This window comes from Camelus dromedarius, chromosome 11, assembly GCF_036321535.1.
Source record: "Camelus dromedarius isolate mCamDro1 chromosome 11, mCamDro1.pat, whole genome shotgun sequence".
Lineage (NCBI taxonomy): Eukaryota > Metazoa > Chordata > Mammalia > Artiodactyla > Camelidae > Camelus > Camelus dromedarius.
The window spans coordinates 63223906-63479154 of NC_087446.1; the positions used below are offsets into that span (position 1 = coordinate 63223906).

The 255249-nt window shown below is 46.1% G+C and overlaps 10 protein-coding genes across 17 annotated transcripts; 7 read left to right on the top strand and 3 right to left on the bottom strand.

The window, feature by feature from the left end:
- The first annotated feature begins 2133 nt into the window (after positions 1-2133).
- Positions 2134-15433, top strand: STAT6 (signal transducer and activator of transcription 6). 4 transcript variants are annotated; one of them, XM_031462240.2, is made up of 22 exons: positions 2134-2378; positions 4929-5065; positions 5475-5613; positions 5906-5989; positions 6426-6564; positions 6689-6741; positions 6915-7063; positions 7650-7781; positions 7902-8090; positions 8415-8505; positions 8628-8750; positions 9354-9446; positions 9778-9984; positions 11338-11432; positions 11529-11665; positions 11996-12142; positions 12360-12423; positions 12530-12640; positions 12832-12924; positions 13710-13775; positions 13859-13996; positions 14086-14865. In XM_031462240.2, exons 2-22 carry the CDS (start codon positions 4950-4952, stop codon positions 14270-14272), a joined length of 2553 nt encoding a protein of 850 aa, XP_031318100.1. In that variant the 5' UTR covers positions 2134-2378; positions 4929-4949; the 3' UTR covers positions 14273-14865. The 4 variants fall into 4 exon arrangements, with proteins under 4 accessions (XP_031318100.1, XP_010989283.2, XP_010989284.2 ...); XM_010990981.3 differs by having other exon boundaries at positions 2136-2378; positions 8418-8505; XM_010990982.3 differs by having other exon boundaries at positions 2137-2378; positions 13868-13996; positions 14086-15433.
- On the bottom strand, positions 15373-21532 carry NAB2 (NGFI-A binding protein 2). 2 transcript variants are annotated; one of them, XM_031462241.2, is made up of 7 exons: positions 21152-21531; positions 18794-19667; positions 18223-18356; positions 17850-17901; positions 17622-17754; positions 17225-17416; positions 15373-16240 (listed from the first exon to the last, which is right to left on the bottom strand). In XM_031462241.2, exons 1-7 carry the CDS (start codon positions 21232-21234, stop codon positions 16131-16133), a joined length of 1578 nt encoding a protein of 525 aa, XP_031318101.1. In that variant the 5' UTR covers positions 21235-21531; the 3' UTR covers positions 15373-16130. The 2 variants fall into 2 exon arrangements, with proteins under 2 accessions (XP_031318101.1, XP_031318102.1); XM_031462242.2 differs by lacking the exon at positions 17225-17416 and having other exon boundaries at positions 21152-21532.
- A 3999-nt stretch (positions 21533-25531) lies between these two features.
- NEMP1 (nuclear envelope integral membrane protein 1) lies at positions 25532-46984 on the top strand. Of its 2 annotated transcripts, none has more exons than XM_064491165.1 (9): positions 25532-25726; positions 35217-35341; positions 36519-36738; positions 38094-38166; positions 39230-39323; positions 39790-39904; positions 40593-40818; positions 41593-41766; positions 42495-46984. In XM_064491165.1, the coding sequence occupies exons 2-9, from the start codon at positions 35240-35242 to the stop codon at positions 42676-42678; spliced, it is 1188 nt and encodes a 395-aa protein (XP_064347235.1). In that variant the 5' UTR covers positions 25532-25726; positions 35217-35239; the 3' UTR covers positions 42679-46984. The 2 variants fall into 2 exon arrangements, with proteins under 2 accessions (XP_064347235.1, XP_010989282.3); XM_010990980.3 differs by lacking the exon at positions 25532-25726 and adding an exon at positions 28070-28588.
- A 5291-nt stretch (positions 46985-52275) lies between these two features.
- On the top strand, positions 52276-69447 carry MYO1A (myosin IA). Its single transcript, XM_010990979.3, has 27 exons — positions 52276-52426; positions 52534-52649; positions 52910-53004; positions 53177-53281; positions 53472-53518; positions 53647-53710; positions 53911-54009; positions 56006-56109; positions 56225-56372; positions 56842-56960; positions 57041-57127; positions 58471-58536; positions 58679-58783; positions 60052-60114; positions 60316-60516; positions 60683-60909; positions 61262-61462; positions 61726-61819; positions 62275-62424; positions 62535-62603; positions 63061-63135; positions 66828-66962; positions 67695-67801; positions 68159-68291; positions 68406-68558; positions 68706-68833; positions 69105-69447. Exons 1-27 carry the CDS (start codon positions 52307-52309, stop codon positions 69229-69231), a joined length of 3138 nt encoding a protein of 1045 aa, XP_010989281.2. The 5' UTR covers positions 52276-52306; the 3' UTR covers positions 69232-69447.
- Positions 69448-69689: 242 nt separating this feature from the next.
- On the top strand, positions 69690-81253 carry TAC3 (tachykinin precursor 3). Of its 3 annotated transcripts, none has more exons than XM_064491282.1 (8): positions 69690-69827; positions 74501-74595; positions 75173-75291; positions 77650-77758; positions 77891-77920; positions 78399-78452; positions 78840-78914; positions 81023-81253. In XM_064491282.1, exons 3-7 carry the CDS (start codon positions 75178-75180, stop codon positions 78911-78913), a joined length of 381 nt encoding a protein of 126 aa, XP_064347352.1. In that variant the 5' UTR covers positions 69690-69827; positions 74501-74595; positions 75173-75177; the 3' UTR covers position 78914; positions 81023-81253. The 3 variants fall into 3 exon arrangements, with proteins under 3 accessions (XP_064347352.1, XP_010989279.2, XP_064347351.1); XM_010990977.3 differs by having other exon boundaries at positions 74504-74595; XM_064491281.1 differs by lacking the exon at positions 69690-69827 and having other exon boundaries at positions 74089-74595.
- Positions 81254-86855: 5602 nt separating this feature from the next.
- Positions 86856-94563, top strand: ZBTB39 (zinc finger and BTB domain containing 39). The gene is made up of 2 exons (XM_031462231.2): positions 86856-86962; positions 88473-94563. Exon 2 carries the CDS (start codon positions 88517-88519, stop codon positions 90650-90652), a length of 2136 nt encoding a protein of 711 aa, XP_031318091.1. The 5' UTR covers positions 86856-86962; positions 88473-88516; the 3' UTR covers positions 90653-94563.
- A 2079-nt stretch (positions 94564-96642) lies between these two features.
- On the bottom strand, positions 96643-99018 carry GPR182 (G protein-coupled receptor 182). The gene is made up of 2 exons (XM_031462233.2): positions 98621-99018; positions 96643-98241 (listed from the first exon to the last, which is right to left on the bottom strand). Exon 2 carries the CDS (start codon positions 98114-98116, stop codon positions 96914-96916), a length of 1203 nt encoding a protein of 400 aa, XP_031318093.2. The 5' UTR covers positions 98117-98241; positions 98621-99018; the 3' UTR covers positions 96643-96913.
- Positions 99019-99721: 703 nt separating this feature from the next.
- On the top strand, positions 99722-116498 carry RDH16 (retinol dehydrogenase 16). Its single transcript, XM_010990974.3, has 5 exons — positions 99722-108746; positions 110719-111033; positions 112713-112971; positions 113717-113880; positions 114428-116498. Exons 2-5 carry the CDS (start codon positions 110721-110723, stop codon positions 114643-114645), a joined length of 954 nt encoding a protein of 317 aa, XP_010989276.3. The 5' UTR covers positions 99722-108746; positions 110719-110720; the 3' UTR covers positions 114646-116498.
- Positions 116499-121327: 4829 nt separating this feature from the next.
- Positions 121328-133528, top strand: SDR9C7 (short chain dehydrogenase/reductase family 9C member 7). Its single transcript, XM_010990975.3, has 4 exons — positions 121328-122107; positions 125800-126058; positions 126727-126890; positions 132598-133528. Exons 1-4 carry the CDS (start codon positions 121807-121809, stop codon positions 132813-132815), a joined length of 942 nt encoding a protein of 313 aa, XP_010989277.1. The 5' UTR covers positions 121328-121806; the 3' UTR covers positions 132816-133528.
- A 55259-nt stretch (positions 133529-188787) lies between these two features.
- LOC105098297 (17-beta-hydroxysteroid dehydrogenase type 6-like) lies at positions 188788-199250 on the bottom strand. Its single transcript, XM_064491283.1, is given in 2 exon segments — positions 188788-189067; positions 198928-199250. Coding segments are annotated over 2 exon segments (531 nt in total). The 5' UTR covers positions 199241-199250; the 3' UTR covers positions 188788-188849.
- Positions 199251-255249: the final 55999 nt, after the last annotated feature.

Genomic DNA, 255249 nt, shown 5'->3' on the forward strand with positions numbered 1-255249 from the left:
CTGCACGTGGGAGTGTCATTACCAGTAGTCTAGCCAACCTGCACAACCTGAAGATGAGGGCCTCTTTCCCTTCTGCACCCTTGACACCGCACCCTGGCCTAGGCTGTGTCAAGTGGGTATACCTGATGTCTCCATTTGAGGGGCTGACACGCAGTCGCAAAGCTCTTAAATGGAGTCAGACCCACGACAGCTTTGCCTCTAAATTCTTTCCATGACCTCATAGCATCCCCACTGGTGTAATCAGTTAGAGAAGATGATAATAAATATTATTTTCCAGCCAATATGTGCTTCTCACCTTCCTATTCCCCAAAAGGAGCCAAAGTTAGAGACTACATTCACTCCCCCACTCCTCATGCCAAAGTTCTGGGGGACTTGGCCCTCTACAGAACCTTAGATGGCAAAGCGTGTCTGTGGAGGACTGCAGGCAGGGTGGCCACCTGGGCATGTGTTGTGAGCACCTTTGTGTACACACTGCAATCCTAGCATTGCCTGCTGGCTCAACCCATGGACAGAGTCCCTGCCTGCCATCCCTACCCCTGCTCTCTCTCCTCTTCAACTGACTGCCTTCCAGACACAACAAATACATAAACACACACGCCTCCAATAGGTTCTGTCTTTGTGGCAGTATTGTTACCCTCAAATCTGGGGACCCCTATGTAGGATGGAGGCCCTTCTGCCCTCCTCATGCCTGGCTTATTCTGGGACATAAAACATAGCAGCTAATGTCCCCTATGTGCCAGGCATTGCTCTCAGCATTTCACTCTCACAACCCGGTAAGCTATTTGCTCCATTGTACAGATGACAAAACTGAAGCACAAAGAGTAAACTGCTCAGAGTTGCACAGTTAGCAGCATCGGCAGGATTTGAACCTATGCAGCCTGTTTCCAGAGGCCAAGTTCTTCACCGCTATTTTCTGCAGCTTGGCTGAGCCCGCCCCTCCACGTGCCCACTCCACACGTGCACTCCTGCACACACTTGCCTGTCCGCATAGATGGGAGGGGGAGGAGCTGGGCTCTGGGAATTAGTTCAGGCACCAGGGGGCAGCATAGGCCTGGCTTTGGCCCCCGTGCCCATCCCTCTATGGGGAGGATGGAGGGGAGTAGAAACCACCTCCCACTGCCCCCAGGAGGCCACCCTTTCCCCACACCCTCTCTCAGGTTTGGGGATCTAAGACCTCTCTGGGTCCCTCGGCCTCCTCCAGCTCCTTCTTCAGCAAAAGCAACGGAAACTATCCATTAGTTATGATGATGACTCAGAAGCTGAGCAAGCCTTGTGTATGTGAGTGTGTATCTCCTTGTGACTCTGTGTCCCTGAGTGCCCACACGTCTGTGAGCCTGCCTACACGTGTGTGTAAGCATGTGTTTGTGTGTGTGTGTGGGGGTCTTGTGGCTGGGGAAGTTGTGTATGTGTGTGTTTATTTCTGGGTGTGTCTCAGTGTTTACCCCAGAAACCGATAGGAACTTCGCCAAGGCTGCACAGCCGATTCCTACTCAAACTTGTCTCTTAGGAATCTACAGGCAGCAACTCTAGTTTGTGCTGGCTCCCACCTGGGTCTGAGGAGTAGTACCCTGTAAGGAGGAGCAGAGGTGATTTTCAGTCCAAGAGACCCCTGGAGTCTTCCGGAATTCTGAGCCTCTGGGTCCCCTCCCCCACTCCCTCCCCTCGGTGGTCACGGGACCTCTAAGGCGGTCCCCACCAAGAAGGGAGGAGGATCTAGGAGTTCCAGACGGCGTCGTGCTCCCTGGCTGCTTTCAGGGTCCTCCACTGGAGGGAGCGCAGAGCCCAGAGGGATTTCTTTTTCCAGAGATCTCGGGGGAGCTGAGTCCCTTGTGAACCCAAACACCCCCACCCCGCTCCCTGGGAAAGTTTGGGTATGGGAGAGGCAGTTTGGGGCAGCATATCTCTGCTTGATATTAGGTGACTTTCTGAAGACAAGTTGCTCGCTTTTGAGGGGGACAAAGTGGGGATCAGATTCCCCTCTAGCATGACCCAGGGCCCCCAAGCCCAGTCCTGGCTCCCCCCACTCCATACTCACGCACAGGAGGCACACACGCTCACCCCATTTTCTTCCTCTTCCTCCTCCAGCCCACTTTCTCTCCTCTGTGTCGTCAGAGCTCCAGGGAGGGACCTGGGTAGTCAGAGAAGCCGGAAACAGTAGACTGGGGCAGCCACTGCTTACACTGAAGAGGAAGGACGGGAGAGGATTGTGTGTGTGTGTGTGTGTGTGTTTGTATTTTTTTTTCTTTTTCTTTTTGGTGGTGGTGATGGAAGGGGGTTGCTAGCAGGGCCAGCCCTGAACCCGCTGGACAGAGCTACAGACCCATGGGGCCTGGCAGTGGCCGCTGAGAGAGGGAGAAGACAGCAGAGGGGTTGCCAAGGTGAGGGGATGCCTCGAAGGAGGGGAGGGTGGGGGGCCTCGACTATGAGTATGTGGCGGGGGTGGGCTGGGAGGAGTGCCTCTCAGGATCCTCCCTGGGCAGAGTGGATGGTCCCAAGGAATTGTTTCATCTGGGGTTGGTAGCTGGTGCTACTGGGTTTTGGCGCTTTCGAAATACCAAGAGGAATCTGGGGTGGGTACAGGCCCAGCACTTCCCCCCAACCCCACCCAACCCGCCATAGACATTTTTTCCACACCCCCGCCCCCGCCCCTACAGGGACATGTAAAGGCAGGGGAAGGAGGGCAAGAAGGTGCCCCTCTGCTCTCTGGGTTGGGGGGAAGTGGCTGCCCCTCCCAGAAGGTTGATGCCAGAGCACAGTGGGTCCTTGACAAACCCCTATTGGGGCCCCTGTGAAGGTTCCTGTTCAAGGGTGTGGCTAGGGAGTGAGCTAGCCCCAGCTGTAGACCTCATGGTGCCCCAAAGGAGGGGGAATTTCCCCCTCAAAACTGCTCCACGCTTGGCCCGGCCGAGTCACGAAGTTAACCCTCCTCATGCTGAACTGGCTCCACCTCCCCGCTCCCCTCCCCGCCCCCACCGCCACAAACACATATTAGGCAGCTCAGAGACGCTCTTTTGACTTTTGATCCTGTGGTCCCAAGGTCAGAGGGCTCAGGAATGTAGGGATTGAGGTGAGGTTTAGGCCACGAAGCGAAGCGAAGCGGGCTGATGAGGATCCTGGACGTCGGGTCTCCCTTCCCGATTGGGAGGGGAACACTGGCCCCGCCCCGTCGCGCCGTGGCTCCGCCCTCCCTGCCGGTCTACAGGGGACCCCTGTCCTGGCAGGCCAGGCTACCAGCCTCGTTACGGGGTCGGGGTAGGGGAAATTCTGGCCTCCTGATATCTGGGAGTGGAGTGAGGGAGGAGGTGTGAAGCCAGGGCCATGCCAGGGAGGCTGGTCACTCAACAATATAGAGGAATGGGGGTTACCTATGGTTTAGGGGTCACTTCAGTCCCCAACAGGGTAGAGGGAGAGGGTTAAAGGTCTGAGCACCATAAGAAACAGGAGACGAAGAGAGAAGAGAGGAATGGTGGCCTCCCTTGAATCTGAAACACAGACCAAAAGGTGCCCCAACCCCAAGGGGGCGTAGAGAAAGGTCTACTGGAGGACCCTGCGCAGGAAGGGGCAAGATTCTGCCTTTGGGAGAAAAGAGCTCAAGGGGACAGAGACGCGGATGGGTGGGGGGGAGGAGTCTCCAGAGAAGGGGACCCTCTGTTCTCCATTCTTTGGGGGTTCTGGGAGAGGAGAGAAGTTAAAGTGCAACAGGAGGACTTGGGGCTACCAGGTTGGGGGAGACTCAGGGAGTTTCCATCTTCATCCTTTCCATCGTCTCTGGGAAGAGGGATATTTTGAGAAGTATGAACTGAGAGACCCTGGGAAACTACTGGTTTACCCATCCCACCCTGCAGCCCACCCAGAAATGGGGATGCAACCCTCTCCCCATCTTCTCCCCTCTCCTTTCCTCTTGCCCTCTTTTCTTCTCTGCCCTTGGCCTTCTAGCTCTAGCATCCTCTCCCTTCTTCTAGGCTATTCACTCCAGGCGTATTAACCCCACTTTTTCTCCAATCTCTCTCACCTTCTTCCTGATTTCTCTCTACTTTTCCTTTTGCTAGATCTCCTTCAATTCTCTCCCATGCCCTGCTCCCTTAGGATTACAGGATTTGGATCTGGAAGAGACCCCAACAGCACAATGTGGTGGTTAATCCCCACTGAGTTCAGATCCTGATGTCTGAACTTGCTTGCTGAGTGGCCTTGGCAAGTTGGAGAAACTTCCTGAGATTCGGTTTTTCTACCTGTGAAAGGGGATAATTCTGTATTTAAAAAATTGTTGCAAGGTGCTCAGTGCAATGCCTCATACTTAGAAAGTGCTTAATAAATGGTAGCTATTAGTATTACCCTCTTCATCATCTAGCCAGTTTTCAAATTATCTCAGGGAGCCCCGGAAGTTTGAGGGGTTTCTCCAGGGACAACTTTGGGGACAGGAGGTGGTGAGAGGGAAGTAAGAAACAGTAGAATTCTGGGCCTACCACACTTGCTTTCAACAGAGAAACTCTAATTTTATATGATGGGGATTCCACAGATGAAGACTAAAATTGTCTATACTGCTTTAAAAAGTTTAGAAATTTCTACACTTATTTAAGGCTCGTATTTTATAGATGAGAAGATCAAGGTCCAAAGAGGGGAGGTTTCTTGCCCACAGAACCAGAACCAGGTCTAAAGCTACAATCCATATCCTCTGCCTTCTCTACTGCCCCATTTCCCCTGTCTCCCACCCCTCCAGCTGCAACTCAGCTCCTCCCACCCCATCACCCCTGGGTCTACCATTGAAGCCATTACCTCGTCTCAGGCACTGATCAGGGACAGTCTGAGGTGGTCTGGCTGTGAGGGATGGAGGGGATGGTCTACGGGAGGGCTCTAGCTGCCCCAGAACACAGGCCAACTTTCTTGGGCACCTCTCAGAGTGCTCAAGTGGCCTTGTTCCCTTCCTCTAGGCACCCTCCAAACCCCAGATCATGTCTCTGTGGGGTCTGGTCTCCAAAATGCCCCCAGAGAAACTGCAGCGGCTCTATGTCGACTTTCCCCAACACCTACGGCATCTCCTGTGTGACTGGCTGGAGAACCAGCCCTGGTGAGTCCTGGCTGCCCCATGTTTGTCCCCTAGGTCCTCCCACACCCACTTACTAGCTTATTAGATTTTTGTCATCCCATTTCAAGACTTGGGACTCATTATTCCATGTGTGGTGACCCAGATTTAGCGGGGAGTCTGTGCTGCATCAACCAGACTATGCATGTTGACACGTGGAGTCCCCCATCCCCTTAGGAGGCTGAGCCAAAGATGAGGGAGGTCAGAGCTGGGGCAAGGGCACTTCCCACAACAGCTGGAAAATTGGGGAACAAGGACATGGGTGAGGGCTGCAGATGGCTGGTATGGAGGATAGGAGGAGGAAGGAGCTGCTGAGCTGTTTGCTGTGGGGTAAAGGGTCAGTGGAGCTGAGGAAGCCCTGACCCGAAGCTGCCTTATCCTGATCTTCCCGCAGGGAGTTCCTTGTCGGCTCAGACACCTTCTGCTGTGACATGGCCAGCGCCCTACTTTCTGCCACTATCCAGCGCCTTCAGGCCTCAGCTGGAGAGCAGGGGGAGGGGAGCACCATCTTGCAACACATCAGCGCCCTGGAGGTGGGGGCAGGAGGGTAGGGGATAAGGCTGGGGTGGGGCCTGGAGTGGAGCTGGGGTGAATATGGGAGGCTGGAAGAAAATTGGGTAGACCCTGGAAACAAACCGATATTCCTGTGGTTAGCTGTTAGCCAGCAAGCAAATTAGATTTTAAAGCATTCAACTGCGTGAAAACTCCTGGAGTCTACATTTGTGCTGCCTTTCAGTGCATGTGTGAGCGGGCGGGGGGGTTGGAGGGGGAGAATAACATGGGAAGAGCCAGGCTAACCCTGTCTACCACCCTTCATTCCTATAGAGCATATATCAGAGGGATCCCCTGAAGCTAGTGGCCACTTTCAGACACATCCTTCAAGGGGAAAAAAAAGCCGTTATGGAACAGGTATTGTGATACCCCACTTCCCACCCCAACTCAACTCCCTGCGACCTTAGCCTGAGCCATGACAAGCTAAAAGGAATTTGAACTTCAGGAAAGATTCAGTGTTCTAAGCCCAAGATGACCAAAGGAGGTTCCTGGGGTCAGAGTGAGCCCCAAGCTAAGCTCAGAAAAGCTTCAAATGAGGGACTTGGGGTAGTCAGGCCTGGGGAGAAGAGAGCAGGTGGTAAGGAGCTGATTCTGCCAGGAGAGAAGTCTTATCTTCAGGAGATTCCAAAAGGTTCGGAGGAACTGTCAAAGGAGAGAGGGGAACCAGACAAGGGGTGTGGCCTGTCTCCCTCGCTGCAGAGCCTGGCTGTCGGCACCCCTTTAGGTAGTGGAGGCTGAGTGTAAAGGGGTGAGTCTCACTTCCTGCCCTCTGGCCCTCGTCCCTCCTGCGCAGTTCCACCACCTGCCAATGCCCTTCCACTGGAAGCAGGAGGAGCTCAAGTTTAACACGGTCCTGGGGAGGCTGCAGCACCGAGTCGGGGAAGCCCACCTTCTCCGAGAAGCCCTGCTGCCGGGGGCGGAGGCTGGCCAAGGTGGGAGCCAGGGCCTGGAGCCCTAGGAGGGCTCTGGGTTGTGTGGGAGTGCTCCCCTCTTGGACCTCAACCTTGACTGAACCTCAAATCTATCTGCACCCCTGATTTCTGCCCCTACCCTTAGTGTCTCTGCACAGCTTGATAGAAACTCCGACCAATGGGACTGGGCCAAGTGAGGTGAGTAATGGACTGAGATGTGGAGATGGAGCTCAAAATGCAGACTTTGAGAGGTCTCAAGTCTGTGGGGGGATGGAGGTGAGAGCTCAGAGAGGTGAGAAGGAGAGCCCTACCTTCGGGAGCTGAGTGAGGAGGAAGTGTGTGGCGCTGGCTCAGAGCCTCCTTGCCCGCAGGCCCTGGCCACGCTGCTGCAGGAGACGGTGGGGGAGCTGGAGGCTGCCCAGGCCCTGGTGCTGAAGAGGATCCAGATTTGGAAACGGCAGCAGCAGCTGGCAGGGAATGGCGCACCCTTTGAGGAGAGCCTGGCCCCACTACAGGAGAGGTTGGGACAGGGCTGGCAGGGAAGAGGGTGGGCTAAGGGTGGGCACCTGCTGTCCCCACTGGAGGATCCACAGGTGTGAGAGAGAAGAACCAGGCCAGGGGCCTTGGGGTGGGCCAAGGCTCAGAGTAGCAGTTCCAGCAGAGCCTCGCACACTGTTGTTCAGGTCACATCCTGCACATGTGTGCCCAGCTGAGGGGGCACAAGCAGGAGTTCATCCAAGCCACACTTTTCTCTTCAAGCCCTGTGCCCAGAAGAATGGGAAGCTTTTTTCTATTTGGTCTGTTGGGTGAGGCACCTTTCAATATGTGCAAAAGCATCATATATGCTGGCAGCTGACCTGGGTACCAGAGCCCAGGGAAGAGGCAGCGGGGTTTTCACAGGGCTTTCAGACACCAAGAAAGAACCTCCCCAGAGCCAAGGCAGGTGCCAGAACCCCTTCAGCCCAGGTGCCTTGCAATTACATCCACTGCCCATCCCACCCCTCCACACACACGGTCCTGCTTTCTTGCTGGGTTTAGGTGGAGGGGGTCTGGGCCGGGAGCAGGCAGCCTGAATCCTGTGCCCCCGACCACTGTCCTGGCCCCAGGTGTGAGAAGCTGGTGGAGATTTATTCCCAGCTGCAGCAGGAAGTGGGGGCGGCTGGTGGGGAGCTTGAACCCAAGACCCGGGCAGCACTGATTAGCCGGCTGGATGAAGTCCTGCGAACACTGGTCACCAGGTACAAGTCCCAGGCTGGCCTAGAGCAGACCCCGAGGAGGGAAGAGGGTCAGAGTGGTGGAGAGGGCACTAGGAGGGACCCAGACTCTAACTTCCCTTGTGTCCACCTCACTCCTCCCAGCTCTTTCCTGGTGGAAAAGCAGCCACCCCAGGTTCTGAAGACTCAGACCAAGTTCCAGGCCGGGGTGCGATTCCTGCTGGGCCTGCGGTTCCTGGGCACCCCAGCCAAGCCTCCGCTGGTCAGGGCCGACATGGTAACAGAGAAGCAGGCGAGGGAGCTCAGCATGCCCCAGGGGCCTGGGGCTGGAGCGTAAGCTGGGACTGGAGAGGGCCTGGGGGAGAGGGGTGGAGGCCACAGGAGCCTGGGGGACTGGCACTACGAGGAGGAGAATGATGGGGAGGGGGCACCATGGGTGGTGGGAACCAGGACTGATCAGGGCAGAGGAAGGGGAGGGACCTGTCAGTGCTGGAATGGGGGTGGGAGCATCACAATTTGGCTAAGATGGGGTGTCCCCTCCTAAAAAGTGGAGAGGCAGAGATCGGGGCTGGTAGTCCATGCTATCCACCCGGGGATGCAGGCTCCTGCCACCCCGGCCCAGCTGGGATAAGCCACTGTCTGTCCATCTTGCCCCAGCAGAGAGAGCACCGGGGAGATCATCAACAACACTGTGCCCCTGGAGAACAGCGTCCCGGGGAACTGCTGCTCTGCCCTGTTCAAGAACCTGGTGAGAGCTCCCGGGAGCGGTGGGCGGGGTTCTGGGCCCAGGGTCTCTCCTCAGAGAGGGTGTTGGGAGCCCAGGAGAAGCAGTCCCTGCCCTCACCCCCTTCTCCCTAACCCCACTGGCAGCTTCTAAAGAAAATCAAGCGGTGTGAGCGGAAGGGCACCGAGTCTGTCACCGAGGAGAAGTGTGCTGTGCTCTTCTCCACCAGCTTCGCGCTCGGCCCCAGCAAACTCCCCATCCAGCTCCAGGTGAACTGAGGCCCCAGCCCTGTGCAGGGTGGGATCCCGGGTGCCCCTCCTTGCCACACCCTGGGGCCCTGGATCCTCCCTCCTCACGACTGCCAGGCCCTGGGTGTCTGGGATTTGTGCGCACCGGGGCCCGGGTGAGTGGACTGGAGGGCACACGCCAGGGACTGATGGTGGAGGAGCAACTGGCACTTACCTACACATTCTTCATAGACCAGGCACTGTTTTAAGTCACACACACGCACATACACACACACACACACACACAGTTTCCACAATAACATTATGGGGTAGATATTTTTACTAGTCTCATTTTACAGATGAGGACATTGAGACACAGAGAAATTGAGTAATTTGCCCACGTCACACAGCTACTAAGTTGTTGGAACTGACATTTGAAATCTGGAGGTCTGGCTCCATAGCACTGACTTATAACCACTTCTCTACAGTAAGGCCCTAACTGAGCTTCAGAAAAGCATTCCATGATACCCCACGGGCTCTTATCTGTGTTGTGGGGGCCAATAGCTTCCCTGCACGCTCAGGGCCAGCTCTCTGCAGAAGCCTCTTGCCCCAGTAAGAAGAACCCCCTTTCCTCACTCCTTTTAGGCCCTGTCTCTGCCCCTGGTGGTCATCGTCCATGGCAACCAAGACAACAACGCCAAAGCCACCATCCTGTGGGACAATGCCTTCTCTGAGATGGTAAGGAAAGACCTGGAGTTGGGCGGAAGGGGCTCCAACATGGGGGGCGGGATGCAGGCTGGTCGGGTGGCATCCACGTTCAAATGAGAGTGAACTTAATTCCTTCTCATAGGCTTGCTTTAGTCCTTCTGACCTCTTTTCACACCAGTCCTGGCAACTATCATGCTGTAGCTCCCTAAACTGCTGCTGGAAAAGCACCACCTTCGTCAGCAAGCTCAGGGGGACAAGGCTGGGGAGGGGCAGCCTTGGGGAGGTGGGAAGGATGAAGGGGCTCCTGAGGGGGAACGGGGATGTCAGCCTGAGGTGCCCTTTCCTTCTCCCCTCCCCCCAGGACCGTGTGCCCTTTGTGGTGGCTGAGCGGGTGCCCTGGGAGAAGATGTGTGAAACTCTGAACCTCAAGTTCATGGCTGAAGTGGGGACCAACCGGGGGTTACTCCCAGAGCACTTCCTCTTCCTGGCCCAGAAGATCTTCAACGACAACAGCCTCAGCATGGAGGCCTTCCAGCACCGCTCTGTGTCCTGGTCACAGTTCAACAAGGTCATGCCCCTGCCCTTCGGACCTCCTACCCCCACGCCCTTCATCCCTGGGTACTCAGGACCTCGCCAACCCCTGCCCAGAGACCAACCGCTGGGATCTTCCCAATGTCCTACCCGCCCCGCAGGATGGTCTCTGTCACGCCCCAGGCAGGAAAACCCCTCAGCTCTCTGGCATCCGCCAGGTTGTGGTCTGGGGGCCTTCTGTCCTCTGTGTTTGGCAGTGATTTGCATGACTCACCCAGATTGTGTGCAAATGCAGCTCTGATTCAAAATGACTTTGACCAATTGGAAAAATAGTTCCTGTTGCAAAAACCGGGACGAAATCCCACAAGGACATATGCAGTGATACCAGCTACCATGTGTTGACAGCTTACTATATGCGAGGCACTGTGCTTTAGCGCTTCGCTCATGTTGTCTCATTTAATCCTCCCAACATCCCTTTGTGGTAGGTGCTATTAGGACCCCCATTTTACAGAGGAGGAACTTGATTCTCAGAGGGATTAAGTAGTTTGTGCAAGGCCTCCCAGCAAGTTAGTGGCAAGGCTAGAATGGAACCCTATATATTTGTTTCTCCTTCTTCTTCTTCTTCTTTTTTTTTTTCTGGTGGGGAGGCAGGTAATCAGGTATATTTATTTATTTAACAGATGTACTGGGGATTGAACCCAGGACCTCGTGCATGCTAAGCATGCACTCTACCTCTGAGCTACACCCTCCCCTCTTGGAACCCTGTATTTCTGACTCTTGCTCTTAGCTACTACATTTTACTGCCTCCAAAATAAGACGGGTCAGGACTAAGTCTGTTACAAAAGCAGGGGAAAGAGGAGGTCTGGTTGACAACCAGCTGGGTAAATGCAGTCATGTACTGATCTCTTAGAAAAAAAGGAAGAAAGAAAAACCCACATGACCAGAGGATGTGTTTAGCAAGGGGACCAGGACACTCACACCCCGCAAGCTGCCTTCTCTGGACGCCACTTCCGCCAGCCTCACTCAGGAGGGGTGGAGCACGGTGGTTGTGACTTCCTGGGCTAAATCCCATCTCTGCTTCTCACCAGCTGTGTGGATCTGGGCAAGTTATTCGGCCTTTCTAGGCGTCCATTTCTTCGTCTGTGAGATGGGATAGTCATAGGACTATTCCACAGGCTTGTAAAATTCAGGTACATTAATTTATGGAAAGGGCTTGGAACGGTGCCTGGCACATGGTAAGGTTGACCATTGTCATTGATGGGGTCTCGGCTCCAGGTGATTCCTCAGCCCTGTGACTCTGTCGGGTGGGCACTCACAGCCCGGAGCCTGCCCCAACCAGGCTCCCGCTCTGGCCCTCCCGTGCACACACCAGCTTCCCCTCCCCCCACAGGAGATCCTGTTGGGTCGTGGCTTCACCTTTTGGCAGTGGTTCGATGGTGTCCTGGACCTCACCAAACGCTGTCTCCGGAGCTACTGGTCAGATCGGTAAGTCCCTGCCCCAAGTGGCCTGAGCAGCTGTACCTCCAGCTCCCGTTTCATACCCTGTGCCCCTACCCACATCGTCTCTCTTATCCTGGCCAGGTTGATCATTGGCTTCATCAGCAAACAGTACGTCACTAGCCTTCTTCTCAACGAGCCTGACGGAACCTTTCTTCTTCGCTTCAGTGACTCAGAGATTGGAGGCATCACCATTGCCCATGTCATCCGGGGCCAGGATGGTGAGGTCACGCTAGCCGGTCCTCTGCTTCTGTGCCTGTGCCCTCTGGGGTTTCTCCCAGGAAGGAAACCTCCTGGTCTTCCTTGAAACCAACCCTGACCTTCAGGAAGTTCTTCCTTAGGTCCAGCGTCTTCTCTTCTTCCTCCTGTGGTCTAAATGTTTACCTTCCCACTGTGATCTCTGGGGGAGTGGAGACTGGTGGCTCTCTCTCCCTCAGGACTCCCACCCTAGCCCCTCTCCTAGATTGAGAATGAGTCCAGTGCTGGAGGGAGGGTGGGGAAGGGGAAGAAAGTCTGGACAGAGGGGACACAGGGTCTCATTCCCATTGTAGGCTCCCCACAGATAGAGAACATTCAGCCGTTCTCTGCCAAAGACCTGTCCATTCGCTCGCTGGGGGACCGGATCCGGGACCTTGCTCAGCTCAAGAACCTCTACCCCAAGAAACCCAAGGACGAGGCTTTCCGGAGCCACTACAAGCGTGAGCTGGAGCTGGCAGTTCTGACCCCTTCCTGTAGTCCATCTCCTTCCTGCTCCCAGCTGCCCCCTCTCTGCCCACTGTGTGTTATCCCTGACTTCTCTCTCCATTTTTGTCACCTGACTTCTTCTATCTACCTATCAGCCATGCCCACCTTTTCCACCATCCTTCTTGCCTAACCCTGAAGCATTCCATGGCTCTCCTTTCCTCCCCACAACAGCTGAGCAGATGGGTAAGGATGGCAGGGGTTATGTCCCAGCTACGATCAAGATGACTGTGGAAAGGTGAGTGGGCTGATGTGGATGGTGGGTGGGGCCTGGTACTTACTTGCAGGAAGAGGTGATGGCATCAACTTCTGGTCAGTCACAGGTGCCTTCTTCCCTCCTCCAGGGACCAGCCACTTCCCACCCCAGAGCCCCAAATGCCTACTATAGTCCCCAGTTACGATCTTGGAATGGCCCCTGACTCCTCCATGAACATGCAGCTCGGCCCAGACATGGTGTAAGAAGCCTGAGAGATGGGAATGGGAGTGGTCTGTGTAGACGGGCTTTAGCACGGGCAACTGGGAGAGCTGGCACTGGGGGCTGAAGCAGAGAACTTCCCTTTCCTTGAACGGGATTCACTATCTTGAGGCAGGGGGTGGGGGTGTCCAGGAGAAGGGCTGGCATCAGGGGTCTGCTTTCTTTCCCCAGGCCCCAGGTGTACCCACCACACTCTCACCCCATCCCCTCATATCCAGCCCTCTCCCGGGAAGAATCCGTCAGTGTGTTGCCAGCCTTCCCGGAGTAAGTGGGGCATCTCTGGGGGATGGGACGGGATACCCACCTGCAAGGGGAACAGGCACTTGGATTTGTCAGGAGAGGCTCTTCTGTGAGGAAAGGGAGGCAAAAAACCAACACCTTTGTCACTCTGTCCACTCCACTGGGGCATTAGTGACTAAGGTCAAGGTTCAAATTCCAGATTCACCACTTGCTGACTTTGGGCAAGTTACTTAACTCTGATGCCTCGTCTGTAAAATGGGGAATAACAATGATCATTCTAATACCTTCCTCCCAGGGTGACTGTGAAGGTTAACTGAGCTCATAATATGTGCAAAGTAAGCGTAGTACCTGGTTCACAGCAAGAGCTATGTAGTATTATTACCTCTCCTGCCCCTGAAATCTACTGTCATTTGTCTGCTGTCTTGATTTCATTTATTAATTGTTTTGGCCCTGAAGTGGCTTAGACAGTTTTGTTCCCTATGTAGCACTCAGGTGCTTATTAACTCTCGGTCAAGGTGCAACATCTCCCCTCCTAGGAATTGACATAGGGGTGGGGACTGGGGGACTTAGAACCACCAAATTTCAGAGTTCAAAAAAACATTGGAAATTAACTAATCTAGCCCTTCTCTGTCCACTACCCCCAGTCCCCAGTGCATACACATCATTACAGGTAGAAATGGCTCGCCCAAGGCTATGCAGTCAGGATGAGGAGCTGGAAATTCTGTTTCCTCACTCAGTGGTCTTGACTTTGTCACACGTTACCCTTGCCCAACCTTCCTTTCTCTGACTGCCCTCCTTTGTGCTTCCAGACCTCACCTGCAGATGCCCCCTAACCTGAGCCAGATGAGCCTGCCCTTTGACCAACCTCACCCACAGTGAGTGGCAACCCCCTGTCCTGATCCCATGCTCCCCATTCATTCCTAGCCTCCCCCCTCCTCCACCTTATTTACTTTTCTGGGCCTGGCAGGGGCCTGCTGCCGTGCCAGCCTCAGGAGCATCCCGTATCCAGCCCTGAGCCCCTGCTCTGCTCAGATGTGACCATGGCAGAAGAGAGCTGCCTGAGCCAGCCTGTGGGAGGGTTCCCCCAAAGCACCTGGTGAGTGGTGGCCTGAGGGTGAGGCTGGGTAGGGGCTGAGGAGTGGGTGCCTTGCCTATCCCAACTGCTTCCCCTCTTCCTCCCTGCAGGGTCAGTGAAGACATGTACCCACCTTTGCTGCCTCCCACTGAACAGGACCTCACTAAGCTCTTGCAGGGGCAAGGCGAGTCAGGGGGAGGGTCCTTGGGAGCCCAGCCCCTCCTGCAGCCCTCTCACTATGGGCAGTCTGGGATCTCAATGTCCCACATGGACCTAAGGGCTAACCCCAGTTGGTGATCCCAGCTGGAGGGGGAGCCCAGAGAGATAGCTCTTCTGCCCCCGTTGGACCTGCTCTGGACAACTGCCCATGCTCCTGCCAAGCAGCCAATGGGGAGGATGTCCTCCTATCCCCACCTACTCCCTGGTGAGGGGGAAAAGACTTTGCCAGGAGAATGTGCAGTGGGTGGAACGTATCTACTCTTTCCCTCCCACCACACACCCCTGCCCTCTCACTTCCAAATACTGGAAGGGAAATTCAGGTTCCAAGTGAGATACACCCCAACATGCCTGCACATGCAGGACATACACGTAGCTCTCCTTGGAAGGTGAGGCTGAGCAGGAAGGGGGCTGGGCAAGAGCACTGGTGAGGGCATAGAGGACTTCTCCACCCACCCGGAGCCAGGGCTCAGGATGCACATGTAGAAACACGCAGACACATGCACACTCTTGTACCAGAGACTGGGGATGACGGTATGGGCTTGAGTCCCAGCCCTGGGGGGATGGGAAAGCAGTTCAGGAGACCTAAACTCCTCCTGCGTAGGAGGCAGGTGGTCTATACATTTGGTTACTGATGTGGGTTTTGCTCAAATTAAAACACAAATCCCAAACAACTCCAAATTCTTGCCAGTCAAATAGAGGCTTCTGGTTATGTGTATGAGATTGTGCACAAGTACAAGGGCTGAATTTCTTTGTGTATAGCTGTGTGCAAGTGTGTGTACCTGAGACTTAATACATAATGTCACACACGGTAGTTGTATGGCCACATAGAAAATGTGCCTCTCTAATTTTGCCTGTATGACAAGTTTGGAAGTGTGAGACACTGCACAAAAGTCACCAGCAAGTATGCTGGTCTCTCTACATATGCTACCCCACAAGTACTCAGCTCTGAGTACATGCCCAGGTGGGTCTATGTGGCTGTGACATCTGCGTATGGCTGTAGCTTTGGTGGCTCAACACCACCAATCCTGCCCAGAGGCTGGGGCCCAGGCCCAGGTGTGTGGTCCTCTCTGGGCACTGGGGGCCCCACACACTGCTTCTTTTCTATTCCTCCATCCACTGCCAGCTTCCTTGCACTCCCCTGCCCCATGCCACCCTCTCTCCATCTTCGGGGTCATAGATCCTAAGCCATAAAATAAATTTTATTCCAAAATAACAAAATAAATAATCTACTGTACACGATCTGAAAAGAAAGACGCTCTAACTGCTCAGACAGGTGCTGCAGTCCAGCCCCCAGCTGAGGGAGACCCTGAGTCCACCCAGGCCTCCTGAGGAAGCCAGTGAGGGGGACCCCACCCCCCACCCCCCCAGAGAGGGCAGGAGGGAGAGAACTGCTGAGGACTTGGGGGAAAGAGGACTTGGATGGATGGGCAAACTGCAGCACTTGTTAAATTAAAGAAACAAACTAGAAGCACAAAAATGGGGGAGCAGAGGGGAGGAGCAGGTCCAGTGTTCCCAGGCCCCCAGTTTTAGGGGGAAACATTTCCATTTTTAGCTGCTGGACCCTCCCAGGGAAGTCCCCCTCTCCCCCATGTTCAAACCGAGTCCAACTGCTCACACCACTGGTTCAAACTAGAGAGGACAGGAGTATGTTGTGTAAGGGAAGGGAGAACCCCAAGTGTCCTGGAGGCAGAGTCCCTGCTGCGCTGTTCTCGGCAAGGGTGAGGGGGCACCATGCACCCTCCTTGTGTCCTCTCGCCAGGCCCCTGCTCGTTATTGCTTGAAGCCCCATAGTTCTACGCCCATGGAGCAGATAGGGAGGCAGGAGAAGGGCCGCAAAAGGATCCAGGGTTGTGACTCGATGCCAGGGACTCAGAGTGTAGGGGTCTGTGTGAGCCAGAAGCCCAGGGCCCTGGGTCTCAAGACACCAGTCTGCCCCTCACTGCCGGCTGGCCTCAGCCTCCACTTTGACGCTGCTCCTTCGACCTTCCACCAGAGCGGGATGGGGTCCTGGGGCAGGGCACCGGTCCAGCAGCCCTTCCTCGAACTCTGCAGGGAGAAGGCGCAGTTAGTAGGCTGTGGGGTGGACGCTGCAGAGGAAGGTGGTTGACAACAGTGGCGGGGGTAATAAGGCTGTGAAGATGAGCTTGATTTATTGAATTATTGCTTCCTGCCCACCTCGTGTACAGGGGGGGTTCCATCCGAAGTGTGTGCGCCCCCTCCCCTTTCTGGCTGTGTGTAGCTCTCTGTATGTGTCTCTCTTTCTCTGTCTCTCCCGCCTCCGTTCTGCTGGAATTTCTGGTTCAGTCAGGAGCTGTGGGGGCGGCTTGGCTCTGACCTCTCCCCCTCCCCCTTCGCAGGCTCTACCACCCCCACTCCTCCTTGGCCCCCTCCCAGGCCCCACCCACCCTACCATGCCCCCCAAGTTTCTTAGAAGCCAAGTCAGGGGGAACACAGGAAGCCAGCCTCCCAGCTCCTCCCTCAAGAAGAGCCCCCCTTTCAGTCCCCGCCCCCACTCCCCACCCACGCACAGTTTAAAAATACCAAGCCAGGGTTGGTGGCTTTGTCTGGTGCGTCACTCTCAGCCCAGCCGCTGCCCGGCCCTCTGCAGGCCGACTTGCCTACTCCCCCTTCCCCCATCCACACACAAAACATCCCCCTTTGGGCTCCTCCAATTCCAAGCTGGCAGCCCCACCTCAACTCCTAGCCTGCTCCACACTCCTGCTTTGCTGGAAGTTCTATTCAAGCTGTCCTTCGTGTTCCCCTTCGCCCTGCACCCTCTGTGCCCCTGCCCTGCTCCCCTCAGAGCCCCCTTTACAGATCTCCATTAGGGTCAGACCCTCCCCAGTGGGAACAGCCCTACAGGGTCCTCCTCTCCTCAACTCAAGGCCTGGTTGGCTGGAGCCCCACCATCCTACTGCCCTCTCTGGTGACCGCATCCCTCTTCCTCCCACCTGGCCCCAGGACACCAGGATTGCTGCATGGGGCCTGGGTGGCAGGGGTCCTTGGGGACAGCACTGCCGGCTGCCTCACCTGCGAGAGGCGGCTTCGCAGGCACACAGGGGCTGAGGCGGCCCACGCGGTCATGGGAGACGAGGCGGGCTAGCCGCAGCCCCTCATCCATCAGTGTCTGCTGCAGGATGTGGCGGCTCCACAGCCCATGGGCTGGCAATGCCAGAGGCAGGTCAGCAGGGGGCGGCGTCAGCCTTGGGCATGACCCCACCGCTGTGGGCATGGGCACGGGTCAGGTAAGGGACTACAGTCAATGGAACCCCCTCCCTCAACCGCACAGCCAGACCCAAAGGCCCATTCTCTTTTGCCCCCATCCAGCCAGGCCTCCCAACCCTATTCCAGGCAGGTGCCTCCTGGCTCCCTCCTCCCACACCTTCCACGCCCGCAATGAAAAGAGGAGTGTTCTGTGCACACTTACCCTGCAAGTGTCCATCCAGGCTCTCCCCAGACAGGCTGGCGTTGTCTTCCTCCAAGCTGGGGCGGTATGGGGGTGCATAGGACTCAGGGCCCGGGGGAGGCTGCTGGATTTCAGAGTGACTTTGTTCTCCGACCTGTGGATGCCCCAAATGGGGAAGTGAGGACCTGGCAAGGGAGGGGGTCGGGGAAGGCTGCCCTAACCCCGCCATATACACCCTGGAAAACCTACCTCCTGTTTCAGCTTCTTCAGTGGGGGCCCTCCCAATTCTTCAGGGTGGAGCCTGCAAAGATGGAGAGGAATAGGAGGATGAGGCTGGGGAGGGACACATGGTGGCCAAGACACAGAATCTGGCGGGGAACACGTATCATTTCAAGACTCTGGAAAGACACTGGCTAAGCAGGAGTCCCCAGCTTGGGCACTACTGTCGTGGGGGGCAGAGGAAACCTGAGATGGGCGGGAGGAGGGGCCAGGCCTCAGACAAAGGCAGGACATGCAGGCGGGTGGGAAGCTGGCCTAGTGGCACCTGAACTGGAGAGTAAGACGTGACCCAGCTCCTTGGCAGGATTCTGATCTAGAAAGGACCTGGAGAAGGAGGTCTCACCTGGAGCCCTTCAATGAGGACAGGTAGGTGCTCTCTCGGGCCACTTGGCGAGACAGGGAGAAGAGCTCCACCCTACGCAGCAGGAGCGTGTTGTCCCTCATGCAGAACTGGGCAGCAGCCTCGTTGATGGTCAGCTGCAGAGGGGGCCGCCAGAGCAGTGAGAACCCCACCTTGCCCACTGCCTCGCCCAGACCGCCGCACTCCCCTTCACCACCAGACAAATGAGGCCCGTCGTGAGATGCTTGCTTGGGTTTAGACACCACACAGGCACTTTTGAGGGGAGGAAGACAGAGGTCAGCGCCCACAGCTCCCTAGGAATGCCTGGGGCCTCCTCCACTCCTGGGGGGTCCTGAGCAGCATGGAGCTGGACAGCTGGGCTCTTGCCTGTGTCTCTGCTTCCCCCTCAGTCGGGGAGGGAAGCACTGCAGCAGCTGGGAGGTGTGGGAGGGGATCAGGGCCTGGGACCCTGGTCAAGGAGCAATGAAACAGACTTGGAGAGTGTGAGGATTCCCAGAGGTGAGTAGGTCAAGGCCTGGGAGTCAAGAACAATCCTGGGAGGCTGGATCCTCACCTCATGCAGGCTGAGCTGCTTGCCCTCCCGCCGCTTAGAGTCAAAGCGGCCATAGATGATGCTGTATTTGCGGATCTCCTCTTCCTTCTGGCTGTCATTATCGTCCATCTCAAAGATGTGCCCCACGCTCCGTGCCAGCTTCTTATTCAGCTTCAACAAGGATGTTACCTCCCCAGCATCCCCCCTTGGGAAGCTCCGGAAGATCCTCTCCACGCTCTCCACCACCATGCGTACCATCTCTGGCTCCAGTCGATCCGGACCACCCCCAGCCCCAGCTGCTGCCAGCCCCCCAGCCCCAGTCCCCTCAGGGACTCCTCCCCCTGCAGGTGGGGAGAACGGGGGCGAGCCAGCCTCCTCATCTCCTCCTGCCCCAACATCAGACTCTGGAGTGCTCCGGCCTGGCCAGATCCGTGGGTCCCCTGCCCCAGGTCCCCCAGGCAGTGGTGACAGCTTCTCTCCAAGTTCAAGGGGGCTCTTAGGGCTAAAGCTGCGGGCACTGCCCGCCTTTTCCCCCGGGCTGCCGTGCCCATTGCTCATGCTCCCTTTCCGGGTCCCTGCAGTCTCAGAGATCTTGAAGAGCGGAATGCTGGAGACGGGCACGGCAGGCACTGGCTGGCTGAAGAGCCCTGGATTGGTGGCCCACTCTCTTAGTGCCTTCTGTAGGCGTCGGACATGGAGGGGCTTGGTGGCCATGCCCACGAGCGCCATGATCTCCAGGAACTCCTCCTCACCCGCCTCACACAGTTGCTGCACGTCGTCCCCTCCCTGCTGGATGAAGGTCTCATAGTAGGACAGAAGATTGGCGCGCTGCAGGACCCGGTACAGTTGCAGCTCCCCCAGTGTCCGAGGCAGGGCCATGGCTCGGGCACTGGGCCTGAGAAGGAGGTGCACAGCAGAGAGAGGAGGGCAATCAGCATAAGTCCCCCTGCTGGGTACCTCCCCACACTCACAATTGTTTTCTTTCCTGCCTGCTTCTCTTCCCCTCTTTTGAATGCTCTCTGTGCCCAATGCCCAGGCCTGACCACAGACGATGAGAATCAGCACTGCTCAGAGGCACAGCTTTGCCAGTGCCATCCCAGACTTGCCAGAAGTACCAGAAGCCAGACCAGTCTTCGCAGAATTCAAAGGCTCTGAGCCTTGTCCTCAGATTTTACCTTTCAGGCCTGGGGCAAGGAGACCTTGAGTGGTGAGGCCGACCAGCACACCTCTGGGATGGCTGGACCATCCTCTCTTCCAGAACACAGTCCTAACCTTCCACCCCAAACACCCAGCCATCTCAACATTACACAAGTTAACTTCCTGCACTGAGGTGAATGTAAGACCCCCATTCTCCCTACAGTGGGCACTTGGGAACACTACTGGCCAGCAGCACTCCCCCAGGGCATCCTGCCCATGTGGCTGAGACGTGTGTGTGTATGGGGGGCCCTCTCCTGCCCTTTCTCACTCAGAGAACCAGGCAGACCCCTGCTCCACTCCCCCTTTTCCACTCCTGCTCAGCTTTTCCCACGGATTAGGCATTCTTAGGGCACTCTTGCTTTCTTCCCCCAGGACCTCCCACCGCTTCTCAATTGTCCAGTGCCCCCCAGTTGGCACCTCTCCCAGCAGTAGCCTTCCCCACCTGCTCTGTAGGTAGGCCCATCCCTTCAGCTCAGGCACAGGGGAGGGTAGGAGTGCCTCAATTGTTCTGCTCTGGGGCCCATTCCGCCCCCACACACTCCCACACTGGTAGCGTCTGTGGGCGAAAAACCGCCAGGGGCTCCCGCCTATCTTCTCCCTCATTTTCCACCCACATCTTCAAGTGGAGTGGGGGAGCGACACAAGGCCTCTTGAGGGAGGGGCTGCACACTGAAACTTCCCTCCCTATGCTGTAAATAAAGGTATAGAAACGGAAAGGGACGCCTAAGGCAAGCCCGACTTCTGCAAAGCTCCTTTGATGCTTTCTTGGTTCAAAGGCTCTGGCTTCTCCCGGACGCACGGGCTGTGCGCTCCATGCCTACGACAGACTGAGCCAGCTGAGCGGCCCTCCCCTGGCACTGCTGCCAGCTAGAGCTCCAGGGCTTCCCCTGGCTCTTGGGAGCCCCCACATTCTTTGCAGGGGGCTCACATGCCAGGTCATGCCCACAGAGTAAACGGGGAAAGGAGAATTAGGTACTATTCTTTCACATCCAGATTCATCAGATCTCTGCCTGCTCCTAGGGCCCCCTAATTCGAAGACGCACCCCCTTTCCATCAGTCTCCACCCCCCACCCCCGTTCCGCTTCCCCTCGTCCTCTCCTCGACCTCCGCCCTCCGGACCCCTTTCCCGAGTCCAGCTCCACCCATCTCCACTCCCTGCCGCTCTTCCCTTTGCCCACTAACTTGAGTCTGGGCTGCGGGGTCCGGCGGGCGCTGTCCCCTCCGCCCGGCGGCTGCTCGGCTGTAGGGGAGGGCGCTCTGTGCATGGACGGCTGGAGACCTCCGGGGATGCCCCTCTCGGTGCCCGGCGCTCGGCGCCTGCTGCGCGCTGCGCTCTTCCCGGCGCGCGAGGCCGTGTCCGCCGCTGTCCGGGCTCCGTCCCTCCCTCCACGTCTCCTCTCTCCGAGCCTCCGCGCCTCTGTCTGTGCCTCTGCCCCCCCCTCCCCGGCTGCGCTTGCCGCCTCTCCGCGCCTCCACCCCCGCAGGACGCACGGGGAGCGAGGCCCGGCGCAGTGCTGGCTGCGGGGCGGGAGGAGGGCGTGGGCCGAGCCGGGGGTGGAGGCCGGGGGCGGGGGGCGGGCGCCGGGCCGCCCGGCCCGCGGTGGAGACGCCGCGGCGGAGAGACGGAGCGAGGTGGAGACTAGGGGGAGGGGGTGTGGAGCAGGAGGCGGGGGTGGAGACTCGAAGCCAGGCTGCCGAGTTGGGGGACTGAGGTGACCGAGGCCAGGCTGTGGAAGGCGGGCTTAGGGACCCAGCGGGCGGGGCGAGGTCGCTCAGTGCCTCCCACGCCGGATGCACAGCCGGCCTTCTCCGCGCCCACGTACCCACGTGAGCGCCCAGCCGGCGACATTCTTACTCCTCCCCCCCACCTCTTTTCCCTCTGAGCGGAGAGCAGAGTTTCACGACCACGCACAGGTACACAAAGACACAGAGAAGCGCACGGATGGGCACATGAGCCTAAAAAACTACGGGACGCCTGCTTCCCACACTCGGGCCTCGCGGTGCTGTACGTGGAAATGTTATAAGTGACCAGGGAAAAGTTGTTGGAGACTCGGGATGCGCGGCTCCTTCATGCGTGCATCTGACTCCCATAGAGTGTAAACTTAAGTCTGTGAGTGTGGGGCTCTGCAGGGCCCCTTACGTATCCCCACGCTCTTATCCAGTCTCAAAAGGAGTAGTTTGAAGAGGCCGTCCTCGGAAACCCAGGCGTCCTGCATCCCTCCCTCGAGTCCACGTCGAAGTTTGGGGAACAGGAATGGGCGGGGTTTGCTAGAAGCTACCCTTAGATGCGCTGCGATTAGTCGCGTAGGGTTTTGTTAGCGCTTAGGTCAGACTGGGATGGGAGGGGTACCCCACCTTTCTCTACTAGTCGCACCCTATTTGCTGCGGACCGGGACCTGCTCCTGTGGCAACTCTGGGAGAGGGAGGATATCCTTTCTAAGAACTTATGTTAGGGCACTTAGCCCGGGAGAGTCTATAGAAGATGGGCAAGAGGCTGGGAGCGTCCGACGTGGCTCCCTACAGAGGAGTTGGAGGGAGGAGCTCCTTCAAGGATCCTAGCCCCTCTCCGCAACCACCACCCTTCCCCCCTTTGTTTCTCCTAGCCCCATCTGGTTCCCATTACACTCCCGCCCACGGCTGGGAGGGCGGACGGGCGGGAGCTCTAAGCGCCCGGCCCTGAGGAAATGAGGGGGGTGGGGGGTAGGGGGGTGGGGGGTGGCGGGAAGCGAGTGGATTAGCCAGAAGCAAGGTTCCCTCTAGTCCGAAACCTCAGCCCTACCCCGTCATTCCGCACTTCTGAGTGGCCCGGGCCGGGCAAAGAGTGGGTGGCGTGGGCCCGGGCTGATTCTACATTCCGGGCCGGCGAGGGGACCTTTCCGTCTCCGGTGGGGGCAGCGTGGGAGGGATGCATCACGTGGGGGGGGATTTCGGTAGCTAAAATTCTCTTCTCCATCCCATTAAGCCCCGAATACGGGGCAAGGAGGTGACTGGAACAAGCTGAGTCCTCCGTCCTGCAGTAGGAGGGTGCTGCTACCCCGGCTCCCTCCGGGGGCACTCCCCGACCCCTCTTAAGTGTGTGGGCGCCCCTCCCCCACTCCCCTCTCGGGTTTTAGCGCCTCGGCTGCCAGCGGCTGGCCCCGGGTTTCCACGTGCCTCCTCCCTCCCTCTGCCCACGCTCCCCGTGACGCACATCCTCCGCCCACGCAGCCTCTGCTCGAGGCGCCCCCCTCCCTCCCTCCCTCCCTCCCTCCCACCCCGGCCGCCTTGGGGCGGCGCTGAGCCCCGGGATGCGGAGGGAGAGGCTGGCCCGCCTGCGTAGGACGGCATAGGGCGTGAAGCAAGGGGGCGGTAACCCACTGGGCGCCGGGCGCTTGGGTCCCAGCTCAAGAAAGAGGACAAGGGAGGAGCCTGTTCTGGGGTCTCCGCTCCTTGGTCCTGGGATGGGTGCCAGGCCGGAGAGGGAAGAGGGGAGAAAAGTCCCGCCCACTGGGCCAGCCCGCTGCCCAAGAGGTCAGAAGGGGGCGGTCTGAATGCGAGCCCGCGTATGAGCGCGAAACTCCTGAGTGTTTGTATCTGTTTTCTCAGGGTTGTCGTGAGGGTCACTTTGAGAGGGCATATATGAAAACTCTATAAATTGTGAAATGCTAATAAGCAAATTTAAGACGATACTGCCAGTTTGTGCCTCTGTACCCTCAGATTATGTATTTTTGTTTCTTTACATCTATCTACTTGTGTGTCTGTCTGTCTCTCTCTAGGTTTGTGAGCCCCTCCGTGTGGATTTAAAAATATGTACGTTTTAAAAATCATTGACTTGTCAAGCCCCGCCAGAGGCCCAGACGCCCCCGCAGCCGGAGCTGCTGAGATGTCTGTTCTTCGCTTCCCTCCTACTCGTACCACCCTCAACTCCCCTCCTACTCCCTTCCGTTGAGAACAAGGAATTTCCAGCCTTTAGCAAATGGAGAGAGACAGAGACAAAGAGACCGAGACTGTAAGAAGCTACAGGAAAACAGTAAAGATAAGGGGGGGGGTGTTGACAAAAAGGGGGTGAGGCAAATTCAAAAATCTTAATTTCTCTTTTTCTCCCTTCTTCCCCTTCCCGTTTTCCCCAGCATGGCTCAAGCCTACTTCCCTACCTGATTCACTTGCTTCCCTCCCGCCTCCCTCCGCCTCGGTGTTCTCAGAGGCACATGGGCCTGAGCAAAGTATCCTGTTTAATTAAGGATTAGTTCATTGTCTACACTGGTCTCTTCCAGGAAGGGAAACAGTATCCTCAGTCCCAGGTTTCTAAGAACAGGGGAAAAGATTGTGAAGAAAGTGGGTGGAAGAGGAGTGAGGAAATTGCTAACCAGAAGGATTGCCGTTCCTAGGCACGAGTAGATTTTCATCCAGCAGATTGCACTGCTCACTCCCCTCCCCCAAGTTTTCACCAGGCCAAATCCAGCTCATACAGCAAGGTCTGGCGCAAATGTCACCTTCCTGGCCCCTCTCCTTCCTGCGCCTCCCCTAGGCAGAATTAATTCCTCCCATCCTTCAGTGACCTCATGGCTCTTTGTACACATTTCAATTATAGTTGCTTGTTTCACATTCAGCCCAGGACCTCTCCTGGTCTGGTACCTGGTGGATCCTCTGAAATGAGTGAGTTGATAATGCTATCTCCAGGCATGAGCAGCTTTGAAAGGGCAGTTAACACAGATATTACTCCAAAGGGGGCTTAACCTGGGTAACACCGTTTAAGTGGAGACGTTTGTTTTCCATGTCTGCTTCTTTCTTAAAGTTTCCAATGAGTCTCACAAGTCTGGCTCCTTGGCCTTCTAAAATGCCTATTCTCCTGGTAAATTAATTCATACCCAGGTGCCGAAGGTAGAAGTCTGAAATCCTTGCTGGTAACAAAAATATGAATACAAAGTAATGACCTTCCTTTTTAACTCTTTTATTAACACGTCAGAATTGTAGTCTAAGGAGCATTGTCCTTCAACTTAATCGTTTTACAAGAGATGCTTCACTTCTCAAAGACAAGTCACCCTACCTTCTGCTGTTGAGGAACCCACAGACTGGTAGGGGAGATAGACACATAAACAAATAATTACAGTGTAGTGCAATATGAGTACAAATAATGGCAAAAGTATAGGGGGAAAGTGATGTTTGCTGCCTGGGATTGTGAGGGACTGATTTAAGCAGGCATCCAAAGGAGGTGATGATGCAGCCTAGGATTTTGAAGTATGAGTAGATTTCCAGGAGGAAGGGACAGTCAAGTCAGAGAGAGCAGAATTTAAATTCACATGGAGGTATGAAAGAGAATAATATGTTTGAGAAACTATAAATTGTTAATCTTTGCTAGATGGGATGTGCTGGTGGTTAAAAAGTATCCCGGGGGGTGTATGAGGCCATTTCATCAAGGATATTATAGACCAGTGCTTCTCAAACTATCATCAAGGACCAATTTTTTTTTTTAAAGTTTCGAACCACTGTGGAGTCGACTTACTGTTAAATACGCTAAAAGTGAATTATTAGAAAAATGAAATAAAATCCCTCATTTTTATTAGATTAAATAAATTTAACATTTCTCAGTCAAATTGCTATGAAAGTTTCTAAATGCCTACAGTTAATTTCTAAAATTGTTTCACTGCAGATTGGTAACAAACTTTGAATAGGACTGTTGTAGTTAAAACTTTTTTCTTTACGTCTATGTTTTACGTCATACTAAGGACCATGGACTTCATCACAGGAGATACCAGAGAACCATAAAGACTTTGTAAGGTGGGAGTCATGTGGTCAGATCTGCATTTAGGAGTAGTGTGGAGGAAGGGTTTTGTGGCTGCATAAACAGCAGGGAGGCCAGCCTGAAGGAAACTAAAGTGGTCCAGGCAAGAGGTGGCAAGGTGCTAGACTAAATCACTGGCATGGGATGGAGAGGAAAGGATAGATGCAAAAGACAGTCAGCAGGTGGAATCAATAGGACTTGATGATTGGCTAAGGGGTTGGGGAGAGAGAAGACTTTAGGGTGACTCTCGGGCTTCTAGCTTGGGTGACTGAGTGGTTGGAATGGAGCATCTTCATTAAATAGTCACCATATATAGTCCTTTTCCTAAATTAAGAAAACTGTGAAAACCAAAAGTTTTTCATAACTGATTTGACAACAAACCTAGTCTGACCTGAACTTATTTTTGTGGCAGTCCTTCTAAACTTAAGTGAGGTTGTTTAGGATTTCATTTATCCCACTTTCATTTATTCCAGTGTGAATATTCCTATCTCTCATTACAGAAATATTAATTTGTTGGATTATAGGGTGCTGTCCTAGACCCCACTAGAGTGTTGCCTTACATATTGTAAATGCACCATATTACCTTTCTAAAATCCAAAAAAACTCTGAAACACATTTACTATCCAGATTTCCCACCCCATTTACTCATTCGTCTTGGCCTAAGTTCTTTTGGCTATTTGCATAAATCAGATCCACCTGCAGATAATGAATATTCATTGCAGTGTGTGCTGTAGATTCTGAAGATGACTCTCAAAGCATTTTGAGCAGTGTCCTCATTATTAAAACAAGGCTAAAATCTTCTTGAGTCACTACCTGGAAGTGACAGAACTCATTTGGATGTTAAGGTGTGATGTGTTTATGGACAATAAGTTTCATTACTGTCCACCTCGTTTATACATTTTAATAGTCAGTGGTCAGTGATCTTCTGGAATTAGTCCCCAACCCTGGAATTAGTTCCCCTATTCTCTGGCCTTTATTCAGAACCAAAGAGCAAGGTCTGAATGCTGAGAATTTTAGACCCGGTAGAAAATCGTGTGTGTGTGTGTGTGTCTTAACTATTTTCTAAGACAGTTTCAGACGTACAGAAAAATTGAGACGGTAATACAGAGAGTTCTCATGTGCCCCACATCCAGTTTCCACTAATATAACCTTCACTGGTATAGTGCACTTGCCACCATTACTGAACCAGTGTTGCTACATTATTATTAACTAAAAGTTGATAGTTTATTCAGATTTCCTTAATTTTTACCTTTTTTTTTTTCCTGTTCCAGGATCTCATGTATGATACCATATTACATCTGGTTTCCTCTTGGCTTTACAGTTTCCCAGTTTCTTTGTTTTTCATGACTTTGATAGTTTTGAGGATTACTGGTCAGGTATTTTGTAGATGCCTCTCTATTTGAATGTTTAAAATGTTTATCTCATGATTAGATTAGTTTCATGCGTTTACCATTTTCATCACACTATATCAAGGTTAAGTAGTATCATGGTAATTTATTACTGTTGATATTAACCTTCCTAGGTCAGGCAGGGGAGTGTGTGGTGTTTGTGTGTGAGAGACACAGGATGACCACTGTAGCAGGGCTGGCCTAGACTTTTCTGAGCATGAAATTTCTTCTCTTGCCCATAGCTCAACCCTGTTTTGACTTCATAAAAATCCCTTGTTGTGAAAGCTTGAACCTTCCCCAGCAGTTACCTCCTTTCCTAAATTTCCTTGCAACTCACTCAGCTCAATTATCTCTACTGTTCCTACCCACCACTATCAGATCTTCTAAAAAATAAGATGCTTCAGTTTCAACTAGTATTTACTGAGCATCTGTTATGTGCTAGGCACTCTGCTAGGCCCTTACTGTGTAAGTCATTTAATGGGAAGCACCTGATGCATAGAAAGAACTCAGGCTTTGGGGTAAGACTTGGGTTGGAACTACAAGCCAGTCCAAAGAACTGTGCAATCTTGGGCAGGTTCCTTTGCTTTGGCTTTTTCTTAAATATCTCACAGGATGTTGTGAGGAATAAAAAAGTTTCTCTTAATCTTCACATTCATTTCGCTTCCAAAAAAGAAAAAACCCTATGACTACATTTTAAAACTTAATGTTTATTCCTATAAAACACTGTCCACGCAGTTTTTTGTTGTGGCTTCCGTTTCAAATAATTTCATACTTTGGAAGACACAAGCAGCCAGAGAGGACCAGGAGCAGCCACACTGCCCCAGCTCCCCAACTGCGGGGCTCGGCACCAACTGCCGGCAAGACCGCCACTTTCATTCCTCCCTCCATGGTCGCGGGTCGGAAACTTGTCTTAAGTTTCCCATATCAAAAAGATCGTGGTAAAAAGGAAAGAAAGAAAACAGAAGGAACCTAAGGCAGTTTCGATGGAAATAGCGTTTGGTCAAGTAGGCCTCGCCCATCCTGATTTTCTATAGGCTACGCTTACCATCAATCGCCCGAGTTGTAAATAAACTGGAGACGGAAGCATGTTGTTAAGGGGTGGGATCTTCCTGTCGCCATTGCTGAGGCGAGAACCCGTTTTCTAATAGGCTGAAAGCTGCTTCTTCCCGCCCTCTCGCGTCAGTTGCTAAGAGGCGGGACTATAGGGTCCATAAAGGACTGAGTGCTCGAAGCTCCGCCCATCCGATTGGTTGGTAGGGGACGGGCCTTGTAGCGGATAGGTTGCTGGCCCTGCCTATTCCGAGTTAGTTGCCGTGGAGAAGCACGTGAGGGGGAGGTGGTATGAGGAGACCATGGCGGGAGGAATGAAAGTGGCGGTCTTGCCGGCAGTTGGTGCCGGGCCCCGGAGTTGGGGAGCTGGGGCGGTGTGGCTGCTCCTGGTCCTCTGTGGCTGCTTGGTCTGCGGCTCAGGTACCGCCCGGGCAGAAGTTGCAGAGGGGTTATATTTAGAAAAGTGGGGAGTGTCCCCAGGGCGCGGGCCGTTACTCTGCGGAGGGGCGCGGGCGTGGTGCAGAGGCAGAAGCTTCATCCTCCGCGATTGGGCGCCGGCATTGAGGGGCCGGGGCCCTGGGGCGGCCTACGGGAGCTACCCAGAGTGGGGAGGAGCCTGGCGTCTTTTGGCGGAGATGGGGAGGCCTGCACTGGGTGAGAAGCGGTTCTACGGGCTGCGTCGTGCTTCATGGGCCGCCTCCAGTTTTTTGGTTTAAAAGGAAGGAGACCCGAGGACCATTCTGGCAGGCAGAGCTGCCTTTGGAAAGAGAGTATCCCATTCATTGAGAAAATTAGCCAACACCTGAGCGTATGGTGGCAGGACTCAGGACATGGATGGCTGAACAGATAATTATAGTTAACTGAAATGCAATGATCTCTGTCAATATCTTCTGTCCTCTGTCCTTGTAAGATCTTGGCCCCTAGCGGCACCATAGAACCGACCTGGAGCTGTTAAATTCCCGTTTCCAAAAAAAGATACAAACGTTATTCAGCTTCGAGTAGGATTCTTTTGGAAGTTTATTCATTCCTCAGTCAAACTTACTTGATATCTACTACTGGATGATTGGCTTTGGACTGGGACGAAATTATTTTACTTTTTCGCTATAATCCGGAAAACCTAGAGCGTGTTTGTAAAGAACCTATTCTTGTCAAATACACAACAGAAAGATAAGTGAGGTTTCCAAGCTTCCACTGGAGAGAGTTGAGACTCACGGGGATAAGGATAATCCTATCTCATGAACACATATGCTCTCTCCCCTCCTGTCGTTTGCTGCCTATCTCTTGCTGTCACTTGTGTTATCCTTACCTGCAGCTTTAAGGTTGTCTCAGGATTCATAGAACTAGTTCAAAAGTGCAGCGTCTTTGCGAAACAGTTTTTTTTTTTTTTTTTTTTTGTTTTTTGTTTTTTGTTTTTTTAGGGAGAGTGGAGTGGGTATCGGGAAGGTACTTCTCCAGAAGCGGGCCCCAGAATAATATCTGAAGGGCTCCGTATGGTCTGAATGAACTTTGGCCTGATGGTTAACTTCTAAAATGGGATTGTGGATTGTGGGGATGAGAGAATATATATACCAGAATGCTCCTGCATAGTCAGCGCTCAATCAAAAGTTCCAAAGTTTCTTTGATGAGGAGAGGAACGGGGGACTTTTTGGCTTGGAGAAGGGTCAACTCGGGTTGTTTGTTCTTTGTGGCCTGGTAGATCATGTAGGAGGCAGCTACAAAGAGACAATCATGTAATAGGGTAGAACTTTAAAAGTGAGAGGTACCTGAAGAGAGAATGGAGTACTTCAAAAGACAGGGAGGGAGTTCTTTGTCACTGGAGGTTTTTGAAAAACTTCATTATAAAAATAATATGAATTTATTTAAGACTATTGGGCAAGTACAATTAAGTATAAATAACAAGTCATTTATTGTTATTTATACTTAGTTATTCCATTGTTTATTATTGTTTATCCCGTTCAGAGGCAGTCTGTTATTGCACACTTTCTTCTGGTCTGCTTCTACATGTTTTTAATTAAAAAATTTTTTTGAATTGATGATACATTCGTATGCCTGTCAGCAATCCAGTTCTCTTCCCTGTTACCAGAGATAGTTTTCTCATTTGACTCTGTAGCATAAACATTTACCTATGTCATTTAAAATTCTTCATAAATGTTATTTTTACTTGTATTCTGTTCTAGCCTATGGACAGACCATTTGGATTTTCATTTTTAAGGATAGATTCTCAGAAATGGATTTATTCAATCAAAGGCTAAAATACATTTAAGACACTTGAAACATTTTGCTGAAATAATTTCTGAAAATGTGTGCCAGTTTACACCACTATCAGCTATATTTGCTTGTGACCCATACCTTTGCCAGCATTGGATATTCTAGACTGTAACACTTCTGCTAATTTGATAGATCAAAAGTGGTATCTTAATTTATTTTGCATTTCTTGCATTACTTGTGAGGAAGCATCTTTCAACTGTTCATCAATTTAATTTTCTGTTTAGGCTTTTTTTTTTTTGGAGTATAAGTGTGTCCTTTGTTCTTGGCCTATTTTTTGTGGTTGCTGTTTATTGTGATTTTTGTATACTTAATCAACTTGTATGAACTTTTTTATGTATTAAAGATATATATTTTTACTAAATGTATTTATTTATTGCAGAACTTTAATTTGTTTGCTCCCTTTATCTTTTTAAATATTTATTTTTGTTTATACTTCTATGTGGTCACTTGAATTTATTCTTTAGATTTATTTTCACTTCTTTTATGCTTAAAGAGCTCTCCAAAATTGAATTGATTCATACATATATATGTATATATGTGTGTGTGTTAAGATTTAATTATTTTTCATTTTACTTTTTAATCAATAGTTAATGTCGTGTTTGGTGTGGGTATCTAGATAGATTTTATTTTCCTTATAACCAGTCGGTTGTTCCAGCATCTCATTGAATAATCCTTTGCTAAGCCCACTGATTTAAGGTGCTAGTCTTTAAGGAGGCTTTTAAGTATGAATGGGGTTGCCTTTTGACAGAAATGAATAGAGGCTATTTAAGAATTAGAAGAGGTTGTTTTTCATGACTTTTTAGGGTTTGTTCTGGTCCTCACATACTATGAATTATTTTCATTACCTTTTACTAGTAAATGTTAAATGATCAGTGTTGTTGATTGAAAAGTAGGTGAAAGTAAGTTCATAATGTTTATAAGTAAATATGAAGTTATAAATCTTTAAGTAGGTGCTTTATGGATAAATACAATAAGCTAGTTGTGATTTACTAAATTCGAAGAAGGCATTTTCCAAAAACTACTAGATTTTTGGGCTCAGAAGGCTTTTTTTTTTTTTTTTTAAATGTTTAATTCTTTCCTCTTTTACCACGTTGGCTAACTCACCTTGGGGAGGGGAAGAAAGGTGTTGTATGTCCTTTTGCTACAGAAAGCGCAAAGTTCTAACGTGAGCATTTTGACAACCTGTGTGTGTTTAAGGTAATTTGGTTTAGTTCTGTGTTTCTAACAACTTATGCGATAGCTGGAGTGGTGATTGTTTCCATAGATTATCCTCTTAGGCTGAATTGGTATATTTTCCCTCTCAGTGAATTGCCAAAGCTGTGGCTGGCCAAGGTGCTGATTTCCGTAGGAGGTTGCTATTAAATGAGATTGTTTGTGTGTTTATTTACAGCAATTTCCTTTGAATGGTGTGGAACTTGGGAAAAGGAAGAACTAGGTTTTTTTAAATGTTGCTTTTTGTAGAAGTTTTATTTCTTTACAAAAATGATACTGAAGAGTTTTAAAGTTAGTTTAAAAACGCAGATGCATTTTCTTGGCATTAAGTTCTTCAAATAGCCTGTGCTATTGACACCTTATTTGTATCTTAGTACTCTCGGAAATAATAATGGGCTTTAAAAAATGTTGTGTTCTATTACTTGGTGCTGTGGGAAGGAAGGGGTTAATAAGTGTGACTTTAAAAAAAATTTGTAAATTCAGTAGTTTTAAGCATCACATAATCTTACTCTCTTACAGTCTCCAGGAGAAGATAAACTCTTGATACATATTTGTAAGTGGGTGTTCTTTCAGTATATTTGTGGGTGTTCTAGTGAGACAAATGTCAATAGGATTTTGAAAAGTTCTCATTTTATGAAAGATAGGCTTGGAGGAAATCCGAATTACTACTGAATTAAACCCTAGTGAGAAACTGATAGATAGGGTTCAGGACACATTACCCCCAAATATGGCACCTAGGCATGTTAAATACTTCAAGCTGAGGGAGTTTGAGAAAATAGCAGAAGCAGGAAGGTCGCTCTTGCCTCCCCCACTTTGCCCTTCTTCCCTGAAACAGATCATAAAATCCTCACGCAAGAGGTGCCCTCCTTATACCGGGAGGAAAAGAGCATCCTTATCTTGGAAGACAAAGGGACACAAAGAAGAATCCTAGTCGACAGGCTTTGCTGTTTCCCACAGTTTACTACACTTACCTCATACTCGACCTACCGTATTCCTCCACAATTGTCCACTCTTCATCACACCCAGTGTAAAAGTATGTAGGTCTGACTGTTCCTTTGGGTCTTCATTTCCTTATGAAGGCTTTCATGTCATGGAAAACATTAAATAAATTTGTATACATTTCTCCTACATTTAATATGTCTTTGTCAGTTTAATTTCCAGACCTAGCCAGGGACCCTAAGAGGGTCAGGGAAAACTTTTTCTTCCTCTACAACACCAAAACTGAATTAAAAAATGGAGATGTTGCTGTACACCAGCAACTAACACAATATTGTAAATCAGCTCTACTTCAATAAAAACAAAATTGAGATATAATTCACATACCATAAAATCCATGCTTTCAGTGGTTTTTAGTATACAATTGACCCTCGAAGGACATGGATTTGAATTGCATGGGTCCACTTGTATGTGGATTTTTTCAATAAATACGTAGTACAGCCCTACATGTTCTGTGGTTGGGTGAGTCTGCAGGTGCAGAACTGGATCCAGAGGGCTGACTGAAGTTATGCGTAGAGTTGTGACTGTGTTGAGAGTCAGTGCCCCTAACCACGTGTTCAAGGGTCAGCTGGCAACCACTAATCTATTTTCTGTCTCTGGATTTGCTTATTCTGGACATTTATAAAAATGAAATCATTGAATATGTGGCCTTTTTTTTCCTTTTTTTGGACTGGCTTCTTTCAGCATCATGTTTTTAAGATTCATCCATGTTACAGTATGTATCAGTACTTTTTATGGCTGAATAATATTTCATTGTATGGATAATATTGCATTTTGTTTATCCATTGATTAGCTGGTGGACATTTGATTTGTTTCCACTTTTTGGTTATTATGGATATGCTGCACTGAACATTTATGTACAAGTTTTTGTATGAACATGTATTTCAATTCCTTTGGGTATATACACAGGCCTGGAATTGCTGGGTCATATAGTAACATAAAATAAGTGTTTAAGTTTTCCAGGAACTGCCAAACTTTTTGAGAGGCAGCACCATATTATATTTCCACCAGCAGTGTGTGAGGGTTGCAGTTTCTTCACATACTTGCCGGCATTTGGTTATTGTCCTCTTTTATTATAGCCACCCTAATGAGATTGAAGTAGTGTTTCATTGTGGTTTTGATTTGCATTTCTGTAACAGCCAATGATGTTGAGCTTCTTTTCATTGTGCTCGTTGGCCGTTTGTATATCTTCTTTGGAGAAATGTCTATTTAAGTCCTTCACCCATTCTAAAAATTGGGTTATTTCTCTTTTTGTTGAGTTGGAAAAGTTCTTTAAATATTCTGGATTCTGGATACTAGACTCTTATCAGATATATGACTTGCAAATATTTTCTCCCATTTTGTGGGTTGTCTTTTTACTTTCTTGATAGTGTTCTTTGAAACACCAAAGTTTTAAATTTTTATGAAGTTGGATTTATTTTTTTATGAAGTCCGATCATTTTTTTCTTGAGTTGCTTATGCTTTAGTGTCATATCTAAGAAATCATTGCCTAATCCAAGGTCAGAAAGATTTACATGTTTTCTTTTAGGAGTTTTATAGTTTTTGTTTTTACATTTAGGCTTAAGACCAAATTTAACTTCAGAATTAGTCTTAGCTTCACCTTCAACCGTTTCAGAATGATGGATGTCATTGCCCCTTTCTGTGTGTAACTTTGGCTTTCTAAGGTTTGGTTGAGGTGGTTGTGTTTTTTGTTTTATCAGTTTATTTAAATCTACCCACTTTTATACCAAGGATCAGAGAGATAACTAACCTTCCCCTTAGAGTAGCACTTAATGAATTGCTAAGTACAATGTAGAGCTTAAGGAAGAAATTATTGAAATGTTTCATGGTGAAGAAGGAAGTTTGTGCAAACTTGGGTGGGAAGATATAAGAGAGTGGTCACTTTTAAACCTTAAATTAGCCGAGATTGAATACGAAGTCCTGAGGGGAGTTCTGTTTTGGTAAAATCAAAGGGCTTGCATATGTTCATTGGCTGCTCTTGAAACTTGAAATGAAACAAACAGCTGGAACAAAAGCAATTTTGCAGTCTTTCTCGTTTAGTATCTGCTTAAAGTACTCCAGTACAAAAACGTTGCCAATTCTGTGCATCCTACTCAGGAAAGGGATAGAGAAAATCACCAGATGGGGTTACTTCAGCTATGCCTTTATAAGGGAAACGGGACCTGGTTGTGAAGCTCAGTTAAGCTGTTTACTAGCTGTGTGACTTTGGGCAAATTCCTTAATCTTTCCTAAACATCAGTTTGGGGATTATGAGAATGCCTACCTTACAACATTGCTGGGAGGGTTAAATGAGACAGACAGCATATTGTCTGGCTTAATAAACACTTAATAATGGCTTTTATTATTACTTATCCTGGGTTAGTGACTATTTAATATTTAAATAATTGTATTTGTCAGATATAAGACTGCCTTATTTCTTCTCTCATCTCAGTTTTCTTCTGTTTCTTAGTCACTGACACTTTAACCCTAGCTTTAAGAAAGTGGTCGGTTTAATTCTTTTTATGAAATGAATTATAGTTATTAGCTTATTTTGTTATTATACTTAATTCTTATTTCCTTTCTTTACATAAAGCCGGAATTGATTTAAAAGTGGTCATGCTTCAGGAATCCAAAGTTTATTATATGAATACCAGTCAACAATCCTGTTATAAAAATGTGCTTATCCCAAAGTGGCATGACATATGGACACGGATACAGGTAATAATTGGAGGCCCCTGGCAGGGGCAGTTTCTGTAAATATCTGTCTGTCTGTGATTAGTGAGTACTTGGACTTATTTCCCTTCTCACACACAATTTAGAAAATACGTATGTAAAATTAACAACCTTGCTAAGGTTGAGATTATCCTTGATCTAATCAGTGTTTTCATCAGTAAGCATTTATGCCTCCCTTGTGTTCCCCTCTCTCTGTTCCTTTAAATAGCCCGCAGTACTTGACCCTGAGGTAAGCTTCCTTCCTCCTTTTCTTTTCCCAAAGAAACTCCTTCTTTCTCTTCCCCTCTCTCCTTTCACACACACTCACTCACCCACTCACACACCTCTCTCCCTTTCTGAAGGCCTTGTGCCTTCTTGGGCTGGAAGCTTTGTGTGCCTGTTAGGGTGTAAACTCCTGCCTTGCTGCTCCTAACCTGTTTTGATTCTGCACAAGATGTTGCGTTAAACCCCCCCGAGCTGAAGTTTCCCCTCAGTAGAATGACTTTGGTCTCATTTATGTCATAACTCTGTTGAGCCACCTGGCAAGCAAGAGTGTCTGGCTATGCTGATTGAACAAATGAGTCCTTTGAAAATGTTTCTGCTCCTATAAGCATAGTTACTGATCAGGGCATTTCTTCACATCAAAAACATAAGGGTGGGCTTGTGGGTTTTTTTTTTTCCCCAGTTCTCTCTTTTCATTGTCTGATATAAAGATCGTATACCATCTGGGGCACATTATAACCAACATTTATCCATAATCAGTGATTTGTGACAAAGGGTTGAGCTTTTCAGCCTGTCATTATGGGAAATATTTTTGGAGCTGTTGTGCCTGGCAACTTTCTTAATATTTTAGATCCTTGCTTTGTATGATCTCATAAATAGATGCATTAGTAACTTTTTCAGCATGGAAGCTTTGTTTTCTTCCTTATGTTCTGGTCTAATAGTAGATTCAGATCATGCTCACAATAAGGCATTCTAACAGCTGCTTCTCTGTACCACGTGCAGTGTTATTTGCCCAATTATGCTTCAGCCGCTGCATCTATTTCTCATAAGCCTTGTGGAAAGCTGGTGCCATTATTGATTTAGCTGTTTACTCTAAAGTTTGTTTTTTTTCAAATTGTATTTGTGAAAATGTAAAATTCCTACTTCCACCTTTCTCATCCTGATTTTACTTGTGTTACAGATCCGGGTAAACAGTTCCAAACTGGTACGAGTCACCCAGGTGGAGAATGAGGAGAAACTGAAGGAGCTAGAGCAGTTTAGTATCTGGAACTTTTTTTCCTCCTTTTTAAAAGAGAAATTGAATGACACCTATGTTAATGTGGGTCTATACAGCACAAAAACCTGCCTCAAAGTTGAGATTTTAGAGGAAGACACCAAGTACAGTGTCATTGTGACCCGGAGTAAGTCTTACCTCTGTTTTTCTGATGGATTCTGTGGTGAGAAGGGACTGAGCTTTGGAGGGTATAATTAGTGAGACAGAGAAGTCAGCCCAAGACAGCTCCATTTGGATTCTGATTATAACCTGAATATACCACTGCTGCATACAGTTCAGAGACTCCACCCCTTGTAGACCCCTTTTGGCCTGGAATTGAGACTTCACCTTAAGTCATTCTGAGTGCCTTCTTGCCTAGAACTGTGAAGACTTGCATTCCTACCAGTCCAGCGGCCCTGAGCTGATAGGCCTAGTATTCTTCAGAGTAAGATAGATGTCCTCCTGCCCTCTGCGCGCTTATAGACACAGGTAGATGTCCTGAGATGTACAGGCCTGCATTTGAAGACATGAATGGTTAAACAACAGAACTGAAGAAAGGTACAGCTTAATACCTCACAAGCAAAAGAATATTTGTGGGACTGAATAGATGTGAAGGTTATTGCCGTTTAAGGCTTATTCCGTAAAAGTGGGAGAGGTTTTCCCTTCTCTAAATGTGTCTGAGAAGACCGCAGAGAGGAGGTGGATCATTACGCTGTTGAACTCTCTCTGACTTTTGGTCTCTTCTTGATAAGTACCCAGGAGAGTAGTAGAAACACTCCTGGTTTTTGGCTGTGCTGTGCCCTTCTATTTGTCCTGGGGTTCCACAGCTTTTTGGTGGAATCGGATCAGCCTGTTTTTTGGCGTTCCTTTTGTATTTGCTGATGCCTCTTGCTCCTGTTCTGTTTGCGGACCTCCCCTAGACTCAGAGCTCTTGAATGTGAAAGCTGTGGGAGTGTCTGACATGCCAGGAAGGGGCGTCGGCTTGGGCCCACTGGTCTTGGGTGAGATGTGTTTGAGTGTGGGTTTTTCCAACACAGTGCTTTGTAGTGAAGGGAAGTAGGTGGTGGTGGTGGTCAAGAAAAGCAGCCAGTTAGAGAACAGCAGAGGGCCCTGACCCAGAGTTCAAGGCAGATCTGCTGAATTCAAGCCTATGAGTGACTTAAGGCTTGAAAGCCAGAATGGTAGAGACCCCTTGTGGGCGACTGCATGAAGTGCTGGTGGCACTGTCTGGCTCCATCCAAAGCAAAGCTTAGTTTCTTTTAGGCTTAACGTGGTAGCCAAAATAAAAATAAACTGTTCAGGAAAGTACAGGTTAGACAGAGACCTAATTATACTTTCTCTTTGGAAGGGGCCCAGGCTTTGTGTGAAATTTAAAATGCTGTTTAGGTAGGCTGTTTGTGTTTATTTTATTTGCTGACCAATGATGCCAGTATTGCCTTTCATTCTAGAATGCCTTACATTGTTTGGTTCCCCTATTAAGCGGAAGTCTTTTATTTGTTTCAGGATTTGACGCCAAACTCTTCCTCATTTTCCTCTTTGGACTTATGCTATTTTTTTGTGGAGACTTGCTGAGCAGGTAGGTTCCAAGGCTAGAGGGCAGAATGGTGAGGCTCAGACCTACCCTGCTTGACTTTTATCATAAAGACCCGAAATGCTGCCATTTCTGGGACCTTTATGGATGGCTAGACCATTGCCTGCTTGGAAATTTTAAAAAATAGTTTAATATGTGTTATGATTATTATTTTTTCTTATATTAGTAAGATTGGCAATAATGAAATTCTTTCACTAGGTTACCCATCGTTCGATGGGATTTAGCCAGTACGTCACCACCCTTTCCACTGTTAGAAATAACATGTGAAGTAAGCCCTCCTTTTTACAGGGCTGTTTGCTGAGTTTCATGCTATTCAGAGGTAAAGAAGCACATCCACGCATTCATTTCCTGCCTTTAGGAACCTACTAGCTAAGCTAGGTGAAACAGACATGTACAAATACAAAGAAAACAGTTAACTAAACAAACATTGAACAAAAGCGGAATCAACATTAACCTTGTACACAAGGAGAATATTTGTGGAGTAGTGAATGAAAGGGGAAGTTCAGGTGAAGTTCAGCTGGCATGAGGTTCGCGGAGGTTGTCTCTATTTTGAGGATCCTGAGAGAAGCTCACGGTGAGGGAAAGAATATCTGGTAGAAGGAGCCTGGAATAGGAATGGGAGCTCTCTGTTCCGTGCCTTGTGTTCGGTTTGTCCTTCGGTAACCAGTTCAGTTCCAGTTTCCAGTCTCCGCTTGGGCAGTATCCTTGCCCCTTCCTTCTCCCCAGGGAAGCTGTGCAGTTCCTCAGAAGAAAGATTCTTATTACAGACTGGGCGGGGAGAGAGGCTGCGGGTGGGAGTGGAGGCTAAGCAGAGGTCAGTTATTGAGATCTGTTTGAAGGACCCTCCTTGACACTAATCCTCATAACCTGGCAGCAACTACATTGTACTGGTCTCTCCAGTTTTTTGACCTCTCTCAGGTTTGGAGCAAATACCTGATCTCGTCTTGTACCTTTTTTCTATCTTTTGGCTGGGATAGTTGTCCTGGTTTGAACAATGCCACTTACGAAGAATACACACGTAGTCATGAAACTAATTTTCTCTCTGCAGAAGTCAAATCTTCTACTATTCCACTGGAATGGGTGTGGGAATTGTGGCCTCCCTACTAATCATCATTTTCATTCTCTCCAAGTTTATGCCCAAGGTAAGCAGCAGAATTCGTAAATGCTGTTAGATGAGCTTGGATAGTTGAAGGACTGTTTTCTTAGATAATTTTACAGCGCTGAAAATTTGCACTGTTGGCTGGTAAGTCAGTGTCTTCCTCTTTCCCTGATTCAGAGAGGTGCTTGGATGAAGCGTGGAGGCTGATGACATACAAACTCCCTTTTTATTTGAAATCCTGTGTGCAGTGGGGAAATAAAGTCTGCTTCCTGTTTGCCAATTATGTAGATTGCATACCCAGGCATTTAAGTTACTTAGCGTTTCTTTTCCCCAGTGTTCTTTGCAAACCATACCATTTTAAATATAAAGGACATCTTTTTAAGAGATGTGTTTTGTGCATTTTTAGTGGGTTGATTTTTTAAAAAAATTATTACCGTAGTTCCATTTTGCTTCTTTTATGTATGGAAAGCCTGTTGTAACTTTTTGCTTTCACTTCTACTCTATCTTAGAAAAGTCCCATTTACATCATCCTGGTGGGAGGCTGGTCCTTTTCTCTGTACCTCATTCAACTAGTTTTTAAAAATTTACAAGAGATCTGGAGGTGTTACTGGCAGTATCTCTTAAGTAAGTGTTACCCGTTTTGCTTTCCTTTGTATATGTTTATAGGCTGTTTTAGTTAATTTGATCATGAAAAGATGTTGCCTGCTTGCAGGAGTTTAATAGCCTGTGCCATTTTATTAACTTGTAAGAATCATAGTTCTTTACTTATTTCTAACCCCTCTACAGTTGTCACCTTCTCTTAGATTAAAATGATGCTGCTAGGGAGAAGACTTTAATTTGTTGATGTTTATAAGTACACCTTCTCTTTACACAATAGGCATCTTTCTGAAAAACTGTAAATTTCATAAGTATAATCATATTTTTAAATATACTTGAGAACTTTAAGAAGTAAAGGGCTCTACAGTGAATCTTATCTATAAAGCAAGAATCCTTTGGTTATACAGATAGTAACCCTTAATCTGCCCTTTGAGAGGTGATTAATTTGGAGTTTCTTGTATAAAGGTTTTTTAGACTATTTTAAGAGTTGTTCAGCATGTAGCTCTACTCTTCCATTTGGTACAACAGAAAGGACAGAAACTTAAGGAGATAAATATATCTGATTAATGAAAAAAGTGTGAATACTTGAGTAAAGATCTTATCCATTTTCCGGGTTCAGTAGGTGCTATGTAGTGAATTTACTACTGTTCCCTACACAGATAATTTTTACCAGTTTTAGATGCAAAAGAATGTCTTCTGATAACTCTTCTCCTAGGCTACGTCCTCACAGTTGGATTCATGAGTTTTGCAGTCTGTTACAAGTATGGGCCCTTGGAGAACGAACGAAGTATCAACCTGCTAACCTGGACCTTGCAGCTGATGGGTCTGTGTTTCATGTATTCCGGCATCCAGATACCGCATATTGCCCTTGGCGTTGTCATCATTGCACTGTGTACTAAGAACCTGGAGTACCCTGTTCACTGGCTGTACATCACCTACAGGTGACTGCAAGGCAATGTAGCTCTGTACCGAAGTGTGTGATGTGGGGCGCAGTTGCAGCAGAAGGATACAGAGGTGTTGCCCTGGGAGCCTCTTTGTTAATGGTGTTATGCTTCACTTTAATTTCTTTCTTGTCTTTCTTTTTAGATTCTCTGTAGGCATTTTGTAGAACTTACAAATTCTAGTTATTTTACATGAAATGAAAGCATCTAGTGAAATGTCATGTGTCCCTGTTACCACTAGGTGGTGCCGAGTATATCACTTTTACCCTGCACGCCTCAGGTCACCTGGTTTCGGATTGTTTCACACTGGCTCTCAGATTGCTCTGGAAGTCCTGTCTTATTTTAAGATGTAATTCAAAGCATGTTATCATCTTGCATAGTGACTATGGAGTGGTCATAGGTTCTGAGGTTATCTATGGTTGACTATTACAGATAGTTAAAGTGATGTCTTCAGTTTGGGGGACTCAAGTTAATGAATCACAGTCTTATGCCATCATTTTCTTGTGATTTTTCGGTTTATTGGAAGATAAATATTTTGTCTATCATTTATTGGAAAATAAGTGAATTTATTCACATTAGTGAATAACACTGACTCCTCATTTGTCGCTCATAGTCTAATGTGTCGAGTGCATTATAACTAAAAGTGTCTATGGAAGAAAGGTGGGAGCAGTGACTCTTAATGTTCAGGCTCTCTGCTGTATGCTTGGCCCGCTGAAGGTAAGATGGATGTAGATTACTGATTAATCATTCATGGTGTTATTTTGGTGAGCACAGAAAGGTGTGTAAGGCAACAGAAAAGACTGTCCCCCCTCGTCTCCTGACAGAAGAAGAATATCGGATACAAGGAGAAGTGGAGACCCGAAAGGCTTTAGAGGAGCTTAGAGAATACTGCAACAGTCCGGACTGCTCAGCTTGGAAAACCATTTCTCGAATCCAGTCTCCAAAGAGGTACATAAACTCTTGGCCGAAAATGCCGCATGTCTGTCAGGGTGGCCATGCCCAGAGAGCCTATACTTCTGGGTGATCATTTTGTACCTACGGCTCTGTTTTCTTGTTCATTAGGAGTAGTCAAGAGAAAGGTGTGTATATCATCATATGTGAAGCCTTTTGGGGTTCCTCAAGGAGCTCTTTACTGTGGCTTTGACTGTAGCATTCAGATGAAAAGACTCCAGTACCGTATTAAATTTCCTCTCTGATTCATTGCTCTTTGAGTGGTTTTTAAAAAATTTTTGGAAGCAGGGGAATGGGGTCCTTTTTATTTGGAAGCAACCGTACCAATGAGTATGTGAAGCTTCAATTTGGAATCCTGATGCCATAAAGTTTATAGGGCCATAAACACAGATAAACACCCCTTAATCCTCTCTTGTCGGGATTACGATGTCTAAGGGAACTTTAGCACTTCCATAACTGAGAAGGGCAACTGCCACCCCGTGACTGGGCGTGCTTACTAAGCAGGATGGGGTTGCCGGGGACGTTGGCCTGTGACCCCAGCTTTCCTTTTCTTCTTATTTCTTGCTTTAGGTTACTTACCTGCCAGAGTAAGAACAAAGGTATTGGCTAGACTCAATATAATTTGAGCTGAGAGCGTATCAGGTGTTTCAATTTACTCTTATTTTGAAAGAAAACACAAAAGGCAGCAGGCAGGTTCCTAATGACTATTATCTTCTCTCTTGCAGATTTGCTGATTTTGTGGAAGGTTCTTTCCACCTCACACTGAATGAGGTCTCTGTCCACGAGCAGGAGTATGGCTTAGGGAGCATTATTGCCCAGGATGAACTCTATGAACAGACATCCTCTGAGGAGGAGGACGCGGATCCTCGGTACCCCATTGTCACACAACAGAACAACTTCTTGACCTAGGTGGCAGTCAGTTATTTTCACATGGATTGGCTTGTAGCTCGATGGTGCAGGTTGCATGTGTTGTGCAATTGCTTCTCAAATCTTTGAAATAGAGGGAGATAGTGCAGAAATTCTCTCACTGAAATTCGAGGCCTGGAAATGGTCTTGGTGGTCTCTGGGATCTCAAGGAAGGAGAGTGGATAAAGTAAGTGATTGCTTTATCACTTCATCCTTATTGCTTTATCCCATTGCTTCCCATTGGTTAAGCTCTCGGCCCACCTTTATGTTTCCAAAAAACCTGGATGGCCACATGGCATTCCAGCTCCTCTTTGAAAGTTGATCCAGTCGTGGCATTTCAAACTCAGAAGTGAGGACTGTCACATGTGAAGTAATGCTTTCAGACTATAGGCTGCATGTTTTAGAGACAAATCTGCAAATCTGAGTCTCTTCCACTTCTGCTTTTATTTCATTGACTTTAGCATAATCCTTGCTTTACCTGTTTTAAGAGGAAAATAATTATTTATCTGTCTTGCTTTTTAAATGAATACATTTTAAAAAATGTAACAAACTCATGTTGCAGAACTAGCAAGTGACAAGCCCCGTAGGCCCCTACCTGCTTATCTACGTGGATTATCCATTAAAGCTGCAGGAGCTGTCGTGTTGACCTTGGAGTTAGTTCTCACACCTATGACATTCTCAGTCCTGCTCGCTTTCAGGAACATGCCAGCAGGCCCGTCTGTAGGGGAGGTCTGTTGGCCTTTTTATTATATTTAACTTTCAGTTTCATCTTAAAAATACATTTGCGTGCTTCCCTTCTTGTTCCTCCTTGCCCCCTTTGCCCTTTCAGGAAAGGTCCAGCACCTCACCTCTGAGGTATGGGCAGCTCAGCGCGTTTCATTTCTTACCTCCTCTTCCCCTGGCTTACAGCAGGGCTTTGTCCTGCTAGTTGGGAGGGGTGGTCTTATTTAGGGAATTTAAATGCTTTTTATAGGTTCTCCATTTTTCCTGTCAGTGGGTCACGTATGTTTGAATTGTTGGGAAATCAAGAAACTGTCTCCTTTTCCTTTCCCTTCCTTTGTCTACCCATTCTGCCTGTTCTTTTCAGCCTTTCCTTACCACCTGGACCCCTCCCTGCCAGGAAGCCTGGCTAGTTTGCAAGCCCTGAAACGATCCGCGAAGGGTCTTGACACAGCATACAAGTTGTGGCCCTGCAGCTGCCTCAGTTTACGCTGCCAGGAGCTGGACCTCCGGATAGTCCTCGTGCCTCCCACGCTCATTCCGCCGTCAGGGTCAGATGCGTTTTTCCATGAACTTACTGGCAGTTCCATTTCTGACCAGAGATTCATGCTGCCTTTTATTACAGTGGCACTGGTTTCACATTCTCTTGGCGCTGGAAAGCACCCTTATAAACCAGCAGCGCCATTTATGAGGGAGCAAACTCCCAAGTCTCTGCCGCTTGCTCGGTTCTGCCTTTGTGATCTTCACCCTCATACGCTGGAGAAAGCTGTAGTTACTTTAGCCAGGAAGGTGGACACTGATGGCAGGGAGCATGGCATCGGACCGGCTGGCTCACTGTGATCACGGAGATGGCAGATGATTTTTAAAAAGCCGTAATGTCTCCTTCAGACCAGCCATTTAGCAGATAATTTTGAAAGGCCTTGGGCTCTGTTACTGACTTCCAAAATGTGAGCACTGAGACTCCCCTCCAGGTGGCCAGTTGATTTTTTTTTTCTGCCAGTGTTTTCCACAGCTTTAAGCTGTCCTAAACTGACAACTACCTCAATTGGCAGCAAATAGACATACAGCAGAAAGTGAAAAATAAGCAGTATTTGGGCAGATGCTATGGGTTAAAGTTGCTTTATATTGGGAAACCTTTATACCTTTTGAATTATGTTCATGGTAAAATGTTACCCCTCTACAAAGAAATGTTAAGGCCTCTGAAATTTATTATTTTTTGCCTCATTTATAGAAATGAAGACCTAGCCTCTTTGAGCATAATTTGATTTAAAAAAATAATTCGGCTGTACAAGTGGTCTCAGGATTTCCTGAAGACTTTGGTGCCTTTCCCCACATAGCTACTTAGGGTCATTGTCGCTTGCCTCCAGGGTGACTTCCTGACTCATGTCTTTCGTCTCTATATATATTCTTCTTCAAATTCTTTTTCATTATCCTGACTCGTATCTGTGCTTCAGTGAGAAAGCGTCGTGAAGTAGAGAGAGATTCTCCTCTCTTTCTCTTTAGTAAACTCTTTATGTGCTGCAGTTTCCATCTCAAGACTAGTTTTTTCACTGTGTTTGAATTTGGGGTGAGTAGAATCACACTCAGTTTATTACTCCCTGTCTGGTAGTTGGAGAACTGGGCTGTAGGCAGTGGCGACGACAACGGGTCCCTCACCATGAGAGCCGCTCTCAGGCAGTGAAGGACGGTGCCTCTGATGTGCTGTGTCCTTGCCCTGCCTGCCTGTGTGGCTCTGCCCCAGATGCTTCCTGGCCTCTGTGTGCCCGGAGATTGCTCGACTCCATAAACCTTGTTTGGGAGCTGCTCTTGTCTCCCTCTTGGCCACTTAGTCTGCTGGCTCAGTCACTACTTGAAGCCCCCATTTAATTTTCTCTGGCAGTTACAGCTCTTGCAATTTCAGCAGAGTCTCATCTCTCAGACCGATCTCATCAAGAAGGACTGAAGGGGTAACTGTGGAGTGAGCTGGACATTGGAGCCACGTCTGCTGCCACGTCAGCGTCTTTGCTCGGCAAATACCAAGCTGTAAATGGACGCTAGGGCTCAGGGTCTCATCAGCATTGGAAATCTATTGCCTCTAATCGGTCTGCCTGAGCTGTGTAGAGCATGACTCCCCTTAATGGGAGTACAAGAGCCAACCGGCCTAGAACATTTCCCCTTCACTTTCCCACTCACATTGCTTCCACAAGACCGATGGAACCAATGACTGAAAATAAGGAAAGTTTTGCAACTTTAATATCTTCTAATAAGAAATTCCTTTCAGCCACTTCATCCTACCAAAGCTAGTTTATTTCTCCCCCCAAATTTATGACTTTTAGGTCTGTTACAGGATTTTGCTGCAGACAGACTTGGAGTCCCAGTGTTCCATTTTGTGCTAATGTGTCCCCTCCTAGGGCCTAGCCCTCTCTTCAGTGCAGTCCCCACTCGGCATACACGGTAGAGATTTGATGACTGAAAGGACCCAGATAGGCCAGATAGCTCCCCCAGGCCCTGATAGCCATAAAAGGCTTGGGGATGGATTATGCAATTGCCCTCAATCTTTTTGTTGTTCCAGAAAAAAAGATGGGCTCAGATGGATGCCTGCGTAAAATGGTTCCTAGCTATGTACTCATAACTTCTCTCTGAATTGAGAGTGAAAGTTGAAGTAGGAGGAAAGGAAATTAAATGTCCTTCTAGTATTCCTTTAGACTCAGGCCTGACATATGAGATAATAACCTATATTGAAATGCCAAGAATTTTATCTGAACCAAGGAGAGGACAGTTGGACAGATTTATTATATCTTCATGTTACATAGGCACTGAAACCAAGTAATAAACATAAAATAGCCATTGCACAAGGCAAATGCACCTAAAACCTTTGGTTTATGTTTTGATGTAGCAGAAATTATTGTTTAGGGAAACCTATGCAATTGTGATCCAATGGTGTCTCTTGGTAACTTAGCTTACGGATTCAGTTGCTTTTGAGTTGGATTCCACATGGTTACTACCTTGAAAAGGGAGTTTGGTGCCTTATGTGATGGGAGCCAGAGCCTGCCGGGAATAAACAAAGCAGATTTATGCCGGTGTCAACGCACAGCTTTAGTGGGGATGGGAATGGCACAAAGCCTCCCAAATTTGGGGCTTTTGGCTCCTACACCGCCCACCCATGTGTGTCATCTTCCTTTTCACACTCATAACAATAACTTGAAAATGGTGAAATCACCTTCTCTGAAATTTTCTACAGCATGGGCAGCATTCTTATCTTGTTGACATAATAGCTCTTAATGTGAGTATCAGAACTGTTAGCCTGCGACTGCCTCAGTCTACCATGTTTCTAGAACTGAGGGTGAAGTAGCAGGGGTAAGGAATTACTGGGTCAGTTTTAGCCTGTGGGTAATGCCTTAGTGTTATTTTAAAAGATTTATCATTTATATTTAAAATAAGTGTCATGAATGTTTGAAAGGAACAAAATGATCAGGGATGACTTACCCATGGGTCTCATTTTCACTCTTTTCTGTAAGAAACAAATAAAAATGTCTTATTATATATATTTTTTCATTTTTATTGTACAAGTTTGTAAGTAACCCCAATTTTAATAAAGTTTTATAGACGATAGAGTGGTTTCTCTTAATGAACATACACTTTTCTTGTTTGGATCTCTTGTTTTCAGGAAATCAGCAATTAGCTCCTCTGTTTCATTTTTCTAGTGAGATGGTTTTGCATGCCATTTATTTTCCTTTTTCTTTTTTTTAACCACTTCTCCCCATCCTGGGTCTGTCTTGATCTCTTTCCATCCTTGGACTAGATGATTTTGCGGTAGCTTTGCAGAAGCAGTGGGCTGGACCGCTGTGCTGTCTCATAGAAAAGCAAGGTATAGTTTATTCCTGCTGTAGGGAGCTGCTCTGTACTTTAGTTCTTCTCTTTTCTTTTTTTTTTTAATGACATAAAGTATCTCTTTTGTTTCTCCATTGGGATGAGGGAAGACCTGTGATCCAGCTCTGAGATGCCTGCCAAGAGCTTTATGTAGGGTGAAAGGGAGCAGGGCTGTAGCCAGTGTTAGGGGCCATGGAATAAAAACTTCAGTTATGCCTGGGCCCAGCTTTTGCAGTAGGGAGTTTGGAACCTTTTTATGTTTTGGCTATTTTCTTTGCTCTGGGACTCTGACATAGCACTTGCATTAATTCTGTACCTGTCTCCTCGCTTCTCGGTTATTTAGACTACTTGGAAATCCATTGTCCATTTTTCAAAGACATTTGGTGAAATAGGAAGAAAACAGGATGTGGATCATATGTAAATTTATGTAGATTAACGCTCACTAATGACATCTTTCTTCTCTCCCTTCTATGACCAAGCTAGGTAAATAAGAGGCATTAGGTGATCATCCATGGTTGAATTAATAAAAACTTAAAGCACAATCGCCAGATTTGCAACATCATAGAGTTTTGGTGAGGATAAAAAAAGGTAAGGTGTGTAAAGCATTTCTTCTCAAACTTTAACAGGCAGGGCATCATCTGGGGTGCTTGTTAAAATGCAGATTTCTGATTTAGGAAGTCTGGGTTGGGGCCAAGTTCTGCATTTCTCATAAGCTCCCAGGTGAGTCAGATGCTGCTGGTCCATGGACTTCACTTTGAATAGTATTAAATTTGTTGCCTGGCACGTAATAAGTACAGCTGACTCATCAAACAATGCCGGGGTGGGGAGGGTTAGTGGTGCTGACCCTCCATGCAGTAGATCTGCCTCTAACTTTACAGTTGGAGCCCCCCTGTAGGTGCAGTTCTGCACCTGCAGATTCAGCCACCCCCAGGTCGTGTAGCAGCGGTATGTATTTTTTGAAACATCTGAATATAGATGGACCAGGGAGTTCAAACCCATGTTGTTCAAGGGTCAGCTGGGCTTGATCAGTGTTGCTACTGATTGACACCAGATAATTTGTGAGAGTCAGAAAGATCTACCACCAAATATCTTCTCCACTGTACCTGAAAACTTCCGAGTTTTTATTGTGAAACATCTTTTTAAAAGTGAATAGAAAGTCCTGGGAGGACTAATGAGTGTATTGGACCAATGAGTGCGAGGGCAGATTGCAGCCCTCCCAACTCGCAGAAATTAGCACTAAAAGGTTTAGAATTGCTGCTGCTGCTGCTGCTGCTTCGAGTTCTTCACCAGATTTATTGTAGTATAATTTTTAAATTATACAATACAGTAAAATTCACCAGTTTTAAATTTTGCTGAGTTTTGACAGAGACAGTTGTGAAATCACCACCACAGTCACAACACAGAACATTTCCATCACCCCCAAAGATTTCCCTCGTGCCCATTACACAGACTAGAAATCTTAATGGGAGAAGGAAGGGCCCTCAGGCTGGAGGGAGACCAGTGAGCTCCAGCTGCTTCTGTGTTGCCTGGGAAGCAGGAGATCACATCCCGCGTCCCCTGTGCCTCCCCCCAAGCCTGGGAACGCTCTTGACAGGTCTTGAAATCCCAGCTGAGCTGGATGTATATTTTATATCTTGTTAATTTAGAGTGTTCCGTTCATCCCAGTTTGCCCGGAACTTTCCTAGTTTCAGCACTCCAATTCCCACGTCCAGAGAACCCATCTCCAGTCTCAGACAAACCAGGACACTCGGCCCCCAGCTGTGATGTTCATGCCACTGTTCCTAAGCTTGAGGTCACCGTCCCATTTTAGAGTCACTTCTCTCATGTGAGCACACAGGAGGCACTCAGTAAATGAGAACGAGTGGACACAGATACAACCCCAGTTGTAGGCAGCTGCAGATTCCTGGCCTGGAAAACAGGAGACCTGGGTGCTGGTCCCAGCTCTGCCAGGTCTGCAGTGGTGTGATCCTGAGAAAGTGGTTTCTCACTCCGGGTCTGTTCCCTCCACTGCAAAGTAAGGGGTCTTCAGTCCTTTCTGCCTCTGCCGCTGTGGTGCTGCTCTTCCTGTACGTGGGATTGTATGCTGATGGCACTTCCACTCAGCTTCCCCCCACCTTTTCCTTGCCCTTCCGCCCTTCAAATACATATAGTAGATCAATAAATTATGTAAGGGCAGGTTGGTAATGGAACTGCTGATGGGCCAGGCTTATGCAGAGTGCTTCTGCGAGAGCAATAGAGTTTAGACCTTGAACCAAGCAGCCGTGGCTGGGAGTTGGACAATCAAGTCTGCCTTCAGCTAAGTGTTTGTAATGACCTGATTTGCTCTTTGTGCATACCTTGGAGGGAGGATGCTGGGAAGAGGGAGCCTGCTCTTTAGGAATTTCCCTGCGTGGTTGAGGGGGTCCCCTGGAAAACAGAATTTCATAAGCTTCTTATCTATCAGAGGCAACCATTTCTAGCTGGGCTAGTGCTCAGGAAACAGCAGCCTAGGGTCTTACTCAGTTTTCTAGCACAGAAGGATTAACCTGGGAGATACTAGGACGTGGGCTGGAACCTTGGGCTGACTTAGGAGCAGGGAGCTGCATTTTGTTTTTGGTTCTGTCACGTACTGTCTGTGGAACTATGGGCTCGTTGTGTCACCACTCTGAACCTCAGTGCTTGCTTCTAATTTTCCTTTTTAATGGAGTGATTCTGCACTGCCTACCTCACGGGGTGGTGTGATCCAGTGAGATGGTACAGGTGGGAGTTCTATGAAAATGAATGAAACAAATGTCAGGTGTTACCACTAACTTTAGTCTCGGGATCTGTATGATGGGGTCTGATTCATGGAGGGAGGGAAATGGAAATTTCAGGGTTTTGTCCACTTAGTTCTCCCAAGTAATGTCATTAACACCCTCTGAATCCCAAAAAGATAAGAAGGGTAGGTTTGAGGGAGGTACTATTTCTTTGCTTGAAAGACACCCCAGCCTACCTTCCTCCTTGGCAAAGTTCCTGACTTCTTGAAGAAGCTTTTCCTTGGCTATAAAGTCTGCTCCTTCTACTCTCATTTCCAAATTTTGGGGGCAATGGAGCAAGAGCTCTTCTTGAACCCCTTGGCCAAGTCCAGCCAGATGCACTTTCCTACCTAGAGGGAGCTTTCTCATGTAACTGAGCATCTCCCTTTTGGGGCTTCAGGCCTTTGAAGGGTTAAGTGAGCCACACCCTCAGCGGGAACAGCCTCGGACTTTGTGCTGAGCAGCCGTCTCTGGCCTCTCCTGGCTTGACTGGTACAGGGAGCCCTGGCTGGAGGAGGCAGCACAGAGGAAGGTCAGAAGCCTGGACACTGGCAAGAGGAGGGCAGTCTCTTCCCTCTCTTCCCCAACACCATGGACAGCTCCTGTTAACAAGGACACCTCTCACCCTTGGGGCCTGGGACTCCTTATGCTGCCTTCCTGTCAAATTTGGATTTCATCCACTGTTCTCCAAGGGACACTGAAGTTACACCCTAGTTCCAGTGTTGGGTGAGTCCTGCCTTGACCCGCCTCTGCTCCTCTTTTCACAGTTTTTGGTGCCCCAGGTGGGGGCTGTTTTTTCTCCCCTTCCCCACCTCCAGCCAATCCCATTCCCCTCAAGTCTAAATCCAAAGAAGATGCCTTCTCCAAGCCCCCTGCTTCTGCTTCTCACCCTTTCCTGTCAAATTATTTAAAAATAACTTTGTTTGTTTGTTTAAAATCTGGAAGATGTGGGATGATAATAGTACCTACTTCATGGGGATAGTGTGAGCGTGAAATTAACTAGTGCGTGTGAAGTGTTGAGAGCCTGCCTGCCCGCAGCAGCTACTCCTGTGGCTTCTGTGGTTTGCAGGAGACTGCTATTAGTGCTCTTACTGCTCCCTCAGCTGTGCGCTTACAGGAAGTGACGAGGGCTCTCGTCTCCTGGAGCTTGGAGAAGGCAGAGTGAAGGGAGAAGGAAGCCTGTGCGCCCTTGCTCCGCTTTCTCTTCTGCTTCCCTCCCTTCCCCCACTCAGGTTCTGCGCAGGAGAGGAGGATGTGGCTCTTCTATTCCTGCTAGGGAGTGGCACTGACCATTGTACTAACAGTTCTGTCCTACACCAGGTGACCCTGCCTGCTCAGTCCCACAGGGGAGCCGAGGAGGGCTGGGCTTCCTCCTCAGGGAGCACCTGTCACGTGCCTGCTGCGTGGGGGCTGAGCCCCGCAGTGTTCCCTGCCCCCCTAATTCTGCTCCTCCTCGCCCATTCCCACCAGCCACTGAAACGCTGGGTGTGTCCCCCTGGGGCAAAGTCCTTGCCAGAAGGTTATAGGCATGGGTGTAAAAGCTGAAATAGAGAAATAGGGACAGAAGTGTAGACACATCCAGAGGTCCTGACAGCTACTCGCTTGTTGGGGAAACAAACCTCATTTTCATTTTCTTTGGGGGTATTCCAACATTCTATGGAGGAACGCCCGCCTCTGTCCTCTAACTCATCACCTTGTCCAGTCCCTGTTCAAAAATGAATCTCACTGTAACAACGAGAAAGGAGGAAAGACTTTGGAAGAACTTTTGAAATGGGTATGCGGGATTAGGTGACTGAAACGGGCAGTGAGAGGTTGGGAGTTGAGAAGGAGAACTGGGGACAAGTAGTCAGGGAGTCTGGACCCCAGCCAGGCCTCAGTGCAGGAGGAGGGAGCTTTCGGTGCCTGGCTGTGGCATGAAGCTTACTTTCGCTCTCCTCCCCCAGCCCCCTCTCCTGCAAGCACAAGAATGCTCCCCAGTCACTGCCTGCTGGGTGCCTTCTCTACCCTGGTGGTCGGAAGCAGGCGGTCCTGTCCCACCCATGCTCCACCCCCACCAACCCTAATCAGGGAGCAGAGGACTCCCCCGCCTGCCCGCGGTGGAGTTTCTGCAGCCTCCCGCAGTTAGCCTGGGCTGGTCTGGAGGCCTCTCCCAGGCTGGAGGTTGTCTATAGGGCCCAGACTTGGGGGAGATAAAGGCTCTCTTAGATCCTTCTGCCTTCCTCCCTGCCAACAGTTACCCCTAAAGCTGAGCAGACATCAACAAACTAATTCCAGGATCAGTAGCTCCTATGGACATGGCTTTCCTGGAAAGTTCCATTGGGGTGGAGGACCTTGTACTCCTGGAACCCCTGGAGGAGGAGTCTCTGCTCAAGAACCTCCAACTGCGCTATGAAAACAAGGAGATTTACGTGAGTGCATAGGGGTGCCCCTGACTGTGGGTGTGTGGCCAGGGAGTTCACGTGCCTCACCCAGCCCCCACCCTTGCTCACTCCCTTGTCTCCTTCCCTGGCTCCAGACCTACATTGGGAACGTGTTGGTCTCAGTGAATCCCTACCAGGAGCTGTCCATCTATGGCCCGGAGTTCATTGCCAAGTACCAGGACTATACCTTCTACGAGCTGAAGCCCCATATGTGAGTTGCGGGACTAAGGGCAGGTGACAGGCCCCAGCTTGCTATGATGAGACACCCTAATTTCCTCTCTCTTTTCTCATGAAGAAGGTTCTCCAGCTCCCCTTTTTCCCTTGGTCCTCTGGAGGCCCCTTCCTAGGCCTGTCGCTTGCCTGGGTCTGGTCCAAGTGGGGAGGGTGAATGAATCTTGGGGCTCGGGGCCCGGTGAAAAGTGGTGTCCGGACTGGCCCCGCAGTAGCCATCACCCACTTCCTCCCCGAAAGCTATGCACTGGCAAACGTGGCGTACCAGTCACTGAGGGACCAGGACCGAGACCAGTGTATCCTCATCACGGGCGAAAGTGGAGCCGGGAAGACGGGTGAGGCGCCGCTGGCACTACCCCCTGGTCTCTTTCCAAGCCAGGCCCAGTCCTGCCCTCAGCCCACCTCCTGAAGTTCCTTCCCAGTTTTTCTGACTCCGAGTGGTGTGAGGTGCCGGAGTGAGGGCGGTTAAGGGCTTGGTGGGGATCCACGTGAGGGTTTCTCTTGCAGAGGCTAGTAAGCTAGTGATGTCTTATGTGGCGGCCGTCTGTGGGAAAGGGGAGCAGGTGAACTCCGTGAAGGAGCAACTGCTTCAGTCAAACCCAGTGCTGGAGGGTAAGAAGTCCAGGCTCTGCCCCCAACACCCCCACCCCACCCTACTGCCCGTGTTCCCCAAACCGCTGTTCTCGTTCAGCCTGAAAAATCTGAGATTGGCATGAGGACCGGAGGAACTTCCCCCTTCCCCTTGCCTGGAGTCCCTCTTCGCCCCTCAGCCACCTCACTTCCCCTCCCCTCGTCTCTGCAGCTTTTGGCAATGCCAAGACCATTCGCAACAACAACTCCTCTAGATTCGTGAGTGAACGTCTCCAGGCCTGGGAGGAGAGGGCGGGGGCGTGGGGGGGAGGAGTGTGGTACAGATCCCCCCTGAACAGGGTGATGAGGCGAGGAGGAAGCAAAGTCTCTCTCTCTGGTCTCTGAAGGGCAAATACATGGATATTGAGTTTGACTTCAAGGGATCCCCCCTCGGTGGTGACATCACAAACTGTACGTGCCTCCCCATCCCACTCACCTCCTCTCCCATCTGCCCCACGGCGCCCCTTTCTGCTCATCTGCTGCTGTAGGCGGGAGGAACGTGAGGCTGCCAGCCTTCCCAACCACTGCACACACCGGGGACGAGGCAGGATTAGGGGGAAGCTGCGCTGTCCCGCAGGTCCTCAGAACGTTATTTTTGAAATCTCTGCCAGATCTGCTGGAGAAATCCCGAGTGGTGAAGCAGCTTGAAGGAGAAAGGAACTTCCACATCTTCTATCAGCTCCTGGCTGGAGCGGATGCTCAGCTACTGAGTAGGTGCCTGCCCCCGACCCTGGCAGAGCATCTCAGCCTCCGTGAAACCCCCGGAACCCCGGGCCCCTCTGGATCCCTGCAGCCCTCTTCCCTCAGTCCTCACCCTGAACCTCATCCGCCCATTGTTAGCAACAGATCCCTTGACCTCTGTGTTCTCTTCCTTTTCTGAGGTTTTATTGCTAGGAATAAGCCTTCTTGCCTCTTCCTTGCTCTTATTCCTCTGTCCTGCCTGGGTTCTTTTCCCAAGCTGGCTTCAAAGATAGAACACTTATTTCCATCTTCCATCCTTCCCTATCTTCAATTCAAGGGACTTTATTGGATAGCTCAGCAGGAAATCAGGCAGGGTATTATGAGTTTTCAAGAAGTTTCAGTGAGCTCTAGTTGACGTTGTCCTGGGGCTATGTCTGCCTCACCCAGGACCTTGTCCCTGATTTGCTCTTAGACGGTTCTGTGGAGGTTCCACTTGCTCATTCATCAAACATCTCTTGAGCACCTACTGTGATTGAATGTTGTGCTAGCTTCTAAGGATACAGATATGACTAAGACATGGACTTTGTCCTTGAAGAATTTATAGTCTTCTGGGGATGGCAGATACGTGGACAGCAACATCACAACACGGTGTGATCAGTGCCAGTAGACCCGTGCAGTTGGCTATAGGAGCAGATGGCGTGGAGTGCCTTGCCTTGTCCTGGGGAAGACACCATCCCAGCCTGGAGGCTGGATGGGCCTGAGGTGGCTCTGTGTGGGCAATACTGCAAGATCTGATGGAACTTAAGGCCTTGCCAGAGTTTCCCCTTCCAACCCTGGCTCTAGCTGTGGGCATTGTGGGTGTCTGGACCCAAGAACCTGTGGTCCCTTTGGTTTCCGGTTATTTTTTGTTGGACTTTTGCCTATCTTCTTTCCCTCTTGGAGATCTCTAAGGTTCAAGAGTTCCCGCAGGTCTCATCCTCCCTCCTGGCTTGGTAATCTTGCTTGCATTCAATCTGTCTGAGTCATAAACACTAATGTCTTGCTCTGGCTGATTCTGTCACCCACTGGCTTATATTGAGTCTGGGTGGAGCCTCCCTGGTGTCATCATCCCAGGGCCTTTTGGAATCATTCTCCATCCAGAAACCCCTCTTTAGCAGGCTCTTGTTTCAAAATTTATGCCTCAGGGGAAGCTGCCATCAAACTGGAGTTTAAGGGACAGGCCCTGATTCTCAGGTCATTTGAATAACAGATAACTGACATCCCTCAAGCTCCATGATTAACCCACTCCTTCCCATCTCAGGGTAGCAGCTTTGACCATTCCCTCGATTCATTTCTTAAAAAGAAAAAAGTTCCTGCATGCCAGCCAGGCACACAGAATGCAAAGATGAGAAACACAAGTTGTTCATTTGTAGGAGGGACAGAAAAAAACAAAGGCTAGCCCGTGTGATGTGGTCTGGGGTAGAGATGCTCCATAGGAGAGCGTAAGAAAGCCACTGGGCTCAGCCCCACAGCGCCAGAGAAGACTTTCCAGAAGAGGGTCAGGGTTGGGGACTGTAGCACCTGCCACTGTGTCTGTTCTCTGTGGATGAGCAATGAATGCGCCACCCTGGGCCGAGGGTGAGGGGCTGAGGCTGGGGTGGGGGGGATGCGTGCTCACCTTCCTTCCTCACCTTCGTCCTTCCGGAGCCACGAGACCTGAGGAGGACAGAGGGCTCGCTTATTTGTTTTTATCGTTTAGAACCCTGAAGGTGGGGAGAAGAGTAGAATGAGGCTTTTCGTTCATAAAAGTTGAGGAAAATCTCAACCATTATGAGCACCCAAACCTTAAACACCACTTTAAGATGTGGTCTGTCATCCTAGGTATTAGAGGTCCCAAACAAAAGAGGCGGGGGCAGAACTTAAAACAAAAATGGCTCCTTTGAATAAATGAACGAGCCAACCTAGGGCAAGGGCTGTGAGGGTCTAGGTTGGAGGACTTGAGAGCATCTGTGTACTAACCCTCTTCCCTCACTCTGGCCCTCTCAGAGGCCTTGAAGCTTGAGCGGGACTCGAGTGGCTATACCTACCTGAACCGGGAAGCGCCCAGGGTAGATGGCATGGATGACGCCTCTAACTTCAAGGCCCTCCAGGTGGGTGCCCAGGCTGGGCCCTGAGGCCGTGCCCAGAGTCCAGGCTCTGGCTCTGAGAAGGAAGGCATTGGACTGGCACCACAGTTCAGCTTCGGACTTCTTTTCTCTCCCCAAGAGTGCGATGATCGTGATTGGGTTCTCCGAGGAGGAGTTCCGGCAGGTGCTAGAGGTGACGGCCATGGTGCTGAAGCTGGGGAACGTGGAACTGGCAGATGAGTTCCAGGCCAATGGGGTACCAGCAAGCGGCATCCGTGACGGCAGAGGTCTGCACCCAGCCAGCTCCCAGCCTGCTCCCCGAATCTCCTGCTACGATTTCTGTTCTTCCACCAGCTCCAGTGTAGTCGACTTCACTCTGATTCAGTCCCCCTCTGCTCGTTCATGAGTTCTTCCCCATTTGGAACTCCCTCTGAGGCATACTGAGATGAAGTTTTGACATTTGGTAGACCTAGATTCTAGGACCTTTCTGAGTCTTAGTGAATTCTTTGCAAAAATGGAAACAATTACCCCTATTTCAGGAGATTCTCATATTAAAGTTGATAATGCACGCCATAAGTCAAGAGCTCCCTTCTCTCCTCCTCCTCCCCAGATTTCTCCCGGGCCATGTCCTGAATTGGCTGCAAGGACTTCCCCAACAAGACCCAGGAACACTTATCAGCCCTCCCTCCCTCCCTCCGTCCTTCCCCTAGGAGAAAGCCCTCCCTTAGGCCGTGTTGTGTTTCCTCATCACTCCAGGTGTTCAGGAGATTGGGGAATTGGTGGGTTTGAATTCAGTAGAATTAGAGAGAGCTTTGTGCTCAAGGACCATGGAGACAGCCAAAGAAAAGGTGGTCACTGCACTGAGCGTCATCCAGGTAAGGGGCCCTGTGGGAGGGGGGTGATTTCTGAGCGTGCTCCGCGGCTGCCTCGCTAACCAGCCGCCTCTGCCCTGCAGGCCCAGTACGCTCGTGATGCTCTGGCTAAGAACATCTACAGCCGCCTTTTCAACTGGATAGTGACTCGGATCAACGAGAGTATCAAGGTGAGAGACTGCCCTCCTCCTTCATCCCTCCTGCCGGCCCCGCCTTTCTTGTCCTGGCCACCGGCCCCATACCTCGGATTCTGAGATGTGAACACAGTAAGGAGGATCTTGTGTTGTTTTTGGAAACATCTCTAGTTTTTTATTACAACTGTCTGGATCCCCTACTTACCGCTGTCTGGCCTTTCAGTTTCACAAAGATTCTGAGCCTCAGTTTCCCGATTTGAAAATTAGGCACTAATGCCTACCTGTTTCACATGGTTTAGTGAGGACCAGATAAAACTATGTACGAGGTTACCATATAACCCAACAGGTCCACTCCTGGGTATATAGCCAAGAGAATTAGAAAGAGATGCCCACATAAAAACCTGTGCACGAACGTTCTTAGAAGCATTATTCATAATAGCCAAAAAGTGGAAACAACCCAGATGTTCATCTGCTGATAAATGGATAAACAAAATGTCGTCTATCCATTCAACGGGAAATAATATGGCCACAGAAAGGAATGAAGTACTGATACGCGCGCAACATGGATGAACCTTGGAAACGTTGTATAAAAGAAGCCAGACACAAAAGGTCACATTTTGTAGGATTCCATTCGTATGAAATGTTCAGAACAGGCAAATCCATAGGCATGGGAAGCAGGTCAGTGGTTAGGAGAGGGGAATGGGGAGTGGCTGCTCATGGGGATAGGTACAAGATTTCATTTTGGGATGATGAAAATGCTCTGGAATTAAGTGGTGGTGATGGTTGTACACCTTTTGAATATACTAAAAAACCCACAATTGAATTGTATACCTTTAAAGGGTAAATTTTGTGGCATGTAAGTTAGATCAAAATGGAGCTATTTAAAAGAAATTATGTATCGGAAAATGCCATCAATTTAGAAGCTATTACTGGAAGACAGCAGGGCAAAACGGGATTTGAACCTAGATTTGGGTAAGTGTTTAGCCCTTTTGGAATCTGATTTTTTTTCATCTATAAAATGGGAATGATCATACCTTATAGGGCTATGATAAGGAGTAAAGCAATTAGAACACAATATTTTTTGTAAAACACTCTACAAATACAAGGAATGGTTATTTTCCTGAGAAGATCTTCTGTCTTTCTACTTTGTACCAAGGGAGCACAGTCCTGGGAACTATTTGCATCTTCCTTTTCGACCTTTCCTCCCTTTTCGTCCTTCAGCATATTTACAGAGGAGGAAGGAGAAAATCATGCCAACTCCTTGCCAGCCTGGTCACGCTCTCCTGAGTTCTGTCTGAAGCCACTCACATCCATCCCAGAAGGGCCTGGCCTGGCGTGCAGAGGGCTGGTCCTCAGATTTATCTTTTCCTCCTCTTTAGGTGGACACTGGGGAGAAGAAGAAGGTCATGGGGGTCCTAGATATCTACGGCTTTGAAATATTGGAGGTGAGAGAGCTTCAGCGGCCTTGGCACCCTGCGTCCCGAGGCTCAGGGGTGACAGGCTCAGAGAGGGGAGGCCGGGCTGAGGGCGAGGGAGGGTCTTGGGCTGAGCTGGCTTCTCGCTGACCTGTGTACCCTTTCCCCCCAGGATAACAGCTTTGAGCAGTTTGTGATCAACTACTGCAATGAGAAGCTTCAGCAGGTGTTCATAGAGCTGACGCTGAAAGAGGAGCAAGAGGAGTATAAGAGAGAGGTGAGCGGAGCCTCCCCTGCTTCCGTCTCTCAGATGGCTTCCAGGCGCGTGCCAGGTCTCTCTCCTGCATCACAGTTGCCTCTCAGTTGTCCCCAGGGGGGAACACCAAGAACAAAAAATTTCCTTTGCACAGCTGGACTTCACAGTATCGTCGAGAAGCCCTAATTTTCTGCTCTCCATCGCCAGGTCCCCATCCTCCCACTCCAGGCCAGGCGAGGAAGGGGGCAGATTGATGGAAGGGTGTCAGGGGCGGGTGCGGGTCTGGGAGAGTCCTGACAAGAGTGAAGTGACAGCTGTGCTTGGCCTAGGGCAGATTTAGCCAAATTTAGAAGGGACATTTCTCCTGGGCTTGGCACCCTACTGCAGCCCTTTCTGTGCCCTTCTCGGACATCTCCGAATCCTCTGTCTCCTCTGGGCCCAGGCTAATGCTGCCACCCCTCCTTGTAGCACCCAGAAGTGCCCCATGGCTCAGAATTTGCGCACTCCTTCCCCTGGTCAGCGAACACTCCTGTTTTCTCTGGCCAAGTGCTAGAAGAGCTCTCTGATTGAGCTGATTCCCTCCGAAGTGTGAATGGCTGAGGCTTTACTCATACAAAACCCTCCCAGGGACGTTCCCTGTGCACTCTCTGGAAATGACTGTGGCAGAATTTCAGGCAGTGTGATCACAATGTGTGGAAAAGTTTTTCCAGTTGTTTTGTATGTTTTTATTTTAAAAATTTAAATTATCAAATAGATAATACATTCCATGCTTCAAGATTCAAAAGGCTTAAAAAGGTGTATACAGAAAGGTCTCCGTCCCACCCCGCCCCAGCCTCCTAGTTCTCCTTCCCATCTGGAGGCAACTGAGGTCGGCCTCCTTCCAGAGGTCTTTTATGTGTAGTCAAGCCAATCTGTAAATATATTTTCCCACAAAATTTATTCCAGTAGCAGTGAACACACTCTGTCGTACAGCTTGCTTCCATCAGTTAACAAGAGACCTTTCTGTATCAGTCGTAAAGATGCCTTTCTTCAGCTACATGGGATTGTAAGGACATCGTCGTTCATTTAACCAGTTGGGGAAGTTATTTGGGGGATGAAGTGGGGGGGGCAATTTTACTTAATTCCATTTCGCATTCCCTACAGACCTGCGGGGGCGGAGGGAGAGAAAGGCTTGTGTTCCCCCACCACACCTGGGAATGGCCTGAGCCTGAGCGGTCTGGCCCTTCAGTTGGCAGGAGCTCTGCTGCCTGCAGGCCTGCTCCATGTAAGTTGTCGCGTCTCCCTCCCAGGGCATACCGTGGACGAAGGTGGACTACTTCGATAATGGCATTATCTGTGACCTCATTGAGCATGTGAGTTATCGCTCTCTTATCTCGGGGACCTCCCCTTCCAGACTGCCTGCACTTTCTTCACCTGTCTCCCTCCCTCCCACCCCACTTGATAACGATGGTAAAGAGGGCGAAGGATGCAGTGGGGGCAGAGGGGTGGCAGTGAGGATGTGGACGTCCTGGAGGACCAGGTCCAGGCTGGGCTCATCTTGTTCCCCTGGCCAGAATCAGCGAGGCATCCTGGCCATGCTGGACGAGGAGTGCCTGCGGCCTGGGGTGGTCAGTGACTCCACCTTCCTAGCGAAGCTGAACCAGCTCTTCTCCAAGCATGAGCACTATGAGAGCAAAGTCACCCAGAACGCCCAGCGCCAGTATGACCACAGCATGGGCCTCCGCTGCTTCCGCATCTGCCACTACGCCGGCAAGGTGATACGACAGGGCTGGAGGGTCAAGGCTAGGGCCCGGGCCCGGGCTGAAGACAAGGGGAGAGGAGCTGGGGGTAGATGAGAGCTGGAATACTTCACAGGGAGACTGGGAGGGTCAAATACTGGACAAGGTCGGGGCTCCCAGACCAAGTACTATTTCTCTACAGGTGACCTACAACGTGAACAGCTTCATCGACAAGAACAACGACCTGCTGTTCCGGGACTTGTCCCAGGCCATGTGGAAGGCCCGGCACCCCCTCCTTCGGTCCTTGTTTCCTGAGGGTGACCCCAAGCAGGCATCTCTCAAACGCCCTCCAACTGCTGGGGCCCAGTTCAAGAGTTCTGTGGCCATTCTAATGAAGAACCTGTACTCCAAGAACCCCAACTACATCAGGTGACACGCTGGGCCCACCGGGGAACGTGCTGTATAAGTGATGACATGTGCGGGGTCCATGCACTGTAGAACATGTCCACGTGGGGCGGTGTCTGGAATAAGGGTGCCAGAGGCCCTTGCCACATGGGAAACAGAGCCAGCTGAGGAGCTGAGAGTCCTATAGCAGGGAGAGCGTCATGGTCAGGTAGGGCCCATGCTGTACTGAGTGAAATTGGGAGGGCTGGTGTGTCCGCTTCTTCTGAAGATTTTCAGCTAAGGGGAATGTGTGCAGAACAGGGTGTCGAGACCAGGTTGGGCGACACAGGCAAGGGTGAAGCTCCTGCAGCCGGGACTTTGCCCCGCCTCCCGCCAGGTGTATAAAGCCCAACGAGCATCAGCGGCGAGCTCAGTTCTCCTCGGAGCTGGTGGCCGTCCAGGCTCGGTACCTAGGGCTGCTGGAGAATGTGCGAGTGCGACGGGCAGGCTACGCCTACCGCCAGGCCTACGGGGCCTTCCTGGAAAGGTACCGACTGCTGAGCCGGAGCACGTGGCCTCGCTGGAATGGTGGAGAGCGGTAAGATTCAGTGGGAGACTGGGGAGCAGAGCGGGGCAGTGCAGGGAGACTCTGTCGGGGAAGAGACCAGGCATTGCCTTGCACGTCACTGAAGCTCAGTGAATGGATGCTTGGGGAGGTGAATTGAATGGTTACTTTTCGGAGGCTCCCAAGTCTGTTTGAGCCCTGAACTCTCCTCCCAGGGTGAAAGGGGGTAGGGGAGAGGTGGAAGGGGACCCTCCCCTGGGATGCCCCTCGGCAGCTTTCCCCACCTGCTCCTGTAGGGAGGGGGTCGAGAAGGTCCTGGGGGACCTGAGCATGTCCTCAGAGGAGCGGGCCTTTGGGAAGACGAAGATCTTCATCAGAAGCCCCAAGGCTGTGAGTTGGAGAGTGCCCTTATGTTTGGTGGGACTGGAGGGTGGAAGAGTTGGAGAGCCCGCCTGAGTGAGAGGCGGCGGGGAGGGGAGCTTCTGTGACCTGGAGTGGCTAGTGGATGAGGAAGTCCTCTCTGCTGGGACTTTATCCCTGGGGACTGAGTCCTTGGGTTCCTAGCCTGCCCGGAGCCCTGAAGTTGGGTGTGCTTGCATTGCTCGTCTGTGTGCCTCTGCCTGAAGCAGGACTCCTTGAGGGTCAGGGTGTCTGAGTTTCCAAGTCATAGTACAGTTCCTGCTAAAAAGTTAGAGATTAGTAGATGCTTATTAGATAAATGAATGAATAAAGGAATAAAGTAAGAGGACAAAGGAATGATCAAATAAAACACTGGTTGGGAAGCTTTTGGTGCTGTAGGGTTCCCCCAGGCCAGCCTCTCCGTCCCTCCTTCCACCTCTCCACAGCTTTTCTACCTGGAAGAGCAGAGGCGCCTCCGACTCCAGCAGCTGGCCACGCTCATACAGAAGATGTACCGGGGCTGGCGCTGCCGCATCCACTACCAGCTGATGCGCAAGAGCCAGATCCTCATTTCCTCCTGGTTTCGGGGCAATATGGTACCAGTTGCCCCCAAAGTCCCACCTGCCTCACTCTAATAGGAGAGTGGGAAGTGGGAGAGGTGGTTCAGGAGCGGGAGGCTTTCTAACAGGCCCATTGTGTTCTGCAGCAAAGGAAGCGCTATGAAAAGATGAAGGCCTCAGCATTGTTGATCCAGGCTTTTGTGAGAGGGTGGAAGGTAATGGGGAAGGGGAGAGGGGCTTCCTCCCCACACGTGGGTCCTTCCCCCACATGGGTCCTCCTGATCCAGCTGCTGGGGGTTGGAGGGGACCGCAGCAGAGAGTGAGTCCTGCCCGCACCTAGGACACACCTCTGTGTGAAGGTTTGTCTGTGTCTGGGTGTGTTTCTGGGTCTGCTCCGTGCGTGTCTGGGAGTGGATGTATGTTGGAGAGATCTGAACATACACCTGGCCGTGTCTCTGCCTTGGCAGCAGAGCTCTGCCTTCTGCTTTAGCTGTCTTCCTCGTTGCCAGCTTGTCTGACTTTACCCGCTCCCTCCAGCTTTAACCTCAGCTCTTTATCTTAATCTATTCTTTGTGTGGTTGACAAATAGTAGAACTTCTTCTAGGTTTGTCTTCTAGCTTCCAGATAACTGTCTATCTTTACTTTGGCTCCTTTCTTGTATGTTCCTGCCAGGCCCGCAAGAATTACAGAAAATACTTCCGGTCAGGGGCTGCTCTCACCTTGGCAAATTTCATCTACAGGAGCATAGTAAGTGGTAGGGGTTGAGGGTGGGAGTGGGGCACTGAGGAGGGAGGGACAGGTTTGGAAGAGGAGGTATGTGGGGTTCAAGAAGAGGTGACTCGGAGCTTTTCCCCAAGAACCTCCTCTGTCTGCAGGTTCTTAAGTCCTAGGAGAAGAGGGGATGGGGCAGCAACCTGCAGGGAGCAGGATGCAGTACATCAGGACCCAGGGGCAGAATCAGAGCACGTTTTGTTTGGCATGAGTGGACCCTGCAGGCACCCTTGTGTCTGGAAAAGGTCCCAGCACACCCACCGACTAGCCCGTGGTGAATAGGGCAGTGGAGACACTGGTTCTGGGTGGTTAACTATAGTTGAAAAGGCTGAGCCTCATTGAAAAGCAGAGTGAGGACACACACAGGGTTAACTAACCCAACCTCCCAAGGTCCATTTTAGGGTTAGGGCCTGAAGCTGGAGGAATCGAATCTTCCTTCTAGCTCTTCTGAAACTATAGCAGCCAGGCTGCAATTGAATCTCAGGAAGGATCTTAATTCTGGAGAACTCAGGTCAGGGTGGGCAGGAAGAGGCCAGGACCAGGCCTGGACATTCAAACAATTACCAGTGAGAGGAAAACAGGGGCAGAGGGGGTGATTCCTAGAGACGTGTATCTGATAGCAGCGGCGCTTCTGGGGAGTGTCGCCGGGAACCCAGACAGTAGAGAGCAGCACTTCCGGTGAGGACCTGGGAAAGACCACAGAGAAGGAGGAAGGGTGGGAGAGCCTGGACAGAGGGCTGGGGTGAATTAGAACTGACCTGGACTGATCAGATTCCTAGCAGTTGTTTGGACTCTGACAAACTATGCTCATAAAGACACGAGACACATTTGCTGGAGCTCCTCTCTGCTGTCAGAGAGGCGAGTGGAGGAATGGGGGCTCTGGGCCTCTTCACTGCTTCCGTGAGCCTTCGCTGTGTCCTCCTCCCCCTCCCCAGGGAAGCTCCATCTTCCTTGACTTCTTCTGTTGCCTGAGCTCTCCTCAGGCAGGCTCCAGCGTTCTGCCTGCCTTCCCAGAGCGTGTGCTCTCTTGCTGCATACCTGAGACCCATAATCTGACTCCGCTCTTATCTCCTGAGTGACCTCTCTTCCACCTTTTCTTTCACCTGTATATTATCAGGCAATTGCTAAATGTCACCCTAGGAGCCATTGGGTTTATAAATCATATGCACTCTGGAAGTCTGCATGCAGGGGCCCACTGGGCATTAATTGCCCCAGGGTTCTGACTAGTCCCTAGTTTGCCATTGCCTTGCCTATAACAAATGCTAACACCTACTATTTTTGAACACTTGCTATGTGCTAAGCTCTTTACAAGCATTAACTCTAATGTTTTCAACAACCCTGTTGAGGTAGGCCCTTATTTTATTGGTAAAAACTAAGGCCCAGAGAGGCTGAATAACTTGTAGGTGTCCCACAGCCGATAAGTGGTAGAGCTGGGATACAAACGATTTGCCTTGAATTTTAACCACTGCCTATGAAACCCACCTCCACCCTGTCCCACCACCTACACACACTACAGAGGCCTGGGCAACAAAGGCATCCACGGCTCTGGGTAGCCCTAGGGGCAGGAGGGCTGCACAGAGAAAAGTAGAACTTTCTAGATCTAGAAAAAAAACAAACAAAAAAGAAAACCCTCAGAAGCTCCGCATCAGTTGGAACATGGGGGATTCTGGGAGATGTTTATTGAATTAAATCAAACCAGGCCAAGGACTAGGGACCCCAGGGGGACTAGACCACGCCCACTGGGCCTTTGTAGGGGAAGATGCAAAGAGCTCGGACAGTTCCTGGAGAGTCACCGCAGTGCGCTGTGTGCTCTGCCTTTTTCTAGTTTAGTTTTTTTAAACTAATGTCTCAGTAAAAAGTTGTCATAAAAATTCCCCAAATGTGGAAGTGTTCAAATCATTTTCTATACTTCCGATAATTCTGTCCCATAAATAAACAGGGTGCTAGGTGCTCCCCGGGTTATAAAGACTTAAAGAGTCCTTGTTCTAGACTGAGGGAGATGAAACAGAGGCCATGTGTGAAACGTGATTGGATCCAGGATCAGGAGAAATAAAAACAAAGCTAAAGAGGACTTTTAGAAGTTTATAAAGGACGTTAGCAGAGATTTGCCTATACACTGCTGTTGGATGAGTATATCTATTAATGCTAATTTTCTTGGGTGTGGTGATGGAATTGTGATTGTGTAGGAGAATGTCCTGGCTCTTGGGTAATACACACTTAAGTTTTAGGGGAAAATGTCATGATAACTGTAGCCTACTTCAGGATGACGTGGTGGCCAAGATTCGTACAAATGTATGTATAGTGTGTATTTATATATTTATATGCATTTGTATATGTGCGTGTGTGTTGAGAGAGAGCACAAAGGGCAAGATGTTAACATGATCGTTTGGTGTGTTTAGGTGAGAAGTATATGGTAGACAGATGTTCGTTGTAATGTTTTTTCAACTTTTACACAAATAACAAATATTCCAAAATAAGAAAGTAAATTGTACTAAATTTTAAAAATTAAAAATATTACAATTAAAAAATCACAAGTCACTTTATCTCACTCTTCCACTAAAACCCTCAAATGATGTTCCATTTCACTCCAAATAAAAGCCATACCAAATGTCCTTACCACAGCCTACAAGGCCCTTCATGATCTGTCCACCCAACTCTCTAATCTTATATCCTCTTGGACACTTTAGTCCAGTCACACTGGCTTGCTTTCTGTGTCTGAAATATGCTACCACTCGTTCCTGTCTCAGGCCTGCTCTTTTGCATCATAGCGTATATAATTATCTGAGATTACACTCTGTTTATTTCCTTGTGGGCGCTCTCATTCTTCACCCCTAGTAGAATGTAAACTAATGAAAATAAAGACTTTGTTTACTCTGTTCACCACTGTGTCTCTGTACCTGGGACAGTGCCAGGCACACTCAGGAACGTTGCTGAATGGTGAAAAAATTCAGGACCTGGGATCCTGACTCCCAAGGACTCACTGTTCAGAAGAGGGAGAAGATTTCCATGCAAATAACAGTAGCACAAAAACAGAAGTATAGACAACCTGCTGTGGGGCTTCTAAGAAAGGAGAGACACCCCTGGCACAGGGAATCTGGGAGGACTTTGAGCTGCATCTCAAAATAGGTGGAACCGGGGTTGGCAGGGTGGAGCCGAGAGCGCATGAGCTGAGGCACAGAGCGATGAGGCTGGGCGGGGGGCAGGGCAAGGCGCCGTCTGGTTGGTGTGCCAGGGTGACGCAGAGGGTGCCCTAAGCAGGGGACCTCGCATGCCAGGCTGAGGTGTTGGGCTTGACTGACCGCTCGCTAACACAGACAGTGGGGCTGCCATCTGCAGGCAATTCTGAGCTGAGGGGAAAGGAAGCTATAGGAGTGAAACATGGAAGCCAGTTTTCATCTTGGCCCCTCCCACCTCCCTACCCTGGTAGAAGGTATCTACCTGGAAGGAATCCTGTCTCTTCTGTCTCCCATTTCACACTCTTACTGCCCAGCCTCAAGCCTGCGTTCACACTGAAAGATCAGGAGGCGACCCCCTTCTGTCTCCTCAGCTCACCTTTTGCTTCTCCCTGTGGGAGGCCTTCCTCCTGGAAGTGGTGGGACCGGGAGCGAGCTTGCCTGACAGGAAGTCTTTCTTATCATCCCACTCCTGATCCCCTGCCCCCAATCCAGGCCCAGAAATTCCTACTGCGGCTGAAGGACAATTTGCCGTCTACCAGTATCTTGGACAAAACATGGCCAGCTGCCCCTTACAAGTACTTCAGCACGGCCAACCACGAGCTCCAGAAGCTCTTCTACCGATGGAAGGTGAGCGGGGCACGGGCAGCCTCTCCCGGCCCCCAGCCTCTTCCTTGCTCATTTGTCTTTTTTTTCCCTCCTCCCTCTGATTTTCCTCTTCTGCCTCCCTCTTCCACTTAAATTTTTTTTTAATTGTGGTAACATAAAATTTACCATTTTAACCACTTGTAAGTTTACAGTTCAGAGACATTAAGCACGCTCACACTGTTGTGCAACCATCACCACCATCCATCTCCATGCTTTTTTTCCATCACCCCAAACTGAAACTCTGTACACATCAAGCAATAACTCCCTGTTCCCCTGTCCCCAGAACCTATAATCTACTTTCTGTCTCTATGAATTTGACTATTCTAGGTACCTCATATAAGTGAAATCATATCACGTTTGTCCTTTTGTGTCTGGCTCATTTCACTTTGCATGGTGTTCTTTCTGTTTAGGAAATACTTTTGAGCACCTGTCTGGGGCTAGGCCTTGTGCTGTGTGCTGGGCACACAGCCCTCATGGGGCTTGTATTTGACTGTTTCCATCCCATCCGGCCCTCCAGCTTCCCTTAGTCCCCCTCCCCCTCCCCAGTGCCCCTCCAGTCCCTGCCCTCTCTGAAGTCTCATGTCCTTGTCTCTTTGTCTCTTTTCTTCTCTAGTTTCTGCCCCTCTCCTTCCACATGTTGGTGGTCTCCCCATCTCCTTCCCCAGCCCTGTCCTCTTCCTCCATGACCTTAGCTTCTTCCTCATCTCCTCACAGTGCAAGAAGTTCCGGGATCGGCTGTCCCCAAAGCAGGTAGAGACCCTGAGGGAGAAGCTCTGTGCCAGCGAGCTGTTCAAGGGCAAGAAGGCTTCATACCCCCAGAGGTGAGGGCCTCCCTGACCCTGTGCAGTTTCATCAGACCGAAGAGAGGCTTCCCTCAGTGGGTTAGAGCAGTGGCTCTTACATTTAGTGTGATCAGCATCACCTGGCCAGCTGGATAACAGCCAGATTGCTGCACACCCTCAGAGTTTCTGATTCAGCAGGTCTGGGGTGGGGCCTAAGAATTTTCCTTTCTAACAAGGTCTCAGGCGATGCTGGTGTTGGTCCTAGACCATGTTCTGAGAACCACTGAGACAGGATATGGTGGAGGGTGGGGGAAGGGCACAGGAGGCCTGAGATGGGGACTCAGAGAGGGAGGTGCAAGCCCTTGTCTCAACTGCTTACCTCCTGTGTGCCCTCAGTGTCCCTATTCCGTTCTACGGTGACTACATTGGGCTGCAAAGAAACCCTAAGCTACAGCAGCTGAAGGGTGGAGAGGAAGGGCCTGTTCTGGTGGCAGAGACTGTGATGAAGGTCAACCGTGGCAACGGCAAGGTGAAGGCCTGCATCCCATCTCCTCCCCGAGGCCTGATCCAGAGCCTCGGCCAGGTAGCTGGAAGGGTGGGGACTAACCCCCACCTTTCCTCCCCTTCCCTGTTCTGTCCCTAGACTTCCTCTCGAATTCTCCTCCTGACCAAGGGGCATGTGATTATCACAGACACCAAGAATTCCCAGCCCAAGACTGTCATTGCGCTGGATAGCGTGGCCAGGGTGTCCGTCACCAGCTTCAAGGATGGGCTTTTTAGCTTGCATCTGAGTGAGGTATCAGAGCTGGGTGGGGGCAGGGCCTCAGACTGGAGAAGGCGGCGGGCATGACGGGGCTGGGGCTGAGTGGAGACCAGACCTCTCCCTCTGGGCCTCTGATGGAGAGAAAATGAATCCACTCCTGCTATTTTTCCCCTCCCTAAGTTATCATCAGTGGGCTCCAAGGGGGACTTCCTGCTGGTCAGTGAGCATGTGGTTGAACTGCTTACCAAGATGTACCGGGCTGTGCTGGATGCCACACAGAGGCAGCTTCCAGTCACCGTGACTGAAGAGTAAGGCCACGAGCCGGGGGTGAGGGATGGCCTGGGGCAGAGGACCAAGCTGTTGGTCATTGTGACCGGGGAAATGTGGGCAGGCAGAAAGTGAAGTGAACAATGTCAGGGCAGGGCCACCCCAGTTCTCTGGGGCCTTGAGTCTTCTGACATAGGGGGCTGGTGGGGGAACGTACTTGCCTCAAGGAGGGGAGGGGAAGCCACCGTGAAACTACAGAAGGGGTGAGAGGAAGAGGGCACTAGCTTTGCCTTTCTGTCTGTCCCCCTCCAGGTTCTCAGTGAGGTTCAAGGAGAGCAGTGTGGCTGTCAAGGTCATCCAGGGCCCTGGGGGTGGTGGGAAACGTAAGCTGAGCTGCAAGAAGAAGGGGAGTCGTTGCCTGGAGGTGACTGTGCAGTGAGGAGGCGCAGCAGTTTCTTCCTGCTGGACAGGCACCCCCCCCACCTTTGTGGGAGGATCTCGTGTCAAACTCCTCTGATGGGGAAGGGGCTCACAGATTGAAGATCCCCTGAAGAGGACATTGCTTCTGCCAAACGTTTCCAAGTCCTTCCTCCAAACTTAGCTTCCTCCCACCCTCAGCCTGTTTGCCCACTAATAAAACAGGAGATTTGGCAAAGATTTGGTCAGTGTGGATGAGTTCCTGTTCCCCCATCTTTTCACTGGCTTGTACTTAGACCCTCTGCCTGCCTCCCTTTCCTCTCCTCAGGCTCCTTGGAGCCAGCTAATGGAGATAATAAGAATGAAAGAGAAGGGAAATTTTCTCCGGGCTCCTTGACCGGCTGAGCTCTGGCTGGGTGGGGGGGATGGTGTTGGAGAGACTGGGGTGGGGGCGGGGCATTCGGGGATGGGGCTCAGGTCGCAGGTGGCCAATGGGCTGATTCATTAAGTGTGTCCCTGGAGGGAAGAAGTGAGGATCCCGGTCTTGGCAGGAACTGGGATCCTTTGGAGATTTAGCCTGAAAAGATGCCTAAGGCTGGAGGGCTCCTGTGAGCTGAGGTGAGCTGGGGAATGCAGGGTCCCCTGCGCTGGGAGCTCCACAGCCCCCGCCACCCCCGCCTCAGCACTGGGCGTCATCACACCTGCCCCGTGGCACCCCTTCCTTTCTGTGCCCCAGAGATGCTAGGCTGCTGCCAACTGTTATCTTGCTAATCACAGCTGGGGCCTGCAGCTGGTGGCACTTGACGGTGGTGGCGGGGGTCCTCTACCCCGACTCCCCCATCCCTGTGACTGACCTCTTCCCTCTTGTCTTCATTTATTTTCCCTGTGTCATCATCATTGTTCCTTTCTTGGTTTCCAACTGTCTCACACCATCTCGTTCCCGTTTCTGTGTGCTCTGACTAATGTTAATATGTAATATTTTGTATAATGCTTTAAATATCCTCCCACTTCCTTCATATCTGTTACCTCATAGATTCTGTCTTGTCTCAGCCTCTCCTACTGTCTCTACCTTTAGGGAACAGGCAGCTCCTATGTTTGCAGTAAAATGTTGATCTGTGCTCTGAGAGAGCGGACAAATGGCTGCCTTTGTTTCTGTCTGGATGGCTCTGCCTCCTTCCACCATCTCTACCTTCCCTGCTTCTTCCCTGTCTCCACTGAGCTCATGTGCCTTTGAGGCTGGGGTCCTTCTATCCACCTTCTATCGGCTTCCATCGGCAGGCAGCTCACGCCCCAGGTAATCGTGCTGGCGGGAGACCTGATTAACTCCTCGTCTTGCCTGCAGATTAATGTTGCTCTCGGAGCACAAGCAGCCCCGTGTTCTGGCACACCCGGCTCTGAGCTGAGCTAGGACCCAGGGAGGCATCTCTTGCCAGCAGGCGAGGGGCTAGGGCTGTCTGTGTCCTGAGTTGGGGGTAGACAGGCTCCGGCCACCCTCCTCCCATCCCCAGCAGCTCCCCCCATCCTTGACTTCTCAGAATCAGGCCGAGAGGGGGGTGACCAGAGCCTGACCGCCCCCGCTCTCCGCCTCGTCTCCTGCTCCCAGGGCCCAAATTGTCGTCACTTTCCCAATGAAGTGTCTGGTCATTTTCAGAAGCAATTTCAGGAGAATATGCAGCTGCTGCTCCCTACCCTGCTTTTCCTTTTCCAGCAGGGCTGAAGGCACTGTCAGCTCTCTGGGCTGGGGGCTGAAGGGGCACAGGCTGGGGTCCCTGGTCTCCCTTCTGTCCTCCCCTCACAGTCATGTGGATGGATGCTAGGTTGGGGAAGGTTGGGGGGGGTCCTCTCTTCTTTAGGCTCCCATCTCTCCCTTCCTCCTCTGCTTTCCTGTCTCTTCTGGAACTTAGGAGTATGTGTTTTCATCCCCTGAAACCTACAGGGGCTCAGTTTCCCCACCTGTGTTACAGGGCTTGAGTTGACTCCATGACAGTGGGAGAAGCTGAGGTTCTGCTGCACTGTCCCCATCGCCCTGCCAGTCCAGCTCTCTCAAAGTCTAGATTGAGTCTCTGAGGGCCACAAGCCATCCTGCATTCCCTTAGACCCCCTGAGGGGCCATTATAGCATCTCTCAGCACAAACGAGCTCTAGCTCAACCCTCCTGGCTTGGCCCGTTTCTTCCACAGGCTCTGTTTCTCATGCTGTGGGTTGTCTCCAAGCTGTGTGCTGGCCGCGGGGCTCAGGAGGACCAGAAGCTGTCATCCTTCCATTCTTCACTGGTATCTTCCTCGAGTGTCACATGTGGCCCTGGCCGCTCCCTCAGCACCCCTCCAGGATGTTGAGAGGGTCCACATATTGCACTCAAGCTGTGCACATGGTGGACATATGCAGGCCATCTTGTGTTCACAAGCAAGTGCTGGGTCAGCCTGCATCTTGACCCCAGTGGCAGCTGACTAAATGGTCTCATCTCAGCAAGTCCTTTCCTGGCCTCACCTCCAACCTGCCCCAGCAAAAAAGAGGGGGAGCTCCAGAGGAAGGGTCTGCCAGGGACCCTGCTCCTCTAGGCTAGTGACAGTTAGGGCCTGAGATGTGGCCCAAATAAAGAGGAAGTGTTCAAAGGGAAAAACACCCAGGTTCTTTGCAGCTGCAACACCCCCTTTACATGCCATTTGCATATGATTTGTGGCAAGGTGAGGCCCAGGCTGCCCCAGCCCTCTGAAGCCTCCCTCCTTCATCGCCTTTCGGATTTAGCTTAGCATCAGCTCTTTCAAGTCTTTGCTAATCCCAAAGATCAAGGGGTGATCAATTCTCTCTGCCAATCCCTTGCTCCCCCCATCCTTGGCTCCTGCCATCCTCCGTGAGATGCCTCAACATCAAAGGACATTATTCATGGTGGACCTTTGCTGAAGCCTTGCTTCCCTGGTGCCAGGACTTGGGGGCAGGGGTGGATGGGTGGATGGGTTGGTGTGGGGAGGGAGGCTGACGCAGAGATGGGACCCGGGAGGCTTTAGTCCCTAGCCCTCAGTCTAACACGTTCCTCCTCCTGCACCCCCAACTCCAGCCTGCCCAGCTTGGACCTCCTTTTCCAGATTGTTAGGGGAGGCGGGGAGGTGGGAGATGGTTAGGCCCAATTAGGAACAGCACCTGAGCTTCTCAAAGGTGTGAGCCAGTTGTGCCATTTACATGTAAACAGCCTTCAGCTTCTACCCTTCATCCTCCCAAAGGCTCCCAATGCTGGGCCCTGGGCCATGGTCGCCCCACACATCCCTGCAATTAGCTGGGTAATGGGGCCCCATTAGCCCCTCACATAATAAAGTGGCCTTGAGACCTAGCTGCCGCCCTCTGGGGTGAACGTGGGGCCCTGTGCAGCCAGAGTGACTTGTCCCGGGGTGGGTGGGGTTGTGGGAGGGGGGAGACAAACATTTCAGGACCCTGGCACCGCCGGAGAGGATCTATGGAGGAGCCACACTGTGGGCTGGAATGCAGGAAGCTGCACTCAGGCTTCCCTTTTTGTTTTATGAATAAATTTTTACTGAGCATCTATTTTACGCCAAATACTATAGAGCTAGGAATCCAGTCACAGACGGATGAAAGTCCTTGCCCTTGTGATGCTGACATTCTGGAAGGGGTGGGGTAGACAGACTGTAAGTAAAACTTTGATGTGTTTGATGTAATAACTGCATGAAGAAAAGAAGCAGGAGAGGGTACGGAGGATGCAGTGGTAGTAATTTAAAATAGGGTGGCTGGGGAAGGCACCAGTGAGCAGGAGTCTTCATAGTAAATATGCAACAGAGCTTTGATTCTCTTCCCAACCCCAAGATGCAGAAGAGCACAAGGTCCCAAATCTCCAGGTCTGTTCAAGAGGTGGACCCCCACCCCTTCTGGGAGACTTAACTGTTCCCTTACTGGTCAAAGTTCAGACCAGTGCAGTAAAATGGAGGGGAGGTTTGGAGTGAGAAAATCCTGAATTTGAATTGGTTCTCCAGTAGCTGTATGTCCCGGAGCATGTGACTGTACTTTTTGAGCCTCAGTTCCCTCATCTGAAAATGGGAATATTTCCTACTCACACGGCGGTCGTGATGAAAATCAACTGCATAGCTCTCTGCTGACGCGCCCTGCAAATGTTCAAACCCCGCACCCATCATAGCGAGTGGCGACTGCTCTAAGGCAGGCTTTCACTCTGCCTCCCCCGGTCTCTTACAGCAGCGTTTTTTCTTTCTGGGTCTGCTCGGATCCCGATCCTGACTCTGACTCTGACTCTCCCCTGGGGCTCTGCGTTAGGTGTGAAGTGGGTAGAGTAAGCCCCCTGCACTGCGGGGCGTGAACCGGAGGCTTGCAAGTTCAGGGGAGAAGACGCCCGAGCTGCAGGGAGACAGATTAGAGCGGGAAGAATGTAACTATGAGGAGAGAAAGAAGCAATGAAGAGACCAGTGCTGGAGCGGGGGCGGCGAGGGTAGGGGGACAGCTCAGGGTTGTGTTCTGTTCCTCCTTGCAGAGCTGTCAGCAGGCAGGACAGAAGTTAGAACCCTGGAGGGAAGCAACTAAGTTAGGCTGAGTCAGAGGTCAAGAAGTGGCGTGGGAGGCCAAGGGGGAGGCATTAGCGCTAGGGTGACGGTGGAAGGAGGCAGACGCTGGAGGTTTCTGCATTCACTTGCGGGGAGAAGTGCTGACCCTCCACTGGTCTGAGGACCAATGGGGTGGGTCAGCTGCAGCTGGGAGGAGGGCAGAGGGAGAACTGAGCACTGGAGGGGATGCCAGCCTCTCCTCCCGATCCTCAGGGACCTGAGCTTGGTTGTCCTGCTGGTGGGAGGGCTAGAGAAACACCTGCCAGAAATTGTTTTGGCCTGGCAGTTGAGGTTGGAGGTTTAAAGCAAGGGGCTGGTGGGTGGACAAGGAGGAGAAAAACCCCAGGGAGTTAGCTCTGGCATGGCAATTTTGTGACAAACCATATGCAACATCACTGCTTAGCGTGCCCAGTTCAGGGGCTATTTGAAAGTGGGCTGCTGGATAGCCCCGGCTCAGTGCTGGCTGGGTTTGTGGGGGGTGTGTGTGTGTGTGTGTGTGTGTGTGTGTATGTGTTGTGCATGCATGTGTGTGTGTGTGTGTGTGTGTGTGGCTGCAGCCCATATCCCCATTCCCCCCACCAGCCTCCTCCTCCCTTCCAGCCACCCTGGGATTGGTGAGTCTCAGCCCCTCCCCCGGCTCCCCCAGACCCTCCCAGAGCCTTTATCAGGGAGCTGGGCCGGAGTGGCTGCCACATTTCCAGAGCCCCTCCACTCCCTGTTTCTCTCTTCACAGCAGCACCAGCAGCGTGTGCGGGGAGCGGGCAGTGCCCCGGGCCGGCTCCCCGATCCTGCTAGACCATCTGCCCTGGGCTCAGAGCTGCTCCACAGGTAGGCACGGGCGGGAGCATGCTGGATGGACTGGAGCTGGCACCAAAGGACAGGGGCAGAGTCAGGAGGGAATAAAGGAGGGAGGGATAAAGGTGGCAGCCTTTGATCGGGGAGCAAGGCACTGGGAAGGTGAGCAGAAAGAGTGGATAGGGGTTGGAGTAATGTTTGGAACCTGTGGGTACAGACCGATTCTTCCAATATTAGAAAGTTTTTGCCCAAGTCTTGGGGTTACCTAGGACTGGAAAACAGCATCAAGTCTCCCTCCTCAAGCCGACTAAGGAAACAGACCCATGCACGCCCTCTAAATCTATCGTCTTCCCTGGGAGCCGAGGGCTCCCGCACCACCGCACCATCGCTCATTGCCAGGTGCATGTCCTGGGGAAACACGTGATGGGGGGCAGGGGAACTGAGCCCCTCCTGCTCAGAGACTCTCCCAGACCACAGCTTGGATGGAAGAGCTGGGGGCTGGGGAAGCAGGGTCAAGCCAGGCTGCTGGTCGTGAATGTCCCCTGCGTTTGCCCCTGTGTTGTGTTCTTCTCTTCCCCGCCTTCCCTGTCCTGTCCCTCTGCCCTCCTAGGCACCATGCGGAGCACCCTGCTGTTTGCAGTCATCCTGGCCCTCAGCTTGGCTTGGAGTTTTGGGGCTGTCTGTGAGGAGTCCCAGGAGCAGGTGGTGCCCGGTGGGGGCCACAGCAAGGTAAGGCACCCCCTCCAGCTGTGCCCGCCCTGGCAGAGTACTGGGCACCACCGTGGGAGCCGCACTCTGCCTGTCCCACAGCTGTAGGGAGGAAGAGGGGGCGGGCCGACAGGAGTCACCTGTATTATCCATCGGAGGGTTGGATTACCCTGCCTCTCTGGTGGCCTCGTGTTCTCACTGTCTCCAGGTTTGTTTGTCAGTGTCTCTGTCCCTCTGTGTGTCTTTAACACCTTGTACGGGACCTACTAATAGGTCGTTTGGTCAATTGATTGTCTGGTGACTCGGTGACTGGATGGTACTGTGAGGGACAGGCTGGCGTGGTCTCAGGTTCTCTACGGTCCAGCCCAGGTTCTGTCCCTTTGCAGGGGGGACAGATCCTCCCCGCTCCCCGGATGGCATGAAACAGTCAGAATTTCTCTCCCAAATGGTCACTTGTGTGCTGTTTTACCTATCGGTTATGTATATTATTTTGTTTTTAAAATTAAAATAATTTCCTCATCCCCTGCTCATCCACCCCCAATAACCTCAGGTGCTCCCAAGATCCCAGCCCCTTCTTCTCTCCTCTCCCGTGTCCTCCTCTGGCCTCTGCTTAGTCAGGATAGGGAAAAAACACAAAACAGGCCCCAATTTCCAAAGTTCCTCTAAGAAAAAGAATAGGAGTTGTCAGGGTAGGGGTACCAGGGGAGAGCAGGGAGGAAGTCTTTTCAAGGTTTTGAAATGACAGCAATTACATCGCTACAAATGCTTTTAAGATGATTACAGGTGGAACTTATTACAAATTCAGTGTGTGAAGTCTGCCTCTCCAGCTCAAATCGTTCAGCATCTCATCACAGGAGGTGCACAGGCAGAGTACTTGAACAATTTGTGGGAGTGGCTGCGTGGGAAGCTGTGTGCTGGGCAAGGAGAGAGGTCACCAGCCTTTGTCCAGCTTGTGGGGTGTCCCAGGGCACGAGAGGCTGGCAGCGTTGCGGGTAGCAGCAGTTGCACCAGGTCCAAAAGACCAGGACCAGTTCAAAAACCACACAAAGTGTGCCAAGCGTGGGCTGGACACTGTGTTCAGAGCCCAAGGTTCCAGCTGGAGATAGTCGGAATATCTGGGTCTCTTCCTCTGAGACAAACTTGCCTCAAGACCTTGTTCCTCGTGGTCAGTTAAAAAGAGAGATTGCTGTCCTGCCCTTTCTTGCTGCAGGTCCGTGAGGATGAGGGCAGTTGGGATGAGACGAGGGTTGGATGTACGTACGAGGGCAGCCAGGTTGGCATGTGTTGGGGTGAGTCCTGTATAAATGTGCACCTGTGTGTGCTCAGCAGACCAAGGGCCCCAGGGCTCTGGAGAGAGAGGCACCGCTGAGATTCAAGGTGAAAACCTCCCAGCGTGATCACTGTCATTGTCTCTCTGCAGCCGCAAATAACTGGGTGTGTGGTCTGTGCCCACGTTGCTAAAAAAATCAAGATGATTAAGAGCCCCTGCTTGGCAGCAGGTCTAGAATGGGGTTCAGTTGTGGAGGAGAAGAAGTTTCATTCTGATGAGCATGCTGCCTCCCTGAAATTCTAAATCCAGGGGAGACAGGGGAGATGGAGAGAAAACCAGAGGCAGAAGCTGATGGAGACGAGCGAGCAAGAAGCGATGGGAAGTGCAGGGAGAGGAACAACCAGAGACACAGTGCAGAGTGGGGGATTTCAGGATTGCCGGTGTGCTTGCCCCCTACCTGTCCCCAGGTATGTGACTCAGTCGTGGAGCACAGACCGAAGGACACTTGCTCTGGCTAATGAGCCTTCATGTGAGTGGAGGAATTCATGGCTCACTTACTTAATGGGGCAACCACATCCTTGGTCAAACCACTTCCTGATGTACCAGGGAGAAAAGAACCAGGGGCCTTCTCACTGAGACGTGGCAGGAGCTGGGAGAGGGCCCCAAGGGACCCTCTGAGCTTGGGAGATAGCATGACCAGCACCCCGGTTTTCCCGGAGCCATCCCGGCTTGAGCACTGCAAGCTCCCCATACCTGGGCAAACTGGGACAATTGGGGCGCCCAATGTTCTCCCTTTTCCAGTGCTTCTCAAAACTTGCTACGCATATGGATCACCTGGGGGCCTGGTTAAGATGCAGATTTTGTCTCGGTGGGTCTGGGGGAGGACTGAGATCATGTATTTCTAACAAGCTCCCAGCGTGGATGCTGCTGGTCCATGGACCACACTTGAGAGCCCACTTCTCTTCTAGTGTAAACCCAAGGAAACACTGAAAGAAACAGGATGTCAGCTTTAGCTGTGGTGGGCTCAAGGAGAGGCTGCTTCTTGTGGGGAAAGAGTCAGTGGACTGGGTGTGAGCCTCCCCTCAGCCCTCTTGGCCTCTCTCCCCTAGAAGGACGCAAGCCTGCACCAGCTGCCCCCGTCCTTGCTCCGGAGACTCGCTGACAGCCGCTTAGTCTCCCTGAACGGATTGCTTGGAGTGCTGAGCCGGGCTGGCACGGGTAGGAAGCAGCCCCAGGGAGGGGGGCGTGTGGGGCAGGGTTCTGAAGATTAAATAGGATGGGGAGACCCTTTTGGGTGGGGAGGAGGCTGGAGATGGCTTAGGGAACAATTGCTTGTTCTTGCTTTCACAGGTCCTAAGGAATCACCACTTCCCCAGAAACGTGAGTAGCCTCTTCTCCCTCCCCGTCTCTGCTGACTGCTTGCCCAGAGCTCCTCAGGCAGGGCGCCCAGAGACTATTTCGGCTGGCCCACACAGCATGCTCGCTGCAGCTGCTCAGCCAGCCTTCCCTCACCGCAAGAGGCCACTGGGAGCTGGGAGGAAGCAGGTGTGAGGGGCGCGGTGGGGTCTCCCTCCGCTGGCAGGTTATCGGGAAGCAAGAGGACCTCTTGGTGGCTGTGATGATTCTAAGCCAGGCACCTGCTGGTTGAGAGAATTTTAGAGAATTCTTGAAATGTGGGTGAGGGAGAGATAGGTGAAGAGGCTGCGCTTAGGGGATAGCCTGCTAACTGTGGGGAGTGAAGCTGTGATGAGATAAAGAAACAGAGACCAGAATCCAATGCAGACGTCTTGACACATGCCTGGGGAAATGTATCGGCCCCGGAACATCGCTGTTGACAGTGCTGGCCCTATTTCTGCAGGTGACATGCACGACTTCTTTGTGGGACTGATGGGCAAGAGGAACGTCCAGCCAGGTAGGCGCGTGCGGCAGAGCAGGGGAAGGGTCAGGGCACTGGCAGAGATAAGGCAGCAGTCAGCTGCCTCATGTTTGTCACCAGAGGGAAAGACAGGATTTTTCTTAGCCACAGTGAAGGTTCCTTGGCCCCTTCTACCCAGTCAGCTCGGACCCACAGTCCAGCTCTTCCTGGGAGCAGAGTAGGGAGACCTTTATATGATGGTCCTGCTGCAGCTGGGAAGGGGCGGGGAGGCTCTGCTTCCTCTCCATCTCGAAACCAGAGCATTCCTCTTCTTCCCGACTCTGTCTTCCAAAGCCGTCCTGCATAGCAGCCCTTTGCTGTTGGGTCAGGGTGAAGGCCATATTCAGAAAAATCCCTCCTAACTACACCATTTACTTCACCCAGACACTCCCATTGATGTGAACCAAGAGAATGTCCCCAGCTTTGGCACCTTCAAGTATCCCCCCAGTGCGGAATGAGGTATGAACTGTTGGTCAGGGAGAAGATAGGGACGGTGTTGGGGGGGATGGTGGGGGGAGATTGCCAGAGGAGCATTTCCTCTGATGCTATAGGCATTAATGCTCGTAATTAATGCCCTAAATACACTACCAGTGCCCGACACTTAGAGGCGTGTGCTTGTCTGAGAGCGCGCACGCACGCACACACATCTCTTTCTCATCCCTCTCCCCTGTCTCATGGACTCCGGCTTCCTCTTGAGCAGAAGGAGGGAGTGCTGGGAAATGGGAAGGGAGGGGTTTCCCCTGGGCTTCTCTGCTGGGCACCTTTTGTTGTTTGAACTCCATACTCTTGTGATCCATGCAAAAGAGGGAGAGATCATCATCTGATAATTACAGATACCGTGTCTCATCCACAGGTGAAGCATTTTGCTTCCCAGTCAGGCTGAAAACATTCAGATCACTCAGAATCTCAGGTTACTGGGTCTAGTGTGTAGTTCTTTGCAAGGGTGATTTAGGAAGAAATGCAAGGAACTCTGAAATCTAAGGGGGCATAGCTGGAAACCATATCTTAATTGCTCTATGCAGCATAATGGGTGAGAGCATGGCCTCTGTTCAAATCCTGGATCTGCCACTCACCAGCTGAGTCCCCTTAGCCAGGTTACACAACCTTTCTGTGCCTCAATTTCCTTATCTGAAAAATGGGGGTGATATGATTATCTTGTGGGGTTGTGTTTTTGAGTGTAGGTAAAGTGTTCTGAATAGTGCCCAGCATGCAGCGCTGTGTGTTGGCCTTAATAGGATTGCTGCAGTCTGGGAGGTGTGGGGAACGGCCGGGGGCTGACCTTGGGGGCTCTGGTCTGTCTGCCTGGAGCTTCCTGGGCTGGACCCTGGGCCAGAATGGGCTGACAGCTCTCTTACTTGGTATGCCAATGTGAGAGTCCCCAGGGAAGTGTCTTGTCAAAACATGGAAATTTCCGCCTCGACACCATCTTCCCACACACAGCAATAGCAGTTCAACTGGTGGCTTTCTTTGCACCAGCTTCCAAAGAAAGAAGGTGTTGGGGGAGAAAAGGAGAGGGATCAGGGAGCCTCAGTCATCCCAGAGTCTCCTGCCCCCTCCCTGAGACCCTGTTACTCACACTCATTGGTCTCAAAGGAGACTCAAGGACCGGGAGCTGGCTCTCGATGAAACTGCCTGTGCCTGATCCGGGGGCCCAGAGACTAGGTCTGGCCCCCCATTCAGCGCTGGGTGAGAGGGCACAAAGAGCCATAATAACCGTAACTCGCTGATTACATGGTACTTTCTGTATCATTTTGCTCTCATCAGATTGTTATTTCAGTCCTGCCGATGGCCAGATAATTATATAGGCAGCCATATCTGGATGACATGCTCTCCCCAACGTTATGCATCAGCCATAAAGATAATTACAGTGCAATTTTGCCATAGTATTTTATACAAATGGCAGAAACAAGAGCATTGCGGAAATCTACTTTTAATGCTTTCCGGTGGATCTAGGCTCTTTCAGAGGGACCAGGCCCATAATTGCAGCCTTCATAATCTCACCACTAACAGAGCATTCTCAACCCATTTGGTGCCTGGAAGAATAGACACAAGGCCCCTGGGGCTGGCACTTAAATAAGATTAGATGAAATAGATCAACAAAGATCACTGTGCCATCTTATTTCATTCATGTGAAACTCCTGAAAAAGGAAGTGATCCCTGCCTGTCCTTCCTCTGGGAGGTTTCTGGAAAGAGGAAGAGGGACTAGGTGAGGCTGGGGGACCACTGACACCTGGGAGCATTGGAGGGGGTTGTGTGTATGCTTGGCTCACAGGGACGCCAGGAATATAGGAACTTTGCCACTGCAACTTGCTGCCTGGGCCCCACAGGGCATGCCCACGGTGTTTGTAAGTGTCATGATAAACACGGCAGCTGGGAAGGGGCAAGCACCTGTGGCGAGGAGAGTTCAGTCTTCTAGTCCAAAGGCTGCAGAGATAGCTGAGGGTTAAGACTTCCATTCTCTCTACTTCTCCTTCACAGATGCCCCTCCCTCTGTCCCTGCTTCCCCAGTGGGTGGTTGGTGGGAATTTTACAGGACAGAGACGTGATTTCATTTTCTGGGTCCTCAGCACTCCACTTCTGGACCCCTGGGCTGCATCGTGAAGACACCTGTCGCCCTGTCCTCATCCCCAGGCGCATGTGCTCCCTTCTCTTCCCCATCCTTGTAACACTCTAGTGCTTCGACTCCTTCCCCGTCCCCCTACCCCATCGGCTGTAGAAACTGTCTAGTGAGCATCCCCAGTTCCTGCAGGTGTTGGCTATAGATCCTCTGAAGTTTCTGTAGTGTCCTAAAAATATGACATCTCTCTCTACTCCTCAACAATAAAGGATTTTTATGTACTATGACCTAGAGTGACTATTTGGTTGGTGGGTGAGTTTTTCTCTTCCTTGACTCTTCCAGCTACATCACACACATGCATATATATGATACACACATGTATCATATATAAATGGAAGTATCTTTATTTTGTACACATACTGATTTTCCCAACAGTGCCTTACTCATTGCTTCATACAATTAATATCATAAGATTTATTCAGTGATTGAAAGAAGAAATGAATTTGGAAGATGTTCCTCAGAGGCTTTCACAAACCAGCTTCAGATATAGAAAAAAACCCAGATATTCTGAATGGCTTGTCTGTATTTCCAGCCTGGGAGACATCCATCCCTGAATCTAACTCTATTTAGAGACAGGAGGTGGCGATCAAGGCTGTGCGACGACCCAGCCTCAGAAGAGGATTCATCTAAAGCACTGAATCATTTTTCTGCCCCCAAGTGTTGAGCACGGGTCCTGCAGCAGGTTGTGGGGATGAGGCTGTGATCCATACACAGAGTTTACAGCCTAGCAGGGCTGTGGACAAGCAAACAACACTCGGTCCTGCTAGGATGGGGCATGGACAGGAAAGTTACTGCAGTGGCCAAGACAGAGGAGAGCAGATATCTTCAGTGTTAACTGGCCACCTTCGTTATTATAAAGGGGAAGCATTTATTTCCGACTCTTCCGTAGTGCAACTGTTGCCAGCCCCTGTAATGCTTGTCTAGTGTATGTACAGCAGTTAAATGAGTGTGTGGGGGTGTCTTTTATTAATCTGACGTGCCAACAGCCCACTGATCCCAAGGGGGTTTCTGTACCCTAATGGAACAGCCTGGGAAATCCTCAGGCTCCCAAGGCCATGCCCCTGAACCGCCCTGGTAACAAAGTTGACACAGCCTCCCAAGGCTGTGTAAAGACAGGGCTGTGGAGCCAGAGGCCACTTCCTGCAGGTCCTTCACCCCAGTGAAAGTTCTCTCTTTCCAGAACCTGACTGGGGCAACTTTGGACCCACAGCTGTAGGGTTGGGGAAGGGGAGGAGGAAGGGCTCACCTCAGATGCCTGGTGTCAGGTTTATTGCTAGAGGTCAAAGAATGCTCTCTCCCCAAATTCTCAAGCCTTTTTCCAGTGAGTCATCTTGTTGACTTTTCAAAATCATCTATCTAGAGGGCTGAAGATTGGGGTAAATTTGCAGAGTCTGGGGAATGTATTTGAGACATGAAGGCTTCATGCTGTGGTTCTGCTCAGACTTGGGAGTACACGTGCGCTGAGATGACACAAGTGCTGTGGCAAGTAGGAGCATTTATGCAGAAAGGTTGCTCTCTGGTGGGACTGATGAAAATTGCAGTACTGGGGATTCCAGGAAAAATGAAGACAAACTTAAAATCAGATTCCAACTTTTGTGCCTGGAGAATGAGTGAAGGAATCCCAGGCTTCCTCTTCCTGCTGTAAAGAGGCTGATGCCTAAGGGGACTTTCAAAAAGACCTTGGCTGGAGGGGAGGGTATAGCTCAGTGGTAGAGTGCATGCTTAGCATGCACGAGGTCCTGGGTTCAAACCCCAGTACCTCCATTAAAAAAGCAATTTAAAAAAAATCAATAAACCTAATTACCTTCCCCCAAAGAAATAAGTAGGGAAAAAACAGACCCTGGCTAAATTCCTGGCCCTCCTCCATTTAGCTTTGTGTCTGTGTGTCATTGTGATGGCGTGGTGATAGACTTTAAAGACTTCAGTATTAAAGATTCTAGACCCAATTCAGTATATGTGGAGGGGGAGGGTTTCCCACACCACCAAGCAATGCTCCAATATTATCTACCCAGAGATAGTATCAGATTTCACAGAGCTCAGTCCTACAAGACCCACTCCCAAACCCAACCCCTTCAGATGCCTATCTTAAGCCCAGGTTATTAACTGTTCTTCTGATCCACCAACTACAAATTGGAGGTTCCCAAAGCCCTATCCTTGAGTTCCATTAATCTGCTATTGTTGTTCATGGGACTCAGGAAACTCATTCACTCACTAGATCACCAGTTTATTACAATATAATATAACAGGAAGGCCAGATGGAAGAGATGCATGGGGAAACGGATGCGAGAGTCGCGGCGCGTCCATGCCCTCTCTGAGCACGCCACTCACCTCTCACTGAATCTCTATGGTTTCACCAATCTGCAAGCTCTCCAAACCCACTTCTTTTAGGTTTTTATGGAAGCTTCATTACATAGGTATGATTGATTAAATCATCAACCATTGGTAATTGATTCAACCTCTAGCCCCCTCTTCCCTCTCTGGAGGGCAGGGGTTTGAGACTGAATGTTTCAACCCTCTAATCAAAAGTCCTCCTAGCAGCCAGCCGCCCACCTTTAGGTGCGTCCGCAAGGCATTCATCAACATAACAACAGACGTCTCTATGGCTCTCATTACTTAGGAAATTCCAAAATTTTTAGGAGGTCTGTGCTAGAAACAGGGATAAAGACCAAATATATATTTCTTATTATAAATCGCAATATCACAAGTATCAACATTACACACTTTAATCTACACCTTTAGAGGGGTGTTAGCATGTGAAGTACATTTACCGGGATCAACATTCTAGAGACGGTTAAGGCAGTTGGTTAGAAAGATTCAACAGGCCCAAGACACCTGCAAGTCTTGCAGCCTGATGTCTCAGAGTCATGCCGGAGGTTTGGAGTCTATTGGCTGTGTTAAAAAAGAAATAGGCCCGTAATGGAGTCACTTGTGCTAAGCCCCATGTTAGCAACCAAGATTTAATGCCTGACCTAATGGCAGTTTCAGCCTCTCCTAGGAACGTGACCTTTAACCAGGCAATACGGAATTACCACAAGGAAGGTGATCTTGCCTGAAGTAATCCACTCTGTTAAAAAACAAAATTCAGCTGAGTAAATTTGAAGTTCTCATTGGCTTTATTCAATGACCCATGAATCAGGCAGCATTCCACCTAGCAAATAGAAAGGAGTTCCAAACAGCTGCAGAAAAGGAAAGGTTTTTTAAGAGCAGAAAGGGAGTGGGGCAAGGAAGTCATGGACAGGAGGACGGGTTATTTCCTTTGCGGGGAGGCAGCTGTCTATGAGGTGGCTAGGTAATTCCATATTGACTGGTTAAAAGTCACATTCTTCAGAGAGGCTGAAACTGCAATCAAGTCTTGGTTTGATGACATGGACCTTAGCATAAGTGACTCTATTTTGGGTCTGTTTCTTTTTTAACAACTCTTTGCTAGAAACTTCCTTTTCCTGCCCCCTTTTCCGTATAAAACACCTCTATTTTGTAGAGCTCTTCAGAGCTCCTTTCTACTTGCTAGATGGGACACTCCCATTACTGAATTGTTGAGTAAAGTCAATTAGATCTTCAAATTTACTCGGTTGGATTTTCTTTTTTTTAAAACAGAGTTGGCATCAGCAGTAGGACTGAAGGAGACTTCTGATGGCTTCAGGGACAGTGAGTAACATAGTTATGGTCCCTGCAAACCCTTTTGGGTTCTCTGTCTTTCTTGCTGTTTCTGAGGGCCATGAGTAAGTTCTCAGTTTATATATATATATGTGTGTGTATATTTTATTGAAATATGCTTGGTTTACAATGTGTTAGTTTCTGGTGCACAGCACAGTGATTCAGTTATATATATATACACACACACACACATATATATATCTACCTTTTCATATTCTTTTTCATTTTAGGCTATTACATCATCTCGGTTTTGAGCTCCACTCTCTTTATGTCATCTCCTGATCTAAGTGGCTTTCCAGTTTGGGGCAGTCAGCTTGAGCTAGCAGACGATTCCATCTAGAACCCAAGCCCCCAGCCCGTGGTCCAGACCATAATTCCCCCATTTGAGTAGAAAACCCCAGCACTCGGGTCTGTCCCCAGATTCCACACTGGGAACTGCTGGTGGCAGCTGCGTTTCTTCATTTTTTTTGGAACCAGTCCTCAGAAACCATTATTTTAGGTCTGTTGGTTCAGTCCTTTTTCCAGTCCCAAGTTCCACGGGAATTGTTGGTGGGACACACAGTGACTTTTCTTGGCCAAGCTGCAGTAATATATCTTGGTTACTGCTCGTGTGTTAAGCTGCACATGTTCGTTTGTCTCATTTAGTGCAGACAAAGGCTGCTATTGTTAATGGGAATCTTGGGAGCTAGAAAGTTGCAAAAATTGTTGGAGTTGTTGCCTGGCTGCCTTCTAACATCTGGCAATGGACAGGATGAGATAGGAGACACAGACACAGAAGGGTCCTAGAGCCTGAGATGTTCCTACGTGTTGGAGGAGAGAGAGCTGGGATGACAAGGACTTCATATGGACCAGAAATGTGTGGACTTCCAATGTCTTAGGTGGTGGTGGTGTGGCAGGCAGGGCAGGTGGTCTTGGTTTGATGACAATTCTTGGGCAGGAGCGTTTGGAAGATTTGGAGGGTAACTGGTGCACTAAAGGAGAAGGCCAGGTGGAAGCAGGGCAGTGGGGCTCTTGAAAGAGGGAAGCAGGGGAGGAAAAATAATTTTCCCTCTACCCTTCTAGGTTCTGGGCTGAATAAATAATAAAAGACAGATTGACAGGAAAAAAAGAAACGGAGGTTTAATCACATGTATACTTCCTGTCTACATGGGAGGTACCCAGGAAAACTAAGAGTTCCTAGACATTTAGTTATCTTTCAGGTACAGAGAGGGAGACACTTACAAATGGAGATTTCGCTTACAAATGTAAATATCTCTAACAAAAGGATAATTTCTCAGTTTTCGGAGCTTCTCTGCTGTCTGCTGCTTCTTGAAAAGAATCCTTATGTCAAAGAGGCACATTTGGGGATGTCAAGTTCTGCTCCCCTCCAAGAGGGGGGACCAGCTGCTGGGCAGGCCTGGGCCTGGGCAAGGTGCGGTGGCACACAGCGGGATAATGTGAATTCCTTCATTTGGCCACCTAGCTGGAAGGGGAGGCCACAGTGAACTTTCAGAGAGTGGTCCACCATGGTCCCAGCTCTCAAGTATTTATTCATTCAGTTGTTCATTCATTCAAACGGGCTTTATTAATTACCTGTCATATGGACCAGAAATGTGTGGTAAGTGCGGGGATGCAGTAATGTGCAGAACCACAGACCCCTGCCTTCAGGAAGCTCTCTGCCTAGTGGCGGAGCTATAAATTAGTCAATAATGTTACAACTTTTTGTAAAACTACAACAGCAGATGTTTTGAGAGTAAACTTCTGGGAATATGAGACGTAGAATAGAGGAGGAGATTTAAGCTTAGGGGATGGGGTTTTCACTTCTCCAGGTACCAGGGCGAGGAGGAAGTGGTCTCCGCCGGGTGGATCGCCGCTTCAGAAAAGCCAGGCCTGGGGGATGGGGTCGGAAACATTCCCGCAGCTGCTCCCGAGGGCCGGCCCGAGGGTTGGTGGCCTCTGCCCTCCGGCCTCGCGCCCGGTCCCGCAGTTGTTGGGGGGTGGGGTGGGGGGCGCTGCCTCCTCCCCGGCGGCTGGGGGCGCTGCGGCCGAGCGGCGGGGGGCGCTGCCTCCTCCGGGACGGCGGGGGGCGCTGCGGGCCGGGCGGCGGGAGCGGCCCGGGCCGGCGCGGCGAGCAGCGCGGCGGATGGAGAGTCTGGCCGCGGCCGGCGGCGCCGCCTCCTCGTCGGGCCGGGCACGGCGGGCCGGGGCCTTTGTGTGAGGCGGCGGCGGCGATGGTGCTCGGGCCCCGCGGAGCCGGGTAAGCGCGGCCGGGCCGAGGGCTGCCCTGGCCGAGGCCGGACCCCCGTCCCGGCCTTTCTCTCGCCCTCGCTGGGCTCCCCCCTGCCCGCTCCCCTCGCCCGGACCCGTCCTCTCCCGCCGCGCGCCGCCCCCGGCCGGCCCCGCCGCCGATCCCTTCGCCCCCTGTCCGACCCCGCGCCCCGCCGCGTCGCCCCCCACCCGCCGCCCGAGGTCGCCCCGCTGTTTGGGAGGCACCGAGGTACTTGGTGCTCCCCAGATGGAGTGCCCCAGCCCCACTGAACTCCCTTCCTCCCGGATTCGACCCTCCAGAGGGGAGACTGCGGCGCCACGGGGTTGTTGGGGTGCCTTCTCGGAAGTTCCGAATCCGTCCCCTACCGCTCCCCGCCCAGGCTTCCCGGCGCCCCGACCTGCTGACCGTTGATGTGTGACCACCAGGGCCCGGGAGATGCTTGGCTGGTACCCAACAATGCCCAGAAGCTTCCTGGGCCCCAGAGAAAGTTGGGAGTTAATCGAACGTGATGAGGTGCAGAAAGAGGCTGTGTTGCACAGGGCGAGTCGTGAGACTGAAGGAGAAGCCAGCTAGCTTGTCCCCCTTCGTCGTGCAGGACTCGAAAAGGGGGAAAAAGTGGAACTGAGCAAGCCTGTAGGAGTTACCTGTGTAATCAAGATCAAGTAAATCTCTTAGTTCTGGTCAAATAAGCATAATTCCTGAAAAGGGTGGGAAAAAGAATGGAAGCGTATTTGTCATATTAAATACCACAGTTGTGTTCTGCTTTGCTTTACTTCTTTGGGTTCTGAGTGTTTTTACTTCATTCACAGCACACAGAGAATGTGATAGAGCAGTCTCTAAATAGCTCTGGGCTATGGGGAGACAAGAGGGCAGGCAGGTAGCATGGGTAGAGAGAGATGGGGACTCAAGAATGAGCGAGAGACTTATTTAGGGACTGAAAGAACATAGCAATGGTAGGAAGCTAAAGGACAGAGCACCCTTTCCCTTTCCCCAGCAGCCAGTGGCGCTTTGATAATTGTGTTCTAGTGTGTGTGTGGCATTTGGCATCATAAGGGAAGAGAATATATGCAATGAGATAGGAAAGCGTGTATTCAGGAGGAAATTAGGAAATTACTGAGAAAAATTTGAGCCAGTTGCTCTGGTTAAGAAGTGTAAGATTTTGTCTGAGAGGATGCTTCTGGCTTGGCTTTAAGACACTAGCTTCTGTCTAACCAGGCCTACAGACTCTCTTACTAACTCTTAAAGACCAAGCTGACAGTTTTTTCCCAATACTTTTGGATTTTGTCGTGACTACTCTGGGAATGTGCAGGGAGCGAGGTCACTGTCCCGTTACTTTTGCTGTCCTTGCCCCCAGCAGAATGGAGCAGGTGTTTGTCCATTCACTGCTGCTCCCCACGCAGAGCTTGGAAACACGCAGACTGGTGGCATTTCCTCCTGTGGATCTCCTCACCTGCGGGGATGTGTTTGGCCATCCACCTTTTCCTTTTGCTGTCCACAGATTAACCGTGCTGATAAGGAGGCAACATCATAGGAGCTGCTAAGATGGGCATGAGGATCAAACTGCAAAGCACCAACCACCCCAACAACCTGCTGAAGGAACTCAACAAGTGCCGGCTCTCGGAGACCATGTGCGATGTCACCATCGTGGTGGGGAGCCGCTCCTTCCCGGCCCACAAAGCCGTGCTAGCCTGTGCGGCTGGCTACTTCCAGAACCTCTTCCTGAACACTGGGCTCGATGCTGCCAGGACCTATGTGGTGGACTTCATCACCCCCGCCAACTTTGAGAAGATTCTGAGCTTTGTTTACACGTCAGAGCTCTTCACGGACCTGATCAACGTTGGGGTCATCTACGAGGTCGCTGAGCGTCTGGGTATGGAGGATCTCCTCCGGGCCTGTCACTCCACTTTTCCTGACCTGGAGACCACTGCCGTGGCCAAGCCGCTGACCAGCACCACTGAGAGCCACTCTGGTACCCTGAGTTGTAGCTCAGCAGAACCCACCCATCCCCTTGGAGAACTCCGGGGTGGTGGGGAGCACTTTGTTCCTGATAGAAACTATGTGTTGCCTGGTGATGCTGGAGGAAGCTATAAAGAGGAAGAGAGAAACGTTACCAGTGACACTAACCATAGCCTGCCTCTGCCGCAGCAGCCACTGCCGCCAAAGACAGAAGACCACGATGCCCCTGCTCCTTTCACGTCTGTCCCCAGTATGGTGACCCAGCCAGTCCTGGGCACTGTCAGCATGGGCATCCAAACCAGCACAAGCTCCTGCCAGCCATACAAAGTCCAGAGCAATGGAGACTTCAGTAAAAACAGCTTCTTTACCCCTGACAATGCAATAGATATTACCACTGGGACCAACTCCTGTCTGAGCAATAGCGACCACTCCAAAGACCCCAGCTTTGGGCAGATGGAAGAGCTCCAGCTGGAGGACCTGGGGGACGACGACTTGCAGTTTGAAGACCCCACCGAGGAGATAGGCACAGCTGAGGAGGTGATTGAATTGAGTGACGACAGCGAGGACGAGCTGACTTTCGGAGAGAATGACAACCGAGAGAGTAAGGCCATGCCTTGCCAAGTGTGCAAGAAAATTCTAGAGCCCAACATTCAGCTCATCCGCCAGCATGCTCGGGACCACGTGGACCTGCTGACCGGCAACTGCAAGGTCTGCGAGACACACTTCCAGGACCGTAACTCCCGGGTGACCCATGTTCTGTCCCACATCGGTATTTTCCTCTTCTCCTGCGACATGTGTGAAACTAAGTTCTTTACCCAGTGGCAGCTGACCCTCCACCGACGGGATGGGATATTTGAGAACAACATCATCGTCCACCCCAGCGACCCTCTGCCTGGGAAGCTGGGTCTGTTTGCAGGAGCGGCCTCTGCAGAGTTGAAATGTGCTGCCTGTGGTAAGGCATTGGCCAGAGATTTCCACGTGGTCCGGGGCCACATCCTTGACCACCTGAACCTGAAGGGCCAGGCCTGCAGTGTCTGTGACCAGCGCCACCTCAACCTCTGCAGCCTCATGTGGCACACACTCTCCCATCTCGGCATCTCGGTCTTCTCCTGCTCCGTCTGTGCAAACAGCTTTGTGGACTGGCATCTCCTGGAGAAGCACATGGCTGTGCACCAAAGCCTGGAAGACGCCCTCTTCCGCTGCCACTTGTGCAGCCAGAGCTTCAAGTCGGAGGCTGCCTATCGCTACCACGTGAGCCAGCACAAATGCAACAGTGGCCTTGATGCACGGCCTGGTTTTGGGCTACAGCACCCAGCTCTCCAGAAGCGGAAGCTGCCAGCAGAAGAGTTCCTGAGTGAGGAGTTGGCACTGCAGGGCCAACCCGGGAATAGCAAGTATAGCTGCAAGGTGTGTGGCAAAAGATTTGCCCACACAAGTGAGTTCAACTACCACCGGCGGATCCACACGGGCGAGAAGCCGTACCAGTGTAAGGTGTGCCACAAGTTCTTCCGAGGCCGCTCGACCATCAAGTGCCACCTGAAGACGCACTCGGGGGCCCTCATGTATCGCTGCACGGTCTGTGGCCACTACAGCTCCACGCTTAACCTCATGAGCAAGCACGTCGGCGTGCACAAAGGCAGCCTCCCGCCTGACTTCACCATCGAGCAGACCTTCATGTACATTATCCATTCCAAAGAGGCCGAGAAGAACCCGGACAGCTGACTGGGTCCCCGCAGAGCCAGGGGGCGCTCCCAGGCAGCAGCCAGGACGTTAGTTTTCTGATGGCTGTTGGTCCTTCCCGAGCCGAAGTTACGGTTTTGCCTTGCTAGGAGTCCTGTTCTGTCCTGTGTTTAAAGGAGAAAAAAGAAGAAATAGCACATGAACACTGTTACTGTTTTTGAGAAGCAACGGCCCTATCATGTTTACCTCCTTACCTGTTCCTGCCCATGCAGGGCTGTGTTTTTGATTCTTTTGAGGCTGGTTTTGGGATCTCGTCAGGCAGTTGGTATCAAGTAGATCCCCTTCCCCAGCCTCCTAAGTTTTAGTTTACTGATAGGTTTTATGCTGCTAAGAATCCAACCAACAGCCTCACTGAATAGAAGAGGTGGAGAGAGGTCTTCACGGTGGGTGTTACTGCCAGACCTCCGACCGGGACAACCAGCTATGAGAGGGATTTTGGGAGTGTGGTCATTCAGGAAAGCCTAGTCAGCAGAGCAGCTCACCTCCGGCTCCAGTCGCAGCCCTCAGCAGGGAAAAGGTGTCAGGGATGGAGGGACCTGCTTGTTCCATGGCTCTGATCTGCTGATTGGATAGTGAGGTCTCTTGGCAGCTAGATCCCAACTGGGGGGACAAAGCTTTCCATTTAGGTCAGAAAGCTTTGGGATGAATCCTTGCCAGCCAGAAGAGGTGTCCTGCAGTGCTGCCGGAAGTGGCAGTCTGGATGGACAGGAAGGGAGGTTTCTCTTTTCTCCTCAATTCCAAAGAAACGTGATTTTATGGAGCGATGGCCCAGGACGTCAGGCCTTCCCTGTGGGGCAGAGAGGACAGGGAGCCACTTTGATGTAGTCATCTGTCATCCGGCCACCTCCATCAACCGTGAGTTTCCTGGGGGAGAGGTGGGGATGTCTGACAGCAGCAGCCTTGCCTTAATTTACATCCAGTCTCCCACCTCGAATTGTGTTTGGCCTATAGTGTAGATGAGAAGACCCTGTGAAGTGGTGGAGTGGTGGACTGTGAGCCCTTCAGGACTAAAGGGACCCGAGTAACTAGTGGTGTGTAGCAGGATGTGCGTTCTGTCTGCCCCAGTCGGGTAACCTGTTGTTTACTTTGTGCTAACTGGGCCAGAGCTTTGGCAGCTCACCTTTGTCCTGCTGGAATTTATCCTCATCTGTCATCGCATCGCCACCAGGGGGCACTAGTTGCTGACAGCTGCTTCAAGCCCTCCCTGGGTGGCTGGGCAACGGGTCTTGCCCAGTCCAGGGGTGCTGGTTGGGTCTATTCTTAGTTGCCTTTTGAGGGGGTCTTGCCCAAAGAAGGCTTGAGGGAGAGGGCCCTCGGATCTCGCATACTCACAAGGCAGCACCTCAGTAACCCATACTACCTCACCTGCTCAGGCGAGCTCTGGGAGTCCCTGGCCTCAGCCCTGACGCTGCCCAGGTGGGACTCAGCAGCACCCGGGCTGTTTCACAAGCAAGTGGTTTTAATTGACTCACAAAGCCTTTTTTGAACATAATATTTATTTATTTTTGGTTTTATATACATATTACCCAGCATCTCTTTTGGATAAGAGACTTCAGGAAAATGAGCTGCTCCCAGTAGGTAGCCCTATTCCAGGAGACAGTCCTGGTCAGAGATTTGGGAAACAGTGGCTAGAACTAGGGGAGAACAGGTCACACCTTTAAACAAGCAAATTCTTTTCTTTCTCTCCAGGCAGTCTTGCAGAATAAACCCAGGGAACCCTTTAGATAATGGCGTAAGGTCTAGAAAGTTGAGGTTTGTTAAATCCCTAAGCCTTTCATCCCCCTTCCGTCCTGTGATTGAGTAGATTGGGGATGGGTGAGGGGATCAAGCCACGTAAAGGACCTTTTTGCATATTTTCTCATCCTTCCTAAACTTAGGAGGCTGGCTGGGACAAACAGGCAAACCAAAGCTCTGTCCTTGTTGAACCTGCTGCCTCTCTCCCCAGCCCTCGATTGATAAAGCCTCTAGGTTGGAGTGCAGGCACTCTGGTGAGGTGACCCTTGCACGATGGGACTTGTGCAAGTGGCCACTTCCACTATCTGAAGCCAACCTGTTAAGTGTTCCCTTGGGACATTCTTGCTGGGAAAGCAGTGCTGAGACTTACCATCCCTGACTGCCTGCTTCCTTCTTCCCACACTGACCATTAGAAGTTTAAGAAAGAAAGTGTATAAAAGACTACAGGCAAGTATCTGCTAAGTGTTGGCAGCCAGAGCAGTTTCTCCCAGATTGTTGGTGAGGACCAAGTTTCGAATGGCAGGATTTGGGGCACTTACTGGAACCCAACCACGGAGCCGAGACTGGATCGGTGTGCTGGAGAAGCCCTTTTCCTTAACAGAGGGCGTCGTGGATGCTGGGTAGTCTGTGTACTTAACCTGAAACTGTGAAGTTTTCCCTTTTTGCCAGTAAACCAAAAAACAAATCCTTGAAGCTTTGCCCCTAAAACACTAAAAAACTGCACCCCCTGATCCTCCTGAGGCCCAGTGGTTGACCAGGGTGGCCCGGTTGGTTGCAGTCAGACATGTAGCAGGGTCAGTAGCTCATGAGGCTCATTGACCAAACCCCATTCCCCTGTGCGTCCCCTGTATTCACACCTCAACCCTCCTTTTGCAGTCGTGTTTGCTGCCTCTGCCTCCAGCTCACCCTTTTCTGCACTGCTTTATTTGAAACACTATATTATGGCTTATGGCAAAGGGCATTCAAGGATACCTGGTAGAAGGTATTCATATTTTGAGTTTTAAGTTTTTTCAGCCTTCTGCTCATTGGGTTTTGTTGCCCTCTCTGCCCTGGAGCCCAGGTTAGCGCTGTCTCCTGTGCTGTTCTGAGGTTCTGTCTGCCCTTTGAACGTCTTCTCTGCTCCTTCTCCTCCCCTCTTCTTGTTCTGTACTCAGGACCAGCTGCATGATTTGCAGAGCCCTTTGTTTAGAAATTACCTAGAGCATTAAAGCAAGCAAGCACGAGGCCATTCCCAACTTTTCCCTAAGGGAAGAGGGTGATACTTTAATGGCACACTAAATGACAGAGGCTGCTGTGCCCAGAGGAAGTGCCAGTGTCCTGGCACTCCTCTGACCCACTGATGGCTCACTGATGCCACAGTGCCCGCTGGCAAGCTCTGCTGTACCCTGGTATTTGTTCCTAAATTTTAAGACCCCGTGGAGTGTCTATAGTTCATGGCTAGTTGGGAAGAAAGGAGGTGGGGGTGGGGGCCAGGAAATGGGTAAAAATTCTTTTCGACTTTCCTCTGATCTGTCAGCACCCTTTTATCTCTCGGACAGCCTTTGTCTTTAATACCTTCTCCCCAGTCAGGTTTTGCTGCTGATGTTTTCTTCCTCTTCTGGCTGCCTGCTGTGCCCTCCTGTTCCCCAGACTACTCAACTTTGGAAGTGAATTTAAATTCCTTCGTAGATGGACACTGATTTTGTTGGCATGGAAGTGGGCCATGTGGAGAAATATGCCCCTCTGGGAGTCCCCACATATCCTTTTCCCGAAATCGTGCACTGGATGAATTAGGAAGCAGGGCACACAGCGTTCGTTTCAATGTGATCGCTCATCATAAACTTAACATCAGGACGAAAAGGAAACTTTTGATTTGGATGTTTCTTTTAACACCCTTCCCCCGTCCAGTCCACCCTCCCTGCCCGTCTACTAGCTCAAGTCTCTTAACGAATCCGAGAAGAGTTGTTGACGTCTAACTCCTTCCATTAAATTAATAAGTACTGACCTCCTAATATTTAAGTGTTTACTATCTATTGCTGTAAAGTTTTGTATATTTTGTAAACTTTTTTTCCCAAATAGTAGATGTCTAAAATCGTTGTACATCTGATTCTTTTATATTCCATTGTTCGGCACAAAGTGTGGTTTTTATTTAGAATAAAAAAAGGAAATTTGAAATGGGAGTGCTTTTCCTATTTACTGTGATCATGCTCATCCCTTCAGAGTTCAGAGTACCCGGGCCATCACCCTTTCAGTAGAGTGTTCTGCTCAGCAGTTGCCAGAATTCTTTCAGGTAGCACATTTTCCTTTCCTGTAGCTAGAATTCCCCGGCATTAATTTGTCCTGTTTTTAGTGGGACAGTGGGAAATTAATTCAATGACCCGACCTTTTCAGAGGGAACATCCCTGAGAGGAATCTTCTGTTGGCTCAGAGAGAGCAGTGGGGCTCTGCTGATGTCTGGTTGGACCAGAGATTTGGCCACAAATTTGTCTGGTTGGTGCCATCTGTTTCGCCGTGACATGGTGTATCAGAGTGGAGAGGGGGCGGAGGTCTGGCATGGTTTCATGAGGTTGATAACAACTGTCCCCCCACAGAAGGGAGACAGACCTCTAGAAGGTAGGGCGTGACGTGGTCCATTTGGTCTCAGAGCACATTGCCTGGGCCTGGCCCCCCATCAGTGCCCCGCAAACGCTGAGGGTGGCCTTGCTCAGCATGCTGGTTCTCTCAGCCCCGGGAAGTACCCATGCTGCCAGGGCACTGGTTGCCAGAGTGAAATCTGGGGGAAGAGAAGTTGTAGGGAAAATGGCCTCTGAGGTAACCTGGGGTGTGATATGTGCCGCTGGGTTTCCTTCAGGGAGCTTCTGGAGCCCAAGTCAGAGGAGGCAGTGATGTGGGCATTGACTTGCTTGGTTTTCATGTGGACACAAGGGAGGAAAGTCCAGTACATTTTCTGCATTGTTAGGTTAAGTTCTTGCTCTAGCCCCACATCACTGTCCTGATTGAAACAGCCTTCAGCTCTATACCACTGAGTAGCTGTTTGTAGCTTAAGACCCTTTCTCAGGTTTGGGCCCAGTGAGCAGTAGACATGGATTTTTTTCTCGGTGCTCCTGACAAACGGGCACATAGTGTTGGAGCACATGTTTAATGCATCTGGTGAACAGTTTCAGATTTCTGAGAGCAGAGGAGACCGCACACCAGGTCAGCGAGCAGCTAATCCAAGTTAAACATTCCAGACATACTGAGCACTTGAGCAGGACAGAGGGTCTCAGAGACCGTGTCCACCAGCCCTTCACTCTCCACAGGCAGGATGGAGAGACCGAGGACTCAGAACAGGTGGGCTGGGACCTACTCTCAGGCCTTACTGGAGTCAGAGCACTTCACAGACATGGTCCTAGTTCCCCAAACTGATAGATGAGCCTTTTGCAGAAGACCTGCGTGTTAGCAAGAGGACTTACTTTCCTGTCTGTAGGACAAGTGTTAATGGAAGTGAGTTGTTGGACAGGAAAATTATGAGACTTGTCCAGGAAGAAAGAAGTCTGTGGGTGAGAACTGACTTAGAAGAATGCCAGAACTCTGTCCTGTGACAGGATTAGAAGATGTCTCCTTCGCTACCCTGTGCACAGGACAAAGGCTGACAGATGGAGCACCGGCAGTGCCTGCTGCTGCCTGTCCCAAAGTCTGCTCCCAGAATGGATGTTCCTTGATGTTTTCCTCTGACCTGGAGAGACAGGGAGGGACGAGGGGTAGAGGTCTGGAAATGTCCTAGACTCAGAGCTGGGGGGAGGTGGGCTCTGAGGAGTGTGGACTCTGGGGCAGCTCCTCTGCTCTAGTGGGAGGGGGGTCGCGGAGAGCATCGGCAAGGAAATGGAGCCGCTTCCTGGATGGTGGTGGTGAGGGTGGAGAATCCTCGTGCTGACCCAGCTGCAGGGTGCCTGTCTCAGACACTGACCTCGGCTTTACCCACCTCTGCCGGCCCCGCCCCTCCATCTATCACCGCAGGGAGGATGCACTGCTAGGAAACGCCTCCTGAGGCCTCCTGGTTCCTTGGCCTCTGGCCTCTTGTCCCCACAGCCTGCATGGTGTGCCGGGAGGTCGACAAGCACGAACACGAAAGCAAAGCTGCCTGGGGTTCCTGCAGAGTGCACTCTTTCCGGCCAGGGTGATTTCTGAAATGAGTGCGTCTGCTTTCTGCTGAGCATCTCTTCAGCCTCAGCTCCCCTCCTAGTCCCAGCTGGCAGGGCAGGTTTTTTCAGAGACCCAGAGTCGTGGCTGTCTCTAATCTTTATTTCACCCTTTCCCCTGCGTGTCTCCCTTAGACACCAGGACCAGGTCAAATATCACAACACAAGGACCTGCTCCCTGTCCCTCCCTGTCCCCTCTCCCCATCCCCAACTCCCCACCTCCCCACCTCAGTATTTTAAGATATACCCAGAATTGGCCATGAGTGCTCTGACCCTCTCCCGTGCTCCCCCAAAGTCTCTCACCTCCTCTTCCAGCTTTCTGCTTCGCTGGTGGAGGAGACTGGAATCCTCCTCAGCTGGCTATGAGAGACTGAGGAGCGGAGGTGGGTGGGGTATTTGGTGCCTGGAAGTTCAGGCTCGGGTGGAGGTGAGGGCCCGCTGCAGGGGGATGGATGCCTTCCTTGGTGATGATGATGGAATGCTGGGTGGAGGAGGAGGAGGAGGAGGAGGAGGAGGCACGTCTGCCCTCCCTGGCCTGGGCCTTGGGAAGGTAATGGACCACAGCTTTCAGCAGCCGATCCTGGAAGCCCGGGCTGAGAAAGTTGTAAAGGATGGGGTTGACGACGCAGTGGAGCATGGAGAAGCAGTCGATGATGTCGTAGAAGAAGTAGAGCAGGTGGGCCAGGTAGCAGTGGAGGGAGATGTGGGTCCCGTGCAGTGTGATCAGCAGCAGGGTCACATGGTAGGGCAGCCAGCAGATGGCGAAGACGGCTATGTAGGCACACAACAGCAGGCAGTGGCGCCGGCCCTCGGGCCGCCCCGCCCGCCGCAGGCGGCAGGCCGTCAGCACGTTGAAGACGGCAATGAGAGGGAAGGGCAGCAGGAAGCCCAGGATGGTGGTGGACAGGGACACCACCAGCGCCCACGTGCTGTACGTTTCGAAAGGCGCCACGAAGAGGCACATGGGCTCAAAGCCGTCCACCAGCCGGATGTGGACCACCTCGGGCAGCGGGACGAGGGCCGAGAGGACCCAGACGGCCGCGCACACGGCCCGCCGCCCGCGGTGCTGGTGGCGCTGCCAGGAGGGCGAGGCGCCGGTGAGCGTGACGTAGCGGTCGACGCTGAGGCACACCAGGAAGAAGACGCTGCTGTACATGCTGACGAAGTAGCAGTAGTGGGCGAAGCGGCAGGAGAAGCTGCCCCAGAGCCAGGTGTAGTCCAGCGTGACCTCCAGCATCCACACGGGCAGGGACAGCACGGTGCCCAGGTCGGCGGCCGCCATGTTGAGGACGTAGAGGCGCAGCAGCCCCGCGCGGCCCGCGCGGCGCCAGTGCACGCAGATCACCAGCAGGTTCTCCACCAGCCCGACCACGAACACGGCCAGGTAGAGCACGAAGAGCGCCACCCGCTTGGTGTTCTCGCTGAGCTCCACGTGGCACTCGGGCAGCGTGTGGTTGAAGAAGTAGAGCAGCTCCGTCCAGTTGTGGATCTCTCCCGGCTCGCTGGCCGGCCCCGCCGGGGGCCCCTGGGAGGGGCCGGGCCCCGCGGCCGACATGCGGGCCGGCAGGCGCCTCGCGGGGCGGGGGAGGGCTGCGAGGGAAAAGAGACCTCGGCGGCAGCCCCGTGTGCCCGAGGTCGCGGGCCGCAGGGACCAGGAGACTCTGGGTGAAGATTCTGGGTCTGGGGAGGCAAGAAAGGAGAGTGCACAGCTGACCACAGGCTTTGACCCAAGAGCGCAAATATGTTGTTAAGAGGTCTTGGTGGCAGGAGAGACCAGAACTGTTTGTGCCCGACCGCTTTCTTCCCAGCCCCGGCCAGCCCCACCCTCCTCCAGTCCAGGTGGGCTCAGTCCCTGCTTCTCTCCCGGCACATCACCCCTTGGCCCTTTTACGTGGGTCTTCCTTAGGGCTCTCGCTCTGTCTTGCTATTTGGACCACGTATGGGGACACACATCCCCCCACCCTGGCTCCAGTTCCTCCCTGGGAACAACTGTGATCATACAAGGAAGCCAGTTTCTCCGAGCCCCACTCCCTTCTTCCTGAGAGGGGGCAACACTCACCTGAGTTTCCGTGTCGGGAGCACTTCAGTCCTACAGGCCGGCAGGTCTGGAGTGCTGGGGAGCTGTGAGGAGGCTGGAGGGCCGTGGCTGCGGGGCTGGCTTTGCTGCGGGCTCAGGGCTGTCCTTCTCATCCAGGAAGCAGTATCACTGGCTGAGGCTCTGTGAGAGAGGGTCAGGATTTTTCCTGCCTTCCCCCAATCCAGTTAGAGGGGAAGTCACAGCCAAAGTTCCAGTATGCCAGTGACAGGGAGGAGTCAGGCTGCAAGCATTAAAATCCAGAGTCCTCACTAGCTGTGTGAATTTACCTCTTTAAGCCTCAGTTCTCTCCTCTGCAAAATGGGATGACAGGCACATCTACTAAAACAGGTGTTGTGAGAATTAAATGAGCCAGCGAGGTGACGTGCTGAGCACAGGGCCGGCCCTGTGGTAAATGCATTACATATGTTTGTGGTCTCCCCTTGCTAAATCAGCCGGGAGTCCTGCTCTCCGCTGTCAGTCCTGATTCTTGCCAAAGCAGGACTGGATATGGGTGGGAGGGCTAAAGTAAATCTGAAAATGTGTCAGACTTGTAATCACTCTGGCCATTCCCCAGCATTAAGCTGTGATCTGAGGTGAGAATCTGGAGAGAGAGAGAAGGCTGGGTGTCGAGTGGGAAAGGGGCGTTGGGCTTCAGGGAGAAGCCTGGACACGGAGAGGGAGGAGGACAGCATTCTGTCCCCCGCTGCTCCGTGCTTCTCTGGCCAAGTGTGGCTGAGAGAGACAGACAGACAGACACCAGACTTCTGTCTCCCTCCAAGCCAAGAGGACGGCGTGAAGCCCCTGGATTTGTGTTGTTGGGGAACGTCTTGTGTCAGCAGAGCTTCCTGCTTCTCAGAGCACTTTCACCCCAGTTACTGATTTGATCCCTGAGGTAGCCCTGTGGGCAGGAAGGGGGAGCTTCCTTATCCTCCGTGAGGCCCAGTCACACAGGCCACACTGCGAAGAGACCAGAGCCACCTGGAGCTGGGCCTGTGTTTTGTAGGCTGTAGGATCGAGGGTGTGTTGTCTGGAGGGGGTTCGATATATATAAATTTAATCAAGGTGAAATTCCTATGGCAGTATTAACCATTTTAAAGTTTACAGTTCAGTGGCATTTAGTATATTCACATTGTTGTGCAAACATCGCCGCCAACCATCTCCATGGGAAGGGATGTTTTTAATTTTTCAGTTTTCTTTTTTTTTTTCTTAACATTTTTTATTGAGTTATACTCATTTTACAATGTTGTGTCAAATTCCAGTGTAGAGCACAATTTTTCAGTTATACGTGAACATACGTATATTCATTGTCACATTTTTTTCTCTGTGAGCTACCGTAAGATCTTGTGTATATTTTCCTGTGCTACACAGTGTAATCTTGTTTATCTATTCTACAATTTTGAAGTCCCATCTATCACTTCCCACCCTCCGCCCCCTTGGCAACCACAAGTTTGTATTTTTCAGTTTTCTTAAAGTCTCCCATAGAAAAACTGTTTCTCTGCTCACGACACTTCTGACACCAAATGTGTAGAGTTCCCCTCACCACTGCCATACCAACCAATTTTCCGACTCTCCAGACACCAGCTGGGTGTCCTATCATTTAATTCTGACACCAAGCACGTGGAGTTGGTGTCAGACTCCACAGGCTTAAGGGCTTAGATGTCAGTTGCAAGCAGTGGGTTCCCCTAGGTACACACACATCTATCCAACATGGCTACAAAGTTCGGGGTACCCACCCCCCCTCCAGTTTTAATAATTTGCTGGAATGGCTCATAAAACTCAGGGAAATACTTACTTACGTTTACTGTTTCATTATAAAGGATACAAATGAACAGCCAGATAAACAGGGACTATCTCTGTGGAGTTGGGGAGCACCACCCTCCTGGCACATGGATATGTTCACCAACCTGGGAGCTCTTGGAACCTCATAGTGTAGGTATTTTTATGGAAACTTTATCACGTAGACATGACCGATTATTGCTTTAATCTCTAGCCCCACCCTTCTCCCCAGAGGATGGGGTAGGGGGTGAGGCTGAAAGTTCCAAGCTTCTAATCAAGGCTTGGTCTTGCTGGTGAGCAGCCCCATCCCCAAGTCATCAGGAGCCCAAGAAGAGTCATCTCCCTGGAACAGAAGACATTCCTATCACCCAAGAGATTCCAAGGGGTTTGGGAGTTCTCTGTAAGATGCTCTTGTCACTGCGATTACTAGGAAATTACCAAGATTTTAGGAGCTCTGTGTAAGGAACCAGGGCAAAGACCAAATATATATCTTTTATTATATCACACCTCCACTTACACATCAGACCACTCCTAGATCAAGAAATCTGTCATGATGAACTATGATGACATCAAATGTGGTTCACTTTGATTTTTCAGGCAGTTCTGCTCTCTCTTTAGGGTCTCAGTTTCTATCAGTAGAGAGCCTTCTGAGAATTTTCACTTCCTTCCCCCTGCATTTGAGCCATGCTGATGGAGGCTCTACTGGACCAAGCGCCCTCCAAAAAGACCCAGGTCTGGCTTCTGTTCTCTCCACATGACCCACGGTCATTTCCGTTCCTCTCAAGACTGCATTTTAGTGGCTTAGTCTCCTGAGTCTGAATCTTCCACCCAGAACCTTTCCCCTCCCACACAGAGACATCACCCCCTGCAGCCTCACCTCCATCTGCTGCCCAGTCCCCTCACCCCCATCACCCAATGTGTATTTGCAGCAAGAGGAAGTGATGGCGGTTCCTTCTGGCAGAGGCACAGAGGGAAAGCTGCTCCCTCAGGAAGAAATAAGTGATAGCTCTGCAGTTTTCATGTGGTTGTTTTTCTTGGGAGGGAGGAGGTAGGCAGCTGGAAAGGGAGAGACTGGAACGAAAGGAAAGAGGGAGGGGGCAGGAGCCCAGGCTCCTTGCCAACCTGGATAGGAGGAGAGGGCAAATAATTAAAGCAACAGGACCAGCAGCAAAACAATTCCTGGAAATTTACTCTTTCTCCTTCCTCCCCCCCACCACTTCTTTTTTAAAAAATATAGACAAGACATTGTAGTCAACAATCAGAAAGGAAGGAAGGTACCAGGGAGGAGTTATTGGGAGGCACAGATAAAGGCAGGCAGCTTCCCAGGGTTGGGAGGGGGCCAAGGGCTTGCGCCTGGACCCTGGAGGAAGGGGTGGAGCAGATTGTCCCAGGAATTCCCCCACTCGCCTGGCCTTTGTGACCAAGGACCGTACTTTATGTGGTGAGGGCAGGTGGACTGTGGACAGGTCAAGGCTGAGGAGTTTGGCAGTGATAGCACGCCCTTCCCCAGCCTGAGCTTCCAGGAGGTCACTGAGTACAGAAGCCAAGTCCAACCGCAGAAGTTGCTCTGCCCTCCTGCCGTGGCTTTTCCAAGCCAGGAAGGTAGGCTTGTCTACCCAGAAGCACCAGAGCAAGGGCTCCCCAGGCTCCCCAAGACAGGATGTGGCCCAGCGGCCCCCGTCCTTGCTCTGCTTAGCTCTTCCCTGAGACAGTGGAGAGAACACTAGGTTGGGGACCAGACCTGGCTTTGACACCCTGTTCCACCACTTAGTAGCTTGGTAGCTTTGGGCAATCCACCTTACCTTTCTGAGTCTCACTTTCTTTATATGTAAAATGAGGATAACGGTGGCAAGGTTATAGTATGGGATGGATGACATCATATATGTAAAGCACTTGGCATAAACATGCCCCCTTTCCACTTCTTGTGGACGAGGAGAGAGAAATCCCTTCTGTGGAACTGACCTTGGTATCCTCTCCCTAGTCCTACCAACGCCAGCCATTTTTTCTCTGAACTGGATCAACACTCGCTTCTTTTATTTAGTCGTCTGATGTATGTGTTATGCAAAACGTCAAGAACCCCAGATGCCTCCATGTACCACCAGAGAGGAGCTGTAGTAATGGTGACAGCTAACAGCTGCTGAGCACGCACCATTTGCCAGGCATGACTGCAGTGTGCTTTCCAGGTATCATCTCATTTAATCCTCACAGCAACTTGAGGTGGGTTCTGTTGCAGACAGGGAAACTGAGGCACAATGAGGTCAAACAATTTGCCTGAGTCACACTGCCAGTAGTTCAGTAAACTCTTACTATTGGGATTCTTGACCTGGTGCCTGGCACCTAATGGCTTTAGGTGGTCTGTGAACTTACTGAAAACTAAATATAAAACCCTGTCTGTTGCGTTAAGTCGTTTTTATGGGGCTTCAAGCCTTCCTTGGCTGCTCGAAAGGATCCATGATGTCCGAATGGTTAAACATGACCACCCTAGAAGAGCTTCTCAGGGACATGGGGCAGGGTCTACACTTCTGTGGAGGGGACTCAGCCCCGAGAATTCTGGGAAATTTCTTGAGTGAGGGAGAAGTTGCCTTCATGGTGCTGAGAGAAGTGTGGGAGGATCTGGGGGAGGAGCTTGAGAAAGGGAAGGTGGGTTGCTTTTGCTTCCCAGCCCTTATCCTTCCTACAAGATGAAGGACAACTGTTTCCTCTCATGGTTTCTCAAGAGAGTGTGTGCCGGGGGATGGTGCATATTCGTCTAAGGAAGAGGAAACTTGGAGAGACTGACAGAGACTAGCAAGGCCCTGGGTACCATACCCTCAGGGAAACTGGGACCTCCCAGCAGTCTCTCAGAATGCCCCAGCTCTTCCCCCCTTCACTTCCCTATCCCCTCCCTGGCTTCAGTTCCTCCCTCAGATTCCCCCACCTCCTGACCCGCAGCACCTCCTCCAGGGTCCCTGTAGATGTGCTGATTCCAGGTTTATTCAGTTCTACTAACTTGTGCTGAGCACCTAATATGGGCTGGACAGAAATTCTTCTTGCATTCTGTGGAGCTGAGGCCCCAGCTTCCTAAGGTTTCACCAGTTTGATGAAAACATACGGATTCTTAAACTCCCAGAGAGCTGGTGTTCAGAGGACTCGCTGAAGTCATCTTTTTTTTTTTTTTAATTGAAGTATTGTCAGTTTACAATGTTCTGTCAATTTCTGGTATACAGCACAATGTTTCTGTCCAACATATACCTACATATATTCCTTTCCGTATTTTTTTCCATTATAGTTTACTGCAAGATATTGATTATAGTTCCCTGGGCTATACAGTATAACCTTGTTTGTCTATTTTATATATAGTAGTTAGTATCTGCAAATCTCAGACTCCCAGTTTATCCCTTACCACACCCTTCCCCTCCGGTAACCATGAGTTTGTTTTCTATGTCTGAGTCTATATTCTGTTTTGTAGATAAGTTCATTTGTGTCTTTTTTTTTGTTTTGGATTCCACATATGAGTGATCTCATGTGGTATTTTTCTTTCTCTTTCTGGCTTACTTCACTTAGAATGATGATCTCCAGGTGCATACGTGTTGCTGCAAATGACATTATTTTATCCTTTTTTATGGCTTGGTAGTATTCCATTGTATATGTGTACCACAACTTCTTTATCCAATCATCTGTTGATGGACATTTAGGTTGCTTCCATGTCTTGGCTATTGTAAATAGTGCTGCTATGAGCACTGGGGTGCCCGTATCTTTTCAAATTAGAGTTTCCTCTGGATATATGTCCTGGAGTGGGATTGCTGGATCATATGGTAAGTCTATTTTTTGTGTTTTAAGGAATCTCCATGCTGTTTTCCATACTGGCTGCACCAAACTACATTTCCACCAACAGGGTAGGAGGGTTCCCTTTTCTCCACACCCTCTCCAGCATTTATTGTTTGTGGACTTTTGAATGATGGCCATTCTGACTGGTGTGAGGTGATACCTCACTGTAGTTTTGATTTGCATTTCTCTGATAATGAGAGATACTGAGCATTTTTTCATGTCCCTATTGGCCATTTGTATGTCTTCATTGGAGAATTGCTTGTTTAGGTCTTCTGACCATTTTTTGATTGAGTTGTTTGCTTTTTTTGTTGTTGTTATTAAGTTATATGAGCTGTTTATGTATTTTGGAAATTAAGCTCTTGTCTAATAATTTGCAATTATTTTCTCCCATTCCATCGGTTGTATTTTTGTTTTGTTTATAGTTTCCTTTGCTGTGCAAAAGCTTGTAAGTTTAATTAGGTCCCATGTGTTTATTTTTTTCTTTTATTTCTATTGCCTGGGTAGACTGCCCTAGCGGAACATTGCTGATTTATGCCAGAGAATGTTTTGCCTATGTTTTCTTCTAGGAGGTTTATAGTGTCTTGTCTTATGTTTAAGTCTTTAAGCTATTTTGAGTTTATTTTTGTGTATGGTGTATGGGAGTGTTCTAACTTCACTGATTTCCATGTGGCTCTCCAGCATCCCAACAACACATGCCAAAGAGACTGCCTTTTCTCCACTGTATATTCTTGCCTCCTTTGCCGAAGATTAATTGGCCATAAGTATGTGGGTTTATTTCTGGGCTCTCTATTCTGTTTCATTGATCCATACGTCTCTTTTGTGCCAATACCATGCTGTTTTGATTACTGTAGCTCTGTACTATTGTCTGAAGTCTGGGAGGGTTATGCCTCTAGCTTTGTTATTTTTCTTGAATATTGCTTTGGCAATTCTGGCTCTTTTGTGATTCAATATAAATTTTAAGGTTATTTGTTCTAGTTATGTGAAAAATGTCCTGGATAATTTGATAGGGATCACATTAAATCTGTAGATTGCTTTGGATAGTATGGCCATTTTAACAGTATTTTTTTTTTTTACATTTTTTTTATTGAGTAGTAGTCATTTTACAATGTTGTGTCAAATTTCCAATGTAGAGCACAATTTTTCAGTTATACATGAATATATATACACACATATATATTCATTGTCAATTTTTTTTCGCTATGAGCTACCACAAGATCTTGTATATATTTCCCTGTGCTATACAGTATAATCTTGTTTATCTATTCTGCATTTTAAAATCCCAGTCTGTCCCTTCCCACCCCCTGCCCCCTTGGCAACCACAAGTTTGTATTCTATGTCTATGAGTCTGTTTCTGTTTTGTATTTATGTTCTTTTTCTTTTAGATTCCACATATAAGTGATCTCATATGGTATTTTGCTTTCTCTTTCTGGCTTACTTCACTTAGAATGACATTCTCCAGGAACATCCATGTTGCTGCAAATGGCGTTATGTTATCGGTTTTTGTGGCTGAATAGTATTCCATCGTATAAATATATCACCTCTTCTTTATCCAGTCATCTTTTGATGGACATTTGGGCTGTTTCCATGTCTTGGCTATTGTAAATAGTGCTGCTGTGAACATTGGGGTGCAGGTGTTATTTTGAAGCTGGCTTCCTTCTGGATATATGCCCAGGAGCGGGATTCCTGGGTCACATGGTAAGTCTATTCCTAGTCTCCTGAGGAGTCTCCATACTGTTTTCCACAGTGGCTTTCCTTGCTTCCCTCTCCCACTCTCAGTGATTTGGATGTCTTCTTTTACAATTCTGTGTTTATTCTTTTTGGAATTCATGGTAGTCATCACCTTTCCAGTTATGAGTTTCTCATTTTTGTAACATCCTTCTTCTTTTCTATTTAGAGTAGAACTGTCAATATTTCTTTTAGCATGGGTTTAGTGTTGCTAACCTCTTTCAATTTTTGCTTGTCTCTGTGAAGTTCTTTATCTCTCCTTCTATTCTGAAGGACAGCCTTGCTGGATAGAGTATCCTCGGCTGCATCTTCTTTTCATTCAGGACTTTGAATATATCTTGCCACTCCCTTCTGGCCTGTAGAGTTTGTGTCGAGAAATCAGCTGAGAGCCTGATGGGGGTTCCCTTGTAACTCACAATTTGTTTTTCTCTTGCTGCCTGTAGGATCATTTCTTTATCCTTGACTCTGGCCATCTTGATTATGGTATGTCTTGGTGTGGGTCTGTTTGGGTTCTTCCTGTTCGGGACCCTCTGAGCCTTCTGTATTTGGATATCTGATTCTTTCTTTAGGTTTGGGAAGTATTCAGTCATGATTTCTTCTAATACCTTTTCAATCCTCTTTGTTCTTTATTCCCCTTCTGGGACTCCTATCATGTGTAAATTGGCACGCTTTATATTATCCCATTGGTCCCTTATATTGTTTTCATTGTTTTTTATTTGTTTTTCTCTCAGCTGTTCTGATTGGGTGCTTTCTGTTGTCCTGTCTTCTAGGTCACTTATTCGTTCCTCTGCATTATCTAGCCTGCTTTGCACAGCCTTTAGGTCAGTTCACATCTCAGCAAATGAGTTTACTAATTCTGCTTGGTTCTTCTTTATAGCTTCTATTTCATTTTTGACATATTTTATATCTCTAAACACTATCTGTTTTAGTTCCTTCAGTACTTTGATCACTCCTTTTTTGAAATCTTGATCTAGCAGGCCATCAATGTCTATTTTCTTGATCGTGCTTTCAGGGGATTTCTCTTGATCTTTTAATTGGGAGTGGTTCTTCTGCTTCTTCATCTTGCTCATATCTCTCTGGCACTGTGGCTTAAGGAGTATCAGTTATCTAGTTCTCCTGGAGAAGGTGTGCTCTTAATGATTTTATTGAGAGGTCTTTGTGTCTTCGCCCTATTTCACAGACTCAGCTTGCTGTTTTCAGAGGCCCTCTGTTGGCGCCCTCGTCTGTGCTGCTCCCAGTGGCTGTCGGCTAGCAGATCATGAACCCTCCCAACACTGGGTCTGGTGCTGAGCTCTTACCCGGTGGGCAGGCGGGTCACTCCCCCTCCCGTGCCGCAGTCAGATGCTGCGCTTGGGCGGGTGAGACAGGTGGGTGGATCGTGCCCCCTCCCAGCACCGTGGTCAGGTGCTGCGTTCCTGCCAGGAAGGCAGGTGGCCGCCCGCCCTCTTCTGGCACCGGTTGCTCTGCTGCTCTGTGCAGCTGTGCGCTCCACCTCAGGTCGGTGCTCTGAAGGCGGGCTCGGGGAAGCCTGTGGAACGGTCCTGCCCCTGCTCCCTGCCACGTGGTGCGAGTTCTCTGAGGTGCCAGGGCAGAAAGATCCTCTCTGCCTCAGGCTGTAAACAAGTCTCAGTCCTGCCTAGGAGGATGCGGAGCCCCCAGGTAGGGATTCAGGTCTTGGCCCCGCCCCCGCCAGGGTGCTGCGCACAGGAGGAGATGGCGGCTGTGGCTGCGCCCGCCTCTCTTCTTGCAAGAAGTGCCAGTAATGGCAGCGCAGGTCTGAGGAGACAAAGGCTACGGCGCCCCTCCCCCCAGGGCACACCAGCCGTGTTGCTTTGCTTTTTTCGCAATTTATGGGGGACTGAGGCTGTTCTGCCCGTATCCCCTCCCAGCCCTGGCGCGCAGCCCCCTGCAGTCCCCCGGGGCTGCCTCAGCGCAGCCGCCCCTGTCCTCTGCCCGGCTTGGGCGGCCTGTCCCAGCCCTCGGCTTGCGTCTCGGGCTGGGTGTCGCGGGGACCCTTTGTGCCTGTTTAACTCAGTTCTGTTGGTCAAGGGGTGCTCGGGGCAGATTGAGCCTCAGAGGCTCCCCCTCCATCCTGCTGGCCTCTCCATTGGAGAGGGGGAGACCCAGCGAATGAGCGCTAGTCCTCCTTTGCCGCTCCCTCCCTGCGGGATTGATCCCACACTGTTTTGATATTTGTTCTTTCTTTTTCCCTACCAGATTTTTGGTGTATTTGTCTTTTGAAGAGGGCGATGTTCTGTTGGAGTTCATTGGGTGCTCTGGTTGGCTGGGTGGGTCCATAGATGTGAGTTTTGGTGTATTTGTGGGAGAGAGTGAGCTACGAGTGTCCTTCTACTCTGCCATCTTGGCCCCGAGTAGGGACAGATATTCAATACCTGGAGGCAAGGTTACTTCTCTTCACTGTGGGACGTCACTGCAGGTAGCAGGGCTGGAGGTGTGTAGAGCTTGAAACAAACTGGCACAGTGGGTCCCAGCCCTGCCCATTCCACCTCCCTTTTGTTGTCTAAGCTCTCTCTCTTCAGAAGAGCCCTCCTGGGTGGAGAAGAGGGAATGAGTGCCTGGGGAATGGTGCTCTTAACTCTTGGCCCTGGTTCCAGCTGAGATTTTGCCTGGTGCCACTAGGGGGCGCGTGCCTCCCCTCCAGGGTGCCCAGTGCTCAGAGCTGCTGCCCCAGAACAGGTGCAGCTGCCCCTCCCAAGACTTCTGGGCAGAGATTTTAGTCCTTGAGCCTCCCTGCCACGGATTGCCTCTGAGAGACCTCTCCTGTCTCTGAAGCTTTCAGGTGAGTGGGTGTCATCCTGGCTTCTTCTGTCTCTCACTGCTCTTTCCCAAGGTTCCTGGGGTTGTTCCCACGGGGGATTGGTCTGAGAGCCCTGAGGCCCCCAGGAAGTGGTTGTGGCGCTCTAGGGTCCCCAAGAGAGAAGCAGAGGACATGAGGGCTGGGACAGGTTTGCTCCATGGTCTCTTGGAAACTTATGGTGAAGGACTTTGTGGTCATTGAGGGAAAGAGCTCTTGTCTCTTCCAAGAAAAGAAACCATGATCTTATCCCTTAGCAAAGTTTGTGTTTGCCTAGGGTTTACAGGTCACCTAGGCTTACTGAGAGTTTCCTGGGTGCCGTCCTCCCTCATGACCGTCTTCCTCCTCGCCCTCTGGGAAGCCCTAGTAGGAGAAGAAGGTCCTGCTAGTCACCCAGGACGCGGGGATGGGCTCGGGTCTGTCAGACCAGCCTTTGCCAGTTCTGCTACCAACTCCCACCTTGAGGGACAGACACTTCCAGGACTACCATCGGTTCCCTGCAGAGAACAGTTACACCTAAAGGCTGAATCTGCACCCCCGTGGGGATTTTTCCTCTTCTGGGTGAGGTGAAGGGCAGTTGAGCCTCTGTATCTTTGCTGGAGCCTCTCCTTCCCTCCTCGTGCCCCTCGTCTGTCCTTACTTACCAGTCGCAGCTGTGACCACTGTGGACAGTGAGGAGATGCCCTGTGCAGGGAACCTGGCTGCTTCTGTCCCTGCCCCGGCCCCACGCAGCACCGTCCCCTGATGGATTCACCCCCTTTAATGAACGGCATCCCCCACCACACCATGAAAGCCCCTCCATGCGCAGCTGTCCTGGGGCCCAGTCACCAGTCCTTTCTTTAGTCTCCTGTGAGGAAGGTCCTTCCACCTCTCCACAGTCTCCGTGATACAAACTAAAGAACCATCTTTCCAGTTATTGGGGTTACAGCCCTCCCTGCTTGGGGAAGTTAGCTTCATGTTTTTGGTCATGGTTCAAGTCAGTCTTTTCTTCCTTTGGGGTCTCAGTATGTGAGTGGTCTGGATTCTGGGTGTGTGGCTGGGCAGGGCCAGCCTCAGCCCAGGGTGGGCAGAGGCAACGTCGCCGGGCCCCCAGGGCTGTGGACGGGGCATCCTCACGGAGGGAGAGGGGAACAGGTGTCAGACCAGTTTTGTGTCAGTCCCTCCATCAACCCTCCCAGCATCTGGGACAAGTCTCACCACTGTGTGCGTCCCCCCCAATTCTCTTCTTGTCCCCTGTCTTTGTCTCTGCGATCAGACTCCTCCACTGCTCTTCTGAGCCCCTTTCTGCCCCAGAGAACTACTTTATCAGGAAGAGCCCTTGGATCCTTTTGCCTTGTCCCTCTAATCCTAGAGGGGCTGACAGGGGACATAGTCATCGGGAATGAATTCTGAGTGTTGAGCCAGAGGAGGAAAGGAGGCTCAGAGACTAAGTCAGCCGCCCAAGGTCACACAGCTGGTTGGCAGCAGAGCTGGGTGTTGAAGCCACATGTGTCTTGATTCCAAGTGTATCCTCTTTGTAAGAATCCCCAGTAGGTCAGGGAGACGTGTGTCCCAGACTTGAGCAGGAGAAAGGGAGGAGGACAGTTAGGGAGCATGAGACCAAGACCATAAGTGTTCCTAAGCGTGTGTGTGTGGGGGGTGTTGAGGGGGTGGACAGAGGGAAACAGGGAGGAGTGGGAAGACCAAGAAAAGGTGTTTGGAAATGATCCTCAAGGGGTTGTTTGGAAAGGCAATGGTGTGGATTAGAATGGTGTCAGTGTACCAAGGAGCGTGCATTTGGGGCCAGAATCAACACTACTCACTAAACAGGTGAATAGGCCAAACTTGAGGACCCCATGCCAGAGAGCCTGGGGGCTGGATGGCAAACCAGCTCGGTGTGTGTCCTTCAGTCCTCTTGTTGGAACACTAGGCAGACTCCAGCTTTACCCCAACCTGTCTGTGTGTGTCCCCTGCAAAGCTATGTGGCTGTACCTGGCGGCCCTGGTGGGCCTGTACCACCTCCTGCGCTGGTACCGGGAGAGGCAGGTGGTGAGCCACCTCCGGGACAAGTACGTCTTCATCACGGGCTGTGACTCGGGCTTCGGGAACCTACTGGCCAGGCAGCTGGACCTGCAAGGCCTGCGGGTGCTGGCTGCGTGTCTGACCGAGAAGGGGGCCCAGCAGCTGAGGAAGCAGACGTCTGACAGGCTGGAGACGGTGATCCTGGATGTCACCAAGACAGAGAGCATTGCTGCGGCCACCCAGTGGGTGAAGGAGCATGTGGGGGACAGAGGTATGGCCCATGTCTCTCAAGTCTGGTCTTGTCTCTCTGTAAGGGGAAGCCCTTGTCTGGTACCTGGCGAAGATTCTCTGTGTTTTCCCGCACTTGAAGCCCCACCTCATTCCAGACGTCTCCTAGCTTAGTGGGGTGGACGTGGGGCTCTGGCTGGAAGGGTGCATGGGTTGGGTGGGGCTGCCCTGGAGCTGGACTGTATTCTCAGGACTTTAACATGTTCTTGCTGGTGACCCATAATCATGTGTTTTGGGTTTAAATGTCACCCATTTCAGATGATGTAGCTGAGATCAGGACTCGTTCTAGGTCTAGCAGGGCCATCACTTTCTCTCTGTTTCCTGTTTTTCTTTTTTTCTTCTTCTTTTTCATTTCTAAATATTTTACAATTCTGCATGTGCTTTACAAGGGAGGTAAAGAACTTAAATTTCTTTTATCTAAGTATAAATGTAAAACGTGATCACTGTGAAAAATCAGAAAATTTAGGGATAAAAATCAAGTGCACTCAGTATCTCGCTACTTAGACACAAGTACTGTTAACATTCATATATATGTGGTGTTATGATTTGCACATAGTTGTTATCCTGTTCATTTCATTTAATGAGCATTTTAACAACATAATAAAATTGCTTCAAACACGTAATTTTAAAAGAATGAGAATATTCTATCCTTTTGAATAGCATTACTTACAAAAATACTATATTATGGTATGGTAAAAACATTACTTCCTCCTTTTTGTTCATTCTATTCATCGTAAATGATGTTTGGTAAACTATTCTTTACTCAAATCTCTACTCTGTCATTATGTATATTGACTGGGTTCTTAGAAGTCAGAATCTGGTGAATGTCCCATAAGGTCAGGCCAGTTCCTGAGAGGCGGAGGGAGTGAGCTGTGTGTGTCAATGCTTCTGCCACCCTTGCCCCTACTCCTCTGAATTCCTCCTTCTGCTCCCCTCAGTTCTGTTGGTTGGTAAGTCTTCAAGTCCTTGAGATTGTGTCTTTGGGTCTTCAAGAGAGGTTTCCGTGAAGCTGAGTGAACTGTACACTGACGGGGGTCGGGCCAGAGTGGCCTCCTGTGTGGGTAGAAGAGAGGCTGGAAGAGAGAGTGGCACTTGCTGGGACAGGGGTTGAGTGCTGTATTGGGGGAGGCAGTAAGGAGGCATCCTTGCCTCCCCCTGAAAGCCTGCCTCTGGGGACTCCCCAGAGCCCTGCAGGAACATTGCTCAGTATTGATGCAGGGTGTTTGAGGGCTGGTCCTCTCAGACTTGACCTGTCTCCACATTCCCCCAAACCTAGGGTTTCAGATCTGTTTACTCAACCAATCTGTACTCAGACATACAGGTGTGACAACGCAGAACTTAATTCTCGGCGGTCCAGACTGTGGACACAGCAGACTCCCTCCTCCTCAGCCCCTGCCTCCGTCAAAGCTGGGCGCTTGCGCGCTGCCCCGTGGCAGCGGGCTGGGCCAGGGGCCCTGAGTCCAGAGGAAGGCGCACCTGTCGTCCAGCACTTACGGGGCTGCTCTGCCCTGACCCCGGCAGCACCCTGCTATCTGTCCCAGCTGCTCCCCATGCAGCCTCTCTCCTAAAGCCCTCGCTGGACTGGAAGGTGATTTGGAACCCGAGCTGAGCCCCCGCTCAGGGACAAGCATGATACTGCCCTCTTGCCCTCACTGTTCCCAGGACTCTGGGGCCTGGTGAATAACGCGGGCATCTCCATACCCACCGCACCCAATGAGTGGCTGACGAAACAGGACTTCATGAAGATCCTGGACGTGAACCTGCTGGGGGTGATCGAGGTGACCCTGAGTCTGCTGCCCCTTGTGAGGAAGGCGAGGGGCCGTGTGGTCAACGTCTCCAGTGTCATGGGCCGGATTTCCCTGTTTGGTGGAGGATACTGTGTGTCCAAGTACGGCGTTGAGGCCTTCTCAGACTCCCTCAGGTACTGGCCTAGGACAGAGCCCCCCGCCCCCGGTCCCCCTGCTCTGTGCTTCTGGGACTGGGTAGGGGCTGTGAGCGAGGCCTTTGACAGGGGTTTTCTTTCTTCACAGACTTAGAGTCTCTTTGCCCCAGAACCTTCTCTCTTGCTTTTGCCAGGCATTCACTGGGAAGCTCCTTTTAAGTTCTTGGTATCAGGATGGGCTCCAGGAGTATAGAGATCAAGTGAATGTACCTCTGCGCTGGAGGAGGGCCCAGAATTGGAAAGTGAGGCAGAATTGTCACCAATATAACTTGACTACAGGGTGTCCATATACATCACTGCTTTGCTGTGAGGTTGCGGGGAGCCTGGGAGGCAGTGTAACCCCGTGGAAGCAGTTAATCAAGGGAGCTAATTAATTGTATCAGTGGTAGAGAGTCTAGTGGCTGCAGGGCTGGGGGTGGCTTGAGTGTGGGGTGGGGAGTGACCCCAGGTAGGGAGACGCTTCTCAGAGGACATTTTGACAGCCCAGCAGATGGATGGCCAGGGAGCTGACTGGCGAGGAGAGGAGAGAGGAAACTGAGGAGTGTGGAGGAGGTAAATTGTACAAAGCCCGGTGACTGGCTGGGTGCCAGGTGAATATGAGGAGATAGCATTTAAGGGGCACAACTGGTAAGATTGAGAAGTATAAGCACATGTATGGAAAATCTTGGGAAAACGTTTCTCCCGCCCTCTGACGTTCTTGCCTTTATGCCTGTCTGCACTGCAGGAGGGAGCTCTCCCACTTTGGGGTGAAGGTGGCTATGATCGAGCCCGGTGTCTTCAGCACCAATATAACCAACATGGAGGCATTTTCTCAGAGTTTCCGGACAGCATGGGATCAGGCCAGCCCAGAGGTCAAGGAACTCTATGGAGAGACGTTTGTGCCCACCTGTGAGTGAGCTGTCGACCTCGGGGAGAGAAGCAAACCCTTGTCTGGAAGCCTGGGTCATCATTAGCGCCCCCTCCAGGCTCAGGTCCATCCTCCACACTCTGAACCCCCCCAACCCCCACAGTGGGGACATCCCCAGGGTCCCATGTGGTGAACTGGTGACCCAAGGAAAGTATCCAGGCCTTGTACACCCGGGGACCACTGTCTCCTCTTACCTCTTAGTTATTTGGGGATGAAATTGAGCCAAGGAGGGAAGACATCCACATACTCACGGCAGGATGGTGTTAGCGCCAGGCTGGCTTAGGCACCTAGATTTCCAGTGTTTGTGGAGAGCTCCGGTTTATGCGGTGCACACATTCCCAGGAGTCGAGGCGGAGGGGGCTAGCGAGGACTGTGACAGTGGGGTAAGACTGAGGACACGCTCGAGTGAAACCCATGAATTGCATTTGGAGTGTAAGTGCTTTTTTAGGAACTTTTTTCTTTAGTGTATCTGAAAAGTGGGAGGGTTGAGACCTGAGAATAATTTGGACGGTGTCTCCCTCTGAACAGTCCTGGAGTCACTTGAAACACTGAAACCAAGATGGTCCAAGAATCTGTCCTTGGTGACGAACTGCATGGAGCACGCCCTGACCGCCTGCCACCCCCGCACGCGATACTCCTGTGGCTGGGATGCCAAGCTCTTCTACCTCCCCATGAGCTACATGCCCACCTTCCTGGTGGATTTCATGGCCTACTGGAGCTCCCCAAGGCCTGCTCAGGCCCTGTAGCCCCAAACTAGGGTGCATGGGGGGGTGGGGTACTATGTGAGGGAAGGGATGCATCAGTGAAGGGAAATGCAGTGGAGAGGGGATCTCGTGTCACCAGGGAGACCTGTCTCTCCTCCCTCTCCACCTCCTCCCCAGTCTTCTCGTGGGACATTACTGAGGACTTCGGGGATATTAGGAGGAAGGAACCAAGTTTTGTGGTGAGGAACAGGGACCAATAGTTCATTTCTGTGTCTAGTTTCTTGATCAGTCCCTTTAGGCTCTGAGCCTTATGGCACTCCTGCCACCCTGAGGAATCCACACGTTTTGGGGGGTGTGAGCTGCTGGAAGTGTATCAGCCCGCTCCCCCCTGCCCCTGTCCACCTCTGCTGGGGTGCCTTGGCCCTGGCCAGCCTCCCCCTCCCACAGGATAGAAATGGCCTTGGGGAGGTAAAAGCCTCTCTTCCTTGATGACACCTGTGGACAGGGGTGAGAGGGGGCAACCACCAGCCTGGCACATCAGCCCAGGTGCCAACACAGCTGTGGCTGTGAGGGGGTGTCCTCAATAGGGGTCCTGACACAAGACACAGATACCAACTTTTGATTTGTCATGAAACCATGCATTTCCAATTATTATTTTTTCGTTAAAACAAAAGTTGGAAAGTTTACCCAGGCCAGTGATTGGGACCAGGGCCCTGGGGAGCAGCGGGTTGTGGATCCAGGAGAGGAAGAGTCCGGTGCCTTCATGGAGGGGAAGGGTGAGCGGACGGCCTGAGGAGGGGTTTGAAGAGGGAAGTGAAATCATCCCTTCTTCCACAGACGTGAGGGTATAATATATAATAACAATCTTTCCAGGGTTTGTCAAGGGACCTGGGTCACAGGGTTAGAGCCAAGGATGGACCCAGGGAGAGGTGTCTTAGGACTGCAGGGCCCAGACCCTTCCCTGGCAACGTGTAGCCTCTGGCTCCGCAGAAGCCTTTCTGTGGCCCTCCCTCTGTCCCCTCCTTTCGAGTCACTGTCTTCCATCCTTTGCCATCCCCGCGATCCCCAACCTAGATCCCCTCCCCGACCCTCAAGGGGAGGGGAGTTAATTCTGTACCCGTCTTATGTTTTCTGCTAACCTTTACTGAGCACCTACTGTGTGCTGGGCAGGAATTCCCTTGGTTTCCCGGGGCTTCCCGAATCTGCGTCACCGCTGCTCTCATGATACTCTGTATGGACTCAATGGAGAAGGAATTTGCACAGAGTCATACGGATTTCCAGGCTGAGTACCAATTTCAGTTGGGAGGTATCTCCCAGTCATCTTAACTCACCTTCCTCATTATAAAAATGAGGTTATGGGGACTTTGGGGAATTTTATGCCTTTGAACAATATTTTATGATATTATATACCTTAAAAAGCATTGACTTATACAGTCATTTGAAATGTCATCTAAGTAAACATTTACTGAGTGGGTTTGACATAAATGCAGACAGTGTGAACTATAAGAACTAGATCAGAGGGGCCTCCAGTGTGAACAGGAAGATACCTGAGGACCCCACGACAGAGGGTGAGTGACAGAACTTGAGTACAACTTTAGCCTTCAGGCACTGTTCTCCGTGAGCTGTGTGGCTGTGCCTGGCGGCCCTGGTGGGCCTGTGCCACCTCCTGCGCTGGTACCGGGAGAGGCAGGTGGTGAGCCACCTCTGGGACAAGTACGTCTTCATCACGGGCTGTGACTCGGGCTTCGGGAACTGCTGGCCAGGCAGCTGGACCTACGAGGCCTGCGGGTGCTGGCTGCGTGTCTGACCGAGAAGGGGGCCCAGCAGCTGAGGAAGCAGACGTCTGACAGGCTGGAGACGGTGATCCCGGATGTCACCAGGACAGAGAGCATCGCTGCGGCCACCCAGTGGGTGGAGGAGTGCTTAGGGGCAGAGATACACCTGGACTTCTTTTGTGTTTGTTTATTTCTTCTCTCTGAGCAAGAGGAACTCTCTTCTGCTCACTGGGAAGATCCCCAAGATGCCTTGATTTTCAAAGCCTTGCCCTTTGCTTGAAACTGATGCAGGGTGTTTCAGAGTCTGCCCCCTGATGTCCAATGCAGAGCTATTCTCCAGATTCTCCTGCCCTGGGTGTTCAAGTGTGCTTCTCCCAGACAGATTTCAGAAAGTGATTATTCATGGTTTTTTCTTTCCTTTTTCTCCTTTATTTCTTTTAAAAAAAAAATTTCCGTTTTCCTTTCTCTTCTCTAGCTTTCCCTTCCTTTCTGTTTCTTACCCTTCCTCCTGCCTGTGTTTGTCTTTCTCCTGTCTGAGAAATATTCAAACTCTATACGGAAGCAATAACCATCATCATGAGATTTGTGAGCCCCATTCTACGTTCCCAAACTGTCTGTGCATTTAGTTAAGATGGGTTTATTGCCTACTGAACGTAAGCAGTGGTAGAGCCCGTGTTCAGCATGCACAAGGTCCTGAGTTCAATCTCCAGTGCCTCCATGGAAAATAAATGAATAAAAATCTAATAAACCGCCCTCCAAAAGAAGCCCCAAACCAAACAAACAAACACACACAAAAAACCCAGATACTTCTTTGCGATTCCTAAGAGTACACGATAAATGTGTCGGGGACAAGAAGATTTGGTCTTTACCTGAAAAGTCTCACAGCTGAGAAAGGGACAAGACATACAGAAATGTTGATCCCTTATGACCATCCCTTATCCCTAACTAAGTTAGCCATGGTGGCCTTGGTAGGCAGCAGAATGAGGGGAGGGTCTGGGAGATAGGGACTGAGCTGAGGATTGAAGAACTGAACTTGGGAACCTGGCAACCTGACGAAGTAGAGTGGGAAGACTTTCTGAGTGAGGGGATGGTGTCAGCCTAGGCCCAGGATGAGTAATGGTTGACCACTTATGCTGTGGGGTCCCCCAGGGGCAGGCAGAAATGAACGAGTGGGCTTATGGAGGGCTGTGGATCCCAGGCAGACTATGGATCATTATGCTGTTTCCGATGGAACCCCATGGAAGGACTTTTATCAGAGGAGCTACAATAATTGAATAAACCTCTAGAGAACCTACTGGCTGCAGAGCAGAGGATGGCTCAGAATGTGGGGCCGCTGAGACCGTAGGTAGGGAGATGCTCCTTAGAGGACAGTTACAATAACCCAGCTGACCGGTGGCCAGGTTGTTGACTAGAACAGAAGAGGGGAGGAGGAGTGTGGAGGAGGTAAGGTGGGAAACTCCGGTGATTGGATGGATGTGAGGGGAATAGGAGGAGACAGCATATAAGTGGCGCTGAGCAGCACAGCTGGTAGGATTTAGAGCTGATAAGCACACGTATGTGAAATATTTCAAAAAATATTCAAACTCTATACAGAAGCAGTAACCGCCATCATAAGTTTTCTCTCCTTGGCTGCTGTGCTTCACAACTCCCTGACCTTTCAAGCTTACCCACCCCAGTCTGCGGTGAGGTTTTATTGATTTTGTTTGGCTCCCGTGGTGGCTGAAGACCTTGCCCCTCTGCCTCTTGGCTAGCAGACGGGCGCTCTCCTACTCTGGGATGACGTGGCTATGACTGAGTCTGGTTACTGTAAGACCAATATGACCAGCCCTGAGATGTTTTGGGGGGCTTACGGGCAGCATTGTACTGGTCCATCCCAGAGGTCCAAGAACTCAAGGGGAGACGTTCTTAGCAGCAGGTGAGTGAGCCATGGACCTTGGGGAGAGAAGCAATCATTTCTCTGGTAGCCTGGGTCCATCATTTGTACCTCCTCCAGTCTCAGGTCCATTCTCCAGGCTCTGACTGCCCCACGCAATGGGGACATGAGCTCCACCCCCAGGTCCTGTGTGGTCAACTGGTGACCTAAGGAAAGGATCTAGGCCTTGTAGACCCGAGCACCACCGTCTCATACAAACCCCTTGTATTTTGGGAGGAAACTGAAGCCTTAGAGGGACGATATCCATGGAGTCATGGCAAACTGACATTAGAGCAGCTGGTTTTCATGTGCTTAGGTTTCTAATGTTTGTAGCAACATCCAATATGTATCAGATATTCTCAGAAATATGGCCAGAGGTCACTTAGTGTGGAACAGTTGTTCCTGTGGGAAAAATTTGGGCACTTCTTGGGAGATTTGGATGGGTTTGGGGTAGGGGGTGGCCAGGAATTATTTGAAGCTTTCTTCCCATATTAGAGCTGTGAATTGGAGAGGAGGGATGTGGAAGTATATAAGGCAACTCTCTCATCCTGAACAGACATCAAAATAATAAAGTATTTTGAAACATTGCAAGTTGATTCTCTGTGCTTAGTCATGGACTGCACAGACATGCTCTGACCACCTGCCTCCCACGCGTCTGATACTCACCTGGCTGGGATGTCAAGCTCATCTCCCTCCCCACGAGCTACATGCCCTCCTTCCTGGTGGATGTCATGGTTGACTTGAGCTCCCCGAGGCCTGCCAGGGCCCTGTGAAGTCAAGACAGGGGTATTTGTGGGGTCAGGTTGGGTGCCGTGTGAGGGCATGATGCTTGGGGATGCTCATGAGGAGGGAAATAGGGTAGAGAGAGAGATCTTCTCATCTCTAAGGTCACGTAGCTCCCCTTCCTTCTAATCTCTGCTCCAAGCTTCTCCTGAGACTCTGGGGATGTTAGGAAGAAGGGGCCTAGATTTGTGGCTGAGGAACAGGACTCCAATAGAACACGCCTGTGCCCTCTTCCTTGAGCAGCGTCTCAAGGCTCTGAGCCTCATGAGCCTCCTGCCAGCCTGAGGGATCTACACTTTTTGGAGGGTGTGAGCAGGGGCTCAGCCTCACCTGCTCTGCCTCTCTTCGCCTCCTCAGGGTGTGTGCTGGGTTTCCTTATCCCATGGGATGAAAATTGCCTGGAGGAGGCAAAGTCCCCGTTCTCCACGGAAAACACCTGTGGAGAGGGCTTGGGGATGCACAACCACCAGCCTGACCCAACAGCCAAAGAGAGGCCAGCCATTGGAGTGGCAGCATCCTCAGTCCTAGGAGGAGAGCCTTCTGTGTGGTCCTGCGGCCCTCCCATCCCCCATTCCATGGCCTGAGTTTTCTGATGTTGGGAGTTTGAGTCCAGGGATTGCCACCTGCAGTCAGCAGAGAGGCCCATGAGATGGTAAGTCAGGCCCAGACCTGTGCTGGGGCAGTTCCAAGTCATTCTTTTTCAGATCTAGAGCTAGCCCTTGGCTCTCACCTCTCTTCTCAAGAGCTGGGACAGTCCTAGTCTGACTCAACTCTTGAGGAACATTGTCTGACTTCTCTCAGCTGAGACTTCCTTGTTCACCCACCCAGGAGGCAGGATTCTGAGTGGCCTCCCAGACTGACTGTAGGCGGTGCTGTGCCTTGGGGTGGGTATGAAGTAGGTCAGGTTAGCCTCCACCTCCCGCCTCCACGTCCCACCTCCACAGCCTACAGGCTTTGGGTCTGCTCCCCAGGGCTGGGTTCATGAAGCGACACCCTGCCTCACAAATCCTACCACCCTTGTACAGAACGGCCAGACTCTCCAAGGTTTCCCAAGGTGACACTTGCTTTATCTGATTCTGGAGCTGCCCAGTCTCGGTAGCTAGTGGAGCATGGAGATGCATCCTTGTCCCTTCACTCTAGAGAACTTTGTGGTCCCATTTTTGCGTCAGATCCTCTAGAAGGGAAGGTGTAGGCAGTTGGTCCTGAGTCCCTCAGGACGAGCTGGTGACCAGGCTCTTCCTGAGGAATGCTGACCCTAGAGGTTTAATCCAAAGAACAGTGATAGACTCCAGCACCATTCTGTCCAACATTTTATGCAATCCTGGGTGTGGTGCCTCCTGGCTCACCCCTCTGTCTCATTTCCTTGCTTCCTTTTCCTTATCAGCTTCCCTTCTACGTTTCTGTGAGTTCTTTGCCCCTTTGCCTAGAATCTCTCTTTTTCCCCCACGTCCTGACCCTGAGAATTTTCCAAGTCTCTGGCCCCAGTTCTCTGCTCCTCCCACGTGTCATCCCCTCTCAGAGCCAAGGACTCAGCCCCAGGCCCTTCCTGCAGCTGCCCAGGGAACTCGTAACCCACCTTCATCATCCAGCTGGACACCAGTCTCAATCAGACTGTTCATATCAGAATCCTCAATTCTCCTGACTTCTCCTGCCACCTGTGGTTCTACCTGCCATCAGCCCCATACCTTAGAATCACTTTGACTCCTGGCCTTCTTTCCCTCTTCACATTCCATTAGCCACTGTGTCAGCTGACTTAACAAACCTTTCCTTCCACTGACATCCTCCCCACACCGCACCATCAGGCTCCTTAGCTCAGCAGATCACCTAGAATGTGCCTGGTCCTGGACGTAGAAGAAAATGCCCAGTGGAGTCCCTCCATTTGCCTGGTTGCTGGGTGGTGGGATGCTGGGCCCGCTTGGAGTGCAGTGAGGGCTTCTTGTTGGTGACCTGAGTATGACCTCCCAAGGACCCAGGCCCTGAGCCCCTCAGGGCTTTCTGCTTTCTGGGAGTTGGGGCCTCAAACAACCAGCCTCCCTTATAGGAGGGTCTGCTGCCTCTGACCTCAGGATAATAGAGGCACATGCACTCTGGGGGAGACCCTTTACTTCTCATCATCTCTTGTAATGGAGACTCACCTAAGGGCAGAGAATTTCAAAGTGCTGATAACCTGGGATTCACTTCTCTTGGCGGCTGGAGGGCACAAACCCCATTCTGTTTGTTTTACATGAATGAATTTTTCTTAATTTTTCCACTGAAAATAAAAATTAAGTTTATTTACATGCCTGCATTCATAACAAAGGATTTTGACCCCTGGGCTAGAGGTGGAGGATTTCCGGGGAGGTTCTCTGGGCTGAGTCCTCCTTTTCCTTTCCTCTGCTCAGACCACCCAGGCAAGCCACCTCTCAGCACCAACATCCCCACTGGGGTTTTTCCCATCCTTGGCACCTTCACCTGTCAGGCCTAGAGGAGAGAAAGAGGCAACCACTAGGGCTGTCTGAAGTGACAAAGCTTCAGGTTGGACTTGAATTTCTTGCAGCTAGGCTAATTGGTTGTGCTGATGCGTCCACCTATAAAAATCAGAGTGGTTTACGCAGGGACAGTGCATCTGTTGGCAGCAGTGGAAGGGAGGAGAGCTCTTCTCAGCGGGTTCCAGCAAACTGGGGCTCAGAGGACCAGCCTCTCTCACTGTTTCCTGAGCCTGATTCTTCTCGGCCATCACCTCCCCACTGCCCTATGGCGGCTGACACGGGCCTCTCCTTCATGTACCGCTGGTTCAAGAACTGCAATCTGGTCTGCAACCTCTCGGACAAGTATGTCTTCATCACAGGCTGTGACTCTGGCTTCGGGAACCTCCTGGCCAGGCAGCTGGTTGATCGGGGTATGCGGGTGCTGGCTGCTTGCTATACTGAGGAGGGGGCCTGGAAGCTTCGGCAGGATACTGCCTACCGGCTGCAGACCACACTGCTGGATGTCACCAAGACTGAGAGCATCCGGGCGGCGGCCCAGTGGGTGAGGGACCAAGTGGGTGAGCAAGGTGGGATGAACTGCCTTCTTTGGTTTTCTCAGTTTGTCTTTTTTCCTCCTCTTTCTCCCACAGGCATCTGACAGTTATTAGGGACCCTGTTGTTGAGATAGGGTGGAGAGATGATGTAGAGAAAGGGGCTGGGGCTGTAGCTCAGCAGGACTGGAGCTGCTGGTCTGCCTGGTTTGGTCTGCCTGCATGAAGAGGTGATTTCCCAGGGAAGTTTTCTCTCCCCAAAACTAATAGGGATGGCAGAGGTGGGGGTTGCAATAGGAGGTCAGGGAGGGAACTTGTGTTCTGAATGTCCAAACCTTTAAAGATGGAGTTGCATCTCTGGGGCTTCAGTGGTCCTAACCATCAGCTCCTACAGAAATGTTAGCATATTTCTTGTTGGGATCAGGCTGGGAAGACGGGAGCGGGAACAGGAAGTTGGACTCCCTGAGCTCTCCTAGATTGTGTCAGGCTAGACAGCAGGGGAGGAATCTGTCCTATTCCTCACACCATGATGGATTTTGGGTCGACCTCAGGGTAGGTGTCCACATCAGAGTGGCTGCTCTTACTGGGAAAGGAGGCTGTGGATTAGGGCTGGGCTAGGGCTGCTTGGGAACCTGCCCGGGGAGCTACCCACACCCAGAATGTAGGTGCAGGAATGGGAGGAGCAGGTGGCTCTGTTGCAGAAGCAGCAGCCTGGGAGAAGGCCTGACTCCTAAGGGAACCACCCTGGGGTCTGTGCACACAGGTCGGGGCAGGAGAGCTCGGGGGTCCAGGAGAGGCAGACGGTCACTCCCTTCGTTATTCTGCTCCTTGGCATTTGCCACTAGAACAATGTTCCATATATTTTACTTATTTTTCTCATTTATTGTCTATCTCTCCCACCAGAATAAAGCTTCCAGGGGTAGGGGCAGAACATTTTATCTCTTTTATTTACTACATATCCGTAGTACTTAGATCAGTGTCTGGCATCTAGTGAGGGACTCAGTAAGTATTTGTTGAATAAACTAAGGAATGAATAATTCAGCAAGGTGAATTTCTTTCTTCAACAGGCTGCCTCCGCCCAGTGTCCTACATTCGGCCTTGAGCCACTTGTGTTAATGACTCATTAGGTATGTGAGTTTCCTCTTGCTGCTGTAATAAATTCATGCAAACTTAGTGGCTTGAAACAGCACAAATAGTTCTGGAAGTCAGAAGTCCCAAACGGTCTCCATGGGCGAAAATCAAGGGAAGAATCCATTTCTTTGCCTTTTCCAGCTTCTAGAGGCTGCCTGCATTCCTTGGCTCACTACCCTCTTCTTCCATTTTCAAGGCCAGCAAGGATGGGCTGAGTCGTTTTCATGTTGCCATCTCTCTGGTTCTCTGTCTTCTGGTTGCCTCTGTTGCCGGTAGATACAACCGGTGTTCCAGGTTCTTGTCCCGTCCCAGAAAGGATTCAGAGGCAAGACGTAGTGGTTAAAAAAAGTAAAGTGAGGATTTATTAAAAGATGGAGAGTACACTGTCAAGGGGAGAGCGGGCAGGCTCAGGGGAGCGGCTGCCCTGAGTTTCTTTGGTAAGTTAGTTACATAGGGTGTAAAAATGAATGGGTGGAATACTCATTGAGGAGGGAAGAGCTTGGGGTCATATTTCCTGATTATTATCCCAACTCCACCTTCCCAAAGGGAGGAGGGAATTTTGTCCTTATTAGTCTGGATCGGAAGTGTCATGGCATTGCTGCATGATGGGGACTTCTGACCTGCAAGGCTAATTTTATTGACATGAGGGCATAATGAGCAAAAGGTTACATATGGGCACTGAAAATTCCTGCCTTTTCTCACCTTTCTTTGTTGGTCTCCAGGCCAAAAGGTGTGGCCCCTTATTAGCCCAAAGGTTCCTGCTTTTCTTTCTCTGCCCAGGGACCCCCGGTGCTTACATGATGTGTGGTTTCCTGCATTTGGCCTGTGCCCCTCCTTGCTGCCCAGTTCCTGCCATTTGGTCTGTGTCCCCCTTTCTCTGCTCACATCTAGCTCTCTGCCTGCTCTGACACCTCTTCCACTTAGAAAGACCTTTGTGATTATATTGGGCTCATCAGGCTAATCCAGGAAAATCGTCCCATTGCAAGGTCAGCTGCTTAGCAATTTTAATTTCATCGGCTACCTTAATTCCTCTTTCCCATGTAACCCCCCATATTCCCGGATTCCAGGGACTAGTATGGGGACCTCTCTGGTGGGCCGCTGGTCTAAGAAGCACTGGGAAATGGTGGGGGAAGGGGTTTTTACTTGCTTTTTTGATGCCCCTGAGAGTCCCAGGGCATGACAAGTTGACACAGCCCTAAAGCTGTTTGCCCTGCTCTGAAAGTTCTCTAGCTGCTCTTTGCAGAAAGAAAATCAAGGTTGTCCTGGATCACCAGCAGACCAAACTATTTACCAAGGATGATCAGAGATAGCAGCAACTGTGTCCCTTCTCCACGGGCGGAGACCACTCAAGTTTTACAGTCTGGGTCTCAGGAGCTCATTTCCCCCACTGTAAGACAAGAGGGTCCCCGCTAGCTGGGAAGGTTCTGAGTCCTGCCAGCTGGTCTCCTGGGGTCTCGCTAATTGTAGAGCAGGAAGATAGGGTGGGGACACAGCCTGTGTGGGGACCCCAGGCCTTGGGGAAGGAGTGAACCATGATTAGTGTTTACATCCAGAATTGCCTGAAAAAGTATCCTGAGGCTACGGAGTCCAAGGCAGGGTGGTGGGATGGGGGAGGGGAAGGGAAGGACCCCGAGCCCCTCCCCCAAGTGGAATTTTACCTGGAAGCCAATATGTTAAACAAATGAAAGCTGAGGTTCTCCTGCATCTCCCTTCCTCAGCAGTTTCTGGGGTTCAGCCTGGAAAGCTCTGAGGACGGCAAACCACAGGCTGGAAACAACTGCTCTAATCCAGTCAACAAAAGACCTAAGATCCAGGGAGGGAAAATGACTTGTCCAAGGCTGGAGGTAGAATCAGGACTAGAACTTGAGGCTCTTCAAGCCTGGCCCCTGCAGAGCTGAAAGACGATGCATAGCATTATTTCTCTCCATTTATACCAACTCAATTTAAATATCTTAAAGAGAGCCTTTTCCACATTTTTCTATAATTATTTTATTTAAATATTTTATATATTTGTTTGTAATTATTACTTATTTCTCCTCTGGTTTGTGAGCTCCTTGAGGGATAAGACCCTGTTTTGTTCATTTTGTGTGTCTAGCGCATTCCTCTGTAACTGACAGAGAATAGATGCATGCATGCATGAATGTGTGAGTGGATGAATGAATGAATGGAGTGATTTTGGTGACGTAAAGTGGAGTTGGTTTCTTATATTCAGGTGAGTAGGGAGGGGGAAGCACAATGTGGGAAGGAATTCAAACATTAATTCATTGGTGTGAAAATGAGATCTCTCGTCCCAGAGCTAACAGCTTGGATGCTGTTAGCTAAAGTCTGGATTATAGCTGGTACAGGGCCCAGTCAGCTGGCAGACTATGTGCATCAGAAAAAGTGCCCCTTTAGGGAAAACCAGTTAGTAAAAGGCACATGTTCCTTTGGGCTGTCACAGCGCCCCACCCCACACCCCCAGCCTGGCTGTCTTGTTCCTTGTGTACATGCTCAGTCACACTCAGCAGCCCTGAGCTGGTGGGTAGTGGACCCTGGCCCTTTTCCAGAGACACTGCTGATTTCTGTGTGGTTCTCTCTCCCTCCATCTCGCCCCCCAGGCCTCTGGGCCCTGGTGAACAATGCTGGTGTGGGCCTGCCCGGTGGCCCCAATGAATGGCTGACCAAAGAGGACTTTGTGAAGGTGATCAATGTGAACCTGGTGGGACTGATCGATGTGACCCTCCATATGCTGCCCATGGTCAAGAAAGCCCGGGGCAGGGTCATCAATATGTCCAGCTCTGGTGGTCGTGTGGCCGTCATTGGTGGCGGCTACTGTGTCTCCAAGTTCGGCGTCGAGGCCTTCTCTGACAGCATCAGGTGACTGGGCTCTGGTGCCAAACGACTCCGGGTGGCAGTCCTGGGGGTTTCACTTCAGGAAGAGACGGCTGGGTGAGGGCACCCTGTGGGCAGGGGAGTTCTGGAGAGAAGATGCTGAAACAGTAGCAGGAGGAAGACTAGACCTCAGGGGGCCTTCCCCGAGGGCCCAGAGAAGAAGGGATGAGAGAAGCAGTGGGGCGGTGATGGGCAGCCTTCCCTTGAGCTGCCCCAGAATGAACAACACCCTGTCTGGGCTTGTGGAACTAGGAGGCACAGTCCCCCAGACAGACAGAGCAGCCTGGGAGCAGACATGCCGTGGGTGGCCCTAGGGAGGATGCAGGGCTTGCACAGACCCCATCGCTCCTTTGCCACCTGGGTGTTGGGGTGGGGCTGAGTGGGAGGGACCGGGTGAGAGCAAGGCTTCTCAGGTCTAGATTCTCTGGAACTACCTCCCGGCTGGGCTTGCCTATTGTGAATTGCCCGGAAATAGGCTTGGAGAAGGGCTTATTTGCATGCAGAGCCCGGCCTGGTGCAGGGGTGGAGGGAGCATCTCCAGGCTCCTGATCTCCAAGGGGAGATTGGCTCCTTTAGAGGTGTCAGAAGTGACTTTCCCTGATGATCCTTTGTCATGGTGGAGGCCCAGACTGAGTCCAGCTCTTCTTTCCCAGGCGTGAGCTCCACTACTTCGGGGTGAAAGTCTGCATCATTGAGCCAGGGAACTACCGGACATCCATTCTGGGCAAGGAGGGCCTGGAGGGGCATGTGCGCAAGCTATGGAAGCGCCTGCCCCAGGAGACGCGCGAGAGCTATGGCGAGGAGTACTTCCGTAACTGTGAGTGTCCCAGGAGGGAAAGGGGTCTTTGAGGGGGATGGGGAGGCCTTGGGGGTCACTGATCCACTTTTACAGATGATGGGATGGAGGCTGGTAGGGGTTATGAGTCCAAGGCCACACAGCTGGTGGCATAGTTGGGGTTTGAGAACTGCGGGGAGTGGCAGAACCATAGCTGCGGGGAGGTGGGGGTGTTTGGAGAGATGCGGCCCAGGAATGCTGCCCACCCCTGGCCCCCGAACATCAGTGTGCAGGGGACTCAGGTGAAAATGCACTGATGTGAGTACAGAGAAATTATAAAGAGCACAGCTGCTTGAGCCAGACTGCCTGGGTTTGAATCCTGGCTCTGCCACCGAGGGGCTAGGAGACTTTGGGAATGTTCCCTAGTCACTGCATGCCTTAGTTTTTTCATCTATAAAATGGAGCTAATTGTTACCAGCCAGAGTCCTTGGACTCCTTAATCAGTAGAAATTGATAAGAGGCCAAATGAGGAAATCAGGCAAGGCTTTACTGGAACTCGTGCTGCAGCATGAGGGACTGAAAACGAGTAACAGGTGTCCTTGTTCGCTCCAGGAAGAAGTGTTGAGCTGGTGCCTGAAAAGGGACGAGGTGGGTCGGGCCACCGCCACCGCAGCAGGGAAGGGGGGAGGGGTGGCCTAGGTGGTCGGCCCACCCCCTTGGGGAGGCCGCGTGCAGGGATTGTGCACGGTACTCTGCTTTTGCTCTGGGCGACTCAGAAGGGCAGTTGGGTTTTGGCATTTTTGTATCTTGTTGTTCCTACTTTGTTCCAAGGGCGCATGTGTGCAGTTATTTTCAGTCCCCTTCCATTGTCTTTGTATTCTGCTGCTCCAGGAGGCATCTGTCCAGGTGCAAGCACCGCAGTAGAGGGTCCCAGGTCTCAGTCTACCTCATAATGATAGTGCCTACCTCACGGGGCTGCTGTGAGGATTACTGTATGTGGAGTATCCTGCACACACTCAGTGCTAACCAGTCAGGAGGAAAAGAAGCGCGCGCGAGGATTTGCAAGGAAGGAGCTTTAGGCAGCTCTGCTTCTCCTGGAGCTAAGGGCCTCCTTTGACTCTCAGGTGTTTTTCGAGAGCGCTGGAGGGACATCACAGCTGCCGACTGTACTGTCCCAAACGGTGCGGTTCTTCCGGTGCGGTTCTTCCAGTTCGAGGGATGCGTGGCGCCCCAGCCGTGGGGGAACGAGAGGGCGCGTGGCCTGCAGGCGCAGCGGGGGAGGGCCTGGTCCGCCTTGTGGTAGGAGAGAGAAGCCCCCTGGGAGGGCCAGAAGGCCCCACGTTCTCAGAGCGCCTAGTCCCGAGGCAGAGCCATCTGGTTTCAGGAGAGGATGAGCCATCCGTGAGACTCCATAGTTCTCTCCATTTCTCTGGCTCCAAGAGCCTGGAGGGAGAGCAGCCCCTCAGGGCCACCCCTGCGGCTGCCCTTGTGTGGGGCAGAAATGGGGGTGGGGTGGGCGGCTGGCACTCTGCTGGCTCAGGAGGACCCCTTGGGCGGAGTGAAGCCGCCAGGCTCTCAGCCGCGGTCTGACCCGGAGTCTTTTCCCCTCTCTTTTATTCGGCTTCCATCAGTGTCCTCAAGAGACACTTTCCTGTCGTGGTTAAGCTCTTAGACACTGAAACTAGGCTGTCTGAGTGTAAATTTCAGCTCCCTTGCTTGCCTTGGGCCAGTCACTCAGTTTTCTCATCTGCAATGGGTTATGAGAAGGAATGAGTCAATATATATGAAGTGCTTAGAACATTATCTCCTTCCTGGTAATAACAATTTGATCTAAAAGTCTGTTGTTTTTATCTTCCCTTAGACAGAGCGTGACCTCCTTTTCTCTATTACATTGGTGCCTGAAAGCTCTAAGTTCTTGTGTTGCAAAGAGAGATTCTTAGCTAGTATTCATCCACATTCCAAAGTGATGAATTTTAAAACATACCCAGAAAATCTGGATGAGCTAAATGTAACCACTCAGTCAAATTCCTGGCAGGTGTCTAAATGTCCTGGGTGGCGGGGGTGCTTATTTCAGTGACATGCTGTCTTGGATCTCATACAACAGAGTAGAAAGCCAAGATACCAAAACCATGACAGCCATGTGTCCAGTTAATGCACATTTTATTGAGAGCCTACTACATGCCAGGCACTGGGTGGGGCTGACAGTGGACAAAGCAGCCGGGCACACAGCCGGCTGCCTGTAGCTTTCGGCCCAGTGGAGGAGACAGACCTTAATGAAAACAGACATGTCTAATGACAAATGTGGATAAGCACTGTGCAGAGAAGAAACACAGGGCTATGAGAAAAGAATGGGGTTAGGAGTAGGGCCCCAGTTTAGCTTATGGTGTAGGGAGGGCTTCTCTGAAAGAAGCAGGTCTTCTGACTCTGACGAAGAATTAGTCAGGCAGTGCTGGAAAGTAGAAAGGGGAAATATGCAGGTAAGTTTTTTCAGGAAGGCCCTGAGGCAGGAAACTCTTTAGAGGAATTTAAAGATGCCAGAGGGTGGGGAGCAGTGTAGGCGAACAGTGCAGGGGAGCAGAGGAGACACAGGGTAAACTAGAGCTTCAAGGCACACTGAGGAGGAAGGATGTGATCTGACTTGTGACTGGGAAAGACTGCTCTGGTTGCTGCAGTATTCCAGGCTAGACATGTCAGTGGTTTGGACTAGAGAGAAGCAGAGGGGATGGAAAGAAGTTGATAGCTGCCAGGTGTATATTAGGCTTGTTGGTCCCCAGAGGGAGAAGAAGCAATCCAGGATGAATGCTAGGTATAGTGCAGGGAACCTGGTAGATGGAGGCATCATTCTTTCATTGATTTAGGGAAGAGTCAGGGAAAAGCCTTTGGAGAAGTATTCCTTGGGGAAAGTAATCTTATAGTTTTGGGCATATTAGAATTCTGTGAGGAGAAAAAAGTACTAAGGGTTTACATCAGTTGGGACGTTCTTGGTTACAAGTGACAGAAAAGCCAACCCAAATTACTTAAACAGAAAAGGAATTTCTTGACACAACTAAAATGTTCAAGGATATGGGCTTCAGGCACAGCCTGATCCAGTCCACAAAGGATGTTGTTAGGACCTGGTTTCACCTTATTTCTTGGTTCTGCTTCTTTTATCATGGCTCCAGTCTCACAAGCTCTCTCCTCTATGAGGGTCCCTTGGCTGCAGCACCTCCTCATCTCTTCCCAGGATAATCCTTTCCAGTAGCTCCCCAAAAAGGTCCAAGACTTACTCTGAATTGGTGGGCCAGTGATGGCAGGGGCAGAGGGAACTGCAGGATGTACTCCATCCTGATTCCATCACTGTGCCTAGGGGAATGTGAAGATCTAATTGGCTCAGTGTGGGTCATGTGCTCTGCCCAGACCAAAGGACTCCGAATGGGAGCGGCATGGATCCCCAGAGAGAAATCTGTAGCTGTTACTCTAAACAAAAGGAATAGATGTCGGAAGGGTCAGGGGTTATAATATATGTCCTCTGTGAGATCCCCTTAAAACTCGCCCTTAGCAAAGGGTAACCCAGATGATTTATGGGGCCACTATGAGGCTGGGGTGAAACGAAGGTTCAGCTGGTGTTTGGGAACCTCACAAAGGCATTTTCTAAGTAAAGTGGCAAAATGAGGCGGAAGTTGTAGAGCCCTTAGTGAGGTCCATGAAAGAATATGTAGAAGGCAAAACTTCCTCCAGAAACTGCTGTCAAAAAGCTGATGCTGCCCTTTTGAAGAATAGTAAGGATTGGGTTTACAAAATACAGTAGGCAGATTCCCCTGTAGCCCACTCCATAATTTCAGAGGAAAATTTTAGGCAGACATTTACTACTTTAAGATTAAAAATTTTCCAAGTGATCAGACTCTAATTTTCACTTCAGTTTTTCTAGTGTTTCCTGGGATACACAGACGAGACAAGATCTCTGGGAATCTGGCAGGGGAGATCCGAGAGCAGGTGCAAGGCCACACGGAGAATTGTCCAACAGCAGGCATGCATACAAAACAAAGCAGCTGTGCAGGGACTTACTTCTGCTGTCACAGGAGCCTTCACAGAGGTGACCGTTGATGCCTTAGTGAGTTCTGAAGGATGAAGAGGAGATCACCAAAGGGGGAAAAGGTGGCAGGTGTTTCCCACAGAGGGAAGAGCAGGAGCAGCAGTTTGGAGACCTGACGGCACCGTGTGCTTTCGAAGGCGGTGTGGATTCGAGGTGTAAATTACAGCTGTCCCTCTAACCATGTTACACAGCTCTCTACACTTGTTCCTTCACAGTCAAGTACAAGGATCCCTCTCTTGAGGGCTGTGAGGAGGACTGAACAAGAATGTAAAGTACTCCGCTCAGCCACTTAATAAGAGCTCAACAAACCTTAGCTGTCCTTGCGATGACCAGCCCAGCCCGAGTGAAGCATGGGGGGTGGGGTTGAGGGACGAGGCTGGGAGACATCAGGAGTCAGATCAGAAAAGGCTCTGATGCTCCACTGAGAAGTGAGGCTGTCATCCTGGCGGCCTTCGGAGAGCCTTTCACATGGCTCTGAAGTCACCTGATCAGATTTGTGTGCGTGGGAAGGATAAGGAGGAGCTATGAGACCAGCTGGGAAGCAGCCACAGAAACCCAGCAAAGGAATGAGAAAGGCATGAAGTTAAAGGTCTTGGTCATTGTGGGAAGTGTGTGTGTATGTGGGGTAGTGTTTGGGGGGTGGGGGTGCCGAGTGCTGTGGAGTCAGACTGAAGAAATATTCAGGAGTAATCATATATAGCACCACTGGACACAAACTCTAGCAAGTTCTTGTGGCCAACCAAACAGGCCCCTGGCTCGTGAACCCTGGGGCCAGGGCAGGTATCTTGGAGTGATTTTTGGCTATGCCCCAAATAGAACCATATTGGATGTGGCTAGTTATTAGCAATCTAACAAACACACGTTCCCAGTGAAGCAGCAAGCAGGGTCACCGGGATAGGCATGTGAACTGGACAAAGTATTCTTGTCTTCACAGGCCTGGACTCGAGCCTGGTTTGGTTACCAAGGCTTCGGAGCAACACAGCCACCTGCCAAGCTTCCTTCTTTATCTCATTCCTGCTGGGGAAGCTACGCTATATTCACCTTTTAGTCCTCTTTCTTCCTAGGGAGGAACTAGGACTATTGGATCCATACCAAGTGGCAAAGCCTGATCCCTGCTATTTCATAGACTTCATTTTGCTTAATTCTCACGATAGTGCAAACGTTTCCTCGATGCCCAGAGGCAAGGTCCATGTTCTTCCTCGTGACGAGCTAAACGGGTACCTATGTCTCCCTCTTTCTTGTTTCCTTCCAATTTTTTCTATGCACTTACATGTATTTGCTTTCTATCCTCTCTCCTCCACTGTCTGCCCTGCTAGGATTCATCTTTGTCATTCTCTAGAGCAGATATTATTATACGCATTTTATAGATGATGACAGTTTAAGCTCAAGGTCACACAACTAATAACTGGTAATAAGTGGCAGAACGGGGCACAGTTCCTCTCATTGCTAGTCTAATGCAATAGTAGGAATTCAATACATAATTGTTGGACTCGAAATAGAAATGAGATTATTTACAGGGTGTTTGTGTAAGGGACAACCCGGAGACTGTGAGATCTTCCTGAAGTGTTAGATCAGTGATCTAATAGAAAGGGAGCTTGGATGGAATTCAGAAGAAGCCATCTTTAATGAAGAGTACTAGAGTCTTTGATTTTTTCCCCTTCTTGTACCTTCAAACAGATACTGCCAAGGTAAGAAACGTGGCGCAGTCGGCAGAGCCAAGGATCAGAGAAGTCACCAACAGCATGGAACATGCCATTGTTTCCCGGAGCCCTCGCATCCGCTACAACCCCGGCCTGGATGCCAAACTCCTCTACCTCCCCTTGGCTAAGTTGCCCACCCCTGTGACAGACTTCATCCTGAGCCGGTACCTTCCAAAGCCAGCAGACAGCGTCTGAGCAGGGGAAGCCCAAGGGGTGGTCAGTGGAGTATAGAGGAGGGAGCGGAGTATAGTGGAGGGGGAGAGAAGGCACTGTTGGGTCACAAAGGTTGTACCAGATGTTCTTGGGGGACGCTCTGCTTGGCTGACACCCTACTCGCTGCTGGTGAATTTCTGGGTAACTTCTAACAGAAGATGAATGCCTCGTTCCACTCACTGGGGCCTCACAGAAACTTGAGGTGGTCTTTGCAGGTTCAAAGACCTGAAGCATGGCCCCAAGAGCATCTGTCACCCTGTTAGGATATGGCTTTCTCCAGACCTGGAAACGTCAAGGAGAGGAAAACTAGCTCCTGCTGGACCGTGAGCCTCTCTCCATTGTCACCGCCACTGGGAACCTTGGTGGGGTAATCCACCCCAGGAGAGCTGAACCACTTTTCTGTTGTGTCTCCAAATATGCATTAACCTCATTCACATAACCCATTATTTGGAGTATGCAGAAAACGGAGTGCAAGATTATATCAGGCAAAAGTTTATAATTGTATTTTCTCTCTCTTTTATGGATTTCTCTATCCATAGGTGATTGGAATTCACATGAAATAACATTCATTTATTTAATTATCATTGATTAATTCTTCAAGTATTTGTTGAGTGCCTGCTACACACCAGGTATTGTGTAGGTGCTGGAAGGATATAAAGATGATTGAATCATGGTCTTGGTTTTTTACTCTTTAATTTGTGGTTTTGTTTTTGTTTATTAGCGCAATATCTAGTAGCAGAGATAAGGCAGTGATAGAAGAAACAGATATCAGAAAAAAAAATCAAATTTTTAGAGCTGTGAGGAACCATGGATATTATCTAATTCAGCAGTTCCCAAATTTGGCCGTCTATCATAATCATCTGGTTAATTAAAACACAGATTCCTGGGCCTCAGTGTTAGAAAATCTGATACATTAGGCTTGGGATAGGGCCCAGAAATCTTTATTAGTGACAAGAACCTAGATGGTTCTGAGGCACCTGGGCACCTGGGAACTGCTGATCGTTCCACAGAAGTCAGTAACGCTCAGAGGAAGAAGTGAGTTACCTGAGGCTCCCCAATGTAGCGGCCATGGCAGAGCTCAGGTGGTCAGACTCTCAGACTAAGGCTTTAGTTATAGGGGGAGAAATTTCTGAAATTAGTAACATTGTGAAATAAATCATGAACTAAATTGTTTTTTTTCAACCCACAAACTTCTGAGCCATATAAAGTTCTATTGAAAAGACTTTTGATTTTGAGAAATGGTCAGATATGAATTTTTTTAATTAAAATGTCTTTAATTTGTATCTCTCAACATTCAGTTGAGCTTGAAAATAATAAAATGTAACTTATTTACATCTACAAAAGACCCCTTTTCCAAATAAGGTAACATTCGTAGATTCCAAGGATTAGGACGTGGACTTCCCTTTTGGGGGCCACCAAACAACCCCACTAAGTCTGTTGTTATTTGCATCACTTCTATCCCTGGCACCAAGTTTTATGTCGGGTAGGATGCACCGAGCAGCAAGCAACAAAAAATCAATTCACATTGGCTTAAACAACAAAGAAAGAGTTGGGGTAGGACCCCATAGCTGAATGAGAACTACATCAGCTTTCCGTTTCTTTGCTCTGCTATTCATAGTTTAGTCTTTATCCTAAATTCAGCCACCTTTATTGTTGTGGCATGACTGCCAGTGGCAATGGGAACTCTGTGTTTCCTCATTCACAACTCACAGGAGAAGAAAGAACCTATCTTTCCATGACACTAAAGATTGAGGAAGTTTCTTTCCCAGAGTCCTCACCAGGGCTTTCCTTGAATCTCATTGACCCAAATTGGCTTAGGTTTGTCCACCCATGAACCAATCACTGACAAGGGGGTAAATTGCCATGAATTATTTAGATTAATCACGGGACAGAATGGGAATGCTGGAGAGTCAGTTACGGTGCCCTTTGCCCTGGAAAATTCAAAACTCAGAGTCCATGCTATTAAGAAGGTTAAATCTAAGTCAAAAATAAATTTTCTTTGTTGAAGACACAAAAATTTACTAGGAGGAGTAGCCATACTACCTATGGCTAGGTAATATTTTGGGATATTAATTTACATATTTTCATTGCTCCTTGGTTTCCTATTTCCCACTTCCCCTCTCAAGTAGGGGACCGACTTGGTGCTTCTTTACCTAGAGTGAGATATTTAACAGAACAGAAAAAAAGTATTTCCTGTAGTTCTTCCAGATTTCACTTCTCCCAGCCTTAATATCTTTAGAGAAATTATAGGATTTAAGGAAAGAAGCAAAAGGGAATGTGACTTGTGGGTGTATACAATGCCTCAGAGAAGCAGGGCCTTTCCCCTAGGACAGAGAGTCACGCTGGTGAATTCTGATGAGAGAATAGGGTAAGGTTTGGAGCTTCCAGAGCAGGAGGGCCCAGGGCTCACTTTTTGCAAGTACATCAGGAGGTGACAAGACTCAGGAGAGTCCCAGCTACATTGTACGTGTAGGCAGGTGAAACTCTGAGTGACCTCCATGTCGCACCGTGGCAGGAAGGCAAGTGAGGCTCACCAGATAGAAAGGTCATGTAGACTGCGACAGCAGAACATTTAAGAGGTAATCTATGCAGATAGAAGACTCAACTTTTTGCACTGAGGGCCAGTCTCCTACCCCACCATTAATAGTTGAGGTAGTTCCTGAATTTGTGGACTGAGATGTGTATCTGCGCCAGTTGTACATTTTAGTTTATTTTGTATTCGGATCATAACTTTTCTTGTATAGCTTTTGTATTTTCCTAGAGTTTTAAATTGCTTTTCCTTCTCTTATTCATTTATTTGGCCCCTTAAATTGTCTCCACATTTTTTAAGCAAGGAAGTAATGTAACTTGATTTAAATTGGTAAGAGGTCACTGTAGGGCTCTGTGGAATGAGGGGGCAATGGTGGAAGCAAGAAGACCCCCAAGGAAGCCATTGCATAATCCAGGCAAGAAATGATGGCGCCCTGGGTTAAAGTAGTAGAGTGGGGGTGATGAGAATGGATGAAACCAGTATATAATTTGGAGGTAAAACCACTGAAGAATTTTAATCAGTTAGTCTGTCAAGAAGAATTTATTGTGCTCTTACTATGTTCCAGGCATAGTGCCAGATGCTGAAGTTATAGTGGTGGACAAGACAGACAAGAAGCCCTTGCCTTCAAAGGGTTTGTGTTCTGGTAGGGGGAGGAGTTGGGCAATAGACAGAAAGAAATGAATGAAATAATTTTATACACTGGTCAATGCCATGGAAAAGAGAAAACGTAGTAATGCAGTAGAAGACCAGGGAAACTGCTTCCTTTTTTTTTTTTTTTTTAATTCAATGTTATTGAGGTAAAATTTATATAACAAAATTCATCCTTTAAGTTGTAAAGTTTGATGAGTTCTGACATATGAATACACCTGTGCACCCACCAGCAGTCAAAATACAGAACATCTCTCTCATCCCAGGACGTTCCCCAGTGCCCATTTGCAGTTCATCCTCCCTCCCCTCAGCCCTGGCTCCAGACAGCCTATAATGATCATGATAGCGTTGTTTTGAGGCTACTTACTTTTAAAGAAGATCACTTTTGCTGCCACTGAGGAATGAATTGGAATGAACTGGACTGGAGGGGTACAAGAGAAGCAAGACTAGAGATGATGAGAGAGATGTGATAATACAATTACAGAAATCAGAATAACTGGCATTTGTTGGACGTCTATTCAGTTGCAAGCACTGTGCCTATTGCTTTCCATATATAATCTACTTAATCTCTGCAGCAAGCCATGTGGGTTTTACAGAGAAGGAAACCAAGACTCAAAAATATTAAGTAATTTCCATAAATTACACAGCTAACAAATGGCGGGGTCAGGGTTCCAGCCCTTGCAGCTCACTGTACACCACAATAGCCAACACACAGTGCTTACTGCATGCCAGGCATTCTTCTAAGCTCTTTAATATTCACAACAAAGAAGGATATTATTATTCAACTTTAATGAGGGAGATTGGATAATTACATATCTTAAGAGTAACTGGCAGAGCAGGTCCTTCTAGTTCCAAATCCTGTTCTTTGAACACATCATCGCTTTATTTCATCCTGGGGAGCATCTCTGTACACGCGCATTTGCAGTAGGGTTTTCGGGCCAGCAGGTATGATGTGGCTTGCTTCTGCTTCCATGAACCTTCTGAACCTGTTCTAACCAGCCTTGCTTGGGCCTCTCTTTGAGCTCTTTCCCTGTGAAAAGAGGGAGCCTCTGTCTTCCATGGGCCTCCTTTTCTCCTATGGGACATGCCTGCCTTTCACTTGAGCCTCAGCTGTCTGCTTGCCAATGAACCTCAACCCAAAAGTGAAGGGAGGTGGGAGGACAGAGCACCATTCAGGGTAAAATGGGGTTGGCTGGTCACTGAGCTATTGCCTGGCCAGATTGTTTGTGACATTCTTTTTTTTTTTTTTTTAACATTTTTTTAATTGAGTTATAGTCATTTTAAAATGTTGTGTCAAATTCCAGTGTAGAGCACAATTTTTCTGTTATACATGAACATTACATATATTATGAACATACATATATTCATTGTCTCATTTTTTTCGCTGTGAGCTACCACAAGATCTTGTATATATTTCCCTGTGCTATACAGTATAATCTTGTTTATCTATTCTACATATGCCTGTCAGTATCTATAAATTTTGAACTCCCAGTCTATCTCTTCCCACCCCCCTCCCCTTGGCAACCACAAGTTGTATTCTATGTCTATGAGTCTGTTTCTGTTTTGTATTTATGTTTGGTTTTTTGGTTTTTTTTTTTAAGATTCCACATATGAGTGATCTCATATGGTATTTTTCTTTCTCTTTCTGGCTTACTTCACTTAGAATGACATTCTCCAGGGACAGCCATGTTGCTGTAAATGGCATTATGTTGTTGGTTTTTATGGCTGAATAGTATTCCATTGAATAAATATACCACATCTTCTTTATCCAGTCATCCGTTGATGGACATTTAGGCTGTTTCCATGTCTTGGCTATTGTAAATAGTGCTGCTATGAACATTGGGAAGCAGGTGTCTTTTTGAAGTAGGGTTCCTTCTGGATATATGCCCAGGAGCGGGATTCCTGGGTCATATCGTAAGTCTTTTCCTAGTCTTTTGAGGAATCTCCACACTGTTTTCCACAGTGGCTTGTTTGAGACATTCTTGAACGACAACAGTGTAGATACTGCATCCAGACCAGTATGAAAGGATACAGAGAATTTTAATGCCAAATTTGGAACAATAGCAAAATGTTCCTTTTGGAATTTCTGACAGAACAGGAGGAGTGAAGATTTTAAAAACTGTGCATTTGTTTGATAGTCAAGGATAAGTTTCAACCTGGAGATGAATATGAACTGCAAGTAAACACTTTTCAAAGGCAGAATTGAGACTCCACTCAAGAGTCATTTCAGAGGGCTTTGTAGTAAGAAGAAAAATACCAGCTCTTCCAAGGTTGCCAGGAAAGGAGCGATCTGAATTTCTCCTTCTACTGAAGGTGGAGGAGGAGCCCCCTCCCCATGCAATTCTGCCATCTTCTGCGCTGATATCTGGAGAGGCCAGTGATGGGTGAGCCACTTCCAAGACAACCATGACTTAATCGTGACATGTGACTCAGGCTTTGGGAAACTGCTGGCCAGACAGCTGGACCTGTGAGGCTTGAGGGTACTGGCTGAGTATCTGACAGAGAAGGGGGCCCAGCAGCTGAGGGGCCAGATATCAGATAGGCTGGAGATGGTGACCCTGGATGTCACCAAGACAGCGTTGCTGCAGCTACCCAGTGGGTAAAGGAGTGTGTGGGAGACAGAAGTATGGTTTAAATATATTTCTCTTAATCTAGATGTCCTCTTATTCCAAGTACTGGCCCCACAAGATGACACCAGCCTACTGGTGAGAGAGAGACACTATCTAGTTATAAAATGTGCTCTTTTTTTTTAAAATTGAGGTATAGTCAGTTACAATGTGTCAATTTCTAGTGTACAGCATAATGTTCCAGTCAAGCACATGTATACATATATTCATTTTCATATTCTTTTTCATTAAAGGTTGTTACAAGATATTGATTATAGTTCCCTGTGCTATATAGAAGAAATTTGTTTTTTTAATCTATTTTTATATATAGTGGCTAACATTTGCAAATCTCAAACTCCTCAGTTTATCCCTTCCCACTCCCTTTCCCCCGGTAACCATAAGATTGTTTACTATGTTTGCGAGGCTATTTCCATTTTGTAGATGGGTTCATTAATGTCCTTATGTTTTGTTTTGTTTTTTTTAGATTCCACATATGAGTGATATCACATGGCATTTTTCTTTCTCTTTCTGGCTTACTTCGCTTAGAATGACGATCTCCAGGTCCATCCATGTTGCTGCAAATGGCATTATTTTATTATTTTTTTATGGCAGAGTAGCATTCCATTATATAAATATACCACAGCTTCTTTATCCAGTCATCTGTCAATGGACATTTAGGTTGCTTCCATGTCTTGGCTATTGTAAATATTGCTGCTATGAACATTGGGGTACATGTATCTTTTTGAATTAGAGTTCCCTCCAGATATATGCCCAGGAGTGGGATTGCTGGATCATAGGGTAAGTCTATTTTCAGTTTTTTTTTTAACATATTTTTATTGAGTTATAGTCATTTTACAATGTTGTGTCAAATTCCAGTGTAGAGCACAATTTTTCAGTTATACATGAACATACATATATTCATCGTGACATTTTTTTTCACTGTGAGCTACCACAAGATCTTGTATATATTTCCCTGTGCCATACAATATAATCTTGTTTATGTATTCTACATTTTGAAATCCTAGTCTGTCCCTTATTTTCAGTTTTTTAAGGAATCTCCGTACTGTTTTCCACAGTGGCTGCACCAAACTACATTCCCACCAGCAGTGTAGGAGGGCTCCCTTTTCCCCACAGCCTCTCCATCATTTATCATTTGTGGACTTTTGAATGATGGCCATTCTGACTGGTGTGAGATGATACCTCATAGTAGTTTTAATTTGCATTTCTCTGATAACTAGTAATATTGAGTATTTTTTCATGTGCCTATTGGCCATTTGTATGTCTTCATTGGAGAAATATTTGTTTAGATCTTCTGTCCATTTTTTGATTGAGTTGTCTGTTTTTTTGTTATTGAGTTGTATGAGCTGTTTTTGTATTTTGGCAATTAAGCCCTTGTCAGTTGCATCATTTGCCAATATTTTCTCCCATTCTGTATGTTGTCTTTTGTTTTGTTTATGGTTTCCTTTGCTGTGCAAAAGCTTGTAAGTTTAATTAGGTCCCATTTGTTAATTTTTGCTTTTGTTTCTATCGCTTCGGTAGAGTGCCCTAGGAAAACATTGCTACAATTTACATCAGAGAATGTTTTGCCTATGTTCTCTTCAAGGAGATTTATGGTGTCTTGTCTTATGTGTAAGCCTTTAAGACATTTGGAGCTCAATTTTGTGTATGGTGTGAGGGAGTTTTCTACAGCTGTCCAGCTTTCCCAACACCACTTGTCAAAGAAGCTATTTTTTCTCCATTGTATATTCTTGCCTCCTCTGTTAAACATAATTTTTTACGCACTGGGAAACCCAAAAATTTGTGTGACTTGCTTTGCTGTCATATCTGCATTGTTGTGGTGTCTCGAACTGAACCTGCAGTATCTCTGAGGTGTGCCTCCACTTAAAATACCAGATAGTTATAGACTGTTCCCAAAACTAATTCAAAATAGTGATAAGTATGGATTTGATTGACTTGACCATCTCTATACTTAATTCTAAATATCCTCAGACATTTAACCACGAAGACAGAAGTCATTTCCTCCCAGGTAGTTGCCATTGCCTGGTTGGGTAGCTGAGGTTGCGTGTGGCCCTGAGACCTTGGGGTAAGAATATTTACAGCTGAGGACATTGTCAAAGGACGAAATGAAAACAACTTAGTAATGAGTTTAATGTCCTTTATTGAAGGGAAAACAATCCGTGGATTGGGGGAGTGCAGTAGAGCACCGTTCCCAAGAGATTTGGGGCAACAATGAGTTTTGCAAAGCGTTACAAGTTCCAACGTGGAAACAGGACATGTTTGGCTGGGGTTGCATATTTGCCCAATGATCAGTGGGTAAGGAAATGAGTACAGAGTATTGAGCTGGCCTGGTGCTTCGGAGTGGCTGATTGGGTTCACTGCGTTTCTGGCCACGTGGAGCATTTACAGAAACAGAAAAGTTCCCTTTGCTGATGTATATATACCCTTCCCACTCCCTGCCCTCCTCCTTGACAGGAGCAGCTCCATCTTGGACCTCGAAGTTTATTTCAACAGCATCTAGGATGAGTTTTCTCACAATGATAGAGGGCAAACATTACTAGAAGGCTCTTTAATGTCCCTATGCCAGATAAGGGGATCTCACAGAATCCCTTGACCCTGCGTTTGAATGTGTGACCCCTAATTTTCACATCTGATTGATGCCTGCAACTCTCACCCACATGGGATCCAGTGAGTCATTTCTGATTATAGTCTAATATGAATAATTTTCATATTCTTCCTATCTGTATTGGAACAAATCTTATAGATACAAATCATATATATACATAGATATATATGACATCTGCTTGGAATCTGTAAAATCTAGGTCTGTCTGATACAAAGTCCAGAATTCGAAGGTCATTCTTGTAACAACAGATAACACTTTGTTTTTTAAGCCAAGGCAAACAAAATAAGTACAAAGTTTTAAAGTTACTGCAATAAATAATCACTGGTAGATGACTTTTGGCCGAGTCTCTAGAAGGGATGGTATCTGTACTGAGACAAGAAGGACGGGATACCCAGGCTTAGACGCTGAGATCCCTGAGACTTTCTCACTGAAGATGTGGAGGGCTACTGTCAGAGGCCACTGCAATGCCCTTTGGGGGAAGTTCCAGGGATCCTCAGCTGCAGACGCAGGGAATCATCCAAGTGCAGCCAGAGTCGATCCCTGATCCCTGATCCCTGTCGCTGCTTCGCATCCTCCAGTGTTGTGGGAATGTTATGGCGAGGCATCCTGCCTTAGGCTTCATTTTCCAAACCTGTCACTTAATTCCCCCATTGCTTGGCCTCAGATTTTTTTCGGGGGAAATTCAGTGTCTGGCTGCCCATGTCTTTCGGGCCATTTTGTACAGTTATTTGTACGTCACTTTTCTCTCTGGGTCACACTGGTCTGGCAAACTTGTATATGTGTACACACACACACACAATATCACATACAAACAATATCTCATCTGGCTAAGGTTTTCAAAAATTATGAAGATAATCTGTTTCATCAGTTGGAATGAGTTGCAACCAAGATTGTTTGCGCTACTGATCTGGCTCTGATGGTTTGGATTCCTTACTGCTGTAGCTGAACTCCCGGAGTTCAGCATGTCTATTTACACTAGTGCGACAGCACATTAACAAAGATGGAGCCATCTGAGTTGTATAAAATGAACTAAAAAGGAAGAAACATGGACATGGATATATTTTGCAAATATCACATTAATTAAAAAACAAGTATGATTGATTTTTATTGCTTTAAAGTGGGCATTCTTCACTGTTTCCAGACCTCTGTATATATATTTTTATCCGTTTTGTTTTGTTTTTGCCAAATAAGATGTTACTTTGCTCCTTTGTTGGTAGAGGTTATGTTTATATAAAACCAATCAGGCCCTAAGTGCAAAAAAGTTCCGTCTTGGTGCTTATCACTGTTATAATGATTATTTTTGCTTTTCTAACTTTGTTCTTAGGCGTGTAAATGTTTGTAGCTTTATGGTAATGGAAGATTTCTAGTCACATACTGTCAAAATTTTTTTACATTGTACACACAAAGAATGTTTTCAGAGTTAAGTGACTGGTGTTAATGTATATAGAGTAGAATTATTGCAATATTTAAAAATGATTTTTCTCACCGTGGTGTTCTTTTAACTCTTTGAAAAATATATGAAAATGATAAACCTTTAGTCAGAATAATAAACAAACAAACAAACAATCAATCACTGGTAATTAAACAAGTTTAATTCAACCACGGAGTCCTCCTTTCCTTCTTTTCTCCCCTCTTCTGCAAATCACCACAATCGTATCTTATCACTTCCCTTGTAAATGTAGACTCCCTAGTTAACCGGCTGTAAGTGGGGAGATGATCTCAGAATTTGGAAATATAGTTAGAAATAATATCACTCTCTGAATGTGAGGTGAGTCACTTTAGAAGTTACCCTACCCAAGAGATAGTTTGCTAGTGTCACTGTGAAGCGTTATAAGAAACTAGTGAGTTTTGTTTGGGTGAGACAAGTCCTCAGTGAAGCAAGGCTGGAATATGATTTGTGTACATTACATGCAGACATTACAGAAGCTGCCACAAGAGTATGGCAGGGTTCTGACAGAGGGGTGACAGGTTACACGGAGCCTAGGAGAAGACGGCCAAAGAGGAGAGCCATTCCAGATGGTCTGCTGCCCTGCCCTGGAGAGAAGCTGCTCTGGCCCTGAGGGCTGCTGCTGTTCCTCAGGACCCCAAAGTCCTAGGATGTCTCGAGAGAGAGAAGTTCACTTAGTGTACTAACTTGTTGGAGATATTCTTTAAAAGCATCTCATTCCTTTGGCTCTAAAACTATCGTCACTAAACAACCTTCTGATCAATGATAGAGACTCCAGGTGTTCTAGGTCTTACCCAGAATAAGCCCTATGATAATGCCCTCCATAGCTTTAATACCTAGAAATAGTTTCCCCTGTAAACTGGGTTCTTGGTTTGTAAATCAGCCTCCTCCCAGAGTTTGATCTTCTTGGGTTACAGCTGGAACTGGATATAAGGACCAGCAAAGCAGAAACACAGAACTGACTGAGGGACCCTTTAGCATCAGAGCCCACCAGTGAGGTTCAGCCTGAGGCAAGAGTCCAGTTTACCTCCCTGCTGACTTTTCTTTGCTGTACTTTGGCTATGAATCTGGTGAATGTAGAATTCAGAATCAGTAGGTTCTGATCTTTTGGTGGAATAAAACTAACTTAAATGGAAGTGGAAAGGAAAGTTCAGGTAGGGAAGAAGTTGGTGACTGAGGGGCCAACAGAAACGCCATTATATAGGGAACTGGTGAGTCTTGTTGAGGCTTGGGGAATAACTGCTTTCTGTTCATAGCAGAGACAGAAAGAAGATGAGTAGCACTTAAAGTTCCATGTTATTCCTAACACAGCATGCTCTCTGAGGGGCTGCCCATTTTCACGGTGAAGCACGTGGTGCCTGGAGCTAGCTTATCTAGGATTGAATCCTGGCTCCAACACTTACCACCTATGTAACCTTGGGCAAGAAACTTAACTTCTCTGTGCCTTGGTTTTCTTAACTGTAAAATGACTTGTGAAGATTAAAAGATGATGTGCACAAAATGACTAAAACTGGGTCTAACATTTAGTAAGATATATTGCCATCTAATTATAATTGTGGAGTAGCTTATTTCTCATGAATTGGTTGGGAAAGAAAGCCAACCAGCAGCTTGTTAAGAAGGTAGCATAAAGAATGGAAGAAATGGTTCGCTAACTCTTAAATCTGTAATCTTATGTGAATAGTAAAGGGCACAGACTTTGATTTGAGTCCATTCAAACAGGATTTATTTCCATTAACCAGGAAATGCACCCATCAGGTGCATTACAAACACTAACTCATTTAATTTTCCTTAACAACAGTTTGCTGTTATTAACATTCCCATTCTACAGATGAAGAACTGAGTGAGAGGAGAACAGGGTTTCAACCCCAGCTGTCAGGCTCCAGAGACATGTAGGATGCTGCTCACCACCCTTCTTCACACAGGATTGCAACTCCAGAGTAGTGGATTGAAGAGGCTGGAGTCCAACCCCAATAAACAGCTCGAGGCAAAACATTCTCTCACCTGCTTGCCTTGTTTAATTTTTTCCTTCAATCAGATTGGGATAAGTCAATGCTTTGGCTTTCTTGACACATTTGGGTTTAAGAATGTGCAGGATTTAATTTTCTTATTAGGATTATAAAACTGGGAGAAATAAACCACCTGGGGTCATTAGGCCACCACCCTGCCCCAGCTTTGTAGTGAAGCTGTTACCCACCCTCTTGAGTCAGTCCGCGCAATAAGGATCCTTCTGCCCAGCGTCTTTGGAGCCAGTAAGAAGAGACCGAGTTTGGTTCAGAAAGTGGAGGGGTTGGAGCTTTTCCTAGCATGCATGCGCTCCCCGACAGGCCGAGGGCAGCGAAGCTGTGGGATCTCCCCGCGGGGAGGGGCGGAGCTCTCGTGGGCGGGGCGCAGCGGCACCGCCCACAGCTCCGGGCCGCGGGGCGGGGCGCCGCCGCTCTGCACGCAGCCCGCTGCCGCCATCTTGAGTGGCGGAAGCCGGGCGCTTCTGCGCGCGGCACAGGAAGCGAAGGGCAGCGGGTGGCGTCTCTGCACAGTCTGCCCGCGCAGTCTGCCCTCGCCGTCTTGAATTGCAGGTCCTCTGCACAGTCTGCTCTCGCCGTCTTGAGTTGCAGGTCGTGTGCCCACTTCTCCACACGGCCCGCCTCCGGCTGAGCTGTCAGACGCAGCCGTTTTGCACTTAGAAACTCTAGTCTGAGGTGCCGGCTGCAAGGCCTCTGCCCGTGACACCCTCCGAGCAAGTGAAACAAGACGAAGCTCAAAGGGCGAAAAAAAAAAGTTAGACTTTATTTTATTATCCAGATTCTGTTTTTATTTCCTGAATTGTTCATGGGCTTTGCCAGTGACAAAACCGCAGTGAGGATAACGGTCACCCTTAGTTACCTCAGCCAGAGTAAGGGCTGTAAACACTTGACGTTTCGTGCTGGTAGCAAATGTATAATAAGAATTAAATTTGGTAGATTCCTGATTAGGCTGTAGTGTGTTTCGTTTTGAAGATGTGTTACTGGCCTTGGCAAAGTTTCTTCTTTTAGAACTTTTGGAGCTACAGAGATTAAGCTGACTTAAGTTCAGTGTTTGTTTGTTAATATGAAGGAGAGGGACTTCTCGAGGCAATTAAAATACCATGTTCCTTCTAGCTCTATTAGAGTAAGTCTGACTTGTGAGAGAATTAAAGGACAGGGACTGTGTATATTTGTCTCCATGTTCTTAGTACCTAATACCTAGCACATAGTAGGTGCTCAGTTCATGCTTGTTTTGTTTAGTTGAATCTTGGGCTGCCACAGAAATGTGCTAGGTTAAATGCTCGGCTTGGAGGAATTACACTGAATCTTAGTTGCAATTTTAATAGCAATTGTCTTTGGGTGGTGAGATTCTAGTGCCTTCTATTTTCTTCTTTATCCTTTTGATATTTCCCCCAAACCACAGCTTTAGTCTTTGCAACAGATGACTACTTACAGAAATAAGAGTACCCTCTCCCTATGTCATTCCTTTCTAAATTGTCATTTTTATTTTTACAAGATTGATAATTTTTAAAAAAATGATATGGGCACTGATATAAAGAGCTACTGAGGACAACCTTTTGGATTCTTTTAGTCAGTTATTGTGGTATTTACTTCTGTTTATCTAAATAACATGCTTATGTTGCTTGTTTTTGATCGGGGTATTTTCCATTGGCTTCTCTATGGGGGGTTGAGATGAACCTGTTTCGACACCACTCCAACTCCATCCACAGGTACATTCCAATCACCCCCATCCTTGCAGAAATTTGGCTGGATTGATACTCAGTGTTGGCAGTATGCTGATTTGTGTAAACAATTACTCTTGATGCCTTACACATTTTATTTTCTCTAGAGTTGATAATTACCTTTGCTTAGTTTTTGATGTGTTACCCCTACATTGACCTTTCTCCCTTCTCCCTCTCCACCCCCTGTTTTATAAGTCACCCCCCAATATGTTCAAACATGTTAGGCAGTCTGTAGTTTCATCTTCCAGCATGATTACTTGGAGCCTCTGGACTAGCTCCAATCTGAGAGCTATTTGCTCACACCGAGGAGTGGGGAACTAAAGAACTGCAGATTGGTGCTGCTTGTCAGTTACCCTATTTACTATTTTTGCTCTGACTGGACTATTTCAGTGGATACCTGATATCAGTGTTCTAGGTTGTTTTTATCCCCCCCCCCCCCCCCCCCCCCCCCCGCTCCCCTTGGCTTTGTCAGATTCCCTAGGGAAGTTCCTCCACTCTCCCACCTGGAGGGCATATGCCTGGCTGCCACCATTTTGGTTGCTAAAAGCAGGAAGAAGGCTGGGCCCACCTTCTGTTTTAAGAGTCTCTTTAGGTGCATTCCATACACAATATATGTGCCCTCAGCTCTGCCAAATGCCTGATCCCACTCTCATCTAGTTACTCACTGCTGTATCTTTATATTGTTGTATCTACACCCTCTCTTCCCCGGTGTGAGAGGAACAGTGCTGTATATGTCTGGGAGGGGATTCAATGGTCTGTTTCCTAAATAGTCTTTCAAACAATCTTTTTCTCAGTCCCTTGTTTACGCCTAATTCCAGAGCTATCTGGTGCTTCAATTCTTGAGCCTTTAGGAACTCTTCAGCTAAACTGAGTTGCTTCTTAGGTCCCCCATTGCTGGCTTGTTACTCAACATTACCAATTCTGCTAAATCATTCACCTCTTTCCATTTGCTTTCTGTCTCCTAAAATTGCAGTGCTAAGGAATCTTCTCATAGTACTTGTGGTTTTAGTGTCTTATTTTAAAAGGTATTTACTATCATTTTAGTGGATTGAAAACAACCTAAGAGTCTGCTGATGGATGAATGGATAAAGAAAATGTGATGTATATACACACATACATGCACACACACAGCACATAGTGGAATGTTATTTAGCTATTAAAAAAAGGAGGTCCTGCCATTCATGACAACATGAATGGACCTGAGAGCATTATGCTAAGTGAAATAAGTCAGAGAAAGACGAATACAATATGATATCACTTACATGTAGAATCTAAAAAAGCTGAACTCAGAAACAGTAGAATGGTTGTTGCTGGGGGCTAGTGGGGGTGTAGGAAATGGGGAGATGTTTGTCAAAGGGTACAAACTTCCACTTATAAGAAGAATAAATGAGGGGAATCTAATGTACAGCATGCTAACTATAGTTAAAAATACTGTATTGTATACTTGAAAGCTGCTAAAAATAGATTTAAAATATTCTCACCACACACACAAATGATAATTATGTAAAGTAATGGAGGTGTTAACAAACTTTAGTGGTAATCATTTCACATTATTTACATTATTAAATCATGTTATGCACCTTAAATGAACACAGATATATGTAATGAGTTATATCTCATTAAGCTGGAAAAAAATTTTAAATTAAAAAGCCAGAACCACTCCTTAACAATAAATAATAAAATTAATTAAAAATAAAAGAGATTTCTCAACACCAACAAAGATTAAGAAATTATAAAATTTATTAATTTAGTAAATTGAAGAGTCTAAAATTAAAATAGCAAATACTCTGAGGAATAAAGATAAAAGAAAGTGAAATTAAAAGGGAATTAAAATGGTAAAAAGTACTTTTTAAATCAAAGGGAAAATACAAAAGATTACATATATAGAAGTTAAAGCTTAGCATGTTGATCATAATTATAATAAATAAAAAGATAAACATAAGATTATTGAATTCAGAGAACAAAAACATTGTTAAATAGAAAAAAACAGTTAAAATGAAGAAATGATTAATAATAAGGAAATTTCTGCTGATTAGACATAAAATATACAATACAATCAGAAATATAAAAATTAAGTAGGCAAAATATGTTTAAACAGTGTGGAAACCGGTGAACAATTTTAGAGTTTAAGAAATTAAAGATGTAAAACTTAACTGAATTAAAAGAGATAGCAGCTTACGTGCTTAAGGTTAACACCTTGTTTCAGGGCAAACAGAGTTTCTGGATAAAGCCAGCCTCCTTAGTTGGGACTGAGCAAAGAAATCTTGACATTCATCTTCCTCTAAATGGCAGCTCACAGTGCCTTATCTCAAAGATTGTAAAATACCTGTGGCAGAGGGATGAGTGTTCACTGCCAAAAGGCTTTGTCATAGCGGTTACATACAGAGCTGAGCTTCTGAGAGCCGCCCATACATGCTATCTACCAGGCTGTAATTGACACGTGAGGCTCCAGATTGGCTGGGAGGCTAGCTGGCAAAAATATCTCTGCTCTTTATAACCTCTGGAAATAAAAGTCAAAGGTTCCTTAGATAGTATAATCGGTTACAGAAGTAATATGATGATGATTTTTAAATATTTGATGTTGACATGGAATAACATGTGGTTTAGAAAAGACTATTTTATACTCGTGCTACAAGAGAAATGAGGTCAAAGTCCACTATAGAAATTACATAACTGAACAGAGAGAGTCAACAACCAGAAAAATGGAGGGTAGTAAAAAAAAGAAAATCTCTCAAATAGAGCATTAAGTGCAAATGGACTAACTCTCATATAGAAATAAGAGTTGCTAGGAATATTTTTAAGAGAGTCAATAATTTGCTGGCAATCAGACACATTTTAAAAGACACTAATAAGAATTAGGAGACCTAAGATCTATCATATCAGTATAATGTAGGAAAGTTAAATATTATCAGCATAGGAATTCAGGGTTTTCTTGGGCACGAGCCACCCTGTCCTCCTTGCTCAGCCCTGCAATAAACCTTTCTCTGCTCAAAAAATAAAATTATCAACATAATATCAAATTTCAGAGCTAAATCATTAAAAAAAAAACAAAAACACTCAATAATGATAAAAATAACTTAACAAAAAGTTAATGATCCTGAACATCTAGATACAAAATACAATTTATAAAGAGGAGAAGAATGAGAAGAAAGCAGAGACAGATAGAAAAATAATTAAAGATATCAATGTTTGACTATCAAATCATGATATTTAGTAAGCAACATTTTCAGTGAAGAATCTGTTATACACTCTAGGGTTTTTGTTTATGCCCAGAAGTTATATATTACAATAAATAGGACAAAGAATTGCCATTTCTTTTCAAGAATATATGGATGTCACAAATTTGATCACATACTAGGACACAAAGATGCACTCCAGAAAACTTAAAGGCAGCATATTTTACTCATACCATGTCTTAAAGTGAACAACAGAGAATAGGAAAATGCCCAACCACAGAAAATATATTAAGATATTCTCTAGATCAGGGATGAAGTCCAAAGCCAAATAATGCTTTAGCAGCTAAGAAAACTGAATACCACAAATATATACAATTTTAGGGAATTTGGCCAAATAAAACATCCAGTAAAGTTAATTGCACTAAATGGTGCAACTGTTTTGAAAACCAGTTGGGCAGTTCACCAAAAAGTTCATAAAGTTACCATATGACCCAGCAATTCCACTTCTAGATACATATACAAGAGAACTGAAAACATGCTCACCCAAAAACTTATACACAAAGTTCACATCAGCATTATTTATAATAGCTATAAAGTAGAAATAACCCAAATGTCCATCAATTGATAAATGGATTTTTTTAAGTGTGGGATAGCTATACAATGAAATATTATTCAGCCATAAAAAGGAATGGAGCACTGATACTTGCCACAACATGGATGAACCTTGAAAATATACTAAGTGAAAGAAACCAGACACAAAAGGTCACCCACTGTATTATTCCATTTATATGAAACATTCAGAATAAGCAAATCCATAGTGACAGAAAGTAAGTTCGTGATTGCCAGGGGCTGAGAGAGGGGAGAATGGCAAATGATTGCTGACGGGTACAGGGTTTCTTTTTTGAGAGGTGAAATGTTCCAGAATTAGTGGTAATGGTTACACAACCTAAAAACCACTGAACTGTACAGTTTTAAAGGGTGAATTTTGTGGTATGTGAATTAAATCTCAATTAAAAAGTAAACAATAAGTAAATTTCACCAGTTTACTTTAGAAATAAAAACAGAAAAATCATGAATCAAGATCTATGCCTATAAGAGAGAACCCAAAATTGCACGTGGAAATAGCAGGTGGAAGTTTCTCAACTATATACTGTGCAAATAAATTTGATAATCAAATAGAGAAGGTCAATTACCTACCCTAACCAGTACTTAGCAGTCGCATTGGGTATGCGAGACTAGATTGGGTTGTAAAAGAGGTGTCTAAAGTATTAATTTGTAGTTTAACTCAGACAGTTATTTCTCTCTCTACAGTCATTTGGGCATAAGCAGTTCAGGGTGGTACGGCACCTTCAGGATGTCGGAAATCCTGGCTCCTTAGACCTTGTTGCATCTCTAAGTGTTGCCCTTGTTAAGTGGTCCAGTTTGACTCATCATCAAGTCTTCACTCCAACCAACTGAAAGGGAAAAACTGGAAGTTGTTCCCTGTTGTTCCCTAACTCTCTCACTGAGACGGTCTGGGAGCAGCAACGTTTCAATATCAATGAGAACCACTAGCATCCAGATCTTGGCTTTTAAATACCATCATCCACTAAAAAGAAACAAGATAGTGATTTCAGGGTTGATGCAGGGAAAGTAAAAAAATGAGTCTGGAACACATTTTTATGCCAGGAAGTAAGAAAATGCTCAGAGATGATGGGAACATGACACTTAGCCAACAGAAAGTGGTTTGAAGGGGGTCCCACTTGTTACATGGATGACAAATTGAGCATCAATAAATATTAAAGTTAGTAGAAAATAACCAATTGAATAAAATAGGAAACCATGACCTCATGTTGATATTAATTAGTTAATAAGTAATAGAATGTTTTCATAGTTTCACAGTTCTCTCACTACAAAACCCTTGCTAATTACAAAGAGAAATAACGCAACTTTATAGTAGAGAAGACAGACAACACCTGAATCAAGTGATGAACGTGAACCTTGTCAGTAACGGGACAGGTAGAAATCATGTACCACCTGAGGGGATGCAACGAGAGGAACGTAGCTGCACCTGTGTGATATTCCTGCCAAAGATAACATATGAATCCAACCTTGAGGAAATCGCAGACACAACCAAATTGAGGGATGTTCTACAACATAACTTGTCTGTAATCTTCAAAATGTTTAGGTCATGAAAGTCAAGAAAAGACTGAGGAACTGTTCCAGACTAAAGGAGATTAAGGGACATGACAACTAAATAAACAACATGTGATTCTGAACTGGATTTTGCCTGCCAAGAACAGTATTAGGACAATGGGCAAAACGTAAACAGGGCCTAAGATTAGATGGTAGTAAAGTAACACTGTTAATCTCATTATGATATTGTGGTTGTGTAGAATGATCCTGTGAGTAGGAAACACAACTAAAGATTTTTAAAGGAATTTTAAAATTTTCCTTTTCTGATTTTTCACTGTTAGTGTAAAGAAATGCAGCAGATTTCTGTGTATTAATCTTGTAACCTGCTACATTGCTGAATTCATATATCAGCTCTAGTAGTTTTTGTGTGGAGTCTGTAGGGTTTTCTATATACAATATCATGTCATCTCTGTTTTTCAGGGCTGTGAAATCATATATCTCATACATTTGACTCTTAGCTTACTATTTAAATGGTAGTGATATTCATGTGTATAGGAAATCTCCAGCTTAGGAGGACCCTGACATATGACCATCTATTTATGATGGCTTGATTTGTTGGATACCCCATTTTAGACCTAGTCTTACAGAAAAGAAAGGCACAGCAGTAGTGCCAAAAGTTTGCTCTGTAACTGTCGGCTTTATTAGGACCAGGCCAGTGCAATCAAAGATAGCAAGAAATCAAATACTCTCATTTGTAAAGTGGAGTAATTTGATAGGATGAAGGTATTATCCAAGAAAGCAAATTCCCACGTCTCCAAACATTGCAATAATTCCAGCACAGACGTTATTTTCTCTTTGAAATACCTAAGATCATGCCTGGATGAGGCATCAGATGAATAAGTTGTCACTGTGAGAAAAGTGTGGTTTTATCACTACAGAAACAGAAACGCTGGCAAAACACCAGAGTTCTATTAATCCATTTAGGCAGCCACGGATGGGACTTGGGGTCAGGAGACCTGCCCTGCCCTTAGCTAGGGATCCTCAGAACTCAGAGAAGTGAGCCTGTCTCAGTTTCAGTTTTCATACTAGTTAAGGAGGGATAATAAGGGGATGCCCGCCTCAGAGCATTATCACATGAGCTAAGTGTTTTTAAATGTGGGCATGGTGTGATGAGTACCAGGCATGAAGCTATTAGAAATTGCTAAGAGAGACACAAGGAGAAACAGTTAGTTTTAGACTAGTTGAAGCATAGCTTCCCAGAAGATCCTCCAGTGGGAAAAGAAGGACCCATTTCCAGGCACCTTGGCCTACTGTCTCTTTGAACTCTTGACATTGACCTATGGGACAATATTATTCTCATTTAAGAGATGAGGAAACAAACTCAGAGCAGTACCTTTGCCTAGAGTTACACTGTTGAAGGTGGCAGAGCTGGGTTCTGACCACAACCCTTTTTGACTCGAAAGCCAGATTTCTTAACACTCAACCGTCTCTCCCCAAAGCTGGGGAGGAAGCAGGCAGAGCTGAGAGGAAGGGGAGGAGAGTGATGTTGATCTGGGGCAGAGCAGGAGTCAAAAAACAAAGCATGGACTAGGGGAACACTTTCACTGAAAGAGGTATCCACTGCCAGAGAGTCTGGGCAGAGGTAGTTAAGTCCGGGTATTTCAAAAGTTTAGAGGAAGAGGACTAAATTATTTAATTTAATAATTTATTTGATAAACTGATTTAGTGATTAGCTTATTTAATTTTTGGAAGACTAAGGTTTTGGTTTTTTTTAAAAACACTGCTAGAAAAAACCTGTACATCTAAAATAGACCACACTAACAATGTGTGATTCTCATTAGTAGCTGTGACCTTGCCCACATCTTTTACACCAGGTTGTTAAGAGACCCTGCAACCCTTTACATTTTAATAATTTTCTCAGTGCAGTCATCCCACACTGTGCGATCCAGCTAGAATGTGAGTACCATGAGGAAGGGGCCCTGTTTGGTGTACAGATGAATCTTTAGCACCCAGAACTCTGCCTGGAGTATGGGAGGTGCTCACCAAGCATTTTTTGAGAAAATGAATATGGAAATTTTTGAACTAAAATATGGCATGCTCTCTGAGAACCTGTTGAAGTAGGGAGCTACACGTTCCTCTGGTTCTTTCTCCTTTCAAGAGGAAAATCTGACTCATTGCCCCCATGTAGCATCAAGTGTTTAGATTGAAACTATAGACTACACAGCATCAGCAGGCCTTACTGAATTTGAAGACGAAGAACTAAGTCTGCCACTGGTGTTGGTAAATAAGACAGAGGGAGAGAAGCACTTGGCGTCCCAGCCAGCAGAGTAGTGGGTCCGAGGCTGAACAGTGGTCAGAGCGTGCTCCATGCAGTTGGTGACCAGGCTCAGATTCTTCTGTCCTTTAGAAACAAGTTTATTAAAATACTGGCAATCTGTTATAGAGGGACAATGTTAGAGCTGTAAAAACACGTTAACATGAAAAGAAGCAGGATAAAATACAAGGTACAAACAGTATTGGAGGGGTGGGAGAGTGCAGGACAAGAAGAGGAGGGCTCTGTGTTCCAGGTCTGATGGCTGGGTGGTGGCTGCTGGAGGGCTCTGTGAGAGGAGGCAGGCACAGGGCTCGGGGCACAGGCTTTGCGGCTGTGTTGTCCCGTACAGCAGCCCCAAGCCACACGTAGCAATTTAAAATAAGAAATGAGGCCAGTCTGATTGAGATGTTCAGCAAGTGTAAGATTCACATTGTGTCTCAAAGACTTAGTACAAAGAAAGAATGTAAAATATCTCAATTGCAATTTTCATGTTGATTATTTGTTGAAATGACAGTATTCTGGAAACGGTCTGCTCTGGATTAAATTCATGTGTCCATTAGTTTTTGGGTTTTTTTTTAAATGTGGCTTACGTTTGTGGCTGGCATTCTATTTCTATTGGGCTAACATCTATAGCAACATTGCCAGGGTTCAGTTCATCACTTTGCACTGTTTTGCTGAGTGATCTTGGGAAATCACTCAACATTTCAGGCCTCAATTTCCTTATCTGTAAATGAGGACTAGCAGCAGCACTTTCCTTCTAGGGTTATGAGGACTGACTGAGTTAGTCCTTCCACAATGCCTCGTGTGTGTTGAGTATGTGTTGGGGCTCAGGGGAAGCCGGCAGCCTGGGCGAGGCAGGAGGGGCAGCAGCAAGTGAGCATAGCCTCGTGCTGGCATGGAGCAAGCAGTCAAGAAGTTTTCTCAAGTTAATAACTTTGCCGTCCCTGCGCTGTGGGGACCGAGGAACTTACAGCCTTCAAAGTACTTGTCTCTGTGACTCTCCTTCACCTCTGGGGACGCTTGACCCCAGATCCCCTTGAGTACACCCTGTATATTGTCATGGCAAATGGATGTTTTAAATTTCCCAGGTGCTGTGTTAGCGACGTGAACAGCAAAAGGACAGAGCTCCCTTCTGAAACACAAGGCAAGGGACTGTTAACCAGGGAAACAGCATCATTCTGTGACCTTATCAGTCCCACCCCTTCTTAAACTAGAATGCTGCAGGCAGTGTTTCAAGAAAGGCATTTAGGCCAAGGAAGAAAATGAAAGAGTACACCCAAGTATCTGGGGAAGATGTTCAAATAAAATTCAAAAGGACAACGCCCATAGACTGCTTTCTGAGAAGCTTCAGATCTGGGCCGGAGGCACTGGTGCTGCCTCTTCCTGCCTACCTCACACCTCTCTCCCACAGAGCCACCCTCTGTGACAGCTCCCTGAGCCCTCACGCCCCGGCCTCCTCCTCCTTACCTACTTGCTCAGTTCCTTTGTGAGGCTTAGGCCTCCTTTGGCCTCTGCTGCACAAAAAGGTAAGTCACCCCCTCATCATTGCCTCTATGTACCTGCACACACCCGTGTTCATATTTGCTGAATACCCACTACAGAAGATTTTCTCCCACAGAACTGAGTTCAGATTCTGGTTTGACCTCACACTTAACCGTAGAGAATCACATTTAACACGCAGGCTTTCTGTAAGGAGTAAATGGAGCACTTGGCACAGAGCTTTACCTTTAAATTAACCCGCCAGTGTTCATTCTCCCCTCCTGAGAACCATCAGTCAGGTTTAGTGACTTAAAGCACCTAACTAATAAGGCAAATAATGTGTTAGTAACAAACTCTTAACATTCCCATGTGGGATATACATTATATACATAATATTCATATATATATATATGAATATTATATATATATGTCTTACAGAAATACATTAAATTTGTTTGAAACATATAGACATCTTATAGGAACAGCAATAAAACAAAGTAAGTCAAAAGAATATGAAAAGGAATATATATGAATATATATGTATAAATGAATCACTCTGCTGTACACCAGAAGTTAACACAGCATTGTAAGTCAACTATATTTCAATTAAAAAAAAAGGCCTAATACATTTTTCACATTCCGTAATGTATGACCTTATATTATCGAAAGATTTAGACATTCCATTCCCAAAGTCCTTCATTTCAGTCAGCACCAATAGATCTGGAGCCCAGGCCCATCACTCGCAGATACACTCCCAGCCACAGTCAGGTCTTCCTCAGAGGCTGGTCCTTGCCTCAGGCTGTCAGAAGAAGCTTCTACACCGTATTTAGAAATGCAGTCCACCACCCAACACAGACATTCTCCCATTTGGGCTAGAATCATTGACTGTTCTTCCTCTGGCCTTTCTGACCAGGGGAAGAAAGCTCAAGGTCACCTCGACGAGGCTAATCAAGTTCACATTCAAGATCTTTAAGAAGTCGTCTTTGGTCAGCCATTGATTTGGGACAATAGGCGGGGCAATGCCGGCATTGTTCACCAAACCCAAGAGGCCTGGTAAAAGCCAAAGAGTATTAGTTAGAAATAGGAAACTCATTTAAGAATCATTTCAGTGTTCAAATTACATTCTCTTGAGGAAGATAAACAATGAATTCAATAAACTGGTAAGTTAGTTATAAAGTATGTTAGAAAGTGGAAAGTAGTAATGGATTAAAAAAACAAATGAGCAGGTGAGGAATGTGTGCCATCATATTGAGTCAGGTGGTCAGGACAAGCTTCCTTGAAAAGTTGAGAACTGAGCAAACTTGCAGAAGGAAAATGGGTCAAAGGGACAATCTGGAGCAGGTAGTTCCAGGGGAAGAACAGCTGCAATAAATACCTTAAGGCCGGGGGATGCCTGGCCTGTTGGAGGAGCAGTAGGAAGACCAGTGTGTCTGGGGCAGTAGCAATAGTTGAGAAATAGTAGAGAACTGGTCAGGGGAGCCATGGGATGCCAGGTCATGCAATGCTTTGTACGCCATTTTAGAGTTTAGCTTTTACTTCAGGTGAAAAGGGAAACCACTGCAGGGTTTTGAGTAGAATTGCGAATGATCTAATTTATTTTTTAAAAGGTCATCTGTGTCTGCTCTGTTAAACTGACTGAGGGTAGACAAGAGTAGGTACAGGGGCAGCTAGTAGGAAGTTACTGCAGTGATCCAAGCATGAAATGATGACTGTTAGAACTGGATTGGTGGCAACAGCAGTAGCAAAAAGAACTCAAACTCTCAACAAATTTTAAAGACACAGTATAAATTTCTGACTTTTTGAATATGGTGAGGGAGAGGAAGAGTGATTTTGCTGAAATGAGCAACAGAATAGAGTTACCACTAACTGAGATGGGAAAGGTTTGGAGACGGGCAACAGTCAGGAGTTCAGTTCACTAAGATTAAATCTGAGACGTCTCCCAGATATTCAACTGGAAATATGGAGGAAGCTTTTGTATATTTGAGTCTGAAGCTAAGGAGAGAGTTCTGGGTTGGGGTTGGAGATATAAGTATAGATACCTTGGATATCCAAAAATTGAGGCCTGAGGGCATTCTACATTAAGGATCTGGGGGAAGTGGAGAAACCAGCAAAGGAAGCTGAGTGGGAACATTGAGGGAAGAGGAAATACATTCTAAGAGAGTGGTGTCCTGGAAGCCATAGAAAGAAGGTATATCAAGAAGGAGAGAGAGAGAAAGTGGTCAAATGTTGCTATGGCAAGTAGGGTGAGGCCTGAGAATTGACCTTTAGATGTAGAAGTTGAAAGTCATTGGACACGTTGTTAAAAGCAGTTTGGGAAGAGTGTTGGGTGTTGGTGCATGATTGGAAATGCTCCGGTAGGAAATAGGAAGAGGGGCTGGAGGCAGTGAATATAGACAGATCCATAGAGGAATTTTGTGGCAACAAGAAAAAGATTTCATGGTGGTGATGGAGGTGACAGTTAAGGGATGGGAAGATGGGAGAAATAAATAGTAGAGAGTAAAAAATTAATGATTTAAAAAAAGAAAGAGAATAGAATTGCGGGGTGGGGGGTGCTGAACAGGCTGAGAGGAGTATGCTCTAGAGCACAAGTAAATGGCCTGGGTTTACACAAGGGGAAGGTAGGACAGGCTGTGCTGGTGCAGGTGATGGTAGGCAGATGGAGGCGGTAGGAAGAGTCCTGGGGAAGTTATCTTCCAGTTGCTTCAGTTTTTCTCAGTCAAGTTGGTCATCAGCTCAGAGCTAGGATAGGAGAGAACAAGTTGGAGGTATGAAGAGAGGAAAGATTTGAAATGGTTGTTTGGAAATTAGGACAATGAATGGAGTATAACCATATGACAATAGCATAAAAGCCCACTAAAGGTTTGTGGTCATGAATTTTTCATAAGACTAATCACGTGTGGATTCAGGTTTCTCCATCCACAGTCAACTCCGCAAGGTCAGGCATGGGGAAGTGAGAGGTGGTGGTTGCAAGAATGAGTTGCCGCATGCTTCTAGGAGTGAGACCAGTAGGCCTCAGCCCCGCTGCCCTGTATGTGCCTTGAAAAACTTGCAGAGTTCAAAAAGTATTTATTTTTATAATTATTAAGCTTTGGGTGCAATATCCTGAAGCAGGGTGGAAACATGTCTCAGATATTACCTTTCTCACTCTCCCATACCTGAGAGATAATGGTACTACCCTTCCCTTCCTTTTAAAAACCGATTGGGATGTGATTGGCCAAAAGAGAGTGAGGTCATAGATAATTTCAACTCCTTTCCAATCTGTCTTGAACCCCATACATCCTTTGTAATTCAGATGTTAAGTGTTAATAAATTGCTGCACTGTTCCCATGACTTTTGACCCAGCCTGGTAATTTCACACACCCTGACTAAGAATTGCTAATGTTAGGCAGTGTGCAGAGTGAACTGGCCCAGACAACAGGGTCCTGGCAAAGGGACAGTGACTCAGGGAAAACAGATAAACATATTGCAGTTTGCAAAAATAAACATTCGTTCATTATCTCACAATTCCTGGTCTTCTTCCCACTACCCTCATAACCCAAAACGACTGGAAGGAGAGGGATTTTCTCTCTTGCTTGGTGAAGATGGCCCTCGGGTGCTGACTTTCCAATATCAGTATTACTTTTTCTTTGACAATTACTGTATTTCCTATTTTCATTTTTTAGAACTTTGTGGGGTTGTGGGGAGGTGTGAATAGAAAAGAAGTGACATCTACCACAATTTATACCCTTGGCTTAAAATCCCAACAGAAGCCACTTTCCGCTAGAGAGAGCCTATGCTCAAAAGGGAGAGGGTGAGGGATCTGTGCTGTGTCTGCACTGGCAGACACCACACAGGGAGGGTTGACTGATTCTCACGTGCTGATGTCATCCAGTCTTACAGGAGACCATATGCATAAATAGGGCATCCGTAAATGTTTTTTAAGCCATCAGTCCTTCTCTCAAAGGATTTAAAACTGCTTGTGATAAAAGTTATGTTGGGAAAGGGGAATACATGAATAATTATTACAATCAAGATTAAATACCGTAAGAGTCAGAAAAGTATATGTAACTAGATTTACAAAGAAGGCTTTATGCTGGGGTGGGGGTGGGGGGTGGCCTTTAAAGGAAAGGCTCCAATTCAGCATTGCAGAAAGAAGAAACCGTGGACATCAGCAGTCCCCAGATGCATCAGATTTAGCTCCTTAAGTGTAAGAGGCTTATTTCTGAAATGTTGACCTTGTGAGGTCTTGTGGCTTCAAACTTTCATTAACACGTGCAGACTTGTCTCTGGAAGGGCCAAGCCCCTTTTTCATTTTTCTCTCATTACCACTTCAAAGGAGACACGCCTCCTGGGGCCTAAGGAATGTTTAGGTGTTTTTGGAAATGCTGGAGGCAGTAAAAGGTCTTTATTCACACTAGGATCTTGAAGTAAAATGGCCAAATAGAGCCTTTATTGAACTAAATGATTAAAAAATGTGCGCCAACCTCATTGATGCTTCACTGTTCTGTAAACAATTCAGGAGTTAAAATTCCTCACATCAACAGATTTCTGAGTGTGTGTGATGATTGCTATAGAGTCACAGCCAATCACCAATTAAAATGAATTATGAGTAGTGCTGATGGTTAGTTTTACTTTTAGCACTAGTTTATTTTCAAATAAAACTTTATTTTAAAATTTACTACTATCTAAGAGAAAATCTTTTTTTTTCCTATGTGGGTATGGGCACATTTCCATGCATTTGACTTGGTGTGTGATGCGAGACCTCCATGGTAAATTGCTGGGCATCCAGGCTGAAGCGAGGCAATATCTTACCCTCTTTTATTCGGCCTCAGTAGCTCCGCAGCTGAGACAGGAAATTTAACCAGTTTTCATGTCATGAATTTAAACCAGAAAATAATGCTGCTGTCAGCAATTGTGAACAAGCATTGTTGTAAAAGTCCCAAAGGAAGACATTTAACTCCCCCACCCCAAAATTGTCCCAGTGCCTTATACAAAAAATGGTAATAAAGTGTTGTCTTCCTGCACTGCCAGGACTGGAGCCCTTGGGAGTGGGAGGACCACACAGCGTGGGCAGAGGGGATTAATTCTTGATCTCCTTCTCAGAACTGGGAGTGGGAGGGCTCTGCAAGGAAGGAACATGCAGGAGAATTTGAGAGTGAATTACAGAGAAAGCAGCAGTTCCTTTATGGTTAGCGCAGCACAGGAGGAGGGGCCAACAGCATGCCTTTCCTTGGCACAGCCTCTCCTTCGGGGATTCCCTGTGCTCCCACTCAGAGTTCTTGCCCAGGATGCATTTGGGCCAAGGCCAAGTGAGTGCAGGAAAGGGAGAAAGAGTCAACACCTACAGCTGCTAGTCTACTAGATGCTCACTCAGTTGTCCTTGGTGGGTTCTCTGCTTCCAGTTCCCAAATGGTCTGCCATGGACTTTCTTCTTGAAGACTGGGAAGTTTGTCTGCTCCCTTGCCAGAGGTCAGGCACCTGCTTAGGCTCACAGGAAACCCTCTCTGCTCCTTGTCTGGGTTTCCTCAGAATCTCATCCCAGGACTGATAAGAGGGAATAAAACACAGGAAGATGTTGCTCTGGTCTTGTGATCAGAGTTTTGGTATAACTTGATCTAACTTATTTTCTCAAAATTGCCTCATCATAAATTCACCTGTGGGCACTGGTGAGCAGTAAAGACATTCCCAGAACCCCTCCTGGATGCAGTAGGTTATTCTGATTTTCACCATCTGCTGAGTTTGAGAAAGACAGGTATATACTGTTTTCAGGAAAAGACATATACAGTGACATGTAGGGAGCATGAATGGCAGCCTGCACTAAAGGAACCAGAGTTAACATTTTTACTTCGGATTTTCAGAGGATACTACACCTGCAAATTAAAGTTTCTACACCACAGTCACTCTTTCTTTTCCTTCATTGCCCTTCTACACTAGAAGGAATCAGTAGAACATATTTGAAGATGTAATAGCCAAAAACTTACCTAACCTGGGAAAGGAAACAGACTTCCCAGTCCAGAAAGCACAGAGAATTCCAAACAGGATCAACCCAAAGGGGAACACACCAAGACACACTGTAATTAAAATGGCAAAAAAATTAAAGAGAATATTAAAAGCAGCACAAGGGGAAAGCAACAAGTTATGTACAAGGGAACTCTCATAAAGCAATCATCTGGCTTTTCAGCAGAAATTCTGCAGGCCAGAAGGGAGTGACATGATACAGTCAAAGTGACAGAAGGGTGAAACCTACAACCAAGAATACTCTACCTATCAAGGCTGTCATTCAAATTTGATAGAGAGATGAAAAGTTTTATAGATAAGCAAAAACTTAGAGTTCAGAACCACCAAACCATCTTTACAAGAATGGTTAAAGGGACTTCGTGAAGTGAAAAAGAAAGGCCACAACTAGAAACATGGAATTACAAAAGGAAAAAGGCAAATACACAATAAAGGAAGTAAATGAACCATATCAAAGCTAGTAGTAAGGTTAAAAGACAAAAGGAGTAAAATCATTTATATCTACAATAAACAGTTAAGAGGTACACAAAACAATTAGATGTAAAAATGATGTCAAAAACAATAATCATGAGGGAAGGAGAGTACAAATTCAGGGTTGCTAAAATGCATTTGAAATTAAAAGACACAGTGCCAGAGAGATATGAGCAATATGAAGAAGCAGAATAACCACTCCCAATTAAAAGATCAAGAGAAATCCCCTGAAAGTACGAGCAAGGAAATAGACACTGATGGTCTACTAGATCAAAACTTCAAAAAAGAGCTGATCAAAGTACTGAAGGAACTAAAACAGATAGTGTTTAGAGATATAAAATATGTCAAAAATGAAATAGAAGCTATAAAGAAGAACCAAGCAGAATTAGTAAACTCATTTGCTGAGATGAGAGCTGACCTAAAGGCTGTGCAAAGCAGGCTAGATAATGCAGAGGAACAAATAAGTGACCTAGAAGACAGGACAGCAGAAAGCACCCAATCAGAACAGCTGAGAGAAAAACAAATAAAAAACAATGAAAACAATATAAGGGACCGATGGGATAATATAAAGCATGCCAATCTACACATAATAGGGGTTCCAGAAGGGGAAGAAACAACAAAGGGAATTGAAAAGGTCTTTGAAGAAATCATGACTGAAAACTTCCCAAACCTAAAGAAGGAATCAGATATCCAAGTACAGGAGGCTCAGAGGGTCCCAAACAGGAAGAACCCAAACAGACCCACACCAAGACATATCATCATCAAGATGGCCAGAGACAAGGATAAAGAAATGATCCTACAGGCAGCAAGAGAAAAACAAAGAGTGAGTTACAAGGGAACCCCCATCAGGCTCTCAGCTGATTTCTCGACACAAACTCTACAGGCCAGAAGGGAGTGGCAAGATACATTCAAAGTCCTGAATGAAAAGAAGATGCAGCCGAGGATACTCTATCCAGCAAGGCTGTCCTTCAGAATAGAAGGAGAGATAAAGAACTTCACAGAGACAAGCAAAAACTAAAAGAGTTTAGCAACACTAAACCCATGCTAAAAGAAATATTGACAGTTCTACTCTAAATAGAAAAGAAGAAGGATGTTACAAAAATGAGAAACTCATAACTGGAAAGGTGATGACTACCATGAATTCCAAAAAGAATAAACACAGAATTGTAAAAGAAGACATCCAAATCACTGAGAGTGGGAGAGGGAAGCAAGGAAAGCCACTGTGGAAAACAGTATGGAGATTCCTCAAGAGACTAGGAATAGACTTACCATGTGACCCAGGAATCCCGCTCCTGGGCGTATATCCAGAAGGAACCCTACTTCAAAATGACACCTGCACCCCAATGTTCATAGCAGCACTACTTACAATAGCCAAGACATGGAAACAACTTAAATGTCCATCAACAGATGACTGGATGAAGAAGAAGTGGTATATTTATACAATGGAATACTATTCAGCCATAAAAACTTGACAACATTAACGCCATTTGCAGCAACATGGGTGTTCCTAGAGAATGTCATTCTAAGTGAAGTAAGCCAGAAAGAGAAAGAAAAATAGCATATAAGATCACTCATGTGGAATCTAAAAAACAAACAAACAAACAAAACAGAAACAGACTCATAGACATAGAATACAAACTTGTGGTTGCCAAGGGGGCGGGGGATGGGAAGGGACAGACTGGGATTTCAAAATGTGGAATAAATAAACAAGATTATACTGTATAGCACAGGGAAATATATACAAGATCTTGTGGTGGCTCACAGTGAAAAAAATGTGACAATGAATATATATATGTTCAAGTATAACTGAAAAATTGTGCTCTACACTGGAATTTGACAGAACATTGTAAAATGACTAGTACTCAATAAAAAATGTTAAAAAAAAAAGAAAAAGAAAAAGAAAATATAGTGTATACGAGAAAGTTTTCCTAAACTTTAGCAGCCTTACTTTTAAAAGTTGTTTCTAGATGGCTTGTATCATGCTGCCATCCTGTTATTAAAGTTTAAAAGGCACAGGGAAAGCTGGGACACAGGAAGTACAGCATGTAATAACTTTGAGAACATGAGCTGCAGAAGTAAAGCTGGTTGCACCCTCACCCATCATTACTCAGTGTCTGGGTGTACCTTTATAATAGCAGCTTTGTTTGTCTCATGCAGTGGGTCTCAAGGGGGCTGCAGGGGACGTCAAAAGAAATTGTTCCTTGAACATAATAGTTGCTTCATAAATAGTCATTAAGTGAGAAAGCAGAGACAGGTGCTTCAGAGCTTTGCAGATATGAAGAGTTGTTCACTGAGACGTGCTGCAGGTTTTTGGCATGGGTGGAAGAGATAATAAGATGGTGGGTTTATGTGGAACATGCAGGACACAGAGGCAATTTGATGGAAAATAGTGCCATGAAAAACTTCTATGTGCTTATGTAACAAAGTTACCCAGAGCTGACGTCTCTTTATTTAGTCTACACGCAAGGAAATATTGTGCCCACTAAATTTTTCTTACATTCCTTTTGCTTTTATTTTTTTGAAGTAGTGTCCATTTAACAATACTAAGCTTCTTGGAGCCAGGCACTGGGACCACAGAGCCAAGGAGGCAGGATCCCTCCTTTGGGAGAACATATTGTTAAGACTACAGCAAGCAACTATAACCCTGGGTGGGGTGACAATGGCTGGTACTGGGACAGTGGGGCTCAGAGAAAGGAGCCGTTACTTAGAGGGGTAGGAGGAAAGAAAAGAACTTTGGGGAAGGTTTCTTAGCAAATGTAACAGAGAGATGAGCTAGGCCATGGAAGTGAAGCAGAAATTTGCTACCAAAGAAATTGTATGTGTTTATAAGCAGCTACTTGTGTGTGCTTATAAGTAGCAATTGACAAAGTATGAAGCAGGCGATGAATCAAATATGAAGTTGCCAAAGACCATTTTCAAGGATTTTAAATCAGTTAAAAGTTATGCTGAATCACCCTCCTTGTGGCTGGAGGTTCTTCAGGCTGGTCTTTTTCTGAAGGAGTTGTGAGAAAATAAAGGAGAACGAGTCTCCATATGGAAAGAGGAGTAAGGAAGAGGACTTCCTACTCTCATTTGAAAGAGTAGAAAATGATGACTAACAGATGATGGACAGAAGGGAGAAGGCCTGAGTCCACACATAATTTTTCAAGAGGGCCTTTACTTGCTGAGCCCCCTTGTCCCGTTTGCCACCCCCTGTCCCTTTCCTCTGGGAGGCCCTGCCAGACCCCGGCTCCTACCCTCTTCTGAGTTCTCACAGTACTTGTTCCTGGATTCACCCTGTGGTGCTTTGCACTGTACATCTTCTTGTGCACACTTGCTTTGCTGCCCTTGAGGGCTAAGACCTGTTTTCATTTCTCAAGGTCTCTCCCAGAGCTCCCAAGGCACTGGGAAGGCAGCCAGGGCACAGATAATTACTGGCCTCTGAAGTGGCCCTCTACATTTAGCTTCCTCTGCCCCAATTTTCTTTTCAGAATGCTTTTTCATGACAACCTCAGTTGTCTTCCTCAAAAATTTTAGGTGTCCATCAACTATTAGAGAGTAAAAAATAGTCATTAAAAATCAAGTTGTAGAAGGATGAAGCTTACTGAATAGGGAGATATTCATGCAATATTGTTAAGTAAAATGTGGATTGTGTTCAGTATGATCCACATTTTGTTAAAAAATGGGCTAAAATGACTGAAAACATATAAATCAAGATGCTGACAGTAGTGAGATTTCAAACAATTTTTATCATCTTTTGTATCTTCCAATTATCTACAACAAATATATCTTACTTTTGTAATCTCACAATAAATTTTTTCAAAGACAAAAAGTGACCATCAGTAGAAAAACGGAGAAATACATTGCAGTATAGTCATAAAATGGAAACTATTTAGTAGTGAAAATGAATGAACTGTCCTGTCTAACATCAATGGATTAATGTTAGAAATACAAGGTTAAGTGACAAAAGCAAGTTTAGAAGACAGTAGTATGAAAAGATTTTTATAAAGTTTAAACACAAGAAAACAGAAAGAATATGTTGTTTAGGAATGTGTGTATATATATATGTATATATGTGTATATATGTGTGTGTGTGTGTGTGTGTGTGTGTGTGTGTGTGTGTGTATGGTAAGTACACAAAGAAAAAGAGGGGAAAAGACAAAGTTCAGGATGATGGTTACCTCTGGGAGAGGAAGGAGCTTGGGATGGGAAGGAGTCATGTGGAACTTCAATAATACTGGTAATATTCTAGTTCTCAGATTGGTGGAGGCCTCATGGCTGTTTAGTTATTTTGCTTCTGAACTTACCTATGCACACTACACATATTCTCTTGCATATGCAAATAATTATAATTAAAAAGTGGGGGGATACATAGCTTGAAAAGGATTTTGACCTGCTGCTTCTTTGGCCCCCTGCCTGAGACTTTCACCTCAGCTTCCATGCAGCATCGCCAGCAGCCAGGGGTAGCTGAGGGTTAAGAGGGTGAAGCCAAGCTACAGAACATGAAAGCCTCAGGGAATCTCAGGCTCTGGAGCACTCTGGAATGGAGGAGCTGCGTCCTGGCCATGAAAGGAGGCACTGTGGCATTTGGGGAACAGGCTGTAGCAGGTGTTTTTTCCTTCTCTAACTCTGCTGACTGAAGATCCTGAAGCCTTCATCCAGCTTCCTTCACATGGCTCCCCACTCCTTAGCAGAAAAGACTGGCCTCCTCGCTTTCCCTGTATATGCCAGCTCACTCTTATCCCCATCTTTGTTCACGCCATCCCCTCTGGATCGTCTTCCCTTCCCTTTTCTTTCATGGGCCTCTAGGAAGCCTGTTCTGACTCTTCTCACCCCAACTCCTTCCTCCCTAGTTTGCTCTCTGTGGAACTCACAGTCTACACCATGCACTTCGGCACTGTGCAAGGATTGAAGCTTGTTTAAAGATGAAAAACAAAAAATGTGTATAAAGGGCCTAGTGTTTAAAACATAAGATAAACTCAAAAAGAGTTGCTTTAGTTGATTGATCTAGCTCTGTACCCTAGCTCTGGTAGGCATGTCTGGTTTTGCCCCCACATAAACCCCAAAGCAGAACTCAGAATCTCACTACTTTCCCCCCAAAGAATCCACTTACAAAAGAGTAGAGTGGGCAACACAGCTTTTACTGAGGATTTTGTAGGGGGGAAGATGGAAGTTGTTTACATGCCTTGAAGCAAGCAATTTAAAATCCAGAATAGGCTGGTTTGACTCCCCCAAACCTCTCCTCTGCTATCTTCATCACAGGGGCTTCTCGGCCTGAAGCTCTTCCCCCTGCTTCCAGCCTTTTGACTTCTTCCCATTGCTCTTGGTGTCTCCCTGGAAACATCAACTTCTCCATCATGTAGATTAACTTAGTTTGGTCCCATTTCCTGCCCCAGGTGGCAAACCCAGGTCCCTCTGGGTGCTCAGCAAACAAAGGGTCCTTCAGTTACCCAGATCTGATCTCCTTATGGGGTCCGTATGCCCTTTTTTGCCCAGTTTACTCCTATTGCCCCAGCATAACTATTAATACCCTCCTTCATACTCTCAAAAATGGATTGGTTTGGACGATAAATTATATATTCCAAGTTGTAGATAACTTTTCTCCCTTAAGCAGATAGTTTTTAGAGTCTACCTGGTTTCTCAGATGAGATTGACAACTCTTTTAGGCAAGGAACTCAATCTTTATATGTTCGTATCATGTTTCTTGGCGGCTGTTCAATAGGTACTTGTTAGATTGGACAACACGTGTCAAAGTGTTTGAGCAGGACTGTGCAGCTAGGTGTGTGCGGGCTGAAGGAACCTTCCCTGAAGAGAAAGTTTATGCTGGGGAACCCTGGGGAGACAGCAGGTTGAATGGAAAAGATGGGGCCTGCAAGGGGCAGGAACAGAATGAAGATAAATGAGACTGTGTGTTTGTGTGCATGCGTGTGTGCATGTGCGTGAATGCAGACAGCTCCTAGCACAGTGGCATGTAGTAGGTCTCTACATTTGCCTTTTGTTGGGCAGTTTCCAAAACGCTGGTTAAAAAAAAAAAAAGTCTAACTTTAAGCCTCAACATCTCTGTGAGGTGTGTATTGTTTTTATCCCTATTTTACAGAAGGTAAAATAACAAAATAACTTTGTTTTAAATAATCAATAGCTAGATTCTTCAAAAAAAAAAAAGCAGTTTAGAATTTTGCATGAACAGCCTTCATGGAAATGAAAATAAAAGAAAGAGAAGAAGACACTTTAACACCCCAAAATCAGAGTCTGAGCTTTTCCACATTTCCTTCTAATTCTTGTCACTTCATAGACAGAATTTTAATGTTTTAATTATAGTGTCAAATAATGTTTTATTTTCACTTAATAATCTATCATTCTACACAATCTTTATATATTTTAATAAACTGTATTATAATTCATAGTCCATGGAACTTCTAGTAATTGGACATTAGGACATAACAAATATCTGTGATTGTAAATAATGTTGCAGTAAGAAACACTGGGACTATAGATCTGTTGTCTTTTGTATTATTTTCTTGGGAGGAGGTCAGGGAGCATAAATATTTTTATAGCTTCTCAACAGGTAGCTGAAGAGAGAAAAGTTCCTTTAAATTATAGTAAAGGAGCCTGAGGTCTCCATAGATCCATGTATATTCTGTCTCACGGTACATAATTCTGTGGCCCTTTATCTAATGTTGTTTTAATGCTTTTGTCTACCAACATGCATGGATCTCTATATGATATAGCTGTTAAGTATTTGCTTGTCATATTTGCTACCACGTCCATGTCCCAGAGAAGAGATACACTTGTGACCAAGATACTTAAGGTCTTTCACGTCAAATTAGTGGGAACAAGAAGAGGGTAAGACTGGAGAAAGGGGAATCAGAAGGGTACACAGACCTAAAGAGAAGGTAATGATGTTAATGTTCTAGAGAAAGGAGACTATAGTGGGAATAATAATATCTTGCATTTGTGTAGTATTTTCCAGTTTATAGAAAACATGAAGAAAGTCTATGATCTTATTTTGAAATGGAGAGGAAAAATGCATCCTAGAGGCACTGCAAAGAAAGAATGAGTGGGTTTTGGTGATGTTATACAAAGCGGTGAGGAAGGACTCCAGTGATTTAAAATGGACCAAGTGTAAGTATCTTGAGCACTTACCATATAGTTTTCTATGAAAAGGTGAAAAGGTGTTTCTTTTTACCAGTGTCATCATTCTCATCTATAAGATATGACTTGTGAACTTTTGTAAATTGCTTAGTGTGTATATGTGAAAACAAGTTTCTTTGCTTCTATTTCTTAAAAGATAAAGTAATTTGGAGTTAGGTTAGAATATAAACTATCTGACAAAATTCAATAACGCCAGCTAGGAAAACACCTAGCTCAACTTATATAACACTTACATAACACTGACACCTTTTTACAAACATGGTATGTTGACAAATGTATTGAAATATGTGGTTCTGATAACATAGGTCATGGGTCACATGGCTCTGGGCAGAGATATCACAAGGCACTATTTGAACTAAAAAGACTTAAAATATCAAGATGTTTATCTTGAGTGAGCAGGTTAATGTTCAGAATTAATGTTTTCACAGATTAATGTTTTCACATTATTTCAGAATAATGTACTTTAGGAAAAGAAAAGGAGTGGATTTGAGAAGAAACATTCCAAAGCATCAATGTGATTAAGACTAACATAGCCACAAGCTGTATATTAAATTCATCCACTAAGTTTTCTAACCCACGTTGGCTGAGGTGGAGCTGCCTTTAGGGGCTTCTCACAACTGGGTTCTTTCTCTGTACCTTTTCCCTCCCGGTGAAGCCAAACCTCCTGTCTTAGATGTCTAGTTACTTCCGCCTATGGTTTCTCAAGGGGAAAGTCTTTTCTGTCTTTAATCCATGTCATTTTAAGTCCAAAATCTCATATCCCATTTGAAGATTTGGAACCTAAAATGAAAAAGTCAGAAGAAGGAAGTCTCCCCTGGGATGGGAAGAGTGACCAAGATAGCAGAGTAGGAAGACCCTGAGCTCACCTCCTCACATTCACTGAGACCACGAGTATTTACAGGTAACTATTGATGAGAATAACATGAAGACTAGCAGAAAAGATTTCCCACAACTGCAGTTATAAAGAAGGAACCATACTGAGATGGGTAGGAGGGGTAGAGACCTGTAATAGTCAAGAGCCACACTATCCGGTAGGTGACTGAGGAATGGGAGGGTAATCACAACTGCAGAGGTGTTCCCAAAGGAGCGGGCTCTGAGCCCCACACTGGGCTCCATAGACTGGGAGCTCTGCACAGTGAAGATAAGCCCCTAGAACGTATGACTTTTAAGGTCAGTGGGGCTTGAATACTATCCGCAACTAGAGGGACAACTAGAGGGCTTAGGAAACAGAGCCCTTAAAGGACACATGCAAAATCTCACATACTCTGTGACCTAGTGCAGAGGCAGTAATTTGAAAGGAGCCTGGGTCAGACTCACTTGTTGATCTTGGAGTGCCTCCCAGAGAGGCAGGAGGCAACTGGGACGCCCCTGGGACCATGGATGCTGGTGGCAGCCATTCTGGGGAGCTTGTTCTACTATGAGGACACTGGTGCTGGCAAGTGCCATTCTGGAGTCCTCTCTCTAGCACACTCGTGCTGTGGGCTTACCCCTCCCCCCACCAGCCAGTCGGCACTAGTCCCAGGACTCCTCAGGCCAAGTCGCCAGCCATGTGGGAACCAGCCCCAACCACAGTGGACCAGCACCATCCCCAGGACTCCCTGGGCAGTGTAGTCTGCGATGCCAGGACCCAGCCCTACCCACCAGTGGGCCAGGAAACCATAAACAAAATGGAAAGGCCACCTACTGAATGGGAGAAGTTTATTATTTACAAATGATATATCTGACAAGAGTTTAATATCCAAAAAATACAGCGAACACATACAACTCAAGGTCAAACAAATAAACAATCTGATTTAAAAAATGGGCAGAGGACCTGAATAGGTGTTTTTCTAAAGACATACAGATGGCCAATAGACACGTGAAAAGATGCTCAACATCACTAATAATCAGGGAAATGCAAATCAAAGCCACAATGAGATATATTCTCACACCTATCAGAATGGCTATTATCAAAAAGACAATAAATAACAAGTGTTGGGGAGGATGTGGAGAAAGGAGAACCCTTGTGCACTACTGGTGGGAATGGAAATTGGTACAACCACTGGGAAAATGGCATGAAGTTTCCTAAAAAAACTAAAAATAGAACTACCATATGATACAGCAATTCTACTTCTTGGTGTTTTTCTAAAGGAAATAAAAACATTAATTTGAAAAGATACATGCACCCCTGTGTTCACTGAAGCATTATTTAACAATAACCAAGAGATAGAAGCAATCTAAGTGTCCATCAGTAGATGAATGGATAAAGAGGAGGAATATAACTCAGCCATTAAAAAGAATGAAATCTTGCCATTTGTGGCAACATGGGTGTACCCAGAGGGTATTATGCTAAATGAAATAAGTCAGACAGAGAAAGAATGTATGTATGATTTCACTTGTGTGTGGAATCTAAAAAACAAAATGAATAAACATAACAAAACAGAAACAGACCCATAGATACAGTGAACAAACTGGTAGTTGCCAGAAGGAAAGATGGTGGGGAGATGAGAGAAGTATGTGAGGCAGATTGAGAGGTACAAACTTCAAGGTACAACATAAAGGAGTCACGGGCATAAAATGTACAGCATGGGGGTTACAGTCAATAATATTTGTTTAATTTTTTAATGGGGATGCTGGGGAGTGAACCCAGGACCTCATGCATGCTGGGCATGCGCTCTGCCCCTGAGCTACACCCTCCCCACTACAGTCAATAATGTGATAACTTTGTATGGTGACAGATGGTGACCAGACTTGCTGTGGTGATCACTTTGTAACTATAAAAACATCAAGTCACTATGTTGTGCACCCGGAGTGAACACAGTGTCCAGGTCAATTATACTTTGTGTGTGTGTGTGTGTGTGTGTATATATATATATATATATATATATATATATATATATATATATATATATATATATATATAAAATACAAAAGTAGAAATGTATTTTTCTTTTTTAACTCTACATGATTTTTTTTTGATAATTAACATTTTTTATTGAGTACTAGTCATTTTGTAATGTTGTGTCAAATTCCAGTGTAGAGCACGATTTTTCAGTTATACATGAATATATATATATTCATTGTCACATTTTTTCGCTGTGCACTACCACAAGATCTTGTATATATTTCTCTGTGCTATACAGTATAATCTTGTTTATCTATTCTACATTTTGAAATCCCAGTCTGTCCCTTCCCATCCCCCGCCCCCTTGGCAACCACAAGTTTGTATTCTATGAGTCTGTTTCTGTTTTGCATTTGTTTTTGCTTTTTTTTTTTTTTGTCTGTTTGTTTTAGATTCCACATATGAGTGATCTCATATGGTATTTTGCTTTCTCTGTCTGGCTTACTTCACTTAGAATGACATTCTCCAGGAACATCCATGTAGCTGCAAATGGCATTATGTTGTCGGTTTTTGTGGCTGAATAGTATTCCATTGTATAAATATACCAATTCTTCTTCATCCAGTCATCTGTTGACGGACATTTAAGTTGTTTCCATGTCTTGGCTATTGTAAGTAGTGCTGCTATGAACATTGGGGTGCAGGTGTCATTTTGAAGTAGGGTTCCTTCTGGATATATGGCCAGGAGCGGGATTCCTGGGTCACATGGTAAGTCTATTCCTAGTCTCCTGAGGAGTCTCCGTACTGTTTTCCACAGTGGCTTTCCTTGCTTTCCTCTCTTACTCTCAGTGATTTAGATGTCTTCTTTTACAATTCTGTGTTTATTCTATTCAGAATTCATGGCAGTTATCTCCTTTCCAGTTATGAGTTTCTCATTTTTGTAGCATCCTGCTTCTTTTCTATTTAGAGTAGACCTGTCAATATTTCTTTTAGCATGGGTTTAGTGTTGCTAAACTCTTTTAGTTTTTGCTTGTCTCTGTGAAGTTCTTTATCTCTCCTTCTATTCTGAAGGACAGCCTTGCTGGATAGAGTATCCTCGGCTGCATCTTCTTTTCATTCAGGACTTTGAATGTATCTTGCCACTCCCTTCTGGCCTGTAGAGTTTGTGTCGAGAAATCAGCTGAGAGCCTGATGGGGGTTCCCTTGTAACTCACAATTTGTTTTTCTCTTGCTGCCTTTAGGATCATTTCTTTATCCTTGACTCTGGCCATCTTGATTATGGTATGTCTTGGTGTGGGTCTGTTTGGGTTCTTCCTGTTTGAGACCCTCTGAGCCTCCTGTACTTGGGTATCTGATTCCTTCTTTAGGTTTGGGAAGTTTGCAGTCATGATTTCTTCCAATACCTTTACAATCCCCTTTGTTCTTTCTTCCCCTTCTGGAACCCCTATTATGCATAGATGGGCACGCTTTATATTATCCCATCGGTCCCTTATATTGTTTTCATTGTTTTTAATTTGTTTTTCTCTCAGCTGTTCTGATTGGGTGCTTTCTGTTGTCCTGTCTTCTAGGTCACTTATTTGTTCCTCTGCATTATCTAGCCTGCTTTGGACAGCCTTTAGGTCAGCTCTCATCTCAGCAAATGAGTTTACTAATTCTGCTTGGTTCTTCTTTACAGCTTCTATTTCATTTTTGACATATTTTATATCTCTAAACACTATCTGTTTTAGTTCCTTCAGTACTTTGATCAGCTCTTTTTTGAAGTTTTGATCTAGTAGACCATCAGTGTCTATTTCCTTGATCGTTCTTTCAGGGGATTTCTCTTGATCTTTTAATTGGGAGTGGTTCCTCTGTTTCTTCATATTGCTCATACCTCTCTGGCACTGTGTCTGGTGGGTGGGAGGGTCAATCCCCCTCCTGATGCCACAGTCAGATGCTGTGCTTGAGGGGAGGGAGGTGGGCGGATAATGCCCCCTCCCAGCACCGTGGTCAGGTGCTGCATTCCTACGTGGCAGGTGGGTGGCCACCCACCCTCTCCTGGCCCAGGTTGCTCCACTGCTCTGTGCAGCTGCCCGCTCCACCTCGGGTCAGTGCTCCGCAGGCGGGCTCAGGGAAGACCATGGAATGGCCCCACCTCTGCTCTGGGCCAAATCTCAGCTCCTTGTTTTTCTTGGCAGCGTGAGTTCTCTGAGGTGCCAGGGCAGAAAGATCCTATCTGCCTTGGGCTGTAAACAAGTCTCAATCCTGCCTAGGAGATTGTGGAGCCCCCGGGTGTGGATTCAGGTCTCACCCCCGCCCCCGCGCTGAGCACAGGAGGAGATGGCAGCGGTGGATGCGCCCGCCTTTCTTCTCACGAGAAGCGCCAGTAATGGCGCCACGGGTCTTAGGAGACAAAGGCTACGGCGCCCCTCCCCCCAGGGCACACCAGCCTTGTTGCATGCTTTTTTCACAATTTATGAGAGACCGAGGTCCTTCTGCTACATATCACCTCCCAGCCATGGCGCGCAGCACCCAGCAGTCCCCTGGGGCTGCCTCAGTGCAGCTGCCCTAGTCCTCCGCCCGGCTCGGGTGGCCAGTCCTGGCCCCCAGCTGCCAGCTCGCATCCCAGGGTGGGTGTCGCAGGGTCCCTTTGGGCCCATTTAATTTAGTTCTGTCAGTCAAGGGGTGCTCGGGGCAGATCTGAGCCTCAGAGGCTCCCCCTCCATCCCACTGGCCTCTCCGTTGGAGGGGGGAGACCCAGCAGATGAGCACTAGTCCTCCTTTGCCGCTCCCTCCCCGTAGGACTGGTCCCACACTGTTTCGTTTTTTCTTCTTTCTTTTTTCCTTTTCTCCTACCAGATTCGTGGCTTCTTTGTCTTTCGAAGAGGGCGATGTTCTGTCGGAATTCGGTAGGTGCTCTGGTTGGCTAAGTGGGTCCGAAAATGTGAGTCTTGGTGTATTTGTGGGAGAGGGTGAGCTACGAGTGTCCTTCTACTCCGCCATCTTGCTTCTCTATACACTATATTTTCATTTCAGCTCCTATAGCTACTGAGAAGTGACTAGAATACATAAGAAGTAAAGTATGTCCTCAGACCAGCACAACTAAAGAAATTGTCTGCTCTAACAAAATGCATCACTCTTCCTCCTAAAATGAAATTGCACAGAAATAGAAGTTCAGTTTCTAACTGAATAAAGAAGTTTACAGAGTTGGTTCTTTGTGGAGAACAAGGTTGGTGTGAGGTAATGGGAGCCTGGGGACACACAGAGGAAGGAGCTTTTCTCAAAAGAGACTTCTAAAGATGTGGTGTTAAGAAGATGTCTCAGGAAGGAGGGGCCAGTCAAGAGACAAATACTATAGCAAGGTCAGTTGAGGCCAAAGCTGATTAGCATCCATTAATTTTTTAATTTGGAGGTACCAGAGCAGCTGTGGTGCTGGCAAAGAAAAGAGCTGAATTAGACTAGACTGAGATGGGTATGAGGGTGTAAAATCAGAAAGGAGAGAAGAAACTTCTCCTTTTGAAGAATTTGAATTTGAAGGAAAGAGCAAGACAGGGCAGTGTCTAGAAAGAGACACCAGGGTACAAAGGGAGTGTTTTCAAGATGGCACAGATGGAAGTGTGTATCTAGACTTGGGGAAAGAACCAGTGACAGGAGTGGTTGAGAACAAGGCTAGGGAAGGAATAATTGCTAGAGAAAGGATGCAGGAAGGGACTGGATTCACAACACAGGAGAAGAAATTCTCCTTACTTAGGAGGAGAGACACTTACTGCATCAGACTGCAGGGGAGGAGATTATGTTGGTCAGCAGGGAACTCAGGAAATGGAGGGATTTCTCATTTGCTACCCTCACTTTTCTCTTAGTATGACAAGAAGATTGTGGGGTTCAGGGCATTGAGAACTATGGTGAATGTGTGAAAAAACTTCTAGGGAAGCGGGAGACAGCTGATTAGGGACACAGAAGCCTCTGCAATAAGCTTGGTATTAGACTTCAAACTCCATATTTTAGTAGCAAGAGACTGACTAAAACAGTGACCCAGGTGTCTGTTCTGTCCTGGGAAGAGGTGAAGGCAGCAGCAGGTTCACAGATTGGAGAATATGGAGAAAAGAGTCAAGGAACCTGCAGTCTACATGAGATCAAAGAACAAGAATTTGGAAGGATAGAAAGGAGAGTTCTGGGAACACAGGACCATGTGATCAGAAAGTTGGTACTGAAGTTTAAGATTTCAGAGAAGAAGAGGGAAAGGTATAACCCAAGTGGTAGAGCACATGGTTAGCACGCATGAGGTCCTGGGTTCAAACCCCAGTACCTCTTCTAAAAAAAATAAATAAACCTACCCCCTTCAAAAAAAAAAAAAAGCTATGAAGAGAGGTGGGGGAAAGTCTCTACCCCTCTTACACCTCCTTTCAAAAAAAAAAACAGAGAAGAAATGTTCCTGAGTGTTAAAAATCCAGAACAAGGTTATGACCTGTAGTTGCCTGAAATAGAAATGGCCACTGAAGTTAGGAAGATCAAGAAAGTGTTAAACTAAGATATCATCTTCATGAGCGCTGAAAGCACTGAGACTGATGGCAGACCTGAGGCAGAGAAGAGAACCATGTGATAGAATGTTCTGGAAATGGTGGGCATTTGGTTTTTGACTTACCAGTCTTCCTCTTTTAATACAGCACCTTGATTTCCTTCGGGGGAGTTACCTCTCTCATGGTCTGCAGACTCGGTGGATGTGCACATCCCAGCTCCTTGCCCTCCTCTACCCGAGGGACTGGTGCAGCACCACAGTTAGACCAGCGGGAATCCCTCTCTCTCCGTCTTCTGTCTTTGTGTCTGTCTCTCTCGCTCGCTTGCTCGACTGTGAGCAGTACAGAGCAGTACAAATGCAAAGGACGGTTGGGACAAATTATTTCAGAGTGGTGCCCTGACAAAACTGACAAGGAGTTCTTGGGGCCGAGAATCCTTCTCCAAGGCTGGCTTTTTAGCTTTCAGTGCTGTACCCACCCACCCTGCAAATTCTTCCCATAAGTTGTCTTTCTGTTTAGTTAGCTGGTGTTGGTTGCTGTTGCTTACGTCTAGAGAAGCCTGTGAGACGCACTCAGTCCTGAACTGTAAGTCTAGGGGGCAGTGAGGAATGCAGGTTAGTGTACCTGATGTATGTACAGGAAGCGAGCTGAGTGGTGCTGCTGGAGTCCGAATGCTCTTGCTCTCAGTGATTTTGTACGGTATAAATCTACAACTTTAAAATTTTTTTTTCACTTTTATTGAGATACAGTTTACATGCAACACTGTATAAGTTTAAAAATTTTTTTTCCTTGTGGTGAGAATTCGTAGGATTTACTCTCTTAACAATTTTCACATATAATATACAGCAGTTAATTATATTCATTGTGTTGTACATTCTATCCCTAGTACTTATCTATCATATAATTAGGGCTCTGTACAGTTTGACTGCCTTCAACTTATTCCCCCTTCACCCCCACCTCTGGTAACCATAAATCTGATTTCTTTTTCTACAGGTTGGTTGGTTTGTTTATTTGTTTGTTTTAAAAGTATAGTTGACAGGAACTATTACTGATTATATTCCCCACACTATACATTTCATACCCGTGACTCATTTATTTTGCACCTGGGAGTTTGTACCTCTTAATCTCCCTCACCAAATCTACAAATACTTATTTTACTGTTTGATGTTGCTTTTTTATTTTTCAATTAAACCTTTGGCAGCAGTGAGCTTTAAAATTTCATATTTCATTTAAAATTAAGAGGGGAGGGTATAGCTCAAGTGGTAGAGCGCATACTTAACATGTGCTAGGTCCTGGGTTCAATCCCCAGTACCTCCTCCATTTCATTAAACAGTTAATGTAACTTGCAAAGATTTGTTAACAACTGGGAGCCATACTAATACCACTGACCAAGCCAGGAAGGCAAAAGAAGCATCTGCATCTGCTTCAAAAGTTAGTCTTGTTTTAAGAAGACTGCACCCAAAGACATAGATTTGCCACCTGCAGCTACAGATGATACATTTACATTTCACCCTATGAAGAGTCACTTTTCATTTTGAACAAATGACAATTTTGATTTCAAATTTTTTCTTGTGCACATGTGATGAAGCCAAAGTTGTTAATGTGTCAACTCCTTTAGCAGAAAAACATTATAAACAGCTAATGTCATTTTATGCCAGTATTAACATGTGATTCAAGTAGAAAATGAGTTAATTCCAATAATGCTTTGTTTTTTATCCAGTTATTAAAATGAAAGTAAAGTTTTTGAGTTAATTCTGTCAAAGTTAAAAACCTTTGTGACATTGTAAATATAACTGTAAATTCAACTTTAAAGTTCAACATTGAAGATAAAGTTAATTAGTTTGGGCAGCAATAGTTACAAATACAAAAGTTGATAGAACCCAGTGTCATGATGAGAGCAAAGTCCTCTCTGAATCAAAAATTACGGGAAAAAAATGTACTTGGCCTTGGTTGTAATACACATAATGTTAATGATTGCTTCCAAACAAACTGTGACCTTCTACCAATTCAAACTTGAAGTTGTATCTTTCAAAATTTATAAATATTTTAATTTATATAAAGAATAATTGAACTATAAAATTGTGTTGTGGCAAAACTGATATTAAAAAATAAATGCTTTGTATAAAAATTGACTACATAGGCCATAAAACAAATCTCAGCAAATATCAAAGTCCTCTGCTGATAAACTTCTCTGACCTAAAGATCGTTGTTCTACAAATCAGTAAGTAAATGATTGTCAGAAAATCCTCATGTGTTTGAATACAAACTAATGAAAATAAACAAACTATTTCCATGTACAACACTACAGGCAAATCTTGTAAGCATAATGCTGATCAAAAAAACACAACATATAAGGAGCGAAATAGGCAAAATAAGACCATATTTTTTAGGAATACAGTCATGATCTCACTTGTATGTGGAACTTTTTTTAAAAAAATAGAACAAAATAAATGAGCTCATGAATACAGAGAACAGATTGGTGGTAGCCAGAGGTAGTGGATGGAGATGGGTGAAATGGGTGAAGGGGGTCAAAAGATACAAACATCCAATTATAAAATAAGTTATGGAGATGTAATATACAGTATGGTGACCATTGTTAATAATACCGTATCGTATATTTGAAAGTTGCTAAAGATTACATCTTGTGGGGGTGGGTATAGCTCAAGTGGTAGAGCGCATGCTTAGCATGCACAAGGTCCTGGGTTCAGTCCCCAGTACCTCCTCTAAAAATAAATAAATAAGTAAACCTCACAAAATATAAAATAAATGAATAGATCTTGAAGTTCTCATTGCAAGAAAAAAATTTTGTAGCTATGTATGGTGACAGATGTTAAACAGACTTATTGCCATATCATTTATCACTAGACCACCAAATGAGGAAGGTGTACACCCAGGTGGCCAGTGTTCCATACATTGATCAAAGTGGGAGTTACAAGCGTATTCACTTTATAATTATTTATTAAATTCTACGTGTATGATTATGCATTTCTTTGTGCATTGTATTTCACAGTAAAAAATAATGTTAAAAATTAAAGGAAATAAATAACTTTGAATGGGTACAGGTTTTCTTTTTAGGGTGATGACAATGTTCTGAAATTAGGCACTGGAAATAGTTACATAGCTCTGTGAATATACTAAACTGTACACTCGGAGTGAATTTTATGGTATGTAAATTATATCTCAATAAGGCAGTTTTTAAAAAATACTTTAGTACAGCAAGACACCCTTCTTCTCTTTCCTGCCTGCCACTAATTAGATTTGAGAGATGTGTGAGCTTTTGAAGAATTACCTTGTAAAAAAAAAAAAAAAAAAGGAATTACCTTGTAAATCAATCTGTGCCCTAAATTTTTTGCTTTTTTAAAAATGAGTCTTTTCAATTTTATTGAATTTTGTTCAAAAAACAGTTGGAAATCTGTATTCAATATTCAACAAATGGAAGAGTGTTATTAAAGCATTTAGTAAACTGCAGCTATTGAAAACACTGTAAAGAGCAAGACTTTTTTTGTATATATATGTTTTTATTGACGTATAGTCAGTTTTCAATGTTGTGTCAGTTTCTGGTGTACAGCACAATGCTTCGGTCATACATGAACATACATATATTCGTTTTCATATTCAAAAGCAAAACATTTAAACTCATCCCTGCAAAACAAGAGAGGAACAGAACAAGGTAAAAGTAAGAATCCAAACAGTATATAAGGTTTACTTTTGAAAATCTATATTCCATAATTATATTTTGGACTCTATGGATTTATGGGATGAATCTTTTATGGAACTCCAATTTTAATGGATGAACTTATATTCTGCACTGGAATGGAAAAAATTGAGAAGGTTATGATTTTGCAGCATCTAGATTTGGTGGAACCATAGAGGCAAGTTTTTTGTCAAAAATAGTTTTTGAATGTAGCCCAAAAGAAGTATATATGAAAATATTTAGGCTGAAATACATATACTTTTCAATACAAAAAAAAATTGAAAATAGATTCCATTTAGTAGAATTTCCTCCAAAGTTATTCAGCACCTATAGAGAAAGTATTATCTCAATATTATGAACTACACATCACTAATTATTAGAGAAATGCAAATCAGAACTACAATGAGGTATCACCTCACGCTGGTTAGGATAGCCATCATCAAAAAGTCACAAATAATATGCTGGCGAGGCTATGGAGAAGAGGGAACCCTCCAACACTGTCAGGGGAATGTAAATTGATGCAGCCACTGTGGAAAACAGCATGGAGTTTCCTTAAAAAACTAAAAATAGAGCTGCCATATGATCCAGTAATCCCACTCCCGGGCATATATCCAGAAAAGATGAAAACTCTAATTTGAAAAGATGCACCCACCCCGATGTTCATATCAGCACTATTCATAATAGCCAAGACATGGAAACAACCTAAATGTCCATCAACAGATGACTGGATAAAGAAGATGTGGGGTGTGTGTGTGTGTGTGTGTGTGTGTGTGTGTGTGTGTGTGTCTTGCTTTTGAATATGAAAGTGAATATATGTACGTTCATGTATGACTGAAGCATTATGCTGTACACCAGAAATTCACACACATGTGCGTGCGCGCACACACACACACACAATGGACTATTACTCAGCCATAAAAAGGAATGAAATAATGCCATTTACAGGACCATGGATGAATATAGAAATTATTATATTAAGTGAAGTAAGTCAGGCAGAGAAAGACAAATATACGGTATCGCTTATATGTGGAATCTAAAAAAATGATACAAATGAACTTATTTACAAAACAGAAAGAGACTCACAGACATAGAAAACAAACCTATGGTTACCAAAGGGGAAGTGGGAAGGGGAGGGATTAATTAGGAATATAGGATTAACAGATACATACCACTATATATAAAATAGATAAACAACAAGGATTTACTGTCTAGCACATGGAACTATATTCAATATCTTATAATAACCTATAATGTAATGGAAAAGAATCTGAAGCTGTACACCTGAAATTATCAAAGTATTTTAAGTCAACTATAGCTAAATAAAGAAATTTAAAAAAAATATATTCTGGACTACAGAAGTCAATGTTTCTCAACGATTTCAAATTCATTGACCAATTATGTGCAATTTTATGAAAAGTTTAAAATAATAAGACCATATGGAAAAAATATATTCTTCAAAAACAATTCCGGTGATTCAGTAGAGGTAGATACAGCTGATATGCTGATTAAAGAATGTGAGTAAGTTCCAAAAATAAGAATTCTGGTTAGGCCATTTTAATGTTTAAATAATCACTATAAAGAATATTGTATGCTTTATTATTCACAGACCTATATTATTACATTTAGAAAAAATATTATTTTGAGAACAGATTTGACTACAACTACTTATGACTGTATTTGCTCCTCTTGCAATAAGAAGCTGTACAGGTGGTAAGAGCATCAAGCTGGCCCTTAAATTACTATAATCTCCCCAACCACCACCCCATCGTCTACCCCAAGTGTCTTTCCCCTGTTCCCTAGGAACAAAACCCCACCACGCTGATTAGCAGACTGGCTTTCTGGCCTGCCAGGAATGTGTTAAATATAAATATCCTCCCACCATAAACACAATATAAGTTACAGAAAACTCAAACAGTATAAACATGTACAATGCAGAAAGTGTAGGTCCAACCCCCTAACCCATCTCTGAGATAAACGTCAACATTTGGGATTATTTCTCACACACACACACACACACACACCCCACAAGCTTGCATATAGCGTATGCACAGATATTTATTTTTACATAGGTTTCATACTATTACAGGAGTTCAGAATAGGCCTCCCCAAAATGGCGTGTGGATTATTTTGCGCTAAAGGCAACGGAGGCCCTGTGAGCTCAAGATAAACTGTTGCTCCTCTTAACTACCTAGAAGAATTTAAATTGGGGATTTTTTCCCCAGGAAGAAAAAAGAGTTATTGCCAGATACAACTTTTATCTAAGTGGGCCCACATATATGGCAAAGAAAACATCTAATTACTAAACATCTGCTCTTCTTACCATCCTATGAATGACCCTCCTGTCCTTGGAAGCGTGAGGCCCCTAGCTCGTTCCTTAGGTCAGGATGGCATATCTGCCTCTTTTTACTTTCCTGTCTGACCCTCTCATGTCTCTGGGGTTCCCATACATATGAAATTAAATTCAGCTTTCCCCAGTTAACCTGTCTCGTGTCATTTTAATTATTCGACCAGCCAAAAAGAACCAAAGAAGGGAGGGTGTAAGAGAAATTTTCCCTTTCCCAAAACTATATGTGCTACTCTATATTTTTTGCTGAATAATGTATGTATCTCAGATGCAGCCTTCCACGTAGATAAGAAGTTAATGATTTGGAGATTTTGCTCAAGTAATTCATTAACAGGAAGATCCACATTTCGTTTATCCTGTCCAGCAGATCTAAGTGAACGTTTAGAGGCTTCTAGCATTGCAAAACTGTCTAGTCTATGGAATAAAACTCCTAAATGTGCATAGAGCTCCCTCACTTTTTTGTGTTCCAGTCAGCAATTTAAATTCTGACTCTTGTTCCTAGGATTGCTAACTTCTCAAGGAAACCTCCCTCCCAAAGCATCAGAAAAACAGCATTTACATGTTACATAATTTTATATTTCCTGTATTTGCTGGATTCAGCAAATATTTATTTAATAACTACTACATGCAAGGTCCTAGAGATTAAAATTTTACTGACACATTTATTGATGATTTCTTTCCCAAGGACTAAGCTATTTCATAATGCTGCTGCCCTCTAAACATTCTACACTTCATTTACATCATTTGACAGGATAAACAGGTCTTCTTGTTTGTGATCTACTTGAACAGATCTTTCAAAACAGTGTCTGGCTGCAATTAAATTTCCAGCAACATCCACTAAGAAGAATATAGCAAGACAGATGAAAATGACTACACTTTATTGAAAAACTATGGTTTATTTTTTACGTTTAACAAATGTTTTTTACTATTTACTATACATGAGGCATAGCAATAGGTGTTTAAAGAGGTCATTCCTACACTTTGAGATTACACAGATTATGGCTTTTTTAGATTTAATTTTTATTATTACAAAATAATGTAAGCATTAATTAATACCTGCACCTGTGTACCTAACACCCAACTTAAGAAATGCAACAGTATTATTTCAACTGACATCTCCAATATACTCTTCCTAAATCATCAAAGATTACTACCATCAGGAATTTGGTGTTTATTATTCTCATAAACTCTTTAGTACTTTTATTATGTAGATACATATCTGTAAACAATATATAGGACTTTCTGTAAGTTTTAATACTTTAAACAGAAGGTATCATACCACTATTCATATCTTCTGCAACTTATTTTTTTCAGTCATTGTGTTCTTAAAGTTTACCCACGTTAATACATGTAGCTTAATTTTGTTCACAGTAACCATCAAATGGATGGATGGATGGGTAGTTAGCTAGCTAGACAGATAGATATAGACATGCTGACTGACCATTATATGAACATACTACAGTTTATCCGTTCTCCTGTGAGTGGACAGAAAGGTTCTTTCCAATTTATCATGATTCAGACAGTAGGGTGATGAAGATTCTTGTACAGGTCTCCTTTTGTACATGTATGATATTAATGTTCTGTATCTGGGAGTGGAATTGTTGGGTCATAGGGCAAATGTGTTTCAGCTTTATCAGCTATTTCCCAAATGGCTCACCAAAATGGTTGTACACATTTACTCTTGCACCAGAAGTGTATGGTCTCCCATTGATCTACAGTTTCACTCTTGGTGTTAGCTGACGTTTTAATTTTGGGCAGTATGATGAATGTGAAACTGTATCTCACTGTGGATTTACTTTGCATTTCTCCAATTACTAGTTAAAATGAGCACATTTTGCAGTCAAATGCTCTACCACTGAGATATACCCCCTAAGATGAGCATATTTTGTATGTTTATTGGTGATTTAGATTTTATTTTCCTCTATCCATTTGTTCTACCAAGGTTTCTTTTGCTTACAAATTTTGAGGAGTTATTTCTATTCTTATTAAAATTTGTGGTTGTCTCTGGTGTTAACATATCTCACAACTGGTGGCTTGTCTTTTGACCTACGTAAGGAGTGTATTTGATGTAGAGGAGTCCTTAATTTTACTGTAGTCAGACTTAATACTCTTCCTTTATGATTGTGTTTTTGTGTGTGTATCTTGTTTAAAGAGACTTGCTTATCCCAAAGACGTAAGTATGTTCGCAACGTTTTATTTTCATAGGTTTAAAGTTTTGCTTTTCACATTTAGGTATTTGTTCCTCTGGAATCCATTTTCGTGTGTGGGATGGGGTAAGGGTCTAATTTTATTCTTCTCCATAGGAAAAAACAGTTGTCTCATCACCATTATTGAATTGTTTCCCCACTACATCCTTATGATACCACTGTTAGATCTAGTTCCACATGTCTCTCAGCTCTCCACTCTGTTCTTTCCATCTTTGTCTATCTTTACTTTCCATCTATTTGTTTATATTATTACAGTTTTATAGTAAGTCTTAATGCTTGAAGAGGCAAGTTTCTCTCATCCTGTTTATCAAAATTCTCTTGGTTCTGCATGCCCTTTTGCTCTTCCAATTAAATTTAAAAACCAGCTTCTCAATTTGAATAAAAATGCTGTTGGGATTTTGACTGGATTGGAATTATTCATAAAGTATTCGGGGCAAAGTTGATATATCTTTTTCTGATATTGAGAATACCTATTCATGAATACTGTATGTTTTTACATTAACTTAGGTCTTCTTTAATGCCTTGCAATAAAATTTTATAATTTTCTATGTGAAGGTATTACATATCTGTTGTTAGATTTATTCCTAGGTACCTTATTTTTTATAATTGCTCTTGCAAATGGTAACATTTGAAAAACTACAGTCCCTATATGATGCCTGAGATTTCTTCAAAATAATTTAGGTTGGACTTTAGAATCATGTTAATGTTTTATATATTCAAAGAATAAAATGAAATCAATAAGAATGTGGGAGCAGGGGAGGAGGCCAAATTAAATACTAACAAATAAAATGAACCAAACTATATTTCAAATAAATAATAAAAACACACTGAAAGGGAAGAAAAGACCTAATTTTGGAAGTTCTATATATATTTTCAGTTTAAAGGCAAAAAGAACCACAAGTAAATACTGATCTTCAAATAGTAGATTGGATTTTTTTAGTGCAGTAGGTATAGGAATTATAAAAATATGAAGCATTTAATGATAGAAATAGTTTATAACCAATTGAATAAAATAAGAATCCATGACTCCATTCTTAATAATAATTTTTTAAAAGGAGATGGAAATTTCAACTTGTAAATGCAAATGAAGTGATGGAGTTAAAAATCACCATTTGGAACCATCACAGTAATAACTGATTTTAAAAAGAACTATTTAATAATTCTAAAGTTAGTAGGTAAAATTTAATGAGGAACAAGACATCCATATAACATCAAAATATCCTCACAAGTTACTTCTTATTACAAAGGAAAACATATTAACCATACAGTAGAAAAACTTGGCAGACTCTACTTTAACCAAGGGTTCTAACTTAACATCACCAACAATGAGATAAACTTGCATTCTGTGCCTACTGATGTAATGCCCTGAGCGGGACATTCTATCACTTCTGTGGCATTTCTGCCAAAATGCGTAACCTGGATCTGATCATGAGAGCAGGTCATACAATCCAAATCGAAGGCCACTTTGCAGAATAACTGGCCTATATTCTTCAAAAATGTACAAAGCATAAGAGATTTTTTAAGTTAAGAAACTATTATAGACTAAGTGGGAGTACAGGGACATGAAAAATCAGTGTGATCCTATATTGGATCAGTTGGCATGCAGTGGGTAATTCTATGCTCTATTTAACTATCGAGAAAATATTACTGATAGTGTTCTAACACCAGAGAGAACAGCTGAAAAAAAATAAGTAAAAATTATATGAATAAAAAATCAAAGTGATAACTCCAAGAAAAACAAAAAATAATTAGTACTAATAATTAACTAAACTGTAAACAATATTCTTATACTAACAATGCAAACACTATTTACTGAAATGTGATTAAAATTATATTAGAAATATAGGGATAGGAAATGGTCAGAAAAGTGGTGTAAAAAAGCTAAATTCTCATTTGCCCAAACAGGAAGTTAACTGAGAATGTCTGAAATTAGTAAACCAAGAATAAGTATGTTATTTAGAAATACAGCAGTAAATACCAGAAGAAATAGCCAAAAGTTGAAAGCATTCGCCTGTGAGGAGCAGCAGTGAAGGTGGGGGAGCTGCTGTTTTTTCCATTGTTAAGCTTTTAAGTCTTAATTGAATTTTTTTTACTGTGTATGTGTATACTATTTTGATTTTTAAAACTAAAAATTATTTTTTATTGAAGTATAGTTGACTTACAATGTTTTGTTAGTTTCTAGTGTACAGCAGAGTGATTGAATTATACATAAAGAGAGAGATATTCTTTTTCATATTCTTTTCCATTATGGTTTATTATAAAAATACCATATGAGATCGCTCATGTGTGGAATCTAAAAACAAACAAACAAACAAAGCATAAATACAAAACAGAAATAGACTCATAGACATAGAATACAAACTTGTGGTTGCCAAGGGGGCGGAGGGTGGGAAGGGATAGATGGGATTTCAAAATTGTAGAATAGATGAGCAAGATTATACTGTACAGCACAGGGAAATATACACAAGATCTCATGGTAGCTCACAGAGAAAAAAATGTGACAATGAATATATATATGTTCATGTATAACTGAAAAATTGTGCTCTACACTGGAATTTGACACAATATTGTAAAATGATTATAAATCAATAAAAAGTGTTAAAAAAAAGATATTGAATATAGTTCCCTGTACTATACAGTAAATATTTGTTGTTTATCTATTTTATATACAGTAGTTTGTACCTGCTAGTGTCAAACTCCTAGTGTATCCCTCCCCACACCTTCCCCTTTTGGTAACCATAAATTTGTTTTCTATGACTGTGAGTCTTTCTGTTTTGTAAATACATTGATTTGTATCATATTTTAGATTCTATTATATAAGTGATATCATATAATATTTGTCTTTCTCTGTCTGACTTATTTCACTTAGTATGATAATCTCGAGGTCCATCCATGTTGCTGCAAATGGCAATATTTCATTTTTATGGCTGAGTAATATTCCATTGCGAGTGCGCACTTGCGCCTGCGTGCATGTGTGTATACTACACACACACACACACACACACACACACACACACCATGTCTTCTTTATCCATTCATTTGTCAATGGACATTTAGGTTGCTCCCATGTCTTGGTTATTGTGAATAGTGCTGCTATGAACATTGTGGTGCAAGTATCTTTTCGAATTAAACTTTTCATATTTTCTGGATATATGCCCAGGAGTAGAATCATACTGAAACTCTATTTCTAGTTTTTAAGGAACCTCCATATGTTTTCCATAGTGGCTGCACCAATTTGCATTCCTACCAACAGTGTAGGAGGACTGCCTTTTCTCCACACCATCTCTAGCATTTATCATTTGTGGAATTGTTAATGATGGCTATTCTGACTGGTGTAAGGTAATACCTCATTATAGTTTTGATTTACATTTCTCTGATAATTAGCGACATTGAGCATCTTTTCATGTGCCTATTGGCCATCTCTATGTCTTCTTTGGAGAAATGTCTGTTTAAGTCTTCTGCCCATTTTTAATTGGGTTGTTTGGTTTTTTGTTATTGAGTTGTATGTGCTGTTTGTATATTCTGGAAATTAAGCTCTTATTGGTTGCATCATTTGCAAATATTTTCTCCCAGTCCCTCGGTTGTCTTTTCATTTTGTTGATGGCTCCTTTGCTATGCAAAAGTGTGTACATTTGATTAGATACCATTTGTTTATCTTTGCTCTTATTTCTATTGCCTTGGAAGACAATTCTTTTTAAGTAAAAAAGAAATACATTCAAAAATAGTTGGCAAATAGGGAGGAGAATACAAAATTAAACATTTTTTGAAATTACCAAGGTACACCCATTTCAAGTAAAGATAAACAGACCCACATATTTCTTACTGGTCCCTATGCAATAATAGTTCATCACATCACAGAACAGCTATTAATTTACATAAATAAATTATATCAAAACAAATTAAATTGTTTTTGGTCTACTCTGTTTAATAAGACAAGGAAGAATGATGCATTTTGAAAATACTGTCATCAAAAAATGTTTAAAATATAAAGATTCATCACCTAAAGGAATAAACTTTGGATATAAATATAAACATGCTGGTTCTCTGATGATGCCAGATAAATGAGTTTAGGCAATAAAGCTTATTGTTGCCAAAAGTATAGATTATAAATAAGGATTACTGGAACACTAACAATCAATTTCAGATTTTTGCCTTCTTCATTTCAAGAGCCACCAAGCCAGTTTTCTTTAGACTTCCTGGGCTGGTTTGGGCCAGGGTCTAGTCAATATGTAGTCTGCCAGTGATGTAGGTAAATAAGATAGAGGGATGAAGAAAAATTGAGCATCCCAGCCAGCTGAATATCAAGTGCGGGGATGCACAGATGTCAGAGCGTGTTCCATGCAGTCCGTGACCAGGCTCATGTTTGGGCTAATTTGCGACAGCCCTTTTCTTGTGGTTTCAAAATCTGTATACAAAAAGATAAATTGCAGTCAGCAATTTTATTCCTTGTATTTTAAGATCCTATTGGACTCAGCCACAGAAGTCTAACTACATGTAATTTCCACAAGGATTAGGATGTACTTCCCAATATAACAGCCACTAGCCACATGGAGGTGTTGAGCACTTAAAATACAACTAGTATGACTGAAAATTGAACTTTTAAATTTTAATTAATTTTAATTTTAAAACTCAATTCTGTTATTGGAAAACTCTTAAGTATCTTTGGAACAATATAGGTATGTTAATCTACTTTTTCAATTGGAAATTTTTTAACATCTCTATTGAGACATAATTCATACATCATAAAAATCATCCATTTAAAGTGTACAAATCAATGTCTTTAAGTATAATCAGAGTTTTGCAGCCATCACCACAAACTAGAGAACATTTTCATCATCCCAAAAGGAAACCCTGTACCCATGAATAGTCACTCCCATTTCCGGCCAACCCACCCAGCCCTAGGCAACCACTAATCTATTTTCTGTCTCTATGGATTGCCTTTTATGGACATTTCATAGAAATAGAATCATACATTGTGGACTTTTGTGACTGGCTTCTTTCACAGAGCAAACTGTTCTCAAGGTTCATCCATGTTGCAGTGTATATCAGTACTTCACTTCTTTTTATTGCCGAGTAATATTCCATTGTACAGCTATACCACACTTTGTTCACCCATTCAACATTTAATGAACATTTGAGCTGTTTCCACTTTGGGGCTATTATGAAATAATGCTGCTGGCAACTATAAATTTTATTAATCTAAATATAGATGAAGTATGTCCTGGGAAAGTTTAGCATCCAAGTTGAGGTGTGCTGTAAGCGTAAAACACATACCAATTTTCAAAGACCAAAGGGAAAAAATACGTTAAATATCTTATTAATAAATTTTATGTTGATAATAAATGAAGAAATGGCAGTATTTGAGGGTATATTCGTTTAAAATTAAATGTATTATTACAATTAATTTTACCTGTTTCTTTTCCTCTTTTTAAAAGTAGCTATTAGAAAATTTATTATATATATAGCTCTTAGATATCTATTGGACAGTACTGACCTACTGACCTAGATTATTCTGATCCATGGACAAATAAATGAATAATGTCAACTCCTTTTAAATCATGAAATAAATACATCCCTCCTCTTACATATAGTCACTTCTTAGTAAATTCTATTTTGCTTTGATTTCTGTTGTAAACTATATGTACCCATAAGGGGAAACAAATTCCCTCTTAGTTTAAAACTTTAGATGGGGAATAGCTTAGAACAATGACTGGCCTCCTGGCATGATAGGAACCGTAGTTCCCTAGCTTGAGTTCTGAGAAGCTCAGACAGTTTTTTGTCAGACTTTCCTTGATCCAATTTCCCTCCCCCTGTTGGTGGTGACCCTCTTAGGCCTGATGAACCCGGAAGACAGGGTTGTAGGTCAGAAATCTTCTCTCTGTGCATTGCCCTTCACCTTTCCTCTGTACTAAGACATCATCCAATGCCAGGGACAGGGCTACTGCTACCCACCCCACGGCCTTTTTGTGAAATGGAAAGGAGAGCTGCTCCCTTTGGCCTTGGCAAGCTGCTGACTTCTTTGTGTGGGGAAAAAAGCATCCCTTCCCCAGGAAGGTGCCCCACACCAGTGTGCATGACTTACTTCTACTAGGAAGATTGCCTTCCATCCACCCCCAAAACTGCCTCCTCCTCCAGGTCATCAGAATGATATTCTTACACAAAATTGAACCATCTCACTCCTACAAGCCTGCTGTGGCCTGCACATGAGGTCCAGCCTCTGGGAATGGTCAATAGGGCCCTGCAAATCTGGTCCTCACTCACTCACCTCTGCCCACCTACATACACCCTGCGCCCCCTCACAATGAAACATGGAGTTTGTGGCCAGGCCCTGCTACCAAAAGGGTAGGTGATACTGCAGGCTGCGCTTTACCTGAGCAGGCCTCCCACACCAGCCTGGCAAAACAATGAAGAGGCACATCCCTCTCAAGACCCAGAGACTCCATGCCTCTAACCGTGTAGTACCTCCCTGTGCTAGGCGGCCAGGCCCACAGGTGACCAGGCAGGGCAGGCCCTGGCCCTAGGCTGCCTGTATAGTCTCTTCCCCAGCCACAGCAGCCATCACCAAGTCAACCATGAGGTCAGTGGGACATTTCTGAGCCCCTCCTATCTTGGGAAGGCTCTGTTTAAGGAGCTTTATTCTCAGAGGATCTGCCAATCAATCCCCACCAACCCTCTTTGCCCTTCTCATGCAAGGCTTTCCATGATCCCCTCAAAGAAAAGCTCACAGGCATCAAAAAACTTCTGTCCATAGGTCTCCTTGATATGAGGAGGGACTTCTTTCCAGACTTGCTTCATTGTCTCTGAGGCCTTCTGCAGATCTGTCATCTCTGTTCTGAAGCAGCCAGGTTCAACTATGCTGACTTTCACCCCAAAATGCTGAAGCTCACGCCTAGGGAAAAACCCTCAAGTTAATGCCTCTGATTGGAAGATACCATAATTTCAATGTTCTCAGGGTGGAAACAAAACAAAACATAGTTATGAAAAACACATTTACTGAATATTTTAAGGAGAGGAAAAAAAGAAATTTTAAATATCCCTAGATGCAACAGCCGGGACATGATTATACAAACTACCAGAACCATTCAACAGTTCTCAACACATCCACTCTTCTAACAGAGTTATTAAGTACCTACCATGTGCTAGACACTGCAAACATGAAGAATATGAGGAATAATAATGAAAATCAGCATTTTTATGGTATCTACTGTGCTACATGCACAATCTCAGTAAATTAAGACTCTGCTCCCCACCTCAAAAAGCTCACAGTGAGTGAGTGCGTCTAACAAGTAAGCAAATAATTGCAATATAATTCAAAAGAAGTCTAAAGGAGAGGTATTCAAAGGGCTACATAAGTAGAGCGGGGGACGCAGACTTTCTGAGGGAGTTAGAGTAGGCTTCAGTGAAGAGAAAATGTTTCAGTTGAGCCTTGAAGAATAAGGAAGGAATTTCCCCACAAAGAAAGAGGAGGAGTGGAATATCAGGCAATGGAAACTGCACACACAGAAGCAGGGGGCTGTGAAAAATTACAGTGTGTTCAAAGACTGCAAGAGACCATTAATGGAATAGGATGTGGGCCTTAAAAGTACAAGTCATTGGTCATTCCGGAATAGTCAAGGCAGTTCAAAAAACAGTTCCAAAAATACTTATCAGAGGTTGTGCATGTCCCAGGCACTGTGCTAAGTGCCGCCTTTGCCAAGTGAAGTAAGATGACCTTGTGCACCATGTTAGACGCATACTGTAGGCACTCCAGGGAAAGTGATGAGGCTCCCTAAACTAGAAGTTCAAGCAGCCTTGCTAGGGAAGACGAGCCCAAGCTGATGTCAAAGAGAAATGTTTGGAATAATGGTCCATAAGAATGTAAAACACAAAGCATCATGACCCTCTAAAGCAATGAATGGTTCTCAGAGTGTAGACCCAGAACAACGGTATTAGCATCTGGGGGCTTGTTAGAGATGCAAATTATTGGGCCCCAGTCCAAATCGGAAACACTCCAGATGAGAACCAACAGTCTGTTTGAACAAGCCCTCCAGGTGGCTGTGAGGCAGGCCAAAAGTAAAAAACCCCTGTTCCAAAGGAAAATCCTCCCTCATTGAACCAAAACATAAAACCTTCCAATTTAGAGCTTCAGAAAATGATTCTCCAGGTGCTTGAGTGTGCTGGGGAAGGGGAGGGGCTGTGCAAGCCAGGGGCGCTTCTGCCCTCTACATACCCTTCCCCTTGCAGCTTGCTCACAGATTCCCAGCACATCACAACATCTCCATCCCCTGTCAAACTCCAACTCAGACGTGGGACAAAACTTCCTGTTCCTGTTGATTCCTAGCACAATTAAGGCAAATTGGAACTTTGTAAAGGAATCAGTGATTTGAATGCTGGAAGAGCATATCTTTGCTCTTGGTCTGGGAATGAGTCAAGGAGTCCAAGAGTCATGAGTGGTGGTAAGTCAGCAGGGAGAAGCCCCATGGAGGCAGACAGGATGTCGGGCAGACAGGGAGCCAGGCAAGGTGCCTGCCACATAGTAACAACTTATGCAGTGTCCTCGGTTATTTCCCTACTCCCTTCCTAAGCAGATAATGTACTTTGCACATTGTAATTGATACATACCAGTCATGGTATGTGGTAATAAATAATGGCTCCCAAAGATATCAGGTCCTAATACCTGGAACCTGTAAATATTTGTTACTGTAGGTGGCAAAGACTGCAAGTGTGACTGAGTTAAGGATCCTGAGATAGGGAGATTGTGCTAGATTACCTGGGCATGCCTTGAATGCAATCACAACTATCTTTACAAGAGAGGCAGAGGTAGATTTGAAGGCCAGCAGAGGAAGAGAAGACAATGTGATCATGGAGGCAGAGATTAGAGTGATGCGGCCACAAGCCAAGGAATGCTGGTGGCCACCAGAAGCTGGAAGAGGCAAGTAACAAATTCTCTCCTAGAGCCTTCAGAAGGAACACGGCCCTGACAACAACTGACATTGGCCCAATGATACTGATTTCAGACTTCTAGCCTCCAGAGCTGCAAGAGAATAAATATGTGGTGTTTTAAGACACCATACACCAGACATAAATTACTTATGGTAATTTACTGTGGCAGCCATAGAAAGCTAATACGTGGTGCCTATAATATTTACAGCTCATTTCCAAATGGAATTGCCCTAAGGTCAGCCCTTGCTAAAGGGGGGTTTGTGCAGCACCCTAATGTCTACAGCTGACTGGACCAGGAAGGGTACTTGATGGGAGGGGTGCCCCTCTCAGGCCTGGACAGTGATTAATTACAGTGTTATTACCTATATGGCTGTGACAAATTACTGAACCTCTGTGCCTCGGTTTCCCTAGACATACAATAAGGATAAAAATAATTCCTTCCTCACTGGGTTACTATGAAAATTAAATGATTTAACAGATGCAAAGTACTCACAACAGTGCCTGACACATAGTAAGTGCAAAATATATCACATGATGTGGTGTCACCTGGCATACACAAAAAAATGAACTCAGATAATAGGATTCTCTCTCTCAGAAACTGAAATATAAAGGGAAATAAAAAAAAAAAAGTAGCTGATAGACATGAAGCTGAAATGATGTATTAAAAAAATCCAGGAGGTAGAGGCAGGGCCATTAAGGGTTGTGGCAAACTGAAGATATAAGAAAGAAAAGAAAGCTGTTAGATAAAGAAAAGATACAAAAAGTAAAGCAAAGGAATAAGTTAGTTGGAAGCAGATAAGCACCAGAAAGAGTCACCATGAAGAAACAAAGACAAGTGTGCTTTAAGGAGGAAAGAAGACAATCATCCTCTCTTCAGAAATGAAATTGTATCAAGGGTCAATCTTGAACTAAAGTGTGATGTGGTTACAGGAGACAAAGACTGCGGACAAAACACAGGTCTGCCAAGTCCTGATTGTGGCAGGTGAACGTTGATAAAGATACTAAAATCTGAGGCTCAGTTTCGTGTATAAAATAGACCAGTAACAATATCTACAGATCAGATTTTGAGTGATGAAATAAGATAATGTAGGTGAAAGTGACGAGCATGGTATCGGAGACATGTTTAAGTGCTCAGTCGTTACTTCTGTTTTAACTTAAGAGTGTTACCTCAGAACATCTGAAAAGGCTTCCACTCCATAATTGGAGCAACAGTAGACTGTTCCAAAGAGAGCAAGTCTTTCCAGAATGCTGGAGACATTGACGATTCTCCCCTGTGTGCTCTTCACCAAGGGAAGCATGCTCAAGGTCACCTCTATCAAACCAATGAGGTTGACTTGGAGGGTACTCATGTAGGCGTCAATCTTCAGCCAGTCAGTGTAGCCAAATGGGTGAAAAGTGCCTGCGTTGTTGACCAGACCCCAAAGTCCTAAAACAATAAAGGCAAAGCAGGAGTTTAGTTTCAGACAAAAATGAGAGACTTCTACCTTGATCAATCTTCCTGCTGAAAACAACTAAAAAATGCTAGACAAAAATACATTTTTTCAATCTTCTTAAACACATCTATCAGTGAGAAAGTATAGAAAGGTCAGACTAAAAACTAAAAGAAGGCAGGAATCCAGGGAGGTAAACAGAACACTGATGCTAGCTTTTTGGATCAAGGAAATTTGCAAACCAGTGTGAAATTGAACTTCAGTGCTTATAGCCTCAAAAAACATACACATTAAGAAGGTATGAAGTCCAGGGCCCACCTAAGGTAGGGAATCTAATAAAAGACACTTTCTTCATTAAACTGGGATGCTAACTGGCTACACTATCACTTTAAGGGTGAGGTAGAAAGTCCTTCCAAAGGACTGAAAGTATAACTGCCTGTCTTGAACCCTGGTGTTGGGAGAATTGGCCCTGAGGAATCATAACCACAGGTCATCCCTCATTAGAGTTTGCAGCTGAATTCACACTATCTGAGTGGCCAAAACAACAAAAAACAAAAAACTTCAAGCCAAGAATTAAGTTGAAGGTGGCCAAGTGCCCCCTGGCACCTGATGGAAGCAAATGTAGATCCTCTCTGAAGGAATCTTTATGTCAGGCCTTAAAGAGTCACCAAGAGAGAGTTACTAAGAAAAATAGGAGTTCACTGTCATCAGTCACTACATATACACAGTAACAAAGCATCATAGGCAAAAAAAGAGCAGAAACCATAGGCAGCAGAGACAGGCTCACAAGGACTTTAGATACCAAAATTTATAAGACACATAAAGTAAAATGTGTGTGCTAAATGTGATTTTTAAATAAAAGGGCTTGAAAATATTCATCCAGACAAGATACTATCAAATTGATCAAGAAGATTTAGAATGAACCAAATAGAAGTTCTAGAAATAAAAGGTATAATAGCTGACATTCAGTGGACAGATTTAATAGCAGACAGAAAGAGCAGAAAAGAGAAAATGGTAAGCTGCAACATAGAAAAAAGGAGACATTTAGAATACAGTGCAAAGAGAAAAAGAGATGGAAAAGAGTGAAATAAAAGAGACACAAGAGCAAATTAAAAACATCTAACATGTATCTAATCAGATTCAGGAAGAAAAGAGGGAAAATGGAATAAAGGCAATATCCGAAGTAATAACAGATGAGAATTTTCCAGACTCGACAAAGACACTAACCCATAGAGTCAAAAAGCCAAAGAAACCCCAAGCAGTATAAATAAAAAAATTCACATCTAGACAGACTAAAATAAAGCCTTAGTAAGATCAAAGAAAGAGAATATCCTTAAATAGTCAGAAAGAAAAGACAGATTTACAAAAGGTGAAACAGTTAGGCTGACAGCTGACTTCTCAATAGTAACAACAGAAACCAGGGTGCAGTGGAATGGTATCTCCAATGGGCTGAGAAAATAACTGTAAACTTACAAATGCTTATCTAGGAATGAAGGTAAAGACATTTTAAGAAATGTAAAAAAACAAAGAAGAAGGAGGAGGAGAATGAAAAGGAGGAGGAGAAAAGGAAAGGAAAGGAAAGGAAAAGAAAGAGAAGTTTTACCCCTAACATATTCTAAATTCTAAAGAATATACTCAGTCAGGAGGAAAGTAATTTTAGATGAAAGATTCTAGAAGGAATGATGAACAAAGAAAACGGTAAGTAGGGGATAAGTCTAAACAAACATCATATATTGTAGGACCAAGAACAGAACTAAAATACATACTAGCAATAGCATATATGTCAGAGGAGGTGATTGAAGTTCAAAGTGTTCTGAAGGCCTTAGATTAATCAGGAGAAAAAAATAATAAAATGACAATCGGTAAAGATGCAGTTCAAATTTCTAGAGGAACCACTAAATACATAGGAATAGAATATGTTACTTTCAATTTAGTAATGGAAAAGGTGGAATAAAAATCCAATCAATTCACAAGAGGGAAAGAAACAGAAAATGTGGGACAAACAAGCACAAAATAAGGCGACAGAAATAAATTCTAACATACCCGTCCTTAAGTAAGTGTAGGTGAATGAAATGTTCTAGTCAAAAAGGCAAAAACTGTCCGGCTGAATTATTTTGTATATCTAGCTGTATGCTATTTACAAAAGACTCATATAAAATATGGAGATATAAAAAGTTTGAAAGTGTAAGGTCAGAAAAAGGCTCTGAGGCAACAATCTTTGTCACTGAAGGGATGGTAGCATACTCCCCTGAGAGAAGGGCCAAAGAGAAAAGCAGGTGTGGTGAAGAGAAGATAAAAAGACAGAGTCCTCCTTTAGATTTTATGAATCTGAGGTTCCAGCTGAATTTGCAGATGAGAAAGCCAGCAAGTGGTTGGGAATTCAGGTGTGAAGAACAAGAAATAACTTAGAAATCAAGGGCATAAAGGTAATGGATAAAACTGTAGGTAGGTGGGGTCCATTCAGCATTGGTTGAGCCCATATCACGTACCAGGCAAGATGTCAGAAACTGGAGATACAGCAATGGGTAAGAGAGGTCTGTGTCCTCAGGGAGCACACGCTCTAACTGATGGGAAAACAATGACAACAACAACACTGTAGAAATAAACTGCTCCAAACAGCACAGCACAGAGGCTGTGACTGCCCGTAACTCCTGGTTCTGCCTGGGGGAGTCAAGAACGTCCTCAGGTAGGAGTAATGGTTTAAAGTCAATTTTCAACTTTAAAGTACATTTAAAAGAAGTTAAACATTCTGCAACCCAAGCAAAACAATTTTATTGCCAGTTTGCAACTCCTAGGATAAATAGACATTGAGGAGGTCCAATTAATAAGATCTATTAAATCATAAAACAAGAGGGAGGAACAAGAAAGAGGTTAAAGAGGATTTGGATAATATCCAAAGAAAATGCAACTTAGAAAAGAGGATTTATCATAATTGCCAAAAATTGAAAACAACCAAGATATTCTTCAATAAGTGAATGAATAAATAAACTGTGGTAACTGCAATAGAATATTATTGAGCAATAAAAAGAAATGAGCTGTTAAGCCACAGAAGGACATGGAGGGACCTTAAATGCATATTGTTAAATGAAAGAAGCCAGTCCAGAAGGCCATACCCAACATGATTCCAACTATATGACATCTGGTGAAAAACAAAACTACGGAAACAGTAAAAAGCTGAGGAGTTCCCAGGTTTGGGGGAAGATGGTGACGGAGGAAGAGATGACTAGATGGCTCACAGAGGATTTTTAGGGCAGTGAAATTATTCTGCATTATGCTATTAATGGTAGATACGCAATAATTTCTATTTGGCAAAACCCATAGAACTGTGTAACACAGTGTGGATCCTAATGTAAATTACAGACTTCAGTTAATGATAATGCATCAATATTGGGTCATCAAATATAATAAATGTGGCACGCCAATGCAAGATGTTAATAACAGGAGAAACTATAAGATGGGGGTTGTATATGGGAACTCCATACTTTCCAATTTTTCTATAAACCTGTAACAGCTCTAAGAAATACACTCTATTAATTAGAAAATAAAAACTTTTTTTTTTTTTTAAAAAGAAGAGGACCAAAGGCTGACTTCTGGGAATGTCTATATTTTAGATGGTAGCCAAGGGAAGAAGAATCAGTTTCTAAAGAACACCCTGAAAATTCTTCAAGCAAAGAATTGTGGTTGTAAACATTCTACTTGCAAGGTGGGATAACAGCATCAAATCCATTGGGCTCATTTTTCAACGTGAAATTGTTAAGAAAATGAAACACCACAAAAGATCAAGACTGCCCTTCAAATGACAAAGCCAGCATTTAAGCCCTGCTTTTGAGATTTTATATATATATAAAACATATATATATAACTTGAACATCTTCATGCCTAAGTAATGAAAGGAGAAAATAATTCTCTATACCTCTGTCCCTCACACGCTTTTTCACCCACTGGGTGGCCGCAGCGATGCTCTGTGTGTTGGTGACATCCAGGATTACCGTCTCCACCCTATCTGACGTCTGGCCCTTCAGCTTCTGGGCCCCCTTCTCGGTCAGACACGCAGCCAGCACCCTGAGTCCTCGCAGGTCCAGCTGCCTGGCCAGCAGTTTCCTGAAGCCCGAGTCACAGCCCATGATGAAGACGTACTTGTCCCGGAGGTGGCTCACCACCTGCCTCTCCCGGTACCAGCGCAGGAGGTGGTACAGGCCCACCAGGGCCACCAGGCACAGCCACATGGTGAGAAGATCTTCTTCCCTTTCAAAAGAAAAAGAACAGTTTTATTTTATTCCTTCCTTTTTTTCTCTAACCAGTGTTGAGTATTTACTATGTGCCAGGCATTGCACGAGGTGCTGGGACTCTTTATTAACTAATATTTAGTCCAACCCTCTAGTCACAGTCCAGGGAGGGAGTCAGGGAAGTAACCAAATAAATGCACTGCCTTGTGGTAGGTGCCAACAGAAGCGTACACACAGTCTAATGAGGCTGCAGAAGAGGGCCAGTGACCCACTGCCTGCAGAGTTAGAAACAGCTCCACAGAGGCGGTGATTTGGGAGCTACTTCCTACAAGATAGTTGAGTTCAAAAAGTGGACAAGGATGAAAGGACACTCCAGGCAGCAATAATGTGCATGTGAGTGGAGTGGTGGGCAACATGAAACTTGCTGATACCGACAGGCAGCTCAGCACGGTGAGGCAGAGAGCACACAGAGGAAGATGTGGAAGGTAAGGTAGGGAAGAGTCGGGCCAGGAGGGGCCCGTGGGCTGCACTAAGGCATCGGGATGCTGTCTTGCAGGCCACAAGGGTGTGCTACTAGAAGGTATTCAATGCAGGAGTAAGATGGCCAGACTTAGCTTTAGAAAGCTCTGCCTCACAGAGGGAAAGGAGGAAAGATTAAACAGGGGTGTGGTGAAGGCAAAGAGATTAGTTAAGAGACCCACAATTTCGGTGAGAGATTGCAGCCAAAGTAGTTTATAAATATAGACCAATCAGTTGCATTGTTCAGAGATGAGTGTTGGGTGTCCAGAGATGCCTACCTGTCTGTATGTAGTTCTGGAGAAACATCTACCACTTTGGGGCAATCTACAGTTGTTGGCTGAACTAACACATGATTCGTAAAGTTATAGGTAGAGGTCAAAGGCGGGCTTGGGCCCACTAGGACATCATAAGGCCCACACAGTGCCTGCCTTAGCTTGGCTTTAAGGCCTTCCCAGTGCTCTGGCCCTTGACTTCCCCCTTAGCCTTCTCTTTGACCACACTTCTTTTGCACCCTACTCTTCAGTCATAACAAACACCGTCCAGTACCCTACACACTACAGGCTTTTCATGCCTTGGTACACAATTCTGTGTACAGTTCCTTCTTTCCCAGCTCTCATCCCTTTGAGAAATAACATTCACCTGTTAAGACTCCACTGAGTCATCATTCTCATTCGGCAGACATCAGTTCAGCATCTACTATGAGCCAGACACAATGTCAGGCACTGATATGTGACAGTGAACAAAACAAGGTTCCATTTCCACTGAATTCACAGTCTTAAGTGTAATGACTGGCAAGAAAGCAATGCGATATACAGTCGTCCCTTGGTATCCACAGGGAACTGATTCTAGGACCCTTCGCAGATACCAAAATCTGAGGATGTTCAAGTCCCTTATGTAAAATGGCATAGTAGTTGCATACAACTTACGCCCATCCTCCCATATACTTTAAATCATCTCTAGATTACTTATAATACCTAATGCAATGTAAACGCTCTGTAAATAACTGCAAATACAATGTAAATGCTATGTAAGTAGTTGCTGGCCTGCAGCAAATTCAAGTTTTGCTTTTTCGGAATTTTTTCCTAATATCTTTGATCCACAGTTGGTTGAATCTGCAGGTGTGGAACCCGTGGATATGGAGAGCTGACTGTAACTGAAGTAAGGGAAGGATGCTGCTGGAGCACTCAGGAGAGGCTTCCAAGCCAGTCTAGGGAGATCTGAGAAGTTTCCTAGTGAGAAGTAAATATAACTTGAGATCTAAAGCACAATCAAATAGCAGTAAAGGCAGCTAACACTTGTGTAGCATTTGCTATGATCAGGCCCTGTTCTGAGCATTTCACATATATTAACAGTGAATTCTCACAACAGCCCTGTAAGGCAGGTCCTGTCATATCCCTGTGTGTCAGTTCAGACATCAAGACAGTCAAGGGCCTCACTGGGGGCAACATCTATAGAGAATAAAGGGGGAGAGTGCAGAAATAGGTGGCAATACAGGCCTGACACCTCTGAAAGAAGAGAGAGAAGGCAGGGGGATTTAAGAGAAAGAAACTTAAACTGCAGCCCAGGCCCCAAACACTCTCAGCTAGGCTGATGGGGGTCCTTGAGCAAAGACTGCCCGGCAGAGTCCCACACTGCGCTGAACACTGGGCTGTAGGAGCTTTCAGTCCTGCCTCCAGACCTTCAGGGAGGGGAGAGGGGATGGAGATTGAGTTTAATCACTAATGGCCAATTATTTAAATCAGTTATGCCTTTGTAATGAAGGCTCCATAGAAACCGAAAAGGATAGCATTCAGAGAGCTTCCGGTGAGCATGCGGAGATTCAGGGAAAGCGGTGTGCTCAGAGGGAGCGCAGAAGCTCTGCGCCCCTTCCCCCTGCCTTGCCCCGAGCATGTCTTTCACCTGACTGTTCCTGAGCTGTATCTTTTTATAATAAACCAGTAATCTGGTAAATAAAATGTTTCTGTGAGTTCTGTGAGCCACTCCAGCAAATGAATTGAACCCAAGGATGGGGTTGTTGGATTCCCCAACCTATACTCAGTCTGTCAGAAGCACAAGTGATAATCTGTGTTTGCAACTGGCATCTGCAGGTGGGGTGGGGAGCAGGTAACCTTACAGGACTGAGTTGAATTGTGGGACACCTGGCCGGTGTCGCAGAGAATGGCTTGTTGTAAGTGGGTCCAGAGCTGTTAAGGATATAGGGGAATAAAATTGGAAGAGCCAGTGAAGGGGAGAAAATAGTGGACAGAGGCATTTAATGCTCCCTCCATCACTCCCCCTCTTTCTCTCCTTTCCCCCCTCCCCCACATCCCTGTTCTCTCCCCCTCCCCCCAGCTTTCAGCTCTCTCCATTCCAAGAGCTCTGTGTTCTCTAGCCAGCTACCTCTGTGCTGCCTGATTGGCGTTCTTTGCTGCACTGTAGTCACAGACAGAGCTTGTCCTGCCTGTCTATGGACTAAAAGGGCAGTTTCCCAACGCCAGTCACAGATGAAAATCCACCCCCCACTGAGGAGGAGCTCGGACTGCACGGCCTCCGTGGGTGTTACTGTTAAACCATCACACAGCAAGAAGACTGGACTTGCAGAAGGGGCGTGCCAGGCCAGGCAGAGCCCCCAAACTGAGCCAAAGCTGAACATGAATCAGATATATATCCGACGATGCCTTGAGTATTGCAAACATCTATAGCCCTTGACCTGACCATTTTCTGAGGTTCTGTCCTGTGTTTCTAAATTCCTAAGTACTCTGCAGCCAGATACTCAATATATCCAAGATAGAATGTATCGTACTTTCTCCTAAAACTTCCTCCTCCAGTACTCCCAATTTCTATCTCTATTGCTTTTTCAGTCTTCAGGCTCTGACGCTTCCTCCCCGTTGCCCCGTGCATTACCTCAGGAGATGAGGCTGCAGAATCTCACTCTGCAGTAGCTCTGGAGCGCCTGCCGCTCCTCTTCTTTCCTGTGGCCAAGTCCAGTGTTCAGGTTATCAACATTCGATGCCCCTTGCTTGGCCAATCCTAGCAGCCTTCTCGCTATCCCCACAGCATCAGTCCCTTCCCCTCTCAGCCACACGGTGCTGTCTGATTAATTTTCCTGAAGCACAGTTCTGTTGATGTCTGTACCTGAAAAGCATTCAACCTACTCAGTAAAATCTAAGTCATCTAAATCCATGACTGGGCCTCAACCTTGTCTCCCGCTGCTCCCACTCACACAGCCTGTGTTCCATGCACACCGAGGAGATTGCTGCTCTCCATTTATTCGTGAGCTGCTCTTTTCGTGCTCCAGATCTGTGCTCTCACTACTCCTTTGCCTGTAATGCCCTTCTTGCTCATCTACGCACGTCACTTATTACCGATCCTGCAAAGCTCAGCAAATCACAGTTCCTCCATATAAAGCCTTCTCTGAATTATCAGCAGTAGATCTGCTCTCCCATAACAATATACTCAAACTGCTCCTGTGTAACTCGTCACTCCAACTGGGCTGGTACCCCTGGGGCAGTTCTGTGACTGATTCATCTTTGCAACTGATGAAGTACCTACTTCGGGGCTTTGGTCCAGTATGTAACTAAATTGGATGATTACCACTTCTGAAAGAGCCTGTTTGTAACACATATTCAGCACATAAGGCTACTTTGCCCAATTGATGGACTATAGTTAAATGTCACTGCTTTTTGGGGGGGAGCAATTAGGTTTATTTATTTATTTTTAATGGAAGCACTGGGGATTGAATCCACGACCTGATGCATGCGGTGCATGTGTTCCACTACTTAAGCTATACCCTACCCCCGTATGTCACTCTTACTCCCTGCATTATTTTTCTTTTTCTTTTTTTTTAACTTTTTTTTATTGATTTATAATCATTTCACAATGTTGTGTCAAATTCCAGTGTTCAGCACAATTTTTCAGTCATACATGGACATATGCACACTCATTATCACATTTTTTCCTCTGTGATTCCCTGTATTTTTCTTTTTCTTGAAAGTAGCAACTACAATATAATACATAGTAAGTGTTTTTACAGATCTTTTCCTTTTCTATAGATGTTTAGAAAGTGTCTAACTTCACAAAGACACACAGAAGCAAGTGTAAGCTAAGACTGTGGTTACTCAACCTGACCATTCCGCCGGTACCTGGGGACAAAAGCCTTTGACTAGTTTTTAGCATCTCCATCTTCCTCATTCTTCATATTCAGGCACATTCCAAACCCTGCAGATTCATTAATATTCTGTCTCACATCTCTGCCCTTCCTTATGTTCTACCTTGGTTTTTACCTTCACTCTGCTCACCTGGCCTAAAGCCTCCTACATTGTCCCCTCACCTCCCACTCATTCTGCACACCACTGCTGGATTAATGTTTCTCGGGCCCAGTCTTAGTCAGGCCATTCCCTCCAGCAGTCCCCACTGTCCACCAAACAAAGGGCAAACTCACTAGGTGATTCGAGGCCCTCCACCTACAGTCCACTCACAAATGTCCGCTTGCAGTCAAGTTGGGAAACTCGCCATTTCTCACACCTGCCAGCACATTTCAACTTTCGGAGCTTTGCTCTTGCTATTTCCTCTGCTTGTTCACTGAAACAAATATTTATCAAGTACCAACCATGAACCAAGTCCTGGGTGAGTGCTGCGAGTGCAAAGATAAGTAGAACCCAGTGCCTACCGTTAAGGAGCTCACAGAACTAGTGGGGGATATAGAAATAGAATTTGACACAACATTGCAAAATGACTACAACTCAGTAAAAAATGTTTAAAAAAAAGATAAAAAACCATATTTCTTCTATACAGCGCAAGGAACTATTTACAATATCTTGTAATAACCTTTAATGAAAAAGAATATGAAAACAAATATATGTATGAATATGCATGACCGGGACATTGCGCTGAAACACTAGAAATTGACACATCATAACAGACTATACTTCAATAAAAAATAACAATAATTTAAAAAAAATTATTTTTAAAATGTGGAAGGGCGGAGGGTATAGCTCAGTGGTAGAGTGCGTGACTAGCATGCATGAGGTCCTGGATTAAATCCCCAGTACCTCCATTTAAATAAATAAAATAAATGTAATTACCTCCCCCCCAAAATAAAAAACAAAAAAAATGTTTTTTTAAAGTGGAAAGGACAAAAGAGAAGGTGCTTATTTTTGCCTAAGGTGTCATGGAAGAGGTCACATTAGAGGTGAACAGAAGTTCAGCAGCCTGAACAGAGTGAAGGGGAGCACAGCCCAGGCAGCAGGAGCAGGATGAGAGCTGGCGCACAGGTTATAAGGAAACATAGCCCATGGAGTAGCAAGAGGCAACGCTAGAAAGACAGGTAAGGGCCTGATCAGGAAAGCCCTTGGATGGCATGCTGAAGAATGTGGACTGTGTCCTTCATGTTGTCATTCATGCATTCAGTGAACATTTGTGAGCACCCCCATGTGGTAGGCACTGAGTTACACTGCTGGTGGGAAGGTAAAGTGGTATAGTTGCTTTGGAACCTTGACAACATGCTCAGTTACAAAAGACCACATATTGTATGATTCAGCTTATATTAACTTTCTAAAATAGGCAAATCTATAGAGACAGAAAGTAGGTGACTGATTGCCTAGGGAAATCAGGGTTGGGGGAAATTAGGGAGGGTTACTGCTAAAGTGTAAGGAAATTCTTTTGGGGGTAACACAAATGTTCTAGAATTGATTGTGGCAAATGGTTACACAAGTCTGTGAATATGTTAAGATCTACCGAATTGTCTACTTTAAATGAGTGAATTGTATGTGTAAATTATATCTCAATAAAGCTTTTAAATAAAATAGATATAATAAATGTTAGAAGAGGGTATGCACTTTGGACAAAAGAAAAAGAGCAGGGTAAGGGGGATCAGGAGAAGGCCCCAACAAGAAAGCCAAGAAAGCCAAGAAAACCACATCTGAGTAAAAATATGGAGGATGTCAAACAGCTCAGCATACAACAGGTATGAGAAGAAGGGAAGAATTTGAAATATACAAAAAGCAGATGCCCTTGGACTTAGTGATTAGATGAGGGAGTCCTAGAGTAATTCCCAGTTTCAAATCCCTGAGATACAGGATGGTTCAGTATACATTCTTATGTATCAATAAATGTGATGCAGCACATCAATAGAATGAAAGATAAAAATCATATGATCATCTCAAAAGATGCAGAAAAATCATTTGACAAAATTCAACACCCTTTCAGGATGAAAACTCCCAACAAATTGGGTAAAGAAGGATCAGATTTCAAAATAATAAAGCCATCTATACATTTGATACAATCCCTATCAAAATTCCAATGTCATTTTCCACCAAAATAGAAAAAACAATCCTAAAATCCTTATGGAACCACCCTGAACAACAATGCAATTCGGAGAAAGAAGAATAAGGCTGGAGGCATCGCATTTCCTGAATTTAAACTATACTACAAAGCTATCGTAATCAAAGCAGTATGGTAGTGGCATTAAAAACAGACACATGGACCAATGCACCAGAATCAAAAGCCCAGAAACAAACTGACACATAAGTGTTCAAAGCAATATTTGATAAAGGAGCCAAGAATACTCAATGGGTAAGAATAATCTTTTCAATAAATGTTGGAATGTTCACATGCAAAAGAAGGAAACTGGACCTTGTTTTCACCACTCACAGAAATTAATTCAAACTGGATTAAAGACTTAAATGTAACAACTGAAATTGTAAAACTCCTGAAAGAAAGCATAGGGAAAAATTCCTTGACATTGGTCTTGGCAACAAATTTTTGGATATAATACTAAGAGCAAAAGCAAAAATAAGCTTCTGCACAACAAATGAAACAATCAACAAAATGAAAAGGCAACCTATAGAATGAGAAAAAATATTTGAAAACCATGTATCTGATAAGGAGTCAAAATCCAAAATATATAAGGAACTCATACAACTTAATAGCAAAAAACAAAACAAAACAAAACAAAACAAAACAAAACAAAAAACAAACAAACAAAAAAACCTAATAAAATCCAATTAAAAATGGACAGAGGATCTGAACAGACATTTTTCCAAAGAAGACATATAAATGGCCAGCAGGTATATGGAAAGATGCTCAACATCACTAGTCATAAGGGAAATGCAAATCAAAACCACAATGGATATCGCTTTAGGCCTGTTAGAATGGCTGTTATCAAAAAGACAAGACATAGTAAGTATTTGCAAGGATGGGGGAAAAAAATGCACCTGTGTCATCAGTCTCCAGGCAGAAAAACTAGAACAACCTGAAAGCAGTTAGGAGAAAGGAAGGGAAAGGCTGGGAGGAGCTTCAGGGAAGTGGGTAATACAGAGGGCTGGGCTCTGCTTAGCAGGCATCTTCAGTGAGCCACCTTCTTGGGCTGAAGGAGCTCAAATTCAAACATATCTCTGTAGGTGTTATCCTTGAGGCTTTTCTTCACCAACAGGGAAGTCATTGGCCCATTCCATCTTGGAGACTTCATCCTGGGACTGTCTACAATGAACTATCGAGGTCATTTGGCCATCCCCTAGCCTGAGATTCCCTTTCTGCTCTCCCCACTTAGCAGAGTGAGCGCTTCTCCAAGGGAAGATCATTTATTTTTGTGGATGGGGCAATGTAAGCATGGGGGGAAAGAAGGGAAAGGTAGGGGAAGAAGAGAAAAAAAAAGTGTGAGAAGTAGAAGGTGTCCAGGAGCTCCAGAAGGAAGGACAGATGGCTTAATCTGCCTAAGCACCCACCAGGTTGTCCCTTCTTTGTTCCTCCCTCCCCATCGTCAGTCTCCAGATCCCATCCTCACCAGCCCTGGTCCTGGAGAGTGACAGGGCCCCAGGGTGGAAGCAGGAAGGTTTGGGGCCCCATGAATTGTCCTCTCTGGATACCTTGGAACCTGCGGCAAACACAGGGTCCCAAGCCACTGGTGTGAATATTAGAAATGTCAGTACTGACTACTACCCATGACTGTTTTCTCCACAATCAGGAAGCCCAATAGAAACTAACCATGATACCATGTCATCTGTCCTTCTGCAGAGCAACCATAAAAACCTGGCATAGGTGTGGGGGGAAAAAGGGAAAACCAAGGGAAAATCCTAGGGAGATGGTCAATCCTTAGTGTGAGGCTCTCTGCTAACCTAGGCTTCCCCCTCCAGCCATTGTGCTTAACGTGTGCCAAAGACTCTCACACCCGAACCTGGAGGTGTTGCAGGCTTCTATGATTTTCCTCTTCAGCAACAGTGCAGAATGTATTCCATTTGTCAGAATGCTTTTTTTTTTTTTTGGAACCTGTTATGATACCAGTGAGACTACCTGCCTAGTTACCTGCCTACTCTGCCTTTTCTTCCTTTCAAGAGTCTCTCTGCATGAGTTCCTCTGCCCCCGACACCCTGATCTTGTGATAACACAGAATCATGAAAATGGATTCTAAGGCCAGATTACCTGGGTTCAAATTCTGGCTTTACCGTATACTAGTTGTGTGGCCTTAGGCAAGTGAATTAACCTCTCTGTCCCTGTATGCTCATCTTCAGCACAGGAAAAGGACACTTCCGTGATCTGGGGGGAGAGTTAGATGAGTTAACACATGTAAAGCACTACATAATTGTTAGATATTAGTATTATTTTGGTGGTGGTGGTTTTATTATTGCCATTCTAGGTCTGTAATCCCTGAGCCCTACCTCTTCTTGCAGGCTTTAACAGAAGGAAAATTTCACCAAGGGAACTCACACTATCTGGTGCATTCAGCCACCACTTTTTCGCCATCTGTGTAACTGCAGGTACTGCAACATCCTTAATCATGTCTGTGTGCCTTTCATCACTGCACTGGTCTGTGCTAGCTCACCCTGACTTCTTCAGTTTCAAGCAGAGGACCTCTCTCTCTGTAATACAGTGCTTGGCAAAGTAAGGAATAGCTTTTATTCCCTTCTTTTAAATCTTCAGACCTGGGCTTGTGTATAAGCTTCAGTCAGTCTAGTCACTGATCCTAAGAGTGAGTCTACAAACAGCAGATGGATTCATGGACTGATCAGCTGTGACATTCTTTGTTCTCACACTGGGCATACAAACTAGGTGTTACTTGTAAAACAAAGAATGTTGCCCATGGGCCAGTTCTACAGGGATCAAGTCATTAACCCCTGCAATCGCTGGCCGACAGCACATCCTGAAAGGAATTCAGGAGAAAAATGGGATAAGGCACTCTGCACTTTGGAAAAAACAGACACCTTAGATAGTTAGAGATATCTCAGGGGAAAAAATTAATGAACCCATATTCTCGCATCTTCCCATATATAGAAGAGCACTAAAATCATTACCTGAGATACCTGATCCTCATGACTAGTAGTAACCTTTTATTGAGATGTATGCTTTGACTTCACACACTCTCTAGCCAAGATCACATATGTACTGGCTTCTCCTCCTACCTCTTTGGAGCAGTTCCTCAGAGCTGCCTGAGAGGCTGCCTCCCAGGCTATAGCCCTCAGTAGGGCCTTGAATAAACTCAACTCACAGCTCTTACATTCCGTGCTTTTCTTTCAGTTGACATACTAAGCCAGCAATGGTTTATCACAATTAGATGCTATTATGCACCCATCATAATGTTTTAACTGAAAAAGGCTGACAGTGTCTGTTGTTGACAAGGATATGGAACAAGAAACATTAGTACTGAAAGAGTGAGTTGATGCAATCAATTTGGGGGCAAAAATGGTCGGTCCTTATCCACCTTCTCTATACTCAAGAGATTCCACTGTAGGTGTATAACCACCACAAATACCCACATGTGTACCATAAGACGTATTTGCGGCAGCATTGCTTGTAATCGCCAAAAGCTGGAAACAACCAAGACATGCACCAACAGTAGAATGGATAAGATAGTTGAGATATGTTCATACAACGGAATGCTACACAGTGACAGAAATGAACAAACTGCAGCTACACACGATTACACAAATGAATCCCACAAACAGACTACTGGATACAAAAGAACACATACTGTATGATTTCATCTACGCAAAGCTTTAAAGAGACCAAACTAATCTGTGTTGCTACAAGTCAGACTGCTGGTTGCCTTTGTGGAGGAGGTAGGGCTTAACCACTGAGGAAGATATTAGTGGGTTGTCTGTGGTGCTGGTAATGTTGTATTACTTGACATATGTGGCTGTACAGAAGTGCTAACTTGGTGAAAATGCATTGAACTGTCCACCTATGATCTGTATGTTTTCAACTCAAGTCAGAAAAAGTAAAGTAACTCTCTGATTAAAAAAGAAGAAGAAAAGAAACAGTTTGAGGAAAATCCCTTCTGTATTTATTTGTTATAAAATTCTTATCAAGAACACTGTGCATCTATATAAATCCAGTCATGCGTTCAGTGCTAGGAAAGATTTTGTCTTTTCTAAGTAAATAGTATACTATGGATTATTTAAAAACTATCTAGTTTTTCATATTATCTTAGAAGTTCAAGGCCAAATTTAGTGTTCAATCATAGTAATTCTGTTAGCCCTCGAAACAGCTTTTTTTCTTCTTTCTTTTCTTCTATTCACTTTGATTTTTCTATTTCTTTTTACATTTCCACTTGCATTTCAATAATCTTATTGTATATGTGTCATTTACTTCAGGTAACCTGAAACTTTGAGAAGATGCTACACTTGTCCAAGAATAAAACTTAGCAGATTCTCCAATCTCAGCCTTGTCCCAAAAGCTGACTCACTCATTCCCTCTGCCAAGTGAGAAAAAATGAAAAATTAGCAAATATGCTGGAAGTGGATGCTTTGTTCTAGCATTGAGATATGCATCTCTATCTCACTTCATGTCATATCAGTATACAAGATCCCACAAAGAGAAAGGAAAAATGTTACCTGAGGAATTCTTGTTTGGGAATATCTGTCAGATTTCAAACACTTCTTGTTTAACTGCCTTTGGAATTTTACTTCTCTGTTCTCCACAGGATTAGAAATGTTACAAGTGAGAGGGAATAACAGGACTATTTAAACTGTTACTTAGGGGTCACATGGGTTAAGACAAAAAATAGAAAAAAAATAAAATAAATCACCATTCCCACTGCAAGGACCTTGTTCACAGTGGGAGTTGGGGGTAGGGTTAGGGCAGGACCCAAACTGGACCATAGAATTTCAGCAACACAATTTTCATGGCTGAATTACATAAGGTGCCATTTGCTTACCCAAATTTTCACAAACTTATCCCACAGCTCTCAGCATTAACCATGAAAGAGCTAATTCTCCCCACTGTCAAGAATATCAGTTTACAGAGCATACCAAGGACGTCCTATTTGTAAATATAAAATCACCCCCAACTTCTAAGCAATACTTTCCCAAACTCCAAAGAGTAAAGATCCAAAAAAGAAAAAGAGAGAGAGAGAGAAAAAACAATGGTGATGAAATTTCTTTCAGAAATCAAAGTTGAAGGATCTTTTAAGAAAATTGAAAACCATAATCAAGACCTCTCTCCAAACAGATCTTATCCCCAAACAAACACACACACACAAACACACACAGATTCATTTGCTCAGGAAGAGTCCAGTCCTGGAAACTGAAGAGGACTTCATGAATCCCCACTAGGCAGCATCCCCTTCTTTTCCGCCAGTGCTGCCCAGCCCCACCTTCCACACCACGTTCACAACACCTTCCTCTTGCGGTCAGAGTCCAGGCTGCTCCCCTCCCTTGTGCTAAGTTGGCAGTTCTCACCAGGGTCATCCTTGCTCAGCTGGAGAATCATATCTGATATAGCCAAAGTAAAAAGCAAAAGAAATAAAAGAGCTACCTTAGCCAGCCAAAGAGTTTCACATGCCCTTCAGCCCCCGTCCTCCGAGTTGGAGCCTCTGCTGGAGTCAGGGAGCAGAGAAGCAGAGCCCACACTTAGACTGCCAACCTGAGACCAGCCTCTGCAAACTGGGACTCTCAGCCTTAATGCTGTCAGACACCTTTTCAAAACAGCTGCAGCTGCTTCGTGTCCTAGTCCACTCTAGCCAATTAGGCAAACCAAAGGAGGGGGTCGTGGGAACCTTTGATTTATAGCCAGTCAGTCAGAAGCACAGGTAACAACCTGGGCTTACGACTGGCATCTGAAGCAAGAGGGGGAGGCTTGTGGTACTGAACCCTTAACCTGTGGACTCTGACACTAACTCTGGGTAGATAAGACCTCCAGTTGGTGTCCGAAGAACTGGTATGGATGTGTGAGGAAACACACCCATACCCAACATTGGAACTGACATCAGAATCCTTCAGCAGCCTTTCATAACTCTCTTCTCTGGGCTCCTGTGAAACTCTCTCCTAGTTCTCCTGCCTCTATTCCTATTCATTCTCATTGTCCTTTGCTGGCTTCTCTTCCTCTACTCAATTTTTTAAATTTATTTTCTTTTTTGGGAGGGGAGGGAGGTAATTAGGTTTGTTTGTTTAATTTAGAGGAGGTGCTGGGGATTGAACCAGGGACGTCGTGCGTGCTAATCATGCACTCCACCACTTGAGCTATATCCTCTCCCTCTACCCAATTTTTAGAGTCAGTATCCTGAGGAGATCTATCCTGGCCCTTCTTCTCTTCTCACTGTACACACGCTCTTTGAGGATCTCAGTTATCATCAGCTTCAACCCTAATCTGAGTGGTGATAACTTGCAAATCTCTTCCTTCAGTCACGATCTCTCCTGATGGCTAGCTCCTCGTATCCAACTGCCTGCTGGACACCTTCCACCCGAATTCATCCATTCATTCCATAAACATAGGCCCCTTACTATGTGCTAGGTCCAGTACTGGTTACTAGAGATATTAGAGATGAGTAACGTAGACATGATACTTGAAATCTTAGAACTTACAGTTTTAGTGGGGAAAACAGACATTTTATAGTCTCACAAATAAATATATAATTATACACTATCATGAAGGCTATGAAAGAAAAGCATAGAGAGCTTAGAGTATCACAGCAGTAACTTGACCTCAACTTTTCAAACCTGAAATAATAATGATCCTCCTCCTTATTTTCACATTATTTCCTTGTGGGAACAGGGGGCGGCCGGTACGAGGCAGTGGGCGGGGCCGGAGCGCCCAGGGGCGGGACCGCGTGGGGCGCGGCCTTTTGCCAGCGGGTAGGTTGAGTCCCTTGGGCTGTGCGGTGGTCCCGGTGGCGACCTAGCGAGAGATTGGCGGCGGTCCCGGGCGGCGCTCCCGAAGGGCACCGTGCTCAGTCGGGGTCCCGGAGTTTGGGTTCGGTGCCGGCGGGACCGCGGCGCTAGGCAGCGCGGAGGCGAGGCGGCTGTGGCGGGGCCGCTGGTTCCTGGAGAGCGGGCTCCTTGCGCTCTCCCGCGGCCACGGCTCTGGGCCGGTACCAGGTTAGCCATTATGAATTCTCAAAAATAATGCTGGGAAATTGAGTATTTTGGAGAAATCATGTAATGCGAGGATTTGACGGGGCGGAGCTGAGATTACTTGCTTTCGGCAAACACGTGGAACTCCTAAGCTTGCCAGTGCTCAGTCCAGGACCCCGGATCCCGCGCAGGTTCCCAGGACAGGACAGGATGGGAGCTCTGCGGTGTGGGGCGTCCTGACCTCCCACAGGGTACCTCTGACCCGGAGCTGGGGGGTGTCCTGCAGTACCTGGTGGACATGAGAGGACAGAGCACTGCGGTGTGGGGCGTCCTGACCTCCCACAGGTGACCTCTGTGACCTGTGACCTGGAGCTGGGGGCTGTCCAGCAGTACCTGGTGGACATGAGAGGACAGAGCACTGCGGTGTGGGGCGTCCTGACCTCCCACAGGTGACCTCTGTGACCTCTGACCCGGAGCTAGTGGGGTGTCCAGCAGCAAAGACGGAAGAAGTGTGAAGCTGGAGGTGTCCGTGGACTTCCTTAAAGGGGGATTAGGATGTGGTGGGGATGGTGCAGGGTCAGCCGTTGTGCCCAACAGTTTGTTTTATCCCAGGTAACTCGGAGCTATTGTAAAGTTTTCTGGGTTTTTTGAGTAGTTTTTCCTCCAAAAATTTTGTTATGAAAAATTTCAAACCCAGCAAACCTTGAAAGTATGATATTGGTTCATTGCATTCTCATATATGGTTTTTCATTTCTTCATGGTATATGATAAACACTCTGAAAATCAATGTTTTAAAAGGCTAAAGTCAACTTACTCAAGGTACCTGCATAGGACATGGAAACGTTTTAACCATGGGCATGACGAGGTCAGTCATCTAGATTCCAAAATTCTACTATATTAGCTTCATCTATACTTGGGTGTATTTTTTCCCTGCAGCATGTGAAAGTAGAATGCAGACATTAGGATACTCAGATACTTCAACATGCATCTCCTTAGAATAACACCATCTGCAACACGCCAACACAATCACAATACCATTATCACAGCCAGGAAATTAGCAATAAATCCCTGATATCATCTGAAAATTAGTTCATATTTAAATTTTACCAGTTGTCAACAAAAAATTCTTTTCCTGATTTTTTTTTTTTCCAAACCAGGTTCCCCCTTTGCTTCACCACCAGATTGTATCAAACTTTGTATCACACACTAATGCTTTTGACTATGTCCACTTTGAGGGCTTCCAGTAAAAGCACGAGAGAATAATGAACAGCTGATTTGCATATATATACTTTTTTACATCTTAGATGCACATAGCACTCAATAAGCATTAAGATCAACATTTTAGATCTAACTCATTTTTTTTGGTAGGTGCATATGACATATCACATAAAAGGGCTTTAATTGGGGTCCTGTGACACGATTAGGACTGAGGTCCCCATTTCATTGCTTTCTTGATGGCTGTTAACCAGGGACCACTCAGCAACTAGAGATGGTCCTCAAGTCCTAACCACGTGGCCCTCTCACAACAGAGTAGCTTCTGCTTCAAAGCCAGTAGGAGGATTTCCCTTGCTTTTCCTTGAATCTCTGACTTCTTTTAAGAGGCTACGTAATTAGTTCAAGCCCACCTAACTTAATCTCATCTTTTATGACTGAAAAGTCAGTTGACCAATAAGGTTACCATGGAAGTGAAATCTTCCATACTCACAGACCGGCCCACACTCAAGCAGAGGCATTTATACCAGGCACATTCATCAGGGCCTGGGAGTCTTGGGGCCATGTCAGAATTCTGCCGCTCCTCCCCACCCCCGCCCAGCCCCTAAACAGGTAAAATACAGGTAAAATACAGTCACCCCTTCCCAGTGTTCCCAAGGGTCTCATCCTAATACAGCATGAGCTTGAAGTCCAGAGCCTCCTCTAAACCTAAATCTCATCAGCTCAAAGTCCAAAATCTCTTCTAAATCAGGTGAAGACGCGGCCCCTGATTATAATCCATTAACTCGCCTTCCTCTGTGGACCAAACTGAAGAACCAATTTACCTGCTCCCAAAGCTGAGGTGGGCCAGGCGAGAGGACAGCTGTAGGCGTTCTAGTGCCCAGCGCAGAGGAAGGAAGATGGGGTCACGGTTCTCAACCCACAGCCGCCTTCCACAGTGGTGAGAGTGCCCCTCTCTTCCCTGAGTACGGTAGTTGGATTGGGGGTTGGATTTTTTTTTTTTTAAGAAAAAGCCCCCTCTGTGTTACCCTTAACTAAGAGGAAACCAATAGGTAAATGAAATAGAAATCTATAAATAGATACAGATATAAATAGTAAATTTAATATACGATAAAGTTCACATTTCAAATCACTGGCACAACTAGTTTTCCTCCAAAAGAACCCCAACCTAGTCTTCCTGTGTTACTTGTGTAGAAAAATATGTTTCAAATGTATTAAATTCACTAGATAATTAAAACACACGAACATGGAGATTATTTAGATAATTTTGGGGTGAAGGAATATTTGCTTGGCAAGGTGAGAAACCTAGATGACAAAGAAAAAGACTGACAGATACGACCACAAACAAATGTACAAGTTTCTGTCTGACCAGCGATACCATAAAACATCAAAACATGGGTGAGAGACTGCCAGAAATACCTGTTCCACAGCGTGACAAAGGTTTAATTTCCATATTTTACAAATATCACCTACAAATTGATAAAAAGATAATGGAAGAGAAAAGGGGCAAAGGCTAAAGAAAGCAGACATGGAAGAGACATCTAAAAATTCTGCAAAATTAAGAGAGAAACATCCAGTGGTAGTGGAAATAGGCACTTTTTTAACAAAGCTATTGGGAGTGTGAATTTCTTTATTTTTATTTGTATTTATTTTTCTAAATTGAAGTACAGTCGGTTACAATGTATCAATTTCTGGGGTACAGCATCATGTCCCAGTCACACATATACATACATATATTCGTTTTCATATTCTTTTTCATTAAAGATTATTACAAGATATTGAATATAGTTCCCTGTGCTATTTGGAAGAAATTTGTTTTTTATCTATTTTTATATATAGCGGTTAACATTTGCAAAGGGAATGTAAATTTCTTAAACTTCTGAAAAGTAATGTGGAATGTGGAAGATGGTCTATAAGCCTGCCAGCTTTGATTCCTATCCTCCTTGTAAATGTTGTCAGGCCTTGAGCCTTGTTTTCACCAGGAACGTGGCAGAGAAGACAGCACACCTGTTCCTGGCCTTGCCTTTAAAAGGACTGACAGATTCTATTTCTTCCTTACTTGAAGCCAGCTCTTATGTAAGGGGTGTGACTATCCCGAGACTACAGTGTTGTGAGCATCCCAAGCCACCCCCGTGGAGAGGGGAGCCTTGTGCAGGGGCTCCAAGGCACCAGACACGTGAGTGAAGCTTCTTGGATCATCCGGGTGGCACGGTTGCCAGCAGAGGAAGTCGGGTGACTGACCCCCACTGGAGCCTCGTGGAGCTACCTAGCAGAACCCTGCTTGATTTCCTAGCCTCAAAATTGTGAGAAATCAGAAAGCATTGTTGTTTCAGGCCACTAAGTTTTAGGGTGGTTTGTCACACAGAAACATATAACAAAGCACAGGAGCAACTGTTAAAATAAAATAAAAAAAACTTTTTGACCCAGCAAACCCACTTTTAGGAATCTATCCTTCAGAAATAACAACATGATTGGAAACCACCTCCAAGTCTATCAAGTGGAATATGGTTACATAGATTTTGGTACACCCGTATCATGGAATATTTGATATCATTAATAAGAATTCATTGATCTCTGCAGAAATATTCATGATTTACTGTTCAACTAAAAAAACATGTTGCAAAATAATATGTATATTATGATCACATTTTAAAAGATTAAAACTAATATCTATGCATATAAGCTCATTTATGTTTTTATGATCTTAGAGAAAAGTATACGCTATTTGCCTAAAATGGTTAACAGTGGCTTTCTGGGAGGAGTGAGCACAGGGTGAATTCTGGAGGTAGACTGTAGGCCTGAGAACCTTTGTATGCTTGTGTTATTGGGTTGTTGCAAGGAAAAAAGCATTTTTTGTTGTTTGAAAGAAAAATCCAATAAACTATTTAAATAAAAAGAATCAAAGAAACCCAAACATATTCTTGTGAAAAGGAAAACATAGGTATAGAAATACCTAAACCAGAAAGAAAAATAATCAGGTAATCCTCTTAACTCAGGTCATGAAACCAAGTCCCCCTAAAACCGAGTTCCCTTACCAAGTTTATGATTCATCTCTTTAGCTAAAGCTTTATCTCCTTTCTTGTCCCCTCTGACCTCAGTTCTGTGGTCAGAATCAGAGTCAGATGACTACAACTGTTGTCAGTTGCACTGTTAGGTACTAAAATTGCCGTTATAGATGTCATCAGTAATGTACAAACTCAGGTTATTTCTTCAGGGCAAGATGAGCTCATAGACCCTCCAGTCATGGACCATCTGGCTGGAGAATCATAAACCAGAGACATCCTGACTCCCGAAAACATGATTAAGAAATGTCACAAGAAGATGTTTAACCCCAGCTTGTTCTTACCCTTTTAAAAAAAAAAACCCAAACCTTAACTCGAAGACCCCGGGGAAGTGGATCTGAGGCTTATAACTCCCACCCCTTTGCTTGGAGCCCTGCAATAAGCCTTACTTTGCTGCAGGCTCCTGCTGTCAGAGTTTGGCTTTCTGTGTCTCGGGCACAGGATCCCTTTGCTCTGTTACAGTTAGACTAACCTGCTTTATTCACTTAACAATAATACATCAAGGGCACCTTTCTGTGTCAATAAAAATCCTTCCCAACGACCCCTGTTAATGTTTTCGGGATACTCCATTGTTTGCTATATTGTAAAGTATTCAGTCAATTTCTTATTCTTAGACAGTTACATTACCTTTAGTTTTTCTGGTTATAAGCCACAATGGTTACCCTGTATATACATCTTTGCCCACTTGTGTTAGAAGTGAAATTGCTGTCAAGGATGTGCATGTTGCTAATATGCCTTCTGCAAAGACTACAGCAGTTTATGTTCCCATCAGCAGTTTATGGCAGGAGCCTAAAGAAGTATCTGACTAATCATTCTTCATGAAAGCAGCAAAAAAAAAGATTTACTTAGATGAGCAGTTGGCAACGTTTTCACGTTGCTTTGCTGTACAAAGGATGTGGGTAGAACTCCAGTTATTGTGCATTCAGACACCAGAATTCCTACTGACACACTGGGGGTGGGAAGAGTCACAGGAGGTTAGCCTAGAAGTCAGAAAATGAGGAAAACAAGTCTTTTGCACCAAGACTGAGGAGAGGAGATACACCAAAGCCTGGTTGATGCCTGCTTGGTTGGATGACTTGCAGTGCCATCGTCTGGCAAAGAAGCCAGAAACGTTCAATTTCCACGCTAGCAATAAAATATTTCTTTTAAGGACGACTACAGCAAAGGCTGGCAGGAGAACCCAGAGAAGTCTTAGGTGTTGGTGTGTTGGGGAGGGGCACAAGGGGGAAAAGAGCGGACTTCTTTGAAGCAAAGATCTGATTCATTTACATCGAGGTCTCTGGCAAAACCTGCAGTGTCTCCACCAGGCTACATACAACACATACAACAGGTGCGACCTGGAGAGTAACTAAGGTGGATTCACCCACCACCCTCCTCCAGCTTCTCGCTGGGATTCTCCAGGATCTCGGGGTCACTCTAGGGGAGGCACTTTAGCCAGAGGGCTACTCAGGACGACACCGCACTTGATCCCTTATTACCGTAAAGTCTGTTTCTATCTTTCAGAGTTCTGCAGTGAAGAAATATACATAGACCACCAAACCTTTCCATATACCGGCAAGGAATGCTCACAGCCATTGGATATAAAGGTATAGAAAACCACATCATACCTTTAAAAAAAATTCAAGACAGAAATAGTTTATTGTTTTAATCATCCAAAATATGCTAGGAAAAGGCTTGCTTTTCAAAGCAAACTAGTTTTTAAAATGTGGCATCCCTAAGTAACAGGCCTCAAAGATTGAAAAAAAAAAGTCCGTTGCTCTGTGCATTATGTGCAGGGCAAATTTATCACATCCTCTACCCCAATTCGCCTTGTATCTATGAGTTCTGGCCCCTGGGTCGGCCTCACTCCTGCAGCTTCAGACTGCAGGTTCCTTTTCTTCTCTGCCGCTCCCTGCAGCCTCCTGCACCTGCAGAGCCCCGCCCCCGCCCCTGTCCCCGCCCCTGTCCCCGCCCCGGCCCCGCCCCCGCCCGGCCGCTCCTTCCCGGCCGCCCCCGCTCTGTGCAGGCTTCCGCGCGCTGACATCACACACCCGCGACCGGGACGTCCCGCGCTCTGCACTGGCTGCAGATTTGGGACTCCTGCTGTGGAATGCAGAGTTGGGACCTCCGCGCGCTTCCCCGCGTGTCCCGGGACACAGCGCCCCACGGCGTGGCGAGGCGGGGGCACGAGCCGGCAGGTAGCGCCCAGTCCTCGTGCACCAGCCCCGCTGGGTCGCCTGCCGCCGCCTCTGAGAAGTTGGGGGTGGCGCCCGGGCACTCCCCACGCTGTGTTGCCAGGGGCTCGGAAACTGGTTTGTTTCGTCGGGCGGCGCGGACCGGTCCCCCGGGGCGTTGGCGGGCGGCGCGGACCGCAGCCGCAGGGCCGGCTGGGGCTGCTGTCGGCGCGAGGACCGTGCGTCCCGGGTGGCGGACCTGGCTGCTTCAGGATGAGCTTCTCAGAGCGCGGGAGGGGCCCCCTGCCTCGCTGAGTCCGGGGGGAACGGCTTCCCGAAAGTGCTTCCCGACCGCCGCCGTTACGCGGCCGACGCCCTGGGTCGCTGAGGTGGGTGCGCCGGGAAGGCGGTGATGTGCCGAACAGTGAAGTCATTCAGCAAGTGCGGGGACCTTGCCTAGACTTCCTTACGCAGAGGTTGCTGGGGTCCTCACCTTAAGTGCACGCGTCTCATTAAATTAAAATGTTGGTTCTAAGGAATGATATGTATTACTGAGCAGCCCTTGGACGTTCTTTAAAAAGCTGTAGCGATAATGAGATTAAAATAACATTACAAGTTTTATTGTTGATAAGAAGTTGTTTGCATTGCTTATGCATTGTCTCCGATCTTAAATTGCATATACGTTTTATTTAGAAAATGAATAGCAGGTAACTGGTTAGCTTGTAATCCTACATTCCAGTTTCCATAATTTGAAACAGTTTCAGTAAGTAAGGCATGAAAAGTTCTACTTTTGGAGTTCATCATAACTTTTTTTTATAGAGGCCTAATTTTTATTCTTAAATGTAAGATCCGCCCCCAAGAAGAAATTTTTTATTCCCGTGGTAAGTTGCATCAGAAATAATTACGAAGGATGAAAAGTGATACCCACTATATGCTAATGATAGCCTTTTCTTGTGATGCAGCAGGATTGTGGAGAGGATGGAGGAAAGCCAAAGGAGGAGTCGTTCTTTGTTTTTACTTTAGGTCTGTCTAATATTAATATTAGAGGATTCTCAGATGTGTTTGGTTTTAGATTGCCCATTGTTCTCAGTGAAAGCTAAGAAGCCTATTTTGTGGGAAAACAGGTTTTTACACAAGAGTCACCATCAGAAGTTTAGAAAAGATTATGGAACTTGGCCACAGGAGTTCTTTTGAGGTCATTTTAATAATGCATTGACATTGTGTTCCAGGTACATTTTACTCTGTCTAACCTTCTACCGTCTAATCTGAGTCTTGACATGACACCATTTCGGGAACATAAACTCTTTATTTACACTTTGATACTTTCCACCAGGGAAGCTGTTAGTTGTTGACTGAGTAGTCTGACAGAGAGGAAAAGACGTAACAGAAGAAAATCAAATATTTTGGAAAAAAGTCTAATAGGAATCCTGTTTTCGCTTTCTCAAATGATGAGAAATAAGGCAGGAACTTTCCTCACTGAGGAGGTAAGTTGACCCTCTCCCACAATCCCAAATGGTGTTTATTATTTGGGGAGAACTGTATGTATGGACTGTAGTTGCAGGCAGTACCACAAGGACTTTTTGAAATCTGTTCTTTCCCAGTGTTTCCCTTCAGGACAACTTGCTTGTCCATCCGATAGCTGAAACAGCTGAGGAGGCTCACATCCCAGATTGGTGAGGTTACTGTTTTTCATCCATATCCTCTGACATTTTTCATCTGTGGTGTAGAAAATTTTATTATGTCAAACATTGCTTATGTGTGGCTTACGCACAGTCTTAGTAAAATGTGAGGAAGGGTATCTAACTTGACTAGAGGCTGAGACCTCTTTTCTGGAGCATAGTTGACATACTTGGATGATACTGTATAGAAAAATTTTGAATGTCAGGGTTAGAAGTTTGGAAATGGGGAACTGTTCAAGAATTTTAACCAAGGAATTGATGTAGCTAGCATCCTTCCTGCTTCTTTCTATCAGCGTTTATTATTGTTTTTAAATTTAAATTTTATTGTTTTGAATAGGTAATACATTCATATTGTTTACAATTCAGAAGGTACAAAAGATTGAAAAATCTTCTTGACCACTCAGTTCTCCTCCCTGAAGGCAGCCAGTATTACCAGTTTGTTGTGTGTCCCTGCAGGGATACTGCTCACATACACAGGCAGTTGCGTGTGTTTGTATAAGTGTAACGGTTACATACATGCGTGCACACGTAAGTAAAGGTAGGTGTAAATATACACGAATTTATTTCCTTTTATTATGGAAATAATAGTATGTCATTTTTTATTCTGATGCTTAGAAATGAATCTATATCAATGTGAATGTTGCTTCTTTCTCTTTGACTTGTTTATGGATATTTAAATTTTGCCATTTCAAACAGTGCCGCAGAGGATAACTCTGCATAGGTATAATTTTCATGCATTTGGAAATTGTTAGAGACCTTAAGATGCTGGCAGGCTGGTATAGTGATTTCCCCTGATGTTAGAAGCAGAAGTGTGGAAAGGATATTTATTTATAATTGGAATTTCCTACAGTAATGAACTTAGAACAGCATTCACGTGTGTCTTCAGTTACATGTTATGATTTTGAATGTGTAAGCCTTTAGTACATTTTGTTGTTACCTTTTATTTCATTTGGTTCAAAAAATCTAAGATTGTAATTCAGTGGAGAAGTCTCATGACTAGGAAGTAAGTACCTTCCTAGTTAGAGATACTGCGAAACCCTGAAAGTCATTCGTCTTCTCATGTTTTCCCTTTCTCTTCCTCTGGTGTCCTGTACTAGTCTTGTGTAGACTCTGCAGAAAAGGAGGGATTGTTGGTTGCTCTGAAACTCACCTGCCACAGGTCTTTCATTGTTCAGAAAGGTGTCTGCACTGGACATTATTTGGTGACAATTAGGGTCATCTTTCTTTCCTACCAGGGCAGTGGATCCTCGCCCACTTCCCTGAGGCGATGGAACACACTGCTAGTAATGCGTAGATGGTAGAACTCAGTGTAGAGCCTCTGGTCTTGTTAGTGTGGCCCCTCAAAAGGAATTGGCAGCTAAATTTGGAGGGAGGGTCAAATGGACTACTTTTGTTTTTCTTTCTTGGCAAACATCACAGAATAATGATGGTTGTATAATAATCACAGAATAATGATGGTTGTATAATAATCACATTATATGGTTATTACTTAATGTAATTTGGTTTATGAAATTTAGTTTTCTCAGATGAGTTTATACTTTTTCCAAGTAGCATGGTAATGTATTTTGTCCTGGAGATATCATTAACTTCCGGCTGGTACCCAGATAGCTGTTGTATTACGCCATTTGACCAAGCGTGGGCTTGAAAGTATGTTTGGAATGATTTTTCTTCTTTTACTCACTAGTGATGCTTCAGTGCTATTGTAATAGTTAATTTTTGGTTTCTTTTAAAGTTGATAAAAGCTTTGACATTTTTTATAGAAATTTTGAAAGAGAAAAGTTTTTGAAGGCAGAAGAAGGCTCTTTCCCACAAGTGTCTATGAAGCGTCTTTATCCCATGATTTTACCATGGGCAGAGTTCTGGCTGTTTGTCTCACAGGCTCAGGATATGAATTTCATCATTTAAGGAGACTGGATCATTTTTTCAGAGGTCAAATAAAATTGAACTTACTGTTAATGGATGAAAACAGAACCTGGATTTGTTAATTTACAATGAGAAGTATGGTAAACTCTCAGAAATCTAATACAGTCTTCATGACAAGCCCATTTTTCTCCTTTTAAAAGGGAATCCTACATAGAAAGCCTCGTTGCTATGGGATGGAAATAGAAAAGAGCAAGTTAGGTGCATCAGTAGTTTTCACATCATTTATTTATACTTTATTTATTGTTTTATTGAAGGATAGCTGACTTACTGTATTAGTTCCAGGTGCACAACACAGTGATTTGATTTTTTTATGCATTACAAAGTGATCACCATGACAAGTCTAGTTACCACCTGTCACCACACAGAGGTCTTACAGTGCTGTTGACTGTATTCCCTGTGCTGTACGTTACATCCTCATGACTTATTTATTGTATAGCTGAAAGTTTGTACCTCCTGATTTCCCTAACCTAATTTGTTCATCCCTCAACACCACCCCTCTGGCAGCCACCAGTTTATTCTCTGTGTCTCTGAGTCTGTTTATCTTCTGTTATGTTTCTTCATTTGTTTTCTTTTTCAGATTCCACGGATAGGTGAAGTCATGTGCCATTTGTCTTTCTCTGTAGATCTATCCATGTTGTTGCAGATAGCGAAATTTCATTCTTTTTGTGGGTGAGTAATATTCCAGTGTGTGTGTGAAAAATTAATAAATTGTTCATATTAAAATAAACTTATATTTAAATAAAATTGAAAGGCAAATGACATATAAGCAAAAAAATTTGAGAGAAAAGGGCTAACATTTTCATTAAAGAAGAAGCCTTTTTACAAACTAATAAAAAGTAGACCATCCCAGTAGAGAATGGACAAAAAACCTGAATAAATAGTTCAACAGAGAAGAAATATAAATGTAGAAGAATTTTTCAAATTCATTGGTAAGCAAAACAGCTTCACATAAAAATGAGCCTCTCTTTCCCCTGTCAAAGGCAGTGAGTAACAGTAACAACAGACAGTGACACAGGGCTCCCGTGCACCAGGGCTGTGCTCAGCGCCGTGCTGACATTGACCAGCCCTCTAGTGCTTCTGGAAGTTGGTGCTGTTGTTGCCCACATCACACAGGTGAACAGACCGAGCCGCTTAGAAAGGAGTGACTGTCCAAGGTCACGTAAGAAATAAGTGTCAAAGCCAAGATTTAAACCCAGGCTCCCTGACTCAAAGGTTTTATTGCTTTAACTATTACCCTTTATTGCCTCTCAAAGATTTAATAATAATAACTAGTGTTAAAGGAGTACATGGAGCAGGACTTTTTGTTCACTGCTGATCAGAATGTTAGTTAGAAAACATTTCTGTGAGACAGGTAAGCAGTACGGTTGGAAGCTAGCAGGTGCCTGTTCTTTGAACTGGGAGTTTATCCTAAGGAAATCTTTATAATAAGTGCATAAAAATGTACAAAAATTTCATCTGAAGTCCTTTTATAATAGCAAGCACTGTAAACACTTGAAATGTCTAGTAAGAGGGGATTAGTTACATAACTTTAGGAAATACTCTTATTAAGCTTGTATTCTTAGGGGAGATAATAAAGCAATCTGGCTGATTAGTTCATGTGGGAAAAGGTTTGCTGCTTTCTCCAGGTGCATGAGGTATGTATGATGTTTGACTTTCCAGAGTATTCCTATAAAATTGATAAAATTGAAATGCCACTTTTTTTCTCTTTTTCATATTTCTAGGTTGAATGAGTAAAATTGAAATAAAGCTTATTTAACTTTCAGTAAAGATTTTATGTATCTTTTTTTTTAAGAAATCAAATCACTAAGGAATTAGAATTTGAATTAACTGTTATAATTGTTACGGATGACATGCTTTAATCACTATTCACTGTTACTCTTTTTTTCCTTTGTGATGTCTAGCACATCGTTAAGATGCCTTAGAAGAACCATGGAGAGATATGTCAGAGGACAGAAGTTTGGAGAAGGCTCATTCGGAAAAGCCATTCTTGTTAAATCCACAGAAGATGGCAGGCAGTATGTTATCAATGAAATTAACATCTCAAGGGTAAGTATGTTTTCCCTTTGGTTCTTCAAGTAGAAACCTGGTTACAAAAGGGCTCATTGTTAGAGACTCTCAAAAAAATATATGGCAATACATAACCTGAAGTGAAAGACTGATTGCAGAGAGAACCAGCGTTTCAGAACAGTTTGTAAATCCTCTCGGATTTTTTTCTATGTGTGCTATGTTTGTGTTTAAAAAAGATGCAGCAGCTACTGTTCTGAAACTGAATCTAGTTTGAACACCTTAAAATGTCTTGTGGATTCAACTCATTCTTTTCAGCTTCTTACTATTTGGACTCTCTTTATTGGTAGCTTTATTTTTAACCACTCTCTTTTTAATGGACTTCAGGCTGCGTGTAGATGGTTCCATTGACTGTCTCCTCTTCCCTCCTGTGTCAGATGCCCAATAAGGAAAGGGAAGAATCGAGTGGAGGTTGCAGTGCTGGCGAACGTGAAGCATCCAGACATCGTCCAGTTCGGAGTGTCCTTCGAGGTCAGATCGGTTTGGCAGGAGGGCTCAAAAGATCTAAGCCATTTGACAACTGTTGTGTACTTCCCTTTCAAGGAATCATTTTGTGAGTTAGTCTCAGGAAGAAAAGTAGATCATTTCTGGTTCCATATCTGTGCGTGTGAGTGTCAGCTGATTCTTGAGTAACACTGGCAGCACACTGTCCCTGTGTGGCTTCACGCTGGCTCACTCACTAGGGTTGCTTAAAATGAGCCAGCGTGGTGAGTGCAAGAATTTGGACAAAGCAAGAACAGTCATTTACAACGTTTAGGTTTTTTTTTTCTTTTTTTCCAGGGGGGGGTGGTAAGTTAATTAGAAGTACTTACTTAATTTTTTTTTTAATGGAGGCACTGGGGATTGAACCCAAGACCTCGTGCATGCTGAGCATGTGCTCCACCACTGGAGCCATACCCTCCCCCCAAGTCGTTTACAACTTTTAACCCAAACTCCTTTTACGTGCTACCACCACTGCCACTGAGAAAACATCCTGGTCTTTAGAAGGTATGCTGCTGGTCAGTGTTGTTCCGTGTACTTCGTTATTACAACACTGAGGTATGTGGAGAGTCCTCTCGGTTCTTAAGTATTACGAAGTATTGCTGTTTTGAAATCACATGCCATCATATCTGGTAATGCGGGAACTAAGGTGAGACGGCTTCTCTAAAAGCAGGTCGGGGTGGTTTATTGAAGTCCTGCTGAAGTCACCCCCATGATTGTCATAAATCCCTGTTAATTACAAAGCTGAAAGATAACTAGATTGAAAGTAGAAGACAGTTTGAGTGTTTCAGGGTCACATCACCAGTTTCAGCGTCTGAATTTGAGTTAAGGTATCTCTATTCCCGAATAAACTTGGTATCTATTAAAGTAGAGCGAACTTTAAAAAGTACATGATGAGTTAACAGCCTGTGTCGTAAACTGCTCAGTGTGCTTGCTTGCTTTATGATGACAGTGCAACGAGGCTTCATACCTCATGTGAGGGAGTACGGTATTCACCGTCTGGTCCTTCCCAGGACCTTGAATTTCCTTTATCTCTCCTCATCTGGGTTTTTTTCGGCTTTTAAAGTGAGAGGTGGCAAAAGTAGAAAAGTGTCAGGGTTGCAGGGTTAGCCAGCCGGCCGTGCGTGCTCTGCTGCACGGCCACGGCTCCTGTCCTCTGTTAACCTCTCAGTCATTTTCTAACAGGCACTGAGGCGTCGTCACTTGCCTGGCAGGCTTTTTGCTTCAGTTTCAAGCAGTATCTAGGTGGCAGTTGTTTTGGTTTTTTTTGGAGGGTGTTTCCTCAATACCTTGTGAGCCCATTGGGGACAGGGGTGGTGTCTTATATTCTGATGTCCCTTAGCCTCTCACGCATAGCGCCTGGGATGTAATTGGCCCTCAGCTATTTGAATGATTGAAGGAACGCGAGGCAGATGAGTACTTCCCTCACAAAGAAAAGACCTTCCTGTTAACCTTACATTTTGACTAGTATTTATCCCCACAGAACTGACAAATGCTTTCTTTAGGCATGGGAAATCATTGCAGAGCTCATTTTACATCAGGATCACTTCCCTGTCCCTTTCTCAGGTCCTGTTTAACCTTCTCTGTCTCCCTGTCTCTGTCTCTGTGTCTCTCACACAGACACACACACTAATCTTTAAAAAAGATCTTCTGATAGTTTTATTTGGTCTTTAATACATGCATAAGGTACAGAATCCAAAGGTTAAATGACAGTAAAATGTTAGCTTTCTATTTCTGCCCGTGGGCCACCTGTTTTTCTCTCCTGGAGGTCACCCCTGTTTACGCTGTCTGTGTTTCCTTCCAGAAATTCTCAAAGCACTAATAAGCACACAGAAGCAACAGCACACTGCACATAACTTTTTGTCTTGTTTCTTATGGCAGCATCCTGTGTCTGTGTTATAAGTAGTGGGTTGTACAGTTTGCTGGTTTTTGTGTTTTTCACATAGTGATTTCTCATGTGTGTATTTGGATCACCTTTTTATGTCAGTTACAAAGAGTTTCCGGATTTTTAATTAGCTCAGTCACACAGGTTCCCAGCCCCTGGCACATCAGAAGGAGTATGTCTGAGGTGCCTGTGACACTGCGGGCAACGAGACCAGCACCAGACGCAGGACGTGAGTCCTGCTGGGCGTCAGGCCGTCAGCACACGGCAGTAGGAGCGGTGAGCACTGGGCGGCTGTTCTCTGAGTTCTAACAGTGGGGCTGGCCCCTCTTCCTTACGGGGTGGGGGCGGGTAGTGCCGTCTCATTCTGCATGAGAGCAAGGGTGGGGACAAGGGTTAGCAGTGCCCTTCTAGTCCCATCTGCCGCGGGAAGATCAGGAAGCCCTTTCTCCTGTGGACCTAGGCGTCAAGATCGGGGGGCGGCTGTCAGGTGACAGACAGTGCTCAGCGGGAGGAAAGGCAGAGCGCCCCTGGACCGCAGGGACACCCCCGCACTGCCGCGTCCTCAGAGCTCAGTGCAGCGTCTCTCACTGTGTTTGTTGAACAGGTCATTGAGTGGATGCCGCAAAGCTACACAGTCATGGTCAGCCAGCTGGCAGCCAGGATCACCCATCTCTGACAGATGGGTGGAAAAACAGGATTCTTGTAGATGACCTTTAAGGAAATACATCTATTAAACAAAATCGAGTCTGTCTGTCTGCATTTTGTCTGTATTCCAGACATGTCTGTGTCAGTGTGGACACTGCTGTCCAACTGGATGCTGTGTTCTTGGTAGAAAAATCTTTCATGACGGCATCGTCTGTTAACCTGAGTTACTGCTCGGTCTGTGTGACCAGTGTTCCTTGACTCTGCCCTTTCATTCTTTTGACCGTGGTTCTGTTTTTGGTTTAACGGGACACAATTAACTGCTGCTTTTTAGTAAATGTTTGGGTACCTTTAATAAAGCTATACTTTTGATGTACATTTTACTTACTTATTTTTTCCTGTTTTAAATTGAAGTAGAGTTGATTTACACTATTGGGTTAGTTTCAGGTGTACAGCAAAGTGATCAGTTAAACATAAAGTTACATTTTTACAATCTTTTAAAAATTTTTTTCCATTACAGTTTATTACATGATGTTGAATGTAGTTCCCTGTGCTGTACAGTAAGTTCTTGTGGTTTATCTGTTTCATGTATGGTAGCGTACATTTGTTACTGAGCTGCCTTTTAAAAAAACGAATGTAATGTTTCTGTCTTGTAGAAAACGGCTCTCTTTACATGGTGATGGACTCCTGTGAAGGCGGGGACCTGTTTAGACAAATTAACACCCAGAAAGGCATTTTGTTTCAAGAGGATTAGTTGAGTCAGCATATAGGGGTTGTTGAGAAGTAATTCAGCGTTTGTTTATATACGTGTTTATTGTAGCTACAAGTGCTAGCTGTGAGGACTAGGCGTGGTCATTTGGTGGCGTATTCCGGTGTCGTAGTCACGCTTCTGTTCTAGTTACTGCCCTCCTTGGTTCAGTTCCCATCTCACGCCCCGTCTGTGATAATATTGTTACGTGTGTAACAGATGTTGTGTCCTGGTGTGTATGTACATGTGTAAATACATATTTAAGTAGGTGACTTAATTATTCTTTGTAAGTGATTGATTACTCTGTACCCTGTCAGTCTGGCCACTGCCGCTGGACCGTATCTTCCTGAAATGTGGCTTTGCCAGGTAACTCCAGCCCTGGAAGCCGCGCACTGGCAACTGCATAAGATCTAATCTCTGTTTTGATTTCAGGGATCTCTAAAATATGTGCCCATTCACCTACACAGCCTGGTTGTTTTCTGTTCCCTAACGTGCACCTTTTTCATCGATGTGAAGGATGTTGATTGTGCATGCACTTTGTGGTCGGCGCTGGGGCACGTTTACCCCTCTTGTTCTTCCTGTGTGTGTGTGTGTTCTCATTATTTATTTTATTGTGGTAATACCTCCTGCCAAGCCCAACTCTCTGTTACTAATACCCTGCTTTTTTTTTTTTAAGCTCAGCTCAGGTCTTCGCCTTTTCTTTACATTTCTCGTAGGTCCTCTGATCTTCTGTGATCTTTTTCTTCTCTGAATTCCTGTTGTGTTTCTCATTACCACCGACTCTTAATTTTGCTTCCGTGCTTCTACATAGGGGAAGGGAGGGAGTGCTGTGCTGGGAGTGGCGAACTTGTTGTCCCATTTAATTCTGTAACCCCCCTGAATTAGCAGACTGTGGTTTTCTCTACATAACAGATAAGAAATCCAAGTTGAAGTAGCTTGCCCCAAGTCACAGTTGGTGTTTGAACCTGCTTCTATCTAACCCCAAAGTTTATAAGACTTTCTTTTTATAAGATTTTCTTTTTTTATAAGATGTTTCTTTTTGGAGACTTAAATTGTAAAATTATTCAGAGGTTTGGGGGTGGAAAGTCATCTTCTCCCACTGATTTTGGTTTGGGGTCCTCCCAGACTTCCTTGTTCGTACTGCACGTGTAAGTGAGTACACCGAGACACAGTCACAAATGGGGTCCAGTACATGCCTTGCTCTATTTTAAAAAAGTATTTTCATTGAAGTATAGTCGGTGTACAATGTTGTGTCAGTTTCTGGCATACAGTGCAGTGTTTCGGTCATACATGTTATTGCGGGTAGACTGCCTGCAGTGAGACACACCTGAGTATGATCGTCGTTCTCTTTTTGCCCTTTTCCTGACCCCTCCCTGGTGGAATTCATTGCTCTCTCAGTGCACGTGCTGTTAGAGGACGGGTGCATTTCCTTGTAGGTATTTGTCTAAAAGTATATTCCTACCACTGCGTGAGCTCAGAGGCAGAGAACTGTGTTTCATTCTTCTACTTAAAATGCCTTATAGGAATATGGAAAGGAAGTTCAACATTTGTGTACTCCTCAGTAAATACCTACCAAACTGCACTCAGGGTTTTGTTTTCTTTTAATTAATTTAAAAATTATTTTTAGGTTACTGTAATGTAGTATTTGTTCCTTAAAAAAATAGTAGAGAGAGAAGAGTAAAAAGTAAAGCTGGTCACTTTCATTCTTCTGAAAATCCACTTCCCTGAGGAAGACACTGTTAGAGATTGGTCGCTGTCCTGTGTGTCCCCTACACATGCCACACAGTCATAGACAGTCACCGAGACAGTCCATGTGTGGTGGACATGAACATACTTTAAAAAAGGAGTGCGCTATGCGTGCTGTTCCGGGCCTTTCTTTCCCTTTGCTGTGTACGCACGGCGAGGTCCTTCGTTCTCCCCGGCGGCTGCACAGTATTCCAGTGATGCCAACGGTGACCTCTGACCAGGACTCTGGATGGATATTTAGGTGTGCAGGTTTAGATGGACGAGCAGTGCTGGGGTAAACATCCCTGTGCATCTCCGTTCACGTTCGTGACACTTTCTCTGCAGGATAAATTTGAAATTGCAGCTACTCTTTCAAATGGTAGGTGAGGATAAAATTTTTACATTCTTTGCCAAGTAACTGTAATCAGCTTTCTCACAAGCAGGGTGTGCAGAGACTGGCTTCCTCACACTGACCAGTTTATAACTTCAGTTTTGTCAGGTTACCATGGTACCTTGTTTTAATTGCTTTTTTTTGATTTGGGGGAGAGTCGTGTGTGGTTTATGTGTTACCAGCTTCCATTTCCTCCGTCACTTACCTTGCCCATCTTTTGTCCACCTCTTACTCTGGCTGCCGGTGTTTTTCTCAGTGATTTTGAAGAACTGTTGTGTCTTAGAGAACTAATAATCTATCAGTTTTGTTGCAGGTATTTTCTCAGATAATCATTAAGCTTAATTATATGTTTTGCCATCCAGCTGTTTTAAAATGTATATAGTCACCTTTTCTTGTGACTTGTGGGTTTCGTATCATGTTTTGAAAGTCCTGCTTCAACCAAAGAGTATAGACAATTGCCCTGTGTTTTCTTCCTTCATTTTACAGTTTAATTTTTGCATACTTAAAAATGCCATCTACTTGGAATTGTTGTGGTGTTAGGAGTGAGGTGGCTATTCAGCCTTTTTATGTTCAAGTGGCCAGCTCCCGAGGGTGTGTTTATATGTGATGAATGAGAGGAGAGGGAAAAGCCAGAGATGTCGCCCAAATTTCCAGACTGACGTCTTCCTCTCGTGGTTTCTACTTATATAGAAAAGTTACACTTAACAACAAAGGACAGTCCCTCATCGTCATACTCTCCTACGACATGGAGTATTTCCATTTTCCACTCTTCTCGGGAAACTTCTTTCCCTGTGCATTCTGACTTGTAGGGATCCTTCAGTAGCAGCGTTCTCTGTTCAGACTTAGCACGGGCACTGCACGCAGTATGTACGTCAGTTGGCCTGAATATCTACTTAATGTTATTCACGTTAATTACCGTGGAATTAAAAATTGCAGCCTAATTATTTTAAGGATTTAATTCTCTTTGTCCCAAATATTCCTGAGTCCTTTTAATGATCAAGGAAAGACTACTTACTGTGAAAGGTAAATTAAAAAAAATGACGGATCTGATTTTCCCCCCCAAGATTTTGGACGGGTTTGTACAGATGTTTGGCCCTGAAGCATGTACATGACATAAAAATTCTTCACTGAGACATAGAATCACAGGCATGTTGATTCTGTCACTGATGCCTTCTAGGCGGTCGTGGACGTGGGCATTGTCTTGGGCCGGACTGTGTGGGCTGGATGGCGTCTGGATCAGACTGTCTCCCTGTCACTGCTCCCTTCCCTATAACCCAGGAATCCTCCTCACAGGCAGCCTCCTCTTTCTTGGCTTCCTCTCTCATTAGGATGGAAAAATCCAAACAAACGATTGTGTGGAAGGTGTAATTTTTTTGAGAGTTGTGTATTTGGAGATGACATTTTTTCTTATCTTAGTGATAATTTGGATATAAACTTCCAAGCTGGCAATTGTTTTCCTACAGAATTTTGAAGATGTTGCTCATTTGTCTTTCAACTTCTCACATTACTGTGTAGGAATTTACGGCTTCTTGCCCTTGTTTCTTGTCTCTGGCTGACTGTGGGATATCCTCTCTGTCCCCATTCTGAAATTTCTCAGAAACTTGTGCATCAGTGAGGCTCCGCTTTTATCCATTGTGCTGTGTACTTTTGTGGGGGAGGGAAGTGGAGGTAATTAAGTTTATTTATTTACTTTTTATTTAACGGAGATACTGGGGATTGAACCCATTACGTCATGCATGCTAAGCATGGACTCTGCCACTGAGCTGTACCCTCCCATTCTGTGCTATTTTGAGAATGTGTATTTCCTTTAGATGTTCTAGACAATGTTTAGCTGTATTTTTTCAGGCAGTATTCCTCAGTGGCTACTTTCACGGTCATCTCCTGGGTTTTTTTCTAGAGAGGTGTTGGAGCCTCTTAATCTGTCCCTTCAGGTATCTTACTTGTTCTTTCACATTTTACCTCTGTTTCTCTCAGTTGTATTCAAGATGAATTTTTCAGCCTCCTTCCAGTTAACTAACTAAGCCCCTTTCTGATTTTGTGTAAACTAGTGCTTATCTCATCTCTTTCCCTTTCTATTGTAACGACTGTGTCTGTCTCTCCAAGATGCCTAAATGGCTTTTCACGTCTATCTGTTCTTACTATAATTGGTTTCTGTTTCATAATGTCTTGTTATTCTCAAATGCATATTGATTTCTTCAGTGATTTCTTTGCTATTATCTAAATATATTTACTTCAAAGTTTTTGTTGTATAAAATTAATTCTGGAGTGACTTTTTGTTCTGATTATTTTGTTGGTTGTTTTTCTTTGTATTCGATTTCTTCATGTGTATTGGATTTTGCTGGGGGGTAGGGATGGTAGTGGATGTCCCCACGGCTTGCTCATCTTTGCATCAGGATTTCTTTCACTGCTGCCTGGCTGGGGCTCTCAGTCCCCAGAGTTTGGGTGCAGGGGCGTTGTCTCCTGGTGTCAAGGCCGTGCGTCTCTTCCTTCCTCTGGACGCCCCTTCTTCTGTACCTGGAGAGCCCAGGAAGAGCAGTGGGAAGAAGAGGAAGAAATGAATATGCTGTCTCCCAACCTCTGCCGCCAACTCTCATCTCAGACCATTTTAGCGCCTTCCACTCAGCCCCGCCTTGGCCGCCGGTGGCTGTGAGCACCTGCTTGACTCACACCTCCTGCTGACAGCGGGGTCAGTTCACGTTGCCCAGGAGCTCCTGGCTGTGCTGTTGGATGATGGCGCCCAGAAGCCGGGAGCGCACTTTCTGTCTGTGGATGTGCCTCTCCTGGACGCTCTGTGTAAGCGGGGTCACATGGTTGCTGACTGCCTGCTGTAAAACAGCCTATCTGGTGGTTACTGAGTTACAAGAGGTCTTTATTCTAGATACAAATTGTCTGTCAGATACATGGTGTGCAAATATTTCCTGAATTCTGTGGGTTATATATTCACTTTCTTGATGTCCTTTGCACAAAAGTTTTTGATTTTGATGAAATCCAGCTTATCTATGTTTTCTTGTTTTTGCTTGTGCTTTTGGTGTCATATGTAAGAAGTCAGCATGTAACCCAGTGGCATGAAGGCAGGAGTTTTACAGTTCTTGTATTTAGGTCTGGAATGGATGTGGAGTTAATTTTTGCATATGGTGTGTGATAGGGGTCTACATTCGTTCTTTAGCATGTGGAGATCCAGTTACCGCGGTTTCACTTTTTAACCGGATTCATTTTTATGCCAGAAGTCATCAGCTCAGAACTGGCCTGCAGCAGTATTTCTGGGTTTTTTTCTGTCTCGTTTACAGAACATATTTTTAACCAAAGATGGGGCAGTACAACGTGGAGACTTTGGAATGGCTAGAGTTCTTAATAGTTGATGTCAGTTTTAAACTTCGGTTTGGGATAATGTCTTCAGTGAGATTTTAATCCATGCTTATGAACTTGTGGTAATTTATGACATCTTTAAGTGTCTCAGGCTTCTCCACTGTCTCTCTTTCTGTTGCAGCACTGGGCAGCTGGCTCGAATTTGCGTAGGGACCCCGTACTACTTGTCACCTGAAATCTGTGAAAACAAACCTTATGATAATAACAGATACTTAAAATGATACTCATTACTTGATGTATTTCAAGTCTTTCTCTGTTACACTGTATTTATTAACTTTCAGAATATTATTCTAAAATCAGTATTTCACATGTGTAAACATATATATATACAGATACACTTTTTCTGTATATGAGGGAAATTGTGAAGAAGCTATTTCACTATCTTACTGAAGGAACTATAGAAAGAATTATTATTTAAATTACAATGAGACATAGATTGCTTTCTATGTCTCTCACTTTGTAATAGTCACCTCCTGTTGAATTATAGTAGTTAGTATTGACTGAACACTGTTTAAAATGCTTTCTGTGTATTAACTCTTTTTGTGTTCACAGTAACTTTGTGAGTTGTAGGTATTAATCATTCCTCCTTTCCTTACGAGGAGACAAACTCAGAGGGAGGGAAAGTAATTGCAGGGTCCCAGGCATCCGGCCCCCAGGCCCGGATCCCTGCTCGCCGTGGTGTGGGAGACCCCGGGCAGACACTGTGCTGTGTGTGTCGGGAAGAGGAGCTCAGCCACTGAGCTCCAGTTGCCCTTTATTTTCTCTCATGCACACTGATTTTAAAATCCCAGCCAAGAAAAGTGGTCTTACCTTTGAAAGCACCCACAGAAGCTTAATTGAGGGCAGTGGGAGCTGGCCGCAGTCCTGTCCTCGTGGTCGCTGCTCTGGCTGTCCGGGCCCCTGTTTTGAGAAGGGAGGGAGCTGCGTCTCCGACCTGGGCAGTAGAGGCTGAGACCGTCACCTGAGCAGTGTATTTACCATCAGTTTAAATTGCAATGATCAGTCCAGTCCCTGGAGTGTATTAGTAGTGGATATTCTAAAGGGTAGTAGTATTTTCTTTGCTAAAATAATTTTACATTTAATGCTGTTTCTGTGTCGTGTGGATGAGTCAGCTGTGAAAATATTAGTCTTTAAATTTGGGATGGATTTAATCATCCCTCGGACAATTTTACAGAAAGTTTATTTTGGGGGGAAAATGCTTAGAAATGTAGTGGATGAGCATCATCCATTATAGTTTGAAATTCTTATTTTTCCAAATGTATTTTAAAGTGTTTTACTAATAAGATCATTAGTTCAGTGTTTCTGTTTATAGCTTTTAGTTTGTAACATGTGCACGTTAATAAAAGGCTTAATTACGTTTACATTTTTTCCCAGTTGTATCTTAAAATTAAACAGATTTTGGGGTTAAAGGTTTATATTTGTAGATTTTTGTGAGAGTTTGGCTAAAGATAACTTTAGGATTTTAATAATGGGCTTATCCTCTTTTCCAGTGGGTTCAACTTCCAGGAGCAGTGTTTCTTACTTTTTTTGACCTTTAAGGACCACTGTTGCTCTGAATTGTGAGAGTGAGGGGTTTTTTTTTCCTTTTAAACATAGAAGTAGTTCTTTTTAAATTATAAACATACCTGTTAATTTAAGATACAAGAGAGGAGGAGACCATGGATAAAGTAAATAGTGTAAAGAAGCCTTTAAATTAAGAGAAAATGAATGTATTTACCCTTGCACAGTATTTCAGTTAATAGTCTCAGGTTGTTTTGGATTTAATTTTGGTAAATTAATTTTTCTTCTTCACTAAAGCAGTATTTTCCTTTTATACTATTTTATGCTATTTTAAGAATCGTGGCATTTTGCAAATAGTTGAATAAAACAGTTTGATTTTTGCAAAATTAAATGAAACATCTGCAAAATGTACTAATTTTGTTCTTTTACAGATATTAATTATTTTAATTTTTAAAAATTAAAAAATTTTATTAACGTGTAGTTAATTTACAGTGTTAGTTTCTGGTGTTCAGTATAGTGATTCATTTTAAATATTAGATTTCTTGAAAGAAACTTTTAAAAATCATTACCTGGGAAACTTTTCTAATCTGGATAACTGCTATTGTCATTTGGTTATGGTTGACATTTCAAGTTGGAAAGGACATGTTTTATGGAACACATATTTTTGCAGAGCATTTTCATGATGGTTTTGTTTCCTTTAAATGAAAAACATTTTATGTAAATTCTGATGCTGAGGGAAGGTCTCTTGTTATTCTCTTTTCTAGTGATGCCTGGGCTCTGGGCTGCGTCCTTTACGAGACGTGCACACTTAAACACGCGGTAAGTGAGAGTTTCTCTAGTATTTCTTAAATTACGTGAAAAAGTACCTGTAGTATCTCTATGTTTGAAAAATCAATATATTTTAACTGCTAGGAGAATTCAGCATTTAACAGAACTCTTTTATACTTGCTGTAATCACCAGTGCCTAATTTATAGCATATTTTGTTTTCTTAATGTGTATATTAAGAGTACATTGACAGTGTACAGCTGTTGTATACTGTTTTAGCTGAGTTGTCAACAGCTCAATTGTTCTTTCAAAATGAAATCTTTAGATTTTAAACCACCCCACCCCACCCCACCCCCACTTTAATTAGAATTTACATTGTGTTTAATCCTAAAGTATGTGTTCCCATTGATGAGGCTTGTATTCCCCTTTGGAATGTTATTATAAGAAGCCAAGTGAACCTTGCTCTGGGAACGTATGCTGGTTGAAATTCTGGGAAGAGGACTGTGTTTCTGTTCTTTATCGATAGGAAAGGAACTGTTTCTTGTTGTTGTTGCTCCCATTTTCGATACTGGTGTTTTCATGCGTGTTCGTTTGTTTTCTGGGGTTTAGCTGGAAGCTGGCAGCATGAAGAACCTGGTGCTGAAGGTAATTTCCAGGTCTTCCCCGCTTGTGTCTCTGCATCATTCCCACGACCTCCGCAGTTGGCTCTGTCAGTTGTTTAAAAGGAATCCTAGGGACAGACTGTCCGTCCACTCCATCCTGGAGAAGGATTTGATAGCCAAATGCATGGAGAAGTTTCTCTCCCCTCAGGTAGGTAGGTTTTCACTGTGTGACTGACACTGAGCAGTAGGACTTCGGCGTGTACTGGAACTTGTCGCCTCTGTCCGGAGGAGAGCCGTCCCTGCCGCACCGAGTCCCCTTCCTCTCCCCTCCTGTCTGCTTTCGCTTGTGCCTCTGTAGGAGGGAAAGCTTTCCTTCTGTGTTTCCTCTTAGCATTTAATGCCTGACTTCCCACACTTCTCATCACCCAGTGTCTGGCAGCGTCCTCACACCAAGCAGTTCTGTGTGTCCTGCAGAGTTCCACTCAGGCCTGACCCTTGTACCTGGAGACCGCATCAGATCCATGGTCTCCCACGGGATGGCCCCAACTCCGCTTATCACCCGTGCTTCTGACCCACCAGCTTATAAAATCACAGGTTCCTCAGGTCCCTTCTTCCTCTGGTTGGATTACTGTGCTTGCTGGAGAGGTTCACAGGACTCAGAGAAGCGTTGACTTATGTTCACCAGTTTGTTACAAAGGAGACAGTAAAGGATGGAGACGAACAACCAGATGGAGCGGTGCATGTGGCGAGGTCCGGAGGGTCCCAAGTGCAGGACTTCTGTCCCCGTGGAACTAGGGTCTGTCTCTCATGTGCTCCCCAGCACAGAAGCTCTCTGAACCCCGTCCTTTTGGGTTTTTACAGAGGCTTCATTACATAGGCATGATGAATCACATCAGTGGCCCTTTGTGATGGCTTCCAGGCCCCTTCTTCTCCTGGGTGGGGAGAGGAGTGGGATTGAGGGTTTTACCCTATCATCAGGGGGTACCCGTCCGTCCTTAGGTGCCTTCCACAAGTCCCTCATCAACCATTAACATAAATTCAGGTGTGGTTGAAAGGGGCTTGTTTTGAACAACAAAAGATACCTTCTGCTCTTACCACTTAGGAAATTCTAAGGATTTTAGGAGCTATGTGCCAAGAACTGGACAAAGACCAAGTATATATTTCTTAATATAAACACAATACCACAAAATTATTCCTCTGTCTCTTGGGTTCCTATTTTGTTTTCCAGTTCTTTTATTGTGGTAAAACAGACATACCATAAAATTTATTATTGTAATTTGTTTCAAGGGTACAGTTGAGTGCTATTGAATATATTCATAGTGCTGGACTGCCATCCCCACCGTCCGTCTCCATAACTCTTTCCATCTTACCCATTAAGCACTGACTCCCGTTCCCCCCACTGCCCTGGCATCCATCTTTCTCCTTTCTGTCTTCTTGGGTTTCTAACTGTAAGATGACTGACCGTTTCTGTGCTGCCTTTTCTTTTTTATAAATATATCCACGTCGCAAGGTTGTTAGGAGAATCAAAAGTGTCAGTGCACGTGAGAGCTGAGTGTCTCGCACTTAATAAGCGCTCAGTGTCCCCTGCATGTCCTGGGCACTGTGGGCACCTCACTGTTGTGCTGATACAGGTGTGTGATCTTCATAGTGAATGTGATTGCAGTTGTGCTTCATCTGATAGAAAATGATGGGAAACCCCTGTCATGTGGGTGCTTACACGTACGTGTGATAAGCTGTTGACTCAGCTCGTGGTACTTGCGTGTAGGTGCACTGTAAATATTTGTTGAGTTTAATTGAAATTCAGTTTGGCAGGATTTATCAAAAATCTGTATAAATCAATGAGCAGAGTTACTGGTAACTGTGATCACCTAGAAGTGGGATCGTGTTACAGAGTTGGTGTGGCCTTTGTTCATCTAAGTGATCAGTGTTAAACTCTTGTACAAGCCAGACATCTGCAAAAGCATAGTTTTATTTCATGTGTTCGTGAGGTGAGAGGGCACTGTCATATAGCCTCTGGCCTCACAGAAATCCATGTGAACAAATAGTCTTCAGGAAACAGATGTGGCTTTAACTGTTACCACCAGGAGAACACGTTAGTGTGCAAGAGGCCAGTTAAAATTGGGAGGTTAAAGGCTGCCTGTATAGGACATAGCAAGTCTCCGAAATGTGGGTGTCTTACAAGACTCCCTGGTTGTAAATAACATTTTCAAGGGCGGATTAATGGTGTCATGCACTGAGAGCTACTGGAGAAGAAAGGATGACTTCATTTGATCTCGCTGAGGTTCCCCCCACCCGATCCCCTGCCTTCATACCAGCAGTGAGGACATGCAGCCAAGGCCGAAGCCCTGGAATTCGGCTGGCCAGCAACAGGAGGGAGCATTCAAGCCTGAGACACACAGAGCTTATAACGTGGAAGTTAAGGCGGCAGGTCATGGCTGTGTGACACACGTGATTGGTAAATACAGAGTCTCTCCTTCTGTTTATGCAGCACTTCGATTTCACCCTTCATGTAAACCCTTCTCTCTTGTTCTGATTGTTTTTCTGCTGTACGTGACTTGTTGAGCGAGGAAGGCTGTGATCTTTTTTAAGGCTTTAACTCTGAAACAGTTATAAACTTTTACTGCATCATGTGAACTATTGTTTTCAGCGTCGCTACGTTATCCTGTACTGTTTTTTCCTTTCTAATCCCTAAATTCTCAGTGCTGTCAGCCAAGATTTATGGGGCCTAGTTCTCAATCTGACACACCCTGGAAATGTCTTCCTGGACGGTCTGACCCGTCAGGGACATAGGTGCCATCCGCTGGCATGTTCTGTTGGGGCGAGGCTGGTTTATGTCTGCGTGGCCCCTGTCACAGCCACAGCCACAGGTGATGGGTGAGCGCTCACGGTGCGGCCCAGTGCGGCCGAGGAGTGGAATTTAACATTTTGTGCATTTTAAATGTTAATCCAGATGGTCATGTCTGGTAGTGACAGTGGTGTTGGCCAGCACAGCCCCGCGAGTCCCGAGTCGCCGTGAGGTCCACGTGCCCGGCTCGGTCATGTTCGCAGTCATGTGGGGGAAGGGCGACTCACACTCAGTGGTCGCTGACTCACCTGAGGGTGAGGCTACACCGTCAAGCACCCATTTTCTTCCATGACAAGGAAGGCAGGAAGCAGCTGCTGAGAAGGAGCATTCTCATGCAACTGCTCTGCACGGACCGTGAGGCGCACGGTCAGTCATGCGGGCATTCTCACGCGGTGGTTCTGCGACTCTGGCTGCAGACAGTTCCCTGGGGGACGTGTGAATCCACCGCTCTTTCTGCTGCAGTCACTCTGAGCTGGGGCCTGAGACCGTGCGTGTTTATCAGTGCCTGGTGGTGCTGATTCTGCTGGGGGAGACTGAGGACCGCCGCTTGGGGGGTCCGGGATGGAGAGGCGACCCTCTCTGCTCAGGGCTTCTTGCCTGTTGGAGCTTCTGGTCCACGGCCTCTGGGGGAGGTTCCCTTCATGGGCCTCAGTTCTTCCGAAAAAAGGGCACATTCACTCACCTTTCCCTCCCAGGCCCAGGAAGAGAAAAAGGGTTACACTGAGATCTTTTTTGTAACGTAGTTTTACGTTTAAAAGGAAAAAAATGTAGTGAGTAGGGAGAGAAAATTGCTTGCAAGAAATACTAATGATTTCTGCTTCTCAAAATATGTTCATAAATGCTAGGAAAGAAGTAGCAGAGTGGTTTAGCAATAGTAAAAAGAGATCACTTGTAAGTTGTGGAGAATATTCAAATATTCAACGTGTTTATAGTTACACGTTGGTATGATTGGAGAGGCTGAGGAGAGTCAGGGTAAAGTGGACCTGACTGAGAGGTGGATCTGAGGACAGGGTAGGAGGTGATTCTTGAGCAGTTTTCAGGTAAATGAGAGAGACGGGCGCCCGTCTGTGTAGACGCGGTTCCAGGTGGAGGTGATGCCGGTCAGTCTCGGAGACGCGGACCAGGCGGCAGTGCGGGGTCTGTGTGGGGCGTTCGGTTCTCTCCAGGGAGCGAGCTTGTCCAGAGAAATGAGAAAGATAAGTCGATAAGTGAAAAAGAATATGAAAAGGAATCCATGTACTAAATGTCTGACTGAAACGCAGTGCTGAATGAGCAATTGACACAACACCGTAAACTGACTGTACCTGTAAAGAACAGGACAGATGGTCGGGGTGGCTGGGAAGGAGTCGGTGTGGGAGGGCTTCACTGGGTGGGCCCCTGGGCTCAGTACGGTTTGTTTGGCAGCATCATTGTAGCTGAAAACGGAAGGAAGGATTCTGATTAATGTCTCGGTTTTTAAAAATTTGGAAATTAAACATCTTTTCTAACGTTTTTTGTCCTCTTTTGATTTAAGCTTATTTCAGAAGAATTTTGTCTAATAACATTTTCCAAGTCTGGAGTACAGCCTGTACCAGGGAAATGAAATTTAGTGTGACTCCTTTCACCTGTTTGTGATAATCAATATACTAATAATGTGCTAATAATGCTAGAGGTGTTTGTGGATGAGCTGAGTGGGGATAATTGTAGGATAAATCTAATCCAGAGGAAATGTATCTTTAAGCTTTTTATGATATATAGCAATATAAAACAGTTTCAATTAATAGAATTTCCATTTATTGTCTCCCTGATTTAAATGAATTCTATTTTGAGATCTTCTGTCCTACTCAAATGTTCAGCTGATATTCTGAGAACATTGTTACTGAATGTTATAAAATGCCCTAGTTAAGTGCAAATCTTTATGTAAAATAATTTTCTTTGAGAAATACTTAATATTCTAAAATATTTTTAAAGGAAATCATTGTGAAGTTAGGCCACCTTAGCAAGGATAGACTTTCTTATAACTATGACCGGCAGTAAATAGAACATTTGTATGATTGCATGTGTGGTTATATACTGTGTATATGTGTGTAAGTATCTCTGTGAGAAATGAGTTATTTTTTCCTACATGGAATGATTTCAGAGTGGATTTCTAAAATGAGTGGCAGTTAAGATGTGAAGATTGTGTTGTTTGTCATGCATCATGCTTTGCATGTCCTACTCCATTTTGAGTATGAAAACATTAATAAAAATAAGTGCCATGTCATAAAACCGAGTCCACCTGAGCTGGGAGTGTGGTGGCAATGCCTTCTGGCTCCTCTGAACACCCCTGGACTCACCCTCCCCACGTGTGAAGGTCAGACCTGGGGGGTCAGCTCGCCCTAACTGGGACTCACCAGATGGACCTGCAGCGGGTTTTCATCCAAGGCTCCCTTGTCACAAAGGCCAGGAGGACCCAATGTCGGCACTGTCTTCCCAGGCGGGGGAGCCTCTGTGTAGTGGAGGGAGCGGGATGGCACTGCTCCGGCCTGTGGCACGCAGTGGGCGCTGACTCCCTGGGTTAACCAGCTTCCCTGCTGGTGGCCAGGCCTCTGAGCCCGGGAGACGCCCGGAAGTCCGGTGAGTCCTGCTCCCGCCTTCTGGGGAGTGCGAGGGGCTGTGGGCGGGTCTCCTGGGACTTCCACGTCCGCGCTTCTGTGCCGCCTGCCCCGTCCTGCACACCTGCTGTGCCTGTGGCCAGGTTACCACGTTGTGAGTGTGCATCCAGCCTCCGGTTTGAGCTTACAGTTAAACTCTCAAAGGGAATTCTCCTTCTTACATTTCCTAGTTCCTGTCAGGATACAGTTGGAGTATGTGTTTGGAAAGACTTCCTGTAACACCCTGTGTCTCATCTTCCATGCACATTAGTTATGAGTCTGCAAGCTAATACCATTTTTATTTTAGTAAGAGTCTACTAAGTTATGTGAACAATATGTGTTGATGATAAAAATTATAGAGAAGATGATGAAAATTTCCCTAATCTCAACACACACTGTTTTATTTGGTATATTTTGGTATATTTTTTCTGTGATGAGATGCATAATGATTGAAAATTGGGATTGTGTTATAAACAAAGGTTTGTATCTTGTAATTCACAGTATTGTGTGTGGACCATTTTCTCATACACTTAGATATTTTTGGAAGGCCTGAGTTGAATGGCAGTACTTCCTTGTGAACTCCCAGTTAGCTTTCCTCCCTTCCCCCTGAAAGAGGACGTGTGCTTGTTGGTGGACACGGTTGAGGCGGACCTAGCCCGTGACACAGCCCCAAGCTGGAGCCAGCGGACGATGGGGGCTGGGCTACAGGCAGGCGGGCGGGCACTGGGCTGAGTGCAGGGCAGGGTCGGGGAGGAAAGGGAGGAAGGGGCTTCGGGAGGGCTGATGCGGGCGAGACTCTTTGACCTCCTTCAGTATCTGAGGGACGTAACGTGTAGGCTTTGTTTTCCCTTACCTCGTCTGTGTTTTTCTTGAATTTGTCATTGTCTAGGACTGAACCCCATCTAGGCTTCAGTGAGAGTTTACCTCATAATTCTGCAGCCTTTATCCTTGTGCACATTTTTATATTTCTCCAATTATTTCTTTAAAATCCGTTCATAAACACTGTTCCTGATGTAGATTGTTCTCCAGAAGGTCTGAGCGGTTTCCGTTCCCACCAGCAGTGTCTTAACTGTCCTCATCTCGGGGACCCTTAGCTACACTGATGCTTTTATTTGTCCTTCAGTAGGTCTTAGGTCCAGGCATCACTCAGGCTGTGTATGAAGACAGCGTTCAGGTGCTCGTGGTGATGGAATTAATGTGTAACGATTGCTCCTGAAGTTTATGTTCTGATTTTGAAAGTAACTTCTAAGACATTGAATGTTCTTCTTAAACTTTATTTTCATCATCTTGATTGAGATGTAAACCATATCCCATTCAGTTCACCCAGTTAAAGTCTGCAGGTCCGTGGTTTTAGTGTATCCGCACATCTGTGCAGTCATCGCCCGCTGTCAGTTTTGAGGAGGTGCTTTTTTATATAAGAAATGTCAGCACCTCAGAGGAGCACAGCTTTCTGTTTCTTTCACAAAGTGGCTCTAGTGTGAAACAGTCATCGTGAAAGCATGTGTGTATGATATTTAATGAAAAGTCTCATTAAATGCTGTCAGTGAGTGTGAACATGAAGAAGTGCCATTTGAAGAGTTTTGAAATGAAAGATTTAATATCAAGAACACTGAAAACAACTCCTTGTATCTTTCCATGTAGTGAAGAGACCAGTTTCAGGACAAAACTTGGCTTGTGTTGTGTCTGCTCAGAAAATTACAAAGCCTGCTGCTAAATACGGAGTACCCTTAGCGCACAAGAAATACGGAGACAAAAGTTACATGAAAAGAAACCACTCCAAAGACATAAACAGGTATGGTTATCATGACACAGTCTGTGTATTAGTAACACATTCCGTTTGGCCTGATTTTATTGCAGCTCAATTCAAATAATCTTGATAGTCACAGGACTGGTTTGATTACGTCATTAAAGAGCGTTGCTGTTCTCTGCTTCACCAGTCTTCTAAAACTTAGCCGACTGACAGAAGTCATAAAGAAACGTTGAACAGATAATGTTACGTGAAGTAGTTGGTGCTCGAATTATATAATGTATTTATTAAATAAATTAGTTGCATTTCCTGAGGAGAAAATTACGTTTATATTTAAATCGTGTTGCTTTCTAAAGGAAGCAGAGGGGAGAGGGTAGAGCTCCGGCGTAGACCACATGTTTAGCATGCACAAGGTCCTGGGTTCAATCCCCAGCACCTCCATTAAAAAATACATATTTTAAAAAACTGACGAAGAAGAAACTTTAAATATCTTTTCGAATTTTTTTAGTGAAAGGAAACTTTCAGTGCCTTTCTAGTTCTTTTTTGTGTGTTGTGATATCCTTTTTTGTGTGTTGTAATAACCTAACAGTGATGTAGTTCTGAAATTAAAAATGTCATATTGATTGAGGGTCATATTTATTTGGTAATATTCTGCGTTCGCTTTTAGAAATTTGATGCTTACCTGTTATGGTCATTTTATAACATTTAGGAAACGGAAGCAATGAGTGGTATATGACAATAATGTCATAACATTGACATTTGCCAAAATACAGCAGCTATGAAATGGAATTGTTAGTGGAGATGGTTTAATGATTTAATCAAATTATGAGTTGTTTTAATAAAAATGTAAATGACCATTGAAATAATTTTTTAAAGTAGCTTTCCTCTGTATTGAAACCCGAGAGAGGTGAATAATTTTGTACAGTTTCTTTTCATACTCATTTTTTTCTAAAGTAGCTGAAAAATTTTAAACTGATATATAACTTAAGAGTTTCTGTACTTTTAATCTTTTAAATACTTCTAATCTTTTTTGGTATATAGAATTGCATTTTCAGTTGTTTGAAAAATTATATAGTCATACACTTGGCATAGCATTGATCATAAAATTGAGTGGTTAGCACAGGTTAAAAAAAGAAAGAAAACCTTGGGTCACTTACACGTTTGAGCACACACGCATGAGTCCTGAAAAAAGGTTTTTCAAAAAAAGGAGATCAAATCAAGCAATTTATCAAAAGAATAATTTTTAAATTATCAAATAGGATGTGTATCAGGAATGCAGGGATGGTTCAACAGTAGGAAACTGCTGAATTTTACTGCATTCACAGATTAGAAGAGAATATCATATAAATGATCTCAGTAGATACTGAAAGTTCAAATTTAACATTTTTAAAAAACTCCTTTGTACACATTAAATATGTACAGCTTTTTGTATGTCCATCATCCCTGAATAAAATGGTTTAAAGTAACCCCAAATTTCTTTGATTCACAAAGTAAATGGGAAAGTTCTTAACTTCACAGTTACATGTACCAGAAACCCATGTCAGGCATTGTACATAATGATGAAAAATTGGAAGCATTCTCATTAAAATCAAGAACAAGGCAAGAATGTTTCCAATGATTGCTCTTACTTAACATGATTCCAGAATCCTAGCCAGTGTAATTAAAAGGAGAAAGAAATAAGAAACATAAATATTGGGAGAGAAGAGAAAACATAGACATTTACAGAGGATACAGTTACCTACCCCTGGCAGTTCCCAGTGAAGCAGCAGGAACTGTTCATGAATTCGGTAGAAGTTGAGTGCGCAGAAAAATGCATAATCAGAAAAGGAAGTGGAGAGACATGGCGACAAAATCCCTCCAATAGTTCAGAATAGGTGCACTGAGAATAGGGCAAGGTGACCGTGCAGGAATGGAATATGATGTAAGAATGAAGAAAAAGGTGCAGACATGAGTAAACACGCAGATGAATTCTGAAGACACTGTTGAGCCACAGAAGCGAGATACAGAGGAATATGTACTGTGTGATTCCATTCATGTAAAGTCAGAACAGAAAACCCCTAAGCTGTATTCTTTAAGAAGGCGTGTACAAGTGGCAAAAAAAAAAAAAAAGGAAAGCAAGGCGGTGATTACGAGTCGGGGGGTGGGTGTCCTGGGGTGAGGGGGGCCTTGTGGAGGCTGTGAGGGTCAGGCTGCTGGCAGTGCTCTGACCTTCACCTGGGTGTAGCTACAGAGGGGTTTCCTTTGTTTTTGCTGACCTCTGTGTATGTCCTTCATCTGCTTTTCTGTAGGTGACTTTATATCACAGTAAAGAAAAGAAGGGATGGATAAATGCAGCAGAATAGAGCATTCCAGAAACTGACCCGTGTGTGTGTGAATTTATTATATGTAAAAAGATGTATCTGCAAATAAGTAGTTATGAGATAATTGGATTTTCTAGGGAAAAGATATTAGATTCCTAACTCATTCCATGAAAAAAAAAAATTGTTCCAGATCTAAAAATAAAAATCTAATGATAAATATTTTAAAATCTAAATATAAAAGTGAAACTATCTCAGTGGCAGAAGCAGATAACATGAGGTCTAGAGTTTCTTCCTTAGTAAAAGAACTTATGCAGACATTGTAAAGGAAAAGATTGGCAGATTTTTATATGTATAAATTACAAAGTATCATGCAGTGAAAGATACGATAAACAGCAATTCAGAGACAGAATGGGAAAAAATTTTTGCAGTATTTATAATAGTCTTGTATTTCATAATATACAAAGAGCTCCTAACATTAAACAACCCGCAGGTAAGATGAACAGTTAACTTGTGAGGTTGTGCGGAAGTGGGTTCTTTGGTGGGGATATACATGATGCAGCCTCTTGAGTTGGCAGTTTTCTCAACATTTAAATTATGTTTTTACTTTGTAATTACATTACAAAAAAGGTGCCCTGCTGATAGCCTTGAATACATACTGCACAGAGACACATGTATGAGGAAGTTCGTGACAGCGTGTTGCATAGGGAACAGTCGGAAGCAGCCCGTCTGTGCCTGGACTGGTGGTTAAAGAAGCTGACCGTATCCCTGGTTTGGAGCACTGCCATTGCCAGTTTGCTCCTTAGCTCAGTGTGGGGACGTCCAGGAATGTTAATAGTGTAAATTATTGTTCCCTCTAATAACACATTGTTTATTATATTTATGTAAAAAGCATAAAATACTAAGATTCTGTACACATATGTATATATATAGTTATGTATGTAGTTAAGTGCATAAAGTAATGTCTGGAAGGACTCTCATGAAAATATTAACAATGCTTATGTCTGGAGGTAGGAGAGAAATGGACTTAACTCTTGTTTGAATTTTATATTGTGAGCATATATATGCAGGTTTGGGAAAGCGGGTGTAGCCCCGGGAGGTGGGAGGGCACCAGGTGGGCCCTGGAGCACCTCTGACAGGCCCTCAGGCCATGGCCCTCCTGTGTAGGTGGGCCTGCCTGATAAGTGGAGGCCGCCTGTACCTTCCTGGACACAGGAGACCTGGGGCAGAATAAGAGGCGAGGCCGAGGCCTTTGGGAGCTTGTTGCCCGCCCCGCGAGATCAAAAGCTTGTTTCTTTCAAACAAATAACTCCAGCTAATTTCTGTTTTTAACCTCCCTGGGCACACCTTGATCGTTGGTGTACTAACTTTACCGATGAAACTAGAAAAAGTATTATTTATTGTTGATAAAAGTTTTCTCTTTTTATTTAAGGAAGCAGCAAGAAAGAGAAGATTGGAATTGACTGAGAAAGAAAAGAAAAACACAAGGATCAGGTAGTTTTTTTTGCTCTTATTTTCCTTCCCTTGCCACGTTGTAGATGATAAGAGTTTCAAGAGTTCTAAGAAGTCTGCCTTTACCGTCGTTCCGGATCTGTTTACTGAGGCCAAGCCGATGAGAAGGCAGGAGAAGGAAAGGGTAAGGGGGTGCCTGTCCTCCCCGCCCACGTCCTGGGTTAGCGGAAGGTTTCCATTTTCCTGCTAAATGTATTTCATGCGTTTTATATTGAATACTTGAAGTGGCGTTTTGTTTCTTTCTTTCTTTCCTCCGAAGCTGGAGAGGATAAATCGGGCCAGGGAGCAGGGCTGGAGAGACGTGCTGAGCGCTGGTGGAGGCGGCGAGGTCGAGGTAGGCCCTTGACACCGTTTCTCCAGGGTCGCCCCGCTCTGCACGATGTGTGCAGCTGGCTTTCTTGGAGTGCATTCACTTCACCTAGAGTTCCTCCATCTGCTGTGAATTCCTAGTTTTCCTGCACATATTTGGTCTGTAACTTGTACTGATAACTAACGTGTGAAATTGAAATCTGCTGTGAAAGTTGGCTGTGAGGGCTGTGACAGACCGTTCTGCCAGAGGAATCTTGTTAACATCAAATACAGTTTGTGCAGGCAGTGTTACCTTGGGCAAGTTACTTGACTTTTCTGAGCCTTCGTTTCTTCATTAAAGAGAAGGAAAATGTGAAGAGCAGTGGCAGGAGCATGGCTGGCAGGGCTCCCCCGCAGACTCCTGCCCCTCCCCTTGTGCTTTCCTGTTAGTAACACAGGACACTACTTGTGGTTGTTAGTGCTTACAATACAGTGGGAAAACACTTTCCCTTTAGGCTATATGGGTATTAATATGTCACATCAAGTAGCTACCTTTTGGAAGTCAAGTGTTGAGATGCACTTTTTCCTCCCGAGGGTGGTGCGAGCCTCTGGGCCTTATGAGACGAGCCCGTGAGTCCTCTTTGTTTAATTCCTGGGCTCCCTTTTCTGGCAGTGGAGGGGCTGTGGCTCCAGCATCTTTTTCTTCTCGGCAGTACGAGCATTATCACGCTATTTTTGATCAGATGCAGCAGCAAAGAGCAGAAGACTGTGAAGCGAAGTGGAAAGCAGACATATCCGGCCGAAGCCCTCCGGAAAGGTGCGCTGGCAGTGGGCTGTGCACTGCCTTCGAGAAAGGAATGGACGTCAGGGGCGTGTTCACCCGCAGAGGAGGCCCCCTGGGTGCGTCCGGGACTTCCGAGGGGCCGCAGGCCAGCGCCCCTCGTGCTGATGTTGTTAGAAAACCTTGGAAAAGATGGAAGGCCGTGTCTGAACAGGCTGCTCAGCCAGGCTGGACGGGGATGGTCCTGGGTGTGGTTTTGTCTCGTCACATTCAGCGTACCACCTATGCGCTGCGTGTCTCCCCCGTTGGCACGTCGGTCTGAGGGGCTCTCTCTGCCCGTGGGCTGTGGCCGTTGTCTGGTGTGCGGGTCTGGCCCTTGGTTCTCCACGGCACACGTGGAGCTCTTCGCTTCAGCCTAACTTTGTAGCTTATAGATGCTGTAGGCTGGTCGAACATACTGTTGAAGGAACATGCGATAACTTTGAACCAATATGTGGTTGTGATGACTTAGCTCCGTGCAGAACCCCGACAGGACCATGTCCTCTCCTCCTCACGTCCTCTGTCGTCTGTGCTTCTCCTTCCTCTCTGACTGATGGCTCCCTGTCAGCCTGGTCCTCAGGTTTTCCCTTTTCTTCTGTTAAATTAATTTAATATGGTAGCAGTCAATATTTAATTTGCATAGTTCCTTTTTTAAAGTATGCATGTTTTTAAAAAATTTTTACGTATGTATGTATGTATTTAATGGAGGTGCCGGGGAATGAACCCAGGACTTCATGCACGCTAAGCTGGAACTCTACCACTGAGCCCTACCTTCCCCCCATGTATGTGTTTTTTTAGATATTCCATTTCTCCTATAAACACATTCCTGTTAAGGAGGAGCAGATACCATTTTGTGAAAATTTAATTTGTCATTTTGAGGGAATATTTTTGAGTGTAATAAAAATCTTTATGATCCCCCGAATTGTAAAAGACTATTGAAAGCTAGTCGAGCCGAGGTAAGTAATGGAGGTGAAGATAAACAAACAGTATGAATTACGTGCGGTAGCCTGACGTGTTGAGCCAAATGCAGATGCTTCCCAGTTTTGAGCAGAGAGGACTGCAGACTGACTCGTGTGCGTGTGTTTGATGAAATGGCAAAGCAGGCATTGTGCGGGGGTTTTAGGCTCTGGTGTTACTCGTCTTCCCAGCACATGTTTTGTAGGGCTCTATTTTGTTTCAGTCAGCTCTCCTGCAGTACACATATATGGTGTGCAGAAAGTCAGCTCTCCTGCAGTACACATATATGGTGTGCAGAAAGTCGGTGAGAGTGTGTTGTGCGCCTTCACACAGTTCATCTTCCAGGGCGTTTCTTCATTCTTCGCAGCCGCAGTGACAGCAGTGGGTGAGCCTGGGCCGTGGCAGCAGCCTGCTCGGTAACTGGGAAGGGTTTGCGTACGCCCACCCGTGACTTTCTGGTTGCCTCACACGGCTGTGCGTCTCGGCTGCTGCTTCCTCTGGAACACAGCTTCCACCCTGTCTGTGTCTGAGCCTCAGATACAGTTTCACTATTTTAATTTTCAGCTTTTAAACCGTTTGTGGTTGTGACGTCATGTATCATTTCATTTCTGCCAACCCTCTTGAGCTCAGCAGTGCTCGAGCATACAGTGTGCCCTTTCTTTCTTCCTGTTGACGCATAGTCAGTTCACAGTGCTGTGTCCGTTTCTGGTGGACAGCACAGTGCTTCAGTCATGCACGAACATACATACATTCGTTTTCGTGTTCTCTTTCACCATAAGTTACTGCAAGATACTGAATACAGTTCCCTGTGCTGTACGGTGTAGGCTTGTTGTTTATCTAATCCTGACTAAGGAGTCACAACGCCCCCAGCAGCGTTCTTTTCTCTCCCAAGTTACAGGGGAAAGTTTTACTTTGGATCAGCCATTCTTCATTTTCCACAAATACCTCTAAAGAAAATATTTAGAGTAAGTAATGTTTAAGTTTTATGAGATATTTAATTCTGAGTTTCTGACCTTGCTGTGTGTCTCTACTCCTAAGGCCAAAGGGGCCGCCGGCCGCGGCCCTGGCCAGACAAGTGGCGGGGTTCCCGCAGTGGCGGTGGGAGGCCCAGCAGAACGGGGCCCGGGCCGAGGGCCACCCAGCAGGTGCGCTTCCGGGACGTCTACACGTGGTAGCTCGGAGGGGAGGGCTACAGTGAGGCCGGCACAGGGGACGCACCGTGACGCTGTCTGTGTAGGCTGTTCCTCTGAACGCTTTCTGAGTATCTCACTCTCCTCTGCGATGCCTTTCCTGCTGAGGGTGAGGTTCTGTTGTTGCTTTGGTGACTCGGGCGTAGGTTCATGGCTGTGTCCTTCCTTTAAAAGGAGTCGAAGCAGGCAGAGTGACCCAGATACTTACACTAAGTTAATAAGTTCTTACATTGCTCCCCCCCATATGCTTTTGGTTTTAAATACTTTTAAGTAGCAAAGAATTGTAGAAGAAAAATGGGAAATAAACAGTTGAATAAATACATGTGTAACTATGCATTTGCTCAAAAAAAAATTAGAAGCAAAAGTATTTCACAGCCTCTGATTATGCCAGTTAACTGAGTTAATCGTGTATCCAAGGTGGTATTAACGGTTGTCAGATAATCATTTCAGTAGTAGTTTTGACTTGCAGAGGCCCAGAGATGCCCTTTGACCTCTGGTCCCCAGAACAGCTGGTGAGTGTTTCCGTCCGCGCGGCGCCCCATGGGCACCACACTCACGTGAGGATCGGTCGTTGTGGGGTCATGTATTTTGTTTAGACTTATGCCTACTGTGAGCTCACAGGTGACATCTTCAAGTTAATCAGTGTAATTATTCATATTTAAGGTATTTCTTTCTTTCAAATAACACCGTAGAAAAGCAGTTAAACTTGTAGTGGTTACCCTGTGTATTGTTAACACCCGTCAGTTGCTGTTCTCCTGTCTGGAGTTGATCTGTATCTGTGTCCTCTGTACACAGAAGACCACTTTTTCCCCTGCCCCATTTCTCCCGTGTTAACAGCATCAAGAATTGTAGTTACAGGTTTTAATTTAAAGTATTTTAAAACAGTTATTAGACTCTCCAAGATGTACTGACTTCTTTCCTCGGCACTGTTCCTCATGCCCTGCCCCCCCTCCCCCCCAGTTTGTCTTCATGCTGCACACTGTCCCCTGTGATCCTTTTGGGGAGAAACTGTCCCAGATGTGTTGGGAAATGTCCTTATTTTGTTCACATTAAGTTAAATGTTCACATTCGTATTAAATGTTCATTTGTGGCGGTGGGTCTGCTGAGGAACTTGCTTTAGCATTTTGTATGTCTGAAAAAGCGTCTTGCCCTCTTTTTTGAAAAATATTCTTGCTGGAGGTAGTTTTACAGGTTGAAAGTATTTCTTTCCTTACTTGAAGGACGCTCCTCCCCTTGCGTCCTGGCCTGCCTGACCTGGCAAGGCATCTGCTGTCTTCTTCCAGTTTTCCTCCCGTGTGGCGTGTCCTCTCCCTGACAGCGTGGAGCATTTTCTCCACATCGCTGAGAGTGATTTGATTACGACGTAGCGTGGTGTAGTTTTCTCCATGTTTATTTTGTTGGGGGTTCATCGAGCTCTTGGACCTGTGGGTTTATAATTTTCTTCAAATTTAGGGAAATTCTGCCGTTATCTCTTCAGAATTATGTTTCTGTGCTCCCCTGTCCCTCTGGGACGCTCAGTACCCATGCGCCAGCTCGCTGACGCTGCGCTCCTTTCTCTGGGTCCTTTTCCTGTGTTTGATCTTGGGCAGCTTCTGTCGCTGCGTCTTCAAGTCCGTCAGTCTCCTTGTCTGCTGTGTCTGGTCTCTCTGCGGTTGATCCCGTGCAGACGTTTACGGTGTGTCTTCCATCTCTTACATCGAGCGCGCTTTAAGGTCGCATTTCTGCTTTCCGTGTCTGTCTGTGTAATACTTAGGCGTTTCCCTACCTTCTTGAACGTGTGGAATATGACTATGATAGTCTTTTTAATGACCCTGTCTGCTAATTCTGTTATCCTTGTCATTTCTGAGTCTGTTTGTTGATTATTTTTTCTATTCATTGAGGTCGTCTCTTCCTGCTTCTCGTCCCACCTGGTCATTTGTGCTTGGATGCCAAGCATTGTGTATTTTACGTTGGATTTTTTTTTATCTAAATATGTTGGGGCTTTATTCTCGGATGTAGTTAATGTTACTTGAGTCTTTGAAGGCTTGCTTCTCAGCTTTGCTGGGCAGGTTCAGAACCATCTTTAGTGTAGCGCTCGCTCGGCCCTAGCGCTGAGCGGTCCTCTCCTGCTCCGGTGGCGTTGACAGTACCCGGTGCTCTGCTGATTCGGAGGCCTCTCCTCTCTGGCCGTTGGCAGCGTGACGTGATCCCAGGGAGCCCGAGGGGTTGGTGCACCCGCAGGGGCTCAGGAAGCCCGTGCAGATCTCCGGTGCTCTTCATGCAGCCCCCTCTGCTTTGACCCCCCCCCCCCCCGTCCTCACACCTCAGTGCTCCTCAGCCTCCCAAGCTCTGACTGCTGTTACCTTAACTCGGGGCTCCACTGGGCTCTGTGCGGGGACCCCCAAGCTGCAGCCTGGAGCCTGGATGGGCAGTTAGATGGGCAGTTCCTGTGCTCACCTCCCTCCTCACCCTTATGGCAAGGGTCACTGTCATGTGCTGCCTGCTTTCCAGTGTCTGAAAATGATCATTTGATCCATTTTGCCCAGACTCCAGTTGTTGAGGGCGGGAGGGTAGACCTGGTCCCTGCACTGCCCGGGGCTGCGGTGGGAGCCCTGCCTGGTGATTTGCTGGGGAGGGATTCCGAGTCGGAGGCTCTCCCCACCCCCTTGTCTTAGTCTCCTGTTGCTCAGGAGCCTTGAGGCCAAGCTCTGCTTCCTGCTCCTCTGGGAGGGCATCGCTCTCTGCACGCTTTCTTTACCTCTGTTTTTCTAACTCGGTGCTCTGAAATATCACTTGTCTGTTTCTTGGTGTTTTTCTCCTGCTGCCCTGACTCAGGCTCTGACTGGATGCTACAGCCTGAGCCCCTCTGAGCTCAGGAGCATGCTCAGTGAGTGCCGCTGCAGCGCGTGCTGCTGCTCCTTTCCTCCCAACGGAACTGCTGCTGAGTGGGCAGGTTGGGACCTCTGTGCCAGGTGTCCTTTCTCCCTTCCACTACCTTGGAAGGACCCCAAAGCCCAAATTTCACCCACTAACATATTCTTTAGTTTTGTTCAGCCCATCCAGTGAGTTTCTCTTAACTTTAGAAACTTGCATTTTCATGTCCGTGGATCTAGTTAGTTTTCCTTGCCCGTGTGCTCGTTGCTCTGACACTGCGCTTACTGTAAAGGCTTGTTCTTGGTGCGCTGTTGGCCGTGTCACCTCGGTGTCTTCAGTTTTTAGTCTGTTACCTGTTTGATGGTCCTGGCATTCCTCACGTGCTTGGTGTTCTTGCGGTGTGTTCATGCTTGGGGGTGTCTTTTGCTCTTTATTGGCTCTGAGCGGCCTGCTGGCAAGATTGGGGCATGCTGCTGACCTGGCCTTGGCTCAGTTTTCCATCAGAGGAGACAATGGAGGGACCCATTGCTGTCCTGCCAGGCAGACCCCTGGGCATAGGAGACCCACATCCTTCCTGGGTGTCAACGTCACCCTGGGCCCTGGCCGGGTCTTCACTCTGGGAGTCTCGTCACTCGTGTCTGAAGGGGGCTGGCGCATGGAGGCGGACAGAGTGCTGGGTGACTGTGAGCACTGACGCTGCCCTTCCCCACGCCTCTGTTCTCACAGCCTCTGCGGGGCCTCCTGACAGGCCGTGCTCATGGCATTTCTCACTTAAACTGATTCCTGTACTTTCCTTACATCTGGGCTCCTTCTGTTCGGGGAACTCCCACGAGTTCTGCTTGTCCTCGAGTGCTGCTATCTTTCCCTGAATACAGCAACTTCTCTCCTCTAGAATTTTGCACAAAGGGC

What these genes read in the sequence shown, in the direction of transcription:
- STAT6 (XM_031462240.2), top strand. Translation starts at nt 4,950, where the DNA reads ATGTCTCTGTGGGGTCTGGTCTCCAAAATGCCCCCAGAGAAACTGCAG. An exon ending in CTGCGAACACTGGTCACCAG is followed by an intron (nt 7,782 to 7,901) that starts GTACAAGTCCCA and finishes CACTCCTCCCAG; the next exon opens with CTCTTTCCTGGTGGAAAAGC. An exon ending in GGGTTCCCCCAAAGCACCTG is followed by an intron (nt 13,997 to 14,085) that starts GTGAGTGGTGGC and finishes TCCTCCCTGCAG; the next exon opens with GGTCAGTGAAGACATGTACC.
- NAB2 (XM_031462241.2), bottom strand. Translation starts at nt 21,234, where the DNA reads ATGCACAGAGCGCCCTCCCCTACAGCCGAGCAGCCGCCGGGCGGAGGG. An exon ending in AGCAGCTCAGCCTGCATGAG is followed by an intron (nt 18,357 to 18,793) that starts GTGAGGATCCAG and finishes CCCCCTCTGCAG; the next exon opens with CTGACCATCAACGAGGCTGC. An exon ending in CCTGGATGGACACTTGCAGG is followed by an intron (nt 17,417 to 17,621) that starts GTAAGTGTGCAC and finishes CCATGCCCACAG; the next exon opens with CGGTGGGGTCATGCCCAAGG.
- NEMP1 (XM_010990980.3), top strand. Translation starts at nt 28,471, where the DNA reads ATGGCGGGAGGAATGAAAGTGGCGGTCTTGCCGGCAGTTGGTGCCGGG. An exon ending in TGTGGAGACTTGCTGAGCAG is followed by an intron (nt 38,167 to 39,229) that starts GTAGGTTCCAAG and finishes TTCTCTCTGCAG; the next exon opens with AAGTCAAATCTTCTACTATT. An exon ending in TGGCTGTACATCACCTACAG is followed by an intron (nt 40,819 to 41,592) that starts GTGACTGCAAGG and finishes TGGTGAGCACAG; the next exon opens with AAAGGTGTGTAAGGCAACAG.
- MYO1A (XM_010990979.3), top strand. Translation starts at nt 52,307, where the DNA reads ATGGACATGGCTTTCCTGGAAAGTTCCATTGGGGTGGAGGACCTTGTA. An exon ending in CGGCATCCGTGACGGCAGAG is followed by an intron (nt 56,373 to 56,841) that starts GTCTGCACCCAG and finishes TCATCACTCCAG; the next exon opens with GTGTTCAGGAGATTGGGGAA. An exon ending in AAGAACCCCAACTACATCAG is followed by an intron (nt 60,910 to 61,261) that starts GTGACACGCTGG and finishes GCCTCCCGCCAG; the next exon opens with GTGTATAAAGCCCAACGAGC.
- TAC3 (XM_064491282.1), top strand. Translation starts at nt 75,178, where the DNA reads ATGCGGAGCACCCTGCTGTTTGCAGTCATCCTGGCCCTCAGCTTGGCT. An exon ending in CCGGTGGGGGCCACAGCAAG is followed by an intron (nt 75,292 to 77,649) that starts GTAAGGCACCCC and finishes TCTCTCCCCTAG; the next exon opens with AAGGACGCAAGCCTGCACCA. An exon ending in CAAGAGGAACGTCCAGCCAG is followed by an intron (nt 78,453 to 78,839) that starts GTAGGCGCGTGC and finishes TACTTCACCCAG; the next exon opens with ACACTCCCATTGATGTGAAC.
- ZBTB39 (XM_031462231.2), top strand. Translation starts at nt 88,517, where the DNA reads ATGGGCATGAGGATCAAACTGCAAAGCACCAACCACCCCAACAACCTG.
- GPR182 (XM_031462233.2), bottom strand. Translation starts at nt 98,116, where the DNA reads ATGTCGGCCGCGGGGCCCGGCCCCTCCCAGGGGCCCCCGGCGGGGCCG.
- RDH16 (XM_010990974.3), top strand. Translation starts at nt 110,721, where the DNA reads ATGTGGCTGTACCTGGCGGCCCTGGTGGGCCTGTACCACCTCCTGCGC. An exon ending in GCCTTCTCAGACTCCCTCAG is followed by an intron (nt 112,972 to 113,716) that starts GTACTGGCCTAG and finishes TCTGCACTGCAG; the next exon opens with GAGGGAGCTCTCCCACTTTG. An exon ending in AGAGACGTTTGTGCCCACCT is followed by an intron (nt 113,881 to 114,427) that starts GTGAGTGAGCTG and finishes CCCTCTGAACAG; the next exon opens with TCCTGGAGTCACTTGAAACA.
- SDR9C7 (XM_010990975.3), top strand. Translation starts at nt 121,807, where the DNA reads ATGGCGGCTGACACGGGCCTCTCCTTCATGTACCGCTGGTTCAAGAAC. An exon ending in GGACCAAGTGGGTGAGCAAG is followed by an intron (nt 122,108 to 125,799) that starts GTGGGATGAACT and finishes CTCGCCCCCCAG; the next exon opens with GCCTCTGGGCCCTGGTGAAC. An exon ending in CGAGGAGTACTTCCGTAACT is followed by an intron (nt 126,891 to 132,597) that starts GTGAGTGTCCCA and finishes ACCTTCAAACAG; the next exon opens with ATACTGCCAAGGTAAGAAAC.